This window comes from Bombus affinis, unplaced genomic scaffold, assembly GCF_024516045.1.
Source record: "Bombus affinis isolate iyBomAffi1 unplaced genomic scaffold, iyBomAffi1.2 ctg00000172.1, whole genome shotgun sequence".
Lineage (NCBI taxonomy): Eukaryota > Metazoa > Arthropoda > Insecta > Hymenoptera > Apidae > Bombus > Bombus affinis.
In genome coordinates this window covers 26,717-287,161 of record NW_026108885.1, presented here as the reverse complement: position 1 = coordinate 287,161, position 260,445 = coordinate 26,717, and the positions used below count along the sequence as shown (strand labels likewise).

The 260,445-nt window shown below is 40.3% G+C and overlaps 9 protein-coding genes and 4 long non-coding RNA genes across 21 annotated transcripts; 3 read left to right on the top strand and 10 right to left on the bottom strand.

The window, feature by feature from the left end:
- Positions 1-17,562: 17,562 nt before the first annotated feature.
- Positions 17,563-153,334, bottom strand: LOC126927621 (6-phosphofructo-2-kinase/fructose-2,6-bisphosphatase-like). Of its 2 annotated transcripts, none has more exons than XM_050743671.1 (4): positions 153,257-153,334; positions 31,154-31,535; positions 30,393-30,662; positions 17,563-20,198 (listed from the first exon to the last, which is right to left on the bottom strand). In XM_050743671.1, exons 2-4 carry the CDS (start codon positions 31,367-31,369, stop codon positions 19,770-19,772), a joined length of 915 nt encoding a protein of 304 aa, XP_050599628.1. In that variant the 5' UTR covers positions 31,370-31,535; positions 153,257-153,334; the 3' UTR covers positions 17,563-19,769. The 2 variants fall into 2 exon arrangements, with proteins under 2 accessions (XP_050599628.1, XP_050599629.1); XM_050743672.1 differs by lacking the exon at positions 153,257-153,334 and adding an exon at positions 33,123-33,208.
- Positions 52,378-58,468, top strand: LOC126927625 (uncharacterized). Of its 3 annotated transcripts, none has more exons than XR_007715700.1 (4): positions 52,378-53,160; positions 55,418-55,653; positions 55,856-55,957; positions 56,032-56,156. It is a non-coding gene; the product is annotated as an uncharacterized LOC126927625 (long non-coding RNA). The 3 variants fall into 3 exon arrangements; XR_007715699.1 differs by lacking the exon at positions 52,378-53,160 and adding an exon at positions 53,170-53,372; XR_007715701.1 differs by lacking the exon at positions 52,378-53,160 and adding an exon at positions 58,280-58,468 and having other exon boundaries at positions 54,611-55,653; positions 56,032-56,698.
- On the bottom strand, positions 63,637-64,875 carry LOC126927620 (uncharacterized). The gene has a single exon (XM_050743670.1). It carries the CDS (start codon positions 64,873-64,875, stop codon positions 63,637-63,639), a length of 1,239 nt encoding a protein of 412 aa, XP_050599627.1.
- Positions 65,269-67,482, bottom strand: LOC126927619 (uncharacterized). Its single transcript, XM_050743669.1, has one exon. It carries the CDS (start codon positions 67,480-67,482, stop codon positions 65,269-65,271), a length of 2,214 nt encoding a protein of 737 aa, XP_050599626.1.
- Positions 67,503-68,913, bottom strand: LOC126927618 (uncharacterized). Its single transcript, XM_050743667.1, has 2 exons — positions 67,786-68,913; positions 67,503-67,712 (listed from the first exon to the last, which is right to left on the bottom strand). Exons 1-2 carry the CDS (start codon positions 68,911-68,913, stop codon positions 67,503-67,505), a joined length of 1,338 nt encoding a protein of 445 aa, XP_050599624.1.
- On the bottom strand, positions 139,903-147,004 carry LOC126927617 (6-phosphofructo-2-kinase/fructose-2,6-bisphosphatase 4-like). The gene is made up of 3 exons (XM_050743666.1): positions 147,000-147,004; positions 140,393-140,522; positions 139,903-140,331 (listed from the first exon to the last, which is right to left on the bottom strand). The coding sequence occupies exons 1-3, from the start codon at positions 147,002-147,004 to the stop codon at positions 139,903-139,905; spliced, it is 564 nt and encodes a 187-aa protein (XP_050599623.1).
- Positions 153,335-172,512: 19,178 nt separating the features above from the next.
- On the top strand, positions 172,513-176,291 carry LOC126927624 (uncharacterized). 2 transcript variants are annotated; one of them, XR_007715698.1, is made up of 4 exons: positions 172,513-173,295; positions 175,553-175,788; positions 175,991-176,092; positions 176,167-176,291. It is a non-coding gene; the product is annotated as an uncharacterized LOC126927624 (long non-coding RNA). The 2 variants fall into 2 exon arrangements; XR_007715697.1 differs by having other exon boundaries at positions 172,513-173,507.
- LOC126927627 (uncharacterized) lies at positions 174,388-175,523 on the top strand. The gene is made up of 2 exons (XR_007715707.1): positions 174,388-174,694; positions 174,776-175,523. It is a non-coding gene; the product is annotated as an uncharacterized LOC126927627 (long non-coding RNA).
- A 7,481-nt stretch (positions 176,292-183,772) lies between the features above and the next one.
- On the bottom strand, positions 183,773-185,011 carry LOC126927616 (uncharacterized). Its single transcript, XM_050743665.1, has one exon. It carries the CDS (start codon positions 185,009-185,011, stop codon positions 183,773-183,775), a length of 1,239 nt encoding a protein of 412 aa, XP_050599622.1.
- Positions 185,012-185,404: 393 nt separating this feature from the next.
- Positions 185,405-187,618, bottom strand: LOC126927615 (uncharacterized). The gene has a single exon (XM_050743664.1). The coding sequence runs from the start codon at positions 187,616-187,618 to the stop codon at positions 185,405-185,407; it is 2,214 nt and encodes a 737-aa protein (XP_050599621.1).
- A 20-nt stretch (positions 187,619-187,638) lies between these two features.
- Positions 187,639-189,049, bottom strand: LOC126927614 (uncharacterized). Its single transcript, XM_050743663.1, has 2 exons — positions 187,922-189,049; positions 187,639-187,848 (listed from the first exon to the last, which is right to left on the bottom strand). Exons 1-2 carry the CDS (start codon positions 189,047-189,049, stop codon positions 187,639-187,641), a joined length of 1,338 nt encoding a protein of 445 aa, XP_050599620.1.
- A 36,692-nt stretch (positions 189,050-225,741) lies between these two features.
- Positions 225,742-227,199, bottom strand: LOC126927623 (cap-specific mRNA (nucleoside-2'-O-)-methyltransferase 1-like). The gene is made up of 2 exons (XM_050743677.1): positions 226,585-227,199; positions 225,742-226,472 (listed from the first exon to the last, which is right to left on the bottom strand). The coding sequence occupies exons 1-2, from the start codon at positions 227,016-227,018 to the stop codon at positions 226,160-226,162; spliced, it is 747 nt and encodes a 248-aa protein (XP_050599634.1). The 5' UTR covers positions 227,019-227,199; the 3' UTR covers positions 225,742-226,159.
- A 16,381-nt stretch (positions 227,200-243,580) lies between these two features.
- Positions 243,581-244,601, bottom strand: LOC126927626 (uncharacterized). Of its 5 annotated transcripts, none has more exons than XR_007715704.1 (4): positions 244,403-244,601; positions 244,309-244,334; positions 243,866-244,071; positions 243,581-243,786 (listed from the first exon to the last, which is right to left on the bottom strand). It is a non-coding gene; the product is annotated as an uncharacterized LOC126927626 (long non-coding RNA). The 5 variants fall into 5 exon arrangements; XR_007715705.1 differs by having other exon boundaries at positions 244,407-244,601; XR_007715706.1 differs by having other exon boundaries at positions 243,946-244,071; positions 244,403-244,596.
- Between the last annotated feature and the right edge of the window lie 15,844 nt (positions 244,602-260,445).

Here is a 260,445-nt window from a genome sequence, read left to right as displayed (position 1 = left end):
AACGTGGAAATAGTATGTTCATCTATCGATACTTAATGCTAGTTCATCCGTAAACACGACCATCGACAATACATCAGGAACTTTTTTCTAAAAGAGCACGCTTCATCAAACTCACAAGTTCCGACGTAGTAAATAATTAATGGAACCTAAACCATAGCTTGGGACTTTCCGAATACCAATTTCTGGTTATCCCGAAATTAATGGGCCACCATTCGGTTTCCATTGCAATATCATCTGCAGTACAGAACGCTATGAATGTATTGGAGCTTCTATATAGGTATTGGTTTCTACATACATATGTATCTTATTGATTAAAATGTTCCCATACGCTGGTGCGTAAGAACACTCTTGAAGATATTTCATTTGTGGTTTATCTTAATATAGTTATTACCATTATACATACCACGTTGCGTCGATACGATTATCCTATTTGAAATTATACATCTTTTTTCGTTAGAAATGTCTCTTCCTTCGTATTAAATATAAAAATATTTATTCCAACGCATTGTCCATTGTCTTGTTAAAATGAATAAAAACAGAAACGTAACAATTGTATGAGCTGGAATCAACGTCATTATTTAACTCGTAGAATATACCCTGAAATTAATCGATATATTTTAATACCGTTGTTATCACTCGGATTAGCTCGTTCTAAGAAATAAGCTAGCTCGTTCTAAGGTATTTGTCCATTAGTTTCTGGAAAGTGTTCTAATGTTTGTACACAGAGAACCTCCAAAATAAGCACATCTCTCATATTCGACCTAAGTTTTTTACTATTCTAAAACAGAATTACAGTGGAGTATGTTAGTATGAATATAATTGGTTTTAGAGCGTGATTCAGGTATTCGTTCCAGATCGGCTAAAAAACAAATTTATCATTCAATACACATAAGACTGAAATACTATCGAGTTAGTTTATTAATTTTTCTGTATCGTATATCCGTGTATAATATCAAACTGGCGCAAATTTCCTATAACAGGTACAGAGAATCCAACACTCGTGAAAACGATAAATCAATATCGTAATATCAGCTGCTTTTATTGTGTACTGATTCTATACATGAAACCAGATTATCGCCTTTAAGAATAAAAGAATAAAATCGCGTTTTTCGCACGACTGGGTCGAATTTGAACGTGAATGAATTTGCGTGGCCCATTAGAATAGATCGTTGAAACGTAGTTATACATACATCGTCCATTTTTCGGCGCATACCTTCATCGGCAATCGGGTTTCAGTCCGTTGATCGTGGCACACCATAGAATATGTATATGACAGACGTATTTTTACAACGTTAAATCTGCGCATCGGCAATCGCCATTTCGCTCGTCGCGAGTACGACCAGGGATTGTCGTTATTATAAAATTACATTTAGTCGCGTCCCGCTGCGTTGTATTTACAACATGACACCTGTTACTCTCTGTCGCAAACGAATTCACGGGCATTTCAGTCCGAAGCAATTTCGAATAATCACTTTCAGCGACAAGGCGGATAATATTCGCATAAACGTCATTAATATCAATTATTTGCCAAATACTACTGCAACTATGAATGCAATGACAATCCTTTTAATTCCGTGTGCGAGCTATAGTAGTAGGGCGATTTCTAAATGCCTGTCGATATTTGCCAAATTTTGTGTATTTTTACTTATGCAAAGAATAGTATAATAATAATAGTATAGTTTATAAAATTGTGTATCGCTTGCATACCGGAACAAGATGATTTTACTAGTGCTATTATCGGAGGGAGTTACATTTTTAATAATTATAATATTTCTAATAATCTATGTGATTGGATTATGTCAAACTTGACACATTTCCGTGGCATTCTGTTTTCCGTAAATTTACTTCAACTGATAGAGTCTGACACAAGGTATACTCCTTCTATCACGATCATTTCTCTTTTGCGATCGAGAAATTCCAAAACCGTAATTCAATTTCACCCTACCATATTCCGAATGTCGAGGGCATGGTACTGGTGCCATTAACGGGTCTGAAACTAGCAGATTGAATGTTTCGATCGCAAGTATGAGAGTTATTTTTCAATTGCTCTAAGAGAACGTAATACGATAGTTCTCCTTTCATCTGGGATTGCTAGACGATTAAAAAAACACTTTGAGGACTACATCTTTAACACGATACTTGTAACAAGATGATGAGGAAAAAGCTGGGCGACATTTATAGTGTATCATTCAACAGGTCAAAATATGGCGCTAGACCGGAATGAAAGGCTATGAGAATCGACCGGGCATCGTCGACCACGAAGACGCTCGAATTCTCTCACCCGACCCCGCCCGCCGTTCGCGTTCGCGAGATAACCCGCGCCAGGACGGAATGTGCGTTCTATCATGCGAGGTTTGGCGATCGCGCCAGGAAATGTAACGCCCCTTGTAAGTGGAAGTCGGGAAACGACACCAGCCGTCGTAAAAGCGGCGAACGACAACGGCTTAGGATCTCGCCGCATCTTTGTTCTGGACCAGAGAACGAAGACTTCATTCTTAGTTGACAGCGGTGCTGATATCAGCGTTTATCCCCGAAGCAGGCTATCCCACGGACGTAAAGAAAACACCCTCGTATGAACTATTCGCTGCCAATGGGACGCGCATCGCAACGTACGGCACTTTAGCGATGGAGCTAAACCTGTCCCTACGCAGAGCATTCAGAGTGGAACTTTACGGTAGCCGACGTGCAAACCCCCCATCATCGGCATGGACTTCCTAAGCCATTACGGGTTGCTCGTGGACGCGCGAAACAAAAAGCCCTCACCGACACGGCAACTCGAATGTCATCGAGGGGATACACCGACACGACAGACGAAGTGGTCCGTTAAGACCATTATCGGCGAATCACCATATCACCAACTCCTGGCAGAATTCCCGGACCTCACACCCGCCCACCCGATTTTTGGAAAAGAGAAGACTCGACACGGCGTGGTACACCCACATCGAAACCACGCCTGGCCCGCCGGTCTACAACAAACCCCGCCCGTCTCGGCACCCTGATCGACTTAAACAGGTAAAGGAGGGAATTCGAGCTCATGATCGAGCAGGGGTGTGATGCGACCACTCGAAAAGCCCGTGGGCATCACCTCTGCACCGTAGTGCCGAAAAAGGACAGGACAAACCTGCGACCATGCGGCGACTACCGCGCGTTGAACGCCCGCACCGTAACCCGACAGGTACTCACCGCCGCATATCGAAGACTTCGCGCATTATCTGTTTTGGTAAGCGAATCTTCTCAAAGATCGATCTCGTCCGCCGCGTACCATCAAATTCCGATCGCGCCCGGAGGACATCGAAAAAACCCGCGATAGCCAACACCGTTCGGCCTCTTCGAAGCAACAAACATGATGTTTGGGGCTTCGGAACGCCGCGCAAACATGTCAGCGATTCGTCGACGAAATCACACGTGGGCTCGATTTCGTCTACGCGGTACATCGATGATTTCCTAATAGCATCGGACGACGAAAGTCAACATCGCGAACATTTGAAAATTCTGTTCGACCGCCTCAATAATTACGGCGTCGTGATAAACCCCCACGAAATGCGAATTCGGCGTGCACGAAATTACTTTCCTCGGATACTCGGTAAACTCCGACGGAATTAAACCGCCGCCCGAACGCGTCGAAGCGATTATAAAATTGTCGAAACCCGCGAACGCTAAGCAGCTACGTAGGTACCTCGGTATGATAAACTTCTACCGACGTTTTATACCGGGGGCCGCAAAAAACACTCAAGCCGCTCAATGATTTGTTAAAAGGCGCGAAAAAAGGGGCAACGCGCCCATAGAGTGGTCGGAACAGGCGGATAACAGCTTTCGCGAATCGCAACGCGCTCTCGCGGATGCCACGATGCTGGCGCATCCGATACCAGGTGCGCCTATCAGCCTCTCGGTAGATGCGTCCGACTACGCCGTGGGAGCGGTATTACAACAACACGCGAATAGCGAATGGCAACCGCTAGGGTTCGCTACGAAATCTCTGACCCCCGCGCAGCAAAAATATAGCGCGTACGATCGCGAACTACTCGCAATATACACCGCAATCAAACACTTCCGACACGCTTTAGAAGGCAGAAACTTCGTAGTATATACCGACCACAAACCTCTTACCTACGCGTTCAGACAAAAGTTAGAAAAGTGTTCGCCGCGACAATTCCGATACCTAGACTACATCGGTCAATTCAGCACAGATATACGTTACATAAAGGGGCTAGATAATAACGTAGCCGACGCTCTGTCGCGCATCGAAGCAATAGGGAAGGCCGTGGACCATCAAACTCTCGCCGCCGCGCAAGAAAACGACAACGAACTAAGCGATATCGTCAACTCCGGTACAACCGCGTTACGGTTAAAGAAGATACGCTTTCCCGGTTACGACGCAGAAATATACTGCGACGTATCAGCCGACATTGTAAGACCGTACGTACCGAAATCTTTGCGGCGCGACGTATTCAATTCGCTCCACGGACTTTCCCACCCAGGGATACGTGCCACGCAAAAGTTGGTGACGTCGCGTTTCATTTGGCCGTCCGTAAACAAAGATTGCCGGACTTGGGCACGACAATGTATCCCGTGTCAACGATGCAAAGTCACCAGGCACGTATCCTCACCCGTCGGAACGTTCGAAACAACAGCAGGCCGGTTCGAGCACGTACACATAGACATTATCGCGATGCAATATTCGCAAGGCTACCGATATTGTCTAACGTGCATAGACCGTTTCTCGCGTTGGCCTGAAGCCATCCCCATCGCCGACATGGAAGCGACAACCGTTGCCTCGGCCCTCCTTTCTACATGGATAGCTCGTTTTGGCGTGCCTGCAAAAATAACAACCGACCAAGGACGCCAATTCGAATCAAACTTATTTAACGAACTGTGCCGGTTGCTCGGCATTAAGCATCTACGCACGACAGCCTATCACCCCGCGTCCAACGGGATGGTAGAGCGTTTACATCGGCAATTAAAGGCAGCAATAAAATGTCACAATACGAGCAACTGGGTAGAAATCCTACCAATTGTTTTACTTGGCATAAGAACCGCTATCAAGGAGGACCTGAACGCGACGGCCGCTGAAATGGTTTACGGCACCGGCATACGATTGCCGACAGAATTTTTCGCACCGACAAAGCAACAGCCCAACTCGGAATTCGCGAACCGTTTAAAGGAGCGAATTGAGAAAATCAGGCCTCGTTCGATTACGCGACACGGCGACAAGAAAACTTTCGTGTTCCGCGAGCTCGAAACATCACCATACGTATTCGTACGCCACGACGCGAGCGGTGGCCCGTTACAACCGCCTTACGACGGACCTTACCAGGTTATACAGCGTGGAACAAAGACCTTCACCGTCAAAATAAACAATAAAAACGTAATAGTCTCCATAGATCGTTTGAAACCCGCTTTTATTGTATCCGACGACATTGAACAACAGCAACGAGAAACCAGCGCAGAAACCCTCGTTACGTTTATACCGCGCAAAACCACAACTACGCAAAACGCCGAGCAGGCACAGCAAAGCGAAGATGACTCAGGAGTTCATCACACCACGCGCGCGGGCAGGAGAGTTCGCTTTCCTGATCGCTTTCAGGCGGGTCTGCGATAAGATAATAGGTCATAACTACCTGCGAGATGTAAGAAAAAAAGATAAACGTTGTCACTGGTAAGGGGGTACTGTAGCGGCACTCGACAGCAAACTTCCCAACGGTTTCTGTCCCGTGCCTCGCTACACAAGGACTCTACCTTGCGAACAGATGATTGCCAGATGTCGATACACTCTCTCCGAATATTTACAGCGAGCCTAAGGACCCGCAATAAATCTTAGGATCCATGCAGCTAAGATTCTCTAAAGGAACAGATAGCCTTTGTCTCAATAGTCCCTACACATACCACCCACTACGGAAATCTGCTTTTCCTCACGTACGACGCTCCTCGCTAGCAACTTTCTCTCAAGGGCAGTTGCCATCTCTTTCCAACCACCAACTCACGATTTAGCCAATTGACAGCGACGTCCATTTCCCTCACCCTCTGAACTAACGCTTTTCTCAACGAATCCGATGATTTCGTATCCTTAGACACACCCAAGCACAGTTTTCCTAAGGAGCATCATCGCGACACAAATTCATTCAATTCTGTCGTGAGCCGCGAGACGAGCGAGAGACGCCATTCCGAAGTGACCGTTGGTAGTTGGCCGTAATAGCGAATCCGAACTTCTCGACATCTGGTACAATCGTTCCGACGTGAATCGCACCGCGAAACGTATCCCACCGAGCTCGAACTTGCAACCGCGAACCGATAATTGTATCGCGTGTTCTACGCACGAGTGTATATCACGAACATAAACTAATAAATTGTTATTGTTAACGATACGAGTGATTATTCTAGACCTATCACGCCCATCACCTCACACAAAAAGATTTACAGCTTATTTTTCAATTCATAAACAATTGAATTTTGCGGTAAAAATTTATGAATTACGGCTTTTTCTCTTTATTTTACTCGAACTTTACGTCCCTTGTTCCTGAGAAAATAAACGACGATAGAATTTCCATTGTTATATATTTAATTTCTATTTGACTCAAAATGAGAAACGCGAGATGTGAATAGAATGAAGAGAAAGTTTCATCAGCTGATTCATCGATCTATGCAGCTATCGGTGAATTTAAAATGATTTTCGAATAACTATCCTGGATAAATATTTATTTCGAAAATAATTCGTTAACCAACTATGTATATTAAAAAATAAGCCTCGAATAATATTTTTCTATATAAGCGTTTTTTCATTACCTTCACGTTTGACATGTAATATATAAAATCCTATAAATATCGTCCACAGCTTTAACACCCTGTATATCCTTTTATACCATGGCCAGGGTTGCTTTACGTTTCACTGACTGTTTGAAAACTAAGTTGGACTCTTTTAACGCATGGCACGAAACTCGTCACACGTTGTATTCGCTTCAAACTCGTTCACGAAGTTCAGGCGTAAATCTAGTCTGATTCATGGGACATGGAACATCGCGCTGAAGCTGCAGAGATCTTCGTAAAATTCTACAAACAGGGAATCGAAAGGAATATATTACCAGTCACGAAATCACGAAAGCGTGATGAAATCGTTGGAAATGTTTGTGAAATAACGAGGTTTCAGCGCTTCTGCGACGTGGATAAATTAAACTCAGATGGTGCAATTTCTTTCGAACGCAATCGATTTCGTTCCATTTCTCTTATTTATCAAATCCGTGAAATATCACTTCGACACCACGTTTAACTTCGCCGGTAACGAAGCAAGACAATACGTAGTTTCACAGACGGGAGAATCGTTATGGGGAGCCATAAAGTTTCGAAGAATACGATCGTGCAAGATACGCGACTCAGCTCGTGAAATTTACACATACGTTCATCGATGGTATCGTTACTACGTATAAAACACTGTTTCCTAAGAAGATAAGAAATTCCTTTGGAAATCAAACGATGTAGAACGAGATTTCATTAATTCGTGTGTATCTGCGTTTTACTTTATTAGAAGAGCTAGAACTCCTTTTCAAGTATCGTTAAAGCGATATCGTTAGTATTCGATTGGTATCAGGACATCTATTACACATTCGATTCACGTGGAAATTAAACTGACCAACTCTATCAACTTTCATTGTTCGACTTCTGAAAAATTTTTTCGATAACAGTCGTCTATATTGGTACGAAACTGAAAAAACTTTTAGAAATTGGAATTACGTATTCAGCTTGCCTTCAGAATTATTTGTTCTTTTGAATGCTGCTACTTTACATTATAAACCCTTACATTATGATAGTCAATCTGGAATTATCTTTCCAGCTGTAAATTTTTATATTGAACCATTCGTTCATTTCACCATTAGGTAGTTGAGGACTGCTGCTATACATGTCAACAATAGTAACCTTTTTCCATGGAAAATTGACTTTCTAAACAATTTGTAGCTTCTATTATAGTAGCTTCTATTCTAATTACTTTTGTATTGATTTCTCGTCAGAATATGAAGTTTCGAAATAGCATCGACGAGCATTTTCGAGTCGAACAGTTCTCAACAGCGTCACGCAGGCTGATTCTTTACCACACTTGTCTCAACAAAATTTTTTACATAAAAACTCTGTTCTTTACTAGATGTTTATAATATCTGACAAAAAATCTTATTTTTTTTAATTTAGGAAAAGAGACTAGACAAAAACAATAAATAATTATAATATTTGAACTGAACCAGGAAGTAGGGAAAATACTAAGGGATATTTGGTAAACAGACTTTTATTCACATCGAATTCCCTGATATTAAGTTTCTGGAAAACTGCATATTATATATATTTTTAAAATGTTTGTCCCGAATCCTCATTCAAACGCCGCACTGTAGAAGCTGAGAAAGTGGCCTGCAGACGTGCAAACGTAGCCCGCAAGCGTGCGAACGCGGCCAGCAAATTCTGATTTTTGTCCTAAATCCTCATCTAAATGCCGTACCGTGCAGCGTTCGAAGTTCTCGCTGTCGTTGAGTTTATATCAATTTAAAATGGTAGAAAGGTCATATAGCAACGCGATCGATCTGATTAGTTTTTATTGTGCCGCGGTTCGTTATCGAGCATCCAGATATGGACGCGTGGGTTTTGCATGGGACAAAAGGAACGGCGTATCGGAAAATGAAAAATCACACTATAGCGCAAGGCTTATTCCTTTCCATTTCCAACTAAAATATTTTGAATGATAAATATAAAAGAGACTTATTTATTTATACAACGTTTGAAAATGAAAATAAAATACATAACGCATAGTTACATACATAACGCATAGACGTGGATTTATTCTTTTACAGATGGCTTTGAATTCGAATGTGACGAGCCTGGTCCAGGAGAGTGGGTACATTCCATACATCCATCGCCCGGAAACCTACATAGTACCTGGGATATTTTTAATAATCCTGATAGTGGGTGTATTTGGGAACGGACTGATGATGATTACATTGGGTGCAGATTCGGCTGCAAAAAATACATCCACTATCTACATATTTTCGTTGGCTCTGGGCGATATTTTGGTAAGAAAGTACAATATGTGTATATATTATCTCTAATGTATCATTTAAGACCGACGTTAAAAAAAAGGATCTCTGACGTCGAATAAAATGGAAAAAGATTTCGTGCACGTTTGAGAAACGTTCAGATGGACAAGACGTGTCGAAAGTTTCCTCTCGTAAAATATAAAATGTATTCAAAATTTCATAGCATAAATTTTGTAAAAACATATTTCTACATGAATAATTAACTGGGTAGAATTAAACTAATCTACTATTATTCTTGCAAGCCACAATCAAAAGATTCATCAGCTTACTAACACGGAAGGGATAAATATTTAATTGTACTTCTTGTGGTTATGATTCATACATCTTGAAAAAGCCATCTGCTACCCATTGTATTCCGCGTCTAAATATATATAATAAATCAAAATGAATGTCCAATAAGTTGGAAATAAATTGCGACAAAGCTGGAATGGTAAAAACTAACAATCCATGAATATTCCGAATATAGATGAGAAAAATCTTTCCTTCCTTCGTCGGGATCCTTTTTTTTACATTTCGATTTCCCGTCAATCGGAAAATGTTGCTAGGACCCCATGTCATTTGTATCCCGGCAATATATCGAATTTATTCAGACTGTCGGATCGCGCGTATAAATCTGTCGCGAGCGAACATCAGAACATCCGGTACTTTCTCCGTCATCGATTTCGCGTAGAATGTAAGTAGGTACGATAACGCACGAAAGCATCTGAGGGCCCATCGTAGAAAATTTGTCTGGATATATATTATGACAGTTTTATTGTCTTTACCGACTGTCGTGGTTATATTGATAAAATGTATTATATCGTACAAATACGCAGACATTACTCTTTATTATCACATATAATATAGAAGAATTTAAGTCTCCTAGAAATGTATAATTATTCTTGTATAATACAATATATTTTTATATGATATAGCGATTTCTGTGAATTGTATGCTTGAAATAAATATCTTGTAACTTCTATACATGTTTTTTAGTTTGTTACATATATTATCAATATGATCATAATGGTCTAGTAACGAAATTTCAAAATTTTTTCTATCACACACGTAATACGTTCATAAAAATCTCTAGTGTATTTTCGAGCTATCGCGGGGAGACGCGGTCGTTAGAATACGCGTCAACGGGAGTCGTAAATTCCCGTTACGATTAGAATGATCGACACCACGAATAGTTCGATCCCCGTATTTCGATTAAGATAATAGGGGTGATTCAGGTATGATAACACTGTGGCTCACAGAGTTAAAATATATATTTCCAACACTTAGTATACACGATTGAGTAGATATAAACACTTAATAACTTATCACGCTGCGATCATATAGATATGAAAGTAGCACGGTATGAGACTTAATGTTAGAAGTTAGGCGTTAGATCTTTGACAGTGGTAGGAAATTCTGAGAGATATAGGAACGGTGAGAGTTATGCAGGAACTCTAGTCACCGTGAGAGACGATGGAAAACACTGAAGCTTATTCTAATGTGAATACGGAGGAAAGCTTGGTATGGGTGTGCCCTTTGAACGAAGAACGCGGATTCGTTGCTTACATTTTTAGTTAGTAAAGTGAGGGCAATAATCCGCGATGTCGATTGGTTGGGACCAATGTTAGGAAGGAAGAGAGGAGGAAGAAACCTCCTACCAACTTGGGTCCTAGGCGACATTGTTTACAGGGAAACTCAGATTTTTCGTTAGGTATATCTCCGCTTTCTTCGTAATTCTTAAGAGCACATAATAAACCCAAGGACCTTTCTAAAAACCGGCCGAAAACTCTTCTGGAATTAGAAAGTCTTTTCTGGCAAACAGATGTGCTTAGGCCATGTGTGCGAACAATGCAGCTAGAATTGCAACTTTATAGTGGGTCCTTGGGCCTATGGAGTGTTAGAAGGACGGCAGGTAGACCGCTGGTTGGCAAGCCGCGCGGGATGGCGTGCAGATGTGTTGCGCGACAGAACATCTAGAAATATTCAAATATTTTCATAAATAATTTCTAAAAGAAGCACATGCTATATGAGACCTTGAATCAGACGTTAAAATTCCGTTGTTCTGGACACGTAATCGTGGACCAATAGCGAGTTCGATTATAAACGCGCTTATTTTCGTGGATATCGAGCTTACTTTATGATATATGTAGCTATACATCTTGATCCATGGACAATTTATAGCCGGACGGAGAATAATCAAAGATTAATGCGATCCATACGATATCATCTGTGAAAATCATAAATAAATATTTTCTCGATTATAGTGTTCGAACGATCATGCTTAAACAAAAAGAAAATGTGTATTTCACGATTAACACTGAGAAAAAAGTGCAACACCATAATTGAGTGTTCGATCATACGACGAAATTTGTACATCCCGCATGAAATTGCAGAAAATTCGCTTAATCTACATTTTTTATTATAATATTCAATACAAAACGTTCCTGTTAATATCCCCCTTTTATCTCGAAATTCATCAGAGACGTCCGTATTACAGACGAAATTTAGCGAGTTAATGAGGGAATCTTTTTTTCGCAAATTGAGTGAACGTTACACAGTATGATAAAAGGACGTGGGATGTGAATTCATCACGAATAATTTTAATAGATTTTTCTGTATCATAATCGCGGATTGTTTTTATTTTAATTTTCTCGATAACAATGAATCCTGATAAATGTTTTCCTAATAATTTTACTATATGCTCGATGCCGTACAAATATAATATCAAGTATTGTTTATTTTATCGCTCTCACCTATCGAAATGTCGAAGGCGTCGTTTTCAACGAAACAGATTTTCAAACGTTTCCCATATATTCGTAGAATTCAATCAAATTTCGCAAAATTACAGAAAAATATTCAAATAAAATTTCGATAAAGGGTTTTCAACGAAACAGATTTTAAAACGTTTCCCATATATTCGTAGAATTCAATTAAATTTCGCAAAAGTACAGAAAAATATTCGAATAAAATTTCGATAAAGGGTAGATTGAATAACACGAGTACAATTGACCGTGGAAATACAATACAATAAAATACACGTGTATATTTTTAATTTTAATTTTCGGTTATTTCAGGTGATCCTAACGAGTGTACCACTCACGTCTGTTATATTCACATTCGATTCATGGCCGTGGGGACAGACAGTTTGCAAATTATCGGAGTGCGTCAAGGATATTTCAGTCGGTGTCTCAGTTTTCACTCTGACCGCGTTATCAGCCGAGAGGTAAGTTGTCAAACCCAGTTACGGTTGAGGAAATTGTTGTCTCAGGGATAGGCTGGTCGTCCTAACTTTAGTGAAGTTCCGCCCCATTAATGGACCAATCGACTCTTTAATCAGTAATCGAAATGAAATCTCAAACGTCCAATTTCCTTTTCGCTATTAAGAAAATCAATTAATTTACATTAATAAGAAAGTTCAACGTTAAAATAAAGTATAACTGAAGAATTCATTTAATCAGACATCATTTAATCTTAACCCTGCAATACTGCATTTATAAACAATCCAATTAACGCTATATTGAAAATTACATATCATTTTATTAACACAACGCTTATTTCCAACAAACGATACGTTGCTAAATAATTTTGATTTCTTCCATGTCAAATAATTATCAGGATCTATCTGCATATTTGAATTAGTATCGTTAGTGACGTTTAATAAAACAGAAGGCGTTAAACACCCTTGTCCAATAGTAATAAATTTAGTAATAAAGCAAATAAAATAAAATAATAAATAAATTGTAAAACAGAAATCTATATATAATCTAAGATTTCTATCTTGCCAACATATTAATATTACAGTTGGTACATTTGTTGCACGAGACAGCTCGGAACGTATAAATAACAACCATTTCTCAACAGTAATAAATACACGCACAACAGCCATCTGTAAATGAAACATTTAAGTGGGGTATAAATTACTCCGTTCTATAGTATTTCAGGGTTAAGGTTTCAATAAAAATTGATTTACAAATAAAAGAAAGATATGCTCGTGTTGCATCGTAGGTACTACGCGGTCGTAAATCCTCTTCGGCGCCATGTAGCCGGGATGAAAGCAGTACCATTGGCGCTACTAATAGCTTGCCTTATTTGGGTGCTGGCGATTGTTTTGTCGATGCCTGCTGCTCTCTTCTCTGACGTGATGGACGTCGACATAACAACTAACTCCAGCATCCACATCTGTAACCCTTTCCCCGTGGAATTAGGCGAGTATCTCACACGCTGAAATATTGGACATTTCTCCGTGTTTTCATTTCACACCCACGAAGTCGTATTAATTTATTTCTCGTTCTGAAACGCAGGGGCAAGCTATAGGAGAGGGGTGGTGCTGTTCAAGTTCCTGGCCTATTACATCATTCCCCTATTCATCATATCAGCATTTTATTTTCAAATTGCACGACACCTTCAACTGTCCACCAGGAACATGCCCTGCGAATTATCTGCAATGCAGCGGCTGGAGCAAATTCGATCACGCAGAAAGGTAGAGTGAATCGATATTATTATGAAATTATACAATTTTCAAGTAAATCTAATTTTGACACAAAAGTTCTATATTTGGTATACAAATATTTGGTATACAGGTATACCAGTGAAAAGGTGTAGAACAGAGAAATTGAAATTGCTACCTGTATGATATTTTTATGAAATTACACTGCTTATATATGCAGTCAGCTTGGAAATAAATTTAAATTGTAATAAATTGTTACTTAGACTGTGATGTAAATTGAGTTATAGCTATAAATTATTTACTTTGAAAAAATTTCACGCTCATCATGTACCCGAGTAACAAGGTGCAAGAAGAAGCGGAATTAATTTAGCGCAAATCTCGAGTCGATGGTGCAATTGTTATAAACTATACTTTACTTACGCAATCTTCGATACGATCAATAATAAGATTATGTAATACGACCTTAAGCCAATATACGGTTAAGCATCGATGAAACAAGTCTAGTCCAACAACTAGAAGAAGGCGTTCCATAACTTCCGGGATAGAATGCTAATTATAAATCATTATAGATCGGGATATTCTCTGGCAATATCTTTAGCATGTAATCCAATTTCACTTTCCGTATTGTATTTGAATGAAAAGTGACGGTCGATCATCTTAAAGCACATCGACGTATCAATGACCAATGAAGTTTCTTCAACGAGCCAACTCTACGTCTTCCTCGTTTCTGTTGTATATAAAACAATAATTTATTTGAAAACTTCGTACACAATTTAAGATGAATATCGTTCGCATATTTGATCAAGTCTTTCGACCAATTATTATTTCAATCGAAATGTATTCCTTTTTATGCAACGTGAGTACAATGGCTTGATCTAATACACCAAGTCAGTGTATTAAAATACTCGATAACAGAAAGTCTTTGTTGTCTGATTTAAAAATCACTTCACAGGCGGCTCGATATTCTGATTCACTTCGACTAATTCGATAGAAGGTGGCATCGAAGCGTGTCTAGCGAAGATACGACAGAACCTTCAATAACCACGGTTCTTACTTCTACTTTTCCAATGTTTTCATCCGTCAAATGCATTCAACCGTTCTCTATTCCATTTTGATAACAAAGAGCCATTTCGTAGTAGTAATAACGGTAGCTATGTTTCGTGAAAATAGAGTTTCGAGATTAATACAATTTCATGGAACAATTCGGACAAATAATATAATCGATTGGCCTATAAATACAGCGATGACAAATCACCTCTAGATAACGGCTGAGAATTACGCCTGGACGAGAGATTCGATTTAACTACTATCCGCTGGCAATCCATACCAAGACACGCTGTATGCGAATCAAAATGATCCATTCGCTCGAACGACTACGAGTTATCGCCTCTTTATTTTTCGTAGATGCTAGAACGCCTGCACTCTTCCCAGATTTGTTCCTCGGCTGTGAAAAGACTATTTCTCTTGGCGACGTTTTCTTCCAGCTAATCTCCATTTATCTTTCTGATAAAAAAGACTTCTGCGAAAGAAGTTAAATATCGAACTTGAGAATTTATTTAACGTAATATTTCAAAAGTTGGGGCAAAGGCGTATTATCTAACGACAACGGTGTCGAGACGTTGAAAGCATATTTACAGGATCAATTGAGCGATGACTAAATCTGCTAAGGTCGCGGTCGATCTGAGGCAGATACCTGCGAAATCTTATTATAGATATTGTAGTATCGGGAAAAAGGGATAGGATTAGGATAATTTAGATTTGTAAAATTCTCCTAATACTATTTATTTAAGATAAGTAAAAATAACAGAGATTAATTGGACAGAGAACGATAAATGTTCAACTTGAACTAAAACACAAAAGCATTCTATCCCGGAAGTTATGGAACGCCTTCTTCTAGTTGTTGGACTAGACTTGTTTCATCGATGCTTAACCGTATATTGGCTTAAGGTCGTATTACATAATCTTATTATTGATCGTATCGAAGATTGCGTAAGTAAAGTATAGTTTATAACAATTGCACCATCGACTCGAGATTTGCGCTAAATTAATTCCGCTTCTTCTTGCACCTTGTTACTCGGGTACATGATGAGCGTGAAATTTTTTCAAAGTAAATAATTTATAGCTATAACTCAATTTACATCACAGTCTAAGTAACAATTTATTACAATTTAAATTTATTTCCAAGCTGACTGCATATATAAGCAGTGTAATTTCATAAAAATATCATACAGGTAGCAATTTCAATATCTCTGTTCTACACCTTTTCACTGGTATACCTGTATACCAAATATTTGTATACCAAATATAGAACTTTTGTGTCAAAATTAGATTTACTTGAAAATTGTATAATTTCATAATAATATCGATTCACTCAACCTTTCTGCGTGATCGAATTTGCTCCAGCCGCTGCATTGCAGATAATTCGCAGGGCATGTTCCTGGTGGACAGTTGAAGGTGTCGTGCAATTTGAAAATAAAATGCTGATATGATGAATAGGGGAATGATGTAATAGGCCAGGAACTTGAACAGCACCACCCCTCTCCTATAGCTTGCCCCTGCGTTTCAGAACGAGAAATAATTTAATACGACTTCGTGGGTGTGAAATGAAAACACGGAGAAATGTCCAATATTTCAGCTTGTGAGATACTCGCCTAATTCCACGGGGAAAGGGTTACAGATGTGGACGCTGGAGTTAGTTGCTATATCGACGTTCATCACGTGAGAGAAAAGAGCAGCAGGCATCGACAGAACAATCGCCAGCACCCAAATAAGGCAGGCTGTTAGTATCGCTAATGGTATTGCTTTCATTCCGGCTACATGGCGGCGAATAGGATTTACGACCGCGTAGTACCTACGATGCAACACGAGCATATCTTTCTTTTATTCGTAAATCAATTTTTATTGAAACCTTAACCCTGAAATACTATAGAACGGAGTAATTTATACCCCACTTAAATGTTTCATTTACAGAGTGATTTGAGTGGAATAAGACTTTTGTGTTTTAGTTCAAGTTGAACATTTATCGTTCTCTGTCCAATTAATCTCTGTTATTTTTATTTATCTTAAATAAATAGTATTAGGAGAATTTTACAAATCTAAATTATCCTAATCCTGTCCTTTTTTCCGATACTACAATAATGAAACAAACAAATATCTTGTGATGTAGTTATGATATTAGCAAACAATTTTTTAAATATTGTTTTTGTAATGTAAAGAAGGCAGAACCGTACAAAGTATAGAATCAAAACATAATGGACGTAGAAATCGATATTTTTACTGATTTTGATTTTTTGTTACTATCATAGAAAATAATAATTCTTTAAAATTGGTTTACAAACCGGAATCGATATGTAACAGTTTTCGTGCCTCGTTCTGCCTTTTTACGTTTTTACAGTTAATTCAACCAGACACAAAGTTAACACCTAGAACTTTTCGTCAGGTGAGTCCAGCAGCGAGGAAGACCTGACAAATGAAGTTCTTCGCAAAGTGTTCGAGAATCTTCCCGGAACACCCGACTCCGTTGAAACAATCATGAACCGAGTGACTAACAGCAAATTAAATAAGCCTCAATTCGACGCGATTCACGGTAAAAAGATTCAACTGTTGGGTTATGACACCTGTCGCAGAGCTACAGTGGGGTTCATGAAGAATGTTGTTCCCGAAACGAAATGGGATGTAAACTCGAAGTCGTCTCAATCGAATTACTCTGCCTTTCGTCTGGGGATTTATTCGAGGAACGAGCCGAGAATGGCGCATTGTAGAACTGGTTTATGGAAAAGTACTTCGTCTCACGACCAGGAGATTCAAGACAGAATGCTGAGAAGCTTGGACCTCCATTTGGCGAGTAAACAAAGAGATTATACTGCCAAATTGATACTGGGGATTATACTGCCAAATGGATACTCGGGCATTTAAAATGGATACTGACGGGATTTTATTGAATCTCGTCGTTTCTCATTGAAACAATGGTGAAACTTTATGAAATATTTGTACTTTTGCTGATTTTTTAAGATTTGTGGTTAAGACTTTGTCTAAGCTTCCATCAGGGTCTTGAATAGTAAACTGCGAATATTTATTCAAATTCATATTTTTATGGATACTGCTGAAGGAATGCAACCTAAGCAGAAACTTGCTTTACTAAATATTCTAACGACTACTCTATTTTGCGTACTTTATATATTTTTGCATATTACGTACGTTCATAAGTTTCTCACAAATGCATGTTCGCAGTTTACTTGATAATCACTTTTTATCTAGTCAAACTTATTCAAAGCTGTACCTGTTTCTATTGAATCATTCTAGTCATACACACGAGTCATTGAATGTTAATTGCGGAAGTTATGTTAGGCCTACACGGCCTAGAGTCTCCTACCGCTCTCACAGTATTCAGAAGTCCGACAGCTCCTACAGCTCTCAAGGGCCTAGAGCTCCTATAGCTCTTCTTCTCTCATCTAAGAATAATCCTTCTTTTCGTTATCTGTATCTTAATCAACGGCGTTACTACTTTGTGTGATTGTATAAAGTGTTGGAAATATACATTATTATAACTCTGTGACTCCCAGTGTTATACCGCAACAACTACCCCGATTATTCTAACCGAAATACGGGGATCGAACTATTCGTGGTGTTGATTATTCTAATCGTAACGGGAATTTACGATTCCCGTTGACGCGTATTCTAACGACCGCGTCTCCCCGCGATAGCTCGAAAATACAATACACAATTAAAAAACAAACAAACAAAGGAGTTTAAAAGGTATTAATACGACTTAACATTTAGAACGCTGTATAATTTTTTATGTCGATTCCCGCATAGCAAAAGAGAAAAGAAAGAACGCCAGAATGTTCAGCAATGAATGGACTAGATAACTTGTGCCATTTGTATACTTGTATAGAAAATTAATTTGCCCTCTGCCGTACTTAGTTCATCTCAGAATAAATTAGTTCCGTAAGGCTTATTTATTTTTTATTCTATTCACATTTTACGAATCCTCGAGCTTGTTCTGGATAAATAGATTGCTCGGAGATTTCCACGTGATGCCTAATAAAATATTATGCATGTTTATGCGGTCCACGAGATAGAATATAACTCTAAGTGAAACGTAACAGTATATCGACAGAAGCAGGCACCATTCGATATCGATTTTTTTCTTTCTTAATCGCCTCTGTTGATTATTTCTCGCGCTTTCCTTCTTAGAGAAAAATACTTTGCTCGAATGTTTGACATTTCTTAATGAGACCGTAGCACAGTATACCGCTAATTTTGTGCGTAGAAATATACATCTATCGTTCGAACACTCATACACACTCGAAAAATACAATATTCGTTATTTCTTTGTTAACAATGATATCAGGTCCGTTTTATAGTCAAACTTTATATAACGCTACGATATAGTATCTTTCAATTGTACTTTACAGTAATAAAAATCCTAATATCGTCCAAATCTCAAGGCTTACAATCGTTGTGCTAGGAACTAGGCAAACGAAAATACATAAATCTAAAATTCTATCACCTATAAATAGTACAATACTAAAAAAACTGTCTTTCGTGTGTTCGTTGTATATATTATATCAATATTTTGAAATAGAATTTAATACGAAAGACATGTTTCGCATTCCTACAATTTAAAAGATTGCCTGTCTTTCTGAATTTTACGATGTACAATTAAAATATTTCTTGCGATAGTCATCTGCGACATATTAGAGTTAATGTAACATTTGACTTGTATGTGATTATTAAAATTAAACTGCTTAAACATAACGTATAGAGGGCTCCAGCAGCAGGATACTAAATTATTGCCAATGGGAACAGAATCAACGAGGAAAAACATGACAATCGGAGTACATCCCGCGAAGGTAACGGAACTCGACGATAAACAAGTCAAAGTTGAAACGACCTAAGTTTCTCGGGATTCATGAGAAAATTCATGAGAATATTTCAGAAATAAATTTCCAGTATCGATAACGATTATTTGAATTTACATGTCGTTTCTTTCACGCGATCTATCCAATCTATTTATCTAGAATTGACTCCGATATCATCATCTTCCGTCTCATCGAATCTGTATTTCTTAAAGATACCTTAAAGCGATCTACTTATACATATATACGTACTAAAAATATATTCAATCCATACTTGCATGATATTTCAAATCTTCATCCCCTGCCTGAATTCAAAAGCAAAAATATTCCAAGAAGACATCACTGCTGAAAGCTCCAGGGGTTACAAACAAACAGACATCGAATTTTCGACGTGATCGTGGATCTCCGAGCGGTTTCTCAGTGTTGTTGTACGGGAGTGGGTCCGCTGCCAAGATTTCGCCAAGGATCCGGTATGTCGAAATGTGCTGGGACTGTGAGCAGAGCATCGTCCGCGGTTCTGTCCGCGCTACAATTATTCGGCTTCACGCGAATCGTGTTTACGCACTCTATGGGTAACTTGAAGAAGTCCACCTTGTAATTGTAACCCTGGCTGCTGATTCGGATGACGGTATGCAGTGGCACCTCAGCGTAAGGCACCTCTTCCGGTTTTTTATCTGTGAAAACGCCAATGATGCAGCGCAGAATAGCTTGATGAGACACGACCAAGATGTTGTTGGATCTCTGTAATTCAGCAATAACCGGTTCCACGCGGTGCATGGCGTCGATGTAGCTTTCTCCCCATGGATAACGATAGCGCAGCTTATCTTGATCGCGCCATGCAAATTCCTACGCAAAAGCATTGATTTAGAGATCTAGAAGGTATATACGCTATCTATGTACTATATACTAAAGTATATAGACTTTTGCCTAAGTCATGGAATGGTTCGTACATCGAGGTCCTCAAAGCATTAAAACCTAGCTTATGCAAAGTCAGGGAACAATGGCTGATTTTAAACATAAGCTTTAATAAAGTAGACCTGCGATATAATATTCAAATCATGGTATGATTTAAGTTTCGTTATAGTACACGGTTAATAAGTACACATCAACTTCGTATTGTAATTATAATTGTTACGCCGCGCAACACATCTGCACGCCATCCCGCGCGGCTTGCCAACCAACGGTCTACCTGTCGTCCTTCTAACACTCCATAGGCCCAAGGACCCACTATAAAGTTGCAATTCTAGCTGCATTGTTCGCACACATGGTCTAAGCACATCTGTTTGCCAGAAAAGACTTTCTAATTTCAGAAGTGTTTTCGGCCGGTTTTTAGAAAGGTCCTTGGGTTTATTATGTGCTCTTAAGAATAACGAAGAAAGCGGAGATATACCTAACCGAAAATCTGAGTTTCCCTATAAACAATGTCGCCTAGGACCCAAGTTGGTAGGAGGTTTCTTCCTCCTCTCTTCCTTCCTAACATTGGTCCCAACCAATCGACATCGCGGATTATTTCCCTCGCTTTACTAACTGAAAATGTAAGCAACGAATCCGCGTTCTTCGTTCAAAGGGCACACCCATACCAAGCTTTCCTCCGCATTCACATTAGAATCAGTTCGCTGTCGAGTGCCGAAGCGTGCAGACGTGCCTCTAGTGCCCAGTGAAGTTCGAAAACAACACGTGTCGCCCAACCGTCGAAAGTGAACACAACGTGCTCCTATCTTCCCAAGTGTTTCCTATCCGCCAGAGAGAAGAAAAGCCTACGCACCTAACCCCAACCCGATCCCTGCCGCATAGCCTCACGACTAGTTATTCATATTGAAATAGCTAGCTCGATGATGGCCCAACAATCACGACCAGGCTCGCCTGTCCAAACCCATCACTACCCCGCGCTACTCCCCCCGTGGCAGAAATTCTGCATATCCCCCCGTGCCAACGACGCCAATAAGGCGAAAAAACGCAAAACCGAACCAGCAGACACAAACTCGAACGGACATCCACCAACGCAAATTAACACCCACAACAGGTTCGCAATTTTGGAATCCACCAACGATGCCATGGAAACCGCAGGCTCACCACTTAACCACCACGCACAGAGACGCCCCCCTCCCCCACCAATATTTATTAACGATATCATCGACATCCAGACAATGACCAAGTCCTTAGAGAGAGATATCTCCAAGGAGGACTATAACCTGAAGATAACCAACAATCAGGTAAAAATTCTGCCTACGAATCCAGAAGCTTACAGGAAGCTCACCAAGACACTCAGGGCCCTGAACGCCAACTTCCACACCTAGCAACTCAAAGAAGAAAGACCTTTTCGGGTGGTGCTACGAAACATCCACCACTCCGCAGACATCGACGAACTAAAAATAGAACTATCGAAACTCGGCCACGAAGTCACCAATGTCAGCAACATAAGGCATAGAGTCACAAAAGACCCGCTATCCCTATTTTTCATTGATTTAAAACAGAAACCAAACAACAAGGAAATCTACAATATCAGTCGCATAATGAACGCCATCGTTAAATTTGAACCACCGCAAACCAAAAAGGAGATAGTCCAATGCAAAAGGTGCCAAAGATATGGGCACACACAGAAATACTGCAACCACACCTTCCGCTGCGTCAAATGTGCAGGTACACACCCCACCGACCAGTGCAGGAAATCACCGGAAACCCCAGCGAAGTGCATCCACTGTCAAGGTGATCATCCTGCCAACTACAAAGGCTGCTCAGCCTACAAAACTCTGTACTCAAGCAAATACCCCAAACTTAGAACAAAAGAGGAAAATTACCAAACACCCAGCTCGCCGAAATCCACCGTTATCCCAATCCCCCCAACCAATCAAACACCCAGCCCTATCAAACTCACCACTCCCTCAAACTCCTATGCCCAAGCGGTACAAGGCACTCAAAATAAACCAAATAGCCACAGGGATCCTCCCCAAAATAGTGCCCCCACCTCACCTAACACAGACAACGTCTCTAGACTTGAAAAGCTAATAGAGAAACAATCAGAGCAAATAAACAATTTGCTATCGCTATTAACAATCATAATGGAAAAATTAATACGCCCAGACACAAAATAAAACCAAGACGCATAGCTCTGTGGAACGCCAATGGTCTAGCGCAACGCAAACTTGAGCTAGAACTCTTCCTAAAACACCAGCTAATCGACATAATGCTCATATCTGAAACCCACTTCACCGACAAAAACTACCTGAACATAAACGGATACAAGTTCTACCATACCCAACACCCCAGCGGAAAGGCCCACGGCGGCACCGGAATCATAATCAAAGCAAACATCAAGCACTACGAACTTCCACCATTCCAGAAAGACTACCTCCAAGCAACAAACGTAGCAATAGAAGACTATCATGGTACAATCACCACCTCAGCTGTATACTGCCCTCCCAGACACTCCATCGCCAAAGAATACTTCGACCACTTCCTGGACACCCTGGGCAACAGATATATAGCCGGAGGAGACTATAACGCTAAACACACCCAATGGGGTAGCAGACTGGTTACAGTAAGAGGCAAAAACCTCCTCAACAGCATAATAACCAACAACCTCAACTACCTTACCACATACGAACCCACACACTGGCCCACCGACACAAACAAAATACCCGATCTCCTTGATTTCTTCATAACCAAAAATATCTCGCCAAGACACGTCCAAATCAATTCCTCGGCCGATCTCTCCTCTGATCATTACCCCGTGATAGTAACAGTCAGTTCAACCATCATCGAGAATACACCTAATGGCTCCATTCATAACCAACACACCAACTGGCAGCTCTTTAGAGAAGTCTTTACCCGCACAACTTCAGCCTCAACCTCACTAAAAACCAATGACGAAATCGAAGCAGCCACGGAATACCTAAATGCGAGCATAATAAACGCTATCCGCGTCTCCACACCGGCAAAAACGTCCATCAGCAATCACGAATACCCCCAGTACATATTAAAAAAAAATAGCAGAAAAACGTAGACTAAGAAGGATATGGCAGACCCATAGAACACCGGAGGACAAACGCAAACTAAATAACGCAACTAGAAAACTATCCAAAACCATAAAGAACTACAATAACGACCGTTTTCACAAATATCTCGCCAGCCTGTCCCCCACAGCCGACTCAAACTACTCACTATGGAAAGCCTCCAGGAAACTCACGCGCCCCCCCACAAATAATACCTCCAATCCGCCGCCCGCAGGGTGGATGGGCGCGTAGCCCTATAGAAAAAGCCAACATATTTGCTGAACACCTGACTGAAGTATTCCAACCCCATTCCTCCATAGCTGCAGCGGACGTCACCGAATACCTGCACACTCCCTTCCAAATGTCCCCTCCTATTCAACCCTTCACTTCTGCAGAGATCATAGAAGCAATCAGTCGCCTAAACCCCAAGAAAGCAGCAGGTCACGACCTAATAGGAAATAAAGCAATCAAGGAACTCCCCATAAAAGGGATCGCACTCATCGCATCAATCTTCAACGCCATCCTCCGCCTAGAACACTTTCCTAAGGCGTGGAAAATCTCACTAATCACCCTCATCCCCAAACCCGGTAAACCAATATATGAAGCCAGCTCCTATCGCCCAATCAGTCTCTTACCTACCCTGTCTAAACTATTCGAGAGGATGCTCACGAATCGTCTCCTTCCACTCCTAGAAGAATTGAAAACTCTCCCAGATCACCAATTCGGCTTCCGAAAACAACACTCAACAGTAGAGCAAATCCACCGCATAACCCACATGATCAGCCAAACCCTTGAAAAGAAAATATACTGCTCAGCCGTATTCCTAGACATCCAACAGGCATTCGATAAAGTATGGCATGAAGGGCTACTCTACAAGCTTAAAAAAATCCTACCCCACCCATACTACTCCATCTTAAAATCCTACCTTACCAACAGACAATTCATAGTTAAATGTCTAGGCGCCACTTCCGTAACATTCCCAATAGAATCCGGCATACCGCAAGGTAGTGTCCTCGGACCCCTACTATTCTCCATCTACACTGCCGACTTACCCATATCAAACGAGGTAACAATAGCAACATTTGCCGACGACACAGCACTATTAGCTACCCACGCAGACCCGGCAATTGCCTCATACACTCTCCAGCGAAGTCTCGACTCCATGGAAAAGTGGTTCCAAAAATGGGGTTTTAAAATAAACGAAAAAGATCCTCCCATGTAACCTTCACGCTCCGAAAACAAACCTGCCCCCAGGTTACCATTAACAACACAATAATCCCAAGCAAGGACTCCGTAAGATACCTGGGCATGACCCTGGACAGGAGGCTAACTTGGAAAGAACATATCTCGGAAAAAACAAAGCAACTAAAGGAAAAACTAAGAAAATTCTATTGGCTCACGGGCCGACGCTCCAAACTAAACATACAGAACAAAATAACCCTCTACAAAGCCGTAATAAAACCTGTCTGGACCTACGGAATCCAACTATGGGGAACAGCAAGTAACTCCAACATTGAAATACTCCAACGCTTCCAATCGAAAACGCTAAGATCCCTATTAAATGCACCCTGGTATGTTACCAACGAAACAATCCACCGAGACCTCAAGATACGAAATACACAAGTCCAGAAGCAGATATAGCACAAGAGTCAACAACCACCACAACCCACTAGTCACCCAACTACTGGACACGACGGACCAGATCCGCAGACTAAAAAGAAAATACCCACTAGATTAAACCCTTAGTCCTACTAGAATCAACAATATAAAGCTATTATAATCCATGTCATTGTATCACGCCAAATTAAGTTACTGAAAATTCTCAACGAGAATTGATTGTAAATATTCTAATAAATAAAAAAAAAAAAAAAAAAAAAAATTCACATTAGAATAAAACTTTAGAGTTTGATCGTCTCTCACGGTGCCTAGAGTTCCTACATTTCCTACAACTCTCACCGTTCCTGTATCTTTCTGAGTTCCTTCATCATTTCTCAAGGTGCCTACACGGCCTAGAGTCTTCTAAGGCTCTCACTTATCCAGAACTCCGACAGTTCCTATAACTCTCAAGGGCCTAGAGCGCCTAAAGCTCTCCTTCTCTCATTCAAGACTAACTCTTCTCTCGTTATCTGTATCTTAATCAACGGCGTTACTACTTTGTGTGATTGTATAAAGTGTTGGAAATATACATTATTATAACTCTGACTTCCAGTGTTATACCGCATCAACCACCCCGATTATCCTAACCGAAATACGGGGATCGAACTATTCGTGGTGTCGATTATTCTAATCGTAACGGGAATTTACGACTCTCGTTGACGCGTATTCTAACGACCGCGTCTCCCCGCGATAGCTCGATTAAACATGGTCCTTCGAGCCGGATACTGTGTCAAGTGAAAAGTGCACGCCAGTGACACCCACTCTCATACAGTGCCACGTGAATCCAACACAACCAGCAGCGGAAGCGTTACCACCCCAGCGAGGTCAGTAACGTAAAGGGTCGTCACCTTTGAAGAGGTATAATTCGGTGGTTGAAACGCAACCACACAGCCTCCTGCCACAAAGTGGACAATCGCCAACAGAAGTAAGTTCAAACGATTTCATTATCAATTACATAAAAAATAATGGCAACCGGAAACGAACTTGCCGTCTTGCGTCGACGCCGGAGCTACTATATCGCCCAGTTTACACGCCTCGAAAAAAAACTCGACGACATTGAACAATCAGGCTGTTCGGAAGAGATCGACTTGCTTCAAATTAAAGAACGTCTAGAAACCGTCGAGAAGGAACTCCGTGCATTACAACACCAGATCGTAACTTTAGACGAGGGAGAGATCGCGCGCGGCAGTGAGCTAGCGGAAGAATACGAAAGACTGCAACTCCGAGTAGCCAAACAATTAATCAATACACGACGAAGTATACCGTCACAATCGACAAGCGGCGAATCAGCCGTCGGCCGCGAGTCCGCGTCGCTTAAACTCCCGGAAGAACAAACGCGCGGTCTCGAGATCAGAGAACAGTATAACGATATATGCGATCGGCTAAGACGTAACCAACGTACAGCACGACAACCCCGGTCATCGAGACCGGCACACAATGGATCAGCCACTGGTATCAAATTGCCGCGAAATGCTTTGAATCAGCCAACCTCTCACGATCCACTGGACCGGAAGGAAGTGAATCCCATCCAGGACAACAAGGATCAACCTCCGCCGACGGAAACCATCGCAGTAACTCGAATGGCGATCCCGTCGCACACCACGCGGAGCTCAGCGCGTGACACTCATAACGTGTCACCCACACGCGATCTGACGACAACCACGTTCCCATCGTCAGCATCGCAACCATCTGATTCAACGCCACAAAACGTCTTGAATCAGTCCATCACTCGAGATTCTCTGGATCGGACAAAGCTGAATCCCGTCCAAGACGACAACGGTCGTACTTCGCCGACGGAAATCATCGCACCAGCTCAAATGGCGATCCCGTCGCATACCACGCGGAGCTCACCGCGTGATACTCACAACATGTCAACTGTCCGCGATCTGACGACCACGTTCGCAGCGTCAGCATCGCAATCATCTGATTCGACGTTACACAACGTCTTGAATCAATCAATCGCTCGAGACCCTCTGGACCGGAAGGGACCGACTCTCATCCAAGACAACAACGGTCGTATTCCGCCAACGGAAACCATCGCATCCACTCAAACGGCGATTTCGTCGCATACCACGCTGAGCTTACCGCGTGACACTCATAACGTGTCACCCACACGCGATCTGACGACAACCACGTTCCCATCGTCAGCATCGCAACCATCTGATTCAACTACACAAGATGTCTCGAATCAGCCGAATGCTCCAGATCTGCAAGACAGGAAGGAACTGAATCACGTCCAGGACAAAAACAGTTATACTCCGCCGACGGAGAACACCACTTTACATGTTACACCTGACATGGACATCATATCGGAGAGTCTTTCTCCACGACCTAACGCGAAGAATTCTCCATCGCCACGGCGGCGAGGAGCCACGCCTGCGAGTAACCCAAATCGGGATCATCTCCACGTTATTACCACTATGACTAATCATTTAATTGTTAGTAGTTTTCAGAACGCGCCAGCTGATTTCAACACTTGTCCACTAAGCCCACAGAGCACTACGTGGGACAAATCTCTGATTCTGTCTCTTGCGGATTGTTGGGCCACGCCGGTACAGCTACCAGCCATCAGCGAGAAGGCGCGATCCGGATGGGTCTACGGGGGGAGCCTCGTCCCTCAATCAACCATGACCTCCTCCACGCTTCCTCAGCCGAAACAGCAACGAGGATGTCCAAATGACATGCAATACTTTCACGAATCTGATGTTGCAGAGATACCATACAAGAAAGGCGAAATCTGCTCCAGGTCTTACCACGATACAATCCACGACATGTGGGACAAGATAGCACAATTGGGGCAGATCATCGGGGGGAGCTCAGTCCCCCAATCAAACACACAACTCTGCGGCGTGTTCGAATCTATACCATGCATCACCGGAGTTTCATTCAACGACACCTCCTGGGGCAAACTATTCAAGGACACCTCATGGGTCGAGGTGTTCCACGATACTGCATGGGCCGAACCGTTTCACGATACATCCTGGATCGTGAACTTCAACGGCCCCTTAACGCAACGGCGAACCAGACACCAGGACAGACGGGTGTCCTCTACGCAACGGCTTTTCGGTCGTATCATCGAGCTTACCCTGGCGACGACGGCCTCATCAAGGCAACTACAAACATCGAAGAAGGCAGATGAAAAGCGCATCTCCATACAGATATGATCTACCATTGGGAAATCGGCGAGATGTATAACGACACCTCCAGGTCTGAGGTGTCCTACAATACTTCGTAAGCCGAGCTCTTCACGACATTTCTGGATCCGTGAACTTCAGTGGCAACTTTCTTGGCAATGCCAAGAACCACGGCGGTCCAGACTACAAGGCAGTCAACGGTCCTTCGACGCAGCGACGAAGCAGTCTCCAGGACAGACAAATATCCTCAGCGCACCGGCCTTCCAGCCGTATCATCAAATTCCTCTTGGCGACCACTACATCCTCTGGACGGCCACAGTACACAGGGCAGCAACAATCAACAAGGAGGCGGATAGAAGATTTAATCAATTTTATCTCTACAGGTTTTTGATCGGTGCCCTCTCAACGGGGGGAGGATGTTACGCCGTGCAACACATCTGCACGCCATCGCGCGCGGCTTGCCAACCAACGGTCTACCTGTCGTCTTTCTAACACTCCATAGGCCCAAGGACCCACTATAAAGTAGCAATTCTAGCTGCATTGTTCGCACACAAGGTCTAAGCACATCTGTTTGCCAGAAAAGACTTTCTAATTCCAGAAGTGTTTTCGGCCGGTTTTTAGAAAGGTCCTTGGGTTTATTATGTGCTCTTAAGAATAACGAAGAAAGCGGAGATATACCTAACCGAAAATCTGAGTTTCCCTATAAACAATGTCGCCTAGGACCCAAGTTCGTAGGAGGTTTCTTCCTCCTCTCTTCCTTCCTAACATTGGTCCCAACCAATCGACATCGCGGATTATTTCCCTCACTTTACTAACTGAAAATGTAAGCAACGAATCCGCGTTCTTCGTTCAAAGGGCACACCCATACCAAGCTTTCCTCCGCATTCACATTAGAATAAAACTTTGGAGTTTGATCGTCTCTCACGGTGCCTAGGGTTCCTGCATTTCCTACAACTCTCACCGTTCCTGTATCTTTCTGAGTTCCTTCATCATTTCTCAAGGTGCCTACACGGCCTAGAGTCTTCTAAGGCTCTCACTTATCCAGAACTCCGACAGTTCCTATAACTCTCAAGGGCCTAGAGCGCCTAAAGCTCTCCTTCTCTCATTCAAGACTAACTCTTCTCTCGTTATCTGTATCTTAATCAACGGCGTTACTACTTTGTGTGATTGTATAAAGTGTTGGAAATATACATTATTATAACTCTGACTTCCAGTGTTATACCGCATCAACCACCCCGATTATCCTAACCGAAATACGGGGATCGAACTATTCGTGGTGTCGATTAATCCAATCGTAACGGGAATTTACGACTCTCGTTGACGCGTATTCTAACGACCGCGTCTCCCCGCGATAGCTCGATTAAACAATAATATTCATTTATCCATGTTCTAAAACTTCGTTCAGATTAATCAGACTGATTGAGTTCGATCTAGCAACGTGAAACATTGTGATTATATTCTATCTGCTATGTACTTGACTGGGAATATTTCTTTGAACTTCAACGCTCATTCTCATTAGTCAAGCAAATATTTCGTGGATGTAAATGGATAAATTTGCATACAACTGAATTTTAATCAGTTACAGACTGTTAGCGCAGACGTTAAGTCACTCGATACTTTTCCCCAGTGGCCAAGTATTCAATGCTTGAGTCATCCGTGAAGATTTATGTTATTATTCATTTTCCAAGATACGATTGAAAGTTGTTCGCTTAGAGAATTAAATTGACAAACCTAGTAGATAATAAATATTCCATATCTAGGATCCCAAACTTATTGAAATACAAATTATAACTGCATTAACTAATCAATCACTGGGAAAATTTTGATCAAATACTAATGTTAAATGTGTCAATTATAGTACCATGTTTCTAACATAATACTGATACAATTAGATTAATTCAAAAAGCTTATACCCTATAAACCCTATATACTCTATATACCCAAAAAGCTTATACCGTTATACCCTATAACCTACAATGATAACTGTTACAGCTATCTACCATTTACTACACAAATAAATTAAAGCTCTTAGAGCTAGGGATTGATAAATTCAACCGATTGAAGGCTCGTTTAAATACAGCCAGAAGATTAGGCAAGTAGTAAGTGAAACCGAATTTACACATTTTTCGATGAATCATCCTTAAAAGTATAAATTATCTTCACTCGCTATTTCACTTTGGTCAACAACACCTTAAACGTAATTCAATGCAAGCAGTGACGAAATTTCGAGGAGGAAGACGCGTTTGATCTGAAATTACCTGCGGATAATGCTCCTGCATGTCTTCATAAGACAGCCCCTCACAGATACCGGCGTGGAGTTCGTTGAGTGCTGTCACGTGTTCTTGGGGCGATTCCACGCCACGAGCAGTCGCGATAGTCCTTCGAAGGCGACTAGTTAGCACGCGCAGGTCGGGAATACGCATAGCGTTGAACTTGGTGGCCAACGCTTGTGCATATCTCTCGCCACGTGCGCTTAAAACTGCGTCACCACCAACCTTACCCAATACGTTGTACTCGCTTTCGCCGTGCTGTAATCAAAAGAGAGAGGGAGAGCTTTAGTTTTACCAAATCGTAGAATATTCTGATTACGTTCAAAAAGAGAGGCGTAGCAATGATAAGATTACGATCAGGCGAGAAGAAATTACTTTTGGAACCAAACCCTGATAAGATAGCAAGATTTTAAAAATACAATATGTATGTTTTTACGTATGCGTATACGTATACGTATGCTTTTAAAACATGTTGTGTGTAAACAATTGAGGACTCGTCATGCTAAATGAAGTGCTCAGTTATGTATGTTAATCTTTTTAATAATTGCAAGCGCCACGACCTGGCTCAATTGTCCTTGACTCAGCTTGTAATCTAAGAACAAACACGTTTCTTCATTATCGTTATCATTATCACTTGTCGAAAAATTCTTATAATTAAGACTAAAGACGCTAAGGCTGAGCTTCTAGGATTAGAACATTTGAGATGGGGATTAAACGATGACAAATGTAAAATTTGATGGATTACCAACCCGAGAGAAATAAAGAGTATGCGGCTCAACAGTGACGCTTCCAAGATATCCAAGGACATTTGTCTCCACATCGCCAGACACGATGCAGGACTCGATATCCATGCTGCCGGTGTCGATACGGATTCGTGGATACGTCTTCTCATCCATTGGCTCGTAAGATCGAATGTAATGAGCTATCTTCAATCGTAGATCTTCTTCGGCTGTTATTGAATCCATGCCAACATAGCAAGCGCTGTACCGCAATATCTCCTTGTAATTTCGCTCCAGTACAACCGGATCGTCGTAGACGCACTCGATAATGAGGACGCGATAACCGCTGCCCGGAAAAATAGTCGAAGACCTCGGCGCGCTGCGCTCGCATCACCAACGTGGCGTCCAGGATCTTCAAACAGGAAAATTCTTAAATGCAACTAACTGTGACGACTCGCAAACTCAAATTTCAGTATATTTCTTCCTACGCATTTTATTTAAATAGACATTAGACTATATCGATTTTCAATTGTCTTTCTTTGTATTGTATATTTGGAGAGATTGCTGCAACAAGGAGGTAGCTTTCCAATAATTTGTGTAAACCAGCAGAATGCAAGTCAAAATTAACCAAAACTATATCATATTTTGACACGTGCTATAAATTCATGATCTAAGCTAATATTTGTATTATTTAAACACATTTGAATATGAAACCTATACTTTTGTTTTTCTCTCCCGATAAATGCAATTTAAATACTGAAAGTGTCTTCATGTTGCTACAGGCCCTTCGTCAAAATTAATTATCGCTTTGTTCAATTAAGAACACCGCCGGCCATAAATATTAGGGCACATATTGATATTTAATACGAATGGAGTGCTTTCGTTTCTAGTAATTTCGTTATAAATCTGTTATTTCATTCGCGGCATATGTACTTTGTAATGTAAGATATAGCAGATAAAGAAAAGTGTCAAAGTGTTCCAATCGATGCTTATAACGTGTAGATGTCCTAATAATTATGGCGAGTAATTTATATATGAATTTACATGTTGGTTTCTCTTATTGTTAACATATATATCAAGACCACATAGAAAGAATACGATAAATTAGAATAAATAGGAATATTTCAATATGATATAATTTGGAAGGAAAAATGCACCGTTAATTTCAGAATTAAATAATTAGTTTCCTATAATATCTAAGATACGTTTCCACATAGAATTTAAAATTTAACGTGAAGACACGTTTTACCGTTGTAGTCTTCATATTGAATTCGTGTCATATTTGTTCAATTCTCGACTATTTCTAAAGCGCATAATATCGAGAAAATAACGAGCCGATCTTAAGCTACTTTCAACACCATGAACTATTGCGGTTTCTATCGTGGAACGTTGGTACATGTTGTTAAAAATATTAAGCAAGGTAAAACTCGTACGACGATATTCGGTTCGGTCGGAGAAAGGTAGACCGGCTTGACTAGCCTCGGTTTAATCGCGTCGTCCACCGTTAGCGCGATCTATGTATAAATACGACCCTTGACCGTTCTAATATTCTAATCTATTCTTGCAGCTCCGGTTACATAATAACAAAAAAAACACGTGTTTCTTCTTCCGGTCGGATTCTTCAAATGCGCAACGATTAAAATTCTTTCTTAACTTTGTTCTATTATTTTCGATCAAATGCAATCGCGCGTGCTTGCATTCGTTTCGACATTGAATCTTTCTCAACTTTTTTCGATTACTCTCAATCAAGCATAACCGAGCGTATTCTCGTTCTCGTGTTGATACCGAATCTTTCTCAACTATTTTCAATTATTTTCAATCAAATACAATCGCGTGTGTTGTTGTTCTCGATTCGATACTGAAATCTCTTGAACTTTTGCGATTATTTTCGATCGAATGCAACGGCACGCGTTCTCCTTTCGATACTGAATTTATCTCCAGATTCTATTCAATTTCACATCTTTACTAGACGTTTGTCACGCGTCTAATTGATGCTTACAGCTACGGAATTTCCGCCTGCGAGCCATGTAGCGCACTCGTGCATCGCGTCTCGTTGGGCCAGAGCTCTCAACGCTGCGTTTGTAACCCCAAACTCTTTTGCCCTGACGTCACCTTAGGCGACCACTTCTAAACATTCTCCAGACAGCCGATACTTGAACATTACACATGGCGACCTTGGCGACAATGTATATTGCCGGAGTACCTGAGGGTTCATCTATGTCCTAACGATCCTTCCACCGAATGTTCTAGAAGCGTAGCAATAGTCAGTACGCCTACAGGGTAGTGGGGATAATGAAGGATGAAAAACAAAAGAAGAAACAGATGTCACCGAGAGTAAGAAAATATTGTAAGAGCCTCAGTCTCGAACGGCCACGGCTAGAGTTCAGAAGTGTATAAACGAGGAAAAAATAAAGTTTTCTTCTTTCCTTTAAATTTCTTTCTTATTTTACGTGACATTTTGGCGATCCTGCCAGGATACATCAACGTTGGATAAAACAAGATTACGGTTTTGGCCTACGGGACATCCGACCAAAGGTGTATCAAGCAACCTGGATTACGAAAAACGGTTTTATTAGTAAGTAGAACCATTTCCTCTAAAAGGATCGATCGATTGCATTCGATAACGTCAGACTCCGACGATCTATTACTCTGAAATGGACAAAAGGGACGATAAGAAAATTACACCTGTCGCTTCGACTAGCGGTGATCCAAACCTGCGGGCAATTTTGGATATGATGCAGCGCCAGCACGAAGAACATAAGGCAGCTATAAATGATTTGTATAAACTAATTCGCGATGAAAGCACTCAACGGATCAAGGAAATAGAACCAATAGGGAAGACTGTGGCCGAACTCAAGCTAGGAGTACAATCCTCCGTAGATACGTCTGAGTTCAACTCAATTATGACAGACGATACTAGTTCTGCCAGCAGAAGCACTACTCGGGACACCCGCATAGTGAAATCTCCGGAAGAACGCGTTCGGATCAAAGAAACTCCAGAAACCTCCGACCCAGCGAACTCCGAGGACGAGGAAGAAGAATCAGCCTCGTACGAACGACATATGTTCGACGCGAAAACCAGCATCGAGTTCATCCCAGTCCTCAACGGTCAAGATGACATTGGAGTGGAGGGATTCATCAAGCGGGTAAGCGAAGCTAGATCGGAATGTAAGGAAAAGCGTGCTTTATTGAAATTAATTTTAACCAAACGCATTGTCGGCGAAGCCGAAAGAAGCATTAGACATTCGGTTATCGAGACGTACGGCGCCTTATTCGAAAATCTGAGGAAGTTCGTATCGATTAACGTAACTTCAAACGGTGCGCGAGATATATTACAAAGAACTCGGCAAAGTTTTAACGAATCAGTACACGGTACGTCAAAAGATTTCGACACGGTCTTAATGAACTTATATACGCATTGCAACACGAAATCCGCGATCCTATTCGACGAGCAGTCGCGATAGACCTAGAGAACGAACGCGCAACCGAAACGTTCATACTAAATTTAAAACCCGAGATAGAAATCAGAACATCAAGCATGAAACCGCGCACCTTACAAGAAGCACAAGATGCCGCGTTCGAAGCAGAACTATTAATCGGAGAAATTGAGCGAAACCGCGGAAATCAGTGCAGCCAGCAAATAAGAGCTCACTCATTCGCCCGAGGGAATGTATCGTCACAACGCAAACCCCCACTTAGGAGCGGTCCGATGACTACGCTCAATCGCCTGCCGACAAGCACTCAAATAAACAACGGAGGGAGAATGAAGTGTTTTAAGTGCAACCAAATAGGACATACCGCAAATTACTGCCGAAAATTTTCAACCGGCCAGCCAGCGAAATCTTCCGCCACCGCGCAGCTACAATATAAACATGGAGAATGCGGGACGAGAAGAGGAAACAGCGCTACCAGAACCTCGAGAGACGTCGTACGAGTACACGCAACAACAGGAAAACTTCTATCCATTGGAGTTCGATCGGGAACAGAAATCAAACGATATTTAATCGATACCGGTGCAGGAATAAATTTAGTTAAAAGATCAAGTGCCATATTTAAACCTAAAATGACAGTAGCTAAAACATTTTACATGGGCAATGACAAATTCCAAACTGACGAAACAGTAGACTTTCAATTCTTTAACATCATGAACACATTTCACGTTGTGCCAGACGATTTTCCTTTAATAGAAGACGGAATAATTGGTTTACCTATGCTCTCTAACTACTCATATCGAATTAACAACGAATCGATACAATTAAACGGGAACGAAATATTTTTCCAGGCGCCGAAAACCATTCTCCCAGGGCAAACCAAAATCGAAACAATTTATCTGGATAAAGTTCCGACGAGAGTATGTTTCTGCAATACTGGTGAGCAACCAACTATAATCACTAATGATCTTTCTTATGAACACGATCTCGATAAAATTGCTAAAATGAAACAAATAATTAGACTAGACCATATTGAAGACAAACTTCGTATTCCTATCGAAAAGATCCTCCTACATTACATAGACGTGTTTGACCTAGAATCCGATACCCTACCTTGTACTAACCTAACAAAACACACTATTACCCTACGCGAAAACAAAATCGTCAATACCAAATCGTACCGACCTCCCGAGGCCCATAAAGCAGAAATTGAAAAACAAATGAAAAAAATGTTAGATAAAAATATCATTGAAGAATCAGATTCTCCTTACAACAGTCCAGTATGGGTAGTACCCAAGAAATCAGACGCATCAGGCAAACAGAAATGGCGTATAGTTATCGACTTTCGAAAATTAAATGAACCTACCGATCAAGACGCCTACCCACTACCGACAATCGACGACATTCTATCACAATTAGGCAACGCCAAATTCTTCTCTGCTCTAGATTTATCTTCGGGATTCCATCAAATATCTATGGACCCCGACTCAAAGAAATATACAGCCTTTAGCACACCTCAGGGACACTTTCACTATAATCGCATGCCATTCGGTTTAAAAAACGCCCCAGCCACCTTCCAACGCATGATGGATACCGCGTTACGAGGATTATTGAACAAATACTGCTTTGTATACCTTGACGACATAATAATATTCGGTAGTACAATTCAACAACACAATGAAAACCTTGCTATAGTATTGCAAAGATTAAAAGAGTTAGGACTAAAAATCCAACCCGACAAATGCGAGTTTCTAAAACCTGAATTAGAATACTTAGGACATGTCATAACACACGAGGGCATAAAGTCAAATCCTAAAAAGATCTCCGCAGTTAAAGACTTTAAGATTCCCAAAACACAAACAGACGTAAAGTCATTTCTCGGATTAGCTGGATACTACAGAAAATTCATTAAAAACTTTTCCAAACTCGCCAAACCATTAACAGATCTCACAAAGAAAGACAATCCTTTTAGATGGACAGAAACGCAACAGACAAGCTTTGACACACTAAAAGAAAAGCTATGCTCAGCCCCAGTTTTAGCATACCCAGACTACACGAAAACATTCACACTCACCACAGACGCTTCCAATGAAGGAATAGGCGCAATCTTATCACAAGACGGACATCCTTGTTGTTACATATCACGGACACTCAACCCCCCAGAGAAAAATTATTCTACCACAGAAAAGGAATTATTAGTTATCGTATGGGCAGTTAAGAGACTCAGGCAATACCTGTTAGGAAGACGATTCGTTATTCGAACCGATCACCAAGCACTCACTTGGCTCAAAAATTGCAAAGACCCTTCCTCGCGTTTGATTAGATGGAGACTTAAACTCGAAGAATACGAGTACGATATTCATTATTGCAAAGGTAAAGAGAACACAGCAGCCGACGCACTTTCCAGAAAAATTTACCAAATTACCGACAAATCAGTCCCAGACACACCTGCAAACTCCGAAAATATTGTAGAACACTTTAACGCATGGTCAGAAGACGCGACACACCCGAGACGACTTAAAATCACGCCAAACGATCACACCTTCTATCAATTGAATAGAGAAACATTAGGTCCATTCGACAAAGATACTTGGATTCGAAAAATTTTTGAACTAACCAAGAAACACAAGAAAATTGGGATAGGAGACAATAGTTTTACCGAAGCCGAAAAAGCTAGGATCAAAATAACACTCATGTTTATTATTGACCAAATTGAAGAAATAACTTTTGCATACGAACCAATACAAACCATAACTGACGAACAAGCTCTAGACATTATACGCGAAAACCATAACGACATTAGTGGACACTTGGATATTCAAAAGACATATAGTAAAATCAAAGACCAATTCAAAATCCCACGCCTCATGGAAAGGATAGAAGATTTTATAAAAAATTGCGAAGCTTGTCAACGACAAAAGCTAGTTAGAATCAGACCCAAGGAACAACCCGTAATTCCTCAGACATCAGTAGAGCCAAACGAAAAGATAGCCATGGATCTAATTGGTCCGATGCCTAAAACCACACGTGGAAATCAATACATTCTTTCGACTCACGATGACCTAACGAAATATCTCGTTTTAGTACCACTGAAAACACAACGAACCGAATCGATTATCGATGCACTACTGCACCACTACATTTACATCTTCTCAGCACCCAAAACGATACTAACAGACCAGGGACAGAACTTTATTAGCGAACTAATGGAAAAATTCGAGGAAGCATTTAAAATCAAACATATAAAGACCACTAGTTTTCATCCTCAATCTAACGGATCCTTAGAACGAAAACACGCCACAGTAAAAGACATGATTCGCACGAGCCTACACGATTCTAATAAAGAATGGGATCAGGTATTAGACTTTATTTGCCTAGGGTATAATACCGCGATACACGATGCAACTGGATTTTCACCCTTCGAACTAACATTTGGAAGAAAAGCCAACCTCCCGTCTTCCGTATCCCGAACTTCCAATTACACTTACGAAGAAATGTTTGCACTATGGCAAAAACAATTGCAAAAATATAGAATGATAGCGAAGAACACTCTTGAACAAAGTAGAAAGAGGTACATGAGAGATCAAACAAGAAAAATCATTAGAACTCAAACCTTATTTAAGGAAGGAGATCGTATACTCCTTCACAACGATCATAAGTCGGATAAATTGGACGACGAATGGTTAGGACCCTACGTTATTAAATCAGTCAAGACACCGTATTATGAGATTCTCATTAGAGATCGAGTTAAGAAAATCCACGGTAACAGAATAAAACCTTATTTTTCAGGACGATCACCCTTGCCGTCGGCTTTACCACCCTTAACGGATTAAAAATAACCCCTATTGACAATAATGGAATATTTCATGAGAAAAGATCCAAAGCATATCTTTATAGCGAACACATAAATGTTATTATAGGACTAGATATTAGTGCTGTATTGGAACAAGTAAGATATATTGAAAAGGGAGTAGCCGAAGTTAGGAATCATTGCGAGACACGAAAAGACTGTAACATATTACCAGAAATACGCTCTTTACAAGCAAAACTAAATAACGTCAGAACACTTAGCATCGAATTACGATCCTTAGCTCACATTCATCTCAGAAGTAGACGAGGACTAGTAGACGCTATCGAATCTATTAGTAAAACTCTTTTTGGAACCCTAGCCGCGAACGATCTAGATATAATCAACAAAAATATAGACAAACTCTTTGAAGAAGGTAACAGCCTAAAAACCATAGTAGCCAACCAGACAGCTTTGATTAAACGAATTTTAAATAACGACGTCATCCAGCGACTGAAACAAGTAGACACAGGTGTAACAAACGAACTTAAAACGCTTAACAAAAACGAGATCACCTTAATAAAAGTCATAGCTCTAGAAAGCTCACTCTCTGACTTACATTTCCAAATCGACGAAATATTCAATTTAATCATCTTAGGAAAACAAGGAATAATAAGCCCACAGATTATTGATCCCGGAACTTTTATTAACAATTACGCCCAAGTACTAGGTAGCAAAACAGTAGGAAACGCTTTTATACCAAAGGAAGAGAATTTCCAAAATATTTTAGATATCTCAGAACTCACATTGTTTACTCGACAAAACAAAGTTTTCTTTGTAATTTCTGTACCAACAGTTATGGACATGGAATGGGATATAGAGCAAATATATCCCATACCATCTCTCACGAACAAAGTGTTTTTAGCACCTTTAGTAGTTCATCCGATATTTTTAACGTCAGGACTAAATTACATCAATGTCGATCAAAACTACTTGGATAAGCAATGTTCTATATCTGACTTTTACATTTGCAAACAAACTCAGCCGATTCACGACCGTCGAGTGAAGCACGATTGTAACCCTGAAATCTTAAGCGCAGAAAACACTGTCAAATTCTGTAAGGTAGTAGTTTATAACATTGAAGATATAACTTTTATCCCATTAAACGCTGAGAATCATTTTATAGCTATACCAGAAAAACCAATAGATCTGAGCATTTTCGAAGAAAAGACACATCGAATTGTTAGACTAGAGAAACCATCTTTGTTACAAACTAATAAAACCGTAGACATATTGTACAAGAATAACCATATGAGAATCAGTGGTAGTAGCAAGGAAATTTCTTACGAGATTAAAATCAAAACAGTCAATGTAACTAATGATTCAGACTGGATTATTTTACTAAATAAACTAGAGAAAACTACAAAACTTATTAACGATAATTACGGATACAAAAACACTCTGGATTGAATCGAAGATCAAACGAATCAACTAACTTTTGCTCGTAGAATCGATCAAGTTGAATCACGGGGAATATCTATATTACAAATTATAGGATATTTATCCATTGCTCTCATATGCTTATACTTTCTCAACAAAATAGGAATGCCGAAATTGTATTTTCATTTATTCTGTTGTAAAATCAAGCGAAACACGACAAATAACAATCCATCAGCCAGCGCTCCGATGCCAATCAACCCGGCACCTATCAACATATTCACCCCGATTCTACCTGTGCCCAGCACCAGCAACGATTCACAAGTAACCTTCGACCTGGAAACACCCAAGGCAAAATTTCACCCATCTATCTTAAAGAGGAAAAGGAATCTATCTATCCATCTATCTTCGAGGACTAAGTTCATTCTAAGGAGGGGGGAGTGTAACCCCAAACTCTTTTGCCCTGACGTCACCTTAGGCGACCACTTCTAAACATTCTCCAGACAGCCGATACTTGAACATTACACATGGCGACCTTGGCGACAATGTATATTGCCGGAGTACCTGAGGGTTCATCTATGTCCTAACGGTCCTTCCACCGAATGTTCTAGAAGCGTAGCAACAGTCACGTACGCCTACAGGGTAGTGGGGATAATGAAGGATGAAAAACAAAAGAAGAAACAGATGTCACCGAGAGTAAGAAAATATTGTAAGAGCCTCAGTCTCGAACGGCCACGGCTAGAGTTCAGAAGTGTATAAACGAGGAAAAAATAAAGTTTTCTTCTTTCCTTTAAATTTCTTTCTTATTTTACGTGACAGGGTCACCGGTGGCCGGCACTCAACTTGGCCGTGGTATCATCAAGATCACCGGTGACCGGCGCCCCAAGATTAGTAGCAATACATAATTTGAATAATTATTTTTTATTAGCAATTAATTATAACTATTTATCAATAGTTATAAATTTGTTATTATTACCATCGTTACTACAATGGTATGACGAAATTAATGCAGTATAAAATATATAAGAATAGTTTTATTTATACATGAAATATAGAACAATTATTTAGCATTTCACAAAGGAACAATATGAAATAATGTCTTTTTATGTTAATGAATAATGTTAATGAAATAATGTAAAAACTAGGAAGAGCACAATGTAATATATTACAAAATAGAAATTAAAATTTGTTCAAAGCGCCGCAAATGTTGATTTACGTAACAAGTCTATTTAGCGTATGTAATAAATCCTCTTAACGACCGTGTTGAAAACAAAAACGGGAAAAATGAAAAACTAACGAATTAATGATCAAACACGTGACTTGTACACATAATACAACCACAAAATAGGAAGAAAAAAAAGAAAAAAAGAAGAAACACAGATAATTGTTGGTCGAATGGAAATAATACTACGAAGCCGCTTATTTAAGATGACTAATATGATTTAATGAACAGGTTTCGTTTTTAAGTGTAGCAATTGGCAGTAAACAAAACAGAATTCCCAACCTTTAGTGGAATCGCCGTTCCAGTTGAGTCTGCGCGAATGGCGTTGTGCCACTTGGCTTTTTCCACGACCTGGTAAACCGCACATCGCGATTACAACCCCTGAGAATTTTCGGGGAGACTTCATTATCCCCGACGTCCTTATTGATTTTATCCTTGATATTATCCTTGGGTTCTGAAAGCAACAGAATCTATGATACTCGTGTAATTAATTGCATTTTCACATGCTTGATGTGTAGACGTATGGCCAGTGATAAACATCAAGGAGACAAAGGATTGTGCAACAAAGACGCGAGTATAAATGTACAGATCGTGTACAAATTTAACAACGCCAATACGCGATTACGATAGAAGTCAGATATTTTCTAAGGCATTTCATTGTAGCATCCGGTTATTTTTATGTGTATAATAATATAATAATAACGACCAATTTTAGAAGATGCACCCAAACGGCTATGATAGATCTGACCCGGTGCCAAGTTAGTTTGTTAAGCCAGCCAACAGTCGAATGATCGTTAACAATGTGAACGTATGTGACATAATTCGATAGAAAATCGAACAATGTGATCGTATAACAGTAAGAATGAAATTAGTGAGAAAATTATCGTTTCCCTCCGACGCATCTTCGATTCACAAAAGAACTCTTTCTCGCGCGCTATGAGCAAGATGTTTTAAATTTTTATTTTGTTTTCGTCGAATGAAATATTTAGGTTTCTAGGAAACAATGAACGTAAAAGTGAAAATAAAAGATATACGCGAGCATTATATTGCGTGCAACATTTGTGTTACGCCACGAGGCTTACCACAGGCTGTATTTTCTAACCGTCGCTCGCGGCCCTACAATGTCGCAGTCAGATCGCTTTATCTGACCGCCGGATCATATACAATGTATCGACGAGCGCATAGCTGTCGCCAAGCAGCGAGTTTTCGAAACGTCGAATTTCGTCCGTTACGTTTTCCACGCAAGAATAGACATACGTGATCATAGGCGCGAACGGTGGCGTGACCTAAGTAGAGTGGGGGTCGTCTTAAAAATGAGACAAAGAAATCATCTAAAGTCGGCTAGTTCCTTGTGACACGTCGAACGTTACACATTGAATCGAATCTAACACATAACGCCTGTCTCAAGCTGCGAAGTGCGATAGGTCTCGTTATAAGCAAACCGCTAAACAAACCTTGACTGTTATCTTTTTCGTTTTTAATTGTTGATCTTTGACTGAATTTGTTGTTTCGTTATTTTTATTAATCTTTTATCAACCAACCCAGTATAGTTGTTCATATACACTCAAACCTAACCACCTCTATTCTCGTAATAGAAATAGGGGATCAATCAGTTCGTGGCGTCGATTGTTTAATCGTAACGAGAATTTACGACTCTCGTTGACGCGTTATCTAGCGATCGCGTCTCTCCGCGAACGGTTGAAACATTTGGTCCTTCGAGCCGGATTCAGTGTCAAGTGAAAAGTGCACGCCAGTGACACCCACTACCATACAGTGCCACGTGAACCCAACACATCTAGCAGCGGAAGCGTTACTACCCCAGCGAGGTCAGTAACGTAAAGGGTCGTCACCTTTGAAGAGGTATAATTCGGTGGTTGAAACGCAACCACACAGCCTCCTGCCGCAAAGTGGACAATCGCCAACAGAAGTAAGTTCAAACGAGTTCACTCTCAATTACATAACAAATAATGGCAACCGGAAACGAACTCGCCACCTTGCGTCGACGCCGGGGCTACTATATCGCCCAGTTTACACGCTTCGCAAAAAAACTGGACGACATCGAACAATCAGGCTGTCCGGAAGAGATCGACTTGATACAAATTAAAGATCGTCTAGAAACCTACGAGACGGAACTCCGTGGCTTACAAAACCAGATCGTAGCTATAGACAAGGGAGAGATCGCGCGCGGCATTGAACTAGCGGAAGAATACGAAAAACTACAACGCCGAATAACTAAACAATCGATCAATATACGACGAAGTACGCCGTCACAATCGACAAGCGGTGAATCAGCCGCCGGTCGCGAGTCTGCTTCGCTTAAACTACCGGAGGTTCGGATACCTACATTTGACGGCGCCCTCGAGGATTGGCAGTCATTTTACGATTCCTTCTCGTCAACGATAGATCAAAATGAACATTTAACACCGGTTCAGAAATTTTATCATCTCCGATCAGCCCTGACTGGATGGGCCGCGCGAAGCATACAATCATTAGCCATCGCCGAGGCAAATTACGCAATCGCCATTGACGTTCTTAAAGAAAAATTCGACTGCCACCGTCAAATCTGTATGCGTCACTGGGACTTGATTTCGACTATCCGAGGATAACTAAGGAAACACCCGAAGCTATAGATGATCTTATCGAGACAGTCAAGGTAAATCTCCAAGCGTTAGAAAAACTTGGGGACCCAGTCACGTCAAACGCCGTTCTCTTAAAGCTTTTCACGTCGAAGCTACCCTCAGCCATCATTCGCAAATGGCAACATACACTACCGGACAAGAAACTGTCGTCATACACGCACTTGGTAGATTTTCTGAAAACACGGACGAATGGCGATAGAACGTGTTCAGCATCAACCGTCAAAAAAAAAGGGCGTCCGATCAACACGACCGTCGGCGACCGAACGCGCCGCGAAATTATACATTCATAACTACACATAATACGTTGGTTTGTCCGAACTGCCACGGACAACACGAATTATGGAATTGTCATGTCTTCAAAGCGAAGTCGCCCAAAGAACGCCTGGAAATCGCCAAAAGGGCGTCGCTCTGTACCAATTGTTTAGACGTCGCTCTTACTCAATGCTCCGCGGGGTCATATCGCATCTGTAGACAGCGACACCACACGTATCTGCATCAAGACCATGGGCGTAGCAAACCACGAACACGTGTCAACCGAACATCAAGCGGTCGATCGTCGAGCGACCGATCATCCAACGGTAGATCTTCGCCTAGTTCACCGACCCCGCGTTCCTCACATCGTTCGAGACGCACATCCTCGTCTCCCCGAACGTCTCCCCGAGCATCTCCCCGAGCGTCTCGCCGAGCGTCTCCCCGAACGTCTCCGCGAACATCTCCGAAACGCGAATCTCGGTTGTCGCGAACGGCGGCTTCGGGATCGACTATATCGTCCAGTCCTAATCGACAAGGAAAACAATGACGTCATCAGACGACTCTGCTAGGGACCGAACCACAGAAAACGGACTCATTGACCTCGCTTCCTTCTGAATCATTGCAGCACCATTTGTTAGTCACAGCACAGGTCAACATCTTGAACAATGAAATTCAACCATTTCGTTGTAGAGCTCTGCTAGACACCGGCTCTAGCATGAACTTTATCACCGAAAGACTCGCTAACTCATTAAAACTCAACCAACGGAAATGTTCGGTCCCAATCAGAACACTCAACACGTTATCGACGACCTCGAAACGCTACATCACGGCCACGATCACCTCCATTGACGGCACATACGAACGCAACTTGACGTTTCTAATCATACCGACTATCGCGTCTTGGGTCCCAAATCAACCCGTAGATCGCTCAACGATACAGATACCTAGGAATCTCCAATTAGCCGATCCAAGATTCCATAGACCTGCTCCGATCGAAATATTGTTGAGCGCCGGACCAACACTAGCATCACTCTGTGTCGGCCAACTTGATATCAGTCAAGCAAACGGGCCCGACTTGCGTCTGCAAAAAACGCGATTCGGATGGGTCATCGGACTCATTAGCATACGCATTTCACGCCTCCACGACGGCTTTACAGGTGGACCTCGCCCGTTTTTGGGAAATCGACGAGGGACCGCCCACCGCACACATTTCGGAAACGGAACGACAGTGCGAGGAGCACTTTCGAAATCACGTTCAACGCATCAACGACGGGCGATACGTTGTCACTCTCCCATTCAACGAAACAACTCCTCCGCTTGGATCCTCGAAAGTCATGGCAATGAAGCGACTCACTTCCCTCTGCCGTCGATTCCAACGAGACAAACAATTCGAAGCCGACTAACACGCCGTAATAGAAGAATACTTGGAATTAGGACATATGACGAAGATTACCACGGACCACTGCACGGACGACGGATATTTTCTGCCACATCACGGCGTGATCAAAGAATCCAGCCGGACTACAAAACTCCGAGTTGTGTTTGACGGATCTGCACCAACCACCACCGGAGTTTCATTAAACGACGTACTTCATACGGACCGAAACTACAAGACGACATATTTCTTATCCTTTTAAGATTTCGTTCTCATCAGTACGTCATTACAGGCGATGTCGAAAAAATGTATCGACAATTTCTTGTGCGTCCAGAGGATCGGAAATTCCAACAAATTTTGTGGCGCAACTCTGATGGAGAAGTTGACATATATCAACTTAACACAGTGACATGCGGGCTGTCAGCGGCCCCCTATCTAGCCATTCGGTGCCTCAAACAACTGGCAGACGACGAGGGTCATCGATACCCACGAGCAGCGATGGTCTTACAGCGAGACTTCTACGTCGACGATGTTCTCACAGGAGCTGATACAAAGGACGAGGCACAATCACTGAGAACGGAGCTCATAGAATTGCTTAAACTAGCCAGCTTAAACATTCGAAAATGGGCAGCGAACGACCGGGAACTGCTACGAGGACTTTCCGAGCAGGACATAAACGATAAGCTGCGACTAGGCGAATCGCAAACTTTCAAAACTCTGGGTGTTGTTTGGAATTCCTTTGACGATTCGATCCTATATTCCGTCAAAATCAATCCTACCGCCTCTCGAATTACGAAGAGAACAATCAGCTCCGAAATTGCCAAGATCTACGACCCTCTTGGATTACTGGCACCAGTGATCGTTCGCGCTAAGATGTTGCTCCAACGACTTTGGACTTTAAAACTTGACTGGGACGAGTCTCTTCCGGCTGACGTACACACAGAAAAGAGAAAATATTATTCACAGCTACCTTTGCTAAATAACGTGAAGTTTCCACGTAAAACTATAATCAAGACCGCAACGGAAATTGAATTACACGGATTCTGCGACGCCAGCGAAAGGGCGTATGGGGCATGTGTCTACCTTCGCACTATCACTCCGGATGGTCATGTCTGGACACGACTCCTCACTGCAAGGTCAAAGGTGGCTCCACTCAAATCACAAACCATTCCAAGGCTGGAACTGTGTGGAGCACTTCTTCTCACATCATTGGCCACTACAGTCCTTCAAGCCTTACCAAGCAACATTTCTCGGACCGTTTACTGGACTGATTCTACAATCGTTCTACATTGGATTAATACATCACCCCATACGCTAAAAACCTTCGTCGCGAATCGTGTGACAGAGATTCAACAGAAGACTCACACCTCCGATTGGCGCCACATTCCCACTACCGATAACCCTGCAGATCTCATATCTCGAGGCCAATCACGCGAAGACTTCCTGCGATCAACCATTTGGCAACATGGACCGGAAACGCTCCAACAACCTGAAAAATACTGGCCGACGTGGAACCCGGTACCATTAGCTGAAATACCAGAGCAGAAGAAGGCAACATGTCTGTCCGTGACTCCACTTGACCACAGTCTACTGGAGAGATTTTCTTCTTGGCCCAAGCTGATAAGAATTGCCGCTCGTTGCCTCCGATGGAGACGAAAACAGGATCCGGGGGGACCTCTAACCACACATGATTTAACCAATGCGCATAACAAATTGGTCAAATTGTTACAGCTCTGCTATTTTCCAGATGAAATACGTACTCTCCGAACAGATCGAAATTCTGCAGTGAAGGGGAAGCTGCAACGACTCAATCCATTTCTGGACAAGGACGAGATATTGCGAGTCGGAGGCCGACTCAGTCACTCACCAATGCCCTTCACTCGGAAACACCCAATCATTCTACCCAAATCCTCAGTTACAGCACTCATTATCGAGCATGAACACCTCCTAAATCTCCACTCCGGAACTCAAGCTACCTTATATGCCTTAAGGAGACCTTATTGGCCTATCGACGGCCGTAGTCAAGTTTGGAGCACGCTGAAGAAGTGCGTACGTTGCTGCCGAGCCAATCCACCTCCAGTGGATTACGTAATGGGCGACCTTCCAGCTGCACGGATAACGGAATCTCGTCCATTTACCAACGTCGGAATTGATTATTGCGAACCGTTCTACATCAAGAAACGAAAGGATTGCAACCGACGCAAAATCAAGGTATATGTAGCAATCTTCGTATGTCTTGCAGTTAAAGCAGTCCACCTCGAGCTGGTCACCGATCTCACTAGCGAGGCCTTCATTGCTGCTCTGCGAAGATTCATCGCTCGCCGAGGATTCTGTGTAACAATTTATTCTGACAACGGTACCAACTTCGTTGGCGCCAACAACGAATTACGAGAGCTCCGAAACCTCCTGCAGTCCGACGATCATAATGTAAAAGTTCAGTCCTTTTTAGCCGATCGACGGATCGAATGGCACTTCATTCCTCCCAACTCACCTCACTTTAGCGGGTTGTGGGAGGCTGCGGTGAAGTCCTTCAAACGACATCTCAGACGTGTCGCAGGTAACGAGCTCTTAAGATTTGAAAACTTTAACACACTCATCATTCAAATCGAGTCTATCCACAACTCCCGTCCTCTGACTCCAATATCATCTGACCAAAACGATCTTCTTGTCCTTACTCCCGGTCATTTCCTCATCGGAGATGCATTAACAAGCTTTCGAGAACGAGATTTCCAGGACACTCCATCCAATCGTCTCTCCAGCTGGCAACACATTCAAAGGGTCAAGCAACATTTCTGGCGCCGCTGGCATCGAGAGTACCTGAACGAGCTGAACATCCGAAACAAATGGAGCAAGGGCAGTCACAACATCCGACAAGGCACCGTGGTAGTCCTCAGGGAGGATAACGTACCATCCATGCAATGGCCTTTGGGCCGCGTGATCAAGGCCCATCCAAGAGGAGTCGACGGAATCATACGGACCGCTACCGTGCAGACGGCAACAACTACCCTGGATCGTGGCGTCAAAAGACTGGTCCCCTTACCCATTCACCCAGATCCAAACGAGTCCGACCACCCACACGGAGCGAAGGAGATCCGCCAGCGACGCACCTGACTCCACACCATATCATTTGATCGGTACCCTCTCAACGGGGGGAGGATGTTACGCCACGAGGCTTACCACAGGCTGTATTTTCTAACCGTCGCTCGCGGCCCTACAATGTCGCAGTCAGATCGCTTTATCTGACCGCCGGATCATATACAATGTATCGACGAGCGCATAGCTGTCGCCAAGCAGCGAGTTTTCGAAACGTCGAATTTCGTCCGTTACGTTTTCCACGCAAGAATAGACATACGTGATCATAGGCGCGAACGGTGGCGTGACCTAAGTAGAGTGGGGGTCGTCTTAAAAATGAGACAAAGAAATCATCTAAAGTCGGCTAGTTCCTTGTGACACGTCGAACGTTACACATTGAATCGAATCTAACACATAACGCCTGTCTCAAGCTGCGAAGTGCGATAGGTCTCGTTATAAGCAAACCGCTAAACAAACCTTGACTGTTATCTTTTTTGTTTTTAATTGTTGATCTTTGACTGAACTTGTTGTTTCGTTATTTTTATTAATCTTTTATCAACCAACCCAGTATAGTTGTTACATATACACTCAAACCTAACCACCTCTATTCTCGTAATAGAAATAGGGGATCAATCAGTTCGTGGCGTCGATTGTTTAATCGTAACGAGAATTTACGACTCTCGTTGACGCGTTATCCAGCGATCGCGTCTCTCCGCGAACGGTTGAAACAATTTGCATGAGCATTCTGCTTTTTACCCGTACATTTAGATTAAAATCGTTTTCACTATTGATCGATGGAAGAATAATCCTTACCGATCACACACATGTTCTTTACAATGTATCGTTAACAACACTGTTCGACAATCAACTAATGACGAATCAATAATAAAAAATGCGTTTCAATGACACAACCGGCTAGACGAATTCGCGAGCTTCAGAGTGCGAATTTCAACTGAGTACTGACGCCTTCCTGTTGGGTTCCACGTTAAAAACCGAGCGTTGGTGAACTTTATATTTAGAATTCTCTCTTCATGCACGAGAGCTTTTGACTACACTTTTGCGACTGCCGCTTCTTTCGCGGTATTAATCTCAACAACAAACTTTGTTTTTTGTTTGTTCGACATTCTGACTTATTCTATTCTCATTTTTGGAATACGGATATTCATGCGAAATATTTGTTTCACTCGCTAAATGTAGTAATTTTATAGTTCATATATTTGAAAAGTTCGTAGTGAAATTCAAATAAAATGTATTTTCGTAGAATTGACATTCTATCGAATATAAAATACAATACTGCTTCATATAAATTAAATTTATGAAATCTCTAAAAGGTATAAATTAACCCCTTCAAATTTTATCGCAATCGATTACAGAGCTTATCAATTCTCGGAAATGTTGCGAACTTTTCAAACATCTTCATATTTTTATATACGTTTTATATGATTGTGTAATTATTTGGATTTTTCTATATTTCTCAGAACCGTATAAATATCCGTGATCTACGTATTTGATTGCTATATTTTCTAAAACTCTATATGTCATGCGATAATTTATGTAATATATCGTGTAGTCGTTCGTAATCGATATGTAATCGTACGCAATATATTGCGGTGTATAGAATGAAAGTACAAAACAGGATTAAAGTTCAAGTACGAAAATACGTACGACGACCTGTCTGTAACGTTATAATTAACTCGTTGTTTACAATATAAAAAATTGAAATGGAGTAAGAATTATCGAATTGTCTGAGTTCACGAAATTCGACATGGCGATAGAAATATGCGTTATCGCGTGTTGTTTCGAATCGGCATGCCCTTGTGCCTAATAATCGAAGGTCGAAAAGCGATAAAGGTCATTACATTTGGACTAATTTAACGAATCTCTGAGTAGATTTTTTACCATAAGCAAAAGCACGTACGCCACGAAACGATTTCGTCGTTCGCGATATCTGTCTTCATTTTTATTTGCGTGTCTGTTTTTCTCGACTTAACGCGTGTCAACAAAATAATTACGAATTAGACCCCTTGATCCGTGGATAAAAGAGCTTCGATGCACGTTTATAGACTATACAAACGAATCGCACGTTTCGCTTTGAAAAATAAAACGTATTGAAAACGGAAGTTTTTCAACCCAAACAATCGGATTATATACCGATGTATGTATATTGTTTTATAATTCAAAGTGCAGCTTCGAGTGTCGTATTTACCAAACTGTTGCACGCGATACACGATCAATACCGATCATTCGCGTATACCGAACGATGTACTATCACCTATCGAGAATCCCCATGAAACCAGCTTTAACCGTTGGTACGTTGACCTGAAACGTGTCGTCACTCGATTTATTATTCAAGCGTTGAATTGTAACAACGCATGTACTCTCGCCACGCTACGGCTACCAACGTATGCGTGAATACTAAATTATTCCATGGAATATCGTGTCGATAATATTTATTTATCTATGAACAAATGGCAATGAAATTTGTAACGTCAGAATACAGTAATTAATTATGAAAATTGCGTTACGTCTTCGCGAAGATTCATCACGGTCATTTCCATATGCTGTCATGCGCAGGATAAGAACAAGCTCAGTGGCAGAAAATCAATAATCGGTCTTGTGGAGAAAACCATTTTGTTGCATTGGAACATGCGCTGTAACGTCAGCTACCACTACATCGCATTTCACCAAATTTGCCAAAGAATTTCGTTAAAAAAAAAAAAAAAAAGGAAAAAGAAAAATTGAACTGACAGCTACTTGAACTAGATAAAACAAAATAATTTCTGGAACTCATCGTACTCGAAAACTCTTGTCAGAATTTTACGATAGAGAGGAGCTTAAATTATTGAAGCTTTATAAAATTCGAAAGCACTTGAGTTTGATAAGATGAGATACTCGTGGGACCTGGTACGATCGTTTAGTTACTGAGATATAGAAAAAAGAAACGAAACTTTTGATAAGAAACCACCGTGCTCTGAATGAAAACAACAAGTTTATCAATTTTAAGTTATTTGTTACATGCTGAATTTTCATTCGTCGCACGCGTTTCGAACATACGACACGGATATCTATTTAAATCGTGTTTTATTTATAGTCACCACTCCTATTACAAGTGGAGATCACAGATTCGTGAAACCGTGGCCTGGTTTCGTGGTAATTTCGGTGTAATAGCTAAAGATCTAGCTGACACGAATCGAGAAATTCAAAGAGAACGAGCGAAAAAGCGTAATGCGTTTCAATGAGAAAAACAAACGATGAAAAAAGCCATTATTTCATCCGGTATTTCCGCAGGTGGCATTTTTTAATTTCGTTTGCATATTGCATTTCCATGCAATTTTTTATGACGACTGTTGCATTGCATAACGCACAGTAATCCGATGCTTTCGTTTTCGATAGATAAGAAATAAATAACGTTTCCCATCGAATGTTTCGCAACCTGATTACCGATTGAATTGCTATTCAATAACATCGTCACCTATCGAATATATCGAACATGTTGTGATTGTACGAGTAAATAATATCAATTAGATGAAACTCATATTACTAGTGTTCCATTTAATCGATTTACCTTGGCGCTGTTCTTCGACGCTTGGTGCCATCGTATCAGCGCACGGCGCAGTCTCCTTTTGTATAGTCGACGTATTGATCGCGTTCACCGCTTGTGTTACGATCGATTTGTTCGTTTCTTCTTGGAAAAAGCCGGCTTGCAGTGCAAGTTTCCTCACGGCCAGACAGTAACCCAGAATCGGTGCCGCCAACAGGTCGAGACAAGCGGCAACCCAGGGCATAACCCGACGGTGAACTATTCAAATTGGGGTCTTTGGTTTCCCTTCAGGAAAACACAAGTCATCAGGTAGACCAGTCGAGAAGTCGATAATTACAGGAAGAGAATGAAAGTGATCCTGGTAACGCTTTTGCTTGAAATATCCAGCAAACAAGAGCCCTCTATTTGTATAAAATACTCGGAAACAGTGGTCTATTGCTAGTCTCCTTTTTACCCGTTTTGCTGCTCAATCTTCGACTAGAGTCCTTCCGAAAAATGATCGCTACTTGTGTGCCGTATTATGGACAACAGGTCCTCCCTCATTCCAATTTGCTTGATCCTCACCTCTGGAGCCAGTTTGCGTGCTTCTTTGCCTATGCTCGAAGAAAAGCCCAGTTCTCCGATTTTGTCCTCTTCTTTGGTTAAATCTTCTTTTACCCTCGATTCACTTGATTGTTTGATCGTCGACGATCTATCTATCACGTTACGATGTACCTTTATAAATATTGTCGATACAGACGTTGCCCGACTCTGCGCACGCGCTGCCACAAGTATATCCTAGTAGTTTACATAGTCACGGTGCTGCCTCACCGTTTTCCAGCACACTGGTGTTCCCTTCTCGCCACCACTTCAACTCTGCTTTGGTTATGTATATTTATATGTAAGGTATTCCTTACCCTTTTTAGCTCCTTTTCTCTCCCTTTACCGCTCACGACAACGTGGTTTCACACGGACAATCTGTGGAGTTGCCTCTGCAGAATCAGTTCTCGTACAACCGGTTTACCAGATTAATTTTATCCACCAAAGACCTTCGAATATAACTGCCGACTCTCTATTGTCTGATTCTAATCTCTGCGTTTGTTGATGTTTTGTTCACTGTATGTTGCGTGCAAATCCGCCTAACGTTCTGTAACTGAAGTTATACGAAAGTGTTTAAAAGTCAAAGTGAAAACGAAGTAAAATTGTGAAGTGAAAACGGTCGTCTCTAGTCAGATCGAGGTGGTACTAGCGACTGATATTCCCCCATTTGCTGCAGCTTTTAGCAACATCGATCCGGACCTGGTAGGCTCCCTTTGTTGAAACTGGCCAATCAACGATTCGCTTACCCCACTACTAGTATACAGCAATCATATTGGGGACACGTCGAATGTATTTACGTTTGAGGACAAAACGTCGATATTTACTGGGCCACTGCAACCTTAGACAATGCGACTTTTTACATAATATTTTACAAATCTGCGTGAAAATATCAACAGCGGTCATGGAGGAATCTGGTAGAATCTTTATTATATAACATCGTACAATGTCTAAACTATAATTTCGACAGACGCGAGCTACGTTCCACCAAATTCGAATCACCGTTATAGTGCTCTTTACGTTTATTTTGGTCGATTAACTATAATCGCTTTACTTAGACATTATTATAGACATTACTTAGACATTGTATTATAAAAACTAGTCTAATTTGGACCATTAACGTATTAATTCTTGAAACGATGACAACATAGAATTTCGTTCTTAAGTGTACAATTGTACACGCCTTCAGTTCACACGAACTGATACCAGAATCATTCTTTCCTCTCGTTCCATCATTGGACCTTATGCCTCATAAATTGTTACCGTAACGTATCACGTAATTCATAATTGCACGGCTTAAGCATTTTACTCTTGCTTCCTGGGTAACAGTTTCGACGTCACCCAAGTATTATTTATTGCAGGCAATAGATTAGATAATACATGATTCGGACTGAAAACAGGATTGCAATAACAAATGATAATTATTTACAATCTACTTGGATGAAAAGATGCAAGCTTTGAATATCATTTCTTTTGCAATTATGCGACGATTGAAATAATATTTGCTTTGATCGGTATCTAACGTTCACAAATCGACCTTCTCATTTTTCTTCGTTCGTTAACCGACCAAAGTCCACGTTTGTTTCTTCTATTTCTCCGATGATATTTAGCGAACATGAGCGGTCAGACTCGTGTACTTCACATTCAGCGTCATTTAATTCAGTCGGTGAATGGTAACGCGTTATTACCCTGTGAAATTGCAGCAGGTACAGTCTAATACGGCATAAATTATGGAAATAGTTCGCACACTGATGTGGATTTGAATCATACGATTTCTTAGTATTGATTCTCTAAGTTTGATTATAATGTATGTTTATTGCTGCGTCTAGTTTATTGAAAAGTACACATTTTTATGTGACAGAAGATCTGTAATCATACGATTTGCGTAATTATCGGAGAAATGAATCAGAGTATCTTGTGATTTATATAGATAGCTAAAATTAAGGCAGTCGTTATCGTTGTATATGAAGAATATTATTATCTGTTAGGGGATGATGAATGATTTGAATGAATTCGTGGAAGATCTAAATTAGTCGAGGAAACATTGGCTTTGGAACAATTTTCCTATATTGTCTTGTTGCCAAATAAAACGTGCATTGTACAGGTTGGAAATTTTTCCTGAAATTAATGATAGTTTTGTCTCAAACTTTTTTTTAAACCTAGTATAATGCAATATTTTCTACAGTTGCATAAACGTGACATTTGGTACACGTGATTCACGCATACTTTCCGCCGACGCGAGTTTAGTCTGTGTTGCAATTTTTTGCAGTAATACAACACTTGTTCGAGGCTGTGAGTTAGCATAGCTTTTGCTGAATACTTATCGTCTACAAACAAGAAAGATTTTTGCACACGTCAAATACGTCCGTGACTTTCATCACGATATGGAAGATTCCGACTTTTCTTTGCATACGCAAAACGATATCAGAATATTAAAATCCACGAATTTCCTTACACGTGATAAACGTGTGCCTCGAACGGCGCGTGATAAAATGATGATAGAGGTCATGAACGATCGAGGGTAGCATGAAATGAACTCTAAGTTCTATAACTAAATCGGCACACATGAATCGTTAACGTAACTCAATTGAGAAGAGAGCGTCGAATCGTCTAGAAACACTCGTACTCCTGTTCCAAAAGCGTTAGTGCCAAGAAGGTGCGCTTTGTCGTTCAATTATTATAAATAGAATAATGCTCCCAACCATCCGTTGTATTATCGCGTTGTTAAGTTACTTGTAAAGTCTACCGATTCTTTCGAATATCGTTTTAAGGCTCTTAGTTTCCATATAGTACTATTTTTGCAAGCATTTGTAAAACGTTATCGATGAAATCCAAGATTATCTTATTTTTGGAATCTCGAGCGATATTTAAATCGCTCGAGATTACTCTAAATATATTTTGACATAGTAAAAATAAATTTTAATTCAAATTTCCCGCATAACGCCACTTTTTTAATTGCTAGTTTCCATCTGAACACGGAAGATGGCAGGACGGTTCCTAATCAATACAAATTGATTGTTTGATGCGTATGAAGCTGTTTTACCTTTCCCTACGATAGTGGCGCTGCGTGATATTCTCAATGTTATCATTCATCATATCGATATAATGTGGCGTTTACACTTTGGACACTTTTTGAAGCGACTGTGTTGTGTTTGAATGCGATCTGCGATTTAAACGAAGAAAGATTTCTTGCAAAAGGTACACAATATCATCATATTTTTGTTTGTATTATTCTTTTATACTGAACTTTTCCCCTGCATAGAAATGAAGAATTTGTAGGTTATGTTATTTATTGTATTTACATATATCGCGTAGTATGAAAAATATATAAATCATATGTATATGTTTTTACTTGTATGTTGGAATATATTACTTAATTTTTGTTTAAACATTGTTACAGTTGGTTGGGCGTCGTGGCAAAATGTTCAAGGCTTCGGAGAACCTCCTACAGTAAAGTCACAAATTTTGAACCTTATTAGGTCCATACGAACGGTGGCATGAAGTAATTACATACAAATTATTTTAATTCGTTTGATAATAAATTTAAATATAACACAAATATGTTGTTTGTTGCAGTTCCATTGATATTCCTAAATATCGTAACAATAATTGTGAATAATTGGTGCTTGGGTGAAAGAAACGATTGATGGTGTAAATAAAAGGACAATGAGCTGTGAAAAGTGATGTACATAAACGCAAAATTACATTCTTTTATTTTTACTTTTGTATCGAAGAGTAAAGTATTTTTTATTATATCGTGTTTCAGCATATTTTTGTACTGCAAGTATTTTAAAAGATAGCAGTATTTATATATGTTGTTTCTACCTATATCACTTCTTATTTATTTTTATATTATTTTATAAGCTTCCAATTGTTTAATTATGTTGGATACGTTTTACATATTTTTCTAATCATCGTAGTGAAGACAAAAAATTCTTCATACGATAATGCAGTAATACACAACAAACCTTTTATCATATCAAAATACATATATTTCCATATATACTTAAATATTTATCTAAAATATCATGCATCATTTCGAACTTTTTAGAATATTTCTTTCCACATTATCTAGCAGTTCCTGTTCCATCTGCACTAAACATCTGCTTTTTCCTACACTAAACAGCATCTACTTACTTCATTTTGCCAATGTCTACAAATAAACTTGAAACAACCGTCGAAATTCATATTGCAACATCAACTCTATAAAAGGAAGTTTGTCATGCGACATCAACATGTAACTGTAAGTTGCAATTTAGTTCCATTTTTTTTTATCGACGCCAACAATTGAAAATCTCATACTTCGTTAGGAGAATCGTCAAAGAATTGAATATCTTTTTACTTTTATTTTTTTTTCGAAATTCTATTTACTCAAGACACGTGCTCGGAACTTGTTTCATTTTCTCAATTAGTCATTTACATTTTATTCTTCAAAGTACGGGGAAATTCATGGTGAAGAGATATGGCGAACTTCCGCTACAGGACGTCTCTTTCCGTTAAGTGTCTTCGAATGTACTCTCTCACGGGTAATTTAAATCATAAATCAACAGACGAACGTACTGTAAATTATGTTCGACTTGGTGTGAGGTGTAAGTAGTTGGACAGGATGCTCATGTCTGTTTGTCTTCGTATCTTCATAGACGACGCGATGGCGCACGCGGGAAGCCAATGATTTTCTCGTAACTTTCTCCCCTTCTTCGCTTTCTCGGGGTGGAAGTAACATATATACATACACATCTCCGTGCAATCAATAAACAAGTGTCATGTTGACTTTGCATTCTGTCATTAGCTACCAACAACTCAATTTTTGTCACATTTCAGCAACGTGCAACAAATTTCCTAATTTCTTAACTTCTTATTGCCAACTTTAAAATCTTATATCTATCTTTAAAGGATCAATTTATTTTCCTCGAGTTATACCTTGAAATATAGATACATGTCTAAAATAGATTCACTAAACACGGAAAATCGCCACTGAAACGCACATTTGTTTACGTCCGCTTAATCATATATTCAAAACGATAAATAGAATGGTTTAACTATTTCAATTTCCTCCGTTAGATTTAATTTATAGTGTCCATTAATCTTGGACGCCTTCGCGGTCGATTGGAACGGAAATCGTGAGGCGATATAACGACTGGATCACTTCTGGCTGATCTCCTTCACCGTAATAGTCATAGAAGTGATAAACACGTTTGTGCAATCGAATCCCTGCCATTTACACAATTTCTGAGCACGTATGGGCCCATCAAAATTGCACCGCTTTTTTCTCTCGTGCAAGTTCCACAGTTGCAAGTACGACCTGCATTCCCTGGACTCTTTCGTGTAATGCTTGTCCAAGTTACATAACCGACCCTCATCAGAGAATCTCTCTTTCCTTCTTTTTTTAATTTTTTCTTGCGAATGGCTGAAGCTGCTCGATTAGCTGCGCTGATACACGGCAGTGCCTATTCCATTTTTCGTAGAATACAAACTTGTTGCGTAACCTTTCCAACTTGTATGCGCACGTGCGTGCTGAACAACGTGGAATGTATATGTGTGTTCACAAGATACCAGAAACCATTAGAACCGCTAAAGATATAATTTGAAGAAAAGAGGAAGAGGAAAGAGATATTCCTGGAACTTTCTTGATTTCTTCCGTTTTTCTTTGTTTTTCTTTTCAAAACCTGTGAGAGAATGTTGTGCAAGTTTGTTATCTATCGATCATAGTTGTTTATGCAACTCATCAACATGTTTATCGACGCAATTGAATAAATAGACTTGAATAAAAATGTAGAGATTTTCTTCGCTCATCAAATACTATATTATGATTACTGTATTTTAGGTATTTTCTATATTTATCTATTGTTACGTCCAGTGACTCAGAATCCATTCCCCGGTCGAGGCGGCCATTAGCTATGCAAATATAATTAGCTGGACCACAATAATCCTAAGGAACTATTATAAAACTAAACATTTATATTTTACCATTAGGGCCCTTAATTGTTATAAAATATATGCAAGTCGAGACGTTCCTTATGATTATTACTGCACAAGGTAAAAATGGGAAGGTCGGGGTTTTTTTCACGTTCAACGTTCCTTTCCACCCACAAGCGACCTCACTAGGCGACCAACACTCAGCAATAGTTTTCCTCTGCGATAACATCGTCACCGAACTTCACTGGTTTCTGCCTTCATTCGGAAAGTGAGGGAAATTGGCGTTACTGTTAATTGGTCAATTTCCATGTTGGTGGTTAGGGAAGGGTGCTAGTCGCCCTTAAAAGAAAGTTCGAGAAGAGGAAGCGTCGTTCGTGAGAAAATAGATTTCTCCTATTTTCTCGTAGTTGGGACGAGGACTGTTTGTCGGTTTGAAGGACTTTAGTTAAACAGATCTTAAGATTTATAGCAGGTCCTCGGGCTAGCTGAACATGTACTGTGGAGACGCGTCGACATCTGGTAATCATCTTACTCGAAGAATAGAGTCTGCGTGTGGCGAGCCACGGGACAGAAATCGTTGAAATGCTTACCGTCGTGCCCCGTCCTAAGTATTTCTTTTAAGGAGAGCTATAGAGTTACTTCATGCCTTTGTTAGACAAAACGTTCATCCCTTGACCGCGGCTACGTTCGGCGACTGGTTGTCGCCTCGAGCCCAAGCTCACTATCATAAACCTCGAACAATCGGAGCGACATTTGTTTAATCTAAATTACGACATTACGGTATTCCCGAGAATCCAAGGAGAGGTTCCGGTGTTTTTCCATCTCCGACATGTATATACATGAAAAAGAGTACTCGATAAATTTCGTCATTTGTTTAGCTATTTCATATTTTTCCTTTGAACAATCAGATGAATATGGAAGATGATAGTTTCACAGTGTATAAAGAAGTTGTTTGGTAGTGTTTGAGCAACGAAGAACATCCTATGAAAGGCTCCAAGCCTTTTCACGCAATATCTCTTCCACGTTTTTACTATTAACGCCTTCCGCTCTCTCGATAGTATTTTTTTTTTTATTGTCCACGATATCTCGCCGACATCAAATATTTATTTTTCTTCTGTAATGTGTTACACGCTCTCTTGCGCAAAATCAGCTCGATTAAACACAACGACGTTAGCAGGAATACGGAGAAATATCCAGCTTGATGATTTAATTTAGCTGTAGCATAGCGTTCGCGACTTATTCTTCATTAAGGCGTGTTTAATTGCACCAGGCTCGCATTGTGTCCGAGACGCTGGCTGATTACTTAATTCTAGCACACGTTACTCAATTGCTAATTACCCGAGCCGCGGAACTCCTGGCGATCCTAAATCGAAATTGTTTCGAAAGCCACAAGAATTTCCTATTTCATGAGAATTTCCATATTATCGATTTAATCATACCGCTTTCAAACAGTGCAATAAGATCATCATAAAAGACAGACATTCCCATTGAACATTATGGATTTCATAAGGCAGGCACATCAGCTCTTCTAATGGAGGAAATTCTAGCGCCTGACTTCAATAAGTCTGTTACGTGTACCGATTGCACAAACAACGAAATCTGAACACGCGTAAGCGATTTCACGAGGCGTATCGCGGCTCGTTGTTCAGCGTCTAAACGTTTCCATTGGCTACGGACTTACGTACGTCGAGTCACAGTTGAAAAATTTCCTGTAAATTTCTGATAACACGGAATACTATCTCGTCGAATTGATTTATAAAATTCGATTGACGTTAATAGTAGAAATTTTCTGATCGGTTATTATTTGTTTTTCAAAAATACATTATCCGAGATAAAATTGAAACCTCGAGACAAAATTTCTGTCAACACAAGATACTATTTCGTCGAATCGTCTGTAAAATTCTAATGACGTTCGTTAGAAATCTTCTAACTGATTATTATTTGCTTCTCAAAGGTACGACATTATTCGGTAATAATTCAAAATCAAGAGTACACTACGTGCGCACGTAGTAGAGTCTCGCTTATTGATAGCGCGCCTATTGATAATAATTCCTCTCTCATTTTCGATAATAGGCGAGAATAGGCAAAATTTAATTAGAATTATCGGAACTTTAATTATTGCACTTACGGAGTTTTATAACAATTATGGATTTTTATCTATTTTCAAGCTGAGCTAACGGTATATGTATAAGAGGATAACAAAGAGATGACGATATTCTTGCGCGCACTTTAACAAGCAACTTGAAACGACTTGGATACTATGGACCAACAGCGATCTAATGAGATTTTCGCTGCTTATACCTTCACGTACGCTATATAAAACCGCCATCAATAAAAATTCACGATTCACGGAAAGAAAGAGAATATAAAGGAGTGCATTTCTGCCGTGTGAAAAACGTTAACGGCGGTGCTGGGTGACCTCGTTAACCGAACACGTGGATTTTCGTGGTAATACCTTTTTCTATCGTGCCTGCATAATTCCACCGTAATGAGTGGCTTTGATGCTTATAATTCCACCGGTATCGCTTCCGATAGCAGAGTTTCCAGCTAACGATACTTCTCTTCGCTTTGACCAAATGTTTCATTCCATCATAATCCTTAACAAAGTCAATGTGGAAATTTCATCAGAGAAGAGAACCTTGAAATTTCTTAATTCCGTAGAAAACAGTATCAATTGTGCGTTACTAAATTCCTACGCGAATAGGTACAGTATCGTAGAAAATATGAGTAGGAGGAGCTTGAGTGAAACTTTGGTTGTTAATGGCATCGATAGTAGATGTGTCGCTATGTTTCCTTTGAGTTTAGTGTTGCAAAAGCACCAAGATTATAGGAATTTAGAGAGGATTATCCGGACAAAGACGACTATATAGAGACAGCCTTAACGTAGAGGAAGGAAATAATAATGACCCGAAAAATAATTATCATTAAATTAAAAATAAAGCAAACAAATTACATCTGTACTTAAAAACTATCTATTTATATCTTAAAAAGGTCTAGTATTTACCGCGTAACCGATAGTTAGACTAAAAAGAAAATTCATAATAATCACTACTCTTGTTGTTGTTACACGAGACAATCTCACCTTAAGATATTTAACCAATTTCATAGCAATAAAAATAATGGTTGGAACGAAAATGTCCTAAAGGATGTAACACAATTGAAGGATATTCAAAGGAATTGTGCGAGCATTTTATGCGGTTAATTTAATCAAGTAGGCGCCGACATAAATCCAGGCGAGCGCATTCTCGCGAATGTCGTGGAAAAAGGAATACTCTCGAGTATTTCAGGCACTATAGGCAAGGGTCTTTTGTGAGCTGCATAATAGTAAAAGCATACTTGATAATTGGCGTCCCTCGATCCACGAAAGACAATGCAAACTCGTGTTTACACACGTACATGTACACAATTCTTTGGCAAAGGAATTTAAGCAAATTTATGCCTGTAAATGATAGTTCACGCGAATTGACGATTCATCGCCTCTCGAGCGCAATTGATATCGTTCCAAGGTAGCCATTGTTGACTCGTTACATTCTCGAAATTTCTCTCCCGATTTTATCGCCTTAGCAATGTGTACGTTGGCAATAATGCACCTTTTTCCAAAAAAACATGTCGTTGGGGGCCAATTAATCTGACGTCATTCAGCTTTGAGACAATTTACGATAAGTGTAGTAGGTGAAATACAATTCAGTAGGGTCGTAAAGCGTTAAGCAAGGTCACTAATTGATCTAACTACAATTAAGGCCGTACGTAAGAGTCTGCCCCAGATTTTAAAAATTTATATCATCGCCAGTGGTTCAACGACGTGTCATAAAGTTGGAGTTTTCAATATAGAAATTACTCGAAAATATTATTCTGTTTTTAAATAAATAAACTTTTTGGAAATAGAATTTTGGGAACAGAAGTAGAACTGCAGAAATAGAAGCAGGATTTCATTCACTTGGACTCTATTTGTTGGAAGGAAGTTTTATTTAATATCCGACTAACTGAACTTTTGTCGATTGAATTCACTTATCTACTATTTTACCCACTCGAGATATTCAGAACGGATGAACACAAGGTGTAATGAAACTGTTCAAACTTTGAATCATCCCTTAAACTCGAAGTGTCTCGTTTAATTCGACAGAGAGCCGGTAAACCGATCTCCGGCCACTTTAATCATCCAACAATTTCACGCTGAGATTCGCTCGAACGCCGCTATCTTTCCCGGTTGACGCGAAATCTCATTCGAAGATGGAAGAACCTTCAACCGTGTGGAACAGCAGTTGTATTTTCGAGCTATCGCGGGGTGACGCAATCGCGAGGAAACACGTCAACGGGAGTCGTAAATTCCCGTTACGATCCTAATGATCGACGCCGCGAGTAGATCGATCCCCTGATTTCCGTTAAGATAATAGGGGTGGTTGAATTAATATAACTCCGTGATTGGTAGGGTTATGATCATATTTTTCTCCAACAGCTTCGTTTAATCACACACAATAGTAACGTCGTTGAGTCTGAAGATTGCCTGGATCTTGCTCAGATTCTGACTGCCAATCTGAGAGAGGAAGGCTCGTGGGTCGTAGTAGATGTGGCGATTGATCAGATCCAACTTTGACTGAATCGAATCAACAGGATCAACCGAAAGATTGAATGAGGAGACGTCGACTGCTTGACTCCGACTGTTTGACTTGGGTGGCTTGCACTGACGACTGACTCGAACGACTGACTGATTCGTACTACTCGAACGACTAACTCGTACTACTACGAACGACTGACTCGTACGTCTACCTGTGTCAATGACGATGGAGGTTTTGAACGAAGTAAGCTGATTCGTTGTTCGTACTTTCCGTTATGAACATGAGGACACAGATCCCCGTTACCATTAGCTAAGACGTTAACGGTTGAAGTTGGGATATGGAAGCATCCTAACGGCATGACTCGTGGGAAAACCCAGATGTTTCTAATCTCTAAATGCCTGATTTTCCTTGTCATATAATTAACAATTTTTCCCGTCATAACTACCAGCTTACTCCGTAATATTTAAGAACGTTCAATAAACCTAAGGACCTTTTAAGTACCCGCTATAAACCGAAAATGCTTGCAGGATTCAAGGTTTCTGCAAGCTAATGAGAATCGGTTTATGGTGGGCCTTAGTTTTATTGAGGGTTCTCTAATGACGTTTGGGTCTGGACGGTCAGACATTAAAGTACGTCGCGCGGACCTCTTCACGCGACGTAACATCCTCCCCCCGTTGAGAGAATCCCGATCAAAAGTCCATGGATGGTATCAGGGGGAACTTTCGTCTGCGTTCTCCGCTGTTCGTGGTTGTCCGGGTTCCTCCGATTCCGGTTGACAGGGTAGTGGAATCAATCGTTTGACGCCGCGATCCAGGATGCTCGTCGCTGTCTTCACCGTGGCTGTCCGTATAATTCCGTCGGCTCCTGGGTGGACCTTAATGACGCGGCCCAAGGGCCAATGCATAGGTGGAACGTTGTCTTCTCGGAGAATTACGATTGTGCCCTCACGAATGCCATGTTTGCCCTTGTACCATTTGCTACGGCTGGTTAATTCGTTGAGATATTCTCGGTGCCATCGACTCCAAAATTCCTGCTTAAGCTGATGGATACGTTGCCAGTTAGATAAGTGGCTTGGTTGGATTGTCCTAAGATCTCGTTCCCGAATGTTGGTAAATGTGTCGCCTAACAAAAAATGTCCGGGAGTGAGGACTGGGAGATCGTTAGGATCTGTTGAGATGGGAGTAAGTGGACGGGAATTCAACATCGCTTCGATCTCAATAACCAGAGTATTGAGATGCTCGAAGGTCAAGAGTTCCGTGCCAACGGTGCGAATAAGATGCCGTTTAAATGATTTCACCGCGGCTTCCCATAAACCGCCAAAATGTGGTGAATTCGGAGGGTTGAATGACCACTGTATCTGCCGATCGGTGAGGAAGGTCTGCACCCTTTCTTGATGGTCGTCGGATTGTAATAGGAGGTGAAGTTCTTTCAACTCCCTGTTTGCTCCGACGAAGTTAGTTCCGTTGTCCGAAAGGATGGTCGCACAATGTCCTCTCCGAGAGATAAACCGGCGGAGCGCGGCAAGGAATGCGTCGGTTGTCAGATCGCTCACTAATTCGATATGAACGGTTTTGGTAGCCAGGCATATGAATATGGCGACGTACACCTTTACCCTTCGGCGATTACGATCCCTTCTCTCCTTGACATAGAACGGGCCGCAATAATCAACCCCGATGTTCGTAAAGGGCCGCGACTCGGTGATCCGTGACTCCGGCAGGTCTCCCATCAGATATTCTACTGATGGTGGATTGGCTCGGCAACAACGGACGCAGTTCTTGATGGTGCGCCATACTTGGCTTCGGCCGTCGACAGGCCAATAACGTTGTCTAATAGCGTATAGTGTGGCCTGGGTTCCGGAATGATGGTTGCGTCGATGCTCCTGGTCGATAATGAGCTCAGTCACTGATGATTTTGGCAGAATGATCGGATGCCTTTGGTGGAAGGGCATCTGTGAGTTAGTGAGTCATCCTCCGACTCGTATTATCCCTTCATTGTCGAGGAAAGGATTTAGGCGTTGGAGTTTCCCTCCCACGGACGTGGTCCGATCTTTTTGTAGTGAGCGAATCTCCTTCGAAAAATGGATGTTTTGTAGGAGTCTAAGCAATCTATTTTCTGCCGAAATGAGCTCATCTACTGTTAGAGATACTGCCCGGCTTTGCTTCTGTCTCCATCGAAAGCAGCGAGCGACGACTCTGGTTAGTTTTGACCATGACGAGTATTTTTCTAATATCGTATGGTCGACTGGGTTCGCTGCCAGGCAGGGTGACCTCTGTTGCTCAGGAATTTCGCCCGACGTAGTTGGGTTCCATGTTGGCCAATGCTCTTCGTTTTGCTGGAGCCATTATGGTCCATTTTTCCAAATGGACGGGCGCAGGAACTCCTTGGGCGTCTGACCTCGTGAGATGAGGTCCGCTGGGTTGTCGGCGGTGGGTACATGACGCCAATCGGAGAGGTTAGTCTTGAGTTGGATCTCGGCTACTCGGTTCGCCACAAATGTTTTTAACATATGCGGCGAGGTTTTGATCCACTGGAGCACGATGGTGGAATCAGTCCAGTATACGATCCGAGAGATCTCGATCGTCAGGGCTTTCTGGATTGATGCGATCAGGGTAGCCAGACGGAGTGCTCCGCTCAGTTCGAGTCGTGGGATCGTCTGTGTTTTGAGCGGAGCGACCTTTGACTTCGCGGTGAGTAGATGGGATTGGATGGAGCCGTCGGAACTAATGGTGCGGAGATAGACGCAGGCTCCGTAAGCCTTCTCGCTGGCATCGCAAAACCCGTGGAGTTCCATCCTAGTCGCTGCTGGTATTACAGCTTTTCGTGGAAACCGGACGTTGTTTATCAACGCTAATTGGGTGTAGTACCGGCTCCATTCCGTATGCAAATCCGCGGGAAGTGATTCATCCCAGTTGATCTTTAATGACCATATATGTTGCAAAATAATCTTTGCTCGAATTATCACTGGAGCTAGCAATCCTAATGGATCATAAATTCTGGCGATCACCGAACTTATTGATCGCTTTGTAACGCGTGGGAGATCAGCTAGGGTATCGACCGAATAGAGGATTGAATCAACTTGGGACTCCCAAAAAACCCCGAGGGTTTTTAGGGTCTGAGACTCACCTAATTGTAGCTTCCGGCATTTGTCTTGTTCGGATAGCCCCTTCAGTACGTCCGAATCGTTGGACGCCCATCCTCTAATATTGAAGCCGCCTGATTGCAGAAGGTCGGTGAGCTCCTTCCGAATCGACAGTACCTCTTCCTTCGTATCAGCTCCGGTGAGGGCGTCGTCTACGTAGAAGTCTCGCTTTAATACCAGTGATGCTCGCGGGAATTGGTGTCCCTCGTCGTCTGCCAATTGTTTGAGACACCGTATGGCCAAGTATGGAGCGGCTGACAACCCAAACGTCACGGTGTTAAGTTGATAGGAGTCGATCTCACCGTCGGAATTGCGCCACAGAATTTGTTGATATTTCCTATCTTCTGGGCGTATCAATATCTGGCGATACATTTTTTCAATATCGCCAGTTAGAACATACTGGTGAGACCGGAATCTAAGTAGGATGTCGAATAGATCCTCCTGCAACTTTGGTCCGGTGAGCAAAGTATCGTTTAGCAATACTCCAGTGTTGCTTGCCGCTGATCCATCGAACACAACCCGGAGCTTAGTGGTGTCGCTTGATTCCTTGATCACGCTGTGATGTGGCAGATAATACTCGTGATTAGCGAGGTGACCAGGGTCGATCTTCGTCGCGTGACCCAAGTCTATGTACTCTTGGATCACATTACTGTACGCGATTTCGTATGAGTTATCGCGTTGGAATCGGCGGTGGAGTGATGCGAGTCGTCTCATCGCTAGTGCCTTGGTTGATCCAAGGGATGGGAGCTGGCTGTGAAATGGAAGGGCGACAATGTATCGTCCTTCGCTGGTGCGTCGGACGTGATCTCGGAAGTGTTTTTCGCATCGTCGCTCTGCCTCTGAGAGATGTTGAATCGGGGGTCCTTCGTCGATTTCCCAAAACCGCGCGAGATCAGCTTGCAGAGCCGTTGTGGAGGCGTGGAATGCATTTGTCGCGATTTGGTAAGTTGGACTCCCCCCGATTACCCAGCCGAATCGGGTTTTCTGTAAACGCAGTTCCGGCTCGTCTGGTCGCGTCAGATTAATCTGTCCGACGCACATCGAAGCAAGTGTCGTACCTGAACTCAGTAAGACATCGATCGGACCTGGCACATGAAATCGTGGATCGGCCAGATTGATATTCTTTGGTATTTCCAATGTCGAGCGATCGATGTGTTGACTTGGGATCAGGGTCGAGATAGCCGGAATGACGAGGAACGTTATTGTACGTTCATAGCTGCCGTCGGTTGACGTGATCGTAGCCGTTATGTATCGCCTTGCCGTCGTCGTTAAAGTATCGAGAACCCCAATTGGGACCGAACACTTCTTTTGTTTTATTCCAAGGGAATCGGCTAGTCTTCTAGTAATGAAGTTCATGCTGGATCCAGTATCGAGCAACGCACGGCAACGAATAGGTTGCCGTTTGTCGGTCAGCATGTTAACTTGTGCTGTAATTACTAGGTCATTGCACAATAATTTGGGATCTGATGGTCGGGTTTGATCGGTCCTTGTTGGGGTTCGGCGTGCCTGGCGTCAATTGTGTGTCTGTCTCGGACTGGTTGATGGACTTGAAGTCCGTGAAGTCCTTGGGTTGTGCTTCCTTGCGACCTTCCGAGTCTTTGACGGGGATGTCGATGATCTCCTGCTGGAAGGGGAGGAACCTTGATCTGAATTGGAGGAAGTCGACCTTACCTTTTGCCTGTCCCGATGTAGCATTGTATGATGGCGACCTCCACACACCCTACAAGACCCGGCATGACAATCCCGAGTTGTGTGTCCCGCACTCAGGCAGTTCAGACACAGGAGTGCACTTTTGACCTCCTTCAAGCGTTCACTGACGCTTTTGGCTCTGAAGGCGTCGCAATGCCAAATGGAGTGTTGGCCCTTGCAAGAATGGCAGGAATTCTTGACCCGGGATGCGGTGAATGTCTGTCCTCGTGTCTTACGCTGTCGGATTCTTTTGGATTGGTCCGGTGTTTTAATTTGTTTGATATCGGAAGGTGAGATGCCTGTGAGCGCTAGATTCTCGAGGTAATCTAGCAAATCGGTGTATTGAGGCACCTCCTTGTTGGTCAAGGTTAGCTCCCATTGTTGCCTGACGTAATCGGGTAGTTTGGAGCTGATGAGATTAAGAATGAGGCTATTCGGATGTACGGTTTGTCCCAAACTGCTTAGTGCGTCGAGGTTCTGTCTTACGACATTGGCCAAGTCTCTTAGGGCCATTGGAGAACAATGCGTCAGCTTTGAGTAGTCAATGATTGCAAATCCATGGCATGACACGATGCGTCGCGGACAATCGTACCTCTGCTTGAGAAGGCTCAGCGCCTTCGGATAGTTCTCCTCATGGAAAACTAGAGAATTCACACAACTCGCGGCTTCCCCTACTAAGGAAGCCCGCACATAATGGAATTTTTGTAAGGTGGTTAGGTGAGAGTTCATGTCGATAGTCGAGTTGAATGTGTTAAAAAATGCGTTCCAATTTTCGAATTTCCCGTCGAATGCTGGTAGCCGCATTTTTGGTAAATGCATTTTCGCTTCGGGAAAATCGGTGCCCTTTGATGGCGGCGGGATTGAAGATGGCTTTCCTTCCCGGAGATGCTGTATTCTCTCGTCCAGGGAACTGTACTGTTCCGACGCTACGCGTTCCTGAACGATATCCTCGTCCTCGATGTCGTCCAACTCGTCCTGGAGTGATAGGAATCGTTTCCACCCGGTTTTGAGTAGGGCTTGAGATGATCTCAAATATGCAAGATCTTGCATGCCTGACTGTTCGTATCTATCGATGCGGTCCCTTATAGTCGTTAACGTGCCTTCGAACAATTTATCACGTCGTTTCCTCAAGTTGTTGATCTTAGCTGGGGTCGGCATGATTCGGGATGTGGATCGACTTGAAATCTTCTTAAATTGATTACTCAGTTACGTCGGGACGCTGCCTGGTTGCGTGCCTCGACCAGTGTGTATATCTTTTGAAGGTGTTGCTCCTGACGTCGCTGACCTTAATGCAGTGATACACTTCCGCTGTTGGATTCAAAGGGAACACGTGGCACTGTGTGTGGACACTTACTTGACACTGGCACGTGATCCGGCTCGAAGGACCATGTATTTTCGAGCTATCGCGGGGAGACGCAATCGCGAGGAAACACGTCAACGGGAGTCGTAAATTCCCGTTACGATTCTAATGATCGACGCCGCGAGTAGATCGATCCCCTGATTTCCGTTAAGATAATAGGGGTGGTTGAATTAATATAACTCCGTGATTGGTAGGGTTATGATTATATTTTTCTCCAACAGCTTCGTTTAATCACACACAATAGTAACGTCGTTGAGTCTGAAGATTGCCTGGATCTTGCTCAGATTCTGACTGCCAATCTGAGAGAGGAAGGCTCGTGGGTCGTAGTAGATGTGGCGATTGATCAGATCCAACTTTGACTGAATCGAATCAACAGGATCAACCGAAAGACTGAATGAGGAGACGTCGACTGCTTGACTCCGACTGTTTGACTTGGGTGGCTTGCACTGACGACTGACTCGAACGACTGACTGATTCGTACTACTCGAACGACTAACTCGTACTACTACGAACGACTGACTCGTACGTCTACCTGTGTCAATGACGATGGAGGTTTTGAACGAAGTAAGCTGATTCGTTGTTCGTACTTTCCGTTATGAACATGAGGACACAGATCCCCGTTACCATTAGCTAAGACGTTAACGGTTGAAGTTGGGATATGGAAGCATCCTAACGGCATGACTCGTGGGAAAACCCAGATGTTTCTAATCTCTAAATGCCTGATTTTCCCTGTCATATAATTAACAATTTTTCCCGTCATAACTACCAGCTTACTCCGTAATATTTAAGAACGTTCAATAAACCTAAGGACCTTTTAAGTACCCGCTATAAACCGAAAATGCTTGCAGGATTCAAGGTTTCTGCAAGCTAATGAGAATCGGTTTATGGTGGGCCTTAGTTTTATTGAGGGTTCTCTAATGACGTTTGGGTCTGGACGGTCAGACATTAAAGTACGTCGCGCGGACCTTTTCACGCGACGTAACAGCAGTCAAACAGTGTATCAACGGAATGCTAAATCAAAGCTTTCGAAAGTGACTGTTATCGGTATAGTCACAATTTACGATAATGTGTTACGCACAGACAATATAAAAGTTTGTCTCGAATGAAATACGTTCTTCATTAGAAAACAATTTAATAGATAGACTCACGAAAATTCCCACCTGGAACTCGTGAACTGTTTTTCAAAATACACCTAACATTCTTGTATGTTTCTAGTATTTTTCCAATTCATCGTGATATCATTCTTCGCGAATTCATATTGCTCGCATTCTAAAAAAACACTTACCAAAATCCTTACATCTGCAAGGAAACGTGCAATCGAAACGTGTAAATCTCAGCTCTCGCTCATTTTATGATCGCTCTATATTTTTATTCGTGGTGTACGTATACGCGTGAACCTTGAAGCGAGATACAGTTTGGCCAAACGAATTTGACGAGACGCGTCTGGAAAAGGAAAAATAATTTAATAAAAACCGGTTGACTATAAACCCTTTTATAACACGGTTTCAATCACAAGCTGGCCAGATTGGATATCACGTTACAATGGTATTTATTCCCGATGATGACCCGTTACGACGACCGGATCCATACGCGACAAGACAGAGCTAGCACCTCGTAAATCGAAGCCCAAGACATTTAGGATCATATTAAATGAGGCTAAGTGCGATAGCGGCCGTGATAGGATTAAACAAGATATATACAGTGGCCTGGCTATCTAAAGCTTGTGTATAATGTGTGTCCACATTTTTCATGAATTAATACATAATAAAGCGGAGAGACCACTTAGCGTCTCGTAATTTTGGCAAAAGTACATCGTAAACACTGACGAAATATGATTGCATAAAGAACAGAACCTGCTAATTTCGAAAAAAGTTTCGTGTACGTTTTGAGTGGAATTTCAAAACTTTAAGAATGTAATATAGTAGGAAACAACAATAACGAGGACAAAGAATATTTTTTCCAAGCCACTTTTACGTGGAAAAATAAATTTCGATCGTTATTCGATGGTTAAGTATTCGACAATCTGGCGAGCTGTAAGTATTCGCATTAAAAATAACGAGATGAAACTCCAGGAATACGAAGGTACGGGAATGCGTGAAGAAAACGTTCGTTTAATCAATTTACTAGCGTCCATGGCAGCTGTTACTAAAAGCCTGTTGTTCAATCTAGCAACGTGAATGGAAATTACAATTTAAAACGGGTAAAATACTTCTGGACAATCTCTTCCTTTCTCTTTTTCTTTCTTTCTCTTTCTCTCTATCTTTCAACTCACGGCTGCAGTTAATAAAATTCTGCATAGATACAGTTTCTCTGGTTGATGTGATTCACGCTTGGAAATATCGATTTCGTTCGTTCGAGAATATAGCAGTCTTTTTCGTGCGTAAATTGAACTAGGAAGTTTCGTGGACGGTGCTACGTACGTTGGTGGAATATCATTGGCGTCATTAAGCTTCGACTATCGATTTTCAAGTTGGTTGGCGTTGCGACGTCATTCCCCGGGGCATAAAAATTTCGCTTTATCGATTAATACAATCGCGCCTATTTGTTTTAGAAGAGGAACTAATAGAGAATTTTTATTTTTCGAGCTTTTTCTACATTGCAATTTAACTTTGTTACGGTTTAAATTTTGGATAATTGAATTTTATTTTAGCTTCAACCGAGAAAAAGGAACTTTCAACTATATGGAAAAATTATTATAGTATATTGAAACGGGGGCGCGCTTATTGATAATAATTCCTCTCTCACTTTCGATAAATTTTCTAATAATAGAGAAATATAGTTTGGGCGAAGAGCCCTCAAAATAACAGAGCAGAATTCATTTTTGTCGAATGATGGAATATTCGAATCCTTACACACAGAAGAACGGAAAAGTTGTGGATTTAGAATTATCACGATCGTCATGAGGCACACGAGTTAACTTTCAATTAAATAAGCAAACATAGAACTCGATTGGGAAAATAATTTACATCGTTGGTATTAATTCGTCGAATTGATATTTTCAATCTTTCCGGTATCACCTGTACGCAAGTTAATTTCCATGGAAATCTTCACAGCACCACATTTCCTGGATATTTTGATAATTAATTGCTCGTGTATCATTTAAAAAGGCACGTGTAGAATGCGTTGCACGGTACCACGCATGTTACCTAACAAGTTTTAATAAAACCCGGTGAAAATCGATTAATTACTGCGGCGGAAAATTCTGAAAACATTGCATTGCACCGCTCTACTTCGTTTCATGGTTCTCCATACAGGCACAAATGAAATAATCAAACTACGATTCTTTCCAATACCAGCGAAACGATGCACGTGCGTCCCGCTGATGTAACAATACATTGTTATTTCGCAGAGGTTTTCTTATTACGTGGTTCTTTTATACCAGATACAATACCCGCGAGTTGTAAAATTATTTCAAAGACGCGAGTTATGAAAATTGAATTGGATTGTACGTGGTTGGTATGGATGAGAGCAGATTGCGAGAAAAAACTCGGATTTCCTATCAAGAACCGCACAAGATTAGCAACGTTTTAACGACTTCCGATGATGGATTTCGATTTCGTAGAAGAAGAATCGTGAAATCGCATGGGGGCTACTAATTGGGGCGTTGGCAAAATAATCATGCATCGGACACATGGTCGAATCGAAGCAACGTTATTCGTTTCATTTGCACTTGCTAAATTTGTAAATAATTGCTAGTTGCGGACAACCGGTCAAATCGATTAGTAAAATCCTTGATTCCTTTCTTCCTGTTAAAATAGTTAAAAATAGTACTGTTTTAAATATTATATTAAGTGTAAACGCGCGAAGTAAACGGTCAGTAACCATGGAGATTGGAAACATGAATAGAGATGAAACAGAAAAGAAATAGTCTTATTTTTCCAGCGACTGTATAATTCCAAATCATCAGAGAAGATTACACTTTTCAATCAATATTCGATTAAAAGAGAGTTCATTTTGAAGACTTATTCACAATCGAGTTTATTGCTCGCCGCATTATTGTTCTTGTCGAGTAAAATAAAAGTAAATAAGATGCGGAAGAACGCGATGCGGAAGCAATTTTCTTCCATACAGAATAATTTAGCAACCTAATGCTATTAGCCAATTGACAAGCTGCAAATTGTACATGTATTTTTTACAATTTCACAGTTTTACGCGATATAAGATAATTGCATAACATGCAATTTCCAAAATTTACATTTAAAATTATAATTTATTATTATCGATCACTTGTAAAGTATCATTAGTTCAATCGTGCAAGGTGGACAGTTCCTATTACCCAAACTAATAAAAAGAAATAGAGAGGATTAGCTGGTGAACCTTTTTCATTGGAACTGCTCGATTATCCGAAATCCCATGGTCCCTACTCGGACAAGTGAGATTCCACTGCATTACCTATCTTTATAGTCGGACGATATGCGTGTGCAACAAAATTTCCTATCTGTGGTCGGCAGAATATATGAAGATAAGAGCAGCATGGGAGAACCGAGATTATTTTACAGACTCGGTTTCTATGAAATTGCAGTATAAGAAAGAAAAGGAGAAGGTAATCCAGTCTTCGAGTATTTACAGTCTTCGTGTGTCCACTCTCCCTTGGGTACAAAGAATCCTCTGTTTCATTGCTAAACGGCACTGTCAGCGCTTTTGTCCTCCGTCTGACTAATATCGGTTTCTACTACTAATCTCATCCAGCTTCGCCGATATCCATTGTACTGGAACCTATCCTTTGAACTAGTCCCCTGAATTCTGATCTCTTGTTATTCATCGTATTAGGATAATTGTAATAAATGGGTAAAATGATTACAGTGTGTATCAAATTTAACAAATTGAATTCTTCCGTCATCATCTGAGAGAACTGTGATCGCCATATCACTTGGAACGTTTCAAAACTCTGAACTCGTGCAAGTTTTTCTGGAGCTTAATAATTCTGTCGAATGAATGGTGCTTCTTTGACCGGACTGATTATAATTACGGTGGCACAGCTGGTTTTAATATTCTATATTTTAATTCGCTTATTTGGAGCTTGATTGAAGAAAAACTCCGGAAATTCTGGGATTTCGAATACAATTTTCGAATACAATTTGTCATCAGGTAACCTATTTATATCTCTCAGATACGTAATTCAAAATTGTAATATAAAATAATTTTTATTCAAATGACTGTAGCTTCTTTTTTTAATCGCGAGTAAAAAAAACGAGACTGGCCTGTAAAACTATTTCTCAATGATTTTATGGCACAAAATCGTTGACACAGACGTTTTATATGTATCTTAAAAGATCATATATTTAAGGATAAAAATGTTGAGTAATTCGTGACAACACAACGTCCGAATATTTTGAATATTATATCGAAAAAAGAGAGGTTTACGGGAAATTGAGAAAGATGTTGGTCCTTTTAAACTGAAAAATATCACGATATTTGGCCGTCAAGCGTCAACGCCGTTCATCGCACGCAAGTGCAATTTTTTCAATCCATCAATCCTTTCTCGATTGACGCGTTCACTGTAAAGCTAGATGATAAAATGGAGTTCCGAGGACGTTAAACAAACTTAATCCCAGTAAGACGATGATATCTTCTCGAAAGAATCACAAAAGACACGGAGATACCATGCCGTTAAAAAAAACAATTTGGTTTGAGGAAATATGTCGATAGGCTTAAAGTTGAACTAACCTAAGCTTCTTAACCCCTCTTACGAGCTTGACTATGCTACACCATAACGAGTAGAAGGATTAGTTAGGTTTGCTCGACTTTTTCTTTGTATTCGTCGGACAACGAACTAGTATGTAATATGTAATATATATAGAAACATCTTGGCAGTATGTTTTTCGAGAAATCGAATAAGCCGCCCCAATAATTCTGTCTGGCTATCCCTCAGCAAATATCATTTCTATCGTCGATAAATTAATTTTAAACGTCTCATTTTCTCAACCAGTTTATCAAAATTTGATGGACATCATTGACATTGTAGAATCTTTAAGCGAAAATAGAAAGCTCGAAACATAATGAAACGTGTGGGAGAATGGCATATTGAATTAAATTTCTTATTACAGTGGTATTTACGTACCTTTAACAATGGACGAGGGAAACGCGAGCGAAATGAGTTTACGGTTTAGCATCGTGACGGGGGTAAATTAAAAACGCCATCTCTACATCCGAGGAAGTTACATTACAACAAAAGTTACAAGCAAATTCTACGCTTTCTGGCTTAATTAATACATTCTAGATTGTACAAAGAGCTAACTAGAAAGTCACGTGAATACGGAACACTGGTTTTTCGTTTAATTAAAGCGTCTCGAAAAGCTCGTTCGAAGAATCGAGTTAAGTGTTAAGAACTCGGATTAAATAGTTAATGACACAGTTTAATCAATTGTTATTTACTTTGTGAACACGAACGTTTTGATAACAAGCGGCTTGTTAGTTGATATTTAACGAATCTAGAAATGCATTTTAATTTGTAGTACATCTGTCACATCTCGGCAGTGCCTTAAACATTCTTTCCAAACGAGATTTCTTTGAATTCGAAAAATCGTTACTTTCACTAAAATTCTACCGTTATATTAAAGCGTTTCCTTTTGATCATCAAGTAGCGTAAAAGTTAGAAAATCATCAAAAAAGCATTTATCATATTTTTCCTATGTAACATTTAACAAACTTCGTTCGGAATATATATGTAATATCGTGGACAAAAGGCCTAAGATATCGGCCGAACCGTAAACAAAGTCGCGAAAGCCGCGGCATCGTCGGGTACATCAATGCGGTCCTTTCAAGTGGATAGTTTCGCGGAAAGGGGCTGCGTGACCCTGGTCACGGGCGTTTCGGGACACGTGTCCGATAGGACGAGAAAAGACACAGAAACGCTAAAGGCAGTGTTAGTTGAGAAGCCGGAGAGAACGGATGCAAAAAGCGTGCAGTTTGAGTGAGAAGCGAGAGCGAGCGAGTGTAGAAGCCGGAGAGTGTGAATCGGGAAGTCGAAAGCCGCGTATGAAAATAAGACGTACGACAGCATTGTAATCATTTCGTTGCTTCGAATATTATTTATTAAATCAAAACATCATTACCCATAATAATCCATCATTACCCAACATAAAGACCCATTTAGATACTACATATATGTATCGTTATATAGTCCACAACTATTGTTTACTAAATTATTAACCGTAAAAATAAATTTCTCGCGATTACTGAAAGAACAGTTTTAGATAAGAAACTGAATCATCAGCGATGTTTGCGTAATTAGTGTGACGGTAAGGTTGACTTTCGTCTTTCTTGAGGGTGGCCCCCATAAAAATATCGAACTGAAACCTCCGGTAGTCTTAAAGCTATTTTCACCAGGCTATGAGTAAACATCGAGCGGGAGGATCGTAAAGTTGAGAAAGTGGCTGCTTTTGACCGTCGGCGGCGTTGATCCACCCTCTATAACTGCCAATAGAGGGTTGCGCATTGCCACCAGTGTACGTTCTGTTGTTTAGACTGCGGTATTATTCCAGAGAACATTTATGTGGTTAGTACGCCACAAAATTTAGATATTCGGCGCAGTACCGAGATTGCATGTCAATATGACGTTTCAATATCTCCATTAAGTAATTAAATGAAGCCTGCCGGCGAAATATAAATTAACATCTTTAATAGGCAATATACGCTATTGTACGGAACCATTTGAATTGCCATGTGCACTTGCGGTAATGGTATACCAATTTTTCCAAAATGTATAAATTAATGGCAAATCAATGACTAGAGACGGTGATTAGTGTGTTCTCGTGAAATTGGAAGATTATAAACGCAAATAATCTGTTAACGAGGATCGCGTATAGAATTAGATGAAACTCGTATTAAAGGAATCAGGATGAAAAAATATATAATACAAAGAAATGAACCAAAGTTGAAATTAATCAATATTCTTTAAAAAATGCGTCGTTGTAAATTTACGAAATTTGTCTACGAAGAATTATGAATTGATCGCTTGGCTCTTCTGATAGTTCTGACGTTATAGAAATAAAAAATAATCTTCTTCTCAGATAAAGTACACTATCACGTTGACATACTTCCGGATTTTGGATAATTCTGCTGGAAACAGCGTTAATAATCTTCGCGTGAGTTTAGAAGTACCTCCTTTATCTGACTCGTAGTTTACGAGCGGTTTGAAGATAAAGAACTTTTTAAAGTATGTTTTATTGCATTAATCGCTTGAAAACCATGCTGATGAACTCCGTAAATTGAAAAGCAGAGAAAAATAACGATATTACGTACATTTTTTAAACTTGAACTATGTAATTGTCTATACCAGCAGCTTTGATAAATAAACTTAAGGATATCAGTCAGTTGACTAATTGTAAAATTGCAAATTATTGCGCGAGAAAGCTGAGATAATAAAATTGAAATGCTTTACTTTACTGAAATCATAGCAAATCTCTTGATCGTAATTTTTATGGACGAATTGCATCCTAATTGATTGAACGTTTGAACATTTTTAAGCTTTTATTATTTTAAGGTATATTAAAATACATTAGATGGAGATGATCGGACAAAAGGTATTTTACACGATTCGATCAAATAGTTGCATTAGTATTCATCGTCAATATCCGCCAGTAAAAGCGACACGAAATCATAGTGAATCCTTTAGTAAGACGTGTCCCAAGATCCGTCGCGTTCCTTTGCTCTTTCAAAGTTTATTTCCTGGTGGATCTCCGTCGTGTTCGTTTGAGAAACGTGCCTCAGCTTTCGATAAAATAAAGGCGGGGAACCGTGCGGATAGTTCCTTAGGAAATTGAAGAGAGTACCGACTGTTCCTGGCAATCTCTAAACATTCCCTTGACTACTAAACATTCCCTAATCCGTTTCCTACTTCCAAAGAAGAATAAAAACTTCGAACAAAACGAACTGTTGTTTGAGAAAGAAAGAGTATAATACTCCAATTACCCACCTATAAAACCCTACTTTGGGCTACTGAAACAAAGAGGATGAATAAAAAGAACAAAGCAGCGTAAGGAAAACAAAGCACGTATTGTTTCGAACTGACAAATAAAATCCAACGCTGCGCGCCGGTGTGATGAATTGGTGCTCTTGAAGCTTAAATACCGAACAGTTTGGAATTTATTTGATAGGTACATTCGTGTCATTTACATTCCATCTATTGTAGAGGATACCAAACTTCGAGCGTCCAATATTTGTTCCCACCGCTGAACACCGTATTCTGCATATTTCAATCGTGTTACGGTAGCGAGTTAGAGAGAACCAGAGAACTCCTGGCCTCTTCAAGATGTTCGATACACCGATACAACGGAACGAGATATTCAATTATAGGAAGAACACTTGGTGCACGATTGTAGAACAAGATTGAAGCGTGGTGGCCGATTATTTTCGTGAAAACAACCTACCGTTTGTTCCAAGTGTTCGTTCCAAGTATTCGTTCCAACTGTTCCTTCTGAACGTTCCTTCCCCTCATTCGTGCGAAACGTTTGTCCCAAAGTGTTGGTTCGAAAGGTTCGTCCTACACCCGACAGATCCATTTTTCGTCGTTGATATCATGCCGTCTCATCGTTCTAGGCGACGGGGAGAGAGAGAGAGAAAGAGAAAAAAGGCAACGGGATAAAATAACGTTCCCAAAGGATGGAAACATGGGATAACCAAGCCTCGCCTGGTAGCTTTTATTCGAATGGCAACCTTTCTAGACGTTTTTTTACACTCGCCCGGTCGTTTTGATTGCGTATTCTTCGTCGGTCGGTTGGTATTTGCTATTCGACGAAGAGGAGGGAAATAGTCGAGTGGTGAACCAAGAAATTTTAATATCACGTTCAACGCTCGGATTTCCGACGTTTTCGTATTAAAACGACCGGAACAGATTGCAATCACGCCGACGGCTACTCGGCAATTAGAGAGAAAACAGGCCAGAGACGACTGTTTAAAGTTGGATAATCGAGAAACGAAATATATGGGAAGAAAGTTGGTTATTCGGCCAAAGGAAAATTAATGTACAATGGATGGAAGGAAACGAAAGAACGTAACGATATATTCCTGAAAAGGTTGACAACAGCAGGTGTTATGGCGGAGCTTCGTGGAACGACGTTCATGTTTCTGAAGTGGAATAATAAACGCGATTTTTCCAATTGGATCCTTCCATATTTTGGACGCTTTATGGATTTTCGATGAATAATTCGTTGACAAGGCGAGGTAAGTTTATAAATCATTTTTGGAAATTCGTGACGATGACACGGGCCAACAAGAAGGGGAAAAGTGTATCTGGTTGTGAAAGATCGCCTTGTTCACCCGTTGTTGAACGCGTGAAACACTGCGAGCCAACGATGAATTACTACGAAGTGTTTTGCAGTGTGTAGTTTCTGTTCGTTAAACTGTTCGATCATGCGGAAATATCCATCGGCTTCGAATTCGATGCAAATTTAATCGTTGAAATATTTTCTGTAGGATACAAAGGTGATTTGACGTTTTATCGAAAATCGAAGAGCTGCAACGAATATTGCCCGTGCCTTTCTTCTCTCAGGAAAACAATGGATTGTTCGAGCGTTTCTAATTTCTCTTCGATACATTCCACATTTTTTTAAACAGAGTATTCATTAGAATACCCAATTCTTATAAATATATTTGGAATTAAATCGTAGAAAAATGATGTTTAATTAAACGATGAAGTTATTACAAAAGACTTCGTAACATTAGTAACAGTTGTTTGACTATAAGTCAAGATATAGATCATTCTGTATAATCTCGATTGCACTATATCGTGGGTTTAGCTTCTAACTCATAAAATGCATTATAATCTAAAAAATGAAACGATAGAGTGTCCAGAAATGAAAAATTTTCTTCAAAAGCACGATTCTTCTTTGTGTTGATTAATAATAGAATTAAAAAAAAAATTGGCAAGCATTTTGTTTGCCATGTACCTTACAATTCCAACGAATATGATAAAAATAATGTTTTTAATCTTTTTGGACATCTCATCTTGCCAAATGTTGTATCATAAGGTTTGTATCACTTCGAACCAGTCAGTGATTATGTTAGTTGATAAATCTTTTCCGCGACCATTTGCTGGGAACGTTGCACAACACAAAGACGTGAATGCAAACGTCAAAGCCAAACAAACGAGTCGCGCCTTGCAGAAGTTTCGTGTCTGAACAAACACGACAATCTCCTGCGGGAATGTGCAGGTTCGCGTAATACGTCTATTAATCGTTCAGTTAAGTCATCTTCATTCATTCGTTAGAAACAACTGTCGCAATTTGGAAACGTAGTACTCGAAATGTTTCCTCTTAAGAGTAGAACAAACGATGCAACAATCATATTATAACTTGTATATGATTTTTCTTTGCATTCGACTGCGGTGGAATTTAAACAAATTTAAAGCAAAGCGTAATTGCAAGATGCTGACTTCAAAAGAGAAAGTTTGACGTTAGTATGATACACCAAGCTTATTACACCTGTACGGTTCTTTTTCAAATGCGATAACGATGAAAATTTGTAAACTTTGTAATAACATTCGATGCACGATAGTAATAAAATTAGATTCATAGGAGAAATGTTTAATGCTACAGTTGTGCATCAACCTTATTGCGCCATATACGATCCCTTTTTGCAATCCAATAAAATTTTCCAAAAATTTGATACAAAGCGTACTAGTAATAAAATTAGCCTTAAAAAATGGGTACCATAACGCAATAAAATTCAATATGACAAAAATGATAAAACAACAGGTTCCAGATTTTTTATTTTTACAATTATTAAAATTGCATATTTCTCAGTGATAGAGAGATAACTAACCGCTTTGTAATGCTTTCGAAATTCTAATCGCTTCGGCAAACTTCCATCAGATCGGCGCTTCAACTATTCGACATCATAAATTCAGCCTTCGTCTGCAGCTATCGTCGATAGCTGCATACCTGCAATCCTATTATCGAACTTCTCATCAAAAAATCATTAGTATCGCTTATCCAACGAACCAACGATTGGAAACAAAATGGTCGAAAGAACAAAGTCGTGGGAGAAGCAACTTAATTCGAAGTTGACAGTCGTAATAGCTAGTTATCGAATTCGAGAGTTCAAATAGGCTTTAATCGAGCGATTTTCTCCCACGTATCGAGCTGATGATCCGGAAGAACATAAAGCCAACTATTGGATACCAGTTTCCACCAAAATCGATTCTGTCGAAGCATCTAGATAGCTGTAACCGATGAACTTTGCCTTTCATATTGTTCCACTCTTAATACCAATCGAGAGTCTCATATTACTATTGATTTGATGAACTGTGTAACCATGTCTCGTGACGTGTACAAAGATTTTGATTCAGACAAAGGTTTGTAACAGCTAGATTTAATTAAGAAACAAATAATTTGAAAAGTAATCAGCATACAATTGTATTATATCAGAAAATCTTGTGATGAAAGTTTTGTCGAAGCGAAGAATATTGTTATTGACCTAAATTAGTAAATTTGCAGCACTTTGAATAACTAAAATAATCGAGAGTTTCGTAGTAATGAATTAGTATATTAAAAATAAACCAGAGAACAGAGGATTAATTGTTTTAGTAACGAGTTCTAACAATGAACAAACAACAGTTGAGAATATTTAATCTGCAAAACAGTGCCAAAGTAGTCGAAGTTCGAAGCGTCCAACTTTAAAGTTGTATCTTTAAAGTCGTTACTTTATATCGTCATTTATATCGTTGAAATTTCCAGAAAAGTAACAGCAACGAATTTACAAAACGATGAGTAATTAACTTTTCAAATTGTAAATTTTCTTTCAACCATCCAATTATTGAATTTCTAATGTTGTAATCTTCAATTAGAATGTTGCATCCAAATTCTTCACGATAAAATAACCTACTAATTCCTTTAATTCTTGTACGCAGCACGATGTAATTAGATGAAACTTACACCCTTAGTCTATGTTAATTGGTGTCGTCCTTTGAAGATACGATCGTCGTCGTTCCTGACATCGTTAATCTCATTCGACAGCGTCCCTTTAACATTTCTCGGGAACAACCAAAGAACACGAATGATTACATCACCGATCAGACATGAAATGAAAAATATGCTTCTAATTAACGTTGTTCATAACAAATAATATTTTTTCTCCTCATATTTTTAATCGTCGTACGAATCGCTACAGCCGATGAAACTCAATTTCTCCTCGCTGCTCGATGATTTTTATCGCTACTCAGAATGAAAAATCTATGTAATATGAATCGAACAGTCCGCGCTATAATTTATTCTACGATATAATTTATCCTGCGATTTACCATTCTGTTCTACGAAGACTCATGGAGTTTAATAAATCTTATTTTAAAGGAGAGAAGCAACTGTAAATCGGAAAAGGACGATGGAATGGTTTTCCACGTCTCGTTATTTCGTTCTAGAAAGATTCGTGGATAAAAAGAAATTAATAAATCCCATTCTAAAGAAGGGACGAAGGCATACATCGAAAGAGAACGGTGAAGTGCTTTTTTTTTATCATGCATCCCGAACTTTATTCGAGTTTCAAATACATACTACAGCGAAGTTCGCTCGGTAGGATTACAATGGATCGTATAAGCTTCGAAAAAGACGACCAAGTTGACGTTTTCTGATTGATAAATCAGCTCTTTTTTTCTTTTTCGCGGCGAAAGCGTTTCGACGGAGAATTATGGTGATCCAAGATACGCTTTGCTGTGAAAATCTTTAGATCTCGCCTACTCTCCGTGAAAATCTCTTTTAAATATAAATGAGACTCAGCTTTATTCCAACAGGGTTCCTTCGAAAATTGGAAGAAGATTGATCAAAAACCATATTTCCACAAAAGTCTTTCGACTCTGACGAAACTACAACATCACTCGTGTAACATTAATCTATCAAATTCAGGTTTAATGGTAATGTTTAAAGGGGAAGAAAGAAATCCACGTTTAAATTAGTTGCTAGACTGTCGATCGATTTGCATTTCCATCGTAATTCGAAGTACATCGCGGCAACTTCATTGAGGGAACGTTTCGATATCTTCGTCAAATCCGGTAGCAAGCTGGAGCTTAAGCTGACGCGAAATATTTATAACTTTTCGATCACGTACGAAAAACTACTCGACTATATCTCTATTTTATCCAACGAATTCCCTTTGTTCGGATCGAATTACGTATATTTACGCATCTCTCCTATGCTGTCACTTCCATGACAATGTTTATTAACCTCGACCCATAGAATTATTTTCCCCCCACGTTGTATTGTGTCACCATATTCCATGTTCCGTAATTCGAATTTCAGAAAAAACACGTTCATTTCTTTTTATAAAAGCAATCTTTACAACAGCGCCAGTTTGCATTGTTAAATACAAATATTTCCATATATGTACAATCGCATGGCGAAATTTGATTTACGAAATTAATATCGAAATAAATTGATATCGAAATAATTTTAGCGACAAGCGTATTAATTGTTTATGTACAGGGTGTCCTAAAATTCAATAACCAAACGTTTCTAGCGCATTATGTTGTAATACGATATGTTTACAATCAAGGAAAAAATATTTATTTGACTGAAAAGTTGTAATAAAAGTCACGGAATGGACTTGCGATTACTGTGCTATAAAATGAGAATAGTTTTATAATCACTAGTCAGACTATTAGACTATTTGTTTGGTGTAGATACTCCATCTCAAAATGTTCACCGTTCGATACCAACCTAATAACGATAAAAGATTAAATTTATTTCCTCGTAAAACTCATTTTAATCGTGCTTCATTTCAATGTATCAATCAACTCTCTGTATTAATTCAAAACACGTGTATCAATATTTGTTCGATGTACCTTTCTTTTTAATATAAAAGTGCATATTAAAGGTCAAAGTATTTTCCACTTCGTGTTTCGTATTTTTATTATACCTTTTTAATAAAGCTTCCAACAACCTGGATTTATATTATACCACATTTTTTGCTTGATTATAGCTGCAGAATTAATTTGCGAAAGTAGTGAAAAAAATGTCTGTTAGATCCTAAGACGGATCTGCCTTTTTTCTATAAAAAAAGTAAAATTGACGGAGTTCCGAACGATCCATAACTGATGAGGAATTAACTTATCGAGTACGGCGTGGTAAACGATCAACAAACGAACTTTCTGATAAATCATCAACATTCTGCACAATTCCATTTCGCAACTTTGTGTGTTTTAGTTATCCGATCAACATCATAGCAAACGAAAGTACACTGTCTAAGTGCGAACGAAAAAAGTTTCTCCTCTTCGTGGCCATTAATCATTTTGCAGACAGAGAATGGATTAATCATCGAGGGTAAATTAAACAAGATACTCTTTTTCTGTCCAGAAACCTTTATCTCGCGATCTAACGTCGATATCCTTGGACTTGCTCAAAAATCGAGACGACAGACGTCGTGGAGAGACGAAATAAAACGAAAGAAGAACGCGTTGAATTAGACAAAGAGGAGTAACACGTAGGGAAAATCGGACTGTATTGTAGCGATGCTTCCTCATAGACGTCATGTACCGGTGAACTACATATCCAGGAACATGAAATACGTGGACACAGATACGTGGTTACCTCCGTGAACGAAATTTTTATCAGTAGAAACTTTTTACCAACAGTTTCCCTTACCTGTGAATAATACAGTTTACGATTTTTGGACTGTGACCACGTACAGTAATTTGGCTGTTATAATTACTATATATTATACGTATATACACATTTCGCGTGTATGAGATAAATTTTGTTGGTCGTGCATATTATCACTAGATACTAAGTACTCGTAAAATTTCATTCGTTTTATTATCAAACTTGTCATTGTTATGCGAGAGTATTTATCTATACTGGTACTTTGTAAGTTGTAAAATTTCCCTCGTAATATTAATAATAGCTAGAGGACCCTGTAACATCTAGTGGAATAACGAGAAACAAGATAAGTCGTTGAAAAAGTATATTGTCCTAAATCATGTCCAACTAGATCTTCATTTGAATACATGACATTTCGTATGCTTTAAACTAGTAGAAAAAGAGCAACAAAATTTCGAAAGTTTTAGTTCGATAACCAAAGGATGAAAATGTCTGGACGAAAATATTGGAGATTCGCTCGCGTCAAAAATTCAATAAATTACCATCCGGAATTCGGCTGTTTGTGCCAAGTGAAATTTTCAACGACCTGAAAGTCAGCACGTTCCATAGCGAGAAGAATCCTAAAGACGTCGGATCGTGAGAACGTTGATTCTCTCTGGACGAACGGAATTCCGAACTGCCATAAATCCTCAGAATCTTCTCTCGTGAATTTTCGCTGGAACTCATTCAACCGTTTTAATCACTCAACCGCAATTGTCGTGGCGAGAATGATGACTCTTGCGGTCACAGGATGAATCATTCATGTTCCTGCTAAAAAAAACTTTCTTATCGAAGCTATAGATTCGAACGTCACGCGACAACCCTGGCAAGCCGTAACATTTCGAAACTGGACCAGCTTGAACGACAAGGTAACGCTGAAATAAATTAAATCGCGATAATTAAGGCGCAACGTTAAAACAAAAATCGGAATGTAAAAGGACGGCTGGTTGGAAATGACGTTCCTTCGAGGAGTGGCTTTCGCTTTTATTGTTCGAATCCACGGATTCGCGTAGATTCTTAACCTCTGACGAACGTTTCGCTGGCAAGAGGGTCACTTGAAGGGGTTGAAAAGGGTCAAGAAGATGTCGACATTAAAATTCACGCTCCCTGAGAATTAAACGCGAAAACCATCTATAAAAAAGGTTGAAAAAGTTTTGCTTCTACGAATCGTTCTGCAGAAAAAGGCACGGTTGCAGGAGAAGTGTTGTTTTACAACCGGTCGCGTAATTCGAGAGTTGCCTTGAAGGCAAAATCTCGGCCGAAGCTCGTAAAGGGTGGATTTTGCGCGTGCAAATGGTACTAGAATCAAACAGAACCGAACCTGATCCCGTTCTATTCGAAAGAAAATAATAAAAATTGTTTGTAATAGTTTCTATTTTTTTCGAGAACGATACGAATTTTCGCAAAATTGAGCTAGAGGAAAAAACTGAACTAAAAATGTTTCGCTTTTTTATTCTCGTAGCTTCTGTTGACATTGGAAATTAGGTCGGAAATAAACCAGCTGTAACGGGTAGCGAAATTGAAGTTGTACAAATCGCCATACTCAACATACTCAATTAGAGGAAATCAAAGCTGAACGTAAGTTCCGGACCTGGTATATTTATCTTCAAATGCTTTTTGTATTCTTTCGTTTTTTCCTACGCTGTTTTGTTGCTCTTCTAGATTTCGGCGCACGTTAATTCTCATTTCGCAGGATAATCTATGAAATTCTCGCGTGGAACGTATACAAAGGGGATTTTTGCCGACATTACCAGTTTATCTCAAGATTTAGGGTTACTATCCTTTTGCTCTTTTCTTTTACCACCCGTACGAAACTTATTAAATCCATTCAGGATCGTAGATCGTTCAGTTTCCCCTTGTTGAAACTTTGCTTTTTATAGAAAACTTCTTTCCTCCTAGAATATATACTTGAACAAAGTTGTTTCATCCGCAGCAAATTAAGTCGCTAAACAGTAAAGAAACCGTAACTCGTTTTTATTTCTTACTTAACGTTAACGCTTCTGATAACGCGTTTCGCGCTCTGTTACAGCAAAATTTCCCGACGAATAAGCTACATAGAACGTGGCAACGATTAATAAATGCGATACTCCTCTGTTTTTTCGAGCTATCGCGGGGAGACGCGGTCGTTGGAATACGCGTCAACGGGAGTCGTAAATTCCCGTTACGATTGGAATAATCGACACCACGAATAGTTCGATCCCCGTATTTCGGTTAGGATAATCGGGGTGGTTAATGCGGTATAACACTGGGAGTCAGAGTTATAATAATGTATATTTCCAACACTTTATACAATCACACAAAGTAGTAACGCCGTTGATTAAGATACAGATAACGAGAGAAGGGTTAGTCTTGGATGAGAGAAGGAGAGCTTTAGGCGCTCTAGGCCCTTGAGAGTTATAGGAACTGTCGGAGTTCTGGATAAGTGAGAGCCTTAGAAGACTCTAGGCCGTGTAGGCACCTTGAGAAATGATGAAGGAACTCAGAAAGATACAGGAACGGTGAGAGTTATAGGGATTGTGGGAACTCTAGACACCGTGAGAGACGATCAATCTCTGAAGCTTATTCTAATGTGAATACGGAGGAAAGCTTGGTATGGGTGTGCCCTTTGAACGAAGAACGCGGATTCGTTGCTTACATTTTCAGTTAGTAAAGTGAGGGAAATAATCCGCGATGTCGATTGGTTGGGACCAATGTTAGGAAGGAAGAGAGGAGGAAGAAACCTCCTACGAACTTGGGTCCTAGGCGACATTGTTTATAGGGAAACTCAGATTTTCCGTTAGGTATATCTCCGCTTTCTTCGTAATTCTTAAGAGCACATAATAAACCCAAGGACCTTTCTAAAAACCGGCCGAAAACACTTCTGGAATTAGAAAGTCTTCTGGCAAACAGATGTGCTTAGACCATGTGTGCGAACAATGCAGCTAGAATTGCAACTTTATAGTGGGTCCTTGGGCCTATGGAGTGTTAGAAGGACGACAGGTAGACCGTTGGTTGGCAAGCCGCGCGGGATGGCGTGCAGATGTGTTGCGCGGCGTAACATCCTCAACGAGATTAAAAATAAGAAAAAAAATCCTAGGCTTTGATACGGTTTGTTTCTTCTGAAACCAGGTAATTCCTGCCCTTTTATTGCCAGTGAAAACGAACACGCGACTCATATTCCGATATTATCTTCGATATGGTTGCTGTCGTGATAGGCTAAGGGAACGCGAGACTGTTATAGATGACTGTTAGATGCGTCAAATAAGGTAGGAAAGGTACATTTTGAAATTGGTAAATGATGAATATCACTGTAACTTATTGTCGTCTTGTGAACTCAACATACGACCTCGTTCATAAATATTATCAACGTGTACAAATTTCCTAGTAATTTTAATCAGCAACCGGAGTTTCAAATTCGTAAAGTTTACGCAAAGGATCGATTTGCTCGTAATACCAACGTGGTGTCACCGGACACTTGGTCTGCATTGGACAACACGTTAATGCTACAGGATGTGAAAGTGTTAAAATAAAGTTTCCGAGGCTTACTTAACTTTCTGTACGTGTCCTAGTACTCATGGACAGCGATGTATATTTTTTGGATATGTATATTATACGAAATTGAAATTGTTTATGTAAAATGTGTATCACAATGTTTCACACATACAGAAACCATCTCTTTTACTGCATATTAATTATTGAAAAAAAATGTATCGCGATATTGCACGATAGCTTTAACGTAGAATAAAATTGGCCTGGTTTCCATTTCTAATTTCCCAGTTATATTATGTTCTATTCGAAACAAGCTTACGTGCTTCTGAACTTTGACGTATAAATCAACAACGACAAATAATATTAAATTATCATTTAAATCTGCCAGAAAAGAAGAATCCAAAAGATGATGCGAAAAGGTTTTATTACAACCTTTCTTCCATCTCTGACAAAGGAAACGTGAATTATTAAAAGGTTTGTCATCCAATAAACTCTACGAGAAAGAAATCGAACAAACTAGTGGTTTGCACGCTGATCGTAACATTATCGTTCACCATATTATCGATGTCGATTAATTTAGCTCAAAATTATCGTCCAACATTTGCGAAGTTTATCGATCACAATGTAGAAAATCAAACAACACGATTGTATTATTCATTCTCGAGGAAAAAATTATCGTGTTCTTAAACAGTCACGATATTACGAAAGTTCGTGCCACCTCGTTCAAGGATTAGACTTAGGGAAAACGATTTTCTGCATGTTATGTGGAAATAATCGCAATTTAAAGTCTCTTTGCTCCAAAACGACGTTCAGCTAATCTCGTTTGGTTTACACGGCACCCATTTGATTTAATGAGAGTATAGCTCACGTAGGTACCCATAAAGGCGTAATCAAAATTCCATAAATATGAAACACGCGTATAAACGTTGTTATCCGAAAAAGCCGAATAAAATTCAATGCATGCATCGTCGTAATTTCTAACGCAGAACATCGAACGACGAAAGACGTTGCACCTATTTATAATTAAGTTCAACGTACGTTTAACTGGCCGATTCGCCAGATTCACGTTTGATTTGGATCGCGCGCAAAGTAATTTTCCGCTTCCGATCTCGAATGGAACGTGCACTAACATGTCAGACATGTATACAAATTGAGATAACAGAAACATGATAACTTGATTAAAATTGAAGAATCACTAAGAAATTATCGAAACGTTTAAGAATTGTTATTTCATTTAAAACGTTAGACGATGAAGTCTCTCGTCCATCTGATGTAACATAATTAATATTCTTTTTATACTTCTATTTCTTGATCTCAATTTTCATCAATTCTGATATTTATATTATTATTGTATCACTTGTTATTCGATTCCATGTACACTGCAAATGATTTTACGATACAGACTGAGATTTTGAGTAGAGTTCTTAGCGTACGTCATCTATTAATTCACTTTCAATCCTTTCAACAGAGTTTAGATAAGAAAACAGCCAAAGAGAGATTAAAAGAAAATCGGAGATATAAAATGAGAATATAAAAATAGTACTTTGTCTTAATAATTATATTTACGCCTAATCTTCCAAATTGCGAAGCAGCTACAAGAATATCGCCATTATCGCTAGACCGTCGGCAAATTTTTAAAATCCTCTAACAGAGAACTCTATACCGTTCTGTTTGTCCCGCATCTCGAACACTGTTCTCTCTACATAGAATTCTTCGTTTTGTTGTTTCTAAAATTGGCGACTCCGCTGCAGCAATTTTTTAAAACTACGATTTACTTTTAACGTCTCTCGGGTTGTTTACGTTGGAACCGCATAGATTCATTGCCAATGCTACTACATTTGTCTTCAAAATTGCAAACGACTATATTATAAATTGCTGGGAAATTCTGCAGCTATCGGAGCTCGATGTTTCTCCGGGGACATTCAGAAAATTTCCCTTATTCTATACATCCGATATTTAGTTGTGTTAAACGTATATGTGACCACGCCACTCGCTCACGCGCCAGCTACGCTTTTTCTGTAAATCGTTGCCCACGTTTATAAGAATACATTTAAAACGCTTGACATTCGTCTTCGTCTTTGTATCACGTATGACAAACGCCATATTCCAATTATACAGTGTGTCAGTTTTATCTGGAAATATTTCGAAAACTATAGATGAGACAAGAAAATTGATTTTCAGGCAAATGTTATACAATTTTGACGGGGTCATATTATGCCGATATTTATTTTATGCTGGAATAACTTTGAAAAGCCCTGTGAAAGTAACGCTTGTGTTTTTTAAATGGGAACTATATTCTTTTTTTTTCATATTTTCATAACTGACGTTGAAGCGCTTCTTATTTATATTTTTTGCATAAACCCATATCCGGACATTAATTCTTAAGAAGGATGCGAAGTTGTATTAAACATCTAGAAACGACTAGTCGTTTCAGGGATAGTATTTCGGTGCATACACACGTACTCGCATAAACAGCTCTTTTTAGAACCATCAATGATGTATAAAGTCTACCGGAGAAATGGATAACGCCAATAATGTCGATATATCAAGTTTGAGATTTAATATTTCGATAATATTTTATGCGGAAAGTACGTAGTAGTAGAAGCAGGTAATGTTCTGAAAATGTTTTGATGTTGTATGGTGGTTGCAGGAACGTGGAATAAGAAAATATTGGGCTTTTCAAGGACTCTTCGGGGTGAAATAAACATCACCATGATAAACCCCTCGAAATCGTGTAATATCTGTTTTATTGTTCTCGAGATACGCACGTGTTTCCGGGTAAAGTGGATAAAACCGTAAAACGTTGATAAATGTATGTTCGTGTTGATTATGCTTAAACCAAAGAGTATTGCCCGTATGAATAAACGAATGAAACAAGATAAATTTCGAAAATTTGCGAAGAGAATGGGGAAACGTATGTTTACTTCCAGAGTCAAAAAGCAATTGAGGTAATAGGCTGATCGACGGCGTACTGAATTATAAAGCTGTTTTTTATCAAAAGAGAATAAGAAACTTATCGTGTTCTTTCCTCATAGTTTTCAGTTGTGACACTTTTAGAATATACGTGCGACACTACGAACGCAAGGATGTAACAATAAAGGCAGCTCGCGATCGTATTTTTCTAAAATCGAATTAGAAGATTCGAGAAAATTCCTTTGATCTCGTTCGAATCGCGAATGCATCTCACCACCGGTTTCCTAAATAATGTAATTTCTGAAAGCTTTTCATAGACCAGTTCGATGTTAAATTAATCGAAAGTGCTTCTGAGAGAGAACGAGTCGGTTTCTTACGCGTTGTCTGAATGCATCACGGAATTCTTCGTCGGTGCTGGCAACCTTTGTGTTACGTAATTCGTTGTCCATCTTTGCAACCTTTGTGTTACATTTTCATCGATTCGACGCCGTAAATGTGGCGATCGGGTGCAGAATGCCGGAAAGAAACGGGAAATTGGTCGTAAAAGGTGCGCGATCCGATAACGCGAGCTGGGGACGCATAAAAATACGAGTTAATCTAACCTTAAGCATCCTAAGCAAGCCACGATCCAAATATTGATCGTCACGGAAGCAAGGAGGCCAAACACGATAATAAGTCATGGAGAATCATTCTCCCGTGGAACGTTCAATTATCAAAATAACCGGAATGTTAAAATATCGTTAGAGACGTTCTATCGATCGAGGTTCAACGATCAAGACGGTAGGAAAATGCCATGGACGAAACCTTTACGTAGGAATTTTCCATTTAACATAAAACAGATCTCTATCAAAAGAACAAATCTGTGTTTGTTTCTCTGCACAAAATTAGCGTAGTAATTCACAATGAAAATCGATCAAAATTCAACGAAAAGCATAAGTTCTAAAGGAAAGGCGAGTTTCCTTTAAGTAAAATTTTCAGATTGAAAAGCATATAAATTTTTCACCACAAGGATGCAAGTTAGAAAATTTCCTATTCAACGTGTCACAATTCTATTTCGAAAGAACAATCCTAATTTGTTATTGAATCTGTCAAACAGATAACACGGTAGACTCGTATAGAAATATTCTAATGAAAATCTTAATCGAAACAAGATTAAGACAAATATAATGAACAAAATTTAAAAACACGAATAAAAATATAAATTTCCATATATTAAGTTATACCGGATAAATGCAAATTACAAAATACCCCTACGTACTCTAACACGTAACAGTCCTCGACAAAATAATTCTGATTTGTTTCTCTCTAGGAAATTGCCACTTGTAATGTTAATTAATCAGAATTTCTCGACTAATAGCTTTGGTAGAAATCTCTACCTACGCTCTGCTATCCCCGACACGGCGTTCTTTGAATTTATTAATTGTAGCGTTAATGTATGAGTTAGGATAAATGTTACATTGTAAATAGTTTAAAGGAATACAGCTTCTGTTTAGTTTTAAAATCAGCAGACAACAACGAGATGGTACAGTTCTTACGAGACACGTAGGCTTAGGTTAAGATATGTGCATGTGTGTACAGCTAGTGCCTGCGTGAGGGTAAGGGAGTGTTCGCCAGTGAATGTTTCTTTTTATCTAGCGATAAAATAATAATTCAATTTCCAGAAATAGTCATCCGCTCTATCATCCTTAGATAGTTCAGCTTCTGTCTAGTTATATTAGTTAGAAAATGCAAAGCAAACTGCAAATTCCTAACCTCTTGTGTCCGATTCAAAGTTCGTGTCGTTGAATTTTCACGTTGATATCGAACATAGATGTCGTGGTCCGCGCGGTAACTTCGTCGGAGCGATAACTATCCAACGCGTATTTGCATACAATTTGAATAAAACGAAGGAGACATCATTGAGTGTCGAACAAGAAGATTAGTGACGAGATCTGGCATGTCAGTTACTCGTTAAATTAGCGGCACAATTTCGTGCGCGTAATTAAAATTGATCGTTTAACCGACGAGGGGGGCGTGTAATGCAATGACGTGACTATAGACATCGCATTGTTAGATGCTGCGGTCTGGTCTCACGCGACGAAAAACTGTGGTTTAATCTAAATAGACTCTATGGAACAGATTGCCCGTAGCCAATAAAATCGATGAAAAGCACGCACCGTTCTTACAAAAACATCATTTACGCGATACATGCAAGTTTATCGATTAAAATGTACACTTTGTGCAACGTAACTGCGTCGGAACGTTAGGAGTTGATCGACTGTTTTACCGATCGAACGTGCAGCTTTTATTTTTGAATTGAGCGCCAGAAATTCCACACATACCTAGAAATATCAATAGAGCAGAGTATCGTTACACAAACTTTTCCTCACTTTTACTTTGATCTACGCTTGATTTCCACGTCCCGTCATTGATCACACAAGACGCGCGAAAGGACAAAAGGAGGCAAAGTGACAAACGGGGCGAAAATCCGGGAAGGAAGATTCAAATGTCTCGAGGAATTTACGTGTCGTAGAATAGTGACAATTTACTTACGATTGATGAACGTCGTTTCGAGGGTGGCCGTAGCGGATACTGAACGAAAACCAAGAAATCGGCGAGAAAGGTAGAAGACAACCGCGTCTGCTCGTCACCGTGATACTACTGGCGGTGGTTGCTCTACCCACACCAGAAAGTGCGACCCAGGAAGCAACCCCCACCGGCCGTCGACCGGTCGCGATATAGCAAGCTACCCCTGTGAATCGGTGATCCTTCGATTTCGATCAACCTGATCGAGTTTCACCATTGACGTCGTTTACCACGTTGATGTCGAGGTGGCCGTCACGCGGTAACCAAGCATAATTCATTCCATCGATCAGATCTCGATGGAAATTAATATATTCTACCGATAAGGAATCGCTGAATATAAGTTCGCATAGAAATGTTACAGCTACGGTGCATTAAATGGATTCTTGATTTATTGCGATGATATTCATGGAAAGTTAATATAATTGTAATGGCAGAAGGTGATGGGTGGATGCAAGCGACATTCAGTTACACGCATAACATGATATCGATGTGTAACATGTATACGTAGATGGTACTATCGTACTTTCGCGTTGAAAACTTTATAGTTCAATTCCATTGTACCTTAAGTCGTCCTTGGATTTCTGGCATACGCCCCTATAAACCCTAGAATATCTTAGGAATTTGCAGATCGTTTCCGAGTCAAGACATCGTGCAATTCGCCCCTCTCCTTTTCACGTTCTTTCTTTCTTTCTATCTCTTTCGTCGATAGAATTTTCTTCTCCAATACCTTCATTTATCGTTGCAATCTCTTTTAGCAATCTCTGCGCCTTTTGATCGATGATATCCGTTTGATTTTGTATCTTTACGTTGGTTTTTCTACTATTTCCTGGTATTGTAATTTCTTCTATTCGTAATCGTCAAAGTGTCTCTCTCATTTCTAAAATCCTCCTGATATTGTTACGCCCACTTAAACATTTATTTTTATTGTTAGATCGTCCTTTTTGTTACGCGTGTGCTGTTTTCTTTTTACTGCTAGAATTTTACTTTTTGAGATCGATGCTGTTTTTCACTGGTGGAGTTCTTTTTCTGGCCCAAATTGATATCTTCCGTGGGTGTTTAGGTTCTCGAAACAATTATTATAGATATTTATTAATCCATGTGCACGTAAATCGAGAAAGAGTATGAGAAATATTCATAACATCTATTGTTTTTACGGCAGAATTCACAATAAAGGAATGCATGCCATTATGGTTCACTAGATTGCTTGAACAGGATTAAAAGCTTTATGATTCTGTTTCATACAGATTGTATACAAACGGACTAAAACGTATCACGATACGGTTAAATATTGAAACAACTGCAGATTGTAGCGAATTAAAAAGTTGCTCGTCGATCTTTCAAGCGAAAAGATCCCCTATTGACTCTATTGCTGTACGATCGCCGATATTTTTCCAAATTAACGTGTGAGAAATGTTAGCCGAGTTATAATTCGCTTATGTGATATATGTATCGCACGTAGGGTGTGTAAAACGTAAAATTTTTTTAGTCAAACTATGAGAGCATAATCTACAAGTGAAAATAAGAAAAAGATATTACATAAAATTTAGCAGTAAACTATTTATGCAAATGCATATTTTTTATGGATATAAAATTGATTTAAAAAATGCACCCGAGGTAGAGAATTATTTTATTTATTAAATATAACAAATAACAACATTTCGTTAGTAAGACCTGACATGAACTTGTAAATAAAATACTCAAATACATTTTTTATGTTTTATATTCTGTGTATTTTTGCAGCTTGAAAATTCCCATAAATGTGTAAAAATAGTCGACCAACTCGTCATAAATCATAAATAAATAAATCAAATTTATTATATTGAAGATATCGCGAGAATATTATCAAATATCAACAACTAACTTATTAATTAGTTGTGTTAATTCTTCCTGCGTTGTTACTTTTATATATTCTGCAACAACAAATTTGTTCCCATGCGCATATTTTATATTTCAAACTGTGTTCAATAGTGGCTGATAACTTTGTAATAAAGCGTTTACTGTGAAATTCGCTACAACAGATTTCTCTTATTTTCGCTTGAAAATTCCCTTACCTTTTTAACGACAAAATAGAAAATACCTTGTATAAGAATTATTGAAGCTAAAAAGCGTGGTAATAGCTACGTTTCGTTGCATTATGATTCTTCTGAGAATACTCAAAACGCAAGGACTCTCGCAGTAGAATAAGGAGCCACGAACAGACTTACTTCATTCACGTGATCGTAGTTGTATTGAGGTGCACGTCAATGCCATCTGCACATATCGACTTAGCGGATTCCACTCCGTGTCCCATCGTAATTAAAACGGTTTAAGATAAAGAGTTGACATGCTTGAACGAGTCCTCGTCGCCGGGAATTTATCCACTGTGCGAATATTCAAACGTCCATACGTACCATCGTAGTTGGCCTTAATTAAAATTTCTTAATCGCCTTCAACAGTGGTAAATGGAACTCATTTTGCGGTTACTTGAACCGCTATTTCAACCACATAATACGCAAATTGTTAAATACCGATGACACAATGAAGGATTAAGCAATAAAGAGGATGGAGAGAGAATAAGGAAGTCGTGAATAACTGAATAAATCATGATTTAAATCCTGTTCTACATTGTAGAGTGCATTGTGTAAAATATATTCCTTCTTGAACAAATTCACCAATAGTTCCGTAGATGTTATAACGACCGGGTAAAGAACCATAGTTTCGAAAATATCTAAGAGAAATGTTAGAATAAAAATTAAGAATTTCCCGCGTATTTATTTCCGTAATTTTGTCACAAATTTGAACTGATATCAGTAATTTCACAAAAATTACAAAAAACAAATTCACTGTTTCAAACTCTAAAGTTAGTGTGTTCCCTTGAACGACGTCAAATACAATTTTCGTATCTGGGAAAACCACTCGACTTGAATTACAGAACATGCTGTTACATAACACCAGGAGGCAAATAAAAATGTAATATTCGAAAAGACTTGTTGATGGAATATGAAATATCGTCCCGGTGGTTCGATATTGGAGTTTCGCGACTCGATTCGAACATGTGTTTGAATTTTGAATACACGAAAGTTGGCCGTCTTCTGAAATATGGATCAGTGAAGTGTACACCGTGTGGCCTCGAATGGAGGCGTTTTCTCGCCCCTCTCCCCATCCCTCTCTCTTTCTCTCTCTCTCTCTCTCTCTCTCTCTCTCTTTCTCTCCTCCCTGCCATTTCGTTCTCCGACCAAATATTTGGTGCAAACACTCGACTCTGATTTTATAATTCCGGTCGAGTGGGGCATAGCTCTTTCAAAGAAACTGCCTACCATTTCAAACTAGTGTCGTGCTTTTCCCACCTGGCCATATATGCATAGCTACACAGTGATCCGTGAAACGAATGAATTTACTGCGACGGAAAAAGCAACTGTTTGTTTCTCTTGCGGCACTAAACGAATCCACAGCGAAACAGGCGCCGCGAGGACCTTACGCCCTCGTTCGTTTGGCTAACCGATTATACGAGCAAACTTTTTTATCACGGTACAAACATAAGCCGATTATAGATCTGTCGGTTTAATCTGTTGTATGGCGAGATAGCAATTTTGTAAGTAAACTTAGCGAGGAGCAATTTTGAGGTATTATCGCTGTACGAATGAGTAACTTTAAAACTAGCACGCAAATCACGTCGAGCGAAAAATTTGCATGGTTAATTCGAAAGTTATTCGACAAATTACGGACAGCCAGCAAATGCTAAAGTGTGTCGTTTCGTAGATGTCAGTAACAAAAAGCTGGCAAAAATTTCGCTTGTTTTTCCTGGATCAAGCGTGTATCAGATGGCGTTCAAAGCTTACTTTTCATGGAAGGCATGTGGGATATTCAGATTCGTGTTTTATCGTTGGTATTTTACTCTTGCGGTAGAGAAAGGTGCGATTGTTCTTATCCAGGAGGGATAATGGAGCGCGCTGATTCTGGGTTTCATCGATCAGAATCTCCCGCATTGGGAATAATGTATGTAACGGCCACCAGATGGAGGCAGTGTTAGCTAACGGAAGCTATCTTCAACTCTCTCGTCGAATACTCAACTGAAAAGTTTGGCTTGCTTTTACGATGAAATTGCAGCATAGATGGCACTTATTTACGTGATATAACCAAAGGAAATGGATATTAAAAGAACGTCTACTTTTTCATGGTTCCAAAAGGAAATTTTTATTAAGCCATCGTAAAATACCATTTCTATGCATGTAAAGTATCACTTAATTAAATTCGAAAAAATATGTGGGATAAAATCACTTTGGAATATATCATGGTCTCCCGGTGTTCCTAAAGACACATAAATTGAAAAAAAATGGCGGACATTATATCCATTGGAATACTATAAAAAGACATAAAACGTATTGTCAATATTTCTCGAAGTTTTACCAGGGGATTCAATAACCATACCGTGAACCGTAGTAAAGGTCTTATTTATGAGTTTAATACCTATCGTTAATCCAGCCTAGCAATTGCTGCTAAATTAGAAAAAAAAAATATTAGGGATATACTTCTAAAAGAATGCCTGTGGAAGCGCCATGCAAAGAAATTTGACATTTTCAATTGGAATTCGATGAGAGGAAAATGTTACCGTAATAACACCTGTTCTTTCATGAGATTTGTTGTTTTGAAATGCATACTTTCGTCGAATTACGACTAGAACGGCGCAGACACAGAATTTCTTTTAGAATACCATTCCCGACTCTATGAGAGGACATCAGTTACCATATATCGGGAATAACGGTGATTGCGCGCAAAGTGCGACAATGTTGTGATATCGTAAATTTCTGGTCAGTTGAACTATCTATTACGAATTAACCAATGGCAATAAAAGAAACAAAATATCAAGAATTTCTCTAAAAAATCCGAAACTACATGAAGATTGCTAAAAACCAAATACCTCGAAAAATTCTGTGAGTGAATTGCATAATGTCTGTCCCATTTCGACCAGAATACTACGAATCGACGTTTGCGATTTAACGGATAGTGGTTGGCATAAGGTAACGGAATCGTTTGGTATTCCAACGACGCTCTGGTCAACTTAAATGCTCTTGATTGCATCGATTGTAGCGTGAAAATGGCATCATCGAACCCGATAGGTCGTATCGTGTACATACCATGTCACTTTGATTCCGAAATTGAGCGCGGAATTGTTTCCTTCGTAACTATGCATAACTCTTAACGCGCGGAGCAAATAGTATCATTTTAATTTGTATAGAGACATTGTAATGCAGTTACAAAGTCTCCTTGTATAATTAAACTTACCAGTAACATTATAAGTTATTATTGTTATAAGTTATTAGTATGCAAAAATGAGTATGTAAAGAAAACGCAATAAACAAAAGTATAATATAAAATATTCAGAATATAGTACTCGTTATAATGTTCAGTGAGCGAAATCTTTAATTAAACTGTAATTAAACTTGATGTCTTTAATTATATCAAAAATATAAATATGCATAAACATTCGTAGCTCATAATAGAATTAGCTTCAATTAACATAATTAAAAATATACCGAGATTTTGGTTTCTTTGATACACTTCCCAGTTTTACTTCGTTTCAATTAACTCCTATGTTTTTAGTTTCTCTTTTGTACACGCGACCTCTATGAAACACAACAAGGCGTCTTTTCATAGCGTTAGAGAAAAATGGCATAATACTATTATCGAGACATTTTAACTTCGATAATAACATAGGTTTCAATCATTGCACGCATCAGGATTGCTTTAATTCCTCTTCAATAATTTCCAACAGATAGGCTACGTACAAACTACTGTCGCGTCGAGTGCGATAAAACCACAGCCGTCATACCGAAAGTTATGGATTTGAACCAGCGGCGAAGTTCTACTAACTCGACATCGTGTAAATTAATCGCGGGAAACTTCGAGCGGCTGCACTGAAAAGTTACCATACAGAATTTAAAATAAACGTTGATTCATTTTTCCCTCGTTCCTTGTTAGCTTCCTTTATTCTTTTTCTTTTTTTTTTTTTCCTTACTAGAGTACATACACTACCATTCACAAGTATCTGGACGCTTTTGGTTAACTAGAATTTTACAGAAATGTACGCAATAATAAATTAAAAATCGGAAACAGCACTAACTATGTTTCTTGTAGAATCAATAAATAATTATACATTTAAATGATCTCTTTAGATCCTCGATCCTTAACGTTTCATACAATTATACTTCCTCAAACATTTATTTCTATTGGGAAAACTTCAAACCTTTCATTTCATGGGCGTATAGTATAATGAATTGTACAGTGTAAACGAGATATCGATAATTAGAAATTTTTCAAATATTTAAAAAATTTAAACGGAGGGGAAAATTAAGCTTGGATATACCCAGTTTGCTCTTGAATTTAATTTATATTGCAAATTGGAAAATCTGAAGATACGTAATTACAAAATAGTAGCAGATATGCAATTAATAATTCCATTAATCATTATATATAATTATTAATAATTTATATTAATTATTCCATATTGGTTTCTAAATGTCAATGTAATTGTATCGTAATATTCTATTATACGCAGTTATGGCAATTATAAAGAATAAAAAGCTTGCAGGTTCATTTAAATAACTCTTTGATTAAAATACATTTTATATCTATATACTAGTCTATATACTTAGTCTATATACCTAGTCTATATACTTATAAAGTCTATATACTTTAGAACTGCTGAGCACATAAAATAAAGTATCAAATGTTTTCTTTTTTTATAAACACTGAAACACGTTCAGATATCTCATAATGTTAGTGGTATTTAGTATATTCGATTATTAGAAGCTTTCTTTGAGATAGACACGAAATCCATTAAGATTTTGCGTCGACGGGTCTTATTCCTCTTCCCTCGGGACATTCATCGACCAATGTATTTTCCTTTCATGCTGTATTTTCCTTTTGCGTTGGCACGGAGACCAGACTGTACCGTGTATACCTTTATAGCGATTTCAACGAAACGCCAAACCCGCTTAGGGTATCCCTATTTGCTTCCTACTTAACCAAACCAGACAGGATGGCATAACGATTGGTAGATAAGCGGCAAATCTGGACCACCCACTATCCTTTTGTAGCTGAAGCATGTGGGTTATGAAGATGACAGTGATTGCGGGGCGCCCATTTTATTCGTTTGGATGGAACAGGGTCAATCATAACTTGGTGACAGAAGGAAGGGTGGTAAAATTTCGGATAACCTGAAGAAGATGCTGTTCCAAAAATACCACAAAATTATCTCTCTCTCTCTCTACCTCTCCCTTTCTGTTTGCTTGTTTAGTAGAGACGATATAATTGGAAAAGAAAATGAATGGAACACAAAAAAGGAAAAATAGATAGCAAACAGGAAATGACGAAACACGAATCTGTGAACATACGTATCACTGTCAATTGATCTAGTTAATCCGACGACAAAAACATCAACGTTTTAAACCGAGATAAAAAGGATAAAATAAATATCTATCAAACGAGTTGAATATATAAAAACCACGAAGCTTCTGTTTATATTTCGTTTGGAATTGAAGGGTTGAAAGTTGAATTTAAATACACTGAAATTTATCAGGACTTTAACGAAACGATTGTGAACACGATACAAAGGACAAATCGCAAGTATCAGTGAGGAAAAGGAACCATCGAGCAAATCGAGAATTAATAGGATTAATTGTTACAACGGCGAGTCAATATCTCTGCTTACCTCGAAGCTTGTTGAACGAAGATCTTCTCCTTTCAATGGAGAGCCTGTTCCTGGCTCTATAATTTTATTAAAAGTCCGTCTTTTTATCGTAATCGATCAAACGGACCTCCAGTAGCAGCTGTATACCGACAGGATCCATTTCTGCGTGGTAGATGATTCGACACTTGCAGAATTATATTCACGCTGGAAAATTGATCGACACTCCCGATAGACCGAAATTACATTGGTATATGCGGCGCAATTTTTACAGTAATTTAGAAGCGAAGCATATTAGAGTAATTCGTCGATTAATAGCGAGCAAAGGCTACGAAATTTCCAACGAAAGCATAAATTAACCAAATATATAAATTAACGCAATTTCCTATCTCACCATCGATCCACAATACGAGTCGTGTACGAACGAATTGCGATCGCGACCAACGAAACTCGAAGATTAAGAGATTAGCGGAATTTTATTTTTTCGTGTTACTCGTTTCGACGTGGCAGACTTGAAATCCTCGTTACATATTAATGAATCGTTCACGAACGTCCCAAGATCGCGACCAACGAAATTCGAAAACTAAAAAATTAGCAAAGTTTTATGTTTTTGGCACATTTGCCAATTATTTCTACGCGAGAAACTAAAAACCTTCGTCACATGTTAACGAATCTACGAACGTTTCGCGACTAACGAAACTCAGAGCCGGAATTTTGTTCCTTCCTTCGTTTTGTCGTCGTCGTCGTCGGTTCGGTCGTCAATCGTTTTGACAGGAGAAACTTGAAATCCTTGCCACGTGTTATTGAATCTACAAACGTTTTGCCATCCACAACTATCGAAACTCAAATATCAAAAAATTTGCGTATTTCCTTTTTCTTCGTGCAGTACGATTAGCAATTATTTCAGCACAAAATGCTTGAAATCTTCGTCGCGCGTTCGTACACAATTCACGGTATAACAGTGTACAACTGGCGATCGTAACTATCGAATCTTGCAGACTGAAGAATTAGCGTGCTTTTCTTTCTTCTGAACACGGTTACCAATCGTTTCGGCACGAGGAACTTGAAATTCTACAACTGTATGCGTCACGGTTCGATGTGTATCTGTTGGTTGTTGTCACTTACCATAGGAATTCTAATTGAATTCCAAGTGGATTCGCAAACGCAACAAGGAACGCGGCGCTGCGTAGTCGTAATCTGGTCGATTCTAGAAATTCCTGGCGTGGCTAATCCGCCGGAGTGACCATCGGTGACGATGCTGAAAGAAAAATACGGTGGAGGATGCAAAATAAATAACGCCTCTGTTTGGCTACTGTTGCGTCGTATTGATTTAATCCAGAACGACCAAATGCAACAGATGCATTCCTACGGGAAATCATTGCCACTTATGAACGCGAGCTCTCTTCAGCGATTCCAAATTGGCGCGGAATATTTATCCTCGCGCGGTTTATGTGTACTCCTAATTCATTGTATCATTTGCACGAATGTTGCATCCATGATAATGTAATTAAACCGATTGTATAATTAGATATTTCAGTTATGATTTATCCACAATTCAACGTGACTGTCTATCGTGAATTTCTAATTAACTCCGATTAAATTACATCATTCAGTATACAAGGAAATTCATCGTACGGAATCTGCTTACCGAATTTGTTGATTTGACAAAAATACAATTGGAATATTGGGTGTTTGATTGTAGTATATGGTAGAAAAAGGTCGAACAGAGAAATAGATTAACGTGAACATTCTTCCTAGATCGAATAGGTGTGTTTTTGATTACGATTTGAAAAAAAAACGGGTGGTTCGAGGAGGCGCGCCCTTCAGCCAATGTCAGGCGTCGAAAGAGGAGAAAGAGTAGACAAAACGATGCATCGTGTTTTGCGACTGCGTCGAGGGAGCGTGGATCCTCGACGAATCCCAGTTCCGCTTCAGTTTACGGCGCGCTGTCGATTTCGACGAATTGATATCTCGGAGTGAATCCATCGGTGGATTTTCTCCTTGTAACAATAAATGATTACGACCTACTCTAAACACCCTATTTGAAAAAGTTACCTGTAGTAATAATTACCTGTAATAATAATAAAAAGTATTAGACGTACGATAGCAATCACGATAATAGATAGAAACGTTAGAAAAGTAATACGTAGATTAACAAGCTTTGACATTTCATATTTTATGTTTCGGCTAAGTGATTTCCTTCTAATCTCCACCATTTTATCACAGTGGTAAATAAAGAAACAAATTCGAATTTTTTCATGGAAATCTGAATTTCTTTACGGCCGGCTGATTTTCATTTTAATTTCTTATATTCTGGTTCCATAGATTCTTGTTTGAATGCCAAAGAAGAGTATCTCGTCGACTTGAAGGTCTAAGGAACGTGAAACGACGAAGCACCGGGTTGCGACAACGTAACGAGTGAATAGCACATAAGTGTGCATTGTAGGATTGCCAGAACTGAACGCGTGTGAAACGCGGCGAATTTAAGCGGAGCGGATCTACGAAGGCCAAAGTCCTACAGTGGTGGAAAGAGGAAGGCAGAGTAAAAGGTATTATTTACGAAATCTCTGACGAATCGAGTTACCGATAAACAGGACACATCGAGTTAAGTCCGTTCGACTTTATTTTACAAGATGACCAAACACGAAAGCGTTCGTAAAATTCTAATATCATTAGAAATAATTGCAAGCACATTTGCAGCTTACAGAGGAGTTACTTTAATAATTTTTAACGGAAAATCGGTCCGAAATAAAAACTACGAGATAATTCTCGACGATAGATTTTTAGATAGACTTTTAGATTTGACGATAATTAATATATAGAATAAAAAGTAGTGCGGAATATTGAAAATAATTTGATAATCGAAGGATACAAAAGGATCTGACAATTAAATATTTCGTTTATGACGAATCATCGAACTTGTGAAAAATTTAAAGATACAAAAATGCAGACAAATATTGAAAAATATGTGATATAACCAAAGTAGAGTATTCTTTCCAATATTTATGATAATTTTGAGATTAAGATGATTTATGGTGTTCTGAAGATGAAACAAATCTCCGTTTACATTTAATTGTTGTATACGTATCTTTAAGAAATATGTGTTTGTGGATCAACTTGACCGAGAAATCTGCCAATTATGAGTTCACAAGAAGTGTGATTTTTCATGAACCATACGAAAAAGATTTTGTCGTGCGGGGTAAAAAAATAGAGCGCAACACATATGTACGCAAATACGTGCAGCAGAAGAAGTGGCGAATAATTCATAGGCAAACATTTTTTGCTCGGCCAGAGTGTTCTAACACGCGAATATATAGCCAGACTTGCAAGTGGTTTTCTAATTTTAAACATTAATGCCTTGGGTCCGACAATGTGTGATCACGATGCTGTTAACGTCGTTTTAAATTAACAACGTGGTCATTTGCAACGTGCATCCATTTTCACGAGTAATTCGTATTGAATTATCGTCGAACCACTGTCTTTTCTTTGCATCGCGCTTTAGAGACAATATTCTTCTGTAAATTATCCATTAACGAGTTTCCTCAATATAGTATGTGTGTTGCGCGAAATATGTTAAAACTTGATTAACCCTATATCAAAAGAAAGACTGGCGATTATATTGGGAAAATTTGACAGAAATCTGAAAATGTTTACGAGCAAGGGATTACGAGCTTCATAAAAGGCACCGACGTATTTGAACAGTCGTTTTTCGTTATATTAGACATCATCCTTTGTTTCTTCAAACAGAAAATTCATATGCATGAAACTACCCCTCAAAACGATTGCGAGTAGATTTCATACTCATTTAAAATTTTGCAAATATTACAGTCTCATTACAATGCTAATAAAGTTTCGAAATGTTTTATACGACACACGTACAAGTGGTTTGATAATTCTCCGAACACTTTCATGGACCATCGCATTTTACCCGATACTACGTATAGTGTGCAAAGAAATACAGCGAATAATATTGCAATGTACGCGAATAATTTGATAGAAATTATATTCTGACTAGGTCCGATATTTCATGGCATTTAAAATACGGTCGAAAAAATTCGTGTAAATGTGGACCGTCGAGTTGATGGTCATATAAATTGTATTTCACGAATTGTAGTTCGTGCACGAAGAGCGAAATTAAACTCAGCTGCTTATACGTGACAAAATTAATACGGATGGAAGGGAATTTTGATTAAAACTAAGGAAAAAATTCGACTGGAATAAGCTCGAATAAAGCCTTTGATTTATCAACCTATGATCATCGAAGCGAAGAAGCGTTTGCAACAAAAATGGAAAAACGAATATGTATAGAGAAACTAGCGCATGTATGGAAAGTAGAGCGAGGGAAGAAGTTTCTAGTTATTTTGTTCGATAAGAGTTTCGGCGAATCGGCGTGGCTTGCCGCTTGCGGCAAATTTCCAGTTTATTAGATGAACATGCAGAAATCTGCATGATAAGAAAACTCTGTTAATTTTAATTCGCCTGGCGTAAGAAAACTACGGGAATAAAAAAAACATTTTCTACTTCTTCGCAACTAATTTTTCAATTTATCTGAATCGGCAGCCACTCGCTTATTTATGAAAGGAATAATTCCATAACGCGAATTTTATTCACTTTGAATGCAGATTGACAAACATTCCACTAATTGTTCTAAAATTAAATTCGTAACAAAGTTCTCTATTTATATTTAAGTTTATCGAGAGAGCTAGTTGTTCCATCTAAAGAACTGTGTTAATATTAAATACCAAAGTGGTTTCCAGAGGTAGGAGAAAATCAAAGGTAAAGGGAAATCAAGCAGGAAGATTGTATCAAGAAGTAATGTATTCCGTGACCGTCAGTTAAGCGTACAGTGGTTGCTTCTCGTGTCAACTAAGTTTGACATAGTACCTCAAGTTTCTTGGAAATGGTGTTGCTAACACTTACCGTTTCTCATTTGCATCAAACTAGGTAAAGGTGGGCCTTGGTAAACTGCTGAATAAATTTATTTTAGATTAGCAAAATAAAAAGTGGCGAGTCATTACTGTCTCTCTCTTTCTCTCTCTCTCTCTCTCCCTCTTTTATTTTGAGTTTAGAAATGTTTAATAAATACTTACAGTCGATGGATTTGTTTGCTTTGAATCTCTTACGTAGATTGCCAAAAGAACAGTTAAATTTGATTGGAAACTAATAATACCACATCAAACACGACTATTTATTCACATGGCACACGTCATACTAATTATTCGAGAAATTCTATTATAATAATTGTCTCCTCTAAATTGTTTTTTACGATGTTACTTGAACAACGTGCACGTGTTACTTCGACAATCTGGACTTTTACGACATTTCCAAATTTTTCAATGCCAGTTGTGGTTAACAGCTGGACGTTTTATTGCTAAGATTTTCCGCTGAGATTGCGTCGTGCAAGGTCCTTTAATACGCACAAGAAATACGAAAAGCGGCAGTAAATCGAGACTCACGGGAATCCATAAAAAGGATTCACAGAAACCTTACGATACCCTTGACGTTTCCAAATTTCGTAAGTTTACCGCGATCTTCGCGATTAAAAACGTATGTAGCTCCTTCTATTTATTGTACGAAGGGTAAGCTTGCTCCTCCTTTCTGTGTAGAAGAAACTGGAAAAAAAGAGAGTATCAGTCCCTCTTTGGACTTTGTCCCTTTAAATAAGATGCAAATAAACCCGAAATAAATTATTCCAGAGCTCTCTTATACAGTTGGATCTTATTATTAAAATTTTGTAAGTCACGCGAGACACAAATTGTTGCTGTTAAATTCTCATGACGAATAGTAAAGAGCTTGTTAAGAAAAAAAAGGGCGGAGCCTCTTGTAGCTCTGGAATATTTAATTCTGTTCTTTTGTTTATCTTTAACAAATGTACGTGATTTATCCAGGATTTTAAAATGATTGGTAAATACTTTCTTACTATTCCTGGTATTCGGCTTCGAGCTGTTCGTTGGACGTTGAGTGAAATCACTCGAAGTCACGAAAGTCACTCGATTATCGAGTACCCTCAGCATCTAGCGAAAAGAGTAGAACGGTGAATACGCTGTAGACCTTGTCAAATAAACAGGGGCTTACGAAAGTATTGTATCTGAATACGTCTCATAAAAAAAATTTTATAAACATGTTGCGTGTATTATAAATTATTTTATCTGTTAAATTGCACATTTTCCTTAGCAGATTTAATTTTATAAAGTTACATACCGCTTGTCTCGCACCATTTTAATTTTCTTACCCTTATATCCACGTTCCAATTGATTATTCGATGCAGAGATAAACCTAGCGTCACGATTAATTAAAAGAATCATATTAAATCCATTCAGCCATTGTATCATGTCCATATTATCATAATCATCGTACTATATTTCTACTATATTTCTGTGATATCTGTTGAAATATTATCTTCCACTTTATCCTATATATTATCTTCATTTAATATCTACCCAAGTATAAATATACGCTGATTCATTAATATTACAGCAAAGCACGGCTTCCTTGATGACGATCAAATATCAGCACACGTTCCTTGAAACATAATAACTTTATTAAAATCCAGCCAAGCGACTTCATCTTTTTGGGGAAGTTAGAAAGATTAGATTACTGGATGACGTGTAAAGATAATTTGAAGAAATAGCAATACGGTTGGAATTTCGAAATAGGAAGTAAAGGTCACTTTTTACGTCTTTTTTATCTGGGCCTGTAGTAAAATTTAAACAACACATATTATATCAGTTAGACTAGACTACGGATTTTTATATAAATTCATATTTTCGAGAATGCAATTAAGAGAGAAGAACCTCGGTAGAAAATTGTTTTACCTAACAAGTATTAGAGAAATCATAGTACTTTGAATATTTTAACTATTTTTTATATTATTATATATATAACGTTCAATAATTGGATAGTTCCGGGATCGATTCTGAAGTCTGAAAATCGAGTTTTTTTTATTATGAAATAATTAAAAATACAAAAATAAACAACAATTAATATGCGTCTATAACAATAAATAACGATAATTATCAACACGGGAAATAACAAGTCTTTGGTAGAATGTTTACCTGAAAATCGAGAATCGATTTTCAACGTCCTCAGCTACCGATATTTCTTCTTCAATCTTTAAATCTTAAATCTTCAGTCTTTAAAATCTTAAATAACTATTCTGTAACCTTGCCTGTCTCTAATGTAACTCTCTGTCCGTCCGTTTGGGAAAAACGTGCTTCTTCAAATGGTCGTCCGTAAAACAAAGGAAGATCGTTCTATCCGTGAAACACAGCCTGTCGTGCTACCCCTAAAACAGAAAGAATCTCTATCCTACATGAACTCTAGGGAGTTTACATCTCCCCTCCTCGTGTTGATAATTACATCGTTAATTATCTTCTCTATAAGGGATCAGCTTACTTGAGTGGAAGAAATTCCCATCAGATCTCCGATTACCGTTATCCACTTCATATATGAAGTTTGAAATCCTTCTTAGAATTTTGAGAGGTCCTTTCCTAATTTCTTCCAGCTTATTTCTATTCATTTTGTTTCCGTTGTGGGTGAAGACTATATCACCAATTTTAAATTCGTATTCTCTTCTTTTTTTATCGTATTTTTGTTTGTTGAGTTCGAAATTTCTTGTTGAGTTTTTGAATGCTTCTCCTCTGTCTCTTTTTAGGTTTATCTTATTCTCCATTATTCCCTTAGGGACGATTTCAATCATTTTTCCATACAGTAAATGATTTGGGGCAAATCCCGTTACACTGTGTCTGGTGTTATTGTACTCTTCTACGCTTTCTTCTGCAATTTTTGTCCAGTTTCTCTTTTTTTTCGAATTGATCTTACATCTGATGCTGTTTACTAATGTCTGACTTACCCTCTCGTTTAGTCCATTGGAGGATGGACAGTCTGTCGAGGTGAAAATTAATTTAATGTTCTTCTTTCTCGCATACTCGAATTTCTTTGGATGTCATTACTGGGTATCGATCTGCACGGATAATTTTTATGGAATCAGTTTCTCCAATCTTCATATTGTCCCAAAATTCCCATTAGGTTATTTGTTGACTGTATACTTTCTCTTTCGATTTTATCTTGGATTTCGATAGGTAATCCAATGACAATCAGGTGCACCCTCACATCTTCAGGCATTCTTCTTTTTACTTCTTTTACTTCCAATATTAGTCGTTCTTTCTCTATTGTATATTCTATGAACGAACCTGAAAGGTATATAAAATTGTAAGCATATCGTATTACCGACCAACCTTTACTCTTAACCTTTGAGTGCTGAATACTCGCGGCCTATGCCGTCCGTACTTACAGCGCGTATCTAGCGCTGACGATCGCTATGGACGAAATAATTTTTCGGTAGATTGAACTCTGTTGATTGACTATTCAAAGCACAAATCGTTATAAGTTATAGCAATTCTTTTGCGCGATATTAAATGATTGAAGAAATTTTTTAATTATTTTTAATTATTTCTTATAAACATTGAAATTTACAATTAACTAGAATTTGGGTAACAAACTAGAAAACTAAATTTAGTAAATAGAACACAAGTTAATAATTTAATTGTATGTGAAAATCTCAGTGCTTGAGAAAACTAACAAAACCATATGTAGAGTTTTCTTACAAGTGGTGATCACTTCAACAATAAGGAGACACTATTGGCATTTGTTTAATGCCGTAAGGAATGCATTTATATTTATTTCACACAAATGTAGTAGTATTACTTCTACGTAGGTGTTTGGAACAATTGAGAAACCCATACATGTGTCGTTAGTCCATGCCAGTCACTTACAGAAAACGAGTATATATATCCTTAGTCCTTACTGATAGCTTTCACCAGACACCTATATGGGCCCACAGCACTCAAAGGATTAAAAGTTTTGAGAAATGCTTCCTCCAATCTTCCCAGTTGTGTCCTTCAGCTTTCAGCAGATTCCTTTGGTACTGCTTTCTTTCTGCTGTTTTTCCTAGATACTTTCTTAAACCTTTGACTTTTTCCTCATTACCTTTTATTTTGTATCTTTTGCATTCCTCTTCATGCTCCGATATCCAGTCTGTGGCTTTTCGAGTTCCTTCAAATTGTTCTATATTGAAGTTTATTTCCTCTATTTCCCTCTTATCTCATTTTCGGAGAGTCTCTAGAAGTTTTACCATGTCAATTTCCGTCTTTGTTTTTCTTGTGCGAGTTATTTCTGCTTCCTCTAAGACAATGTCTCGGAATGCGAAGCTTGAATCCGTATTGATATACAATGTTGCTGTCTCGTCATCTATTGTGAGTTTAATATTTCTACATTGGCCTACCTTGGTTAGACTGTTTGCGACCTTCTTCACTATTGGTAAACTGAATAATTGTTGATGGTACTTTTCTTCTTGATATTCCGGGGGGAAAATACAGCATATTTCGTCTTCTGGTCTTCTGATAGATTCTATATCTTCTCTATCTTCTACTGTTTTGCGTTCTCGTTCATGACGACGCGTAGGTTAACTTTCAGCAACATGGCGTAGGGAAAGTCGATTTATAAGGTTCAATAATTGGATAATTCAGGGATCGATTCTGAAGTCTGAAAATCGAGTTTTTTTATTATGAAGTAATTAAAAATACAAAAATAAACAATTAATATGCGTCTATAACAATAAATAACGATAGTTATCTACACGGGAAATAACAAGTCTTTGATACAATGTTTACCTGAAAATCGAGAATCGATTTTCAACGTCCTTAGCTACCAATATTTCTCCTTCAGTCTTTAAAATCTTAAATAACTATTCTGTAACCTTATCTGTCTCTAATGTAACTCTCTGTCCGTTCGTTTGGGAAGAACGTGTTTCTTCAAATGGCCGTCCGTAAAACAAAGGAAGATCGTTCTGTCCATGAAACACAGCCTGTCGTGCTACCCGTAAAACGAAAAGAATCCCTATCCTACATGAACTCTAGGGAGTTTACATATATATGTATGTATATTTTGCGCAATTTTGCATTTTTAAATTTCCTCTAAATGCGCGAAAGTTCATAGTTCATGTACGTAGGACGATGACGTTGTTCAGTTACAGATATGTTGAACATTTTATCGAAATTGGTTGATCAATGGAATCAAGTAACAGACATCGAAAGATCTTTGCTATTTTCTTCTTCTTTCGACTAATTGCAATTTCTTCGAAATCTTTTTACACTTGGTCTATTAAATTAATCCTTCCAAATTGTCAAAAAAGAAGAAAAATAATCATGTCATGTTACAGTGCTAATGAAATGAAATTTCAAAATGTTTCATGTAGCGCGTACAATATGGACATACAAGTTTCCTATTGAAAATGTCAAAATACTTATGAAAAGTTTATATCACGTACGCTGTCCCGCTTATCGTGGCCAATTTAATTAATACGAAGCAAAGGATCGTAAGATCATCTTGAATCAGAAGACACACGGAAATTGGCAAGCGTAGACGGAAATTCGGGACGATAAGTCGAGACGAGAGCAAGGAAATTGAAGTAGAGCTGAGGCAGATACCAGTTGTGTGGAATAGAAAGGATTCCAAAATGGTAGATAATGATACGAGGAAAGCCGGGTTACTCAATTATCCCGATTAATCGACTGTAATGTCTTCGAGGATGTCGCTAATTAATTATCAAAGTCCACGAAAGCTTAACTCGACGAGGATAAACAAATGTTTCATATGGTCGACCAGAGATAATTAATTTTCCTTAATCGCGTTCGTCGAGCCAGCAGAAATTGGTTGGTTGAGTCTAGCGGAAGACAACTTGGATCTCTTCGTCGCGCCGCAGGAAAATCTGTGATCTTCTCTCCACGTTTTTCTTTTTGTCCCTTTTATGTTCGATGGCGGATCAATATTTCCCAAGTGGCGGATTACAGGCCAGGCGTACCAGGAACTGCTAGACGAAGGTACGAGCTGCTTGGAAGCTGCATTAGCTTGGTAGCTTGTGGAATAATCCGCTTGAAAAGGACCTATTCCGCGTGGAAACTCCGGACGCACAAAACGCTGAGGAAACGGCAACCCCCTTATGAATTATTCCATCCCTTTTCTTGTATTTGAGAATTAAAGCACCAGTTCGTAGCCTGGTAGCTCTTGACCATAAGTTGAGTTCTATCGAATGTTCCATATTCTTCGACCGACTACAATTTCGGACAGAAATAAACGAACAGATAGTGGAAATAGGTATCGCTGAAACATCGTTGAATTAGGCCGCAATGGTTAGCTGGAGTTTTTGAAATTGTTGAGATTTTAGTGCCGAAGCACTTTTTGATCGACGCTTATTTTACATAATTTCATCAGTTTTGTCTATTTTTTGTTTTGTGGGATTAATCGATCTAATAAATAAGCGACTAGAAAATACGGCTTGTTTACACAAAAGAGTAGACGTGTAATTACAATAATTAGGTAAATAATCTATTGCACTGCAAGGATATATAATAAATAAAATTTAACACATTGTTGACCGGAAATTTTACTGAGAATTTATCTCATGTCATCGGTTATTGTTTCGTAATTGGATGTGAAAGTAAAACAATATAAATAAACTTTAATAAATTTTATATATTTTTATTTCAACTTTTAATATTTCTTTTTCGTATGATAAAAAGTGTAACAATCATCTGCGTGTAATGGTGCACAATTTGGCCATGAAAACACGAGTTAACTCGTGACCGGTCAAAGATGTGTTAAGTATGTACGACAATACTGTAATTCAATTAAACTTCATTAACTGTACGTGTCTGACTTGAACGTATCTCATCTACTTCCGTTTCGACGAAAGCAAAGAGCTTCATATCGCAACAAACTGTTATATGAAACGAATTGAAAGTCTGATTTCGTTTGAAGGCAAAGGAACATTCTATCTGCTGTGTATGCATCGAGTTAACTTTAATGATCCAAAACCAGAGTTTCCGGGAGGAATCTCGTATCGTATGCAAATGTGACCACAGTTGTTACAAACGTGAACTAACAAGCGCATTGTAACGTTAAACTGGTTGAATAATGCAGGCAACTGATATCCGATACGAACATTAAGCAATAGGTGGTTTAATTTTCGAATAAACAATGTGGGAAATTTAAACAAATTGGTTTTGTGTTTCTGGCCAGCGAAATTGCTCTGACTGACTGACATTTCGCATCGAAGTCGCAGAATGGAGATGTTCATGTTTCTTCGAACGGTGGTCAGGTGTCTGATATTTGGAGAGGTGCACGGAAGAAAAATAGCGTGAGATCTCGAGTATCGATCGAACGTGGAATTCATGACGACGACGTGGAAAGTCTTTGGAGAAGAATAAGAAACACATTGGCCATGATGGCACCAGAAAGATGGAAGTAGAAGTCTGGTGAAGAATCGGTCACGTCTAGAAGAAATGGCGCGCGTGACTTGACCGCGCAAAGTGCCCGTTAAAAATGAGAAACTGTGTCCCGATCCTCAAAACGAGCAACCAGACGCGAAGGCTAATTACCGTGGCACGAAGCGAAGAAGATTAATATTGGGTCAACACTGAGGATAACTATGGAGTTTCAAAGAAAACTATTTCGCGAATTTACCTCGTCGAAAACAACTTATCGCGAATCTAGATTAAAATTACAATTACGAAAGGGCGAGAAAGACGGACATTTAATCGATATTAATTAGCGTAAGAAAATTAAACAAGTTGTGAAATTAATAATACGCCCTGAAACACCCGTAAAATCTAAATCGAATATTGAAATTAAATAAAAACAAATTTAATAGTAAAATTAATAAGATTTTTATCATAACATTTTATCTCTACATATTTTTACATACGTTTCAAAGGAAATAATAATTCAATACTTTCTATACGATTGCCCTGACTTTTGACCAACTTCTAAAGACCCGCCTTTCCTTTTGACATATTTTCGTGGAGTAATTAATCGTGAGACGAAGACCTCTGATCCTGCTCTCGATCGATAACCTTTCCACTAAGCAGAAGAATCAAGGTTCATCTCCGTGATATTTCATTCCCTCTGCTCTCTGCCTGGCGCGTCAGCTGCTTTCGTCGGTTTCCAACGGAACCGTATAATTTTTCTGTGGAACAGTCGCGCCATCCAAAAGAACGAGCATTACGTAGTAGAGGCTCATCGAGAAATTCTCTTCGTAGATAGGGGAGAAAGTCTTTTATCGTATGTTATACGAAACTTGTTGAATAATTAATTAATGAGGTAATGAGATGTAATGAAACACTATTATCATGATTCGATAACTAATCGTATACTTCGAGCATGTTTATGAAGCGTATGCTTGCAATAAATATTTTCAAACTTCTACGTACATTTACAAATTCTTTTAACATTTCACCGATACAATCGGTGTAAATGTGTTTCATTGTGGTTTCAACGAAATTTCAAAATGTGTAGATTGTTTCCTGTCGTTGATAAAAATAATTAAAAATAATTGTACGTACGAAACATGCGTTTCTGGTGGTATCGTACCACGAAATGCAAATCGATCCTATATAGAGACGTATAAAGCACTATGCTAATTGCACTAAATCCTACACACGGTGCAAAGGACAGATCAGCAGCTGTGTCAAAGCGATATGGCTAAGAGATATTTGTTACATGATCGATAAATACCTCGTTAATGAGAAAATCAAATACGACGGTCAACTGGTCGCTTTTCATATCAATAATTGCCATTTCCAGAAGATCTAATTAGTAACATAAAATAATAGGACGAAAGCACTAAAACGGCGAAACGTCAACTCTAGTAACAAGAACGTGACAGGAAGTTTCAATGACCAGTCGATCAAAATCAAGTTTGTCGTCTGAAACGCGTTCCCTTTTTGATATTTACCTTTATCCTTATCGGCGAGGATAAATGAAATTTCTTTTTTATCGAATCTTAAATACATTAGCGATACATTCTTTTTAATTACCACGAGCTTGTTTCCGAATTCAGTTACTCGAATGACAATCAATGGATTAAAGCTCTTTGCCGGTCGCCGACAACATTATAACGCAATTCCCTCGATAAAGTAGCTGTCATTCAGCCGCTTGTACCTCGTAGACGATGAATCGACAGAATTTAACGCCTTTGCCGAGACAGTAATGTAATTCGTTAGTTTAGTAACTCTATTCTTTCGCGGACGTGAAATTATTTACCTGAAATATGAAATTGCTAATTGGGAAGAAGATAGATGTAGAAGGAAGGTTCTGTATTGACAAATTAAAGCACCCCTAAGATAAACCCAAGAAAAAGAGAGGGAGAGACAGACAGACAGGGAGATAAGTAAGAGAAATCTAACCCAAACCTAACTCTTATAAATGTTTCTTCTCCACCCATATTTAATTATTGTTTGAAACGCTTCAATTTTGTAAAATGAAATACTCGTAATAAATAATTCTTATCCTCCGGCATTTTTAATTTCTGTTTGATACATTTGAACGTATTTTAATAAAATATTCATTACGGTACATGACTCTTATATTTCAATATCTTTAATTTCTGTTCGATACATTTCAATTTCCTTATTTACACAATATTCATTATAATACATAATCCCGGTAAATGTTTTTGCGATTATATCGTAAAAGAAGTATATTTAATAAGATCGTGAAGTTGTAGATCTCATGATAACCGTGTTTACAGCAGCGTTAATTTTTATTCAACAACAAATAAAGATATAGGTCGTTCATGATGTCATGTTCGTAAAATTTTGCGTAGGTATTCATAGTTCGTTATTAAAACAGATTTTTTCTTTTCGTCTACGTATTTTTTCCTCGTTTTCCTGCTTCCGTCGGTAAACAGACGAATGTTCGACGATGTTATGAAAAAGTATGATATGCTCAGGGAAAATAAAACACACGCGCGTTATTTTGAAATGAATATCACGAACGTGTTAGTGCACGTCGGTGCTTCCAGTAGTTGATATCAGCTGGATTTATTACCAGAAAATGACGTTGGAAATCTCGGCGTTGCAATGATTAAAAAGAATAGTCTCAACGAGATATTTTCTGTCGAAAAATAAACCTTTGCCAATGGTTAGCTTTTCCCCGCCTTTGACTGTATACAGCCATCAACGAGAAAATCTCGAAGTAGTGCGAGTTAAGGGATGAACTGAAATTAAAAGTTTTCAGTGGGATTGAAAATTTGATTAAATCGAAAACAAGGTAAAAAGTTTTCGCTATATCAGGGCTATCATACCGCGAATGGTAGTACAGACGTGCTGCAATTCCGTCTCTCCCTTCGTATACCTTTTTTTATTACTGATCTTTGGCATCGTTAGGCTATTTTTTATTGATTGAACTACTCTCTTTGGTGTTCCTGTTTCTTTATCAGTAAAACTTCAGTTTAGTGCTCTCATCCAGGCTTTTCTTCTACCTTTTTTTTCGTATTTTATTCGGTGATATTCTTGATCTATTCTTATTCTTCGAATTTCGTGTCAGTTTTGTTTTTTATTGCTTTGTTTGTTATTTTTTTTTTTTTTAATATTTTATTAGAACTTGTTTATTAGAACATGTTTTAGCGTCAATTTCTTTTCTCCGGAGTGTCTCCCTTTTGCTTGATAGAATCTGCATCTCTGATAGCGAAAATCGTTCTACTTTCCAAAGAAGGTCCCGATAGTCTGTTTATTTTACCAATCTTGGATAGACACTGTCTGTGAAAGTAGGTGAAACTACTAAGAATCCCCCGGAAAGTTTCGCAGTGATCAAGTGGTCGACAATTTTGGTGAAAGTAACCACTAAATAACCAGGAAATGGACGTCGTCCACAGAAGGTGATTTGTCAAGGAAATAATTGCAAGTTTACACGGCAGCGTCTACAGAGAGACTGATTAGAGAGACAGATTATTCTCCACCATCGATGTAGCTAGTGGACACTGTCCAAGAAAACAGTTGGAGCTGGAAGTGCACCCACGAGGCATTGAGCCATGGAAAGATTTTAGTGAGGATGAGCGGTAACTGAAGTTGCTGATCGATGGAGTGAACATTGCCCAGGGCAGAGATTCGAGTAAGGGTTAGTTATTACAAGTTACTAGAGAGAATAGCTTCGGATATTTTAGCTGATTTACAGAGAAAAATCTGACAGATTCGAAATTTGCATTCGATCCCAATAACAAAACTTGGATGAAACTCGAGGGTGCACTTTGTGGGCTTGAAAAACAGTCACATTTATAATTGCACATTCTTGTTAGTCGCGATAACTGGAGTTCAAGGGATGAAACCACCCTCCAGAATACGACACGAGAGGAGAACATTCTATTAACAAAACTTGAGTGCTACTTAATACGTTGGAAGTCAACATACAATTTTCTAAAGTGTACAAAGAATCATGGTCACAAATTTTATTCATAAATGAATTCGATGGTCCATTCCAAAAGTAAAATAATAATTTTTTATTAGAAAGAATAATGGAACAGTCCGTTCATCGTTCGACCCGCCTGTGTACATTTGAGAAGCAGAGTTTTCCATAAAAATGCGGCAATCGAGGGATGCGCGATCATAGCCAAATAGATTTGAAATTGATATGGAAACGGAAGGTTTCCGTTGCAAATCATGTTAGCTCAATACGTTTATCAGCTGATTGACAAATTCTGTGATCACTATCCGTAGAAATTTTCGCTCGTTCTAATAATCGTCGAAGATATAATTCTAATGTAGTATCGTGGGCAAAAGGCCCAAGATATCGGCCGAACCGTATACAAAGTGGCGAGAACCGTGGCGCCGTCGAGTACATCAATGTGTCGTCTGTCCTTTCGAGTGGACAGTTTTGTGGAAAGAGTCTGCGTGACCCTGGCCACGGGGTTTCGGGACACGTGTTCGATGGGACGAGAAAAGACAAAGAGACGCTAAGGGTAGAGTTAGTTGAGACGCTAGCGAGAACGAATGCAAAAGGCGTACAGTATGAGTTGAGAAGCGAGAGCGTGCGAATGCAGATGCCGAAGACGAGAGTTGTAGAGTTGCTAGCGTTGTAGAGAGATCGAGTTGTTAGAGTTATAGAGTTGCGAGAGTGATTTGAGCGGAATAAGACTTTTGTGTTTTAGTTCAAGTTGAACATTTATCGTTCTCTGTCCAATTAATCTCTGTTATTTTCATTTATCTTAATAAATAGTATTAGGAGAATTTTACAAATCTAAATTATCCTAATCCTATCCCTTTTTCCCGATACTACACTAATTTGATTCCAATCTCGCGAATATTGCAATTTGGGAAGCTAATGAAAGGGTAAAGCCTATAAAAGCGTGTCGCGATATCGACGCGACAGGTGCTTGCCAATTTCAATGGTGTATTTGCTCGGTTTGGTTCTATATGTTCTCTCAATTTCGTTATGACATCGTGCAGAAATCAATTCCTAACGATCACCCTTTATATTCACGCGGAAATTTTAATCGCATCCAAATGTTTTTTCTGCTTTAGAACTAAATTAAGATTATCCACGAACCTTTAAGAACTTTTTCGACTTCTTCGGCAGTTCGCAACTTTCACGAATTACTTTCGTAGGACGCTGAACTTCAACATCAGCACGGCACTTGTCCCTTTCCGTTCGGTTCATTTGCACACGAACTAATGAACGGAAATTTCGATTTGAAAGTTCAAATTCTGTACCTAATTGAAAAAGTTATATTCTGGAGATTGTCACAAAGTGGATAAAGTTTCTCATTAACTTCGTACCTCAAGATATCCGTCGTGATGAGTTTTCGCGTTACCAGAAGGAAGAATGCGAAGTGGAACACTTCTGTAGCTAAAGAGTTAGAGAAATGGTCGCAATAGATTTGTCAAACCCTGATTCTTCTCCTTAGATATAATCAAACCACAAAATCATAGAAAAATTATCGAATTCACGCCATTTATTTTTTTTAATTTTTTACTTGGGAAAGTACTTTGTTATCAAAGATGGCTATAACGTGTCTGAAAGGTATAAGCAAATTGCAGGTCGATTATCGCGAAGATATAGTCAGTTATTTATCTCGTTGATTGCATAACACAATTTTTAAAACATTTGACTGTAACAAGAGACGAAGACAATAGGATGATCAAACGTACAAATGAAATAAACTAATTTGACAGTATTTTTATGTTACTTGGATCGAACTATGCGTAGTATAATAATTTTATTCATAAACTTACATTCAGAAGAAATATATTTTAGTCTATCTCTGTTCACAATGCCTCGCATATGTTTGCTATGTTAAGAAAAAAGTTGTATTATCAAATGATGACACTATGCATTTAAGGATTAATAATTTATACCCAAAAGATTACCTCGTGTACTAAGTGGTTTCGCATGTTCGTCTACTTCCAGGAAGCGGTATTTACATTTTAGAAAACCCTTTAGCCACGCGAACTCTGCCTTAGAGTCCCGCTTTGTGAAGCTCCGCGCGAACATTCCATAAATTATAGACCAAAGAAAACAGCCTGCCTTGAAAAACTACGAAACCAGCGCCATTATGTTTCTATAGTGTATCGTGCATTTACTCGCCTCAAATAGCTTGAATGCATCGTAGTATTTTATCTACGAGCTTATTACCAACGTATTACGAACGTGCATTGAGAATATCTCTTTCATATCAGAAAATTTTCAGCTTTTACACACCAAGGAAACGATCCATCGATGCAATTTCTGTGACACAGAGACGATCGTTAGGGAGAAGTTAAACGATCCCATAGCTCATAAAAGAATATAACAGAGAATATGGTCGATAAATATACGTAAAGTGAATTTCGGATCGGATCTTCCCTGTAATGGTTACCTCTTAACAGTCCCCCATTTCCTTCGACGCGGCGATGTATCGTTCATCTTCTTCGTTAGGACGACGTCTCGCGACACTGTGCGTGGTTCTACAAATCATTATAATTCGACACAACATTTGCGAACTTGCGTGAATATTCCATTCAAAACGCTTTAAAGTTTAATCGAAGCTGAGACATTAATTAAAGTTACACAAGCTGTGGAATATCTCCGCATTGCAAACGTGGAAATAGTATGTTCATCTATCGATACTTAATGCTAGTTCATCCGTAAACACGACATCGACAATACATCAGGAACTTTTTTCTAAAAGAGCACGCTTCAAACTCACAAGTTCCGACTAGTAAATAATTAATGGAACCTAAACCATAGCTTGGACTTTCCGAATACCAATTTCTGGTTATCCCGAAATTAATGGGCCACCATTCGGTTTCCATTGCAATATCATCTGCAGTACAGAACGCTATGAATGTATTGGAGCTTCTATATAGGTATTGGTTTCTACATACATATGTATCTTATTGATTAAAATGTTCCCATACGCTGGTGCGTAAGAACACTCTTGAAGATATTTCATTTGTGGTTTATCTTAATATAGTTATTACCATTATACATACACGTTGCGTCGATACGATTATCCTATTTGAAATTATACATCTTTTTTCGTTAGAAATGTCTTCCCTTCGTATTAAATATAAAAATATTTATTCCAACGCATTGTCCATTGTCTTGTTAAAATGAATAAAAACAGAAACGTAACAATTGTATGAGCTGGAATCAACGTCATTATTTAACTCGTAGAATATACCTGAAATTAATCGATATATTTTAATACCGTTGTTATCACTCGGATTAGCTCGTTCTAAGAAATAAGCTAGCTCGTTCTAAGGTATTTGTCCATTAGTTTCTGGAAAGTGTTCTAATGTTTGTACACAGAGAACCTCCAAAATAAGCACATCTCTCATATTCGACCTAAGTTTTTACTATTCTAAAACAGAATTACAGTGGAGTATGTTAGTATGAATATAATTGGTTTTAGAGCGTGATTCAGGTATTCGTTCCAGATCGGCTAAAAAACAAATTTATCATTCAATACACATAAGACTGAAATACTATCGAGTTAGTTTATTAATTTTTCTGTATCGTATATCCGTGTATAATATCAAACTGGGCAAATTTCCTATAACAGGTACAGAGAATCCAACACTCGTGAAAACGATAAATCAATATCGTAATATCAGCTGCTTTTATTGTGTACTGATTCTATACATGAAACCAGATTATCGCCTTTAAGAATAAAAGAATAAAATCGCGTTTTTCGCACGACTGGTCGAATTTGAACGTGAATGAATTTGCGTGGCCCATTAGAATAGATCGTTGAAACGTAGTTATACATACATCGTCCATTTTTCGGCCATACTTCATCGGCAATCGGTTTCAGTCCGTTGATCGTGGCACACCATAGAATATGTATATGACAGACGTATTTTTACAACGTTAAATCTGCGCATCGCAATCGCCATTTCGCTCGTCGCGAGTACGACCAGGATTGTCGTTATTATAAAATTACATTTAGTCGCGTCCCGCTGCGTTGTATTTACAACATGACACCTGTTACTCTCTGTCGCAACGAATTCACGGCATTTCAGTCCGAAGCAATTTCGAATAATCACTTTCAGCGACAAGGCGGATAATATTCGCATAACGTCATTAATATCAATTATTGCAAATACTACTGCAACTATGAATGCAATGACAATCCTTTTAATTCCGTGTGCGAGCTATAGTAGTAGGGCGATTTCTAAATGCCTGTCGATATTTGCCAAATTTTGTGTATTTTACTTATGCAAAGAATAGTATAATAATAATAGTATAGTTTATAAAATTGTGTATCGCTTGCATACCGGAACAAGATGATTTTACTAGTGCATTATCGGAGGGAGTTACATTTTTAATAATTATAATATTTCTAATAATCTATGTGATTGGATTATGTCAAACTTGACACATTTCCGTGGCATTCTGTTTTCCGTAAATTTACTTCAACTGATAGAGTCTGACACAAGGTATACTCCTTCTATCACGATCATTTCTCTTTGCGATCGAGAAATTCCAAAACCGTAATTCAATTTCACCCTACCATATTCCGAATGTCGAGGGCATGGTACTGGTGCCATTAACGGGTCTGAAACTAGCAGATTGAATGTTTCGATCGCAAGTATGAGAGTTATTTTTCAATTGCTCTAAGAGAACGTAATACGATAGTTCTCCTTTCATCTGGGATTGTAGACGATTAAAAAAACACTTTGAGGACTACATCTTTAACACGATACTTGTAACAAGATGATGAGGAAAAGTGGGCGACATTTATAGTGTATCATTCAACAGGTCAAAATATGGCGCTAGACGGAATGAAGGCTATGAGAATCGACGGGCATCGTCGACCACGAAGACGCTCGAATTCTCTCACCCGACCCCGCCGCCGTTCGCGTTCGCGAGATAACCCGCGCCAGGACGGAATGTGCTTCTATCATGCGAGGTTTGGCGATTGCGCCAGGAAATGTAACGCCCCTTGTAAGTGGAAGTCGGGAAACGACACCAGCCGTCCGTAAAAGCGGCGAACGACAACGGCTTAGGATCTCGCCGCATCTTTGTTCTGGACCAGAGAACGAAGACTTCATTCTTAGTTGACAGCGGTGCTGATATCAGCGTTTATCCCCGAAGCAGGCTATCCACGGACGTAAAGAAAACACCGTATGAACTATTCGCTGCCAATGGGACGCGCATCGCAACGTACGGCACTTTAGCGATGGAGCTAAACCTGTCCCTACGCAGAGCATTCAGATGGAACTTTACGGTAGCCGACGTGCAAACCCCCATCATCGGCATGGACTTCCTAAGCCATTACGGGTTGCTCGTGGACGCGCGAAACAAAAGCCTCACCGACACGGCAACTCGAATGTCATCGAGGGGATACACCGACACGACAGACGAAGTGTCCGTTAAGACCATTATCGGCGAATCACCATATCACCAACTCCTGGCAGAATTCCCGGACCTCACCCGCCCACCGATTTTTGGAAAAGAGAAGACTCGACACGGCGTGGTACACCACATCGAAACCACGCCTGGCCCGCCGGTCTACAACAAACCCCGCCGTCTCGCACCTGATCGACTTAAACAGGTAAAGGAGGAATTCGAGCTCATGATCGAGCAGGGTGTGATGCGACCATCGAAAAGCCCGTGGGCATCACCTCTGCACGTAGTGCCGAAAAAGGACGGAAACCTGCGACCATGCGGCGACTACCGCGCGTTGAACGCCCGCACCGTACCCGACAGGTACTCACCGCCGCATATCGAAGACTTCGCGCATTATCTGTTTGGTAAGCGAATCTTCTCAAAGATCGATCTCGTCCGCGCGTACCATCAAATTCCGATCGCGCCCGAGGACATCGAAAAAACCGCGATAGCAACACCGTTCGGCCTCTTCGAAGCAACAAACATGATGTTTGGGCTTCGGAACGCCGCGCAAACATGTCAGCGATTCGTCGACGAAATCACACGTGGGCTCGATTTCGTCTACGCGTACATCGATGATTTCCTAATAGCATCGGACGACGAAAGTCAACATCGCGAACATTTGAAAATTCTGTTCGACCGCCTCAATAATTACGGCGTCGTGATAAACCCCACGAAATGCGAATTCGGCGTGCACGAAATTACTTTCCTCGGATACTCGGTAAACTCCGACGGAATTAAACCGCCGCCCGAACGCGTCGAAGCGATTATAAAATTGTCGAAACCCGCGAACGCTAAGCAGCTACGTAGGTACCTCGGTATGATAAACTTCTACCGACGTTTTATACCGGGGGCCGCAAAAACACTCAAGCCGCTCAATGATTTGTTAAAAGGCGCGAAAAAGGGCAACGCGCCCATAGAGTGGTCGGAACAGGCGGATAACAGCTTTCGCGAATCGCAACGCGCTCTCGCGGATGCCACGATGCTGGCGCATCCGATACCAGGTGCGCCTATCAGCCTCTCGGTAGATGCGTCCGACTACGCCGTGGGAGCGGTATTACAACAACACGCGAATAGCGAATGGCAACCGCTAGGGTTCGCTACGAAATCTCTGACCCCCGCGCAGCAAAAATATAGCGCGTACGATCGCGAACTACTCGCAATATACACCGCAATCAAACACTTCCGACACGCTTTAGAAGGCAGAAACTTCGTAGTATATACCGACCACAAACCTCTTACCTACGCGTTCAGACAAAAGTTAGAAAAGTGTTCGCCGCGACAATTCCGATACCTAGACTACATCGGTCAATTCAGCACAGATATACGTTACATAAAGGGGCTAGATAATAACGTAGCCGACGCTCTGTCGCGCATCGAAGCAATAGGGAAGGCCGTGGACCATCAAACTCTCGCCGCCGCGCAAGAAAACGACAACGAACTAAGCGATATCGTCAACTCCGGTACAACCGCGTTACGGTTAAAGAAGATACGCTTTCCCGGTTACGACGCAGAAATATACTGCGACGTATCAGCCGACATTGTAAGACCGTACGTACCGAAATCTTTGCGGCGCGACGTATTCAATTCGCTCCACGGACTTTCCCACCCAGGGATACGTGCCACGCAAAAGTTGGTGACGTCGCGTTTCATTTGGCCGTCCGTAAACAAAGATTGCCGGACTTGGGCACGACAATGTATCCCGTGTCAACGATGCAAAGTCACCAGGCACGTATCCTCACCCGTCGGAACGTTCGAAACAACAGCAGGCCGGTTCGAGCACGTACACATAGACATTATCGCGATGCAATATTCGCAAGGCTACCGATATTGTCTAACGTGCATAGACCGTTTCTCGCGTTGGCCTGAAGCCATCCCCATCGCCGACATGGAAGCGACAACCGTTGCCTCGGCCCTCCTTTCTACATGGATAGCTCGTTTTGGCGTGCCTGCAAAAATAACAACCGACCAAGGACGCCAATTCGAATCAAACTTATTTAACGAACTGTGCCGGTTGCTCGGCATTAAGCATCTACGCACGACAGCCTATCACCCCGCGTCCAACGGGATGGTAGAGCGTTTACATCGGCAATTAAAGGCAGCAATAAAATGTCACAATACGAGCAACTGGGTAGAAATCCTACCAATTGTTTTACTTGGCATAAGAACCGCTATCAAGGAGGACCTGAACGCGACGGCCGCTGAAATGGTTTACGGCACCGGCATACGATTGCCGACAGAATTTTTCGCACCGACAAAGCAACAGCCCAACTCGGAATTCGCGAACCGTTTAAAGGAGCGAATTGAGAAAATCAGGCCTCGTTCGATTACGCGACACGGCGACAAGAAAACTTTCGTGTTCCGCGAGCTCGAAACATCACCATACGTATTCGTACGCCACGACGCGAGCGGTGGCCCGTTACAACCGCCTTACGACGGACCTTACCAGGTTATACAGCGTGGAACAAAGACCTTCACCGTCAAAATAAACAATAAAAACGTAATAGTCTCCATAGATCGTTTGAAACCCGCTTTTATTGTATCCGACGACATTGAACAACAGCAACGAGAAACCAGCGCAGAAACCCTCGTTACGTTTATACCGCGCAAAACCACAACTACGCAAAACGCCGAGCAGGCACAGCAAAGCGAAGATGACTCAGGAGTTCATCACACCACGCGCGCGGGCAGGAGAGTTCGCTTTCCTGATCGCTTTCAGGCGGGTCTGCGATAAGATAATAGGTCATAACTACCTGCGAGATGTAAGAAAAAAAGATAAACGTTGTCACTGGTAAGGGGGTACTGTAGCGGCACTCGACAGCAAACTTCCCAACGGTTTCTGTCCCGTGCCTCGCTACACAAGGACTCTACCTTGCGAACAGATGATTGCCAGATGTCGATACACTCTCTCCGAATATTTACAGCGAGCCTAAGGACCCGCAATAAATCTTAGGATCCATGCAGCTAAGATTCTCTAAAGGAACAGATAGCCTTTGTCTCAATAGTCCCTACACATACCACCCACTACGGAAATCTGCTTTTCCTCACGTACGACGCTCCTCGCTAGCAACTTTCTCTCAAGGGCAGTTGCCATCTCTTTCCAACCACCAACTCACGATTTAGCCAATTGACAGCGACGTCCATTTCCCTCACCCTCTGAACTAACGCTTTTCTCAACGAATCCGATGATTTCGTATCCTTAGACACACCCAAGCACAGTTTTCCTAAGGAGCATCATCGCGACACAAATTCATTCAATTCTGTCGTGAGCCGCGAGACGAGCGAGAGACGCCATTCCGAAGTGACCGTTGGTAGTTGGCCGTAATAGCGAATCCGAACTTCTCGACATCTGGTACAATCGTTCCGACGTGAATCGCACCGCGAAACGTATCCCACCGAGCTCGAACTTGCAACCGCGAACCGATAATTGTATCGCGTGTTCTACGCACGAGTGTATATCACGAACATAAACTAATAAATTGTTATTGTTAACGATACGAGTGATTATTCTAGACCTATCACGCCCATCACCTCACACAAAAAGATTTACAGCTTATTTTTCAATTCATAAACAATTGAATTTTGCGGTAAAAATTTATGAATTACGGCTTTTTCTCTTTATTTTACTCGAACTTTACGTCCCTTGTTCCTGAGAAAATAAACGACGATAGAATTTCCATTGTTATATATTTAATTTCTATTTGACTCAAAATGAGAAACGCGAGATGTGAATAGAATGAAGAGAAAGTTTCATCAGCTGATTCATCGATCTATGCAGCTATCGGTGAATTTAAAATGATTTTCAAATAACTATCCTGGATAAATATTTATTTCGAAAATAATTCGTTAACCAACTATGTATATTAAAAAATAAGCCTCGAATAATATTTTTCTATATAAGCGTTTTTTCATTACCTTCACGTTTGACATGTAATATATAAAATCCTATAAATATCGTCCACAGCTTTAACACCCTGTATATCCTTTTATACCATGGCCAGGGTTGCTTTACGTTTCACTGACTGTTTGAAAACTAAGTTGGACTCTTTTAACGCATGGCACGAAACTCGTCACACGTTGTATTCGCTTCAAACTCGTTCACGAAGTTCAGGCGTAAATCTAGTCTGATTCATGGGACATGGAACATCGCGCTGAAGCTGCAGAGATCTTCGTAAAATTCTACAAACAGGGAATCGAAAGGAATATATTACCAGTCACGAAATCACGAAAGCGTGATGAAATCGTTGGAAATGTTTGTGAAATAACGAGGTTTCAGCGCTTCTGCGACGTGGATAAATTAAACTCAGATGGTGCAATTTCTTTCGAACGCAATCGATTTCGTTCCATTTCTCTTATTTATCAAATCCGTGAAATATCACTTCGACACCACGTTTAACTTCGCCGGTAACGAAGCAAGACAATACGTAGTTTCACAGACGGGAGAATCGTTATGGGGAGCCATAAAGTTTCGAAGAATACGATCGTGCAAGATACGCGACTCAGCTCGTGAAATTTACACATACGTTCATCGATGGTATCGTTACTACGTATAAAACACTGTTTCCTAAGAAGATAAGAAATTCCTTTGGAAATCAAACGATGTAGAACGAGATTTCATTAATTCGTGTGTATCTGCGTTTTACTTTATTAGAAGAGCTAGAACTCCTTTTCAAGTATCGTTAAAGCGATATCGTTAGTATTCGATTGGTATCAGGACATCTATTACACATTCGATTCACGTGGAAATTAAACTGACCAACTCTATCAACTTTCATTGTTCGACTTCTGAAAAATTTTTTCGATAACAGTCGTCTATATTGGTACGAAACTGAAAAAACTTTTAGAAATTGGAATTACGTATTCAGCTTGCCTTCAGAATTATTTGTTCTTTTGAATGCTGCTACTTTACATTATAAACCCTTACATTATGATAGTCAATCTGGAATTATCTTTCCAGCTGTAAATTTTTATATTGAACCATTCGTTCATTTCACCATTAGGTAGTTGAGGACTGCTGCTATACATGTCAACAATAGTAACCTTTTTCCATGGAAAATTGACTTTCTAAACAATTTGTAGCTTCTATTATAGTAGCTTCTATTCTAATTACTTTTGTATTGATTTCTCGTCAGAATATGAAGTTTCGAAATAGCATCGACGAGCATTTTCGAGTCGAACAGTTCTCAACAGCGTCACGCAGGCTGATTCTTTACCACACTTGTCTCAACAAAATTTTTTACATAAAAACTCTGTTCTTTACTAGATGTTTATAATATCTGACAAAAAATCTTATTTTTTTTAATTTAGGAAAAGAGACTAGACAAAAACAATAAATAATTATAATATTTGAACTGAACCAGGAAGTAGGGAAAATACTAAGGGATATTTGGTAAACAGACTTTTATTCACATCGAATTCCCTGATATTAAGTTTCTGGAAAACTGCATATTATATATATTTTTAAAATGTTTGTCCCGAATCCTCATTCAAACGCCGCACTGTAGAAGCTGAGAAAGTGGCCTGCAGACGTGCAAACGTAGCCCGCAAGCGTGCGAACGCGGCCAGCAAATTCTGATTTTTGTCCTAAATCCTCATCTAAATGCCGTACCGTGCAGCGTTCGAAGTTCTCGCTGTCGTTGAGTTTATATCAATTTAAAATGGTAGAAAGGTCATATAGCAACGTGATCGATCTGATTAGTTTTTATTGTGCCGCGGTTCGTTATCGAGCATCCAGATATGGACGCGTGGGTTTTGCATGGGACAAAAGGAACGGCGTATCGGAAAATGAAAAATCACACTATAGCGCAAGGCTTATTCCTTTCCATTTCCAACTAAAATATTTTGAATGATAAATATAAAAGAGACTTATTTATTTATACAACGTTTGAAAATGAAAATAAAATACATAACGCATAGTTACATACATAACGCATAGACGTGGATTTATTCTTTTACAGATGGCTTTGAATTCGAATGTGACGAGCCTGGTCCAGGAGAGTGGGTACATTCCATACATCCATCGCCCGGAAACCTACATAGTACCTGGGATATTTTTAATAATCCTGATAGTGGGTGTATTTGGGAACGGACTGATGATGATTACATTGGGTGCAGATTCGGCTGCAAAAAATACATCCACTATCTACATATTTTCGTTGGCTCTGGGCGATATTTTGGTAAGAAAGTACAATATGTGTATATATTATCTCTAATGTATCATTTAAGACCGACGTTAAAAAAAAGGATCTCTGACGTCGAATAAAATGGAAAAAGATTTCGTGCACGTTTGAGAAACGTTCAGATGGACAAGACGTGTCGAAAGTTTCCTCTCGTAAAATATAAAATGTATTCAAAATTTCATAGCATAAATTTTGTAAAAACATATTTCTACATGAATAATTAACTGGGTAGAATTAAACTAATCTACTATTATTCTTGCAAGCCACAATCAAAAGATTCATCAGCTTACTAACACGGAAGGGATAAATATTTAATTGTACTTCTTGTGGTTATGATTCATACATCTTGAAAAAGCCATCTGCTACCCATTGTATTCCGCGTCTAAATATATATAATAAATCAAAATGAATGTCCAATAAGTTGGAAATAAATTGCGACAAAGCTGGAATGGTAAAAACTAACAATCCATGAATATTCCGAATATAGATGAGAAAAATCTTTCCTTCCTTCGTCGGGATCCTTTTTTTTACATTTCGATTTCCCGTCAATCGGAAAATGTTGCTAGGACCCCATGTCATTTGTATCCCGGCAATATATCGAATTTATTCAGACTGTCGGATCGCGCGTATAAATCTGTCGCGAGCGAACATCAGAACATCCGGTACTTTCTCCGTCATCGATTTCGCGTAGAATGTAAGTAGGTACGATAACGCACGAAAGCATCTGAGGGCCCATCGTAGAAAATTTGTCTGGATATATATTATGACAGTTTTATTGTCTTTACCGACTGTCGTGGTTATATTGATAAAATGTATTATATCGTACAAATACGCAGACATTACTCTTTATTATCACATATAATATAGAAGAATTTAAGTCTCCTAGAAATGTATAATTATTCTTGTATAATACAATATATTTTTATATGATATAGCGATTTCTGTGAATTGTATGCTTGAAATAAATATCTTGTAACTTCTATACATGTTTTTTAGTTTGTTACATATATTATCAATATGATCATAATGGTCTAGTAACGAAATTTCAAAATTTTTTCTATCACACACGTAATACGTTCATAAAAATCTCTAGTGTATTTTCGAGCTATCGCGGGGAGACGCGGTCGTTAGAATACGCGTCAACGGGAGTCGTAAATTCCCGTTACGATTAGAATGATCGACACCACGAATAGTTCGATCCCCGTATTTCGATTAAGATAATAGGGGTGATTCAGGTATGATAACACTGTGGCTCACAGAGTTAAAATATATATTTCCAACACTTAGTATACACGATTGAGTAGATATAAACACTTAATAACTTATCACGCTGCGATCATATAGATATGAAAGTAGCACGGTATGAGACTTAATGTTAGAAGTTAGGCGTTAGATCTTTGACAGTGGTAGGAAATTCTGAGAGATATAGGAACGGTGAGAGTTATGCAGGAACTCTAGTCACCGTGAGAGACGATGGAAAACACTGAAGCTTATTCTAATGTGAATACGGAGGAAAGCTTGGTATGGGTGTGCCCTTTGAACGAAGAACGCGGATTCGTTGCTTACATTTTTAGTTAGTAAAGTGAGGGCAATAATCCGCGATGTCGATTGGTTGGGACCAATGTTAGGAAGGAAGAGAGGAGGAAGAAACCTCCTACCAACTTGGGTCCTAGGCGACATTGTTTACAGGGAAACTCAGATTTTTCGTTAGGTATATCTCCGCTTTCTTCGTAATTCTTAAGAGCACATAATAAACCCAAGGACCTTTCTAAAAACCGGCCGAAAACTCTTCTGGAATTAGAAAGTCTTTTCTGGCAAACAGATGTGCTTAGGCCATGTGTGCGAACAATGCAGCTAGAATTGCAACTTTATAGTGGGTCCTTGGGCCTATGGAGTGTTAGAAGGACGGCAGGTAGACCGCTGGTTGGCAAGCCGCGCGGGATGGCGTGCAGATGTGTTGCGCGACAGAACATCTAGAAATATTCAAATATTTTCATAAATAATTTCTAAAAGAAGCACATGCTATATGAGACCTTGAATCAGACGTTAAAATTCCGTTGTTCTGGACACGTAATCGTGGACCAATAGCGAGTTCGATTATAAACGCGCTTATTTTCGTGGATATCGAGCTTACTTTATGATATATGTAGCTATACATCTTGATCCATGGACAATTTATAGCCGGACGGAGAATAATCAAAGATTAATGCGATCCATACGATATCATCTGTGAAAATCATAAATAAATATTTTCTCGATTATAGTGTTCGAACGATCATGCTTAAACAAAAAGAAAATGTGTATTTCACGATTAACACTGAGAAAAAAGTGCAACACCATAATTGAGTGTTCGATCATACGACGAAATTTGTACATCCCGCATGAAATTGCAGAAAATTCGCTTAATCTACATTTTTTATTATAATATTCAATACAAAACGTTCCTGTTAATATCCCCCTTTTATCTCGAAATTCATCAGAGACGTCCGTATTACAGACGAAATTTAGCGAGTTAATGAGGGAATCTTTTTTTCGCAAATTGAGTGAACGTTACACAGTATGATAAAAGGACGTGGGATGTGAATTCATCACGAATAATTTTAATAGATTTTTCTGTATCATAATCGCGGATTGTTTTTATTTTAATTTTCTCGATAACAATGAATCCTGATAAATGTTTTCCTAATAATTTTACTATATGCTCGATGCCGTACAAATATAATATCAAGTATTGTTTATTTTATCGCTCTCACCTATCGAAATGTCGAAGGCGTCGTTTTCAACGAAACAGATTTTCAAACGTTTCCCATATATTCGTAGAATTCAATCAAATTTCGCAAAATTACAGAAAAATATTCAAATAAAATTTCGATAAAGGGTTTTCAACGAAACAGATTTTAAAACGTTTCCCATATATTCGTAGAATTCAATTAAATTTCGCAAAAGTACAGAAAAATATTCGAATAAAATTTCGATAAAGGGTAGATTGAATAACACGAGTACAATTGACCGTGGAAATACAATACAATAAAATACACGTGTATATTTTTAATTTTAATTTTCGGTTATTTCAGGTGATCCTAACGAGTGTACCACTCACGTCTGTTATATTCACATTCGATTCATGGCCGTGGGGACAGACAGTTTGCAAATTATCGGAGTGCGTCAAGGATATTTCAGTCGGTGTCTCAGTTTTCACTCTGACCGCGTTATCAGCCGAGAGGTAAGTTGTCAAACCCAGTTACGGTTGAGGAAATTGTTGTCTCAGGGATAGGCTGGTCGTCCTAACTTTAGTGAAGTTCCGCCCCATTAATGGACCAATCGACTCTTTAATCAGTAATCGAAATGAAATCTCAAACGTCCAATTTCCTTTTCGCTATTAAGAAAATCAATTAATTTACATTAATAAGAAAGTTCAACGTTAAAATAAAGTATAACTGAAGAATTCATTTAATCAGACATCATTTAATCTTAACCCTGCAATACTGCATTTATAAACAATCCAATTAACGCTATATTGAAAATTACATATCATTTTATTAACACAACGCTTATTTCCAACAAACGATACGTTGCTAAATAATTTTGATTTCTTCCATGTCAAATAATTATCAGGATCTATCTGCATATTTGAATTAGTATCGTTAGTGACGTTTAATAAAACAGAAGGCGTTAAACACCCTTGTCCAATAGTAATAAATTTAGTAATAAAGCAAATAAAATAAAATAATAAATAAATTGTAAAACAGAAATCTATATATAATCTAAGATTTCTATCTTGCCAACATATTAATATTACAGTTGGTACATTTGTTGCACGAGACAGCTCGGAACGTATAAATAACAACCATTTCTCAACAGTAATAAATACACGCACAACAGCCATCTGTAAATGAAACATTTAAGTGGGGTATAAATTACTCCGTTCTATAGTATTTCAGGGTTAAGGTTTCAATAAAAATTGATTTACAAATAAAAGAAAGATATGCTCGTGTTGCATCGTAGGTACTACGCGGTCGTAAATCCTCTTCGGCGCCATGTAGCCGGGATGAAAGCAGTACCATTGGCGCTACTAATAGCTTGCCTTATTTGGGTGCTGGCGATTGTTTTGTCGATGCCTGCTGCTCTCTTCTCTGACGTGATGGACGTCGACATAACAACTAACTCCAGCATCCACATCTGTAACCCTTTCCCCGTGGAATTAGGCGAGTATCTCACACGCTGAAATATTGGACATTTCTCCGTGTTTTCATTTCACACCCACGAAGTCGTATTAAATTATTTCTCGTTCTGAAACGCAGGGGCAAGCTATAGGAGAGGGGTGGTGCTGTTCAAGTTCCTGGCCTATTACATCATTCCCCTATTCATCATATCAGCATTTTATTTTCAAATTGCACGACACCTTCAACTGTCCACCAGGAACATGCCCTGCGAATTATCTGCAATGCAGCGGCTGGAGCAAATTCGATCACGCAGAAAGGTTGAGTGAATCGATATTATTATGAAATTATACAATTTTCAAGTAAATCTAATTTTGACACAAAAGTTCTATATTTGGTATACAAATATTTGGTATACAGGTATACCAGTGAAAAGGTGTAGAACAGAGATATTGAAATTGCTACCTGTATGATATTTTTATGAAATTACACTGCTTATATATGCAGTCAGCTTGGAAATAAATTTAAATTGTAATAAATTGTTACTTAGACTGTGATGTAAATTGAGTTATAGCTATAAATTATTTACTTTGAAAAAATTTCACGCTCATCATGTACCCGAGTAACAAGGTGCAAGAAGAAGCGGAATTAATTTAGCGCAAATCTCGAGTCGATGGTGCAATTGTTATAAACTATACTTTACTTACGCAATCTTCGATACGATCAATAATAAGATTATGTAATACGACCTTAAGCCAATATACGGTTAAGCATCGATGAAACAAGTCTAGTCCAACAACTAGAAGAAGGCGTTCCATAACTTCCGGGATAGAATGCTAATTATAAATCATTATAGATCGGGATATTCTCTGGCAATATCTTTAGCATGTAATCCAATTTCACTTTCCGTATTGTATTTGAATGAAAAGTGACGGTCGATCATCTTAAAGTACATCGACGTATCAATGACCAATGAAGTTTCTTCAACGAGCCAACTCTACGTCTTCCTCGTTTCTGTTGTATATAAAACAATAATTTATTTGAAAACTTCGTACACAATTTAAGATGAATATCGTTCGCATATTTGATCAAGTCTTTCGACCAATTATTATTTCAATCGAAATGTATTCCTTTTTATGCAACGTGAGTACAATGGCTTGATCTAATACACCAAGTCAGTGTATTAAAATACTCGATAACAGAAAGTCTTTGTTGTCTGATTTAAAAATCACTTCACAGGCGGCTCGATATTCTGATTCACTTCGACTAATTCGATAGAAGGTGGCATCGAAGCGTGTCTAGCGAAGATACGACAGAACCTTCAATAACCACGGTTCTTACTTCTACTTTTCCAATGTTTTCATCCGTCAAATGCATTCAACCGTTCTCTATTCCATTTTGATAACAAAGAGCCATTTCGTAGTAGTAATAACGGTAGCTATGTTTCGTGAAAATAGAGTTTCGAGATTAATACAATTTCATGGAACAATTCGGACAAATAATATAATCGATTGGCCTATAAATACAGCGATGACAAATCACCTCTAGATAACGGCTGAGAATTACGCCTGGACGAGAGATTCGATTTAACTACTATCCGCTGGCAATCCATACCAAGACACGCTGTATGCGAATCAAAATGATCCATTCGCTCGAACGACTACGAGTTATCGCCTCTTTATTTTTCGTAGATGCTAGAACGCCTGCACTCTTCCCAGATTTGTTCCTCGGCTGTGAAAAGACTATTTCTCTTGGCGACGTTTTCTTCCAGCTAATCTCCATTTATCTTTCTGATAAAAAAGACTTCTGCGAAAGAAGTTAAATATCGAACTTGAGAATTTATTTAACGTAATATTTCAAAAGTTGGGGCAAAGGCGTATTATCTAACGACAACGGTGTCGAGACGTTGAAAGCATATTTACAGGATCAATTGAGCGATGACTAAATCTGCTATGGTCGCGGTCGATCTGAGGCAGATACCTGCGAAATCTTATTATAGATATTGTAGTATCGGGAAAAAGGGATAGGATTAGGATAATTTAGATTTGTAAAATTCTCCTAATACTATTTATTTAAGATAAGTAAAAATAACAGAGATTAATTGGACAGAGAACGATAAATGTTCAACTTGAACTAAAACACAAAAGCATTCTATCCCGGAAGTTATGGAACGCCTTCTTCTAGTTGTTGGACTAGACTTGTTTCATCGATGCTTAACCGTATATTGGCTTAAGGTCGTATTACATAATCTTATTATTGATCGTATCGAAGATTGCGTAAGTAAAGTATAGTTTATAACAATTGCACCATCGACTCGAGATTTGCGCTAAATTAATTCCGCTTCTTCTTGCACCTTGTTACTCGGGTACATGATGAGCGTGAAATTTTTTCAAAGTAAATAATTTATAGCTATAACTCAATTTACATCACAGTCTAAGTAACAATTTATTACAATTTAAATTTATTTCCAAGCTGACTGCATATATAAGCAGTGTAATTTCATAAAAATATCATACAGGTAGCAATTTCAATATCTCTGTTCTACACCTTTTCACTGGTATACCTGTATACCAAATATTTGTATACCAAATATAGAACTTTTGTGTCAAAATTAGATTTACTTGAAAATTGTATAATTTCATAATAATATCGATTCACTCAACCTTTCTGCGTGATCGAATTTGCTCCAGCCGCTGCATTGCAGATAATTCGCAGGGCATGTTCCTGGTGGACAGTTGAAGGTGTCGTGCAATTTGAAAATAAAATGCTGATATGATGAATAGGGGAATGATGTAATAGGCCAGGAACTTGAACAGCACCACCCCTCTCCTATAGCTTGCCCCTGCGTTTCAGAACGAGAAATAATTTAATACGACTTCGTGGGTGTGAAATGAAAACACGGAGAAATGTCCAATATTTCAGCTTGTGAGATACTCGCCTAATTCCACGGGGAAAGGGTTACAGATGTGGACGCTGGAGTTAGTTGCTATATCGACGTTCATCACGTGAGAGAAAAGAGCAGCAGGCATCGACAGAACAATCGCCAGCACCCAAATAAGGCAGGCTGTTAGTATCGCTAATGGTATTGCTTTCATTCCGGCTACATGGCGGCGAATAGGATTTACGACCGCGTAGTACCTACGATGCAACACGAGCATATCTTTCTTTTATTCGTAAATCAATTTTTATTGAAACCTTAACCCTGAAATACTATAGAACGGAGTAATTTATACCCCACTTAAATGTTTCATTTACAGAGTGATTTGAGTGGAATAAGACTTTTGTGTTTTAGTTCAAGTTGAACATTTATCGTTCTCTGTCCAATTAATCTCTGTTATTTTTATTTATCTTAAATAAATAGTATTAGGAGAATTTTACAAATCTAAATTATCCTAATCCTGTCCTTTTTTCCGATACTACAATAATGAAACAAACAAATATCTTGTGATGTAGTTATGATATTAGCAAACAATTTTTTAAATATTGTTTTTGTAATGTAAAGAAGGCAGAACCGTACAAAGTATAGAATCAAAACATAATGGACGTAGAAATCGATATTTTTACTGATTTTGATTTTTTGTTACTATCATAGAAAATAATAATTCTTTAAAATTGGTTTACAAACCGGAATCGATATGTAACAGTTTTCGTGCCTCGTTCTGCCTTTTTACGTTTTTACAGTTAATTCAACCAGACACAAAGTTAACACCTAGAACTTTTCGTCAGGTGAGTCCAGCAGCGAGGAAGACCTGACAAATGAAGTTCTTCGCAAAGTGTTCGAGAATCTTCCCGGAACACCCGACTCCGTTGAAACAATCATGAACCGAGTGACTAACAGCAAATTAAATAAGCCTCAATTCGACGCGATTCACGGTAAAAAGATTCAACTGTTGGGTTATGACACCTGTCGCAGAGCTACAGTGGGGTTCATGAAGAATGTTGTTCCCGAAACGAAATGGGATGTAAACTCGAAGTCGTCTCAATCGAATTACTCTGCCTTTCGTCTGGGGATTTATTCGAGGAACGAGCCGAGAATGGCGCATTGTAGAACTGGTTTATGGAAAAGTACTTCGTCTCACGACCAGGAGATTCAAGACAGAATGCTGAGAAGCTTGGACCTCCATTTGGCGAGTAAACAAAGAGATTATACTGCCAAATTGATACTGGGGATTATACTGCCAAATGGATACTCGGGCATTTAAAATGGATACTGACGGGATTTTATTGAATCTCGTCGTTTCTCATTGAAACAATGGTGAAACTTTATGAAATATTTGTACTTTTGCTGATTTTTTAAGATTTGTGGTTAAGACTTTGTCTAAGCTTCCATCAGGGTCTTGAATAGTAAACTGCGAATATTTATTCAAATTCATATTTTTATGGATACTGCTGAAGGAATGCAACCTAAGCAGAAACTTGCTTTACTAAATATTCTAACGACTACTCTATTTTGCGTACTTTATATATTTTTGCATATTACGTACGTTCATAAGTTTCTCACAAATGCATGTTCGCAGTTTACTTGATAATCACTTTTTATCTAGTCAAACTTATTCAAAGCTGTACCTGTTTCTATTGAATCATTCTAGTCATACACACGAGTCATTGAATGTTAATTGCGGAAGTTATGTTAGGCCTACACGGCCTAGAGTCTCCTACCGCTCTCACAGTATTCAGAAGTCCGACAGCTCCTACAGCTCTCAAGGGCCTAGAGCTCCTATAGCTCTTCTTCTCTCATCTAAGAATAATCCTTCTTTTCGTTATCTGTATCTTAATCAACGGCGTTACTACTTTGTGTGATTGTATAAAGTGTTGGAAATATACATTATTATAACTCTGTGACTCCCAGTGTTATACCGCAACAACTACCCCGATTATTCTAACCGAAATACGGGGATCGAACTATTCGTGGTGTTGATTATTCTAATCGTAACGGGAATTTACGATTCCCGTTGACGCGTATTCTAACGACCGCGTCTCCCCGCGATAGCTCGAAAATACAATACACAATTAAAAAACAAACAAACAAAGGAGTTTAAAAGGTATTAATACGACTTAACATTTAGAACGCTGTATAATTTTTTATGTCGATTCCCGCATAGCAAAAGAGAAAAGAAAGAACGCCAGAATGTTCAGCAATGAATGGACTAGATAACTTGTGCCATTTGTATACTTGTATAGAAAATTAATTTGCCCTCTGCCGTACTTAGTTCATCTCAGAATAAATTAGTTCCGTAAGGCTTATTTATTTTTTATTCTATTCACATTTTACGAATCCTCGAGCTTGTTCTGGATAAATAGATTGCTCGGAGATTTCCACGTGATGCCTAATAAAATATTATGCATGTTTATGCGGTCCACGAGATAGAATATAACTCTAAGTGAAACGTAACAGTATATCGACAGAAGCAGGCACCATTCGATATCGATTTTTTTCTTTCTTAATCGCCTCTGTTGATTATTTCTCGCGCTTTCCTTCTTAGAGAAAAATACTTTGCTCGAATGTTTGACATTTCTTAATGAGACCGTAGCACAGTATACCGCTAATTTTGTGCGTAGAAATATACATCTATCGTTCGAACACTCATACACACTCGAAAAATACAATATTCGTTATTTCTTTGTTAACAATGATATCAGGTCCGTTTTATAGTCAAACTTTATATAACGCTACGATATAGTATCTTTCAATTGTACTTTACAGTAATAAAAATCCTAATATCGTCCAAATCTCAAGGCTTACAATCGTTGTGCTAGGAACTAGGCAAACGAAAATACATAAATCTAAAATTCTATCACCTATAAATAGTACAATACTAAAAAAACTGTCTTTCGTGTGTTCGTTGTATATATTATATCAATATTTTGAAATAGAATTTAATACGAAAGACATGTTTCGCATTCCTACAATTTAAAAGATTGCCTGTCTTTCTGAATTTTACGATGTACAATTAAAATATTTCTTGCGATAGTCATCTGCGACATATTAGAGTTAATGTAACATTTGACTTGTATGTGATTATTAAAATTAAACTGCTTAAACATAACGTATAGAGGGCTCCAGCAGCAGGATACTAAATTATTGCCAATGGGAACAGAATCAACGAGGAAAAACATGACAATCGGAGTACATCCCGCGAAGGTAACGGAACTCGACGATAAACAAGTCAAAGTTGAAACGACCTAAGTTTCTCGGGATTCATGAGAAAATTCATGAGAATATTTCAGAAATAAATTTCCAGTATCGATAACGATTATTTGAATTTACATGTCGTTTCTTTCACGCGATCTATCCAATCTATTTATCTAGAATTGACTCCGATATCATCATCTTCCGTCTCATCGAATCTGTATTTCTTAAAGATACCTTAAAGCGATCTACTTATACATATATACGTACTAAAAATATATTCAATCCATACTTGCATGATATTTCAAATCTTCATCCCCTGCCTGAATTCAAAAGCAAAAATATTCCAAGAAGACATCACTGCTGAAAGCTCCAGGGGTTACAAACAAACAGACATCGAATTTTCGACGTGATCGTGGATCTCCGAGCGGTTTCTCAGTGTTGTTGTACGGGAGTGGGTCCGCTGCCAAGATTTCGCCAAGGATCCGGTATGTCGAAATGTGCTGGGACTGTGAGCAGAGCATCGTCCGCGGTTCTGTCCGCGCTACAATTATTCGGCTTCACGCGAATCGTGTTTACGCACTCTATGGGTAACTTGAAGAAGTCCACCTTGTAATTGTAACCCTGGCTGCTGATTCGGATGACGGTATGCAGTGGCACCTCAGCGTAAGGCACCTCTTCCGGTTTTTTATCTGTGAAAACGCCAATGATGCAGCGCAGAATAGCTTGATGAGACACGACCAAGATGTTGTTGGATCTCTGTAATTCAGCAATAACCGGTTCCACGCGGTGCATGGCGTCGATGTAGCTTTCTCCCCATGGATAACGATAGCGCAGCTTATCTTGATCGCGCCATGCAAATTCCTACGCAAAAGCATTGATTTAGAGATCTAGAAGGTATATACGCTATCTATGTACTATATACTAAAGTATATAGACTTTTGCCTAAGTCATGGAATGGTTCGTACATCGAGGTCCTTAAAGCATTAAAACCTAGCTTATGCAAAGTCAGGGAACAATGGCTGATTTTAAACATAAGCTTTAATAAAGTAGACCTGCGATATAATATTCAAATCATGGTATGATTTAAGTTTCGTTATAGTACACGGTTAATAAGTACACATCAACTTCGTATTGTAATTATAATTGTTACGCCGCGCAACACATCTGCACGCCATCCCGCGCGGCTTGCCAACCAACGGTCTACCTGTCGTCCTTCTAACATTCCATAGGCCCAAGGACCCACTATAAAGTTGCAATTCTAGCTGCATTGTTCGCACACATGGTCTAAGCACATCTGTTTGCCAGAAAAGACTTTCTAATTTCAGAAGTGTTTTCGGCCGGTTTTTAGAAAGGTCCTTGGGTTTATTATGTGCTCTTAAGAATAACGAAGAAAGCGGAGATATACCTAACCGAAAATCTGAGTTTCCCTATAAACAATGTCGCCTAGGACCCAAGTTGGTAGGAGGTTTCTTCCTCCTCTCTTCCTTCCTAACATTGGTCCCAACCAATCGACATCGCGGATTATTTCCCTCACTTTACTAACTGAAAATGTAAGCAACGAATCCGCGTTCTTCGTTCAAAGGGCACACCCATACCAAGCTTTCCTCCGCATTCACATTAGAATCAGTTCGCTGTCGAGTGCCGAAGCGTGCAGACGTGCCTCTAGTGCCCAGTGAAGTTCGAAAACAACACGTGTCGCCCAACCGTCGAAAGTGAACACAACGTGCTCCTATCTTCCCAAGTGTTTCCTATCCGCCAGAGAGAAGAAAAGCCTACGCACCTAACCCCAACCCGATCCCTGCCGCATAGCCTCACGACTAGTTATTCATATTGAAATAGCTAGCTCGATGATGGCCCAACAATCACGACCAGGCTCGCCTGTCCAAACCCATCACTACCCCGCGCTACTCCCCCCGTGGCAGAAATTCTGCATATCCCCCCGTGCCAACGACGCCAATAAGGCGAAAAAACGCAAAACCGAACCAGCAGACACAAACTCGAACGGACATCCACCAACGCAAATTAACACCCACAACAGGTTCGCAATTTTGGAATCCACCAACGATGCCATGGAAACCGCAGGCTCACCACTTAACCACCACGCACAGAGACGCCCCCCTCCCCCACCAATATTTATTAACGATATCATCGACATCCAGACAATGACCAAGTCCTTAGAGAGAGATATCTCCAAGGAGGACTATAACCTGAAGATAACCAACAATCAGGTAAAAATTCTGCCTACGAATCCAGAAGCTTACAGGAAGCTCACCAAGACACTCAGGGCCCTGAACGCCAACTTCCACACCTAGCAACTCAAAGAAGAAAGACCTTTTCGGGTGGTGCTACGAAACATCCACCACTCCGCAGACATCGACGAACTAAAAATAGAACTATCGAAACTCGGCCACGAAGTCACCAATGTCAGCAACATAAGGCATAGAGTCACAAAAGACCCGCTATCCCTATTTTTCATTGATTTAAAACAGAAACCAAACAACAAGGAAATCTACAATATCAGTCGCATAATGAACGCCATCGTTAAATTTGAACCACCGCAAACCAAAAAGGAGATAGTCCAATGCAAAAGGTGCCAAAGATATGGGCACACACAGAAATACTGCAACCACACCTTCCGCTGCGTCAAATGTGCAGGTACACACCCCACCGACCAGTGCAGGAAATCACCGGAAACCCCAGCGAAGTGCATCCACTGTCAAGGTGATCATCCTGCCAACTACAAAGGCTGCTCAGCCTACAAAACTCTGTACTCAAGCAAATACCCCAAACTTAGAACAAAAGAGGAAAATTACCAAACACCCAGCTCGCCGAAATCCACCGTTATCCCAATCCCCCCAACCAATCAAACACCCAGCCCTATCAAACTCACCACTCCCTCAAACTCCTATGCCCAAGCGGTACAAGGCACTCAAAATAAACCAAATAGCCACAGGGATCCTCCCCAAAATAGTGCCCCCACCTCACCTAACACAGACAACGTCTCTAGACTTGAAAAGCTAATAGAGAAACAATCAGAGCAAATAAACAATTTGCTATCGCTATTAACAATCATAATGGAAAAATTAATACGCCCAGACACAAAATAAAACCAAGACGCATAGCTCTGTGGAACGCCAATGGTCTAGCGCAACGCAAACTTGAGCTAGAACTCTTCCTAAAACACCAGCTAATCGACATAATGCTCATATCTGAAACCCACTTCACCGACAAAAACTACCTGAACATAAACGGATACAAGTTCTACCATACCCAACACCCCAGCGGAAAGGCCCACGGCGGCACCGGAATCATAATCAAAGCAAACATCAAGCACTACGAACTTCCACCATTCCAGAAAGACTACCTCCAAGCAACAAACGTAGCAATAGAAGACTATCATGGTACAATCACCACCTCAGCTGTATACTGCCCTCCCAGACACTCCATCGCCAAAGAATACTTCGACCACTTCCTGGACACCCTGGGCAACAGATATATAGCCGGAGGAGACTATAACGCTAAACACACCCAATGGGGTAGCAGACTGGTTACAGTAAGAGGCAAAAACCTCCTCAACAGCATAATAACCAACAACCTCAACTACCTTACCACATACGAACCCACACACTGGCCCACCGACACAAACAAAATACCCGATCTCCTTGATTTCTTCATAACCAAAAATATCTCGCCAAGACACGTCCAAATCAATTCCTCGGCCGATCTCTCCTCTGATCATTACCCCGTGATAGTAACAGTCAGTTCAACCATCATCGAGAATACACCTAATGGCTCCATTCATAACCAACACACCAACTGGCAGCTCTTTAGAGAAGTCTTTACCCGCACAACTTCAGCCTCAACCTCACTAAAAACCAATGACGAAATCGAAGCAGCCACGGAATACCTAAATGCGAGCATAATAAACGCTATCCGCGTCTCCACACCGGCAAAAACGTCCATCAGCAATCACGAATACCCCCAGTACATATTAAAAAAAAATAGCAGAAAAACGTAGACTAAGAAGGATATGGCAGACCCATAGAACACCGGAGGACAAACGCAAACTAAATAACGCAACTAGAAAACTATCCAAAACCATAAAGAACTACAATAACGACCGTTTTCACAAATATCTCGCCAGCCTGTCCCCCACAGCCGACTCAAACTACTCACTATGGAAAGCCTCCAGGAAACTCACGCGCCCCCCCACAAATAATACCTCCAATCCGCCGCCCGCAGGGTGGATGGGCGCGTAGCCCTATAGAAAAAGCCAACATATTTGCTGAACACCTGACTGAAGTATTCCAACCCCATTCCTCCATAGCTGCAGCAGACGTCACCGAATACCTGCACACTCCCTTCCAAATGTCCCCTCCTATTCAACCCTTCACTTCTGCAGAGATCATAGAAGCAATCAGTCGCCTAAACCCCAAGAAAGCAGCAGGTCACGACCTAATAGGAAATAAAGCAATCAAGGAACTCCCCATAAAAGGGATCGCACTCATCGCATCAATCTTCAACGCCATCCTCCGCCTAGAACACTTTCCTAAGGCGTGGAAAATCTCACTAATCACCCTCATCCCCAAACCCGGTAAACCAATATATGAAGCCAGCTCCTATCGCCCAATCAGTCTCTTACCTACCCTGTCTAAACTATTCGAGAGGATGCTCACGAATCGTCTCCTTCCACTCCTAGAAGAATTGAAAACTCTCCCAGATCACCAATTCGGCTTCCGAAAACAACACTCAACAGTAGAGCAAATCCACCGCATAACCCACATGATCAGCCAAACCCTTGAAAAGAAAATATACTGCTCAGCCGTATTCCTAGACATCCAACAGGCATTCGATAAAGTATGGCATGAAGGGCTACTCTACAAGCTTAAAAAAATCCTACCCCACCCATACTACTCCATCTTAAAATCCTACCTTACCAACAGACAATTCATAGTTAAATGTCTAGGCGCCACTTCCGTAACATTCCCAATAGAATCCGGCATACCGCAAGGTAGTGTCCTCGGACCCCTACTATTCTCCATCTACACTGCCGACTTACCCATATCAAACGAGGTAACAATAGCAACATTTGCCGACGACACAGCACTATTAGCTACCCACGCAGACCCGGCAATTGCCTCATACACTCTCCAGCGAAGTCTCGACTCCATGGAAAAGTGGTTCCAAAAATGGGGTTTTAAAATAAACGAAAAAGATCCTCCCATGTAACCTTCACGCTCCGAAAACAAACCTGCCCCCAGGTTACCATTAACAACACAATAATCCCAAGCAAGGACTCCGTAAGATACCTGGGCATGACCCTGGACAGGAGGCTAACTTGGAAAGAACATATCTCGGAAAAAACAAAGCAACTAAAGGAAAAACTAAGAAAATTCTATTGGCTCACGGGCCGACGCTCCAAACTAAACATACAGAACAAAATAACCCTCTACAAAGCCGTAATAAAACCTGTCTGGACCTACGGAATCCAACTATGGGGAACAGCAAGTAACTCCAACATTGAAATACTCCAACGCTTCCAATCGAAAACGCTAAGATCCCTATTAAATGCACCCTGGTATGTTACCAACGAAACAATCCACCGAGACCTCAAGATACGAAATACACAAGTCCAGAAGCAGATATAGCACAAGAGTCAACAACCACCACAACCCACTAGTCACCCAACTACTGGACACGACGGACCAGATCCGCAGACTAAAAAGAAAATACCCACTAGATTAAACCCTTAGTCCTACTAGAATCAACAATATAAAGCTATTATAATCCATGTCATTGTATCACGCCAAATTAAGTTACTGAAAATTCTCAACGAGAATTGATTGTAAATATTCTAATAAATAAAAAAAAAAAAAAAAAAAAAAAATTCACATTAGAATAAAACTTTAGAGTTTGATCGTCTCTCACGGTGCCTAGAGTTCCTACATTTCCTACAACTCTCACCGTTCCTGTATCTTTCTGAGTTCCTTCATCATTTCTCAAGGTGCCTACACGGCCTAGAGTCTTCTAAGGCTCTCACTTATCCAGAACTCCGACAGTTCCTATAACTCTCAAGGGCCTAGAGCGCCTAAAGCTCTCCTTCTCTCATTCAAGACTAACTCTTCTCTCGTTATCTGTATCTTAATCAACGGCGTTACTACTTTGTGTGATTGTATAAAGTGTTGGAAATATACATTATTATAACTCTGACTTCCAGTGTTATACCGCATCAACCACCCCGATTATCCTAACCGAAATACGGGGATCGAACTATTCGTGGTGTCGATTATTCTAATCGTAACGGGAATTTACGACTCTCGTTGACGCGTATTCTAACGACCGCGTCTCCCCGCGATAGCTCGATTAAACATGGTCCTTCGAGCCGGATACTGTGTCAAGTGAAAAGTGCACGCCAGTGACACCCACTCTCATACAGTGCCACGTGAATCCAACACAACCAGCAGCGGAAGCGTTACCACCCCAGCGAGGTCAGTAACGTAAAGGGTCGTCACCTTTGAAGAGGTATAATTCGGTGGTTGAAACGCAACCACACAGCCTCCTGCCACAAAGTGGACAATCGCCAACAGAAGTAAGTTCAAACGATTTCATTATCAATTACATAAAAAATAATGGCAACCGGAAACGAACTTGCCGTCTTGCGTCGACGCCGGAGCTACTATATCGCCCAGTTTACACGCCTCGAAAAAAAACTCGACGACATTGAACAATCAGGCTGTTCGGAAGAGATCGACTTGCTTCAAATTAAAGAACGTCTAGAAACCGTCGAGAAGGAACTCCGTGCATTACAACACCAGATCGTAACTTTAGACGAGGGAGAGATCGCGCGCGGCAGTGAGCTAGCGGAAGAATACGAAAGACTGCAACTCCGAGTAGCCAAACAATTAATCAATACACGACGAAGTATACCGTCACAATCGACAAGCGGCGAATCAGCCGTCGGCCGCGAGTCCGCGTCGCTTAAACTCCCGGAAGAACAAACGCGCGGTCTCGAGATCAGAGAACAGTATAACGATATATGCGATCGGCTAAGACGTAACCAACGTACAGCACGACAACCCCGGTCATCGAGACCGGCACACAATGGATCAGCCACTGGTATCAAATTGCCGCGAAATGCTTTGAATCAGCCAACCTCTCACGATCCACTGGACCGGAAGGAAGTGAATCCCATCCAGGACAACAAGGATCAACCTCCGCCGACGGAAACCATCGCAGTAACTCGAATGGCGATCCCGTCGCACACCACGCGGAGCTCAGCGCGTGACACTCATAACGTGTCACCCACACGCGATCTGACGACAACCACGTTCCCATCGTCAGCATCGCAACCATCTGATTCAACGCCACAAAACGTCTTGAATCAGTCCATCACTCGAGATTCTCTGGATCGGACAAAGCTGAATCCCGTCCAAGACGACAACGGTCGTACTTCGCCGACGGAAATCATCGCACCAGCTCAAATGGCGATCCCGTCGCATACCACGCGGAGCTCACCGCGTGATACTCACAACATGTCAACTGTCCGCGATCTGACGACCACGTTCGCAGCGTCAGCATCGCAATCATCTGATTCGACGTTACACAACGTCTTGAATCAATCAATCGCTCGAGACCCTCTGGACCGGAAGGGACCGACTCTCATCCAAGACAACAACGGTCGTATTCCGCCAACGGAAACCATCGCATCCACTCAAACGGCGATTTCGTCGCATACCACGCTGAGCTTACCGCGTGACACTCATAACGTGTCACCCACACGCGATCTGACGACAACCACGTTCCCATCGTCAGCATCGCAACCATCTGATTCAACTACACAAGATGTCTCGAATCAGCCGAATGCTCCAGATCTGCAAGACAGGAAGGAACTGAATCACGTCCAGGACAAAAACAGTTATACTCCGCCGACGGAGAACACCACTTTACATGTTACACCTGACATGGACATCATATCGGAGAGTCTTTCTCCACGACCTAACGCGAAGAATTCTCCATCGCCACGGCGGCGAGGAGCCACGCCTGCGAGTAACCCAAATCGGGATCATCTCCACGTTATTACCACTATGACTAATCATTTAATTGTTAGTAGTTTTCAGAACGCGCCAGCTGATTTCAACACTTGTCCACTAAGCCCACAGAGCACTACGTGGGACAAATCTCTGATTCTGTCTCTTGCGGATTGTTGGGCCACGCCGGTACAGCTACCAGCCATCAGCGAGAAGGCGCGATCCGGATGGGTCTACGGGGGGAGCCTCGTCCCTCAATCAACCATGACCTCCTCCACGCTTCCTCAGCCGAAACAGCAACGAGGATGTCCAAATGACATGCAATACTTTCACGAATCTGATGTTGCAGAGATACCATACAAGAAAGGCGAAATCTGCTCCAGGTCTTACCACGATACAATCCACGACATGTGGGACAAGATAGCACAATTGGGGCAGATCATCGGGGGGAGCTCAGTCCCCCAATCAAACACACAACTCTGCGGCGTGTTCGAATCTATACCATGCATCACCGGAGTTTCATTCAACGACACCTCCTGGGGCAAACTATTCAAGGACACCTCATGGGTCGAGGTGTTCCACGATACTGCATGGGCCGAACCGTTTCACGATACATCCTGGATCGTGAACTTCAACGGCCCCTTAACGCAACGGCGAACCAGACACCAGGACAGACGGGTGTCCTCTACGCAACGGCTTTTCGGTCGTATCATCGAGCTTACCCTGGCGACGACGGCCTCATCAAGGCAACTACGAACATCGAAGAAGGCAGATGAAAAGCGCATCTCCATACAGATATGATCTACCATTGGGAAATCGGCGAGATGTATAACGACACCTCCAGGTCTGAGGTGTCCTACAATACTTCGTAAGCCGAGCTCTTCACGACATTTCTGGATCCGTGAACTTCAGTGGCAACTTTCTTGGCAATGCCAAGAACCACGGCGGTCCAGACTACAAGGCAGTCAACGGTCCTTCGACGCAGCGACGAAGCAGTCTCCAGGACAGACAAATATCCTCAGCGCACCGGCCTTCCAGCCGTATCATCAAATTCCTCTTGGCGACCACTACATCCTCTGGACGGCCACAGTACACAGGGCAGCAACAATCAACAAGGAGGCGGATAGAAGATTTAATCAATTTTATCTCTACAGGTTTTTGATCGGTGCCCTCTCAACGGGGGGAGGATGTTACGCCGTGCAACACATCTGCACGCCATCGCGCGCGGCTTGCCAACCAACGGTCTACCTGTCGTCCTTCTAACACTCCATAGGCCCAAGGACCCACTATAAAGTTGCAATTCTAGCTGCATTGTTCGCACACAAGGTCTAAGCACATCTGTTTGCCAGAAAAGACTTTCTAATTCCAGAAGTGTTTTCGGCCGGTTTTTAGAAAGGTCCTTGGGTTTATTATGTGCTCTTAAGAATAACGAAGAAAGCGGAGATATACCTAACCGAAAATCTGAGTTTCCCTATAAACAATGTCGCCTAGGACCCAAGTTGGTAGGAGGTTTCTTCCTCCTCTCTTCCTTCCTAACATTGGTCCCAACCAATCGACATCGCGGATTATTTCCCTCACTTTACTAACTGAAAATGTAAGCAACGAATCCGCGTTCTTCGTTCAAAGGGCACACCCATACCAAGCTTTCCTCCGCATTCACATTAGAATAAAACTTTAGAGTTTGATCGTCTCTCACGGTGCCTAGGGTTCCTGCATTTCCTACAACTCTCACCGTTCCTGTATCTTTCTGAGTTCCTTCATCATTTCTCAAGGTGCCTACACGGCCTAGAGTCTTCTAAGGCTCTCACTTATCCAGAACTCCGACAGTTCCTATAACTCTCAAGGGCCTAGAGCGCCTAAAGCTCTCCTTCTCTCATTCAAGACTAACTCTTCTCTCGTTATCTGTATCTTAATCAACGGCGTTACTACTTTGTGTGATTGTATAAAGTGTTGGAAATATACATTATTATAACTCTGACTTCCAGTGTTATACCGCATCAACCACCCCGATTATCCTAACCGAAATACGGGGATCGAACTATTCGTGGTGTCGATTAATCCAATCGTAACGGGAATTTACGACTCTCGTTGACGCGTATTCTAACGACCGCGTCTCCCCGCGATAGCTCGATTAAACAATAATATTCATTTATCCATGTTCTAAAACTTCGTTCAGATTAATCAGACTGATTGAGTTCGATCTAGCAACGTGAAACATTGTGATTATATTCTATCTGCTATGTACTTGACTGGGAATATTTCTTTGAACTTCAACGCTCATTCTCATTAGTCAAGCAAATATTTCGTGGATGTAAATGGATAAATTTGCATACAACTGAATTTTAATCAGTTACAGACTGTTAGCGCAGACGTTAAGTCACTCGATACTTTTCCCCAGTGGCCAAGTATTCAATGCTTGAGTCATCCGTGAAGATTTATGTTATTATTCATTTTCCAAGATACGATTGAAAGTTGTTCGCTTAGAGAATTAAATTGACAAACCTAGTAGATAATAAATATTCCATATCTAGGATCCCAAACTTATTGAAATACAAATTATAACTGCATTAACTAATCAATCACTGGGAAAATTTTGATCAAATACTAATGTTAAATGTGTCAATTATAGTACCATGTTTCTAACATAATACTGATACAATTAGATTAATTCAAAAAGCTTATACCCTATAAACCCTATATACTCTATATACCCAAAAAGCTTATACCGTTATACCCTATAACCTACAATGATAACTGTTACAGCTATCTACCATTTACTACACAAATAAATTAAAGCTCTTAGAGCTAGGGATTGATAAATTCAACCGATTGAAGGCTCGTTTAAATACAGCCAGAAGATTAGGCAAGTAGTAAGTGAAACCGAATTTACACATTTTTCGATGAATCATCCTTAAAAGTATAAATTATCTTCACTCGCTATTTCACTTTGGTCAACAACACCTTAAACGTAATTCAATGCAAGCAGTGACGAAATTTCGAGGAGGAAGACGCGTTTGATCTGAAATTACCTGCGGATAATGCTCCTGCATGTCTTCATAAGACAGCCCCTCACAGATACCGGCGTGGAGTTCGTTGAGTGCTGTCACGTGTTCTTGGGGCGATTCCACGCCACGAGCAGTCGCGATAGTCCTTCGAAGGCGACTAGTTAGCACGCGCAGGTCGGGAATACGCATAGCGTTGAACTTGGTGGCCAACGCTTGTGCATATCTCTCGCCACGTGCGCTTAAAACTGCGTCACCACCAACCTTACCCAATACGTTGTACTCGCTTTCGCCGTGCTGTAATCAAAAGAGAGAGGGAGAGCTTTAGTTTTACCAAATCGTAGAATATTCTGATTACGTTCAAAAAGAGAGGCGTAGCAATGATAAGATTACGATCAGGCGAGAAGAAATTACTTTTGGAACCAAACCCTGATAAGATAGCAAGATTTTAAAAATACAATATGTATGTTTTTACGTATGCGTATACGTATACGTATGCTTTTAAAACATGTTGTGTGTAAACAATTGAGGACTCGTCATGCTAAATGAAGTGCTCAGTTATGTATGTTAATCTTTTTAATAATTGCAAGCGCCACGACCTGGCTCAATTGTCCTTGACTCAGCTTGTAATCTAAGAACAAACACGTTTCTTCATTATCGTTATCATTATCACTTGTCGAAAAATTCTTATAATTAAGACTAAAGACGCTAAGGCTGAGCTTCTAGGATTAGAACATTTGAGATGGGGATTAAACGATGACAAATGTAAAATTTGATGGATTACCAACCCGAGAGAAATAAAGAGTATGCGGCTCAACAGTGACGCTTCCAAGATATCCAAGGACATTTGTCTCCACATCGCCAGACACGATGCAGGACTCGATATCCATGCTGCCGGTGTCGATACGGATTCGTGGATACGTCTTCTCATCCATTGGCTCGTAAGATCGAATGTAATGAGCTATCTTCAATCGTAGATCTTCTTCGGCTGTTATTGAATCCATGCCAACATAGCAAGCGCTGTACCGCAATATCTCCTTGTAATTTCGCTCCAGTACAACCGGATCGTCGTAGACGCACTCGATAATGAGGACGCGATAACCGCTGCCCGGAAAAATAGTCGAAGACCTCGGCGCGCTGCGCTCGCATCACCAACGTGGCGTCCAGGATCTTCAAACAGGAAAATTCTTAAATGCAACTAACTGTGACGACTCGCAAACTCAAATTTCAGTATATTTCTTCCTACGCATTTTATTTAAATAGACATTAGACTATATCGATTTTCAATTGTCTTTCTTTGTATTGTATATTTGGAGAGATTGCTGCAACAAGGAGGTAGCTTTCCAATAATTTGTGTAAACCAGCAGAATGCAAGTCAAAATTAACCAAAACTATATCATATTTTGACACGTGCTATAAATTCATGATCTAAGCTAATATTTGTATTATTTAAACACATTTGAATATGAAACCTATACTTTTGTTTTTCTCTCCCGATAAATGCAATTTAAATACTGAAAGTGTCTTCATGTTGCTACAGGCCCTTCGTCAAAATTAATTATCGCTTTGTTCAATTAAGAACACCGCCGGCCATAAATATTAGGGCACATATTGATATTTAATACGAATGGAGTGCTTTCGTTTCTAGTAATTTCGTTATAAATCTGTTATTTCATTCGCGGCATATGTACTTTGTAATGTAAGATATAGCAGATAAAGAAAAGTGTCAAAGTGTTCCAATCGATGCTTATAACGTGTAGATGTCCTAATAATTATGGCGAGTAATTTATATATGAATTTACATGTTGGTTTCTCTTATTGTTAACATATATATCAAGACCACATAGAAAGAATACGATAAATTAGAATAAATAGGAATATTTCAATATGATATAATTTGGAAGGAAAAATGCACCGTTAATTTCAGAATTAAATAATTAGTTTCCTATAATATCTAAGATACGTTTCCACATAGAATTTAAAATTTAACGTGAAGACACGTTTTACCGTTGTAGTCTTCATATTGAATTCGTGTCATATTTGTTCAATTCTCGACTATTTCTAAAGCGCATAATATCGAGAAAATAACGAGCCGATCTTAAGCTACTTTCAACACCATGAACTATTGCGGTTTCTATCGTGGAACGTTGGTACATGTTGTTAAAAATATTAAGCAAGGTAAAACTCGTACGACGATATTCGGTTCGGTCGGAGAAAGGTAGACCGGCTTGACTAGCCTCGGTTTAATCGCGTCGTCCACCGTTAGCGCGATCTATGTATAAATACGACCCTTGACCGTTCTAATATTCTAATCTATTCTTGCAGCTCCGGTTACATAATAACAAAAAAAACACGTGTTTCTTCTTCCGGTCGGATTCTTCAAATGCGCAACGATTAAAATTCTTTCTTAACTTTGTTCTATTATTTTCGATCAAATGCAATCGCGCGTGCTTGCATTCGTTTCGACATTGAATCTTTCTCAACTTTTTTCGATTACTCTCAATCAAGCATAACCGAGCGTATTCTCGTTCTCGTGTTGATACCGAATCTTTCTCAACTATTTTCAATTATTTTCAATCAAATACAATCGCGTGTGTTGTTGTTCTCGATTCGATACTGAAATCTCTTGAACTTTTGCGATTATTTTCGATCGAATGCAACGGCACGCGTTCTCCTTTCGATACTGAATTTATCTCCAGATTCTATTCAATTTCACATCTTTACTAGACGTTTGTCACGCGTCTAATTGATGCTTACAGCTACGGAATTTCCGCCTGCGAGCCATGTAGCGCACTCGTGCATCGCGTCTCGTTGGGCCAGAGCTCTCAACGCTGCGTTTGTAACCCCAAACTCTTTTGCCCTGACGTCACCTTAGGCGACCACTTCTAAACATTCTCCAGACAGCCGATACTTGAACATTACACATGGCGACCTTGGCGACAATGTATATTGCCGGAGTACCTGAGGGTTCATCTATGTCCTAACGATCCTTCCACCGAATGTTCTAGAAGCGTAGCAATAGTCAGTACGCCTACAGGGTAGTGGGGATAATGAAGGATGAAAAACAAAAGAAGAAACAGATGTCACCGAGAGTAAGAAAATATTGTAAGAGCCTCAGTCTCGAACGGCCACGGCTAGAGTTCAGAAGTGTATAAACGAGGAAAAAATAAAGTTTTCTTCTTTCCTTTAAATTTCTTTCTTATTTTACGTGACATTTTGGCGATCCTGCCAGGATACATCAACGTTGGATAAAACAAGATTACGGTTTTGGCCTACGGGACATCCGACCAAAGGTGTATCAAGCAACCTGGATTACGAAAAACGGTTTTATTAGTAAGTAGAACCATTTCCTCTAAAAGGATCGATCGATTGCATTCGATAACGTCAGACTCCGACGATCTATTACTCTGAAATGGACAAAAGGGACGATAAGAAAATTACACCTGTCGCTTCGACTAGCGGTGATCCAAACCTGCGGGCAATTTTGGATATGATGCAGCGCCAGCACGAAGAACATAAGGCAGCTATAAATGATTTGTATAAACTAATTCGCGATGAAAGCACTCAACGGATCAAGGAAATAGAACCAATAGGGAAGACTGTGGCCGAACTCAAGCTAGGAGTACAATCCTCCGTAGATACGTCTGAGTTCAACTCAATTATGACAGACGATACTAGTTCTGCCAGCAGAAGCACTACTCGGGACACCCGCATAGTGAAATCTCCGGAAGAACGCGTTCGGATCAAAGAAACTCCAGAAACCTCCGACCCAGCGAACTCCGAGGACGAGGAAGAAGAATCAGCCTCGTACGAACGACATATGTTCGACGCGAAAACCAGCATCGAGTTCATCCCAGTCCTCAACGGTCAAGATGACATTGGAGTGGAGGGATTCATCAAGCGGGTAAGCGAAGCTAGATCGGAATGTAAGGAAAAGCGTGCTTTATTGAAATTAATTTTAACCAAACGCATTGTCGGCGAAGCCGAAAGAAGCATTAGACATTCGGTTATCGAGACGTACGGCGCCTTATTCGAAAATCTGAGGAAGTTCGTATCGATTAACGTAACTTCAAACGGTGCGCGAGATATATTACAAAGAACTCGGCAAAGTTTTAACGAATCAGTACACGGTACGTCAAAAGATTTCGACACGGTCTTAATGAACTTATATACGCATTGCAACACGAAATCCGCGATCCTATTCGACGAGCAGTCGCGATAGACCTAGAGAACGAACGCGCAACCGAAACGTTCATACTAAATTTAAAACCCGAGATAGAAATCAGAACATCAAGCATGAAACCGCGCACCTTACAAGAAGCACAAGATGCCGCGTTCGAAGCAGAACTATTAATCGGAGAAATTGAGCGAAACCGCGGAAATCAGTGCAGCCAGCAAATAAGAGCTCACTCATTCGCCCGAGGGAATGTATCGTCACAACGCAAACCCCCACTTAGGAGCGGTCCGATGACTACGCTCAATCGCCTGCCGACAAGCACTCAAATAAACAACGGAGGGAGAATGAAGTGTTTTAAGTGCAACCAAATAGGACATACCGCAAATTACTGCCGAAAATTTTCAACCGGCCAGCCAGCGAAATCTTCCGCCACCGCGCAGCTACAATATAAACATGGAGAATGCGGGACGAGAAGAGGAAACAGCGCTACCAGAACCTCGAGAGACGTCGTACGAGTACACGCAACAACAGGAAAACTTCTATCCATTGGAGTTCGATCGGGAACAGAAATCAAATGATATTTAATCGATACCGGTGCAGGAATAAATTTAGTTAAAAGATCAAGTGCCATATTTAAACCTAAAATGACAGTAGCTAAAACATTTTACATGGGCAATGACAAATTCCAAACTGACGAAACAGTAGACTTTCAATTCTTTAACATCATGAACACATTTCACGTTGTGCCAGACGATTTTCCTTTAATAGAAGACGGAATAATTGGTTTACCTATGCTCTCTAACTACTCATATCGAATTAACAACGAATCGATACAATTAAACGGGAACGAAATATTTTTCCAGGCGCCGAAAACCATTCTCCCAGGGCAAACCAAAATCGAAACAATTTATCTGGATAAAGTTCCGACGAGAGTATGTTTCTGCAATACTGGTGAGCAACCAACTATAATCACTAATGATCTTTCTTATGAACACGATCTCGATAAAATTGCTAAAATGAAACAAATAATTAGACTAGACCATATTGAAGACAAACTTCGTATTCCTATCGAAAAGATCCTCCTACATTACATAGACGTGTTTGACCTAGAATCCGATACCCTACCTTGTACTAACCTAACAAAACACACTATTACCCTACGCGAAAACAAAATCGTCAATACCAAATCGTACCGACCTCCCGAGGCCCATAAAGCAGAAATTGAAAAACAAATGAAAAAAATGTTAGATAAAAATATCATTGAAGAATCAGATTCTCCTTACAACAGTCCAGTATGGGTAGTACCCAAGAAATCAGACGCATCAGGCAAACAGAAATGGCGTATAGTTATCGACTTTCGAAAATTAAATGAACCTACCGATCAAGACGCCTACCCACTACCGACAATCGACGACATTCTATCACAATTAGGCAACGCCAAATTCTTCTCTGCTCTAGATTTATCTTCGGGATTCCATCAAATATCTATGGACCCCGACTCAAAGAAATATACAGCCTTTAGCACACCTCAGGGACACTTTCACTATAATCGCATGCCATTCGGTTTAAAAAACGCCCCAGCCACCTTCCAACGCATGATGGATACCGCGTTACGAGGATTATTGAACAAATACTGCTTTGTATACCTTGACGACATAATAATATTCGGTAGTACAATTCAACAACACAATGAAAACCTTGCTATAGTATTGCAAAGATTAAAAGAGTTAGGACTAAAAATCCAACCCGACAAATGCGAGTTTCTAAAACCTGAATTAGAATACTTAGGACATGTCATAACACACGAGGGCATAAAGTCAAATCCTAAAAAGATCTCCGCAGTTAAAGACTTTAAGATTCCCAAAACACAAACAGACGTAAAGTCATTTCTCGGATTAGCTGGATACTACAGAAAATTCATTAAAAACTTTTCCAAACTCGCCAAACCATTAACAGATCTCACAAAGAAAGACAATCCTTTTAGATGGACAGAAACGCAACAGACAAGCTTTGACACACTAAAAGAAAAGCTATGCTCAGCCCCAGTTTTAGCATACCCAGACTACACGAAAACATTCACACTCACCACAGACGCTTCCAATGAAGGAATAGGCGCAATCTTATCACAAGACGGACATCCTTGTTGTTACATATCACGGACACTCAACCCCCCAGAGAAAAATTATTCTACCACAGAAAAGGAATTATTAGTTATCGTATGGGCAGTTAAGAGACTCAGGCAATACCTGTTAGGAAGACGATTCGTTATTCGAACCGATCACCAAGCACTCACTTGGCTCAAAAATTGCAAAGACCCTTCCTCGCGTTTGATTAGATGGAGACTTAAACTCGAAGAATACGAGTACGATATTCATTATTGCAAAGGTAAAGAGAACACAGCAGCCGACGCACTTTCCAGAAAAATTTACCAAATTACCGACAAATCAGTCCCAGACACACCTGCAAACTCCGAAAATATTGTAGAACACTTTAACGCATGGTCAGAAGACGCGACACACCCGAGACGACTTAAAATCACGCCAAACGATCACACCTTCTATCAATTGAATAGAGAAACATTAGGTCCATTCGACAAAGATACTTGGATTCGAAAAATTTTTGAACTAACCAAGAAACACAAGAAAATTGGGATAGGAGACAATAGTTTTACCGAAGCCGAAAAAGCTAGGATCAAAATAACACTCATGTTTATTAATGACCAAATTGAAGAAATAACTTTTGCATACGAACCAATACAAACCATAACTGACGAACAAGCTCTAGACATTATACGCGAAAACCATAACGACATTAGTGGACACTTGGATATTCAAAAGACATATAGTAAAATCAAAGACCAATTCAAAATCCCACGCCTCATGGAAAGGATAGAAGATTTTATAAAAAATTGCGAAGCTTGTCAACGACAAAAGCTAGTTAGAATCAGACCCAAGGAACAACCCGTAATTCCTCAGACATCAGTAGAGCCAAACGAAAAGATAGCCATGGATCTAATTGGTCCGATGCCTAAAACCACACGTGGAAATCAATACATTCTTTCGACTCACGATGACCTAACGAAATATCTCGTTTTAGTACCACTGAAAACACAACGAACCGAATCGATTATCGATGCACTACTGCACCACTACATTTACATCTTCTCAGCACCCAAAACGATACTAACAGACCAGGGACAGAACTTTATTAGCGAACTAATGGAAAAATTCGAGGAAGCATTTAAAATCAAACATATAAAGACCACTAGTTTTCATCCTCAATCTAACGGATCCTTAGAACGAAAACACGCCACAGTAAAAGACATGATTCGCACGAGCCTACACGATTCTAATAAAGAATGGGATCAGGTATTAGACTTTATTTGCCTAGGGTATAATACCGCGATACACGATGCAACTGGATTTTCACCCTTCGAACTAACATTTGGAAGAAAAGCCAACCTCCCGTCTTCCGTATCCCGAACTTCCAATTACACTTACGAAGAAATGTTTGCACTATGGCAAAAACAATTGCAAAAATATAGAATGATAGCGAAGAACACTCTTGAACAAAGTAGAAAGAGGTACATGAGAGATCAAACAAGAAAAATCATTAGAACTCAAACCTTATTTAAGGAAGGAGATCGTATACTCCTTCACAACGATCATAAGTCGGATAAATTGGACGACGAATGGTTAGGACCCTACGTTATTAAATCAGTCAAGACACCGTATTATGAGATTCTCATTAGAGATCGAGTTAAGAAAATCCACGGTAACAGAATAAAACCTTATTTTTCAGGACGATCACCCTTGCCGTCGGCTTTACCACCCTTAACGGATTAAAAATAACCCCTATTGACAATAATGGAATATTTCATGAGAAAAGATCCAAAGCATATCTTTATAGCGAACACATAAATGTTATTATAGGACTAGATATTAGTGCTGTATTGGAACAAGTAAGATATATTGAAAAGGGAGTAGCCGAAGTTAGGAATCATTGCGAGACACGAAAAGACTGTAACATATTACCAGAAATACGCTCTTTACAAGCAAAACTAAATAACGTCAGAACACTTAGCATCGAATTACGATCCTTAGCTCACATTCATCTCAGAAGTAGACGAGGACTAGTAGACGCTATCGAATCTATTAGTAAAACTCTTTTTGGAACCCTAGCCGCGAACGATCTAGATATAATCAACAAAAATATAGACAAACTCTTTGAAGAAGGTAACAGCCTAAAAACCATAGTAGCCAACCAGACAGCTTTGATTAAACGAATTTTAAATAACGACGTCATCCAGCGACTGAAACAAGTAGACACAGGTGTAACAAACGAACTTAAAACGCTTAACAAAAACGAGATCACCTTAATAAAAGTCATAGCTCTAGAAAGCTCACTCTCTGACTTACATTTCCAAATCGACGAAATATTCAATTTAATCATCTTAGGAAAACAAGGAATAATAAGCCCACAGATTATTGATCCCGGAACTTTTATTAACAATTACGCCCAAGTACTAGGTAGCAAAACAGTAGGAAACGCTTTTATACCAAAGGAAGAGAATTTCCAAAATATTTTAGATATCTCAGAACTCACATTGTTTACTCGACAAAACAAAGTTTTCTTTGTAATTTCTGTACCAACAGTTATGGACATGGAATGGGATATAGAGCAAATATATCCCATACCATCTCTCACGAACAAAGTGTTTTTAGCACCTTTAGTAGTTCATCCGATATTTTTAACGTCAGGACTAAATTACATCAATGTCGATCAAAACTACTTGGATAAGCAATGTTCTATATCTGACTTTTACATTTGCAAACAAACTCAGCCGATTCACGACCGTCGAGTGAAGCACGATTGTAACCCTGAAATCTTAAGCGCAGAAAACACTGTCAAATTCTGTAAGGTAGTAGTTTATAACATTGAAGATATAACTTTTATCCCATTAAACGCTGAGAATCATTTTATAGCTATACCAGAAAAACCAATAGATCTGAGCATTTTCGAAGAAAAGACACATCGAATTGTTAGACTAGAGAAACCATCTTTGTTACAAACTAATAAAACCGTAGACATATTGTACAAGAATAACCATATGAGAATCAGTGGTAGTAGCAAGGAAATTTCTTACGAGATTAAAATCAAAACAGTCAATGTAACTAATGATTCAGACTGGATTATTTTACTAAATAAACTAGAGAAAACTACAAAACTTATTAACGATAATTACGGATACAAAAACACTCTGGATTGAATCGAAGATCAAACGAATCAACTAACTTTTGCTCGTAGAATCGATCAAGTTGAATCACGGGGAATATCTATATTACAAATTATAGGATATTTATCCATTGCTCTCATATGCTTATACTTTCTCAACAAAATAGGAATGCCGAAATTGTATTTTCATTTATTCTGTTGTAAAATCAAGCGAAACACGACAAATAACAATCCATCAGCCAGCGCTCCGATGCCAATCAACCCGGCACCTATCAACATATTCACCCCGATTCTACCTGTGCCCAGCACCAGCAACGATTCACAAGTAACCTTCGACCTGGAAACACCCAAGGCAAAATTTCACCCATCTATCTTAAAGAGGAAAAGGAATCTATCTATCCATCTATCTTCGAGGACTAAGTTCATTCTAAGGAGGGGGGAGTGTAACCCCAAACTCTTTTGCCCTGACGTCACCTTAGGCGACCACTTCTAAACATTCTCCAGACAGCCGATACTTGAACATTACACATGGCGACCTTGGCGACAATGTATATTGCCGGAGTACCTGAGGGTTCATCTATGTCCTAACGGTCCTTCCACCGAATGTTCTAGAAGCGTAGCAACAGTCACGTACGCCTACAGGGTAGTGGGGATAATGAAGGATGAAAAACAAAAGAAGAAACAGATGTCACCGAGAGTAAGAAAATATTGTAAGAGCCTCAGTCTCGAACGGCCACGGCTAGAGTTCAGAAGTGTATAAACGAGGAAAAAATAAAGTTTTCTTCTTTCCTTTAAATTTCTTTCTTATTTTACGTGACAGGGTCACCGGTGGCCGGCACTCAACTTGGCCGTGGTATCATCAAGATCACCGGTGACCGGCGCCCCAAGATTAGTAGCAATACATAATTTGAATAATTATTTTTTATTAGCAATTAATTATAACTATTTATCAATAGTTATAAATTTGTTATTATTACCATCGTTACTACAATGGTATGACGAAATTAATGCAGTATAAAATATATAAGAATAGTTTTATTTATACATGAAATATAGAACAATTATTTAGCATTTCACAAAGGAACAATATGAAATAATGTCTTTTTATGTTAATGAATAATGTTAATGAAATAATGTAAAAACTAGGAAGAGCACAATGTAATATATTACAAAATAGAAATTAAAATTTGTTCAAAGCGCCGCAAATGTTGATTTACGTAACAAGTCTATTTAGCGTATGTAATAAATCCTCTTAACGACCGTGTTGAAAACAAAAACGGGAAAAATGAAAAACTAACGAATTAATGATCAAACACGTGACTTGTACACATAATACAACCACAAAATAGGAAGAAAAAAAAGAAAAAAAGAAGAAACACAGATAATTGTTGGTCGAATGGAAATAATACTACGAAGCCGCTTATTTAAGATGACTAATATGATTTAATGAACAGGTTTCGTTTTTAAGTGTAGCAATTGGCAGTAAACAAAACAGAATTCCCAACCTTTAGTGGAATCGCCGTTCCAGTTGAGTCTGCGCGAATGGCGTTGTGCCACTTGGCTTTTTCCACGACCTGGTAAACCGCACATCGCGATTACAACCCCTGAGAATTTTCGGGGAGACTTCATTATCCCCGACGTCCTTATTGATTTTATCCTTGATATTATCCTTGGGTTCTGAAAGCAACAGAATCTATGATACTCGTGTAATTAATTGCATTTTCACATGCTTGATGTGTAGACGTATGGCCAGTGATAAACATCAAGGAGACAAAGGATTGTGCAACAAAGACGCGAGTATAAATGTACAGATCGTGTACAAATTTAACAACGCCAATACGCGATTACGATAGAAGTCAGATATTTTCTAAGGCATTTCATTGTAGCATCCGGTTATTTTTATGTGTATAATAATATAATAATAACGACCAATTTTAGAAGATGCACCCAAACGGCTATGATAGATCTGACCCGGTGCCAAGTTAGTTTGTTAAGCCAGCCAACAGTCGAATGATCGTTAACAATGTGAACGTATGTGACATAATTCGATAGAAAATCGAACAATGTGATCGTATAACAGTAAGAATGAAATTAGTGAGAAAATTATCGTTTCCCTCCGACGCATCTTCGATTCACAAAAGAACTCTTTCTCGCGCGCTATGAGCAAGATGTTTTAAATTTTTATTTTGTTTTCGTCGAATGAAATATTTAGGTTTCTAGGAAACAATGAACGTAAAAGTGAAAATAAAAGATATACGCGAGCATTATATTGCGTGCAACATTTGTGTTACGCCACGAGGCTTACCACAGGCTGTATTTTCTAACCGTCGCTCGCGGCCCTACAATGTCGCAGTCAGATCGCTTTATCTGACCGCCGGATCATATACAATGTATCGACGAGCGCATAGCTGTCGCCAAGCAGCGAGTTTTCGAAACGTCGAATTTCGTCCGTTACGTTTTCCACGCAAGAATAGACATACGTGATCATAGGCGCGAACGGTGGCGTGACCTAAGTAGAGTGGGGGTCGTCTTAAAAATGAGACAAAGAAATCATCTAAAGTCGGCTAGTTCCTTGTGACACGTCGAACGTTACACATTGAATCGAATCTAACACATAACGCCTGTCTCAAGCTGCGAAGTGCGATAGGTCTCGTTATAAGCAAACCGCTAAACAAACCTTGACTGTTATCTTTTTCGTTTTTAATTGTTGATCTTTGACTGAATTTGTTGTTTCGTTATTTTTATTAATCTTTTATCAACCAACCCAGTATAGTTGTTCATATACACTCAAACCTAACCACCTCTATTCTCGTAATAGAAATAGGGGATCAATCAGTTCGTGGCGTCGATTGTTTAATCGTAACGAGAATTTACGACTCTCGTTGACGCGTTATCTAGCGATCGCGTCTCTCCGCGAACGGTTGAAACATTTGGTCCTTCGAGCCGGATTCAGTGTCAAGTGAAAAGTGCACGCCAGTGACACCCACTACCATACAGTGCCACGTGAACCCAACACATCTAGCAGCGGAAGCGTTACTACCCCAGCGAGGTCAGTAACGTAAAGGGTCGTCACCTTTGAAGAGGTATAATTCGGTGGTTGAAACGCAACCACACAGCCTCCTGCCGCAAAGTGGACAATCGCCAACAGAAGTAAGTTCAAACGAGTTCACTCTCAATTACATAACAAATAATGGCAACCGGAAACGAACTCGCCACCTTGCGTCGACGCCGGGGCTACTATATCGCCCAGTTTACACGCTTCGCAAAAAAACTGGACGACATCGAACAATCAGGCTGTCCGGAAGAGATCGACTTGATACAAATTAAAGATCGTCTAGAAACCTACGAGACGGAACTCCGTGGCTTACAAAACCAGATCGTAGCTATAGACAAGGGAGAGATCGCGCGCGGCATTGAACTAGCGGAAGAATACGAAAAACTACAACGCCGAATAACTAAACAATTGATCAATATACGACGAAGTACGCCGTCACAATCGACAAGCGGTGAATCAGCCGCCGGTCGCGAGTCTGCTTCGCTTAAACTACCGGAGGTTCGGATACCTACATTTGACGGCGCCCTCGAGGATTGGCAGTCATTTTACGATTCCTTCTCGTCAACGATAGATCAAAATGAACATTTAACACCGGTTCAGAAATTTTATCATCTCCGATCAGCCCTGACTGGATGGGCCGCGCGAAGCATACAATCATTAGCCATCACCGAGGCAAATTACGCAATCGCCATTGACGTTCTTAAAGAAAAATTCGACTGCCACCGTCAAATCTGTATGCGTCACTGGGACTTGATTTCGACTATCCGAGGATAACTAAGGAAACACCCGAAGCTATAGATGATCTTATCGAGACAGTCAAGGTAAATCTCCAAGCGTTAGAAAAACTCGGGGGCCCAGTCACGTCAAACGCCGTTCTCTTAAAGCTTTTCACGTCGAAGCTACCCTCAGCCATCATTCGCAAATGGCAACATACAACTACCGGACAAGAAACTGCCGTCATACACGCACTTGGTAGATTTTCTGAAAACACGGACGAATGGCGATAGAACGTGTTCAGCATCAACCGTCAAAAAAAAAGGGCGTCCGATCAACACGACCGTCGGCGACCGAACGCGCCGCGAAATTATACATTCATAACTACACATAATACGTTGGTTTGTCCGAACTGCCACGGACAACACGAATTATGGAATTGTCATGTCTTCAAAGCGAAGTCGCCCAAAGAACGCCTGGAAATCGCCAAAAGGGCGTCGCTCTGTACCAATTGTTTAGACGTCGCTCTTACTCAATGCTCCGCGGGGTCATATCGCATCTGTAGACAGCGACACCACACGTATCTGCATCAAGACCATGGGCGTAGCAAACCACGAACACGTGTCAACCGAACATCAAGCGGTCGATCGTCGAGCGACCGATCATCCAACGGTAGATCTTCGCCTAGTTCACCGACCCCGCGTTCCTCACATCGTTCGAGACGCACATCCTCGTCTCCCCGAACGTCTCCCCGAGCATCTCCCCGAGCGTCTCGCCGAGCGTCTCCCCGAACGTCTCCGCGAACATCTCCGAAACGCGAATCTCGGTTGTCGCGAACGGCGGCTTCGGGATCGACTATATCGTCCAGTCCTAATCGACAAGGAAAACAATGACGTCATCAGACGACTCTGCTAGGGACCGAACCACAGAAAACGGACTCATTGACCTCGCTTCCTTCTGAATCATTGCAGCACCATTTGTTAGTCACAGCACAGGTCAACATCTTGAACAATGAAATTCAACCATTTCGTTGTAGAGCTCTGCTAGACACCGGCTCTAGCATGAACTTTATCACCGAAAGACTCGCTAACTCATTAAAACTCAACCAACGGAAATGTTCGGTCCCAATCGGAACACTCAACACGTTATCGACGACCTCGAAACGCTACATCACGGCCACGATCACCTCCATTGACGGCACATACGAACGCAACTTGACGTTTCTAATCATACCGACTATCGCGTCTTGGGTCCCAAATCAACCCGTAGATCGCTCAACGATACAGATACCTAGGAATCTCCAATTAGCCGATCCAAGATTCCATAGACCTGCTCCGATCGAAATATTGTTGAGCGCCGGACCAACACTAGCATCACTCTGTGTCGGCCAACTTGATATCAGTCAAGCAAACGGGCCCGACTTGCGTCTGCAAAAAACGCGATTCGGATGGGTCATCGGACTCATTAGCATACGCATTTCACGCCTCCACGACGGCTTTACAGGTGGACCTCGCCCGTTTTTGGGAAATCGACGAGGGACCGCCCACCGCACACATTTCGGAAACGGAACGACAGTGCGAGGAGCACTTTCGAAATCACGTTCAACGCATCAACGACGGGCGATACGTTGTCGCTCTCCCATTCAACGAAACAACTCCTCCGCTTGGATCCTCGAAAGCCATGGCAATGAAGCGACTCACTTCCCTCTGCCGTCGATTCCAACGAGACAAACAATTCGAAGCCGACTAACACGCCGTAATAGAAGAATACTTGGAATTAGGACATATGACGAAGATTACCACGGACCACTGCACGGACGACGGATATTTTCTGCCACATCACGGCGTGATCAAAGAATCCAGCCGGACTACAAAACTCCGAGTTGTGTTTGACGGATCTGCACCAACCACCACCGGAGTTTCATTAAACGACGTACTTCATACGGACCGAAACTACAAGACGACATATTTCTTATCCTTTTAAGATTTCGTTCTCATCAGTACGTCATTACAGGCGATGTCGAAAAAATGTATCGACAATTTCTTGTGCGTCCAGAGGATCGGAAATTCCAACAAATTTTGTGGCGCAACTCTGATGGAGAAGTTGACATATATCAACTTAACACAGTGACATGCGGGCTGTCAGCGGCCCCCTATCTAGCCATTCGGTGCCTCAAACAACTGGCAGACGACGAGGGTCATCGATACCCACGAGCAGCGATGGTCTTACAGCGAGACTTCTACGTCGACGATGTTCTCACAGGAGCTGATACAAAGGACGAGGCACAATCACTGAGAACGGAGCTCATAGAATTGCTTAAACTAGCCAGCTTAAACATTCGAAAATGGGCAGCGAACGACCGGGAACTGCTACGAGGACTTTCCGAGCAGGACATAAACGATAAGCTGCGACTAGGCGAATCGCAAACTTTCAAAACTCTGGGTGTTGTTTGGAATTCCTTTGACGATTCGATCCTATATTCCGTCAAAATCAATCCTACCGCCTCTCGAATTACGAAGAGAACAATCAGCTCCGAAATTGCCAAGATCTACGACCCTCTTGGATTACTGGCACCAGTGATCGTTCGCGCTAAGATGTTGCTCCAACGACTTTGGACTTTAAAACTTGACTGGGACGAGTCTCTTCCGGCTGACGTACACACAGAAAAGAGAAAATATTATTCACAGCTACCTTTGCTAAATAACGTGAAGTTTCCACGTAAAACTATAATCAAGACCGCAACGGAAATTGAATTACACGGATTCTGCGACGCCAGCGAAAGGGCGTATGGGGCATGTGTCTACCTTCGCACTATCACTCCGGATGGTCATGTCTGGACACGACTCCTCACTGCAAGGTCAAAGGTGGCTCCACTCAAATCACAAACCATTCCAAGGCTGGAACTGTGTGGAGCACTTCTTCTCACATCATTGGCCACTACAGTCCTTCAAGCCTTACCAAGCAACATTTCTCGGACCGTTTACTGGACTGATTCTACAATCGTTCTACATTGGATTAATACATCACCCCATACGCTAAAAACCTTCGTCGCGAATCGTGTGACAGAGATTCAACAGAAGACTCACACCTCCGATTGGCGCCACATTCCCACTACCGATAACCCTGCAGATCTCATATCTCGAGGCCAATCACGCGAAGACTTCCTGCGATCAACCATTTGGCAACATGGACCGGAAACGCTCCAACAACCTGAAAAATACTGGCCGACGTGGAACCCGGTACCATTAGCTGAAATACCAGAGCAGAAGAAGGCAACATGTCTGTCCGTGACTCCACTTGACCACAGTCTACTGGAGAGATTTTCTTCTTGGCCCAAGCTGATAAGAATTGCCGCTCGTTGCCTCCGATGGAGACGAAAACAGGATCCGGGGGGACCTCTAACCACACATGATTTAACCAATGCGCATAACAAATTGGTCAAATTGTTACAGCTCTGCTATTTTCCAGATGAAATACGTACTCTCCGAACAGATCGAAATTCTGCAGTGAAGGGGAAGCTGCAACGACTCAATCCATTTCTGGACAAGGACGAGATATTGCGAGTCGGAGGCCGACTCAGTCACTCACCAATGCCCTTCACTCGGAAACACCCAATCATTCTACCCAAATCCTCAGTTACAGCACTCATTATCGAGCATGAACACCTCCTAAATCTCCACTCCGGAACTCAAGCTACCTTATATGCCTTAAGGAGACCTTATTGGCCTATCGACGGCCGTAGTCAAGTTTGGAGCACGCTGAAGAAGTGCGTACGTTGCTGCCGAGCCAATCCACCTCCAGTGGATTACGTAATGGGCGACCTTCCAGCTGCACGGATAACGGAATCTCGTCCATTTACCAACGTCGGAATTGATTATTGCGAACCGTTCTACATCAAGAAACGAAAGGATTGCAACCGACGCAAAATCAAGGTATATGTAGCAATCTTCGTATGTCTTGCAGTTAAAGCAGTCCACCTCGAGCTGGTCACCGATCTCACTAGCGAGGCCTTCATTGCTGCTCTGCGAAGATTCATCGCTCGCCGAGGATTCTGTGTAACAATTTATTCTGACAACGGTACCAACTTCGTTGGCGCCAACAACGAATTACGAGAGCTCCGAAACCTCCTGCAGTCCGACGATCATAATGTAAAAGTTCAGTCCTTTTTAGCCGATCGACGGATCGAATGGCACTTCATTCCTCCCAACTCACCTCACTTTAGCGGGTTGTGGGAGGCTGCGGTGAAGTCCTTCAAACGACATCTCAGACGTGTCGCAGGTAACGAGCTCTTAAGATTTGAAAACTTTAACACACTCATCATTCAAATCGAGTCTATCCACAACTCCCGTCCTCTGACTCCAATATCATCTGACCAAAACGATCTTCTTGTCCTTACTCCCGGTCATTTCCTCATCGGAGATGCATTAACAAGCTTTCGAGAACGAGATTTCCAGGACACTCCATCCAATCGTCTCTCCAGCTGGCAACACATTCAAAGGGTCAAGCAACATTTCTGGCGCCGCTGGCATCGAGAGTACCTGAACGAGCTGAACATCCGAAACAAATGGAGCAAGGGCAGTCACAACATCCGACAAGGCACCGTGGTAGTCCTCAGGGAGGATAACGTACCATCCATGCAATGGCCTTTGGGCCGCGTGATCAAGGCCCATCCAAGAGGAGTCGACGGAATCATACGGACCGCTACCGTGCAGACGGCAACAACTACCCTGGATCGTGGCGTCAAAAGACTGGTCCCCTTACCCATTCACCCAGATCCAAACGAGTCCGACCACCCACACGGAGCGAAGGAGATCCGCCAGCGACGCACCTGACTCCACACCATATCATTTGATCGGTACCCTCTCAACGGGGGGAGGATGTTACGCCACGAGGCTTACCACAGGCTGTATTTTCTAACCGTCGCTCGCGGCCCTACAATGTCGCAGTCAGATCGCTTTATCTGACCGCCGGATCATATACAATGTATCGACGAGCGCATAGCTGTCGCCAAGCAGCGAGTTTTCGAAACGTCGAATTTCGTCCGTTACGTTTTCCACGCAAGAATAGACATACGTGATCATAGGCGCGAACGGTGGCGTGACCTAAGTAGAGTGGGGGTCGTCTTAAAAATGAGACAAAGAAATCATCTAAAGTCGGCTAGTTCCTTGTGACACGTCGAACGTTACACATTGAATCGAATCTAACACATAACGCCTGTCTCAAGCTGCGAAGTGCGATAGGTCTCGTTATAAGCAAACCGCTAAACAAACCTTGACTGTTATCTTTTTTGTTTTTAATTGTTGATCTTTGACTGAACTTGTTGTTTCGTTATTTTTATTAATCTTTTATCAACCAACCCAGTATAGTTGTTACATATACACTCAAACCTAACCACCTCTATTCTCGTAATAGAAATAGGGGATCAATCAGTTCGTGGCGTCGATTGTTTAATCGTAACGAGAATTTACGACTCTCGTTGACGCGTTATCCAGCGATCGCGTCTCTCCGCGAACGGTTGAAACAATTTGCATGAGCATTCTGCTTTTTACCCGTACATTTAGATTAAAATCGTTTTCACTATTGATCGATGGAAGAATAATCCTTACCGATCACACACATGTTCTTTACAATGTATCGTTAACAACACTGTTCGACAATCAACTAATGACGAATCAATAATAAAAAATGCGTTTCAATGACACAACCGGCTAGACGAATTCGCGAGCTTCAGAGTGCGAATTTCAACTGAGTACTGACGCCTTCCTGTTGGGTTCCACGTTAAAAACCGAGCGTTGGTGAACTTTATATTTAGAATTCTCTCTTCATGCACGAGAGCTTTTGACTACACTTTTGCGACTGCCGCTTCTTTCGCGGTATTAATCTCAACAACAAACTTTGTTTTTTGTTTGTTCGACATTCTGACTTATTCTATTCTCATTTTTGGAATACGGATATTCATGCGAAATATTTGTTTCACTCGCTAAATGTAGTAATTTTATAGTTCATATATTTGAAAAGTTCGTAGTGAAATTCAAATAAAATGTATTTTCGTAGAATTGACATTCTATCGAATATAAAATACAATACTGCTTCATATAAATTAAATTTATGAAATCTCTAAAAGGTATAAATTAACCCCTTCAAATTTTATCGCAATCGATTACAGAGCTTATCAATTCTCGGAAATGTTGCGAACTTTTCAAACATCTTCATATTTTTATATACGTTTTATATGATTGTGTAATTATTTGGATTTTTCTATATTTCTCAGAACCGTATAAATATCCGTGATCTACGTATTTGATTGCTATATTTTCTAAAACTCTATATGTCATGCGATAATTTATGTAATATATCGTGTAGTCGTTCGTAATCGATATGTAATCGTACGCAATATATTGCGGTGTATAGAATGAAAGTACAAAACAGGATTAAAGTTCAAGTACGAAAATACGTACGACGACCTGTCTGTAACGTTATAATTAACTCGTTGTTTACAATATAAAAAATTGAAATGGAGTAAGAATTATCGAATTGTCTGAGTTCACGAAATTCGACATGGCGATAGAAATATGCGTTATCGCGTGTTGTTTCGAATCGGCATGCCCTTGTGCCTAATAATCGAAGGTCGAAAAGCGATAAAGGTCATTACATTTGGACTAATTTAACGAATCTCTGAGTAGATTTTTTACCATAAGCAAAAGCACGTACGCCACGAAACGATTTCGTCGTTCGCGATATCTGTCTTCATTTTTATTTGCGTGTCTGTTTTTCTCGACTTAACGCGTGTCAACAAAATAATTACGAATTAGACCCCTTGATCCGTGGATAAAAGAGCTTCGATGCACGTTTATAGACTATACAAACGAATCGCACGTTTCGCTTTGAAAAATAAAACGTATTGAAAACGGAAGTTTTTCAACCCAAACAATCGGATTATATACCGATGTATGTATATTGTTTTATAATTCAAAGTGCAGCTTCGAGTGTCGTATTTACCAAACTGTTGCACGCGATACACGATCAATACCGATCATTCGCGTATACCGAACGATGTACTATCACCTATCGAGAATCCCCATGAAACCAGCTTTAACCGTTGGTACGTTGACCTGAAACGTGTCGTCACTCGATTTATTATTCAAGCGTTGAATTGTAACAACGCATGTACTCTCGCCACGCTACGGCTACCAACGTATGCGTGAATACTAAATTATTCCATGGAATATCGTGTCGATAATATTTATTTATCTATGAACAAATGGCAATGAAATTTGTAACGTCAGAATACAGTAATTAATTATGAAAATTGCGTTACGTCTTCGCGAAGATTCATCACGGTCATTTCCATATGCTGTCATGCGCAGGATAAGAACAAGCTCAGTGGCAGAAAATCAATAATCGGTCTTGTGGAGAAAACCATTTTGTTGCATTGGAACATGCGCTGTAACGTCAGCTACCACTACATCGCATTTCACCAAATTTGCCAAAGAATTTCGTTAAAAAAAAAAAAAAAAAGGAAAAAGAAAAATTGAACTGACAGCTACTTGAACTAGATAAAACAAAATAATTTCTGGAACTCATCGTACTCGAAAACTCTTGTCAGAATTTTACGATAGAGAGGAGCTTAAATTATTGAAGCTTTATAAAATTCGAAAGCACTTGAGTTTGATAAGATGAGATACTCGTGGGACCTGGTACGATCGTTTAGTTACTGAGATATAGAAAAAAGAAACGAAACTTTTGATAAGAAACCACCGTGCTCTGAATGAAAACAACAAGTTTATCAATTTTAAGTTATTTGTTACATGCTGAATTTTCATTCGTCGCACGCGTTTCGAACATACGACACGGATATCTATTTAAATCGTGTTTTATTTATAGTCACCACTCCTATTACAAGTGGAGATCACAGATTCGTGAAACCGTGGCCTGGTTTCGTGGTAATTTCGGTGTAATAGCTAAAGATCTAGCTGACACGAATCGAGAAATTCAAAGAGAACGAGCGAAAAAGCGTAATGCGTTTCAATGAGAAAAACAAACGATGAAAAAAGCCATTATTTCATCCGGTATTTCCGCAGGTGGCATTTTTTAATTTCGTTTGCATATTGCATTTCCATGCAATTTTTTATGACGACTGTTGCATTGCATAACGCACAGTAATCCGATGCTTTCGTTTTCGATAGATAAGAAATAAATAACGTTTCCCATCGAATGTTTCGCAACCTGATTACCGATTGAATTGCTATTCAATAACATCGTCACCTATCGAATATATCGAACATGTTGTGATTGTACGAGTAAATAATATCAATTAGATGAAACTCATATTACTAGTGTTCCATTTAATCGATTTACCTTGGCGCTGTTCTTCGACGCTTGGTGCCATCGTATCAGCGCACGGCGCAGTCTCCTTTTGTATAGTCGACGTATTGATCGCGTTCACCGCTTGTGTTACGATCGATTTGTTCGTTTCTTCTTGGAAAAAGCCGGCTTGCAGTGCAAGTTTCCTCACGGCCAGACAGTAACCCAGAATCGGTGCCGCCAACAGGTCGAGACAAGCGGCAACCCAGGGCATAACCCGACGGTGAACTATTCAAATTGGGGTCTTTGGTTTCCCTTCAGGAAAACACAAGTCATCAGGTAGACCAGTCGAGAAGTCGATAATTACAGGAAGAGAATGAAAGTGATCCTGGTAACGCTTTTGCTTGAAATATCCAGCAAACAAGAGCCCTCTATTTGTATAAAATACTCGGAAACAGTGGTCTATTGCTAGTCTCCTTTTTACCCGTTTTGCTGCTCAATCTTCGACTAGAGTCCTTCCGAAAAATGATCGCTACTTGTGTGCCGTATTATGGACAACAGGTCCTCCCTCATTCCAATTTGCTTGATCCTCACCTCTGGAGCCAGTTTGCGTGCTTCTTTGCCTATGCTCGAAGAAAAGCCCAGTTCTCCGATTTTGTCCTCTTCTTTGGTTAAATCTTCTTTTACCCTCGATTCACTTGATTGTTTGATCGTCGACGATCTATCTATCACGTTACGATGTACCTTTATAAATATTGTCGATACAGACGTTGCCCGACTCTGCGCACGCGCTGCCACAAGTATATCCTAGTAGTTTACATAGTCACGGTGCTGCCTCACCGTTTTCCAGCACACTGGTGTTCCCTTCTCGCCACCACTTCAACTCTGCTTTGGTTATGTATATTTATATGTAAGGTATTCCTTACCCTTTTTAGCTCCTTTTCTCTCCCTTTACCGCTCACGACAACGTGGTTTCACACGGACAATCTGTGGAGTTGCCTCTGCAGAATCAGTTCTCGTACAACCGGTTTACCAGATTAATTTTATCCACCAAAGACCTTCGAATATAACTGCCGACTCTCTATTGTCTGATTCTAATCTCTGCGTTTGTTGATGTTTTGTTCACTGTATGTTGCGTGCAAATCCGCCTAACGTTCTGTAACTGAAGTTATACGAAAGTGTTTAAAAGTCAAAGTGAAAACGAAGTAAAATTGTGAAGTGAAAACGGTCGTCTCTAGTCAGATCGAGGTGGTACTAGCGACTGATATTCCCCCATTTGCTGCAGCTTTTAGCAACATCGATCCGGACCTGGTAGGCTCCCTCTGTTGAAACTGGCCAATCAACGATTCGCTTACCCCACTACTAGTATACAGCAATCATATTGGGGACACGTCGAATGTATTTACGTTTGAGGACAAAACGTCGATATTTACTGGGCCACTGCAACCTTAGACAATGCGACTTTTTACATAATATTTTACAAATCTGCGTGAAAATATCAACAGCGGTCATGGAGGAATCTGGTAGAATCTTTATTATATAACATCGTACAATGTCTAAACTATAATTTCGACAGACGCGAGCTACGTTCCACCAAATTCGAATCACCGTTATAGTGCTCTTTACGTTTATTTTGGTCGATTAACTATAATTGCTTTACTTAGACATTATTATAGACATTACTTAGACATTGTATTATAAAAACTAGTCTAATTTGGACCATTAACGTATTAATTCTTGAAACGATGACAACATAGAATTTCGTTCTTAAGTGTACAATTGTACACGCCTTCAGTTCACACGAACTGATACCAGAATCATTCTTTCCTCTCGTTCCATCATTGGACCTTATGCCTCATAAATTGTTACCGTAACGTATCACGTAATTCATAATTGCACGGCTTAAGCATTTTACTCTTGCTTCCTGGGTAACAGTTTCGACGTCACCCAAGTATTATTTATTGCAGGCAATAGATTAGATAATACATGATTCGGACTGAAAACAGGATTGCAATAACAAATGATAATTATTTACAATCTACTTGGATGAAAAGATGCAAGCTTTGAATATCATTTCTTTTGCAATTATGCGACGATTGAAATAATATTTGCTTTGATCGGTATCTAACGTTCACAAATCGACCTTCTCATTTTTCTTCGTTCGTTAACCGACCAAAGTCCACGTTTGTTTCTTCTATTTCTCCGATGATATTTAGCGAACATGAGCGGTCAGACTCGTGTACTTCACATTCAGCGTCATTTAATTCAGTCGGTGAATGGTAACGCGTTATTACCCTGTGAAATTGCAGCAGGTACAGTCTAATACGGCATAAATTATGGAAATAGTTCGCACACTGATGTGGATTTGAATCATACGATTTCTTAGTATTGATTCTCTAAGTTTGATTATAATGTATGTTTATTGCTGCGTCTAGTTTATTGAAAAGTACACATTTTTATGTGACAGAAGATCTGTAATCATACGATTTGCGTAATTATCGGAGAAATGAATCAGAGTATCTTGTGATTTATATAGATAGCTAAAATTAAGGCAGTCGTTATCGTTGTATATGAAGAATATTATTATCTGTTAGGGGATGATGAATGATTTGAATGAATTCGTGGAAGATCTAAATTAGTCGAGGAAACATTGGCTTTGGAACAATTTTCCTATATTGTCTTGTTGCCAAATAAAACGTGCATTGTACAGGTTGGAAATTTTTCCTGAAATTAATGATAGTTTTGTCTCAAACTTTTTTTTAAACCTAGTATAATGCAATATTTTCTACAGTTGCATAAACGTGACATTTGGTACACGTGATTCACGCATACTTTCCGCCGACGCGAGTTTAGTCTGTGTTGCAATTTTTTGCAGTAATACAACACTTGTTCGAGGCTGTGAGTTAGCATAGCTTTTGCTGAATACTTATCGTCTACAAACAAGAAAGATTTTTGCACACGTCAAATACGTCCGTGACTTTCATCACGATATGGAAGATTCCGACTTTTCTTTGCATACGCAAAACGATATCAGAATATTAAAATCCACGAATTTCCTTACACGTGATAAACGTGTGCCTCGAACGGCGCGTGATAAAATGATGATAGAGGTCATGAACGATCGAGGGTAGCATGAAATGAACTCTAAGTTCTATAACTAAATCGGCACACATGAATCGTTAACGTAACTCAATTGAGAAGAGAGCGTCGAATCGTCTAGAAACACTCGTACTCCTGTTCCAAAAGCGTTAGTGCCAAGAAGGTGCGCTTTGTCGTTCAATTATTATAAATAGAATAATGCTCCCAACCATCCGTTGTATTATCGCGTTGTTAAGTTACTTGTAAAGTCTACCGATTCTTTCGAATATCGTTTTAAGGCTCTTAGTTTCCATATAGTACTATTTTTGCAAGCATTTGTAAAACGTTATCGATGAAATCCAAGATTATCTTATTTTTGGAATCTCGAGCGATATTTAAATCGCTCGAGATTACTCTAAATATATTTTGACATAGTAAAAATAAATTTTAATTCAAATTTCCCGCATAACGCCACTTTTTTAATTGCTAGTTTCCATCTGAACACGGAAGATGGCAGGACGGTTCCTAATCAATACAAATTGATTGTTTGATGCGTATGAAGCTGTTTTACCTTTCCCTACGATAGTGGCGCTGCGTGATATTCTCAATGTTATCATTCATCATATCGATATAATGTGGCGTTTACACTTTGGACACTTTTTGAAGCGACTGTGTTGTGTTTGAATGCGATCTGCGATTTAAACGAAGAAAGATTTCTTGCAAAAGGTACACAATATCATCATATTTTTGTTTGTATTATTCTTTTATACTGAACTTTTCCCCTGCATAGAAATGAAGAATTTGTAGGTTATGTTATTTATTGTATTTACATATATCGCGTAGTATGAAAAATATATAAATCATATGTATATGTTTTTACTTGTATGTTGGAATACATTACTTAATTTTTGTTTAAACATTGTTACAGTTGGTTGGGCGTCGTGGCAAAATGTTCAAGGCTTCGGAGAACCTCCTACAGTAAAGTCACAAATTTTGAACCTTATTAGGTCCATACGAACGGTGGCATGAAGTAATTACATACAAATTATTTTAATTCGTTTGATAATAAATTTAAATATAACACAAATATGTTGTTTGTTGCAGTTCCATTGATATTCCTAAATATCGTAACAATAATTGTGAATAATTGGTGCTTGGGTGAAAGAAACGATTGATGGTGTAAATAAAAGGACAATGAGCTGTGAAAAGTGATGTACATAAACGCAAAATTACATTCTTTTATTTTTACTTTTGTATCGAAGAGTAAAGTATTTTTTATTATATCGTGTTTCAGCATATTTTTGTACTGCAAGTATTTTAAAAGATAGCAGTATTTATATATGTTGTTTCTACCTATATCACTTCTTATTTATTTTTATATTATTTTATAAGCTTCCAATTGTTTAATTATGTTGGATACGTTTTACATATTTTTCTAATCATCGTAGTGAAGACAAAAAATTCTTCATACGATAATGCAGTAATACACAACAAACCTTTTATCATATCAAAATACATATATTTCCATATATACTTAAATATTTATCTAAAATATCATGCATCATTTCGAACTTTTTAGAATATTTCTTTCCACATTATCTAGCAGTTCCTGTTCCATCTGCACTAAACATCTGCTTTTTCCTACACTAAACAGCATCTACTTACTTCATTTTGCCAATGTCTACAAATAAACTTGAAACAACCGTCGAAATTCATATTGCAACATCAACTCTATAAAAGGAAGTTTGTCATGCGACATCAACATGTAACTGTAAGTTGCAATTTAGTTCCATTTTTTTTTATCGACGCCAACAATTGAAAATCTCATACTTCGTTAGGAGAATCGTCAAAGAATTGAATATCTTTTTACTTTTATTTTTTTTTTCGAAATTCTATTTACTCAAGACACGTGCTCGGAACTTGTTTCATTTTCTCAATTAGTCATTTACATTTTATTCTTGAAAATACGGGGAAATTCATGGTGAAGAGATATGGCGAACTTCCGCTACAGGACGTCTCTTTCCGTTAAGTGTCTTCGAATGTACTCTCTCACGGGTAATTTAAATCATAAATCAACAGACGAACGTACTGTAAATTATGTTCGACTTGGTGTGAGGTGTAAGTAGTTGGACAGGATGCTCATGTCTGTTTGTCTTCGTATCTTCATAGACGACGCGATGGCGCACGCGGGAAGCCAATGATTTTCTCGTAACTTTCTCCCCTTCTTCGCTTTCTCGGGGTGGAAGTAACATATATACATACACATCTCCGTGCAATCAATAAACAAGTGTCATGTTGACTTTGCATTCTGTCATTAGCTACCAACAACTCAATTTTTGTCACATTTCAGCAACGTGCAACAAATTTCCTAATTTCTTAACTTCTTATTGCCAACTTTAAAATCTTATATCTATCTTTAAAGGATCAATTTATTTTCCTCGAGTTATACCTTGAAATATAGATACATGTCTAAAATAGATTCACTAAACACGGAAAATCGCCACTGAAACGCACATTTGTTTACGTCCGCTTAATCATATATTCAAAACGATAAATAGAATGGTTTAACTATTTCAATTTCCTCCGTTAGATTTAATTTATAGTGTCCATTAATCTTGGACGCCTTCGCGGTCGATTGGAACGGAAATCGTGAGGCGATATAACGACTGGATCACTTCTGGCTGATCTCCTTCACCGTAATAGTCATAGAAGTGATAAACACGTTTGTGCAATCGAATCCCTGCCATTTACACAATTTCTGAGCACGTATGGGCCCATCAAAATTGCACCGCTTTTTTCTCTCGTGCAAGTTCCACAGTTGCAAGTACGACCTGCATTCCCTGGACTCTTTCGTGTAATGCTTGTCCAAGTTACATAACCGACCCTCATCAGAGAATCTCTCTTTCCTTCTTTTTTTAATTTTTTCTTGCGAATGGCTGAAGCTGCTCGATTAGCTGCGCTGATACACGGCAGTGCCTATTCCATTTTTCGTAGAATACAAACTTGTTGCGTAACCTTTCCAACTTGTATGCGCACGTGCGTGCTGAACAACGTGGAATGTATATGTGTGTTCACAAGATACCAGAAACCATTAGAACCGCTAAAGATATAATTTGAAGAAAAGAGGAAGAGGAAAGAGATATTCCTGGAACTTTCTTGATTTCTTCCGTTTTTCTTTGTTTTTCTTTTCAAAACCTGTGAGAGAATGTTGTGCAAGTTTGTTATCTATCGATCATAGTTGTTTATGCAACTCATCAACATGTTTATCGACGCAATTGAATAAATAGACTTGAATAAAAATGTAGAGATTTTCTTCGCTCATCAAATACTATATTATGATTACTGTATTTTAGGTATTTTCTATATTTATCTATTGTTACGTCCAGTGACTCAGAATCCATTCCCCGGTCGAGGCGGCCATTAGCTATGCAAATATAATTAGCTGGACCACAATAATCCTAAGGAACTATTATAAAACTAAACATTTATATTTTACCATTAGGGCCCTTAATTGTTATAAAATATATGCAAGTCGAGACGTTCCTTATGATTATTACTGCACAAGGTAAAAATGGGAAGGTCGGGGTTTTTTTCACGTTCAACGTTCCTTTCCACCCACAAGCGACCTCACTAGGCGACCAACACTCAGCAATAGTTTTCCTCTGCGATAACATCGTCACCGAACTTCACTGGTTTCTGCCTTCATTCGGAAAGTGAGGGAAATTGGCGTTACTGTTAATTGGTCAATTTCCATGTTGGTGGTTAGGGAAGGGTGCTAGTCGCCCTTAAAAGAAAGTTCGAGAAGAGGAAGCGTCGTTCGTGAGAAAATAGATTTCTCCTATTTTCTCGTAGTTGGGACGAGGACTGTTTGTCGGTTTGAAGGACTTTAGTTAAACAGATCTTAAGATTTATAGCAGGTCCTCGGGCTAGCTGAACATGTACTGTGGAGACGCGTCGACATCTGGTAATCATCTTACTCGAAGAATAGAGTCTGCGTGTGGCGAGCCACGGGACAGAAATCGTTGAAATGCTTACCGTCGTGCCCCGTCCTAAGTATTTCTTTTAAGGAGAGCTATAGAGTTACTTCATGCCTTTGTTAGACAAAACGTTCATCCCTTGACCGCGGCTACGTTCGGCGACTGGTTGTCGCCTCGAGCCCAAGCTCACTATCATAAACCTCGAACAATCGGAGCGACATTTGTTTAATCTAAATTACGACATTACGGTATTCCCGAGAATCCAAGGAGAGGTTCCGGTGTTTTTCCATCTCCGACATGTATATACATGAAAAAGAGTACTCGATAAATTTCGTCATTTGTTTAGCTATTTCATATTTTTCCTTTGAACAATCAGATGAATATGGAAGATGATAGTTTCACAGTGTATAAAGAAGTTGTTTGGTAGTGTTTGAGCAACGAAGAACATCCTATGAAAGGCTCCAAGCCTTTTCACGCAATATCTCTTCCACGTTTTTACTATTAACGCCTTCCGCTCTCTCGATAGTATTTTTTTTTTTATTGTCCACGATATCTCGCCGACATCAAATATTTATTTTTCTTCTGTAATGTGTTACACGCTCTCTTGCGCAAAATCAGCTCGATTAAACACAACGACGTTAGCAGGAATACGGAGAAATATCCAGCTTGATGATTTAATTTAGCTGTAGCATAGCGTTCGCGACTTATTCTTCATTAAGGCGTGTTTAATTGCACCAGGCTCGCATTGTGTCCGAGACGCTGGCTGATTACTTAATTCTAGCACACGTTACTCAATTGCTAATTACCCGAGCCGCGGAACTCCTGGCGATCCTAAATCGAAATTGTTTCGAAAGCCACAAGAATTTCCTATTTCATGAGAATTTCCATATTATCGATTTAATCATACCGCTTTCAAACAGTGCAATAAGATCATCATAAAAGACAGACATTCCCATTGAACATTATGGATTTCATAAGGCAGGCACATCAGCTCTTCTAATGGAGGAAATTCTAGCGCCTGACTTCAATAAGTCTGTTACGTGTACCGATTGCACAAACAACGAAATCTGAACACGCGTAAGCGATTTCACGAGGCGTATCGCGGCTCGTTGTTCAGCGTCTAAACGTTTCCATTGGCTACGGACTTACGTACGTCGAGTCACAGTTGAAAAATTTCCTGTAAATTTCTGATAACACGGAATACTATCTCGTCGAATTGATTTATAAAATTCGATTGACGTTAATAGTAGAAATTTTCTGATCGGTTATTATTTGTTTTTCAAAAATACATTATCCGAGATAAAATTGAAACCTCGAGACAAAATTTCTGTCAACACAAGATACTATTTCGTCGAATCGTCTGTAAAATTCTAATGACGTTCGTTAGAAATCTTCTAACTGATTATTATTTGCTTCTCAAAGGTACGACATTATTCGGTAATAATTCAAAATCAAGAGTACACTACGTGCGCACGTAGTAGAGTCTCGCTTATTGATAGCGCGCTTATTGATAATAATTCCTCTCTCATTTTCGATAATAGACGAGAATAGGCAAAATTTAATTAGAATTATCGGAACTTTAATTATTGCACTTACGGAGTTTTATAACAATTATGGATTTTTATCTATTTTCAAGCTGAGCTAACGGTATATGTATAAGAGGATAACAAAGAGATGACGATATTCTTGCGCGCACTTTAACAAGCAACTTGAAACGACTTGGATACTATGGACCAACAGCGATCTAATGAGATTTTCGCTGCTTATACCTTCACGTACGCTATATAAAACCGCCATCAATAAAAATTCACGATTCACGGAAAGAAAGAGAATATAAAGGAGTGCATTTCTGCCGTGTGAAAAACGTTAACGGCGGTGCTGGGTGACCTCGTTAACCGAACACGTGGATTTTCGTGGTAATACCTTTTTCTATCGTGCCTGCATAATTCCACCGTAATGAGTGGCTTTGATGCTTATAATTCCACCGGTATCGCTTCCGATAGCAGAGTTTCCAGCTAACGATACTTCTCTTCGCTTTGACCAAATGTTTCATTCCATCATAATCCTTAACAAAGTCAATGTGGAAATTTCATCAGAGAAGAGAACCTTGAAATTTCTTAATTCCGTAGAAAACAGTATCAATTGTGCGTTACTAAATTCCTACGCGAATAGGTACAGTATCGTAGAAAATATGAGTAGGAGGAGCTTGAGTGAAACTTTGGTTGTTAATGGCATCGATAGTAGATGTGTCGCTATGTTTCCTTTGAGTTTAGTGTTGCAAAAGCACCAAGATTATAGGAATTTAGAGAGGATTATCCGGACAAAGACGACTATATAGAGACAGCCTTAACGTAGAGGAAGGAAATAATAATGACCCGAAAAATAATTATCATTAAATTAAAAATAAAGCAAACAAATTACATCTGTACTTAAAAACTATCTATTTATATCTTAAAAAGGTCTAGTATTTACCGCGTAACCGATAGTTAGACTAAAAAGAAAATTCATAATAATCACTACTCTTGTTGTTGTTACACGAGACAATCTCACCTTAAGATATTTAACCAATTTCATAGCAATAAAAATAATGGTTGGAACGAAAATGTCCTAAAGGATGTAACACAATTGAAGGATATTCAAAGGAATTGTGCGAGCATTTTATGCGGTTAATTTAATCAAGTAGGCGCCGACATAAATCCAGGCGAGCGCATTCTCGCGAATGTCGTGGAAAAAGGAATACTCTCGAGTATTTCAGGCACTATAGGCAAGGGTCTTTTGTGAGCTGCATAATAGTAAAAGCATACTTGATAATTGGCGTCCCTCGATCCACGAAAGACAATGCAAACTCGTGTTTACACACGAACATGTACACAATTCTTTGGCAAGGGAATTTAAGCAAATTTATGCCTGTAAATGATAGTTCACGCGAATTGACGATTCATCGCCTCTCGAGCGCAATTGATATCGTTCCAAGGTAGCCATTGTTGACTCGTTACATTCTCGAAATTTCTCTCCCGATTTTATCGCCTTAGCAATGTGTACGTTGGCAATAATGCACCTTTTTCCAAAAAAACATGTCGTTGGGGGCCAATTAATCTGACGTCATTCAGCTTTGAGACAATTTACGATAAGTGTAGTAGGTGAAATACAATTCAGTAGGGTCGTAAAGCGTTAAGCAAGGTCACTAATTGATCTAACTACAATTAAGGCCGTACGTAAGAGTCTGCCCCAGATTTTAAAAATTTATATCATCGCCAGTGGTTCAACGACGTGTCATAAAGTTGGAGTTTTCAATATAGAAATTACTCGAAAATATTATTCTGTTTTTAAATAAATAAACTTTTTGGAAATAGAATTTTGGGAACAGAAGTAGAACTGCAGAAATAGAAGCAGGATTTCATTCACTTGGACTCTATTTGTTGGAAGGAAGTTTTATTTAATATCCGACTAACTGAACTTTTGTCGATTGAATTCACTTATCTACTATTTTACCCACTCGAGATATTCAGAACGGATGAACACAAGGTGTAATGAAACTGTTCAAACTTTGAATCATCCCTTAAACTCGAAGTGTCTCGTTTAATTCGACAGAGAGCCGGTAAACCGATCTCCGGCCACTTTAATCATCCAACAATTTCACGCTGGGATTCGCTCGAACGCCGCTATCTTTCCCGGTTGACGCGAAATCTCATTCGAAGATGGAAGAACCTTCAACCGTGTGGAACAGCAGTTGTATTTTCGAGCTATCGCGGGGTGACGCAATCGCGAGGAAACACGTCAACGGGAGTCGTAAATTCCCGTTACGATCCTAATGATCGACGCCGCGAGTAGATCGATCCCCTGATTTCCGTTAAGATAATAGGGGTGGTTGAATTAATATAACTCCGTGATTGGTAGGGTTATGATCATATTTTTCTCCAACAGCTTCGTTTAATCACACACAATAGTAACGTCGTTGAGTCTGAAGATTGCCTGGATCTTGCTCAGATTCTGACTGCCAATCTGAGAGAGGAAGGCTCGTGGGTCGTAGTAGATGTGGCGATTGATCAGATCCAACTTTGACTGAATCGAATCAACAGGATCAACCGAAAGATTGAATGAGGAGACGTCGACTGCTTGACTCCGACTGTTTGACTTGGGTGGCTTGCACTGACGACTGACTCGAACGACTGACTGATTCGTACTACTCGAACGACTAACTCGTACTACTACGAACGACTGACTCGTACGTCTACCTGTGTCAATGACGATGGAGGTTTTGAACGAAGTAAGCTGATTCGTTGTTCGTACTTTCCGTTATGAACATGAGGACACAGATCCCCGTTACCATTAGCTAAGACGTTAACGGTTGAAGTTGGGATATGGAAGCATCCTAACGGCATGACTCGTGGGAAAACCCAGATGTTTCTAATCTCTAAATGCCTGATTTTCCTTGTCATATAATTAACAATTTTTCCCGTCATAACTACCAGCTTACTCCGTAATATTTAAGAACGTTCAATAAACCTAAGGACCTTTTAAGTACCCGCTATAAACCGAAAATGCTTGCAGGATTCAAGGTTTCTGCAAGCTAATGAGAATCGGTTTATGGTGGGCCTTAGTTTTATTGAGGGTTCTCTAATGACGTTTGGGTCTGGACGGTCAGACATTAAAGTACGTCGCGCGGACCTCTTCACGCGACGTAACATCCTCCCCCCGTTGAGAGAATCCCGATCAAAAGTCCATGGATGGTATCAGGGGGAACTTTCGTCTGCGTTCTCCGCTGTTCGTGGTTGTCCGGGTTCCTCCGATTCCGGTTGACAGGGTAGTGGAATCAATCGTTTGACGCCGCGATCCAGGATGCTCGTCGCTGTCTTCACCGTGGCTGTCCGTATAATTCCGTCGGCTCCTGGGTGGACCTTAATGACGCGGCCCAAGGGCCAATGCATAGGTGGAACGTTGTCTTCTCGGAGAATTACGATTGTGCCCTCACGAATGCCATGTTTGCCCTTGTACCATTTGCTACGGCTGGTTAATTCGTTGAGATATTCTCGGTGCCATCGACTCCAAAATTCCTGCTTAAGCTGATGGATACGTTGCCAGTTAGATAAGTGGCTTGGTTGGATTGTCCTAAGATCTCGTTCCCGAATGTTGGTAAATGTGTCGCCTAACAAAAAATGTCCGGGAGTGAGGACTGGGAGATCGTTAGGATCTGTTGAGATGGGAGTAAGTGGACGGGAATTCAACATCGCTTCGATCTCAATAACCAGAGTATTGAGATGCTCGAAGGTCAAGAGTTCCGTGCCAACGGTGCGAATAAGATGCCGTTTAAATGATTTCACCGCGGCTTCCCATAAACCGCCAAAATGTGGTGAATTCGGAGGGTTGAATGACCACTGTATCTGCCGATCGGTGAGGAAGGTCTGCACCCTTTCTTGATGGTCGTCGGATTGTAATAGGAGGTGAAGTTCTTTCAACTCCCTGTTTGCTCCGACGAAGTTAGTTCCGTTGTCCGAAAGGATGGTCGCACAATGTCCTCTCCGAGAGATAAACCGGCGGAGCGCGGCAAGGAATGCGTCGGTTGTCAGATCGCTCACTAATTCGATATGAACGGTTTTGGTAGCCAGGCATATGAATATGGCGACGTACACCTTTACCCTTCGGCGATTACGATCCCTTCTCTCCTTGACATAGAACGGGCCGCAATAATCAACCCCGATGTTCGTAAAGGGCCGCGACTCGGTGATCCGTGACTCCGGCAGGTCTCCCATCAGATATTCTACTGATGGTGGATTGGCTCGGCAACAACGGACGCAGTTCTTGATGGTGCGCCATACTTGGCTTCGGCCGTCGACAGGCCAATAACGTTGTCTAATAGCGTATAGTGTGGCCTGGGTTCCGGAATGATGGTTGCGTCGATGCTCCTGGTCGATAATGAGCTCAGTCACTGATGATTTTGGCAGAATGATCGGATGCCTTTGGTGGAAGGGCATCTGTGAGTTAGTGAGTCATCCTCCGACTCGTATTATCCCTTCATTGTCGAGGAAAGGATTTAGGCGTTGGAGTTTCCCTCCCACGGACGTGGTCCGATCTTTTTGTAGTGAGCGAATCTCCTTCGAAAAATGGATGCTTTGTAGGAGTCTAAGCAATCTATTTTCTGCCGAAATGAGCTCATCTACTGTTAGAGATACTGCCCGGCTTTGCTTGTGTCTCCATCGAAAGCAGCGAGCGACGACTCTGGTTAGTTTTGACCATGACGAGTATTTTTCTAATATCGTATGGTCGACTGGGTTCGCTGCCAGGCAGGGTGACCTCTTTTGCTCAGGAATTTCGCCCGACGTAGTTGGGTTCCATGTTGGCCAATGCTCTTCGTTTTGCTGGAGCCATTATGGTCCATTTTTCCAAATGGACGGGCGCAGGAACTCCTTGGGCGTCTGACCTCGTGAGATGAGGTCCGCTGGGTTGTCGGCGGTGGGTACATGACGCCAATCGGAGAGGTTAGTCTTGAGTTGGATCTCGGCTACTCGGTTCGCCACAAATGTTTTTAACATATGCGGCGAGGTTTTGATCCACTGGAGCACGATGGTGGAATCAGTCCAGTATACGATCCGAGAGATCTCGATCGTCAGGGCTTTCTGGATTGATGCGATCAGGGTAGCCAGACGGAGTGCTCCGCTCAGTTCGAGTCGTGGGATCGTCTGTGTTTTGAGCGGAGCGACCTTTGACTTCGCGGTGAGTAGATGGGATTGGATGGAGCCGTCGGAACTAATGGTGCGGAGATAGACGCAGGCTCCGTAAGCCTTCTCGCTGGCATCGCAAAACCCGTGGAGTTCCATCCTAGTCGCTGCTGGTATTACAGCTTTTCGTGGAAACCGGACGTTGTTTATCAACGCTAATTGGGTGTAGTACCGGCTCCATTCCGTATGCAAATCCGCGGGAAGTGATTCATCCCAGTTGATCTTTAATGACCATATATGTTGCAAAATAATCTTTGCTCGAATTATCACTGGAGCTAGCAATCCTAATGGATCATAAATTCTGGCGATCACCGAACTTATTGATCGCTTTGTAACGCGTGGGAGATCAGCTAGGGTATCGACCGAATAGAGGATTGAATCAACTTGGGACTCCCAAAAAACCCCGAGGGTTTTTAGGGTCTGAGACTCACCTAATTGTAGCTTCCGGCATTTGTCTTGTTCGGATAGCCCCTTCAGTACGTCCGAATCGTTGGACGCCCATCCTCTAATATTGAAGCCGCCTGATTGCAGAAGGTCGGTGAGCTCCTTCCGAATCGACAGTACCTCTTCCTTCGTATCAGCTCCGGTGAGGGCGTCGTCTACGTAGAAGTCTCGCTTTAATACCAGTGATGCTCGCGGGAATTGGTGTCCCTCGTCGTCTGCCAATTGTTTGAGACACCGTATGGCCAAGTATGGAGCGGCTGACAACCCAAACGTCACGGTGTTAAGTTGATAGGAGTCGATCTCACCGTCGGAATTGCGCCACAGAATTTGTTGATATTTCCTATCTTCTGGGCGTATCAATATCTGGCGATACATTTTTTCAATATCGCCAGTTAGAACATACTGGTGAGACCGGAATCTAAGTAGGATGTCGAATAGATCCTCCTGCAACTTTGGTCCGGTGAGCAAAGTATCGTTTAGCAATACTCCAGTGTTGCTTGCCGCTGATCCATCGAACACAACCCGGAGCTTAGTGGTGTCGCTTGATTCCTTGATCACGCTGTGATGTGGCAGATAATACTCGTGATTAGCGAGGTGACCAGGGTCGATCTTCGTCGCGTGACCCAAGTCTATGTACTCTTGGATCACATTACTGTACGCGATTTCGTATGAGTTATCGCGTTGGAATCGGCGGTGGAGTGATGCGAGTCGTCTCATCGCTAGTGCCTTGGTTGATCCAAGGGATGGGAGCTGGCTGTGAAATGGAAGGGCGACAATGTATCGTCCTTCGCTGGTGCGTCGGACGTGATCTCGGAAGTGTTTTTCGCATCGTCGCTCTGCCTCTGAGAGATGTTGAATCGGGGGTCCTTCGTCGATTTCCCAAAACCGCGCGAGATCAGTTTGCAGAGCCGTTGTGGAGGCGTGGAATGCATTTGTCGCGATTTGGTAAGTTGGACTCCCCCCGATTACCCAGCCGAATCGGGTTTTCTGTAAACGCAGTTCCGGCTCGTCTGGTCGCGTCAGATTAATCTGTCCGACGCACATCGAAGCAAGTGTCGTACCTGAACTCAGTAAGACATCGATCGGACCTGGCACATGAAATCGTGGATCGGCCAGATTGATATTCTTTGGTATTTCCAATGTCGAGCGATCGATGTGTTGACTTGGGATCAGGGTCGAGATAGCCGGAATGACGAGGAACGTTATTGTACGTTCATAGCTGCCGTCGGTTGACGTGATCGTAGCCGTTATGTATCGCCTTGCCGTCGTCGTTAAAGTATCGAGAACCCCAATTGGGACCGAACACTTCTTTTGTTTTATTCCAAGGGAATCGGCTAGTCTTCTAGTAATGAAGTTCATGCTGGATCCAGTATCGAGCAACGCACGGCAACGAATAGGTTGCCGTTTGTCGGTCAGCATGTTAACTTGTGCTGTAATTACTAGGTCATTGCACAATAATTTGGGATCTGATGGTCGGGTTTGATCGGTCCTTGTTGGGGTTCGGCGTGCCTGGCGTCAATTGTGTGTCTGTCTCGGACTGGTTGATGGACTTGAAGTCCGTGAAGTCCTTGGGTTGTGCTTCCTTGCGACCTTCCGAGTCTTTGACGGGGATGTCGATGATCTCCTGCTGGAAGGGGAGGAACCTTGATCTGAATTGGAGGAAGTCGACCTTACCTTTTGCCTGTCCCGATGTAGCATTGTATGATGGCGATCTCCACACACCCTACAAGACCCGGCATGACAATCCCGAGTTGTGTGTCCCGCACTCAGGCAGTTCAGACACAGGAGTGCACTTTTGACCTCCTTCAAGCGTTCACTGACGCTTTTGGCTCTGAAGGCGTCGCAATGCCAAATGGAGTGTTGGCCCTTGCAAGAATGGCAGGAATTCTTGACCCGGGATGCGGTGAATGTCTGTCCTCGTGTCTTACGCTGTCGGATTCTTTTGGATTGGTCCGGTGTTTTAATTTGTTTGATATCGGAAGGTGAGATGCCTGTGAGCGCTAGATTCTCGAGGTAATCTAGCAAATCGGTGTATTGAGGCACCTCCTTGTTGGTCAAGGTTAGCTCCCATTGTTGCCTGACGTAATCGGGTAGTTTGGAGCTGATGAGATTAAGAATGAGGCTATTCGGATGTACGGTTTGTCCCAAACTGCTTAGTGCGTCGAGGTTCTGTCTTACGACATTGGCCAAGTCTCTTAGGGCCATTGGAGAACAATGCGTCAGCTTTGAGTAGTCAATGATTGCAAATCCATGGCATGACACGATGCGTCGCGGACAATCGTACCTCTGCTTGAGAAGGCTCAGCGCCTTCGGATAGTTCTCCTCATGGAAAACTAGAGAATTCACACAACTCGCGGCTTCCCCTACTAAGGAAGCCCGCACATAATGGAATTTTTGTAAGGTGGTTAGGTGAGAGTTCATGTCGATAGTCGAGTTGAATGTGTTAAAAAATGCGTTCCAATTTTCGAATTTCCCGTCGAATGCTGGTAGCCGCATTTCTGGTAAATGCATTTTCGCTTCGGGAAAATCGGTGCCCTTTGATGGCGGCGGGATTGAAGATGGCTTTCCTTCCCGGAGATGCTGTATTCTCTCGTCCAGGGAACTGTACTGTTCCGACGCTACGCGTTCCTGAACGATATCCTCGTCCTCGATGTCGTCCAACTCGTCCTGGAGTGATAGGAATCGTTTCCACCCGGTTTTGAGTAGGGCTTGAGATGATCTCAAATATGCAAGATCTTGCATGCCTGACTGTTCGTATCTATCGATGCGGTCCCTTATAGTCGTTAACGTGCCTTCGAACAATTTATCACGTCGTTTCCTCAAGTTGTTGATCTTAGCTGGGGTCGGCATGATTCGGGATGTGGATCGACTTGAAATCTTCTTAAATTGATTACTCAGTTACGTCGGGACGCTGCCTGGTTGCGTGCCTCGACCAGTGTGTATATCTTTTGAAGGTGTTGCTCCTGACGTCGCTGACCTTAATGCAGTGATACACTTCCGCTGTTGGATTCAAAGGGAACACGTGGCACTGTGTGTGGACACTTACTTGACACTGGCACGTGATCCGGCTCGAAGGACCATGTATTTTCGAGCTATCGCGGGGAGACGCAATCGCGAGGAAACACGTCAACGGGAGTCGTAAATTCCCGTTACGATTCTAATGATCGACGCCGCGAGTAGATCGATCCCCTGATTTCCGTTAAGATAATAGGGGTGGTTGAATTAATATAACTCCGTGATTGGTAGGGTTATGATTATATTTTTCTCCAACAGCTTCGTTTAATCACACACAATAGTAACGTCGTTGAGTCTGAAGATTGCCTGGATCTTGCTCAGATTCTGACTGCCAATCTGAGAGAGGAAGGCTCGTGGGTCGTAGTAGATGTGGCGATTGATCAGATCCAACTTTGACTGAATCGAATCAACAGGATCAACCGAAAGACTGAATGAGGAGACGTCGACTGCTTGACTCCGACTGTTTGACTTGGGTGGCTTGCACTGACGACTGACTCGAACGACTGACTGATTCGTACTACTCGAACGACTAACTCGTACTACTACGAACGACTGAATCGTACGTCTACCTGTGTCAATGACGATGGAGGTTTTGAACGAAGTACGCTGATTCGTTGTTCGTACTTTCCGTTATGAACATGAGGACACAGATCCCCGTTACCATTAGCTAAGACGTTAACGGTTGAAGTTGGGATATGGAAGCATCCTAACGGCATGACTCGTGGGAAAACCCAGATGTTTCTAATCTCTAAATGCCTGATTTTCCCTGTCATATAATTAACAATTTTTCCCGTCATAACTACCAGCTTACTCCGTAATATTTAAGAACGTTCAATAAACCTAAGGACCTTTTAAGTACCCGCTATAAACCGAAAATGCTTGCAGGATTCAAGGTTTCTGCAAGCTAATGAGAATCGGTTTATGGTGGGCCTTAGTTTTATTGAGGGTTCTCTAATGACGTTTGGGTCTGGACGGTCAGACATTAAAGTACGTCGCGCGGACCTTTTCACGCGACGTAACAGCAGTCAAACAGTGTATCAACGGAATGCTAAATCAAAGCTTTCGAAAGTGACTCTTATCGGTATAGTCACAATTTACGATAATGTGTTACGCACAGACAATATAAAAGTTTGTCTCGAATGAAATACGTTCTTCATTAGAAAACAATTTAATAGATAGACTCACGAAAATTCCCACCTGGAACTCGTGAACTGTTTTTCAAAATACACCTAACATTCTTGTATGTTTCTAGTATTTTTCCAATTCATCGTGATATCATTCTTCGCGAATTCATATTGCTCGCATTCTAAAAAAACACTTACCAAAATCCTTACATCTGCAAGGAAACGTGCAATCGAAACGTGTAAATCTCAGCTCTCGCTCATTTTATGATCGCTCTATATTTTTATTCGTGGTGTACGTATACGCGTGAACCTTGAAGCGAGATACAGTTTGGCCAAACGAATTTGACGAGACGCGTCTGGAAAAGGAAAAATAATTTAATAAAAACCGGTTGACTATAAACCCTTTTATAACACGGTTTCAATCACAAGCTGGCCAGATTGGATATCACGTTACAATGGTATTTATTCCCGATGATGACCCGTTACGACGACCGGATCCATACGCGACAAGACAGAGCTAGCACCTCGTAAATCGAAGCCCAAGACATTTAGGATCATATTAAATGAGGCTAAGTGCGATAGCGGCCGTGATAGGATTAAACAAGATATATACAGTGGCCTGGCTATCTAAAGCTTGTGTATAATGTGTGTCCACATTTTTCATGAATTAATACATAATAAAGCGGAGAGACCACTTAGCGTCTCGTAATTTTGGCAAAAGTACATCGTAAACACTGACGAAATATGATTGCATAAAGAACAGAACCTGCTAATTTCGAAAAAAGTTTCGTGTACGTTTTGAGTGGAATTTCAAAACTTTAAGAATGTAATATAGTAGGAAACAACAATAACGAGGACAAAGAATATTTTTTCCAAGCCACTTTTACGTGGAAAAATAAATTTCGATCGTTATTCGATGGTTAAGTATTCGACAATCTGGCGAGCTGTAAGTATTCGCATTAAAAATAACGAGATGAAACTCCAGGAATACGAAGGTACGGGAATGCGTGAAGAAAACGTTCGTTTAATCAATTTACTAGCGTCCATGGCAGCTGTTACTAAAAGCCTGTTGTTCAATCTAGCAACGTGAATGGAAATTACAATTTAAAACGGGTAAAATACTTCTGGACAATCTCTTCCTTTCTCTTTTTCTTTCTTTCTCTTTCTCTCTATCTTTCAACTCACGGCTGCAGTTAATAAAATTCTGCATAGATACAGTTTCTCTGGTTGATGTGATTCACGCTTGGAAATATCGATTTCGTTCGTTCGAGAATATAGCAGTCTTTTTCGTGCGTAAATTGAACTAGGAAGTTTCGTGGACGGTGCTACGTACGTTGGTGGAATATCATTGGCGTCATTAAGCTTCGACTATCGATTTTCAAGTTGGTTGGCGTTGCGACGTCATTCCCCGGGGCATAAAAATTTCGCTTTATCGATTAATACAATCGCGCCTATTTGTTTTAGAAGAGGAACTAATAGAGAATTTTTATTTTTCGAGCTTTTTCTACATTGCAATTTAACTTTGTTACGGTTTAAATTTTGGATAATTGAATTTTATTTTAGCTTCAACCGAGAAAAAGGAACTTTCAACTATATGGAAAAATTATTATAGTATATTGAAACGGGGGCGCGCTTATTGATAATAATTCCTCTCTCACTTTCGATAAATTTTCTAATAATAGAGAAATATAGTTTGGGCGAAGAGCCCTCAAAATAACAGAGCAGAATTCATTTTTGTCGAATGATGGAATATTCGAATCCTTACACACAGAAGAACGGAAAAGTTGTGGATTTAGAATTATCACGATCGTCATGAGGCACACGAGTTAACTTTCAATTAAATAAGCAAACATAGAACTCGATTGGGAAAATAATTTACATCGTTGGTATTAATTCGTCGAATTGATATTTTCAATCTTTCCGGTATCACCTGTACGCAAGTTAATTTCCATGGAAATCTTCACAGCACCACATTTCCTGGATATTTTGATAATTAATTGCTCGTGTATCATTTAAAAAGGCACGTGTAGAATGCGTTGCACGGTACCACGCATGTTACCTAACAAGTTTTAATAAAACCCGGTGAAAATCGATTAATTACTGCGGCGGAAAATTCTGAAAACATTGCATTGCACCGCTCTACTTCGTTTCATGGTTCTCCATACAGGCACAAATGAAATAATCAAACTACGATTCTTTCCAATACCAGCGAAACGATGCACGTGCGTCCCGCTGATGTAACAATACATTGTTATTTCGCAGAGGTTTTCTTATTACGTGGTTCTTTTATACCAGATACAATACCCGCGAGTTGTAAAATTATTTCAAAGACGCGAGTTATGAAAATTGAATTGGATTGTACGTGGTTGGTATGGATGAGAGCAGATTGCGAGAAAAAACTCGGATTTCCTATCAAGAACCGCACAAGATTAGCAACGTTTTAACGACTTCCGATGATGGATTTCGATTTCGTAGAAGAAGAATCGTGAAATCGCATGGGGGCTACTAATTGGGGCGTTGGCAAAATAATCATGCATCGGACACATGGTCGAATCGAAGCAACGTTATTCGTTTCATTTGCACTTGCTAAATTTGTAAATAATTGCTAGTTGCGGACAACCGGTCAAATCGATTAGTAAAATCCTTGATTCCTTTCTTCCTGTTAAAATAGTTAAAAATAGTACTGTTTTAAATATTATATTAAGTGTAAACGCGCGAAGTAAACGGTCAGTAACCATGGAGATTGGAAACATGAATAGAGATGAAACAGAAAAGAAATAGTCTTATTTTTCCAGCGACTGTATAATTCCAAATCATCAGAGAAGATTACACTTTTCAATCAATATTCGATTAAAAGAGAGTTCATTTTGAAGACTTATTCACAATCGAGTTTATTGCTCGCCGCATTATTGTTCTTGTCGAGTAAAATAAAAGTAAATAAGATGCGGAAGAACGCGATGCGGAAGCAATTTTCTTCCATACAGAATAATTTAGCAACCTAATGCTATTAGCCAATTGACAAGCTGCAAATTGTACATGTATTTTTTACAATTTCACAGTTTTACGCGATATAAGATAATTGCATAACATGCAATTTCCAAAATTTACATTTAAAATTATAATTTATTATTATCGATCACTTGTAAAGTATCATTAGTTCAATCGTGCAAGGTGGACAGTTCCTATTACCCAAACTAATAAAAAGAAATAGAGAGGATTAGCTGGTGAACCTTTTTCATTGGAACTGCTCGATTATCCGAAATCCCATGGTCCCTACTCGGACAAGTGAGATTCCACTGCATTACCTATCTTTATAGTCGGACGATATGCGTGTGCAACAAAATTTCCTATCTGTGGTCGGCAGAATATATGAAGATAAGAGCAGCATGGGAGAACCGAGATTATTTTACAGACTCGGTTTCTATGAAATTGCAGTATAAGAAAGAAAAGGAGAAGGTAATCCAGTCTTCGAGTATTTACAGTCTTCGTGTGTCCACTCTCCCTTGGGTACAAAGAATCCTCTGTTTCATTGCTAAACGGCACTGTCAGCGCTTTTGTCCCCCGTCTGACTAATATCGGTTTCTACTACTAATCTCATCCAGCTTCGCCGATATCCATTGTACTGGAACTATCCTTTGAACTAGTCCCCTGAATTCTGATCTCTTGTTATTCATCGTATTAGGATAATTGTAATAAATGGGTAAAATGATTACAGTGTGTATCAAATTTAACAAATTGAATTCTTCCGTCATCATCTGAGAGAACTGTGATCGCCATATCACTTGGAACGTTTCAAAACTCTGAACTCGTGCAAGTTTTTCTGGAGCTTAATAATTCTGTCGAATGAATGGTGCTTCTTTGACCGGACTGATTATAATTACGGTGGCACAGCTGGTTTTAATATTCTATATTTTAATTCGCTTATTTGGAGCTTGATTGAAGAAAAACTCCGGAAATTCTGGGATTTCGAATACAATTGTTTCAATTTGTCATCAGGTAACCTATTTATATCTCTCGGATACGTAATTCAAAATTGTAATATAAAATAATTTTTATTCAAACGACTGTAGCTTCTTTTTTTAATCGCGAGTAAAAAAGACGAGACTGGCCTGTAAAATTATTTCTCAATGATTTTATGGCACAAAATCGTTGACACAGACGTTTTATATGTATCTTAAAAGATTATATATTTAAGGATAAAAATGTTGAGTAATTCGTGACAACACAACGTCCGAATATTTTGAATATTATATCGAAAAAAGAGAGGTTTACGGGAAATTGAGAAAGATGTTGGTCCTTTTAAACTGAAAAATATCACGATATTTGGCCGTCAAGCGTCAACGCCGTTCATCGCACGCAAGTGCAATTTTTTCAATCCATCAATCCTTTCTCGATTGACGCGTTCACTGTAAAGCTAGATGATAAAATGGAGTTCCGAGGACGTTAAACAAACTTAATCCCAGTAAGACGATGATATCTTCTCGAAAGAATCACAAAAGACACGGAGATACCATGCCGTTAAAAAAAACAATTTGGTTTGAGGAAATATGTCGATAGGCTTAAAGTTGAACTAACCTAAGCTTCTTAACCCCTCTTACGAGCTTGACTATGCTACACCATAACGAATAGAAGGATTAGTTAGGTTTGCTCGACTTTTTCTTTGTATTCGTCGGACAACGAACTAGTATGTAATATGTAATATATATAGAAACATCTTGGCAGTATGTTTTTCGAGAAATCGAATAAGCCGCCCCAATAATTCTGTCTGGTTATCCCTCAGCAAATATCATTTCTATCGTCGATAAATTAATTTTAAACGTCTCATTTTCTCAACCAGTTTATCAAAATTTGATGGACATCATTGACATTGTAGAATCTTTAAGCGAAAATAGAAAGCTCGAAACATAATGAAACGTGTGGGAGAATGGCATATTGAATTAAATTTCTTATTACAGTGGTATTTACGTACCTTTAACAATGGACGAGGGAAACGCGAGCGAAATGAGTTTACGGTTTAGCATCGTGACGGGGGTAAATTAAAAACGCCATCTCTACATCCGAGGAAGTTACATTACAACAAAAGTTACAAGCAAATTCTACGCTTTCTGGCTTAATTAATACATTCTAGATTGTACAAAGAGCTAACTAGAAAGTCACGTGAATACGGAACACTGGTTTTTCGTTTAATTAAAGCGTCTCGAAAAGCTCGTTCGAAGAATCGAGTTAAGTGTTAAGAACTCGGATTAAATAGTTAATGACACAGTTTAATCAATTGTTATTTACTTTGTGAACACGAACGTTTTGATAACAAGCGGCTTGTTAGTTGATATTTAACGAATCTAGAAATGCATTTTAATTTGTAGTACATGTGTCACATCTCGGCAGTGCCTTAAACATTCTTTCCAAACGAGATTTCTTTGAATTCGAAAAATCGTTACTTTCACTAAAACTCTACCGTTATATTAAAGCGTTTCCTTTTGATCATCAAGTAGCGTAAAAGTTAGAAAATCACCAAAAAAGCATTTATCATATTTTTCCTATGTAACATTTAACAAACTTCGTTCGGAATATATATGTAATATCGAGGACAAAAGGCTTAAGATATCGGCCGAACCGTAAACAAAGTCGCGAAAGCCGCGGCATCGTCGGGTACATCAATGCGGTCCTTTCAAGTGGATAGTTTCGCGGAAAGGGGCTGCGTGACCCTGGTCACGGGCGTTTCGGGACACGTGTCCGATAGGACGAGAAAAGACAAAGAAACGCTAAAGGCAGTGTTAGTTGAGAAGCCGGAGAGAACGGATGCAAAAAGCGTGCAATGTGAGTGAGAAGCGAGAGCGAGCGAGTGTAGAAGCCGGAGAGTGTGAATCGGGAAGTCGAAAGCCGCGTATGAAAATAAGACGTACGACAGCATTGTAATCATTTCGTTGCTTCGAATATTATTTATTAAATCAAAACATCATTACCCATAATAATCCATCATTACCCAACATAAAGACCCATTTAGATACTACATATATGTATCGTTATATAGTCCACAACTATTGTTTACTAAATTATTAACCGTAAAAATAAATTTCTCGCGATTACTGAAAGAACAGTTTTAGATAAGAAACTGAATCATCAGCGATGTTTGCGTAATTAGTGTGACGGTAAGGTTGACTTTCGTCTTTCTTGAGGGTGGCCCCCATAAAAATATCGAACTGAAACCTCCGGTAGTCTTAAAGCTATTTTCACCAGGCTATGAGTAAACATCGAGCGGGAGGATCGTAAAGTTGAGAAAGTGGCTGCTTTTGACCGTCGGCGGCGTTGATCCACCCTCTATAACTGCCAATAGAGGGTTGCGCATTGCCACCAGTGTACGTTCTGTTATTTAGACTGCGGTATTATTCCAGAGAACATTTATGTGGTTAGTACGCTACAAAATTTAGATATTCGGCGCAGTACCGAGATTGCATGTCAATATGACGTTTCAATATCTCCATTAAGTAATTAAATGAAGCCTGCCGGCGAAATATAAATTAACATCTTTAATAGGCAATATACGCTATTGTACGGAACCATTTGAATTGCCATGTGCACTTGCGGTAATGGTATACCAATTTTTCCAAAATGTATAAATTAATGGCAAATCAATGACTAGAGACGGTGATTAGTGTGTTCTCGTGAAATTGGAAGATTATAAACGCAAATAATCTGTTAACGAGGATCGCGTATAGAATTAGATGAAACTCGTATTAAAGGAATCAGGATGAAAAAATATATAATACAAAGAAATGAACCAAAGTTGAAATTAATCAATATTCTTTAAAAAATGCGTCGTTGTAAATTTACGAAATTTGTCTACGAAGAATTATGAATTGATCGCTTGGCTCTTCTGATAGTTCTGACGTTATAGAAATAAAAAATAATCTTCTTCTCAGATAAAGTACACTATCACGTTGACGTACTTCCGGATTTTGGATAATTCTGCTGGAAACAGCGTTAATAATCTTCGCGTGAGTTTAGAAGTACCTCCTTTATCTGACTCGTAGTTTACGAGCGGTTTGAAGATAAAGAACTTTTTAAAGTATGTTTTATTGCATTAATCGCTTGAAAACCATGCTGATGAACTCCGTAAATTGAAAAGCAGAGAAAAATAACGATATTACGTACATTTTTTAAACTTCAACTATGTAATTGTCTATACCAGCAGCTTTGATAAATAAACTTAAGGATATCAGTCAGTTGACTAATTGTAAAATTGCAAATGATTGCGCGAGAAAGCTGAGATAATAAAATTGAAATGCTTTACTTTACTGAAATCATAGCAAATCTTTTGATCGTAATTTTTATGGACGAATTGCATCCTAATTGACCGAACGTTTGAACATTTTTAAGCTTTTATTATTTTAAGGTATATTAAAATACATTAGATGGAGATGATCGGACAAAAGGTATTTTACACGATTCGATCAAATAGTTGCATTAGTATTCATCGTCAATATCCGCCAGTAAAAGCGACACGAAATCATAGTGAATCCTTTAGTAAGACGTGTCCCAAGATCCGTCGCGTTCCTTTGCTCTTTCAAAGTTTATTTCCTGGTGGATCTCCGTCGTGTTCGTTTGAGAAACGTGCCTCAGCTTTCGATAAAATAAAGGCGGGGAACCGTGCGGATAGTTCCTTAGGAAATTGAAGAGAGTACCGACTGTTCCTGGCAATCTCTAAACATTCCCTTGACTACTAAACATTCCCTAATCCGTTTCCTACTTCCAAAGAAGAATAAAAACTTCGAACAAAACGAACTGTTGTTTGAGAAAGAAAGAGTGTAATACTCCAATTACCCACCTATAAAACCCTACTTTGGGCTACTGAAACAAAGAGGATGAATAAAAAGAACAAAGCAGCGTAAGGAAAACAAAGCACGTATTGTTTCGAACTGACAAATAAAATCCAACGCTGCGCGCCGGTGTGATGAATTGGTGCTCTTGAAGCTTAAATACCGAACAGTTTGGAATTTATTTGATAGGTACATTCGTGTCATTTACATTTCATCTATTGTAGAGGATACCAAACTTCGAGCGTCCAATATTTGTTCCCACCGCGGAACACCGTATTCTGCATATTTCAATCGTGTTACGGTAGCGAGTTAGAGAGAACCAGAGAACTCCTGGCCTCTTCAAGATGTTCGATACACCGATACAACGGAACGAGATATTCAATTATAGGAAGAACACTTGGTGCACGATTGTAGAACAAGATTGAAGCGTGGTGGCCGATTATTTTCGTGAAAACAACCTACCGTTTGTTCCAAGTGTTCGTTCCAAGTATTCGTTCCAACTGTTCCTTCTGAACGTTCCTTCCCCTCATTCGTGCGAAACGTTTGTCCCAAAGTGTTGGTTCGAAAGGTTCGTCCTACACCCGACAGATCCATTTTTCGTCGTTGATATTATGCCGTCTCATCGATGAAGTCTCTCGTCCATCTGATGTAACATAATTAATATTCTTTTTATACTTCTATTTCTTGATCTCAATTTTCATCAATTCTGATATTTATATTATTATTGTATCACTTGTTATTCGATTCCATGTACACTGCAAATGATTTTACGATACAGACTGAGATTTTGAGTAGAGTTCTTAGCGTACGTCATCTATTAATTCACTTTCAATCCTTTCAACAGAGTTTAGATAAGAAAACAGCCAAAGAGAGATTAAAAGAAAATCGGAGATATAAAATAAGAATATAAAAATAGTACTTTGTCTTAATAATTATATTTACACTTAATCTTCCAAATTGCGAAGCAGCTACAAGAATATCGCCATTATCGCTAGACCGTCGGCAAATTTTTAAAATCCTCTAACAGAGAACTCTATACCGTTCTGTTTGTCCCGCATCTCGAACACTGTTCTCTCAACATAGAATTCTTCGTTTTGTTGTTTCTAAAATTGGCGACTCCGCTGCAGCAATTTTTTAAAACTACGATTTACTTTTAACGTCTCTCGGGTTGTTTACGTTGGAACCGCATAGATTCATTGCCAATGCTACTACATTTTTTTTTATTTATTCGAATATTTACAATCAATTCTCGTTGAGAATTTTCAGTAACTTAGTTTGGCGTGATACAATGACATGGATTATAATAGTTTTATATTGTTGGTTCTAGTAGAAACTAAGGATTTAATCTAGAGGGTATTTTCTTTTTAGTCTGCGGATCTGGTCCGTCGTGTCCAGTAGTTGGGTGACTAGTGGGTTGTGGTGGTTGTTGACTCTTGTGTTATATCTGCTTCTGAACTTGTGTATTTCATATTTGACTGTAGGTATCTTGAGGTCACGGTGGATTGATTCGTTGGTAACATACCGGGGTGCATTTAATAGGGATCTTAGCGTTTTCGATTGGAAGCGTTGGAGTATTTCAATGTTGGAATTACTTGCTGTTCCCCATAGTTGGATTCCGTAGGTCCAGACAGGTTTTATTACGGCCTTGTAGAGGGTTATTTTGTTCTGTATGTTTAGTTTGGAGCGTCGGCCCGTGAGCCAATAGAGTTTTCTTAGTTTTTCCCTTAATTGCTTTGATTTCTCTGAGATATGTTTTTTCCAAGTTAGCCTCCTGTCCAGGGTCATGCCCAGGTATTTTACGGAGTCCTTGCTTGGGATTATTGTGTTGTTAATGGTGACCTGGGGGCAGGTTTGTTTTCGGAGCGTGAAGGTTACATGAGAGAATTTTTTTCGTTTATTTTGAAGCCCCATTTTTGGAACCACTTTTCCATGGTGTCGAGACTTCGCTGGAGAGTGGATGAGGCAATTGCCGGGTCTGCGTGGGTAGCTAATAGTGCTGTGTCGTCGGCAAATGTTGCTATTGTTACCTCGTTTGATATAGGTAAGTCAGCAGTGTAGATGGAGAACAGTAGGGGTCCGAGGACACTACCTTGGAGTATGCCGGATTCTATTGAGAATGTTGCGGAAGAGGCGCCTAGGCATTTAACTATGAATTGTCTGTTGGTTAGGTAGGATTTTAAGATGGAGTAGTATGGATGGGGTAGGATCTTTTTGATCTTGTAGAGTAGCCCTCCATGCCATACTTTGTCGAATGCCTGTTGGATGTCTAAGAATACCGCTGAACAGTATTTTTTCTTTTCAAGGGTTTGGCTGATCATGTGGGTTATGCGGTGAATTTGCTCTACTGTTGAGTGTTGTTTTCGGAAGCCGAATTGGTGGTCAGGGAGTGTTTTCAATTCTTCTAGGAGTGGAAGGAGACGATTCGTGAGCATCCTCTCGAATAGTTTAGACAGGGTAGGTAAAAGACTGATTGGGCGATAAGAGGTGGTTTCATATATTGGTTTACCGGGTTTAGGGACGAGGGTGATTAGTGAGATTTTCCAAGCCTTGGGAAAGTGTTGAAGGCGGAGGATAGCGTTAAAGATTGATGCGACGAGTGCAATCCCTTTTATGGGAAGTTCCTTGATTGCTTTATTTCCTATTAGGTCGTGACCTGCTGCTTTCTTGGGGTTTAGGCGACTGATTGCTTCTATGATCTCTGCAGAAGTGAAGGGTTGAATAGGAGGGGACATTTGGAAGGGAGTGTGCAGGTATTCGGTGACGTCCGCTGCAGCTACGGAGGAATGGGGTTGGAATACTTCAGTCAGGTGTTTGGCGAATAGGTTGGCTTTTTCTATAGGGCTACGCGCCCATCCACCCTGCGGGCGGCGGATTGGAGGTATTATTTGTGGGGGGCGCGTGAGTTTCCTGGAGGCCTTCCATAGTGAGTAGTTGGAGTCGGCTGTGGGGGACAAGCTGGCGAGATATTTGTGTAAACAGTCATTATTGTAGTTTTTTATGGTTTTGGAATTTTATAGTTGCGTTGTTTAGTTTGCGTTTGTCCTCCGGTGTTCTATGGGTCTGCCATACTCTTCTTAGTCTACGTTTTTCTGCTATTTTTTTTAATATGTACTGGGGATATTCGTGTTTGCTGATGGACGTTATTGCCGGTGTGGAGAAGCGGATAGCGTTTATTATGCTCGTGTTTAGGTATTCCGTGGCTGCTTCTATTTCTTCATTGGTTTTTAGTGAAGTTGAGGCTGAAGTTGTGTGTGTGAAGACTTCTCTAAAGAGCTGCCAGTTGGTGTGTTGGTTATGAATGGAGCCATTAGGTGTATTCTCGATGATAGTTGAACTGATTGTTACTATCACGGGGGAATGGTCAGAGGAGAGATCAGCCGAGGAATTGATTTGGACGTGTCTTGACGAGATATTTTTAGTTATGAGGAAATCAAGGAGATCGGGTATTTTGTTTGTGTCGGTGGGCCAGTGTGTGGGTTCGTATGTGGTAAGGTAGTTGAGGTTGTTGGTTATTATGCTGTTGAGGAGGTTTTTGCCTCTTACTGTAACCAGTCTGCTACCCCATTGGGTGTGTTTTGCGTTGTAGTCTCCTCCGGCTATGAATCTGTTGCCCAGGGTGTCAAGGAAGTAGTCGAAGTCTTCTTTGGCGATGGAGTGTCTGGGAGGGCAGTATACAGCTGAAGTGGTGATTGTACCATGACAGTCTTCTATTGCTACGTTTGTTGCTTGGAGGTAGTCTTTCTGGAATGGTTGAAGTTCGTAGTGCTTGATGTTTGACTTGATTATGATTCCGGTGCTGCCGTGAGCCTTTCCGCTGGGGTGTTGGGTGTGGTAGAAGTTGTAGCCGTGTATTTTAAGGTAGTTTTTGTCGGTGAAGTGGGTTTCGGATATGAGCATCACATCGATTTGCTGTTGTTTTAAGAATAGTTCTAGTTCAGATTTGTGCTGAGCTAGACCGTTGGCGTTCCACAGAGCTATTCGCATTGGTTTTATTTTGCTTCTGTGCTTATGAATTTGTCCATGAAGAGTGTGAGTAGTGACAGCAAGTTGTTAATTTGCTCAGTTTGCTTCTCGATAAGTTTTTCGAGTCTGGTAAAGTTGTCTGTGCTTTGTGGGGTGGGAATTCTATTTTCTGTGTGTACACTGTGTGTTTTCGAGTTGTATACGTTTCCTTGCGTTGCCTGCGCATAGGATACTGTTGGTGTGGTGAGTTTTTGGGGTTTAGGTTCTTGTATGTTTATGTCCTTGGATCTCAGTTTTGGATACTTTATATTATGTAGCGATTTGTAGGCTGAGCATCCTTTGTAGTTCGCAGGATGCTCTCCTTGACAGTGGATACACTTGGCGGGGGTTTCCGGGGATTTAGTGCATTGGTCAGTGGGGTGATTACCTGCACATTTTACGCACCGGAAGTTGTGATTGCAGTATTTCTGTGTGTGGCCGTACCTTTGGCACCTTTTGCATTGTACTATCTCTTTCTTTACAAGAGGTGGTTCGAACTTAACTATAGAGTTCATCAGCTGGTTGATGTTGTAGATTTCTTTGTTATTTTGTTTTTGTTTTATATCGATGAAAAATAAGGATAGTGGGTTTTTTGTGATTCTATGCCTAATGTTGCTGATGTTAGTTACTTCGTGGCCGTGATTTGACAGTTCGCACTTTAGTTCGTCTAGATCGACTGAGTGATGGATGTTGCGTAGCACCACTCGAAGTGGTCTTTCTTGTTTGAGCTGGTATGTGTGTTTAGCGTTTTATGTTTTTACTTTCTATAGGCGTCTGGGTGGGTCGGCAGTATTTTCACGTAGTTGTTGTTAATCTTTAACTTGTAGTCCTCTTTGCTGATGTCTTTTTCGATAGTCTTAATCATTGACTGTATGTCGATTACGTCGTTAATGAATATCGGTGGGGGAGGGGGAATTCTTTGAGTATGGAGATTATTTACCTTTTCGGTTGTAATCATGGAGTCTTCCGTGGACTCCAGTATTGAGAATCTATTGTAGGTGGTCACTTGGCTGGCTGATGGTTTGGTTTGACTCTTGTTTACATTTGTCTTGGTCGGTTCGAGCTTTCGTTTTTTCGTGTGATGGTCGTTTACCAGGATAAATGTGTTGCCCTCTTGCCACGAGGGAGGAAAAATGGCGGTGTTATAATTTAGCTCCAGGGAGCCTGATGGAAATGATAGAGCCATCATCGAGCTAGTTAATTCAGTGTGAAAGAACTAGTCGAGAGGCTGTTAACCCCTGGCTAGGTTAGTTGGATTCGCTTTCGACAGATGGGCGTCACGTGGAGTTTTGTGAACTTCACAGAGCACTGGACACACGTCTGCACGTCTCGGCACTCAGCAGCAACTGGATGGTCACGTGCTGCTTTGTGGACTTTGCCGGGCACTGGACACACGTCTGCACGCCTTGGCACTCACGAACGAACTGGCTTTCTAATTCTAGAAGTATTTTCGGCCGGTTTTTAGAAAGGTCCTTGGGTTTATTATGTGCTCTTAAGAATTACGGAGAAAGCGGGTAGTAGCCTAACGAAAAAAGCGGAGATATATCTAACGGAAAATCTGAGTTTCCCTATAAACAATGTCGCCTAGGACCCAAGTTGGTAGGAGGTTTCTTCCTCCCCTCTTCCTTCCTAATATTGGTCCCAACCAATCGACATCGCGGATTATTGCCCTCACTTTCCTAACTAAAAATGTAAGCAACGAATCCGCGTTCTTCGTTCAAAGGGCACACCCATACCGAGCTTTCCTCCGTATTCACATTAGAATAAAACTTCAGAGTTTGATCGTCTCTCACGGTGCCTAGGGTTCCTGCATTTCCTACAACTCTCACCGTTCCTACCTCTCTAAGAGTTTGATCGTCTCTCGCGGTGCCTAGAGTTCCTGCATTTCCTACAACTCTCACCGTTCCTACCTCTCTAAGAGTTCCAACGTCTCTCACGGTGCCTAGAGTTCCTACATTCCTTATAATTCTCACCGTTCCTATATCTCTCAGAGTTTCCTACCACTCTTAAAGTGCCTACACGGTCTAAAGCTCCTATAGCTCTAACTCTCTCATCTAAGAATAATCCTTCTCTTCGTTACCTGTATCTCAAACAACGGCGTTACTACTTTGTGTGATTGTATAAAGTCTTGGAAATATATATTTTTTATAACTCTGTGAATCACAGTGTTATACCACAACAACTACCCCTATTATCCTAACCGAAATACGGGGATCGAACTATTTGTGGTGTCGATTATTCTAATCGTAGCGGGAATTTACGACTCCCGTTGACGCGTATTCTAACGACCGCGTCTCCCCGCGATAGCTCGAAAAGACACAATGTCTCTATACAAATTAAAATGATACTATTTGCTCCGCGCGTTAAGAGTTATGCATAGTTACGAAGGAAACAATTCCGCGGTCAAATAGAACGGTGATGGAGAGAATCCTAGTGGGGGCAAAAAGTGGTGTTTAACGAAATTTGACGCGCTCCACGTGGAATTTCGGAATCAAAGTGACATGGTATGTACACGATACGACCTATCGGGTGCGATGATGCCATTTTCATGCTACAATCGATGCAATCAAGAGCATTTAAGTTGACCAGAGCGTCGTTGGAATACCAAACGATTCCGTTACCTTATGCCAACCACTATCCGTTAAATCGCAAACATCGATTCGTAGTATTCTAGTCGAAATGGGACGGACATTATGCAATTCACTCACAGAATTTTTCGAGGTATTTGGTTTTTAGCAATCTTCATGTAGTTTCCGATTTTTTAGAAAAATTCTTGATATTTTGTTTCTTTTATTGCCATTGGTTAATTCGTAATAGATAGTTCACCTGACCAGGAATTTACGATATCACAACATTGTCGCACTTTGCGCGCAATCACCGTTATTCCCGATATATGGTAACTGATGTCCTCTCAGAGAGTCGGGAATGGTATTCTAACAGAAATTCTGTGTCTGCGCCGTTCTAGTCGTAATTCGACGAAAGTATGCATTTCAAAACAACAAATCTCATGAAAGAACATATACTGCTAGAACATATAATAATGTGAACACATGAAAGAACATATAAGTATATACTATATGACCTCATTCGTCGTAATCGTCGAATTTATTTAAAATAATAAAGTAAGGTACAGCCTATGAGCCCTAAGTTGTTGATACAATGTGTAAAAATATTCCATAAATGTTCGTTACGAAATTCGGCAGATCGCTCGTTGATACTCGTAGGTATTCGAAGATACTTTACTCTTTCGGTTGCCTCGGTTTATTTATACTGGTCGGGGCGGAATTCGGAAGATTCAAAATCGTCTTTGTTCGAAGAAGCGGCAACATTTTTATGCTCCGAGTGTATTTACTTGTATCCTTACGATCCTGATACTCCGAGGCAAAATAACAATAGGATTTGAATTGCCCTCTGACTCATATGCCGCAACAAATTTTTATAGTTTGTGCTCATGTATAGGTACTTATGAACTATCTAAAATATATAATAAGCTGAAGTACTGTAGGGAAGTAATTTACAGTGTTACTAGGTTTGGTTACATATTTCAATATCGTTCACGCCATTGCAAAAGCTAGTATGACCCTGCGTCGGCGTATATGCACACGGGGAGGTGATGGACGAGGCGAGGATGATAGCTTCCCGCGAAGTAGCGCCTGGCCCTGACGGAGTCCCGTGACGGGTATGAGGGGAGATGATGCGGGTCATGGCACCTAGACTGCGACTCCTATTTACATCGTGTTCGAGGGCGGGTGCCAACTCTCGGATATGGCGAACAGCGAGGCTGGTATTGCTTCAGAAGGAGGGACGACCAGCCCTTGTATCGTCCGGTATGCCTATAGGATGAAGTGTGCAATTTCTTCCAAAGAATCATTGCCACGAATCTGGAGGCGCACATGTCAGAGTGTATGGCACGGTTGGCACAAAAGCCGGTACGGCTTTCGGCGGTGCCACTCGATGTGGAGGGTGTCACGACCGGCTCAGTTCAAAACCGGAGACAAAGATGTGGCGGCACTCGGCAAAAATATATATCGCCGAAGCGAAGTTCCTATTGAACCATCAATATCCCAACGGTGCTTCTGCCGAATGTTCGAGATGAAAGCTTGCGTGACAACAGTCGCGGACACCGAACAATATCGAGGATTGTGGGGATATTGAGGGATGACAAACGTAAGATAACCGAATGCGCTCGAAAGTCGAGATGTAAGAGACAGTTTTGAAAAGTCACGTCTATAGCTCGGGAGTAAATTGTGAACCAAGTGTTACATAAAAAATAAAGTTTTTTTTTTATTTTTCATCTTAAATTTCTTTTTTCATTTTTTTCTCATTTTACGTGACAGGGTATGCGGTCGCCCGGCATGTGGTTGGACATAAGCGGGTAGGACGTCGAGGTAGGCCTTCAGATAAAGTATCTGAGCCTCGCCATTGACAGTCAATCGACGTTCGCGCTGCACTTCAGGCTCGTGGTTCTCAAAGCGTCTAAGGTAGCCAACGCCTTATGGGACCTGCTGCCGAATGTCGGCCTGGCAGTAGTAGAAGTATAAATTGTAATATAAGATCCTGGGATAAATAATTGCAAACGCTTATCACGAATTTAATATACGCTCGTTAGATATGAACAATACAAACGATAGGTATCAGCAGATACGTTGATCTGATATATTTAAGCCTGAATATGCAAAACTCCAACTGCGGTGGATTTGACAGGGTCCGGTGTTGACAGAGCGGATTACCGGCTGATGTGCACTGTATTTTGCAGCAAATATGCAGTCTATGGCGTACCAATTTGTCGGCATATGTGCTATGGAAGCCGAGATACGTTAGGTTGAATATTTAAGCCTGAATAAGTTAAAATGCAATTATCAACTCTGTAAATATGAAACCGGAATTTTTGTATAGAAAATACTGTTGGGAATATGATACATTTACACTGTACATGTGAATGTGTGTGTAAGCGTCAGAGGACGTCCGGGTCTTGGTTGAGACAAAAGACAAGAGCCAGTCGTTAGAAGTATCTGGAAGAGTCGGTTGACAACAAGCGTGCGTGCGAGTAGGATTTTGAGGTCTTAAGAGTATAAGATATATGTATAACAGTTGTGTGCTAAATAAAGGGAATTATTTGTATTTCCGAATCCATTCTATATCTTTTCAAATACACGTTTATTGTATGAATATGATTAAAAATATTTTATTCGAAGTATTGCCTATCGCTAGCTATACATTCTTCCCACCTGTCTGGCAAGTGGTGGATGCCACGCCAAAAAAACTGTCGCTCTTTTGAAGCAAACCAGTCATCGAGCCATTTTCGTACATTTTCGTAAGAAGTGAAGTGATGGTCTGAAAGTGCGTGTCCCATCGATGCAAATAAATCGGACGGAGCCAAGTTTGGTGAATAAGCCGCGTGCGAAAGCATTTCCCAACTGAACGCACCAATCGTTTCCTTGACCGGTTTTGCTATATGCGATGGTGCATTATCACGAAGCAATATTACTTTGTGTTGCCTTTTTTAATATTCTGGTCGTTTTTCAGGCAAAGCTTGATTGAAATCGATCATTCGTTGTCGGTAGCGCTCATTATTACGGTTTTGCCAGGTTTTAACAGCTCATGATAGATCACACCACTCTGATCTCACCAAACACAGAGCATTGTTCTCCGTCCATAGCGATATGGTTTTGTAGTCGATGTCGGTGGTTCGCCTGGAGCTACCCATGATCTTTTACGCTTAGGATTCTCAAAATAGATCCACTTTTCATCGCCAGTCACAATTCGGCGGAGAAATGACTTTCTTTTGTATCTGGCGAGCAGCATTTCGCAAGTGGATTTTCGGTTTTCCTGCTGTCTTTCATTCAGTTCATGTGGAACCTATTTTCCCACCTTCTGGATCTTTCAAATGGCTTTCAAACGTATGGAGACGGCTTCTCGTGTCACGTTTAATTGATCAGCGAATTGTTGTTGCGTATGGGGGTCATCCTCATCCAGCAATGCTTGCAATTCGCTGTCTCGAAACTTTTTCGGTGGTCTTCCACGTTCTTCGTTCCTCACGTCAAAATTGCCACTTCTGAAATTTTTAAACCACTCAAAGCACTGTGATTTACCAAGAGCATGCTCACCGTAAGCTTCGACAAGTATTCGATGCGATTCTGCAGCAGTTTTCTTCAAATGTTAACCGAAAATCAACGCTGTCCGCTAGTCGTAGTTTCCAGGCACAAAATTCGACATGTTCAACGCTATTACGAACTATGCTATTGTATGAAACTTGTACTGTTCTCAGTCGAAAATGTTCGTGAGATGTCAACAACGACTTTTGGCATCAATGACGTAGTTTAGTGATAACTACACTATCAGCTAGGGCCATCTATAGGCAAATTATATTTATGTTTCATATTTACAGACCTGATACGCTCGATTTGACAGGGATCAGTGCTGACATAGCGCTAATTGTCTAGTGTGCGCTGAATTGGGCAAGAAATCTGGAGTACCGGGCACATCGAATACTCGGCATGTCTGCAACAGCGACGGAAATACGTGGATTTGACTATTTGAGTCTGAATATGCAAACCTGCAATGACGCCGTACTTGACACGGCCCAGAGTTGACATAGAGCAAACCGGCTGGAGTATGCTGTATTTGGCAGCAAATGTGGAGCATTACCCGCATCGAGGTGTTGACATATCTGCAACAGTAGCAGAGATTCGTGGATTAGAATATTTAAGCCTAAATATACAAAACTGCAATTAGGCTGGATTTGACAGGGCGCAGAATTGACAGAGGGCAATCCGGATGATGTTAGCTGTATTTAGTAGCAACTAGGAAATATAACGCGCATCGAATTGTCTACATACCTGCAATCGAAACGTAGTCACGTTGATCTGAATATTTATTTCTGAATATGCAAAATTGCATTTTGGCAGGTTTTGGCAGAGACCAGAGTTGACATAGCTCAAACAAGCTGATGAGTAATGTAACTGTAGCAAATGTAGAGTATAAGGCGTATCGAATTGTCGACATATGTGCAAAACAAGCGGAGAGACTTTGAATGCAATATTTAAGCATTAATGGCAAAAACTGCAATTATGCTAGATTTTACAGGGTCCAGAGTTGGCATAGCACAAACCGGCTGATTTGGCAGCATATGTGGAATGTTATGCGCATCGAATAGTCGACATATGTGCTATTGAAGCGGAGTCACGTTGATCTGAATATTTTAGACTGAACATGCAAAACTGCAATTACACTGGATTTGTCTATGACTAGAGATGACATGGCATAAATGGGATGATGCGCGCTGTATTTGGCAGCACATATGAAGTATAACGCTGCTTTAATTGTATACATATCTGCAATAGAAACGGAGATGTGTTGATTTGAATATTTGAGCTTGAATATGCAAAACTGCAATCATGCTGAATTTGACAGGAACCAGAGTCGACATAACGCTAACCAGCTGATGTGCGCTGTATTTGGTTGCAAATATGAAGTGGTTGTCGACATATATGCTATAGAGGCGGAGACACATTGATCTGAATGTTTATTCCTGAATATGCAAAACTTCAATTACGCTGCACACCACAGGGTCCAGAGTCGACATAGCGCAAAGCTGCTGATATGTTCTGTATTTGGCTGCAAATGGGGAGTATAACGAGCATCTAAATATAGCCATATGTGTCATAGAAATGGAGATTTTTTGATTTGAATATTTAAGTCTGAAAATGCAAAACTGCAGTTACGTTGGGTTTAACCGGACCAGAGTGGACATAGCGCTAATTGGATGATGTTGGTTTAGTTTGCAAGAAATGTGGAGTACAAGGCACATCGTATTGTCGACACATTTACAACAGTAACGGTGATGCGTGGATTTGAATATTTAATAATGTATGTCGGATTTCGTTAGAAATTTTAGGCGTGAAATAATTAATAAGTATAACAAAAGCTATTGACAATGTTCCTGGGCTCAATAACGAATCCACGGTCAACGGGTAAACTCTTTGTACAATGGAATACATTTTGTAGCACGCAGATACGACAACTCAGACGCTGGGTTACTTTCAGACCCCCTCCAAGTCAATCACAGAAAACTCTCCAAGGAGATTGCAAATAAAAGACAGATACAGTCACACATGTCAAATACATATCGATCGGGAATATCAACAAATTCCAAGCGCCGTAGCTAGGCAGTCCCGCGTAAAGCAACATTGCTCCTGATCGAGACTCAATTGTTTATACAGCGTGTCCTCAACATCGGTACCTCCTCTGTAAGACATTTCGTTTATCCCGTGACCGTGGCTACGTTCGGCGACCAGTTATGTCACCTCGATCCCAAGTATTGGGGAACTTCCTAAAGAAAGGCCCGATGTCCCTACATCTCCGACATGTACATTAAAAACTGCAATTAGCTGGATTAGACTCGATACTGATTTGATATAGCGTAATTGGTATGATCTGCACTGTATTTATTAGCAAATATGGAGTATATCGCGCATCCAATTGTCGACATATCTGCAATAGAAACAGCGATACGTTGATCTGAATGTTCAGGCATGAATATGCAAAACTGCAATTACATTGGATTTGACAGGGTTCAGACTTGACGTAGCTCTAACTAGCAGATGTGAATTGTATTTTGCAGGAAATGTGGAGAACAAGGCACATCGTATTGTCTGCATATCTGCATTAGAAACGGAGATATGTTGGTTTGAATATTTAAGTCTGGAAATGTAAAAATGGAGGATTTACGCCTGGATTTGACATCGGCCAGAGTTGATGTCAATTTGTCCAATCGTGGGGAGATTTGATCGCGAGGAAGCGCGTCAACGGGAGTCGCAAATTCCCGTTACGATTCTAAGAAGCGACACCGTGTATTGATCGATCCCCTGTTTTCCGTTAAGATAATAGGGTGGTTGCGGTGGTATAACACTGCGACCAACAGTGTTATTGATGAGAATTGTGGATCTTGATGGCAGAAATATTGTTATGGAAACATAAATTTTACACTGGGCATTACTATTAACGTAGACACATATTTATTTTATAAACGAATTTTAAAATATTTATCGTTACACACTCGCACGCGTCTTAGCACTTTCTTCCATACCCGACCTCATGTAGACTGTTAACTGACCGAACTGTTTACATTCGTCTGTTTCTCAGTCGCCGCGCACACATATATCTCCACACACTCATATCCACATACAAACATCTCCACTACGCACTCGACCTAGTCCAGCCCAAAAATTATACATATCTCAATACACCTCTGTTACGCCACGAGGCTTGCCACAGGCTGTATTTTCTAACCGTCGCCCGCGGCCCTACAATGTCGCAGGCAAATCGTTTTATCTGACCGCCGGATCATATACAATGTATCGACGAGCGCATAGCTGTCGCCAAGCAGCGAGTTCTGGAAACGTCGAATTTTGTCCGTTACGTTTTTCACGCAAGACCAGACATACGTGATCATAGGCGCGAACGGTGGCGTGACCTAAGTAGAGTGGGGGTCGTCTTAAATAGGAGACAAAGGAATCATCTAAAGTCAGTTAGTTCCTTGTGACACGTCGAACGTTACACATTGAATCGAATCTAACACATAACGTCTGTCTCAAGCTGCGAAGTGCGATAGGTCTCGTTATATGCAAACCGCTAAACAAACCTTGACTGTTATCTTTTTCGTTTTTAATTGTTGATCTTTGACTGAACTTGTTGTTTCGTTATTTTTATTAAACTTTTATCAACCAACCCAGTATAGTTGTTCATCTACACTCAAACCTAACCACCTCTATTCTCGTAATAGAAATAGGGGATCAATCAGTTCGTGGCGTCGATTGTTTAATCGTAACGAGAATTTACGACTCTCGTTGACACGTTATCTAGCGATCGCGTCTCTTGTCACGTAAAATAAGGAAGAAATTTAAAGGAAAGAAAAAAAACTTTATTTTTTCCTCGTTTATACACTTCTGAACTCTAGCCGTGGCCGTTCGAGACTGAGGCTCTTACAATATCTTCTTACTTTCGATGACATCTGTTTCTTCTTTTGTTTTTCATCCTTCATCATCCCCACTACCCTGTAGGCGTACGTGACTGTTGCTACGCTTCTAGAACATTCGGTGGAAGGACCGTTAGGACATAGATGAACCCTCAGGTACTCCGGCAATATACATTGTCGCCAAGGTCGCCATGTGTAATGTTCAAGTATCGGCTGTCTGGAGAATGTTTAGAAGTGGTCGCCTAAGGTGACGTCAGGGCAAAAGAGTTTGGGGTTACACTCCCCCCTCCTTAGAATGAACTTAGTCCTCGAAGTTCCTTTTCCTCTTTAAGATAGATGGGTGAAATTTTGCCTTGGGTGTTTCCAGGTCGAAGGTTACTTGTGAATCGTTGCTGGTGCTGGGCACAGGTAGAATCGGGGTGAATATGTTGATAGGTGCCGGGTTGATTGGCATCGGAGCGCTGGCTGGTGGATTGTTATTTGTCGTGTTTCGCTTGATTTTACAACAGAATAAATGAAAACACAATTTCGGCATTCCTATTTTGTTGAGAAAGTATAAGCATATGAGAGCAATGGATAAATATCCTATAATTTGTAATGTAGCGACACTCGAGCACGGAACTTTCCAACGGCTTCGCGACACAAAGCGCTATACCTTCAAAGCGTAAGGCCGACGTGCCTAATGTGCCATCGATATCCCTATGGTTCTTCCGCCGAATATTCGGAAGAATGCACGCACGGCAACCGCCGCGGTACATCTAATAAACGCGTGTGTAGTGGGGATATCGAAGGGCAACTAAGAAAAGAATCCATTTGGTTTCGAACAAAAGAGTCATTCTGCCTCCAACCGCGAAGTGCGAAAGGTTCAGCATCATAGCGAAGCAAACACAAGCCGAGATACGCGATTGTAAACTCTCGATGGTTAATCATAAGTGTGAATCGTATAAATTGTTGATCTGTTGATTGTTAATAGAAATAAACTTTTTGTTGAACATCTGAGTATTCCTTCCGCACCTATCACGACACACCACCTCAGTAATATAGATATTCCCCGTGATTCAACTTGATCGATTCTATGAGCAAAAGTTAGTTGATTCGTTTGATCTTCGATTCCATCCAGAGTGTCTTTGTATCCGTAATTATCGTTAATAAGTTTTGGAGTTTTCTCTAGTTTATTTAGTAAAACAATCCAGTCTGAATCATTAGTTACATTGACTGTTTTGATTTTAATCTCGTAAGAAATTTCCTTGCTACTACCACTGATTCTCATATGGTTATTCTTGTACAATATGTCTACGGTTTTATTAGTTTGTAACAAAGATGGTTTCTCTAGTCTAACAATTCGATGTGTCTTTTCTTCGAAAATGCTCAGATCTATTGGTTTTTCTGGTATAGCTATAAAATGATTCTCAGCATTTAATGGGATAAAAGTTATATCTTCAATGTTATAAACTACCACCTTACAGAATTTGACAGTGTTTTCTGCGCTTAAGATTTCAGAGTTACAATCGTGCTTCACTCGACGGTCGTGAATCGGCTGAGTTTGTTTGCAAATGTAAAAGTCAGATATAGAACGGCATTGCTTATCCAAGTAGTTTTGATCGACATTGATGTAATTTAGTCCTGACGTTAAAAATATCGGATGAACTACTAAAGGTGCTAAAAACACTTTGTTCGTGAGAGATGGTATGGGATATATTTGCTCTATATCCCATTCCATGTCCATAACTGTTGGTACAGAAATTACAAAGAAAACTTTGTTTTGTCGAGTAAACAATGTGAGTTCTGAGATATCTAAAATATTTTGGAAATTCTCTTCCTTTGGTATAAAAGCGTTTCCTACTGTTTTGCTACCTAGTACTTGGGCGTAATTGTTAATAAAAGTTCCGGGATCAATAATCTGTGGGCTTATTATTCCTTGTTTTCCTAAGATGATTAAATTGAATATTTCGTCGATTTGGAAATGTAAGTCAGAGAGTGAGCTTTCTAGAGCTATGACTTTTATTAAGGTGATCTCGTTTTTGTTAAGCGTTTTAAGTTCGTTTGTTACACCTGTGTCTACTTGTTTCAGTCGCTGGATGACGTCGTTATTTAAAATTCGTTTAATCAAAGCTGTCTGGTTGGCTACTATGGTTTTTAGGCTGTTACCTTCTTCAAAGAGTTTGTCTATATTTTTGTTGATTATATCTAGATCGTTCGCGGCTAGGGTTCCAAAAAGAGTTTTACTAATAGATCCGATAGCGTCTACTAGTCCTCGTCTACTTCTGGGATGAATGTGAGCTAAGGATCGTAATTCGATGCTAAGTGTTCTGACGTTATTTAGTTTTGCTTGTAAAGAGCGTATTTCTGGTAATATGCTACAGTCTTTTCGTGTCTCGCAGTGATTCCTAACTTCGGCTACTCCCTTTTCGATATATCTTACTTGTTCCAATACAGCACTAATATCTAGTCCTATAATAACATTTATGTGTTCGCTATAAAGATATGCTTTGGATATTTTCTCATGAAATATTCCGTTATTGTCAATAGGGGTTATTTTTAATCCGTTAAGGGTGGTAAAGCCGACGGCAAGGGCGATCGTCCTGAAAAATAAGGTTTTATTCTGTTACCGTGGATTTTCTTAACTCGATCTCTAATGAGAATCTCATAATACGGTGTCTTGACTGATTTAATAACGTAGGGTCCTAACCATTCGTCGTCCAATTTATCGGACTTATGATCGTTGTGAAGGAGTATACGATCTCCTTCCTTAAATAAGGTTTGAGTTCTAATGATTTTCCTTGTCTGATCTCTCATGTACCTCTTTCTACTTTGTTCAAGAGTGTTCTTCGCTATCATTCTATATTTTTGCAATTGTTTTTGCCATAGTGCAAACATTTCTTCGTAGGTGTAATTGGAAGTTCGGGATACGGAAGACGGGAGGTTGGCTTTTCTTCCAAATGTTAGTTCGAAGGGTGAAAATCCAGTTGCATCGTGTATCGCGGTATTATACCCTAGGCAAATAAAGTCTAATACCTGATCCCATTCTTTATTAGAATCGTGTAGGCTCGTGCGAATCATGTCTTTTACTGTGGCGTGTGTTCGTTCTAAGGATCCGTTAGATTGAGGATGAAAACTAGTGGTCTTTATATGTTTGATTTTAAATGCTTCTTCGAATTTTTCCATTAGTTCGCTAATAAAGTTTTGTCCCTGGTCTGTCAGTATCGTTTTGGGTGCCGAGAAGATGTAAATGTAGTGGTGTAGTAGTGCATCGATAATCGATTCGGTTCGTTGTGTTTTCAGTGGTACTAGAACGAGATATTTCGTTAGGTCATCGTGAATCGAAAGAATGTATTGATTTCCACGTGTGGTTTTAGGCATCGGACCAATTAGATCCATGGCTATCTTTTCGTTTGGCTCTACTGGTGTCTGAGGAATTACGGGTTGTTCCTTGGGTCTGATTCTAACTAGCTTTTGTCGTTGACAAGCTTCGCAATTTTTTATAAAATCTTCTATCTTTTCCATGAGGCGTGGGATTTTGAATTGGTCTTTGATTTTACTATATGTCTTTTGAATACCCAAGTGTCCACTAATGTCGTTATGGTTTTCGCGTATAATGTCTAGAGCTTGTTCGTCAGTTATGGTTTGTATTGGTTCGTATGCAAAAGTTATTTCTTCAATTTGGTCATTAATAAACATGAGTGTTACTTTGATCCTAGCTTTTTCGGTTTCGGTAAAACTATTGTCTCCTATCCCAATTTTCTTGTGTTTCTTGGTTAGTTCAAAAATTTTTCGAATCCAAGTATCTTTGTCGAATGGACCTAATGTTTCTCTATTCAATTGATAGAAGGTGTGATCGTTTGTCGTGATTTTAAGTCGTCTCGGGGGTGTCGCGTCTTCTGACCATGCGTTAAAGTGTTCTACAATATTTTCGGGGTTTGCAGGTGTGTCTGGGACTGATTTGTCGGTAATTTGGTAAATTTTTCTGGAAAGTGCGTCGGCTGCTGTGTTCTCTTTACCTTTGCAATACTGAATATCGTACTCGTATTCTTCGAGTTTAAGTCTCCATCTAATCAAACGCGAGGAAGGGTCTTTGCAATTTTTGAGCCAAGTGAGTGCTTGGTGATCGGTTCGAATAACGAATCGTCTTCCTAACAGGTATTGCCTGAGTCTCTTAACTGCCCATACGATAACTAATAATTCCTTTTCTGTGGTAGAATAATTTTTCTCTGGGGGGTTGAGTGTCCGTGATATGTAACAACAAGGATGTCCGTCTTGTGATAAGATTGCGCCTATTCCTTCATTGGAAGCGTCTGTGGTGAGTGTGAATGTTTTCGTGTAGTCTGGGTATGCTAAAACTGGGGCTGAGCATAGCTTTTCTTTTAGTGTGTCAAAGCTTGTCTGTTGCGTTTCTGTCCATCTAAAAGGATTGTCTTTCTTTGTGAGATCTGTTAATGGTTTGGCGAGTTTGGAAAAGTTTTTAATGAATTTTCTGTAGTATCCAGCTAATCCGAGAAATGACTTTACGTCTGTTGGTGTTTTGGGAATCTTAAAGTCTTTAACTGCGGAGATCTTTTTAGGATTTGGCTTTATGCCCTCGTGTGTTATGACATGTCCTAAGTATTCTAATTCCGGTTTTAGAAATTCGCATTTGTCGGGTTGGATTTTTAGTCGTAACTCTTTTAATCTTTGCAATACTATAGCAAGGTTTTCATTGTGTTGTTGAATTGTACTACCGAATATTATTATGTCGTCAAGGTATACAAAGCAGTATTTGTTCAATAATCCTCGTAACGCGGTATCCATCATGCGTTGGAAGGTGGCTGGGGCGTTTTTTAAACCGAATGGCATGCGATTGTAGTGAAAGTGTCCCTGAGGTGTGCTAAAGGCTGTATATTTCTTTGAGTCGGGGTCCATAGGTATTTGATGGAATCCCGAAGATAAATCTAGAGCAGAGAAGAATTTGGCGTTGCCTAATTGTGATAGAATGTCGTCGATTGTCGGTAGTGGGTAGGCGTCTTGATCGGTAAGTTCATTTAATTTTCGAAAGTCGATAACTATACGCCATTTCTGTTTGCCTGATGCGTCTGATTTCTTGGGTACTACCCATACTGGACTGTTGTAAGGAGAATCTGATTCTTCAATGATATTTTTATCTAACGTTTTTTTCATTTGTTTTTCAATTTCTGCTTTATGGGCTTCGGGAGGTCGGTACGATTTGGTATTGACGATTTTGTTTTCGCGTAGGGTAATAGTGTGTTTTGTTAGGTTAGTACAAGGTAGGGTATCGGATTCTAGGTCAAACACGTCTATGTAATGTAGGAGGATCTTTTCGATAGGAATACGAAGTTTGTCTTCAATATGGTCTAGTCTAATTATTTGTTTCATTTTAGCAATTTTATCGAGATCGTGTTCATAAGAAAGATCATTAGCAATTATAGTTGGTTGCTCACCAGTATTGCAGAAACATACTCTCGTCGGAACTTTATCCAGATAAATTGTTTCGATTTTGGTTTGCCCTGGGAGAATGGTTTTCGGCGCCTGGAAAAATATTTCGTTCCCGTTTAATTGTATTGATTCGTTGTTAATTCGATATGAGTAGTTAGAGAGCATAGGTAAACCAATTATTCCGTCTTCTATTAAAGGAAAATCGTCTGGCACAACGTGAAATGTGTTCATGATGTTAAAGAATTGAAAGTCTACTGTTTCGTCAGTTTGGTATTTGTCATTGCCCATGTAAAATGTTTTAGCTACTGTCTTTTTAGGTTTAAATATGGCACTTGATCTTTTAACTAAATTTATTCCTGCACCGGTATCGATTAAATATCGTTTGATTTCTGTTCCCGATCGAACTCCAATGGATAGAAGTTTTCCTGTTGTTGCGTGTACTCGTACGACGTCTCTCGAGGTTCTGGTAGCGCTGTTTCCTCTTCTCGTCCCGCATTCTTCATGTTTATATTGTAGCTGCGCGGTGGCGGAAGATTTCGCTGGCTGGCCGGTTGAAAATTTCGGCAGTAATTTGCGGTATGTCCTATCTGGTTGCACTTAAAACACTTCATTCTTCCTCCGTTGTTTATTTGAGTGCTTGTCGGCAGGCGATTGAGCGTAGTCATCGGACCGCTCCTAGGTGGGGGTTTGCGTTGTGACGATACATTCCCTCGGGCGAATGAGTGAGCTTTTATTTGCTGCCTGCACTGATTTCCGCGGTTTCGCTCAATTTCTCCGATTAATAGTTCTGCTTCGAACGCGGCATCTTGTGCTTCTTGTAAGGTGCGCGGTTTCATGCTTGATGTTCTGATTTCTATCTCGGGTTTTAAATTTAGTATGAACGTTTTGGTTGCGCGTTCGTTCTCTAGGTCTATCCCGACTGCTCGTCGAATAGGATCGCGAATTTCGTGTTGCAATGCATATATAAGTTCATTAAGACCTTGTCGAAATCTTTTGACGTATCCGTGTACTGATTCGTTAAAACTTTGCCGAGTTCTTTGTAATTTATCGCGCGCACCGTTTGATGTTACGCTAATCGATACGAACTTCCTCAGATTTTCGAATAAGGCGCCGTACGTCTCGATAACCGAATGTCTAATGCCTCTTTCGGCTTCGCCGACAATGCGTTTGGCTAGAATTAATTTCAATAAAGCACGCTTTTCCTTACATTCCGATCTAGCTTCGCTTACCCGCTTGATGAATCCCTCCACTCCAATGTCATCTTGACCGTTGAGGACTGGGATGAACTCGATGCTGGTTTTCGCGTCGAACATATGTCGTTCGTACGAGGCTGATTCTTCTTCCTCGTCCTCGGAATTCGCTGGGTCGGAGGTTTCTGGAGTTTCTTTGATCCGAACGCGTTCTTCCGGAGATTTCACTATGCGGGTGTCCCGAGTAGTGCTTCTGCTGGCAGAACTAGTATCGTCTGTCATAACTGAGTTGAACTCAGACGTATCTACGGAGGATTGTACTCCTAGCTTGAGTTCGGCCACAGTCTTCCCTATTAGTTCTATTTCCTTGATCCGTTGAGTGCTTTCATCGCGGATTAGTTTATACAAATCATTTATAACTGCCTTATGTTCTTCGTGCTGGCGCTGCATCATATCCAAAATTGCCCGCAGGTTTGGATCACCGCTAGTCGAAGCGACAGGTGTAACTTTCTTATCGTCCCTTTTGTCCATTTCAGAGTAATAGATCGTCGGAGTCTGACGTTATCGAATGCAATCGATCGATCCTTTTAGAGGAAATGGTTCTACTTACTAATAAAACCGTTTTTCGTAGTCCAGGTTGCTTGATACACTTTTGGTCGGATGTCCCGTAGGCCAAAACCGTAATCTTGTTTTATCCAACGTTGATGTATCCTGGCAGGATCGCCAAAATGTCACGTAAAATAAGGAAGAAATTTAAAGGAAAGAAAAAAAACTTTATTTTTTCCTCGTTTATACACTTCTGAACTCTAGCCGTGGCCGTTCGAGACTGAGGCTCTTACAATATCTTCTTACTTTCGATGACATCTGTTTCTTCTTTTGTTTTTCATCCTTCATCATCCCCACTACCCTGTAGGCGTACGTGACTGTTGCTACGCTTCTAGAACATTCGGTGGAAGGACCGTTAGGACATAGATGAACCCTCAGGTACTCCGGCAATATACATTGTCGCCAAGGTCGCCATGTGTAATGTTCAAGTATCGGCTGTCTGGAGAATGTTTAGAAGTGGTCGCCTAAGGTGACGTCAGGGCAAAAGAGTTTGGGGTTACACTCTCCGCGAACGGTTGAATCACCTCCTTAATTTTTGTGCTGCATATTCATTTCCTTTTGCGAAAAATAAACCATTTTTAAATGTAATCTAAAATTTTCAAACTTATTTCTCCCTAGAGCCTTCGTTAGAATATCTGCTACATAGTTTTCTGAATTTACTTTTATAATGTCAATCTCTTTATTTTCCTAACTTTCATTTACAAAATGGAAATGAACTTCAATGTACTCATAATTTTTTGTCAAGTTTCCAAATTTTGATATCGCAATCGCTCCAGAATTATCTTCGTAAATTTTTATTGGTCTCTCGATCATTATTTTGAAATTTTTCAATAATTTCTTTACAAATTTTATTTCACTCACTGCTTCTGACAAAGCTACATACTCGGCGGCTGTTGATGATTTTGTCACGCTGTTTCGCTTTCTCGATTTCCAGTAAATTGCGTTTCCGAAAAATCTTATGATAAATCCCGTAGTAGTCTTGTAGTAGTCTTATGATAAATCACCGTCAACAAAACAATCAATGATTTCAGCGTTCAAATTTCTTTTATAAGTCAACCTTAATTTTCTGGTTAAATATAAGTATTTCAAAATTCTCAACGCATATTTATAATGGGTCCCGTCGTAACTGTTTTGAAATCGACTTAAATAGTTTATACTATAACTAACGTCTAATCTTGTTCCAGTATTAATATATAATGAAGCTCCTATGAGGTTTCTATATCTTATATCGTCTGAGGCTGATTGTGCGGGTTCTAAATTTAAGTATTTTTCCTTTGGTGTAAAATATAGTTTACTATTTTCTATATTATATCGTTTCGCTAATGACTCTATATAACTACTTTGATCTAATTTCATCTCACATTTCTTATGATCGTATTCAATGTTTATTCCTAAGTAAGTCTTTACTTCACCTAAGTCCTTCATCGCAAATTTGTTTGACAATTTATTTTTAATTTCATCGATTTTTCTTTTGTTTTTTCCACATATTAATAAGTCATCCACGAATAGAATTAAGTATATAACACGATCGCTCTTATACTTCATATACAGACAATAATCACTCTCACTTCTTTGAAAACCTAATTTTTTAATATACTCGTTGAAACATTCATACCAAACCCTTGAACTTTCACGCAATCCATATAACGCCTTTGATAGTTTACATACTATCCCGCTTTTATCGTCGTAATCCATAGATTGTTTTACAAATACTTCCGATTCTATAGTTCCGTTTAGGAATGCTGTTTCTACATCCATTTGCATAATCATCGAACCATATTGACAACAATAAGATAGTAATAACTACAGCGGTTGCATTTTTGCCACAGGAGGGTATAAATCTTCCGGTATTTCCTTTTGTTGAAAGCCCCGAACAACTAGTCGCGCTTTCTTACGATTATCGGATTTATTCGTATATACCCATTTCAAATCTAATACGTTTTTATCTTTTGGTTTCTCTACTAATTGCCAGGTTTTTATTTTTGACTAAACTATTCATTTCTCGATCCATTGCTTCTTTCCATGATCTGCTGTCATCTCCACTTAAAGCTTCTTCATTGGTTTGAGGACTATCTGCGCTAACTACATTCACATAAATGAAATATGAGCTCGTTTGGCCATATCTTTAAGGTTTCTTTATGTCCTCAAGTTTTTCTTCTGATTCGTTACTTAAATTTCTCTCTTTTTTTATTCCAACCTGCTCGACCTTTTCGTCACTTGTTTCACTTTCATGAATTTCGTTTGTATCCGAATGTTCTTCAAAATCCTTTTCCATTTCATTATCTGATTCGTCCATTCCTTGAAATCCTATTAAATTATCATTTTCACCTATAAATTCTACGTGTCTTGCAATTATAATTTTATTATTAATTAAGATCCTATATCCCAATCCTATACCCAACGTTTTCATAACCTACAAGTATTCCAATATCTGCCTTTTTGTGCCATTTCGAATTTATTTTAATTTCAGATATTTTTACGAAAACTCTACTCCCGTACAATCTTAAATTATTTATATTCGGTTTCCTTCTTAACAATATTTCGATTGGTGTTTTATTTTCACATGTTTTCGTAATCGTTCTATTTTTTAAGTACACCGCGGTTCTATTTCCGACCAATATTTAATATTTAGTTTCGAATTATGTAATAAGCATCTAGCCGAATTCATGATTGTTCTATTGTAGCGTTCAGCTGTTCCATTTAACTAGTGAACATAAGGTGGACATGGTTCTAGGAGAATTCCCTTTTCCCTAATTAGATTGTACATGTTTTTGTTCATATATTCTTTTCCATTATCGCATCTTAGTCTCTTTATCTTCTTACCAGTAAGATTTTCAACTTTATTTATATAATCAAGGATACAATCGTAAACCTCATCTTTCGATTTCAAAGTATAAATTAATGCGCACTTACTATAATCGTCTATAAATGTTAAGAAATATTTAGATCCATCAAACCCGGTATTTTTATGAGGTACATTTAAATCGGTATGTACTAATTCTAAAATCTCGCGTGCTCTACTACGGTTATTCTGGAAAGGTACATTGTGCTCTTTATTTTGGATACATGTACCACATTTTAATTGTACTTGCTCCAATTTTTCTGGCATTCCCTCAATCAATTTTTTCTTACACATCGTATCTAAATAATTAAAGTTTACATGTCCTCGGATTCTGTGAAATTTTTCCCTGTTCGTCATTTTTTCTACATTTTTGGCGTGAGATTCTTGCCTGCCAATGTAACTAGTTATTTTATATGTCGGAGATGAAAGAAAACCGGAACCTTCCCTTCGGAACTTTGGGAAGACACCTAGTACTGTAATTTATATTTCACCATAGCCGTATTAAGAAACTGTTGTCATTCGATCCGACTGTACTTATTTGAGATTTATGATAGTGAGCTCGGGCTCGAGGCGACAACCAGTCGCCGAACGTAGTCGCGGTCAAGGGATGAACGTTTTGTCTAACAAAGGCATGAAGTAACTCTATAGCTCTCCTTAAAAGAAATACTTGGGACGGCGCACGACGGTAAGCATTTCAACGATTTCTGTCCCGTGGCTCGCCACACGCAGAATCTATTCTTTGAGTAAGATGATTACCAGATGTCGACGCGTCTCCACAGTACGTGTTCAGCTAGCCCGAGGACCCGCTATAGATCTTAAGATTTGTTTAACTAAAGTCCTTCAAACCGACAAACAGTCCAACTACGAGAAAATAGGAGAAATCTATTTTTCTCACGAACGACGCTTCCTCTTCTCGATCTCTCTCTTAAGGCCGGCTAGCACCCTTCCCTAACCACCAACATGGAAATTGACCAATTAACAGTTAACCAATTAACGCCAATTTCCCTCACTTTGCGAACGAAGACTTTTCCCCACGAATCCGATGATTTCATGCCCTTAGGCACACCCATCATAGTTTTCCTCAACAGCGTTACCGTGATGGAGAACGACTCTTCCGTACGATCTCAACGACGATTCAAGTAACCCGCAGATACGTAGTGATTGCCCCATGCATTAACATTGAGTACAACATAGACGCTGAAGAAACGTAGAGTTCGTCATCCTATTGACCGCGGATTCGTTATTGAGCCTAGGATCATTGTCATTAGCTTCTCGAGTATCTAATTATCGCGGTTACTTGTCCAATTCCATCATAGTCATATTTGCACTAGTAAATATCTCCTCTATTGCATAATGATCACGTCTAGCGCCAATAGGGATTCGTTTCACGCCCTTAACCCTAACTCTAATCTTAACGCCAACCCGACATATATAAACCATGATCTTTGAATGCGATCCCTATCAACTTTCTATATTTGTTATAGATCGTTGAAGTATTCCCTGTTGAGACTATCTTATTTTTATTCGTTAGTCTCACATAGCTAACCAAGTTATTATCCATTTCTTTCACAAAAAATACATTGGACATTATAATTTTAACCCTTCTTTTGTTTACTTCAAAGTAAGTTAAAATTTTTCCAACTTTTGCTCCTTTTAATGTTCTACCGTCTCCTAGTTTTACATTTATCGGGTTCTTTAAGTTTTCGTACTCAATAACAAACGATAACCTCAAATAAGTCTGACGGTCAAACTTCCCATATACCCTGTCCTCTACATATTTCATTATAAAAGACCTGAGTCAAATATTGGTGTTGGGAAGTAATGGATTGTAGACTTAGGTACTGCAACTTATTCTATTATGGGAGCAGCTGCCACAAGCAGGTATCTAATCATTCTAAATAAAGACAAATTGTGTCGACTAAATATTTTTTATACAAATAGTATTGTCTTTTGGTAACGGGTGCTTTCCTCGGATATAATTCCACACAGTAGCCGGGCCCCCTAGGACCATAGGGGTTGAGATTACGCCCAACTATCGCACAAGGCACCCAATACATTGCTCCCTGGATCAGTTTAGCCTGCAGGAGCTGTCGCTCGTATCAGGTCGAACGGGGCACATTCTAAGCCCTCCCGTCTCACCAGTACGGTTTCGAAGCAGGTGGGACGCTGTTCACCCGTCGAAGGCCATTCGGTGGAGCCTCCACCTTAAATCGGCCCTTTTGCCAGCATTTTGGCCATCAACCACTGCCACCACGAGTCCATACCCATTAATTGGCCGATCAGAGGGGTCGCTACTACCTCCGGGCTGTAACTCGACCGCCCGTGGTACCAACCTTAGTCGTTGGTGGGACTATCGTATGGATGTACGGCCACGTGGCTGCCGGCCAGCGATCTGCTAACCGAGCTCGGCAGTTCCAGATGGGACTCACGTAAGCGGGGGCCTCAAGGTACTTTTGTACTCGGGAACTTATCTCGGCGGTCCCATTGTTGAGAGTGGCCGTGAGTGAGTTATAGTTGTAGTAGTTGGGCCTGGCCCGCTGCAATTGTCACTGGGGGCTGTAGATGTCGCTGCCGGGGTACTGCTGATTTTTCCTCCGTTTTTCGGTGCGTGGGAGTAAAATCGGACTCCGGTCGCCGGGATTCGAACCCGGGTTCCGAACGTTCGCAACCTAAGACGTTAACCACTGCGCTGCCGTCGTCCGACACTAGTTAGTATCGAGTGGTGGTATTTGGCTTGTCGAGTGCCGCCACACCATCCTTGGCATCAGGATCGTGGGTGCGCTACTACCCAAGGCCACGTAGAGAGGATGTAATAGTAATTAAACGCCTTACACCCCCGGCGACCTTCCCTTCGGAGTACATAGGGACTCGCGTAAGCGGGACGCTTGTCCCGACAGTCCCCCTGGCTTCGGGAAAGTGGGTTTGCCAGCCCTCATAGGCTCACATAAGCGAGCTCTCCCTGCGGGAAATATTTGTTATACAATTATAAAATATGTTATGCAATCGTATCGTACGGTTTAACGTCATCATTCTTTCCTATAACCATTCAGTTATTATATGAAATGCCGCATATGATTTGAAAAAGTATATTTCATCCCAAATAGTATTGCAATTAAGCCACTCAAAAGACCAACTTATTAATTATATTTTCCGGTATTACCTCTGTAGTTATCGTGTGTGAAGAGGACGAAGGTCATGTGGACTAATAACGGAGTCCTCGTTGTTGTAACCGTCAGATGTATTTGAGTTAACCAATAAGTTAAATATAAACGTAGATGCTAATCGTACTACGAAGTATAAATTGTGATATAAAATCACGGGATGAACACTCGTAAACGTTATCACGTAATTCAATACACGCTCGTTAAATTTTCAAAATCACAAAGGATGCCGCTAAATACTTGCTATAAACTCGGTACGTATTCGATACGAAGGTGTCTCGCTCGCGATCGTGTCGGTCTACTTATACTAGTCCGGAGGGGGGGGGGGGCGTGAAAGAATTCGTGTTTACCTACCTGACGACAATTGCTAGTAGCGGTGACATTGTTTTTACATTAATTGTAGCTCAGCGGTCTAGGTACTTCGAGGCGACAACGACGTAATTAGCTTTGTCCTATGACTCATGTACTGCTACACTTCTATTTCTATAGAAATATAATGCTAAATACTAAAATATATCATAAGTATTTCATATTTGAAATAACAGTCAAATTAACGGAATTAATCTGTTTGAAATCTATGCGTATCAAGTCATGTACGAATATATGTACAGCCTGTAGTTTTAATATCCTAAGCGCGTATTGTATGCCGGACACTTATCTTTAATAAATTTTGCAAATCTGTTTATAGTAAGTGATGAATCATTAGGCCAATGACAAATAAGGCGACCTTTAAAAGATCTAACGAAACTTGCTTCTGCTAAACTTGGTCTATGAAGGTCGAATAGCTTCTCGTTTGTTTGTCAATTAAAGACATACTTTATGGAATGTGTTTTACTGACATACCGATTCCAAGGATTTCCGGTGCTTCTTAAAAATATTACACTCTGTTGTATGAAATATAATTTGTCCTTATTATAACCATTAACATCTAATGTCTTTTTTGGAAGTTCGTATACTAAGGCATCGGAATTATTTTTCATTTTACGCTGTGTTACTCGCAACTTTTCACAGATATATGTACCAACTGGAAGTAGTTCTTTGGCACGTATTCGAGTATAGTTATTTCCTGCTGGTTTCCACAAAGCTTCACAGAACAACGTCGCTTCCTCGTTCCTTTAAACAACAGTCATACATTAGTATTACATGAACGTACTCCTTGAAAAAACATTTCATTACTGGAAATCTAAAAGTTTATTATTGAACTCAATAAGATTCAGTTGCTTACCTGCTCCTCAAATATTTTTTGCTAATGTCCACTCCTCCTAAATAGAATGCATCTATAATATGCAATGCAAGTATTTTTTGCTGATATATAAACTCCTTAGTCATTTCATATACAACCTCTGCGTTTACAAGTGTATTTGGTGGTAATTCTATGCCAATGTCATCGACACTAACCCAAGAATTCTTTGTATATCTATATACGTTGCTCCTTCCCACGCCCATATAAAATGTAGCGTGCTTCTTATCATCATCAGACCTTGGCTTTGTACCACATGGCATACAAAACCAGTCATATAGTGATAAAAATGCATTTTCAATGTTAAATTCCATTAATTGTGCTGGATTAATAGTAAGGAATGAAGTATCTTTCAAAAGAGTATTCAATTTGTCTTTGGTTTTGTTGAAGTGGTCACCACTTCTAGGAAAACTCCACATCTGGTCTTTTTAGCTTTCTCAAGCGCTGAAGCCATCGACAGCATATAGACAAAAGAATAGCAGGGAGGCAGACCATAAACAGTAGACAGGCGACGTTGGCTTCGGTGTTTTCAGTTATAAAGTAACACTGCTAGCGTGCGGATCTGGACCAGCTCAAATTGTATTCCTGTATTCCACTATCAAATTAAATATATATTTTGTATCTTACTGCTGCATTATAAGATTTGTAAATGCCTCTTTATTATCTGGGTCAAAGACATCACCACTTTCCTTTGGTCCGTAGTATGGATGAAATGTTTCACAAGGACCCGCATAAAAATCTTCTAATTTGAAATCATGTTCATTTTTTAAAGTAAGAGCAAATCCTTTAGCACGTCATTTCTTTCGCCATAGAACATGTTCACTAAAACCTCCTAGTCCAGCACATACATCTGCAAAGTATAGCAGCCCATTCTCCCTCAAACCTTTTGGGTTAGTAAACATAAAGTTACATGCTCTATCTATATCCGCCATTTTAACAGTAGCACGATTTAAAAAAAGTGCACCACGAATTGTTTCGTGAGGATTACAACGTGTCCTTGCTCGACGCACTTCAACGTCATCCAAATGAGCGAATACCGTTTTTGCATTGATAACAGTTTTCACTATATCTTCACAAGAGAAATCAATTTCATCATCTGTGGTCAACTTTTCATATCACCATTTCATATCTTTTACACACTTTATAACTTCCTCTGCAGGATTCCATTTAAGACCTGAATCTTTAAGTCCAGGAACATGATGTCCAAGGCCTCTGCGACCATGCTGTCTAGGTCCTTGAACTGGCTCTAAACGACCTTGTTCATTTTTTCCAAGGCCGTAACCTCCTTATATCCCATCATTCGCATCATTCTTTTGCCGTTATCGAGGAGATTGTTTGACTCTTGTGTTATTACTTGTATTCTTCTATTGTCAACTACCTTTTCATGAATATCCTTCTCGTCAGATTCACGTGAACTTCTACGAATTTTTTGTCGTTTACTATGGTTATAAGTATCTCCTTCACAGTTCTTCCTTTTTGTCCTAGTTTTCAATTCTTCTTGCATGGTATGTTGATGCATCAGTCGCATAACAATACTGTTAGGAACGTGATACATTTACACTGTACATGTGAATGTGTGTCTAAGCGTTAGAGGACGTCCAGGCCTTGGTTGAGACAAAAGACAAGAGCCAGCCGTTAGAAGTATCTGGAAGAGTCGGTTGACAACAAGCATGCGTGCAAGTAGGATTTTGAGATCTTTAGAGTATAAGATATATGTATAACAGTTGTGTGCTAAATAAAGGGAATTATTTGTATTTCCGAATCCATTCTATATCTTTTCAGGCACACTTACAGACAATTCGGTGCGCGTTATATTTGACATCTGATGTCATATACAGTGCACATCAGTAGGTTAGCGTTATGTATACTCTTGTCCCTGTCAAATACACCATAATTGCAGTTTAGCATAATCATGCTTGAATATAGAAAGCAACGTTTCTATGGCAGATATGACGACAATTCGGTGAGTGTTATGCTCCTGATATGCTGGTGAGCACAGAGAATATCTTCCGATTCTATCTTCTCTTCTATCTTATGTCTTCTCTGGTCACTGACAGATTCAGCGTAATTGCTGTTTTGCATATTCATGCCTAAATGTTCAAAACAACGTATCGGCGCCGCTATCGGATACATGTCGCAAATGCGACGCGCGCTGTACTCCACAATTACAGCCAAATACAGTACTTATCCGGTTTGCGCTATGTCGACTGTGGTCCCTGTTATATGCCGTGTAATTGTAGTTTTGCAGATTCAGACTCAAATATTCAATTCCACGTTTCTCCGTTGCTGTTTCTGATATGTCAACAATTCGATATGCCTGGTACTCCAAATTTCTTGCCAAATACATCGCTTACCAGCCAGTTTGCGCTCAATCCACACCGGTCCCAGACAGATCAAGCATAAATATAAGTCGGAGATGAAAGAACACGGGAACCTTCCGTTGGGAATTTTGGGAAAATCCCGTAACATTGTAATCTAGATTCTACCATAGCTGTAATTAAACAATTGTAGTCATCCAGTCCGATTGTAATTGTTCGAAACTCATGATACAGAACTTGGTCTCAAGGCGACAAGCAGTCACCGAACGTAGCCGCGGTCAAGGGATAAACGTTTTGTCTAATAAAGGCATGGAGTAAGTCTACAGCTGTCCTTAAATGAAATAGTCGTAGCGGCACGTAAACATTCCAACGGTTTCTATCCCGTGCCTCGGCACACGCCGACTCTATCCGTCGGATAAGACGATAGCCAGATGTCAACGCATCTCCACAGTATATGTTTAGCTAGCCCGAGGACCCGCTATAAGTCTTAAGATTTGTTTAACTAAAGTCCTTCAGTCAGCCCTCGAGTCAGCTACCCAAAAAAGCCAACAATTGTAAACAAGGTCTAGAGCTTAGCGCCCGTTGGGACGTTTCGAGAACATCTTCGAAATTCAAATCCCAACGCCTTTTGTCAACTCCGACGGATATAAATATAGCGAACAGGGTAGCGACGCATTCTTAGTTATCGAGAGACACGAGCAGCAGCAATTAAGCGATACTTCTTTGCGCCGATCTATTAGTGACCGCGAACCGGGACAGCAAGTGTATTATACGACTAGTGTACGCATTGGGTATATTCTAATAAACTACGTAGTTAGGTATACTCTGGTGTTTGTGTAAACTAATCACCTTACCACCTCACTTTTTTTTACATTTGTTGAGATACATACATACATATATATGTCGGATTGAAGTCAGGATTATGGAGATGGGCGTTTAATGAATTTTCATTAGAATTAGCCATTGTCGTGATACAACGGAGAGTTTATTAGCACGGGCTTATTAACAAGATTAAGCACTCGTAGCACTAGTGATAATGACCTTAGGTTCGAAACGAATCCGCGGTCACGGGATGGTAAACGTATGTTCTCGCACAGTTCAAGTCTAACTCTTTGTTAACTAGATGTGAGTTAACTGGTTGTAAGGTGGCACTGTCCTTCGTCGATGAGATCGTACGAAAGAATGAATCTCCGTCTCGACGATGCCGTCGAGGAGAAATATAATGGGTGGGTCTAAGGACATGAGATCCTCGGATTCGTCAACGAAAGCTTTCGTTCCAAAAGTGAGGGAAATTAGCGCTGTTGCTAATTGGTCGATCTCCATATCGGCGTTTTGAAAGAGATGCTGGCCGCCCTTGAGGGGAGGTTGTTGACGGGCGGCATCGTTCGTGGAAGATCGGTTTCTCCGATCTTCCCGTAGTTGCAACAAAGACTACTTGACGGACTTCGCTTGACAAAATCTTAAGATCTATAGCGGGTCCTCACGTTAGCTAAACATACACCACAAAGGCATGCCGACACCCGGCGATCATCTTACCCGGAGGACAAAATCTGCGTGTGGCGGGCCGCGGGATAGAAACTATTGAAGTATTTACTGCCACGTATCGCTACGACTATTTCTTTTAAGGAGAGGTATAGAGTTACTCTGTGCCTTTGTTAGATAAAACGTTCATCCCTTTGACCGTGGCTACGTTCGGCGACTGATTGTTGCCTCGAGCCCAAGCTCATGATCATAAATCTCGAATAATCGGAGCGGCATTTGTTTAATCTAAGTTACAGAGTTGCGGTATTCCCGCGAATCCAAGGAGGAGTTCCGGTGTTCTTTCATCTCTGACATATATATGTCGGATGCACGTCAGGATTGGGGGTGGGGGTGTTCGGTGAATTTTCGTTGGAATTAGCCATAGATGCGGTGTAACAATGGTTGAGTTTATTGACACAAATTAGGGAGATTTACAGCGTCGATAGATAATCGCAAGGTTTCGATATTCGCGGCACTATGACAATGGTCTCGGCTCCGGCAACGTTTCCGCGGTCAACGGATACTGGACTTTACCCTTCGTTTGCGTCTAAGTTACACTATATGTTAGAGCACGGGGGCCATTATTTCGTATACGAAAGACAGGTCGATTACTGATGAGATCGCACTAGAGAGTGACTCTCCGTCGCGGTGACGCTGTCGAAGAAAACTATGATGGGTGTGCCTAAGGGCACGAGATCATCGGATTCGCGGAGAAAAGTCTTCGTTCGAAGGGTGAGGGAAATTGACGTTGCTGTTAATTGGTCAATTTCCATGTTGGTGGTTAGAGAAAGATATTAGCTGTCCTTGGGGAAAGTTGCTAGCGAGAAGCGTCGTTCGTGGAAGGATAGATTTCTCTTATCTTCCCGTAGTTGGGGCACAGGCCATTTGTCTATTTGAGAGACTTTGTGTAATTGAAATTTAATATTCGTAGCGGGTCCTCGCCCAGCTAAACATATACTGTGAAGATGCGTTGGCATCTGGCAATCGCCTTACCCGAAGGACAAAGTCTGCGTGTGGCGAGCCACGGGACAGAAATCGTTGAAATGTTTACCGTCGTGCCCCGTCCCAAGTATTTCTTTTAAGGAAAGCTATAGAGTTATTTCATGCCTCTGTTAGATAAAACGTTCATCCCTTGACCGCGACTACGTTCGGCGACCGGTTCTCGCCTCGAGCCCGAGCTCACTATCATAAATTTCGAATAAGTACAGTCGGATCGAATTACAACAGTTTCTTAGTGCGGCTATGATGAAATCTGGATTACAGCACTAAGGGGGTCCTCCCACCGCTCCAAAGGAGAGGCTCCGGTGTTCTTTCATCTCCGACATATATATGTCGGGTTGGCATTAAGATTAGGGTTAGGGTTAAGGACGTGAAACGATTCCCTATTGGCGCTAGACGTGATCATTATGCAATAGAGGAGATATTTACTAGTGCAAATATGACTATGATGGAATTGGACAAGTAATCGGATAATTAGATACTCGAGAAGCTAATGACAATGATCCTAGGCTCCACAACGAATCCGCGGTCAACGGGATGACGAATTCTACTTTTCTAAGTTGTACTCAATGTTAATGCATGGGGCAATCACTACGTATCTGAGAGTTACTTCAATCGTCTTTGAGATCATACGGGAGAGTGGTTCTCCATCACGGTAACGCTGTCGAGGAAAACTATGATGGGTGAGCCTAAGGGCACGAAATCATCGGATTCGTAGAGAAAAGCCTTCATTCGGAAAGTGAGGGAAATTGGCGTTACTGTTAATTGGTCAATTTCCATGTTGGTGGTTAGGGAAGGGTGCTAGCCGCCTTTAAGATAGAGTTCGAGAAGAGGAAGCGTCGTTCGTGGGAAAAATAGATTTCTCCTATTTTCTCGTAGTTGGAACGAGTACTGGTTGTCGGTTTGAAGGACTGTAGTTAAACAGATCTTAAGATTTATAGCGGGTCCTCGGGCTAGCTGAATATGTACTGTGGAGACGCGTCGACATCTGGTAATCATCTTACTCAAAGAATAGAGTTTGCGTCTGGCGAGCCACGGGACAGAAATCGTTGAAATGCTTACCGTCGTGCCCCGTCCTAAGTATTTCTTTTAAGGAGAGCTATAGAGTTACTTCATGCCTTTGTTAGACGAAACGTTCATCCCTTGACCGCGACTACGTTCGGCGACTGATTGTCGCCTCGAGCCCGAGCTCACTATCATAAATCTCAAATAAGTACAGTCGAATCGAATGACAACAGTTTCTTAATTCGGCTACGGTAAAATCTAAATTACAGTACTAGGGGTCTTCCCAAAGTTCCGAAGGGAAGGTTCCGGTGTTCTTTCATCTCCGACATATATATATACTTTTTAATTGGTTGTATTTAATTATTCATGTTTTTGGATCGCGGCATTGCATGCTGAACGCAGGACGTGACACTATTACGATATCGGATAACGTTATATACTATTACGTCATAACGTACAACGTCCTATACTGCTACGCTATAACGTTTAACGTCGTATGGTGTTACGTTGTAAATTCTAATGTTATAATGCAACACCATGAGACGTGTAATGATATATACTATTACGTTATAACGTATAACGTTATATACTACTACGTTATATCGTATAACGTTATATACTATTACGTTACAACGTATAACGTTATACTGCATCACTGTATGACGTTTAACATTATATACTATTACGTAATAACGTATACCGTTATGTAAAATTACGTAATATGATTTAATGTTATATACTATTACGTTATATGGTATAACGTTATGTACTATTACGTCATAACGTATAACGTTATGTACTATTACGTTATAACGTATAACGTTATACACTATTACGTTATAACGTATAACGTTATACTACATCACTGTATGACGTTTAACGTTATATACTTGTCGGAGATGAAAGAACACCGGAACCCCTCCTTGGATTCGCGGGAATACCGTAACGTTGTAACTTAGATTAAACAAATGCCGCTGCGATTATTCGAGATTTATGATCATGAGCTTGGGCTCGAGGCGACAATCAGTCGCCGAACGTAGCCGCGGTCAAAGGGATGAACGTTTTATCTAACAAAGGCACAGAGTAACTCTATACCTCTCCTTAAAAGAAATAGACGTAGCGACACGTGGCAGTAAATACTTCAATAGTTTCTATCCCGCGGCCCGCCACACGCAGATTTTGTCCTCCGGGTAAGATGATCGCCGGGTGTCGGCATACCTTTGTGGTGTATATTTAGCTAACGTGAGGACCCGCTATAGATCTTAAGATTTAGTCAAGCGAAGTCCTTCAAATAGACTTTGTTGCAACTACGGGAAGATAGGAGAAACCTATCTTCCACGAACGATGCCCCCCGTCAACAACCTCCCCTCAAGGGCGGCCAGCATCTCTTTCAAAACGCCGATATGGAGATCGACCAATTAGTAACAGCGCTAATTTCCCTCACCTTTGGAACGAAAGCTTTCGTTGACGAATCCGAGGATCTCATGTCTTTAGACATACCCATTATAGTTTTCCTCGACGGCATCATCGAGACGGAGATTCATTCTTTCGTACGATCTCATCGACGAGTGACAGTACCACCTTACAACCAGTGAATACCTCACATCTAACTAACAAAGAGTTAGACTTGAACTGTGCGAGAACATACGTTTATCATCCCGTGACCGCGAATTCGTTTCGAACCTAAGGTCATTATCACTAGTGCTACGAGTGCCTAATCTTGTTAACAAGCCTGTGCTAGTAAACTCTTTATTGTATCACGGCAATGGCTAATTGTAATGAGAATTCATCAAACGCCCCTCTCCATAATCCTGACCCTAATCCGACATCGGAAGTGGGATACAAGGACTTGTTAACATCGATGAAACAGCAAATGGATTTCATGCGTGACGTATTTCATACGCTAACAAAGAAAAAGAGTGTAGAACTTGACAAATTGTCGCTACCGTCTTTTAACCCTGAACTGGCGGGCGCTGACCCAATGAGGTGGTGCGAAACAGTCTGTAAGCTTATGGGCAACGAGCCCCCACAAGACTGTGAGTTATATTTAGTCCTAAATCGTGCGCTGGGGGGTACTGCATCACAGTGGCTTATGCAAGTCCCGGTTTGCGGCCTTACTTGGGAACGATTCAAGGAATATTTCCTTTCGCACTATGACGGCAAGGAGACGGCAACCTCAGCGCTGATAAGGATGTTCGAGGAACCACCAGAGGAGGACGAACCCACGGTAACTTTCGGCAATCGACTTCGCTCCCTCCTGGCTGCGAGATGGAGTGGTCTATCCAACGCCGAATTAATTAACGCTGTCGTCCTCCTTCGATTGACTTTATATGACCGGCGTGTCAAACGGATAGCACTCACGCAAGACGTCCGGACACAGGACCAATTTCTTCGGAAACTGAGAGCTCTCCCTCATTCGACGAAGAGGCCGTTACCCTTGGCAGATGATCCGCCCACAGAACCTGAAGCTAAACAGAGCAGGCCATCAAACTCCCGGACAAAGTGTTATTACTGTGGAATCACCGGGCATAAGGCGACGGCGTGCCGCAAGAAGATGCGGACCGGAAAGCAGAAGGAGACAAGGCGCCGGGAAGGGAGCCGACCAGCCACATAGTCCAAGGTGTTTTGCTTCAGGTGCCGTGCGGAAGGTCATATCGCACCTGATTGTCCGTTGCGGGAGGATAAGAAAAGCGGTCACAACAAGGAACGGCGAGTCGACTCCTGCGTGGTGGAGGCTCCAACCGGTAAATTAAGTCACCAGGGTGAGTCGTTCCCATTTTGTTTCGATTCTGGAGCCGAGTGCTCATTAATTAAGGAATCCGCTGCCTCGAAATTTTCTGGCAAAAGAACCACCGATGTAGTAGTAATGCGAGGGATAGGAAATACGTGTGTTAATAGTACGTCTCAGATTTTGTCCACTGTGTGTATCAACGGTTTTACGGTGGAGATAACTTTTCACGTTCTCCCTGATAAATACTTGAAATACGATATCATGATCGGTCGCGAAATTTTAAGTCAGGGCTTCGACGTGCATATCACGCGCACTAGTCTCGATATTTGCAAAACGAAGGTAGTCAATGTCTGTGATAGGACCGTCGAAAAAGAGATCAATCTTAATGAAGTAGACACTGAGGTAATCGGTAGTAATAAAGGCCGATTGATTTCTTCTATTCTAGAAAAGATTAAAAACTCATTCATCACGGGTTTTCCGCGTACACGCGTAAACACAGGCCAGCTAGAAATAAGGCTAATCGACCCCAACGTCACCGTCCAAAGAAGCCCTTACAGACTTAGCGAGGAAGAGCGTAGGACGGTACGAGAAAGAATCGGTGAACTACTTAAAGCTAACATCATAAGACCCAGTAATTCGCTATTTGCGAGCCCGATGTTGCTCGTGAAGAAAAAAGACGGCTCAGATAGACTGTGCGTGGACTTCCGAGCGCTAAATAAGAATACGGTCGCGGATCGGTATCCTCTACCCCTAATCGCAGATCAAATCGCGAGATTGCAGAACGCGAAATACTTCATTAGCCTGGATATGGCCAGCGGGTTTCATCAGATTCCCATACATCCCAATTCAACGGAGTATACCGCGTTCGTTACACCCGACGGGCAGTACGAGTACGTAACGATGCCGTTCGGATTGAAAAATGCACCGTCCGTTTTTCAGAGGGCCATTTTCAATGCTCTGGGCGACCTTGCGTATTCCTACGTCGTTGTCTATTTGGATGACGTCCTAATTATTGCCGACTCAATAGATCAAGCTTTGGAGAGGTTGGACATCGTGTTAAGTACCCTCGTAAACGCCGGGTTTTCGTTTAATTTTTCTAAGTGCCCTTTCCTGAAGACGTCGATACTTTATTTGGGGTACGTAATTCATAACGGGGAAGTTCGCCCCAACCCGGGTAAAATACACGCCTTGAGTTCCTTACCTGCGCCAACGACGGTCACTCAGCTCAGACAGTTTATCGGGTTAGCTTCCTACTTCCGTAAGTTCGTCCCCAAGTTCTCACAGACAATGAAACCCCTGTATGCGCTCACCTCAGGTAGCAAACACATAACATGGTCAGATAGGCACGAGAAAATCAGACAACAGATAGTTTCCGTCCTGACAGACGCGCCGGTACTGATGATATTCGACCCTAATTACCCCATTGAGCTACATACTGACTAGTTCGGAGGGTTACGGGGCGATCTTGATGCATAAAGTCGAAGGTAAGAATAGAGTGATCGAGTACTACAGTAAAAGAACTACCCCTACGGAATCTAGATATCATTCCTACGAGCTAGAGACGTTGGCAGTCGTAAACGCCGTCAAGCATTTCCGTCACTATCTACATGGACGGGAATTTCTTGATGTTACCGATTGCAACTCGTTGAAAGCATCAAGTAGTAAGGCACATTTGAATGACAGGGTCCACAGGTGGTGGGCTTACTTACAGACTTTCACCTTCGACATTATGTATCGGGAGGGCAAGAGGATGGCCCACGTTGACTTCTTTTCACGAAACCCCGTAGATTCGGATCACCGTAAGATTGATAAAATCGCGGAGAAAGAGATCAATTTGGCCGAAATATCGGAAGATTGGCTACTAGCCGAACAACGTTGTGACCCCCAAATTTCGGGAATTGTCGAAAAGTTGCAAAATGATGAGTTCGCGGAAGACATCGCGAACACTTACGAATTACGGTCCGGTACAATCTATCGTAAAATCCAAAGAAGAGGCAGGACTTTCAGTTTACCTATTGTTCCAAGAGGGTTTAAATGGTCCGTTATTAACCATGTGCATCAGTCAATTATGCACTTAGGTTGGGATAAGACGCTCGAGAAACTGTACGAGTATTACTGGTTCGAAGGAATGGCGAAGTATGTTCGCAAGTTCGTAGAGAACTGCCATGCTTGTGGAGTTTCGAAGGCTAGTTCAGGCAAGATACAAGCCGAACTACATCCTATACCTAAGACCAGCATACCTTGGCATACAGTCCACATGGACATAACGGGCAAGCTAAGCGGCAAAAGTGACTCGAAAGAATATGTCGTTGTTTTGATAGACGCCTTTACTAAATTTGTATACCTGCATCATACCCGTAAGATAGATTCTCTTAACACTATTAAAGCGCTCAAGTCCGCTATATTTTTGTTCGGCAGTCCCTGCCGGATAATAGCGGATCAGGGAAGATGTTTTACGGGCAAACTATTTCAAGATTTTTGTCATAGTAAACACATTAAACTTCACTTGATAGCAACCGGTGCTAGTAGGGCCAATGGACAGGTAGAGCGTGTAATGAGCACGTTGAAAAATATGTTCACAACGGTAGAGACGACCGGACAGTCATGGCAGGACGCGATTGGAGAGATACAATTGGCCTTGAATTGCACCACCAATCGCGTGACTAAAGCAAGTCCATTAGAACTACTAATCGGTAGGACAGCAAGACCGTACGACTTACTGCTACCCGACAATGTCGAGGAAAGGGAAATAGATATCTCCAACGTAAGACAACAAGCAATAAGAGAAATAACAACGAATGCTATGTACGATAAAGATAGGTTTGACAAAACTAAAGCTAAAGTGGTTAGGTTTAATCTCGGCGATTTCGTGTTACGTAAAAATGAAGAAAGGAATCAAACTAAGTTAGACCCAAAGTTTAGAGGTCCATTGGTAATAGCAGAAGTTCTGGAAGGAGACAGATACATCTTAAAAACGTTGGATGGAAAGCGGTCGTATAAGTACAGCCACGACAGATTGAGGAAAATGCCGGATAGTCGTATTCCTGTTGAGTTGGATGTCTGTAGTGATGGCAATAACAGCGACCACGACGATATGAGTACTCCGATCTCGGAAGATCAGCAGCACTATGCCAATAACCCCCGGCAGAGCGAGTTCACTTGCGTCTCGGAGCGGTTATGTGATGTAGCGCAGTGAGACCATGTAAGACATTTCACTTGCGTCTCGGAGCGGTTATGTGATGTAGCTCAGTGAGACCATGTAAAGCATTTCACTTGCGTCTCGGATCGGTTATGTGATGTAGCTCAGTGAGACCATGTGAGGCATTTCACTTGCGTCTCGGAGTGGTTATGTGATGCAGCTCAGTGAGACACAGGAACGAAGCTCTACCTGCTCACACGATCTAGAAAACCGAGATTCATTTGGATACGAAATCGAAAATGGTCCATCATGCCGTTACGATCAGACTGACCCGCAGGATGCAACTATCACCTTGAATACTAATTTTTAATTTTTCCTAATTTCTTATTATCAAACCTCCGAACAGAACTTTGTTATTGCACTGAACCCTTGGCTTATTTGGATATTTAATCAAACTGTAAATAACGCTAATTGTATCGAATTTAATGTTAGAAAACTCAATATTTTAGTTACACCCGAGGACGTGTGATAGTCAGAATGGCCGTGACGGAGATGAAAGAAAACCGGAACCCCTCCTTGGATTCGCGGGAATACCGTAACGTTGTAACTTAGATTAAACAAATGCCGCTCCGATTATTCGAGATTTATGATCATGAGCTTGAGCTCGAGGCGACAATCAGTCGCCGAACGTAGCCGCGGTCAAAGGGATGAACGTTTTATCTAACAAAGGCACAGAGTAACTCTATACCTCTCCTTGAAAGAAATAGACGTAGCGACACGTGGCAGTAACGCCGGGTGTCGGCATGCCTTTGTGGTGTATATTTAGCTAACGTGAGGACCCGCTATAGATCTTAAGATTTAGTCAAGCGAAGTCCTTCAAATAGACTTTGTTGCAACTACGGGAAGATAGGAGAAACCTATCTTCCACGAACGATGCCCCGTCAACAACCCCCCCTTAAGGGCGGCCAGCATCTCTCTCAAAACGCCGGTATGGTGATCGACCAATTAGCAACAGCGCTAATTTCCCTCACTTTTGGAACGAAAGCCTTCTTTGACGAATCCGAGGATCTCATATCCTTAGACCCACCCAATATAGTTTTCCTCGACGACATCGTCGAGACGGAAAGTCATTCTTTCGTGTGGACTCATTGACGAGTGATCAGTGAATACCTCACGTCTAGTTAACAAAGAGTTAGGCTTGAACGGTGCGATAACATACGTTTATCATCCCGTGACCGCTGATTCGTTCGAACCTAAGGTCATCATCACTAGTGCTACGAGTGCTTAATCTTGTTAATAAGCCTGTGCTAATAAACTCTCCGTTGTATCACGACAATGGCTAATTCTAATGAAAATCCATTAAACGCCCATCTCCTTAATCCTGACCCTAATCCGACATACTATTACGTAATAACGTATACCGTTATGTAAAATTACGTAATATGATGTAATGTTATATACTATTACGTTATATGGTATAACGTTATGTACTATTACGTCATAACGTATAACGTTATACACTATTACGTTATAACGTATAACGTTATATACTATTGTCACGTCCCGCGTTCCGCACGTGACGCCACGAGCCAATAACTTATGAATAATTAAACACGACCAATAACAATAAATTAACTAATAACTAACCAATCAAAATAAAAAGAATTATACGACAGACAATCAGAATGAAATAAATGAATCAATAAGAAGAAACACTACAACCAATCAGCAATGACATATAAAATACAAATAAAATGAAATAATTAAATGAACCAATAAATAAAACAAGCCGCGATTCAAATGTATGAGATTTCTCTGCGAAAACACATGAATATACACACACGTGTATGCATATCTGTGTGTGTGACCTACTTCGTGAATCTGAATAATTGGTGATCTAATAAAATAAATAAAAGAAATAAAATATACTACGCTACATCAGCATTCTAATAAAAGTGAAAATTGTATACAAGATTGCCCTGCGACACACACATATATAGATATACACATGCGTACGCGTATCTTTGGGAAAAATTCATAATATATATATATATATATATATGTCGGAGATGAAAGAATACTGGAACCTTCCCTTCGGAACTTTGGGAAGACCCCTAGTATTGTAATTTAGATTTCACCATAGCCGAATTAAGAAACTGTTGTCATTCGATTCGACTGTACTTATTTGAGATTTATGATAGTGAGCTCGGGCTCGAGGCGACAACCAGTCGCCGAACGTAGTCGCGGTCAAGGGATGAACGTTTTGTCTAACAAAGGCATGAAGTAACTCTATAGCTCTCCTTAAAAGAAATACTTGGGACGGCGCACGACGGTAAGCATTTCAACGATTTCTGTCCCGTGGCTCGCCACACGCAGACTCTATTCTTTGAGTAAGATGATTACCAGATGTCGACGCGTCTCCACAGTACATGTTCAGCTAGCCCGAGGACCTGCTATAAATCTTAAGGTCTGTTTAACTAAAGTCCTTCAAACCGACAAACAGTCCTCGTCCCAACTACGAGAAAATAGGAGAAATCTATTTTTCTCACCAACGACGCTTCCTCTTCTCGAACTTTCTCTTAAGGGCGGCTAGCACCCTTCCCTAACCACCAACATGGAAATTGATCAATTAACAGTAACGCCAATTTCCCTCACTTTCCGAATGAAGGCTTTTCTCCACGAATCCGATGATTTCGTGCCCTTGGGCACACCCACCATAGTTTTCCTCGACAGCGTTACCGTGATGGAGAACCACTCTCCGGTACGATCTCAAAGACGATTCAAGTAACTCTCAGATACGTAGTGATTGCCCCATGCATTAACATTGAGTACAACTTAGAAAAGTAGAATTCGTCATCCCGTTGACCGCGGATTCGTTGTGGAGCCTAGGATCATTGTCATTAGCTTCTCGAGTATCTAATTATCCGATTACTTGTCCAATTCCATCATAGTCATATTTGCACTAGTAAATATCTCCTCTATTGCATAATGATCACGTCTAGCGCCAATAGGGATTCGTTTCACGCCCTCAACCCTAACTCAAATCTTAACGCCAACCCGACATATATATATATGTCGGAGATGAAAGAACACTGGAACTCCTCCTTGGATTCGCGGGAATACCGTAACTCTGTAACTTAGCATAAACAAATGTTGCTCCGATTGTTCGAGATTTGTGATCATGAGCTTGGGCTCGGGGCGACAATCGGTCGCCCAACGTAGCAGCGGTCAAGGGATGAACGTTTTATCTAACAAGGGCACAGAGTAACTCTATACCTCTCCTTGAAAGAAGTGACCGTAGTGACACATGGCAGTAAATATTTCAAAGGTTTCTGTTCCGTGGCTCGCCACACGCAGATCCTACCCTTCGAGTCAGATGATCTCCAGATGTCGATATACCTCCGCAGTATGTTTAGCTAACGTGAGGACCCGCAATAAATTTTAAGATTTAATCAAGCAAAGTTCTTCATTTAGACAAACAGTCCTTGTCGCAACTACGGGAAGATAGGAGAAGCCTATCTTCCACGAACGATGCCCCGTCAACAACCCCCCCCCCTTAAGGGCGGCCAGCATCTCTTTCAAAACGCCGATATGGAGATCGACCAATTAGCAACAGCGCTAATTTCCCTCACTTTTGGAACGAAAGCCTTCTTTGACGAATCCGAGGATCTCATATCCTTAGACCCACCCCATATAGTTTTCCTCGACGACATCGTCGAGACGGAGAGGCATTCCTTCGTGTGGACTCGTTGACGAGCGACAGTACTATCTTACGACCAGTGAATACCTCACGTCTAGTTAACAAAGAGTTAGACTTGAACTGTGCGATAACATACGTTTATCATCCCGTGACCGCGGATTCGTTCGAACCTAAGGTCATTATCACTAGTGCTACGAGTGCGTAATCCTGTTAATAAGCTTGTGCTAATAAACTCTAGCCATTGTATCGCAACAATGGCTAATTCTAATGAGAATCCATCAAACGCCCATCTCCTTAATCCTGACTCTAATCCGACATATATATGTATGTATACGTTATTAAACCATTAAAACGCAAAGAAATAAATATATAGATTTTCATTTCTACGAACCTAGAGAATTATATACGAAATCCACATTATGGAATATTCAACCAATTAACGATCCGAGAAACAATGAGAATAACAATACACGCACATATACATATGCATATATATATTTTACATAATGGAAAATTACATTGTGAAATGTATATATATATGTCGGATTGAAGTCAGGATTATGGAGATGGGCGTTTAATGAATTTTCATTAGAATTAGCCATTGCCGTGATACAATGGAGAGTTTATTAGCACGGGCTTATTAACAAGATTACGCACTAGTGATGATGACCTTAGGTTCGAAACGAATCCGCGGTCACGGGATGGTAAACGTATGTTCTCGCACAGTTCAAGTCTAACTCTTTATTAACTAGATGTGATGTATTCGCTGGTTGTAAGGTGGCACTGTCATTCGTCGATGAGATCGTACGAAAGAATGACTCTCCGTCTCGACGATGTCGTCGAGGAAAACTATATTGGGTGGGTCTAAGGATATGAGATCCTCGGATTCGTCAAAGAAAGCTTTCGTTCCAAAGGAGAGGGAAATTAGCGCTGTTGCTAATTGGTCGATCTCCATATCGGCGTTTTGAAAGAGATGCTGGCCGCCCTTGAGGGGTGGTTGTTGACGGGGGGCAACGCTCGTGGAGGATAGGTTTCTCCTATCTTCCCGTAGTTGCAACAAAGTCTATTTGACGGTCTTCGCTTGACTAAATCTTAAGATCTATAGCGGGTCCTTACGTCAGCTAAACATACGCCACAAAGGCATGCCGACACCCGGCGATCATCTTACCCGAAGGACAAAATCTGCGTGTGGCGGGCCGCGGGATAGAAACTATTGAAGTATTTACTGCCACGTATCGCTACGACTATTTCTTTTAAGGAGAGGTATAGAGTTACTCTGTGCCTTTGTTAGATAAAACGTTCATCCCTTTGACCGCGGCTACGTTCGGCGACTGATTGTCGCCTCGAGCCCAAGCTCATGATCATAAATCTCGAACAATCGGAGCGGCATTCGTTTAATCCAAGTTACAGAGTTGCGGTATTCCCGCGAATCCAAGGAGGAGTTCCGGCGTTCTTTCATCTCCGACATATATATACACATATTATTATATCGAACAACTACTCATCTAATATACAAAACCACCTTGTAAAAATTACATTACTGAACATTCAACTAAACCAACTGAAGCTTTAATATAATAATATATAATAATATAATAATATATATATACATAGATATGTGAAATATCAGCGTTGTATATAACCAGAAACAATACAAATGTCACACGACTTCTTCAACAACTTCGACTCTTCGTTCCTGCCGACAACACCTCACACGATGACTGCGTCTTCTAGGGCCACTTACGGATTCTTTACAATTCTTCTTCTTCTTGCACTGAAATATCATATGCAGTGAATAAAATACGAAAGAAGCAGGATGAACTAAATAAAAGAAATCATAACAAGATACACACCGAGACAGTCCGCATGGGAACCTCTGACAAAGATACCTCCGTATCTATCATTAAACGCATAATAATCAAGATCCACAAACCTCATTTGGAAGTCGACACCACTCACAGCGTGCCAATGCAAGGGAGGAAAACGAATGAAATTGTATTTCGTGAAGACGTTTCACCACTTTCCATAGATCAGAAACTGGAGTTACACAACTAATAACCTAATAACAAGAAAGTAATATAAAATATACACGATTTAATATATAGCAAATATGGACATATAAATCTACAAGGAGCAAAATATATCTCATATCGTCAAATAAAACCAAATTGTCAAAAGATCATCAGGACACGACGCCAACGAAGGTGCCACTGTGCCTATTTGGATGGAAAGCCGCCACTTCAGCATCATCCCTCGCACATATTCACACACGCACGTCGATCATGTCATCTCGTACCATTCACATATCTTCCTCCTCTTGCGCTAAAACAAATTCACAAGTTTAAGGAAACAAACAACATGCGAAACGAGACAGAATACTAAAAACACACTCACACAGTTCGCACAGGCGCGGACGCTTTTGTGTCCATGACTCAACATAACCTGTAATCATCAAACTCCACGTTCTCTCATGGAAACTCTAAAAACCTGCAGCATTGCGATTCCCACCGGAACGAACTGTCACGTGACTGTCATCCCATTGGGGATGTCATTATAAAAAGCGTAGCGACACAATTCAAATGGGAGTAATCGTTACCAGTTGAATAAAAGAGTAAGAGAGTAATTGTTAGCGGTTCGGGAGAATTTAACGAAATTAAAGAAGAGTAATTCAGTTAGAATAAACAAATAGGATAGAGCAATTGTGATTAGTTGGTTCAGTAGAATTTAGCGAAAATAGAATAGATTAATTGTTAGCGTTCGGGAGAATTCAGCGAAAATAAGGAGAGTAATTATTAGTCGTTCAATTGAATTTGAGTGAGTCTGATATCAGTTCGTTCAGTTGATTTAATTAGAATTTAAGTTAGGATTAGAGAATAATTGTTCGTTCCAGTTCGAGTTTAAGAATTACGAGATATAAATGTTATTAGTCAGTTCGAATTATAGAATAATTGTTATTAGTCAGTTAGAATTAAAACAATAGTTGGCTCAAGTTTTTGTGTTAGAATTTCGAATCGTTAAACACGTCCGGACACACTGTTGTTTACACTGTTCAAATTAAATAAAGATTAAAACGAAAAATTATAGAAGTGTCGATCTTTGTAAAACCGGAATCACCCCAGCGGTCTGCCCGTTCATCAGCGGAGGCCAACGTCAGGTGAGTCAACTTTAATTATTATTAATAATTAATAATTAAAATAATAAATAATATCAATGATTAGTATAATTCGTCACTAATTCCGCCAGTAATAATTATTTATAATATAATTGTTTATTCCAAACAATCCTCTCCCGTGCTAGTATTCCTGCGCATAGCAGGTTAGCCGAAACGTGGAGATTGTTGACCAGTGGCCTAAACTCCAATCAACGCTACTTAATCTAACAAGAAATATCTAATTGAAACAGTCCTTAGACTGTTTCTGGTGGCAGCGACTACTACATTGTTTAAAATTTCAAAATTTGGATAGCGAAACGTAACACTATTACATTATAACGTATAACGTTATATATTATTACGTTATAACGTATAACGTTATACTGTATGACTGTACAACACTGTATGACGTTTAACGTTATATACTATTACGTTATAACGCATGACGTTCTGTACTACTAAGTTATAACGTTTAACGTTGTATAGTGTTACGTTGTAAAGTCTAACGTTATATTGCAACACCATGTGACGTGTAACGTTATATACTATTACGTTTTAACGAATAACGTTATATACCATTACGTAATAACGTATAACGTTATGTAATGTTACGCAATATGTTGTAACGTTATATACTATTACGTTATATGGTATAACGTTATCTACTATTACGTCATAACGTATAACGTTATATACTATTACGTTATATGGTATAACGTTATGTACTATTACGTTATAACGTACAACGTTTATTGCATCACTATATGTCGTGTAACGATATATAGTATTCCGTTATAACGTATAACGTTATATACTACTACGTTATAACGTATAACATTATATACTATTACATTATAACGTATAACGTTATATACTATTACGTTATAACGTATAACGTTATACTTTTTTTGCGTGAGGATGGGAAAATGCTGCTACGCATGCCCGGTGACTCGCATCACTGGGTTATGTGGGACTCGGGCGGATTTTGTTGCCATACCCACTAAAAACCCCTCCTCCTTCTTCCTCTGCTTTGAGGACAGACAACCCCGGTAAAAGCTGTCGGCAGTCATCAGGGTTGTCCTTTCATGCCCTGTTGTATCTTCTTCTTCGGGTAGTTTCTGCTCATGTCATCTTCTCAGGCAGTTCAGAATACTGGGCTGATCTCCTTCTGCGGTTTTTCGTTGTTCTGTATTCTTGCCTTCACTGCTCCGCGTAGTTGTTGTTGCTCTTGTTCTCCTCCTTGCCTCCTCCCAGGCCTTCGCTGTTACCCTCCTGTGAGACATGACGGTCTTGCAGAATTGCCTGAATTTATCCTAGCTCTCGTTCTTGGCGGTCACCGTGGCGATCAAGTTGTCCACGTCTATCTTCTCGCCAAGAGTATTCTCCATCTCAATCCTTCTGTCCATCCACTTCGGGAATGCGAAGAGGGCGTGCTCTGCATCGTCATTAGGGTCTCCACAGTCGAGACAGTTGCTGTCGCTGTCCTTGCCAATCCTCTTCCTATAGACACCGAAGTTGCCATGCCCGGTTAACAGCTGCATGGTGTGATGATCGATGTCCATCTTCTTTTTGGTAAATAGCAGCGCACTCGGTATTAATTTCCTTTCTACTCGGTACTAATATTAATTTCCTAATTCTCCTTTTTGTAGTTTTTTCACTCCTTCTGCCACTCCTCCTGGGCCTTCTTGCGAATCGCCTCCATTTCCTCCTTCAGCTTACTGCCGTCATCCGCGCCGATCCTGGTCTTGTGGATCTTGTTCCTCTCGTAAGTTTCTTCGAGCATCTTTATCTTTATGTAAATCGGGAGATTCCCGATGAACACGCAAAGTGCCGCGTGGGAGACGGTACCGTATGCCGTCGTGTTATGCATAGGGCCGTTCGTTGTGCCCGTTTCAGCTTTTTCCTGTTCTTATCGGTATTCGCTGCTCTAGCCCACACCGGTGCTCCGTAAGTTACGATGGACTTCCACACATTCTAGTAGAGCCTACGAGCAAAGCTGGGCGGCCCATTGATGTTAGGTAGTATTCCCCTAAGGGCTCCTATTAACTTGTCGGCTCTATTACACACCATCTCGATATGCGCACCGAACCTCTGACTGGTGTCGATGATGACTCCAAGATATTTGATGCGGTCGACCGTTTCGATGTCCGAAGAGCCCAACTTGAGTTTCACCACTCTCGGCACTTGCAACCTAGTGATGAGTATGACTTCCGTCTTTTCTCTCGCCAGTGTGAGCCCGACACTCGTACACCAATCGTTGGCGATTCTTAGCATCGTGTTGACCTTGGCGGAGGCCTCTTCGTTCTTCCTAACGGAACACGTGATGGCCAGATCGTCTACGAAGGCGGTTGCTCTGACCATTGGCATGTTGCCGAGTCTCTCGAGCAACCGGTCGTATACCAAGTTCCACAGGAATGGTCCGAGGATGGATCCCTGCGGAACTCTCGCCGCCACCTCGTGCTCCACCGTGCCGTGCTGGTTGCTCACGATGATCTTCCTTCCAGATAGGTAACTGCCAATTAGCTTTTTGACCTTCCATGGCAGCTTCCTTCTGTCAAATTCCTCATATATGCTCTTCCAGCTGAGCGAATTGAAGGCATTGCTAATGTCCAGGGCGATCATCACGCATATTACCTTCTTCTGTTTGCAGATATTGGCAAACTTCATCACCTGCGTAATGGCATCTGTTGAAGTGGTCACCACTTCGAGGATAACTCCACATCTGGTCTTTTTAGCTTTCTCAAGCGCTGAAGCCATCGACAGCATATAGACAAAGGAATAGCAGGAAGACAGACCATAAACAGTAGACAGGCGACGTTGGCTTCGGGGTATTCAGTTATAGGGTAACACTGCTAGCGTGCGGATCTGGACCAGTTCAAATTGTATTCCTGTATTTCACTATTAAACCAAATATATTTTGTTTCTTACACTTTATCCATTCGTTTTTCTCTCTTTATACACGGAATAACCTCAACAGTTTCTAATGCAGATATGCAGACAATACAATGTGCTTTGTTCTCCACATTTCCTGCCAAATACAGTTCACATCTGCTAGTTAGAGCTACGTCAAGTCTGAACCCTGTAAAATCCAGTGTAATTGCAGTTTCGCATATTCAGACCTGAACATTCAGATCAACGTATCGCTGTTTCTATTGCAGATATGTCGACAACTGGATGCGCGATATACTCCATATTTGCTGATAAGTACAGCGCAGATCATGCGAATTACGCTATATCAAATCAGTATCGAGTCAAATCCAGCTAATTGGAGTTTTTAATATACATTATTAAATATTCAAATCCACGCATCACCGTTACTGTTGGAAATGTGTCGACAATACGATGTGCCATGTACTCCACATTTCTTGCAAATTAAGCCAATATCATCCAATTAGCGCTATGTCCACTCTGGTCCGGTCAAACCCAACGCAACTACAGTTTTGCATCTTTACACCTCATTATTCAAATCAACGGAACTCCATTTCGATTGCAGATATGTCGAGAATTCGATGCGCGTTATACTCCGTAGTTGCTACTAAAAACAGCTCACATCATCTGGTTTGCGCTATTTCAAATCCGGTACCTGTGAAATCAAGCGTAAATGCAGCAATGCATGATCAAGATTCAATATTCAGATCAACGTGACTCAGTTTCTATGGCAGATATGTCGACAATACGATGCGCGCTATATTCCACATAGACTGCCGTATACAGAGCGCTTCATCTGGTTTAAGCCGTGTTAAATCTGGACCGAGTCAAATCCAGCGTATTTGTAGTTTTGCATATTCAAGCCTAAATATTCAAGTGAAAGTATCTCCGTATCCATTGTAGGTATGTCGACAATAGCATGCACGTAATACTGCACATTTGCTGCCAAATACAGCACACATCAGTCCGTTTGCAGATTGTCAAGACTGGACTCGGTGAAATCCAGCGTGACTGCAGTTTTGGATATTAATGCTTACATATTCGAATCAAGGTATTTCCGCTTGTTTTGCAGAAATATTGGCCATACGATGCGCGTTATATTCCACATCTGATGCCAAGTACAGTGCACATCATCCGGTTTACGTTATGCAAAATCTGGTCCTAGCCAGATCCAGCGTAGTTGCTGTTTTGTATGTTCAGTATTAAGTATTCAAAACGACGTATCTTCGATTCTATGGCACATATGGCTACAATTGGAGGCTAGTTATACTTCAAATTTGCTGCCAAATACAGTGCACGTTATCCGGTTTGATGCATGTAAAATCGGGACCCAGCCGAACCCTGCGTATTTGCAGTTTTGCATATTCAGTATTAAATATTCGAACCAACGAATCTCCGTTTCTATGGCACACTTACAGACAATTCGGTGCGCGTTATATTTGTCATCTGATGTAATATACAGCGCACATCAGTAGATTAACGTCATGCACATTCTTGTTCCTGTCAAATATAGCATAATTGCAGTTTAGCATATTCATGCTTGAATATCGAAAGCAACGTATCTCCGTTTCTATGGCAGAAATGACGACAATTCGATGAGCGTTATGCTCCTGATTTGCTGGTGAGCACAGAGCACTTCTTCCGATTCATGCTATGTCTTCTCTGGTCACTGACAGATTCAGCGTAATTGTTGTTTTGCATATTCATGTTCAAACCAACGTATCAGCGCTGCTATTAATGTAGTATCGTGGGAAAAATACCTGGTTAGGAACTATGCAAAACAAGGTCGCCTGTCTTTCGGGTATTAGTTTACATAGAAAAAGCCGGCGTAATCAAAGTCACCTAGTTCTTGCGAAGCGTTAACAAGACGGAATTAGACAAAGGGAAAAATAGCGCTAATGGAGGGGAGCGATTCGAATCCAAGGAGCGGTTAATCGAAAAGTGAGAGTGGGTCGAGAGCTTAGAATTAATCGAGGAGGCGAAGAGTAGAGTTCTTAGAATTAATCGAGGAGTCGAAGAGTAGAGTTGTTAGAATTAATCGAGGAGTCGAAGAGTAGAGTTGTTAGAGTTAGGGTTGTCGAGTTATGTTGTTGAGAGTAGAGTTGTTAGCGTTGCGATGTTGCGCGAGTAGCCAAGTTAAAATAAGATTGTTACTATTAGTTCGAAATTAAACAACCATCGTTGTCTGTCTCATTAATATATGTATAACTAATTTAAAATAAAATAAATAGTGTCAAAGAAATTGTATATCTAATATTTTCCGCGATACTACAATTGGGGGCTCGTCCGGGATTATTGAACAAGACAGAGAACGACGCGTTTATAGGAACTAAAAAGTAAAAATAGCAAACGTGGAGGACGAACGATTGTCGGGTGAAGAGGGTTCGACGCTGGATGAGCTGAGAAGTAAGCTCGCACGTCTGAAGCTGCCGATATCTGGTTTGAAGTCTGTGCTGAAGGCCATGATGAACCGATCGTATAAGGCTGGTCAGTCAACTCCGAAAGAATCGAAGCGCGATGAAGAATCGGTAAGTCAGCGAGATCTAAGGAGTGGGCAGAGAGCTGAGCGCGACCAGGGTGGAGACGAAGACCTCGAGAAGCTGAGGACGAAGGAGCTGAGAGCGCGTCTTGCTAGCTTGGGGTTGAGGGTCACAGGGAGAAAGTCTGAACTACGCGCACGGCTACAGGCGGCCCTGGAAGGAGACAACGTATCGTCGGGAGAGGAAAGAGACGACGAAAGCGACGATGAAGAAGATAGGAAAGAGGTAATAAAACATAAGAGAGGTACGCGAGCGATGTGCTCGGACCGTGATGAATATCGCCAAAAGGCATGCACGGTCTCGGTATTAAGCTTTAAAGATGTCGAAGACGCACTAGAATTGTTTAGCGGCGACAAAGGTGAAAATGTGGAGCGATGGTTCGAATCATTCGAAGAAGTCGCGGACACGTGCATGTGGTCGGACCGTCAGAAGGCAGTCTACGCGAGGAAGCTGCTGAGGGGATCGGCGAAGATATTCGTAAGCTTCGAGTGCCATGCCAGGACTTGGCATGAGCTGAAGAAGGAACTCATCAGGGAGTTCTCCAGAAAGCCCAACAGTAGGCAAGTACACCAAAAGCTTAGGGAGACAAGAAAGATATGCGACGAGGCGTGCTTGACCTACATGTATCGCATGCTGGAAATAGCCGGTCATGCTGATATAGAGGAAGAAGCCAAAGTGGAATACACCATAGACGGGATAATAGATGGAGAAATCCATAAGTCTATGCAGTATGGTGCCGCATCCATTATGGAGCTAAGGAAGAGGCTAATTACGTATGAAGAGCAGAATTGCCGAAGGACGAAGTCCGTTGCGAAGCCGGCCAGAGTTGAGAGAAACAACAGTCCCAGTCGATGTGGAAGTGCGAGAAAGACGCGCTGCTACAACTGCGCTGATGAAGAGCACGTGTGTGCAGAGTGCCTGAACAAGTCGAAGGGACTTGCTAAATGCTTCAAATGTAGAGGGTGCGGACACATCGCATCGAAGAGCGGCAATCTGAGCGAGTCCATTAAAAGGGTTGGTAGTGTGTTTCGGTTGTTACCGACAAAGCGTGGTAAAGACTGAAGATCGGAAAATTCGAACTGAGCGCGCTAACAGACACCGGTAGCGAGCTAACGTTAATGCGGTATAATCAGTACGTAAAAATCGGAGCACCTAAGTTAATTCGGGACATTTTTGAATTTCACAGCATCGGATCTCAAAGAAATTTTACGCTCGGGAAATTTCTAACAGATATTATTATAGACGGGGAATTGTATCATATAACGATACACGTAGTTCCGAACACTGCGATGAAACACTCGTTATTAATAGGCACAGACTTCCTGGATACCGTTGAGGTAAACACGAAGGGGGGAAATATCTCCATTCGTAGTATAAATGATGAGAATTTCGATGGGTTTCCAGAGGTCCTTAAAGTAGACATAGAGACGGGAGCGCGTGAAGTAGATCTATCTCGTGTCGAGAACGTGCAACGTAAGAAGGCAGTTGCAGTTCGCACGAGTGCTTGTCTCAAGGACACCGTCGTAACGGACAAAATTTCGTTAGATGAATCGGTTGCGGCGAACATAACCGCGGTAGCGTCGGGTGGAAAGGACACGGGCGGTTGCGATGAAGTTTTTTGTAGGATGCACCGAGCATCGCGCGAATTGTAGAGTTGTACAAACAAATTCTGTCGCGAGTTCTACGAAGCGAACCAAAAGTGAGAATGAGGCGGCTGCAAGAGAATCCAAGGTAGTGCGAGGACGAGCTATCAATCCGACCTCTTGTCGGCGAAGGGTGTTCTACAAGAGGCGCAGGAAGGCGACGATGTATAAGACGGGAGACCTTGGTGGCGATCGAGAGGTCACAGGGCCGTTCTGGGTTAAAGCTCCATCCGAAGTTCCTCGGACCGTACCGCGTGGTAAAAAGTCCTGCGGAATAATCGCTACATAGTACTACGAGAAGGCGAACACGAGGGACTGCGCACAACTTCCACTGCAGCCGACCACATGAAGTGGTGGAACGTTGATGTTACTGAAGGAAGCGAGGAACAACGATGAAGAGCACATCTGAGGGAAGATGTGATTGTCAGAAATGACCGAATGTAGTCTCGTGGGGAAAAACCTGGTTAGAAACTAAGCAAAACAAGGTCGCCTGTCTTTCGATTATTAGTTTACATAGAAAAAGCCGGTGTGATCAAAGTCACCTAGTTCTTGCGAAGCGTTAACAGGACGGAATTAGAGAAAGAGAAAAATAGCGCTAATGGAGGGGAGCGATTCGAATCCAAGGAGCGGTTAATCGAAAAGTGAGAGTGGGTCGAGAGGTTAGAATTAATCGAGGAGTCGAAGAGTAGAGTTGGTAGAATTAATCGGGGAGGCGAAGAGTAGAGTTGTTAGAATTAATCGAGGAGTCGAAGAGTAGAGCTGTTAGAATTAATCGAGGAGTCGAAGAGTAGAGTTGTTAGAGTTAGCGTTGTCGAGTTGCGTTGTTGAGAGTAGAGTAGTCAGCGTTGCGGAGTTGCGGGAGTAGCCCAGTTAGAATAAGATTGTTACTATTAGTTCGAAATTAAACAACCATCGTTGTCTGTCTCATTAATATCTGTATAACTAATTCAAAATAAAATAAATAGTATCAAAGAAATTGTATACCTAATATTTCCGCAATACTACATTAGATACATGTCGCAAATGCGATGCGCGCTATACTTCACAATTACAGCCAAATACAGTACTTATCCGGTTTGCGCTATGTCGACTGTGGTCCCTGTTATATGCCGTGTAATTGTAGTTTTGCAGATTCAGACTCAAGTATTCAACTCCACGTATCTCCGTTGCTGTTGGTGATATGTCGACAATTCGATGTTCCTGGTACTCCACATCTCTTGCCAAATACATCGCTTACCAGCCAGTTTGCGCTATATCCACACTGGTCCCAGACAGATCAAGCATTAATATACGTCGGAGATGAAAGAACACGGGAACCTTCCGTTGGGAATTTTTGGAAAATCCCGTAACATTGTAATCTAGATTCTACCATAGCTGTAATTAAACAATTGTAATCATCCAGTCCGATTGTAGTTGTTCGAAACTTGTGATACTGAACTTGGCCTCGAGGCGACAACCAGTCACCGAACGTAGCCGCGGTCAAGGGATGAACGTTTTGTCTAATAAAGGCATGGAGTAATTCTACAGCTGTCCTTAAATGAAACAGTCGTAGCGGCACGTGACAGTAAACATTACGACGGTTTCTGTCACGTCGTTCGCCACACGCAGACTCTATCCTTCGGATAAGATTATTGCCAGATGTCAACGCATCTCCACAGTATATGTTTAGCTAGCCTGAGGACCCATTATATACCTGTAGCGGCACTCGTCGGTAATATTCATAACGGTTTCCGTCCAGTGAACCCGCTACACAAAAAGTCGTGATTACTGAAAGATGAGTTTATTATAGATCCGACAACCTTAGGCGGTTACCGAAGGTTAATCAAAATCCGTCGTTTTTGTCGTGATCATATGCCCTCGAGTCAACTACCCGAAAAGTCAACATTTGTAAACAAGGTCGAGAGTTCAGCGTCCGTTGGGATTTTTCGAGAACATCTTCAAAATTCAAATCACAACGCCTTTTGTCAACTCCGATGCATATAAATATAGCGACCAGGGCAGCGAGGCATTCTTTGTTATTGAGTGGCACGAGCAGTAGCAGGTAAATCGATACTTCTTTGCGCCTATCTATTCGTAATCACGAATCAAGACAGCAAGTGTAATATACGACTAGTGTACACGTAGGGTATATTTTAATAAACTACATAGTCAAATATACTCTTGTGCTTTTAAACCTAAATCGCTACCATACACCTCAAATCAAATTCACACTAGTGAATATCTGCTCTATTGCATAACAACAACGTCTAATCCAAATGAAGATTCGTTTTACGCTTCTAACACTAATCATAATGTGAATCCGTCCTGTATGAAGATACATGCACATGCGATCGATTCTGACTGACCAGGACTCTCAGCCGGAACCGGAACTCGCAGTGCACCGTGACGAACAGCACATATATAAGCCTCCACTCTCAGCCAGACCGTCTGTCGTGCTCGCGCAACAGTAGAAGCAACGTGGAGTTGTTTAGATCTCTACTACGCGTCATTGGTTTGTTCGTGCCAAGTAAGGTAGATATCATTTCCGAACTACCACTGGAGGTTTCGCACTTGATACTTCGAAAATTGGATCCCTCGTCCCTGCGGAGCGTCGCGCTTGTCTCACGCAAATGGTTCAACGTATGTAGATCCGACAAGTGTCTACGGCGGAAAGTGAGACGTCACATGCGACATACGAGAAAACAGGTCAAGATGCAATTTCTCGGACCTGCAGCCGCTAAAGCTACCAACCAAGAATCAAGTAGTAGAGGACGTGGTGAGGGCAACCTAAGGCACGAAATAAGTTTATCCGCTGCTCGAACGGCGGTCGTCGTTGGAAGGTTACGCGGTCCTCCGAAAATTTCGATGCGAGATCGCCCCATCGATATTGGACCAATAAAATGTATTAGACTCTAACTCGTGTAAGTACCTTAATTTGACTGCTTGCTTTTGCGAGAACTTGAAACGGTCTTGTCCGAATTCAGAACTGTAGCGTGAAGCTTGAAATAAAATGGTTTTACTGAGACGGCAATGTGTTTCAGTCACGCTAATACTATCGGTATCGTAACAGGCCCATTATTGAATATTAAACAAAACGTATCACCGTTGCGATTGGAGATTTGCCGTCAATTAGATGCGAGATGTACTCCTCATTGCCTGCCAAATACAGCTCACATCAGCTGGCTCGTGCTATTATATCATCTCTAGTCCTCGACATATCAAGCGTAATTGCAGTTTGACAAATTAAGGTTAAAATATTCAAATGAATGTATCTCCGTTTCCATTGCACATATGGCGACAAAGCGATGCCCGTTACATTTCACATCCGATGTCATGTGCACCGCACATCTGCTGGTTTGTACCATGTCAACTCCGGTCTCTGTCAAACCTAGCGAAATTGCTGCTTTACATATTCATGATTAATTATTCATATCACCGTATCGCCGTTTGCATTGCAGATATGCCGACAATTCGATGCGCGATATACGCCACTTTTGCTGCCAAATACAATGCACATTATCTGGTTTGAGTTATGTAACGTGTGGGCGCAGCCAAACTCAGCGTATTTGCAATTATGCATTTTCAGGCGAAATATTCAAATATTACATATTCAAATGAACGTATCTTGGTTTCTATGTCGCCTATTCCATGCGCAGAATACTCCACATATGATGCCAAATCAGCCGGTCTGTGCTGTGTCAACTCTGGACCCTGTAAAATCCAGCGTAATTGTAGTTTTTGTTGCTAATGCTTAAATATTGCATTCAAAGATTCGCCGCTTCTTTTGCACATATGTCGACAATTCCATACGCCTTGTACTCCGCGTTTGCTGTAGTTACATTGCCCATCAGCTCGCTTGCGCTGTGTCAACTCTGGTCCCTGCAAAATCCAGCCCAAATGCAATTTTGTATGTTCAGGCTTAAATATTCAAATCAACGTGACTCCGATTCAATAGCACATATGTCGACAATACGATGCGCGTTATATTCTACATTGACTGCCATACGCAGAGCGCTTCATCTGGTTTAAGCCGTGTTAAATCCGAACCGAGTCAAATCCAGCGTATTTGTAGTTTTGCATATTCAAGCCTAGTTATTCAAGTGAAAGTATCTCTGTATCCATTGTAGGTATGTCGACAATAGGATGCACGTAATACTGCACATTTGCTGCCAAATACAGCACACATCAGCCCGTTTGCACACTGTCAAGACTGGACTCGGAGAAATCCAGCGTGATTGCAGTTTTGGATATTAATGCTTACATATTCGAATCAAGGTATCTCCGCTTGTTTTGCAGAAACATTGGCCATACGATGCGCGTTATATTCCACATCTGATGCCAAGTACAGTGCACATCATCCGGTTTACGCTATGTAAAATCTGGACCCAGCCACATCCAACGTAGTTGCAGTTTCGTATATTCAGGATTAAGTATTCAAACCGGCGTATCTCCGATTCTATGGCTCATATGGCTACAATTAAAGGCTCGTTATACTCCAAATTTACTGCCAAATACAGTGCACGTTATCCGGTTTGATGCATGTAAAATCGGGACCCAGCCGAACCCTGCGTATTTGCAGTTTTACATATTCAGTATTAAATATTCGAACCAACGAATCTCCGTTTCTATGGCACACTTACAGACAATTCGGTGCGCGTTATATTTGACATCTGATGTCATATACAGCGCACATCGGTAGGTTAGCGTTATGTTCACTCTTGTCCCTGTCAAATACACCATAATTGCAGTTTAGCATATTCATGCTTGAATATCGAAAGCAACGTATCTTCGTTTCTATGGCAGATATGACGACAATTCGGTAAGCGTTATGCTCCTGATTTGCTGGTGAGCACAGAGCACATCTTCCGATTCTATCTTCTCTTCTGTCTTATGTCTTTTCTGGTCACTGACAGATTCAGCGTAATTGCTGTTTTGCATATTCATGCCTAAATGTTCAAACCAACGTATCAGCGCTGCTATTGGATACATGTCGCAAATGCGATGCGCGCTATACTCCACAATTAGAGCCAAATACATATATAATGCAATAAATAATGCATATATGCATATAATGCAATAATGCAATAACTATACATATATATAAATATATATGTATTATCTAAAGCTGCACTCACCAGGTCTTTGCTTTATTGGATATCACTCGATATCTTTCGAGAAATCGCATTCGAGTGTAGTCGATTGATTGGAGCGGAGGCCTGGCTCAAATCGCGTCTTCCTTCCGGCTGAATTTTGCGATACTACGCTTGGTCCGAATCTTTGATCGGTCCCTTTAACGCGCAATTTTCTAACTTTTATTTGCCTTCATTTTTCCCCACCTTTATTTAAGGATTTTTACTTAACGATTCCCTTCACGCAGCACGTGCTAGCGTTTTTTTTTCTTTTTTTTTTTTACTTATTACGTATATTTATTGCTCTTTTATCTCTTTCCTTGCCTGCTCGTTTCATTTCTTTATCTTTTATTTCTTCGTTTCTTTATTTCCCTTATTTCGAATATTCGCTGTGAATTCCTTCTTCTGACATTTTTTCCATCTTTTTATTCATTCTCGTTATTTTACATTATTTCGTTATACGTTGCCACGTCTCTTTCTTTCTGTTTTCACAGATTCCGCATATCTTTCTGTTACCTGCTTGTCAATATCTATCGCCTCCGTGTTCATCGCATCATCTAAATCGCGTACAGTCTCGAGGCCTTTTCTTTCCGCTCAACGTAACTTGCTCCTTCTGCTGTCATCTAATTTTTCATATTCCTTTGCCGCGGATGACTCTATCGCTCTATTATCTGCGAACGACGTGTCTAAAGACAGTTCACGTGGAAGTCTCGTTCTTTCCTGCTTTTAAATGCGAAATTTTCAGATCCAAATGTTTGTGTTTAGTATTATTACAGTGATCTTTTAGCGTGGCGTTAATTTGATGTAGGAGCAAATTAAATTTCCTAGATAAAGTTTAATATCTGCTAATAATAATTTTCATTGACAATCTGACTAACAGACGACGGTAATTTTTTATCAATTTTCTGACGTTATCAATTTCCAGATATCGAAGCACAGGAAGACAAATTACTCGTCCGATTTAGCGCAATTAATTATTCGTCTTACTCTGATACAATAATTTACAACGTACAGTAATCGGAAATCGATCGTAATTTTCGTCGGTATAAAAACCGGGGCTGCTTGCAGCCTGTCGTTTAATGCGCAAAAATATTTAATATTTCTGGAAATTTTGAAAATCATGAAAGTTTTATGACGCGAGAAATTGATGATGTTCGTAGTTGAATCGAGAACTTCAACCGTTGTGACCGAAATTCGCGATTTATGATTGTGTACGTAGCTGCAAAGAGTTGGAAATAATTCACCAAGTTCAGTCAGAACAAATTGATCAAAATATAATTCTAGACGTATATAAACGGTAATATAAATTTCTTGACAGAAATTCGTTTTAAGAATTATAAATTCCAGAGAATGAAATTAAGAACTTTCGGGAACTTTGAATAATCGGAATGCAGCGTAAAATTCAAGTACGTCGAAGCATCGAAAGTTATTTTGATCACACGTCACCGTTTTATTAATCTTGACACCTTAAATCTTTGTATTCGTTATTTTACATATCGTAATTAAAGTACAATAATTAATTCTTAATTAATTTAATATATATCATAATTTATTAATATTTAATTCTTTTCCTTAATCATTGATGGAACACTGATCCATTTTTTTACTAAATAACAAAGAAATATTAATTTACTTTGGAAAAATTTATGAAACTATCCACTTTAGTAATAAGAAACATCGAACGATCATTGAAACATTCGCGTCTGACTAGTTACTGTCTAATACTACTTTTCAGGCTACACTGTATCTTCATTTGCTATACTTATACACTGTACAATTGTTATTATATATAATTTATATATATGTCGGATTAAAGTCAGGATTATGGGGATGGGCGTTTAATGAATTTTCATTGGAATTAGCCATTGCCGTGATACAATGGAGAGTTTATTAGCACGGGCTTATTAACAAGATTACGCACTAGTGATGATGACCTTAGGTTCGAAACGAATCCGCGGTCACGGGATGGTAAACGTATGTTCTCGCACAGTTCAAGTCTAACTCTTTATTAACTAGATGTGATGTATTCGCTGGTTGTAAGGTGGCACTGTCATTCGTCGATGACATCGTACGAAAGAATGAATCTCCGTCTCGACGATGTCGTCGAGGAAAACTATATTGGGTGGGTCTAAGGATATGAGATCCTCGGATTCGTCAAAGAAAGCTTTCGTTCCAAAGGAGAGGGAAATTAGCGCTGTTGCTAATTGGTCGATCTCCATATCGGCGTTTTGAAAGAGATGCTGGCCGCCCTTGAGGGGAAGTTGTTGACGGGGGGCAACGCTCGTGGAGGATAGGTTTCTCCTATCTTCCCGTAGTTGTAACAAAGTCCATTTGACGGACTTCGCTTGACTAAATCTTAAGATCTATAGCGGGTCCTTACGTTAGCTAAACATACGCCACAAAGGCATGCCGACACCCGGCGATCATCTTACCCGAAGGACAAAATCTGCGTGTGGCGGGCCGCGGGATAGAAACTATTGAAGTATTTACTGCCACGTATCGCTACGACTATTTCTTTTAAGGAGAGGTATAAAGTTACTCTGTGCCTTTGTTAGATAAAACGTTCATCCCTTTGACCGCGGCTACGTTCGGCGACTCATTGTCGCCTCGAGCCCAAGCTCATGATCATAAATCTCGAACAATCGGAGCGGCATTCGTTTAATCCAAGTTACAGAGTTGCGGTATTCCCGCGAATCCAAGGAGGAGCTCCGGCGTTCTTTCATCTCCGACATATATATATGTAGTAAACAAATTCTATCAACAATACAGGAGTAATATTATTTAATATAAACAACGTATATAATTTAACAGAGACATTGATCTTTTTTCGTAAGTTTGATTAATTTCTTATTTCTTAATTTCTTCTCACTTTTTAATTCTATTTATTCAAAACATATATATTTAATATAATCGATACAGCTGCATAATGCGAAGCTTCATTAATTAATATCAAAAACGTTCATCGTTTTCAAACGTCAACTGTAAAAACAATAATAATATATAACAAATTATTAAAAAACAAAGTAGACTTGTAATTGACCATTGTTATAAAATTGATAGAAA

Coding starts and splice junctions, on each gene's coding strand:
- LOC126927619 (XM_050743669.1), bottom strand. CDS start 67,482: ATGCTGACCGACAAACGGCAACCTATTCGTTGCCGTGCGTTGCTCGAT.
- LOC126927621 (XM_050743671.1), bottom strand. CDS start 31,369: ATGGATTCAATAACAGCCGAAGAAGATCTACGATTGAAGATAGCTCAT. Junction 30,663..31,153: donor ATACTCTTTATTTCTCTCGG/GTTGGTAATCCA, acceptor TTTTGATTACAG/CACGGCGAAAGCGAGTACAA. Junction 20,199..30,392: donor TGCAGGAGCATTATCCGCAG/GTAATTTCAGAT, acceptor GCTTTTGCGTAG/GAATTTGCATGGCGCGATCA.
- LOC126927618 (XM_050743667.1), bottom strand. CDS start 68,913: ATGCCGACCCCAGCTAAGATCAACAACTTGAGGAAACGACGTGATAAA. Junction 67,713..67,785: donor GTCATGCCGGGTCTTGTAGG/GTGTGTGGAGGT, acceptor CCTCCAATTCAG/ATCAAGGTTCCTCCCCTTCC.
- LOC126927616 (XM_050743665.1), bottom strand. CDS start 185,011: ATGCCCTTCCACCAAAGGCATCCGATCATTCTGCCAAAATCATCAGTG.
- LOC126927615 (XM_050743664.1), bottom strand. CDS start 187,618: ATGCTGACCGACAAACGGCAACCTATTCGTTGCCGTGCGTTGCTCGAT.
- LOC126927617 (XM_050743666.1), bottom strand. Junction 140,332..140,392: donor GCAAAAGTCTATATACTTTA/GTATATAGTACA, acceptor GCTTTTGCGTAG/GAATTTGCATGGCGCGATCA.
- LOC126927623 (XM_050743677.1), bottom strand. CDS start 227,018: ATGTGGAGTTTTCCTAGAAGTGGTGACCACTTCAACAAAACCAAAGAC. Junction 226,473..226,584: donor AAAAAATATTTGAGGAGCAG/GTAAGCAACTGA, acceptor TGTTGTTTAAAG/GAACGAGGAAGCGACGTTGT.
- LOC126927614 (XM_050743663.1), bottom strand. CDS start 189,049: ATGCCGACCCCAGCTAAGATCAACAACTTGAGGAAACGACGTGATAAA. Junction 187,849..187,921: donor GTCATGCCGGGTCTTGTAGG/GTGTGTGGAGAT, acceptor CCTCCAATTCAG/ATCAAGGTTCCTCCCCTTCC.
- LOC126927620 (XM_050743670.1), bottom strand. CDS start 64,875: ATGCCCTTCCACCAAAGGCATCCGATCATTCTGCCAAAATCATCAGTG.